The 259,228-nt window shown below is 46.3% G+C and overlaps 8 protein-coding genes, 2 long non-coding RNA genes, 1 other non-coding gene and 1 pseudogene across 15 annotated transcripts; 9 read left to right on the top strand and 3 right to left on the bottom strand.

Moving 5' to 3' along the window:
* The first annotated feature begins 5,200 nt into the window (after window positions 1-5,200).
* Window positions 5,201-20,793, top strand: SDE2 (SDE2 telomere maintenance homolog). The gene is made up of 7 exons (XM_040263661.1): window positions 5,201-5,395; window positions 10,825-10,942; window positions 12,366-12,477; window positions 12,808-12,977; window positions 13,775-13,889; window positions 16,892-17,396; window positions 20,333-20,793. Exons 1-7 carry the CDS (start codon window positions 5,276-5,278, stop codon window positions 20,552-20,554), a joined length of 1,362 nt encoding a protein of 453 aa, XP_040119595.1. The 5' UTR covers window positions 5,201-5,275; the 3' UTR covers window positions 20,555-20,793.
* Window positions 20,794-44,420: 23,627 nt separating this feature from the next.
* LOC120880340 lies at window positions 44,421-45,744 on the top strand (annotated as a pseudogene).
* An 11,805-nt stretch (window positions 45,745-57,549) lies between these two features.
* LOC120880341 (left-right determination factor 2-like) lies at window positions 57,550-61,852 on the top strand. Of its 2 annotated transcripts, XM_040263663.1 has the most exons (5): window positions 57,550-57,827; window positions 58,688-58,718; window positions 58,818-58,934; window positions 59,132-59,374; window positions 60,643-61,852. In XM_040263663.1, the coding sequence occupies exons 1-5, from the start codon at window positions 57,578-57,580 to the stop codon at window positions 61,004-61,006; spliced, it is 1,005 nt and encodes a 334-aa protein (XP_040119597.1). In that variant the 5' UTR covers window positions 57,550-57,577; the 3' UTR covers window positions 61,007-61,852. The 2 variants fall into 2 exon arrangements, with proteins under 2 accessions (XP_040119597.1, XP_040119596.1); XM_040263662.1 differs by having other exon boundaries at window positions 58,688-58,934.
* Window positions 61,853-74,049: 12,197 nt separating this feature from the next.
* Window positions 74,050-78,276, top strand: PYCR2 (pyrroline-5-carboxylate reductase 2). Its single transcript, XM_040263664.1, has 7 exons — window positions 74,050-74,283; window positions 74,727-74,797; window positions 75,847-76,026; window positions 76,121-76,342; window positions 76,551-76,643; window positions 76,826-76,989; window positions 77,566-78,276. The coding sequence occupies exons 1-7, from the start codon at window positions 74,217-74,219 to the stop codon at window positions 77,729-77,731; spliced, it is 963 nt and encodes a 320-aa protein (XP_040119598.1). The 5' UTR covers window positions 74,050-74,216; the 3' UTR covers window positions 77,732-78,276.
* A 68-nt stretch (window positions 78,277-78,344) lies between these two features.
* On the top strand, window positions 78,345-83,737 carry LOC120880344. The gene is made up of 3 exons (XR_005725009.1): window positions 78,345-78,401; window positions 78,722-78,816; window positions 83,453-83,737. It is a non-coding gene; the product is annotated as an uncharacterized LOC120880344 (long non-coding RNA).
* Window positions 83,738-95,297: 11,560 nt separating this feature from the next.
* TRNAR-UCU lies at window positions 95,298-95,370 on the bottom strand. The gene has a single exon. It is a non-coding gene; the product is annotated as a tRNA-Arg (tRNA).
* Window positions 95,371-109,014: 13,644 nt separating this feature from the next.
* Window positions 109,015-112,280, top strand: LOC120880345 (left-right determination factor 2-like). 2 transcript variants are annotated; one of them, XM_040263666.1, is made up of 5 exons: window positions 109,015-109,264; window positions 110,515-110,545; window positions 110,645-110,761; window positions 110,959-111,201; window positions 111,501-112,280. In XM_040263666.1, the coding sequence occupies exons 1-5, from the start codon at window positions 109,015-109,017 to the stop codon at window positions 111,862-111,864; spliced, it is 1,005 nt and encodes a 334-aa protein (XP_040119600.1). In that variant the 3' UTR covers window positions 111,865-112,280. The 2 variants fall into 2 exon arrangements, with proteins under 2 accessions (XP_040119600.1, XP_040119599.1); XM_040263665.1 differs by having other exon boundaries at window positions 110,515-110,761.
* Window positions 112,281-114,551: 2,271 nt separating this feature from the next.
* On the top strand, window positions 114,552-150,921 carry TMEM63A (transmembrane protein 63A). The gene is made up of 24 exons (XM_040263667.1): window positions 114,552-114,649; window positions 117,936-118,104; window positions 119,912-120,111; window positions 122,512-122,591; window positions 124,643-124,706; window positions 125,676-125,713; window positions 130,047-130,189; window positions 131,162-131,213; window positions 131,617-131,725; window positions 132,699-132,769; window positions 136,534-136,614; window positions 136,859-136,982; window positions 137,076-137,209; window positions 138,598-138,735; window positions 140,133-140,286; window positions 142,969-143,075; window positions 143,218-143,304; window positions 143,773-143,835; window positions 144,797-144,959; window positions 145,858-145,963; window positions 147,122-147,289; window positions 147,979-148,094; window positions 148,468-148,530; window positions 149,971-150,921. The coding sequence occupies exons 3-24, from the start codon at window positions 119,926-119,928 to the stop codon at window positions 150,133-150,135; spliced, it is 2,412 nt and encodes an 803-aa protein (XP_040119601.1). The 5' UTR covers window positions 114,552-114,649; window positions 117,936-118,104; window positions 119,912-119,925; the 3' UTR covers window positions 150,136-150,921.
* Window positions 150,922-151,452: 531 nt separating this feature from the next.
* EPHX1 (epoxide hydrolase 1) lies at window positions 151,453-189,266 on the bottom strand. Of its 3 annotated transcripts, none has more exons than XM_040263668.1 (9): window positions 189,031-189,238; window positions 168,881-169,068; window positions 166,382-166,562; window positions 160,579-160,806; window positions 159,876-160,005; window positions 159,141-159,346; window positions 156,597-156,705; window positions 152,572-152,688; window positions 151,453-151,959 (listed from the first exon to the last, which is right to left on the bottom strand). In XM_040263668.1, exons 2-9 carry the CDS (start codon window positions 169,061-169,063, stop codon window positions 151,758-151,760), a joined length of 1,356 nt encoding a protein of 451 aa, XP_040119602.1. In that variant the 5' UTR covers window positions 169,064-169,068; window positions 189,031-189,238; the 3' UTR covers window positions 151,453-151,757. The 3 variants fall into 3 exon arrangements, with proteins under 3 accessions (XP_040119602.1, XP_040119603.1, XP_040119604.1); XM_040263669.1 differs by lacking the exon at window positions 189,031-189,238 and adding an exon at window positions 171,832-172,221 and having other exon boundaries at window positions 151,459-151,959; XM_040263670.1 differs by having other exon boundaries at window positions 151,467-151,959; window positions 189,205-189,266.
* On the top strand, window positions 184,951-193,189 carry LOC120879856 (disks large-associated protein 4-like). Its single transcript, XM_040262847.1, has 3 exons — window positions 184,951-185,004; window positions 188,656-188,888; window positions 192,692-193,189. The coding sequence occupies exons 1-3, from the start codon at window positions 184,951-184,953 to the stop codon at window positions 193,158-193,160; spliced, it is 756 nt and encodes a 251-aa protein (XP_040118781.1). The 3' UTR covers window positions 193,161-193,189.
* Window positions 193,190-212,755: 19,566 nt separating this feature from the next.
* SRP9 (signal recognition particle 9) lies at window positions 212,756-223,423 on the bottom strand. The gene is made up of 3 exons (XM_040263671.1): window positions 223,203-223,423; window positions 218,520-218,588; window positions 212,756-214,333 (listed from the first exon to the last, which is right to left on the bottom strand). The coding sequence occupies exons 1-3, from the start codon at window positions 223,272-223,274 to the stop codon at window positions 214,214-214,216; spliced, it is 261 nt and encodes an 86-aa protein (XP_040119605.1). The 5' UTR covers window positions 223,275-223,423; the 3' UTR covers window positions 212,756-214,213.
* Window positions 223,398-228,702, top strand: LOC120880349. The gene is made up of 2 exons (XR_005725012.1): window positions 223,398-223,820; window positions 228,501-228,702. It is a non-coding gene; the product is annotated as an uncharacterized LOC120880349 (long non-coding RNA).
* The last annotated feature ends 30,526 nt before the right edge of the window (window positions 228,703-259,228 follow it).

The following is a 259,228-nucleotide window of genomic DNA, read 5'->3' on the forward strand; positions in this document are numbered from 1 at the left end:
TGATGCTAAAGCTGAAACTCCAGTACTTTGGCCACCTCATGCGAAGAGTTGACTCATTGGAAAAGACTGATGCTGGGAGGGATTGGGGGCAGGAGAAGAAGGGGACGACAGAGGATGAGATGGCTGAATGGCATCACTGACTCGATGGACACGAGTCTGAGTGAACTCTGGGAGTTGGTGATGGACAGGGAGGCCTGGTGTGCTGCGATTCATGGGGTTGCAAGGAGTCAGACACGACTGAGCGACTGAACTGAACTGAGGTAGGTGTTAGCCAGACAGCTGAGTTATTAAGGAAAATCTAGTTAATTTATTTAACTTAGAAGTTTAATTCAGTTGACCGATGACCCCTGCATTTTAATTAATAAGGTACAACACCTTTCATTCAAAAACTCTCAAAGGATTTCACTATATGAACTTTGACCACACCCTGTGGTACAAAGACGTGCTTACCTGGACACCTGGGTTCAATCCCTGGGTTGGGAAGATGCCCTGGAGAAGGAAATGGCAACCCACTCCAGTACTCTTGCCTGGAAAATTCCATGGACTGAGGAGCCTGGTAGGCTATACTCCATGGGGCCGCAAAAGAGACTGAACGACTTCACTTTCACTTTGTGGTACAAAGATACATTCTAACAACAGTTGTTGGGTAGCTCTTCAGCCACTTAGAAGCAGATACACAAAGCAGTCAAATGTGTTTCCTGAGTTCACACAGCAAAACCTCTGGGGAGTAAGAAATATCTGACTTTTTCTCAGTCCATTTGCCAAATAACATTTCCTCTTAAGGTGCAAAATAAAATTCAATTAGTGAAGTTTATTTCTTTACTAAAGGTAACTCTAGTTAATGGATATGATGGTTAATGTTATGTGCCATCTTGACTTGGTCATGAGATGCCCAGACATTTGGTCAGAAGTTATTCTGGGTGTTTCTGGTTGAGATTAACATTTGAACCAGTTGACTGAGCAAAGCAGACTGCCCTCCCTTAATGTGGGTGGGCCCCATCCAATCAGTTGAAGGCCTGAATAGAGTAAAAAGTCTGACTGACCCTCCTCCTGGAAAGGAGGGTTCCTTTTACCTGGACTGCCTTCAAATCAGAACATCAGCTTTTTCCTGCCTTTAGATTAGAACCAAAACCTTGGCTTGCCTGCTGACCTTCAGTTGAGAACTACACCAGGCTCTCCTCGGTCTCCAGCTTGCCCACCCATCCTGCAGATCTTGTGACTTGTTGGCCTCCTTAATTGTATGAGGTGTGAGCCAATTCTTAACAATAAGTCTTTCTCTATCTTATATAGTTGCTCTCTGTCTTTCTCTCTCTCTATATATATATATATTCTATTCATTTTGTTTCTCTGGAGAATCCTAACACAGTGGACATACACTAATGTCAATTAATTAAAGGAAAAAATACTTCTAAAGGCTTATCACTTCTCCAGCAGAAAAATCTCCCTTTGAAAGGCTTGGCTATGCAAAATTCATAAGGATTGCAGATTTCTGTTGACTAGAGAGAAATTACGGAGAAGGCAATGGCACCCCACTCCAGTACTCTTGCCTGGAAAATCCATGGACAGAGAAGCCTGGTAGGCTGCAGTCCATGGGGTCGCTAAGAGTCGGCCACGACTGAGCGACTTCACTTTCACCTTTCACTTTCATGCACTGGAGAAGGAAATGGCAACCCACTCCATTGTTCTTGCCTGGAGAATCTCAGGGATGGGGAAGCCTGGTGGGCTGCTGTCTAAGAGGTCGCACAGAGTCAGACACAACTGAAGCGACTTAGCAGCAGCAGCAGAGAGAAATTAAATTTCAACGTTGGAAAAAATCCCAGTGTTGAGATACTAAATTTCTAGAAGATAGGTGCTGTGTCAGTTTTGGTTTATAGTTCTAGTACTGTGAACAGCATGAAAGAAATTCAGCCTTTTTAATATAACAACATTATTTGATGGTGATGTAAGAATGATGATACCAAATAAGCCTTGGGAAGCTACTGTTGGCATTATAATGCAAACAAGGTAATATCTAGGGCAATCGGGGGTGATAGAATTTACTGATCTAAGTCCACCCTGAGTGAAGATGCTTCCTTCTTGCTGATATTACAAAGAGCTAGGCTTCTACATTCAGCACTGACTGTGAGTCCAGTTTTTTATCTCTTCGCTGCGTCTCTACCATACTCTCCTCCTCTGCCCTCTCCAGATCCTTCCCAGCATCAGAGCTAAACACAAACCTCTTCTACCTCTCAACTCCACCTCATCCTTGACGCGTCCTGTTTTTTTCTGTCCAATAAAGGAAGGAGGGTGGAGCTGTGCCTTCACTGGCAGCCAAACATCTTGGGTCCTTGCTTCAGGCTCCACCTCCCACATCAACCACCACCCAGTATGGACTACACAGCTCTTACCCAGAAGCTGTTTTTCCATCCCAGGAGCTGACCTCATTGTTTCTGGGGTTGGAGCCATCTACAAGGCGACACTTGCCAACTGGGGAGTTTATAGCAGTTTTGCGTTTGTGGCACGGGAAGTCGGCCTGTACCATTGTCTTTTGTCTTAAGAACAGCATTAACAACCTCCATTCATCTCCTCTGAGCATAAACATGGCTGAAAACACAGAAGGGCAACTTGCATGTCACATGTGGATATAGTCTGTGAATTCACTAGTTCAGGAGCTTTGCTGTCATTTATGAAAATTGCCAGAGTGTACAGCTTTGCTTCCTGTTCTTACAGACCAGCATGACATTCTGGCTCGGTTGAGCCTCTGTCATGGGTTGCCACACAAGCATTGTCTGGTGCTGTCATTTCCTGGCAGTGAACAATTATTCCACATTGCCTCCGGATGCTCTCACAGTGTCCTTCTCATGGTGGCTGAACCAGTCTTCAAAAAGCAAATGTATAGCTAGAGTCAATCGTTTGGAGAAGATGGGCAGAAACAAAGCCCGTGTGGTTTGTTGGAAAGAACACCAAATAGAGTTCTAAGAGCACAGCTACACACTCTTAATAGTAGAGGAACTGGCCCCCACCCACTCACCATTTAGTGTCATAACCCCCCATGTGTCTTCCTGTCCCTTTTCTCCCTACAATGAGATTGGAAAGGTGGCAGCATTTGTCTCTATTTTTCCACAACCAGCCTGGCACATAACATCGTCTACTGGACACCACCACACACTCTCAACCATCCAGCCAACCAGCTGTCTTTCTAGATTTTTTTTCCCACTGATGTGCAGTTTTCTTGGCCATAGCCCTAACTTTGGGTACCTTAATTTTCTCATTACTTAAATGTATTCAGTAATTTAATCCAAGTTGAAGCTGCATCTTCAGGAGAGAAAGTGTTCTGTGAGTGGTAACTATGGTGGCACAGTGGTAAAAAATCCACCTGCAAGTGCAAGAGATACAGGAAACACAGGTTTGATTCCTGGGCCGGGAAGATCCCCTGGAGGAGGACTTAGCAACCCACTCCAGAATTCTTACCTGGAAAATTCCATTGACAGAGGAGCCTGGTGGGCTAGTCCATGGGGTCACAAAGAGTCGGACATGACTGAGCACACACGCAGGCAGGCATGTTTCTTCAGATAGGTATTGGGAATAATTAGACGGTCTACCTTAGCAATTCATCAAATATCCAGCTAATATTTATTTAATGCCTACTTTGTGTGTGCCATGGTGCCCCATGCTAAGTGCTTATTGGGAAGATTTAACAAGATTATATATTACTCAGGAGATTTGTCTTTGAAAAGTTCATAAGAGTTATTGCATATTTTAAATGACAAATGCCTTTTCAATATTTTTTTTTAAAATACTTGGGCCATACTCACAGAAAACTAGCCAATCTAATCACACGAGGAAAAAAAAAAAATACTTGGGATTTTTAACAATAGGAATTTAAATGCAAGAAAGGAATAAAGAAGGAACAATTTCATTTAAACTTGAGGTTTGGGAAGGACTAGATATAATGTTAGTAACAAACAACGTGGACTTCCCTTGTTAGAAGATAAATACTTGGTGAGACACTTACTGAATCTGGGGTCACCATGTCACCCACTTTGCAAAACACTGGTCTCTAGGCACAGTATTATTATTATTTTGTGTAATTTTTCTTTATCTCCTGGCATTCCCATGGAGGCCCTTCCTCATTTTTTTTCCTGTGAAAGTGAAATAAAGACAACGGGGTCTATAACTTCAGAGGTCTTGAAATTCTGTTGTTCGTACCGCCAGTTAAAATGATTTCTGAATTTTTCGTTGCTTTCCCTTCACCAGAATTTCATTTGCTAAAGATCTGAGACGCAGAGAATTCGATTCTGTGGGCTGATACAATCGTGCTTAATAGGTACAGATATCTCCTAAGAACCCTCCTATCTCGTGGCTTTTAAATTGTTCAGGATTTTATAAATACCATAACGTCAGCATATTAAAACATTAAGGGATTTCTTCAGATTCCCAGAGCCTTAAAGTTAGACTATGCAAATATGTACGTGTTTCCATAGTGCGGAATAAAAGTTATGGCAGGGGTTTTCAGAGCAGCATCACTATAAGCGTCGCTCCTGCCACTGCCTTTCACAAGGGCCCACTTGCTGTGAAATATTTTGAAAACCGAGCTGAAGTGAAGATAACGCAGAGCGCAAACAGGCGGAAATACGAATAAACTGAGCGTGGCTGGCAGAAACCGTGAGGTTGGCAGTTTCCGCAAAGGAAGAGAAGGCTTGGTAAACCTGGAGGAAAAACCCGCCCAGAGCTGTTGTTTAGAAACCTCCCCACCTCCGTTTCCCTTGCCCCTAGAGTGGGGGAGCTCCCCAGAGCCGAGGAAGCAGCCCCCCAAAACCGCTTCCGCTACTGCAGCTTCCCTTCTCAAGCCCCCAGGGATTAGCGCCTTCTGAGGCCACGATTCCCTGTGACCCAAAAATAACTATACAGATAGGAGAGAAAGGTCCAAAGCTTGAGGCACAAGGAAGTACTCAGTTACCTCCTTATCGCTTATAGCCAGAACGCCGGAAACCTAACCCCGCGCCAGCCTTTTATAGAGAGTCCCTAGAGCCCCGCCCTAGCAACTTCTCTTAGCAACGCCTCGCCCGGGTGCGCTGCCTTCTTATCGGCCTCTGCCAGGCCCTTCCTGTTCCCCTCCCCCAGTCAGCTTTGCTCGGCTGCTTCAGGTCACGTGACTGTCCCCAGGGGAGGGGAGGGGCGGGCAAAAACGTGAGGGGCGGGGCGCTGGGTGAACGAGCTTACGTCATCAAGATACGCCGGTTGGGTGGTGGCTCTTAGCGCTCCTGGGAGTGTCGAGGTTCCGCTACTGGGTGAGATGGCGGAGACGGCGGCCCTGGTGTGGCTTCGGGGCCCCGGCTTCGGGTGCAAGGCGGTGTGGTGTAGTTCGGCCCCGTGCTCCGTACGAGATTTTATCTGTCGACACTGCGAAGATCAGGTGAGGTTTGTGGTTCCTGGAAAGAAGAGGACAGAGGAGGTCAGGGGCAGGAATAGGTGCGGTGAGCGTGTGTCGGGGGGGTCTATTTTGGGGGGTTTTCAATTTTTGAGGCTGAGGGTTCCTCAGTTTCAAACTGATAATGAGGGCTTCTGTCGCTCTTGTTTTGTGATGGTTTTGTCCCAGAGAAGGGAGAAAAACCCTTCTGCTCACAGGCGCTTTAGTCCGGCCCTCAGTCTGGACTAACAGACCCTTTGGTATTATTCTCTTCATCCGTAAAGGAGGCATTTGGCCCAGATGATTTTTAAGGCTCACTTCCTTACGTTCACTCTACGGTTATGTGACGTGCATTTTTGTCCATTGATAACACAGCCCTGTTAGCTCCAACCTAGAGAAGTATGTCATATCCAAAGGATGATTGGGAACGAAATGGATCCTTCTGGTCACTGGTCGTGGCCAAGCACTCACATAGGCCCTGTCGAGAGCATGAACTTGGGGCCTTGTCATTTAGACGATTTCATTAATCATACGATGTTCTTATTTGTCCAGGCGTATTTTTCAAAAACTTATAAAGTTACACATGTGTAGTTTACTTAATTATGACGTAAGCAAGCTTTTACCAACTATAAGACATTAAACCTGTTATGTTATTTAAAGAATTAGATGCTCTCCTTGAATCTAATTTTAATTTTGACATTTGACCTCTTACTCTATTTTTCTTTATAAGCACACCTCTTCCGTGTTTCCCTAGACTTTCTCTGGTTGTAATTTATGAGCTTAACACATGTTAACACTGCAGTCTAAACCACATCTTTACTTGGACTGGTTCCATGAAGAAGCAATGTCTATTTGCCAATCGTGTAGTTTTTCAGTTTCCTGTTTTCTTCCTATACTTCAGTACAGTTTAACTGCTGTCAGAACTGACAGTTTCCATCAGTTTGCCATCTGAATGGGGAAATATTTCCCAAAATATTTGGATTTTAATATCTTTGAAAATAACTCTTATTGCCATGAGTACAGTTTTCAAACTCATTGACAGTTCATCCAAAGTGGGACCAGAAAAATTTAGACCTTAATTATGAGGAGTCTTGGAAAAAATTTAAAATAAGTAATAAATATGAATGAATGAATTCAGTCATATACTTAAGAAGCATGGCCATAATAAATATGAACAAAACCACAAAACTTATAAAAGGGCATTTGATGAGATACTAGAATAAATATATAGTGCAGTTTCACACCTGTGCCTTTTAAAATAAAACTAATCTGACACATGATAAAGTTGGTGTTAGTTCTCCCTGAAGAAGTGAAAAATCAGCCCAGCTGTTCATTAGGCTGGGATAACAGACATAGATAGAGCCAGCTGCAAAGTCAATATAAAGTGTTTCTCTTAAGGACATGTTGTAGTGGTGAAATATCAAAAATGATTTCCTTGAAAGTCTACTTCTTTTTCATTCTTTTCGAAACCTTACCTTGAAAATCATAGATTATAAGAATAAACTGCTGTTTGAAGTTGTATCAGTAAGAAGCATCCCACTCTTGCCTTGAGAATCTAATAAGTTTCTTTGATGTAGAGAAGCAGTCTTGATTTCCAGGGGCAGAGCCTCAAATTAAGGGGTTTCTAGATACAACATTGCACATTTATCTTAGCTTTGTAGTTTCCGAGGAAACAGGAGCCTGGATCTCCTTCACAGTCTAGACCTGGTATTGTCCCTGTTACACACAGCCCTGCTTTATTGTGAGCCTTTTAAAACATTGTTTCATTTAAATTTTATCTGAATTCCATCCTAGCCCCCAATCCTATAACTGTATGTTTTTATTTGTTGGTGAGACACCTCATGATTCCTCTGGTGTGCAGTCCCTCTCTTGTAGTGAGTCAAGAAATTTGATTTTGTTTTTCTCTGGTGGCCTTGGCTGATTGGCCCAAGACACATATAATACTTTGTGTTCGATATGCCTTATAAAGGTTAAAAACAGTTAAACTGATTATAAATTTTCTTTGTTTTTGTTTTTTTTTTCCTACTAGAAAATTGACAAGAATCTTAAGTAGAAAAATGCAATTTTGGTAATCAGTTGTCTGACTAAACAAGCGGTTCTGTTCAGAAATGAAGTATGATGTATAATCTTTCTGCCTTCATATTAAAGTTTTCTGAAGTTATTTAGGATTTTAGAAATACCATACTCATTGGATATACAAAATATTAAACTAAAGTGGCTCTTAATTTATAAACATTAAATATATAGAAGGTATATTACTTGTCTCATTTAATTTTGCAGCTTTTTAAAGTAAACAGGATTTTATAGACAAGTATCATCCTTCATGTTAATCACATCATTGTATATGGCCTGAGTTCCCTTCCTCTCTCCTGGTACTATATTTGCCTGGGAAAAATGCCAGTCAGTCTAAATCCAGCTCTCCACCTGTTTTGAGTGGCATCTAGGCAGTGACTCTGGTAGGGGAACTAATCAGTCTCACGACAAATTCACATACACCAGCCTTAGTGCTGCTTGGCAATTCTATTGTAATTGCATTTGGATTAGAGAAATCCACTGTATTGCAGGACTGCTGAGAATATTGATCCCGCTAGCCCTTGGGCAGCTGGACAGAACATGGGTGTGCCCAGAATCTCAACCCATCCTTAGTAACTTTGCTCACACTCCCCAGGGTGTCATCCAGATATTATTTGTGTTTACCGTGGTATGAAAATGATTGAGAGGCACTGCTCAGTTCATCACTTTTTCACTCTCCTGGATTACTCTCTCACATCCTCTCTCTTTAAATCTCTAAGACTTATTCCATCTCAAGGACAAACTGTATTCAAGCAGTAAGGACAGAATTTTCCTCTCCCCACAGCAGTGCTCTGGTAGGTACCTGCTGTATATTCAGCCTTCTTGTGTGTTACTGTGGATGAACTGTCATTATTTTACAAGTAATTTGCAGTTATCTTCTACTTTGTAGAGTAACCCCTCGTTCTCACCTACTGAAAGACTTATTCGGCATTAGTGCTTTCTCCCCTGTATTTTCCAGTGTTTTCCCTTTTTCCTGGATCATTCCTACCAGTGTGCAAACAGGAGCCCACATCCCTTCCAGCAATCGCTTTATTTTCTCCGATTTTCTTGATTTAAAAAAATATGCTTGAACATAATTTCTGCTCCTTTAGAACCCACTCTAGTTCAGCTTTTCTGTTCCCATCACTTCACCAGCTCTGTGTCATGCTGGTCAGTATCTTCTGTGTGGCAGTATCCAGCGATCAGTTTTCATCTTGCTTGGCCTCTCAGCCTCAGTTTGCACAGTTGACCATTCCCCCCTTACACTTCTCTCACTTGTGCATATGACACCCTCAGTTCTCTTCCATCTCACTGGCCTCTCCTTTCCAGTCTCTCTCGCTGCTTCGTCCTCATACCCTGAGCTCTCATGTTGGAGGAACGCCTTCCTCATCCCAGTGGTTTCGTCCATACTCACGGCTTTCAGTACCATCAGTGTGCTGATAGCTTTCAAGTGTAAATCTTCAGCACAGACTTCTTCCCCAAACTCCAGACTTGTATAACACCTGGTCTGCTCGGCATCTCCATCTGCTTGTGTAATAAACATCTCACAGTAAAATATCCGAAACGAGACTGATTTTCTCTTTCAAATTTCCTTTTCCCTCTTAATAGGTGCCAACTCTATTTTTCCATTTGTCAAACCAAACTTTTGGAATCTTAATTTCTCTACTGAGCACACTCCCGTCACTAGAGCACTGGCATTTTCGTTCAGAGTGTCCTCAGAATCTCACATTTCTCTTCTATTCTGCCGCTACTGCCCTGGTACACATAGAAATGTCTCACCTGGATTATCCCAATGATCTCTCTGCTTCTGTAGTCTTATTTTTACAGTTTAACAGAGTGATCCTTGAAAAGCATGACTCTGATCTCAGTTTGTTCAAAACTCTACAATAGTTTTATTCAGAGTGCCATCCAGAACCCTTACAGTGGTTTTGAAGGCCTTATCACTCCCCTTTGCGTACTTCATTCCAGCCATGTCGGCTGTGTTGCTCTTCCTTGAATACTCTAAGCTCATCTGTGTTGCAGTCTTTGGGTTTGCTGTTGCCTCTGGAATGCCGTTCCCCCAGACAACCATATGGCTTATTCTCTCACTTTCTTAAATTCTCTGCTTTCTCTGACTGACCATATATATTAACTAGATTAGGACCACACCTATCCACATATCTTAATCCCCTTTACCCTGCATTTCACCCCTTGACATAATATATAATTTGTCAGTTGCATAATTTTATCAAATGTAATATATGTTTGTTCATAATTTGTCTTCCCCCACTAGAATATAAGCATCATGAGGCAGGATTTGCGTTCACTATGGTATTCATGGTAGTATTCCAACACTTGAAAAGTGCCATGCTCATAGTAGGCAGCTGAGTGAAGGAATGGGTCCCGTTGAAATAGCTGTGTGGTGTGCCTCAGAATGAATGAATGTTCATAGTTTCCACTTCAGGAAGATGCCGGAAATGCTTTTTTCCTTTCTATTTGTATTTAGATCTCTTTATTCTTCACGTTGCAGATTTAATTGTCAACCTCCTATAAGTTCCATATAACTTTGGAGAATACTCCTCTGTTGTGTTATTATATGGCATCAGAAACTTGTTTAGGGACTTTCCTGGCAGTCCAGTGGTTAAGACTCTGAGCTTCCACTGCAGAGGGTGTGGGTTTGATCTCTGGTTGAGAGCCAAGATTCTGCATGCCAAGTGTTGAGGCTAAAAAAAAAGAAACTTGTTTAGAAAACCTTACGGTATTTATATTTTCTTTTCATCACTTCATCTGAGAATTTTTTTGAAATACATAGAGTGGGTTTGGGGGGGTATGTGGGTTTCTTCAGAGATTGGCTGGAACTCAGGGAGACGCTGGCAGAAGAGATTAATTACCAACTGCCAGCTGATTCTAAAACTGTTAAAGCTTATGTAAGTGTATTAAAAACCATATTTTTGTCTCCTCCTCTCCCCTCTTCTTATCCCTGTCTACACTTTTCAAGATGTCACTTTTAAATTTGGGACCACTCAGTGTTCAACTTGGTATTATTTTTAAGTCAGAGGAAATGGGACTGTCAGAGTTAGTAGATCTGAGCCCCTGTAATCTTCCACCTTGACTCCTATTTCCTATTAGAGAACGAAAAAGAGCAGTTTTAATTTTCACCCAAGAGGCAAAAAGTTCTTTATATCATGATTAGGTAGGTATTAGGAAAAAGTTGTACCTAGAATACATCATATAAAATGACTTTTTTCTTTTAGTGGTTTTCATTTTTTTTCAATTCAGCAGATATTAATTTATCATATCTACTGACTCCTTGTAACTGAAATAATAAAAAATAAGCTAGGTCCCTTCCTGCAAAAAAACTTGTCTCATAAACAGCATTGAAAGAACCCCTCATTTGTCTCTAGGTTGTTCCAGTGGAATGCTTCTTTGTGAAGTGCAATGGATCACTTGTTAACACCAGTGACACAGTGCAGCATGGAGCTGTTTATAGTTTGGAACCCAGACTTCGTGGTGGAAAAGGAGGTAGGATGTGAATGTTGATGGCTTAGTAGTAATATATTTGCATTCTGTGGCCAGATGTATTAAATTAACAAACTCCTTGGAATCTGTAGTATACCAGCCTTGATTTGTCTTATGAAGTCCTTTGTTAATTTACCTAGTTTTGAATATTTTCTCTTTTATTCTTTTTGGGGAAGATACAGTATGATAAAATTCCCACCTTCTCTAGCCCAGCCAGATCACTCTTAGGCACCCTAGGCTCTCAGTCTTTGGGGAGAATTAGATGGAGAGGTGATGGCTGTTCTGTCCAGTTTGCTGATGAGTGTTAGAACAATCAAATCTCCTTTTGCTGTTCTCAGCATTTTGTTTGGTTATTCTAGTTCCACGGGAAGTCTGACGTCACTTTATGAAATACAGCTGTTTACAGATTGAGGTAGATTAAGGTCCTGGTTGTAGTAACTCATTTTAGAGAGAAAACAAACTAAAAGAGCAAAAACTGAATATGAACAATTCTTGGTATTTCTCCTGATGGACTAACATATAACTTTTAGGCTTTCTCAAAATCTGTGGTGACTCAGTTTGGTTTTCAAAGAACTAACATCTCAGATTACAGTCATCCTGCTGTTTGAAATTCTATCAATATGAAGCTTTTTGTGTCAGCTAGTGACAGATTAAAATTGCTTTATTGCAAAATCTCATCATATAATTTGTAAAATTCTTAATTGTGGAATTTGGGGATTTCTGTACTAGGTATAGGCTTCTAAAATAAGAGAAAGAGTGAAAAGCACAAGATTGAATCATGTTTATCAGTATTCTTACCTTTGCTACCTGGGTTAGAATCTTGATGTGCATTTCCTTTAAAAGAGAAAAGAAAGTAGAGATCACCTTTACTCTTATGATAATCTTATAATATAATAGTACTCTTTTCACAAGTTCAGCTTCTATCTATTCTTGAATACTTAAAAAAAATTATTTATTTATTTTAATTGGAGGCTAATTACTCTACAGTATTGTGGTGGTTTTTGCCATACATTGACATGAATCAGCCACGGGTATACATGTGTCCCCCTCTCCTGATCCCATCCCTCTGGGTGGTCCCAGTGCACTGGCTTTGAGTGCTCTCTTTCACGCATCGAACTTGGACTGGTCATCTATTTCACATATGCTAATATACATGTTTCAGTACTATTCTCTCAAATCACCCCACCCTCGCCTTCTCCCACAGAGTCCAAAAGTCTGTTCTATCTGTGTCTTTTTTGCTATCTTGTATATAGGGTCATCATTACCATCTTTCTAAATTCCATATATATGTGTTAATATACTGTATTAGTGTTTTTCTTTCTGACTTACTTCACTCTATATAATAGGGTCCAGTTTCATCCACCTCATTAGAACTGACCATCTTTGAATACTTTTTAACCTGCTTTCTCCAAATACATTTGTTTAGGTTTTGGCTCAATGCTCCGAGCACTCGGTGCTCAGATTGAAAAGACAACCAATCGAGAGGCTTGCCGGGATCTCAGTGGAAGGAGATTACGAGATGTCAATCATGAAAAAGCGTAAGATGCCCACCTGTTTTGTTTTTTAAAGAGACATAGTTTTCTGTCATTAGTGATGGCACACACACACCACGCATATCAGAAATGTAAACTTAAAATACTTATGCTCTAATTTGTTGTTACCAGGCTTAACCTTTTTCATGACTGAATAATTATCTTTGGGTTTAGTCAAGTCCATAATAGTATACTGGTAAGCATGGCACACCTTTCTGAGGGACTATCACAGTGTGAATAAGAGTGCAATAATTTGTATAGGTGGGGTGTTACCTATATAAAAGTATGTGTGTATAGTTTAGCCATTTAGTTACGTCTCCTCTTTCCCATCCCCAGAATGGCTGAATGGGTAAAACAACAAGCCGAGCGAGAAGCTGAAAAGGAGCAAAAGCGCCTGGAACGACTGCAGCGGAAGCTTGCAGAACCCAGGCACTGCTTCTCCAGCCCCGACTACCAGCAGCAGTGCCATGAGATGGCCGAGCGCCTGGAGGATTCCGTCCTCAAAGGTGAGGAGGAGGGTTCCTTTGTGCCATCCGCAGGCATCCTGGAAGCCAGCTGTTCCACACCAAGGGCAATTCTTGACCCTTCTTAGGTTATAGACTTACGAGAATCTGATGAAGCTATGAAATTTCTCCACTCAGTAATGAACACAGTATGCCTTACTACATGGAGGGGAAAAGCCCACATATCCACACAACATTTGACATAGTTGATCCCTCAGCTCTGGGGGCTCATGGGCCCCAGGTAAGAATGCTTTTTGTGCTTCCTGGGAATAAGCTAAGTCTTCAGGAGGTACCAAGACTCCCACATATTTGCTTTCAGTTTTAGGTCCCCTTTTTATTAAATGGTTTTTAATGGGAATGATTATTCTTAGCTTTTATGTTTTAGCATCAAAAGCATTATGCTAGGACTCAGTGCATTCAGTTGGATAAGGAGGAGTCTTTTCCATCAAAAGGGTTATAACATAATAGGGGAAAGATAGCTGTATACAAATAAGGGGATGCATAAGGGGCATAAGGGGGTCGACTGTTAGGTTTGAGAAGTGTTAGGAATGGATCTGTAAGCTTCAAAGTTACAAATTGGACATAGTGCTTTAAAAATCTGGTTTAAGAGCCAAAATGGTTATTTTAAATCTGTAAATTTAAGATTAGTCTCATTTTAACTGGATTAAATTTTGGTATGCTGAGAAATTTAAATCTAGAGCTTTAGATTGCAGCTCTTTTTTCAATCCAGTTTATTTATAAATTCTTTAATTAAACTTAGTCCTGATAGTAGAAACTGAGTTGTTAAAATTTGTGGCTAGGCATGCAGGCTGCCTCTAGCAAGATGGTATCGGCAGAAATTGGTGAGAGTCGGAAACGGCCAAACAAATCAAAAACAGACGGAGGAGCCAGTACAGGGAAAAGGAAATGCTTTTGGTAAGTACGTTCATTTTCATTCCAAATAGATCTTTGAGGACTGAAGAAAAATATTTTTTTCTTTCTGTTTATCCCTCTAGAATATCTTGTTCTGAAACTTACCTACTATATTTCTTCCTTGTCTTATCTGGTATAAACACACTTTTAAGTAAAGTCTAATGGAAGCTCAGAAATTTTCCAGAGTATTTCAGATCAGGTTTCAGTGATTCTCACATTATACACATTAGTAATGGTTTCTGCCATAAGTGCCATTAATAGAATCTAAGGGACAGTTTGTTTGCCTTCAGTGAAAAATCACACAAAAAAATAGCTTTATACCTGACTTACTATTAGATGTTGAAAGAGGTAACTTTCAGAATTCCAGGGGGAAGCCATGACTTTAGTTTCCAAGTTGTCCTGTTTTCTCTGGTTTTTCATAGTCATCACTGAGGTCTTCGGTCACCTTTCCAGACCTCTCTTCATCACTTTTGCGCTTGTGGGTGAAAAGCATAGCAGTACTTTTTCTTAACCCTTTTACTCTTAGTTCCTCCTCCCTTCCCAGTTGGTCCTCTGGTTACCAGCTTAGTTCTCTTGGGCCAGGTTCTAGATGATGATAAGTTGAGTTGGATCTTGTCTTGTTTGTTGGCTTCCTGTTTGTGGATAGAAAGGTAATTGTTAACTAAACACTATTTAACACAGTCCAGCATAGAATTTTTTGTGTTCTTTCTGGAATGGAAATTAAATGTTCCTGAGAGAAAATGTAATGGTATTTCCTGTGGGTCTCTTTTTTTAAGCCAGGTTTATTGATATATAATTTATATACAGTAAAATTCACCCTTTTTGAACAGTTCTTCAAGTTTTGAAAAGTTTATAATACATAATTATGTAAGCATCACCAAAATCAGGCTGTAGAATATTTTTGTCGCCTCAGAAATTCTCTTGTGTCCTTTTGTAGTTAATTTTCCTTCCCCCACCTCCACCCTTGTCAACCATTGATCACTAGCCTGATGTTTGTTCCTATGGTTTCTTTTTTTCTAGAATGTCATATAGCTTTTTGTGTCTCTTTCTGTTTTTTTTTTTTTTTTAATGCTTCTAAGAGCATTCGTTATCAGATCTAAACTATTAAAGTATTAGCAACGAGGTATGTTTCCACAGAATTACTTAACAATGCGTTCCTGTAATACAGCCAAGAGATGCACACACATCAATCAGTTCAGTGCAGTCGCTCAGTCATGTCTGACTCTTTGTGACCCCATGGGCTGCAGCACACCAGGTTTCCTTGTCGATCACCAACTCCTGGAGCCTACTCAAACTCATATCCATTGAATCGGTGATGCCATCCAACCATCTCATCCTCTGTTGTCCCCTTCTCCTCCTGTCTTCAACCTTTCCCAGCGTCAGGGTCTTTTCAGATGAGTCAGTTCTTCCTATCAGGTGGCCAAAGTATTAAGAGTTTCACCTTCTGCATCAGTCCTTCCAATGAATATTCAGGACTGCTTTCCTTTAGGATGGACTGGTTGGATCTCCTTGTAGTCCAAGGGACTCTCAAGAGTCTTCTCCAACACCAGAGTTCAAAAGCATCAATTCTTCGGTGCTCAGCTTTCTTTATAGTCCAACTCTCACATCCATACCTGACTACTGGAAAAACCATAGCTTTGACCAGATGGACCTTTGTTGACAAAGTAATGTCTCTGCTTTTAAATACGCTGTCTAGGTTGGTCATAACTTTTCTTCCAAGGAGTAAGCGTCTTTTAATTTCATGGCTGCAGTCACCATCTGCAGTGATTTTGGAGCCCCAGAAAATAAAGTCTGTCACAGTTTCCATTATTTCCCCATCTATTTGCCATGAAGTGATGGGACCAGATGCCATGATCTTAGTTTTCTGAATGTTGAGTTTTAAGCCAACTTTTTCACTCTCCTCTTGCACTTTCATCAAGAGGCTCTGTAGTTCTTCTTTGCTTTCTGCCATAAGGGTGATATCATCTGCATATCTGAGGTTATGATATTTCTACTGGCAATCTTGATTCCAGCTTGTGCTCCACACATCAATGGTTATCATCAAAATATAAATATGAACACATCCACGTACATCCCTCCCTTCCTTCTGTTCCTGTGCTGCCATCCTAAATGAACAAGTCCTGGAGTATATTCCTCAGAGACGGTTTAATCCATGTTCAAGGTGTTTTTTGTTTTGTTTGTTTAATCAGTTATAACAAAAATATTTACAGATTGGTTAATTCAGCAGCTCTACTTTTTATCGTACATTGTCACCTCTGGACATCTAGAAAGCCTCGGTGTTGTAAAATAGTGTACCTTGTCTACAATAAACATAGGTACCTTACAAAAATGCACATACAGACCCATGGTTATAACTTAAAACTGTCTTTTAGATAATGGAGATATTAGCCAAGAGCCCTTCCCGTCAGCCTGCCTCTTAATCCTGTCTTCAGCATTTCAGTGACTAAGTAGCAGATTACATTTAGTTCCAAGAGGTGGATTAACATACACAGTCCCAGAAGACACAGCCCTTCATTGTTATAGGAAGGGCTGTGTTCATTCCTTTCTACTGCCAAGTGTTGTTTCCTGGTATGGCTGTACCACAACCTGTTTATCCATTCTTTAGTTGTTAGGCATTTGGGTAGTTTGCAGTTTGGGGTGATTATGAATAACTGGATTTTCTTTTAACTGTTCGTTATTTTATCTAATTTCCAACAGTTAAAATTCATACAATATTAGGAAAAAGGCTTTAAGCAAAATCAATTAAAGAGAGTCACATGTTTTAAAGAGAGATCCTTAGGATCTTTGGAATGTTGCTCTCAGTCTCACAGAAATTTTTTTTCCCTTCTGTTTATACCTTTGGGATATCTTGTTCTGAAACTTACCTACTCTCCATCTCCATCTCAAGCTAGCAGATATCCTTATTCAGAGTCTGTTTCCTGGACTAACTGCAACTCTCTCTCTCTCTATTTTTTTTTAAATTGAAGCTGTAAATGGCATTAAATCTTTCTGTTTCTTTCTGATAGGATGGGCATGGAAGGACTAGGGACTGCAGAGGGGTCCAGCTCTGAGAACTCTGATGACGACAGTGAAGAAGCACCGAGTACTTCTGGAATGAGCTTTCATGTTTCTCAAAATGGCTGTGGTGGTATTGACAGGGCAGCTGAAATTCCCAGTAGTTCTCAGCAGGCAAGAGTATTGAGTACAGACTGTAGATCACCAGAAGAACTACAGAGCCCTTTGACTGACTCTGGGAACAGTATTTCAGAAGACTTGTGTGCTGAGCTGGGGGAGACACCTACCCAGGAGTACATGGAAAGGAAGAGGGCTGTAGAAACAGAGAACACCCAGGAGAAAAAGGAGGCAGAGGGTAAAGAACCCTTAGAAAAGGAAGCAGCTGGAGTTGGACAGCATACGGAGCAAGAAACAAAAGAAGTGACTGATGGGGAAAGAGCTGCCAAGGGAGCGCCTAGAGAAGATAGGCAAAACATTGCTGTTGCCGAGCTGGAGGCCAGCCAGTCAGGAAACGTGGTAAGTTTTAAGAGTCGATGTCTAAAGCCAAGTCAGTTTTTTTTCCTTAAACCTTTTATTTTGTATTGGGGTATCCTCGATTAACAGTTTTGGTAAATTCAGGAGAGCAACAAAGGGACTCAAGCATCCCTATACGTGTATGCATTCCCCCACTAACCCTCCTCTCCTCCAGGCTGCCACATAACACTGAGCATGTTGACTTCCATGTTAAAGCCAAGTCAATTTAATCTCTGTAGTAGGTCATTAAAATGAAAACACGTGCTCTTCCCCATCAGCTGCTTAGTGAAAGGCTTGTTTAATAATCAGAAGGCGATGATAGTGAAGCTTGTCGTATCTACCCCCTAGGCTACCCCCCAAAAGAAAAATCCTTGGATTTTTTGTTTTTAAGCTGTGGAATTGGTATTATTTTGCCAGTAGGTGGTGTCCTTGGTTCTATATTTCATCAATTCTAAGATGCACATTTTTCACATTTTAATATCTCTGAGTTTGGATATATATCACATTACAGTTTGCTTGATATGATTTGTTCTTAATAATACAGGCAGTAGTAAGGCATATTATGATAGATGTCACTTTTAGATATGATGAAATGTGCTCATTTTCCTATCACTACATTTCTTGTTAGTTTTTCTTTCTCAGGTGAGTTACTGTTTGAACACAGTTGTCAGTTGGATGTGAAGACCTTTCCTGCAGAAGAGGAGCAGTTCCTTTTAAATTTATCATTAAACCTTAAGCCTTACACTCAGCTTTCTAAAAACTTATTTTCATTATGCATGCTTTCCCTTAAATAGTTATTTACTATCTTCAATGGACTGACTTCCAGCAAAAATCTTTAACTTTTATTTTTCAGTCTAATGATTTCCTTTTTAGGACAGATGAAACCTAACTTGGCTTCCTTTGATAAACAAAAGCTTACCATTATTTATTTAAAGCACCTTCCCTACTCCCAGGAAATAAGCAGAAATGCATATATTGCTCTTTCTAGGGGAGATAGTGAAATTTTTTGAGCTAAGGGCTTTAAATTGACCTTCACACCATCTCTGGAGTTAAAAGAATGTTCAGCTTTTACGTAACTCATATATGCTAGGAGTTTATCCTGAGCAAAGTCTTAGAAAAATGAAAAAGGAAATTAGAGTAAAATCTGATTTGACTTTTAATCTTTGAGCTTTTAACTGTGGAAATTTTGTTCTTGATGTAGTTGTAGCTGTTGTATTCATAATAACTCTGTGCAGCCATGTGTGATTCTCCAAAAACACATGGGGGGTTAGGATTTGGCCATGTATAAAGAAGTCAAAATTCACTCTAGAAATCTAACAAAATAACCTTAAAAAAAAAAGAGAGAGATCAACTAGAAAGATAAAGAATTTATCTATAGAGCTGTTCAATATTTTTTTAAAAACAACTTAACTGAGAGAATTATTATCCTTTGAATATGCCGACAACGGTCTGTCTAGGCAAAGCTGTGCTTTTTCCAGTAGTCATGTATGGATGTGAAAGTTGGACCATAAAGAAAGCTGAGCACCAAAGAATTGATGCTTTTGAACTGTGGTGTTGGAGAAGGCTCTTGAGAATTCCTTGGACTGCAAAGAGATCCAACCAGTCCATCCTAAAGGAAATCAGTCCTGAATATTCACTGGAAGGACTGATGCTGAAGCTGAAGTTCCAATACTTTGGCCACCTGATGCAAAGAACTGACTCATTTGAAAAAAACGCTGATGCTGGGAAAGATTGAAGGCGGGAGAAGGGGACAACAGAGGATGAGATGGTTGGATGGCATCACTGATTTGATGGATATGAGTTTGAGCAAGCTCTGGGAGTTGGTGATGGACAGGGAAGCCTGGCATGCTGCAGTCCATGGGGTCGCAAAGAGTCAGACCTGACTGAGCGACTGAACTGAACTGAATATGTTTTTAAAAAAACTCCTAAATAAAAAAACCTCCTAGGTGAGGGACTTCCCTGGTGGTCCAGTGGTTAAGAATCTCCCTTCCAATGCAGGGGACGTGGGTTCAGTCCCTGGTTGGGGAACTAAGAACCCACATGCGTGAGGGCAACTAAGCCTTTGGCACCACAACTAGAGAAAGCAGATGTGCTGCAACAAAGACCCAGTGCAGCAAAAAAAAAAAAAAAAAAAACCAAAAACCCTAGATGAAGACTTTCATTCCTGGCAGAGCATCCATCATTAAGAGTATTTAATTTTGTGTAAGTCTATAAAGTTACTTGGTTGATAGAACATTTGCAGGTCTTTTGAACATTTAAATTTGTCAGGTTATTTAAGTAAGAACTTTAACAATCATGATTATTTGATTACAATAGAAAGCTTAAGATTTTGGGGTTAGGGAACTTCCCCTGGTGGTTCAGTGGCTAAGACTCCACTCTCCCACGGCAGGGGCCTGGATTCCATCCCTGGTCAGGGAACTAGATCCCTCACGCCACAATGATGAAGGTCCCATGTGTGACAACTAAGACTTGATGCAGCCAAATATTTTTTAAAAAGATGATGGGCTTAATATCAGTAGATTCTTAGGCATAGGATTCTCATTAAAGTGAACCTTTATAGGATGCTGCTTTTTTTCTCCAGTCATAGTGGGAAGGGTGGGTGAGGTAAGTGAAGTATGTTTTGCTGTTTGAATTTTTACTGGATGAGTCAGAAAAGAAAAGTTATGTTCATACATATTAAGATTTATCTGTTCTGGAATCTTATAACTTTTGTTGTTCTGAATACCTATTTCTAAACATATAGATAAAAAAATGAATGTTTACTTGAATTGAGAACATGTATAGAATAACATGATTATTAGCATTCAGCAGTAAGATATGGCATATTAAATGAAAATTTTCTTGAAAAATAGGATGTCAGTGACAGTTGAAGAAAGTTTTAATAAGAGACAAAGGAATGGACTTACTTAAAATTTCTCTTTTTTTTTTCTTTTTCTCAGGATATCAGTCAGGAAACTTTAGATTTACTGGCAATCAGTTCTGTTGCAGAAATGGAGTTGCTGGGCTTGGAGAAGCTCAAGTGTGAACTCATGGCCCGGGGACTGAAGTGTGGGGGCACTCTCCAGGAGCGGGCAGCGAGGCTCTTCTCTGTCAAAGGACTGGCAAAGGAGCAGATAGATCCAGCTTTATTTGCCAAGCCTTCAAAAGGGAAGAAGAAGTGAATTTCATCACAGCTGATTTTCTGTTTCTTTATAGTCTAGTGCTTATAACCTGTATAATGTTGACTCTTGAACATTATTCCTTTTGCTATTAAAGGTGACTTTTTAATAATCCGGTTCTAACTATCCTCTTTTTCATTATTAGATTAATGGAATTAATTGTGAAACCATCTGAGCCTAAAGATTTTTTGTGGGAAGCTTTTTTATAGCTCATTTTTAAAATAAATATAGGGCTATTCAGAGTTTGGGTTTCATTTTGTGTCTTTTAGATAAGTTGTACTTTCAAAGATTTGTGGACATAAGATTATTCATAATACAGTCTTTTCTGTCTTTTAATATCTGTAGGCGCTGTAGTGGTAATTTCTTTTTCATTCTCATACTGGTAATTTCTGTTTTTCCTGATCAGTCTAGGTAGAAGTTTATTGTTTGTTGATCTGTTCTCAAAGAATCACCTTTTGGCTTTGTTGCTTTTTCTTAATTGTTTTTAATTTCACTGATTTCTGCTCTTTATCCTTTCTTCTACTTTGCTTGGGTTTACTTTGGTCTTTTTTGTTTTTCTTCTTAAGGTACATACCAAGTCTCTGACTAGACTTCGTCTAGTGTAAATATTTAAAGCTGAGTTTTTCTTGAAGCACTGTTTTGACTCCATCTCAGAATTTTTGATATATTTTCATTTTCATTCAATTTTAAATACTTTCTAACTTTCTTGTGAAGTCTTCTTTGACCCATGGATTACCTAGAAGTATGTTGTCTAATTAGCAAATTTTAAAAGTTCAATTTATTTAAACTAAAAAAAAGTAGTTTACCCATTTCTCCCACCCTGTACTCCCTGCCTCTGACAACCATCAGTCATTTCTCTGTATCTATGAAGTTGGGGAGTTTAAAAAAAAAAAAAAATTCTTTTTTTTTAGATTCCACATGTAAGAGAGGTCATACAGTATTTGTCTGTATCTTGCTTAATTCACTGAGCAAAGTGCCCTCAGGATTCATTCATATTCTGAAAATGGCAAAATTTAATTCTTTGTTAGTGGCTGAATAATACTGCATCGCATATGTTGTTCATTAGTCATCCATTTATGGGTACTTCGGTTGTTTTCATATCTTGGCTATTATAAATAACGCTGCAATTAATATGGGAGTGTACATAGCTTTGCAAGTTTTTGTTTTCCATTTTTATCATTATTTATTTATTTATTTTTGGCTGTGCCTCATGGCTGTAGGATCTTAGTTCCCAGACCAGGGATTGAAACCCAGGCCCTCGGCAGTGAAAGTGCAGAATCCAGATCATGGGACTGCCAGGGAATTGCCTTTTTATGTTTTTCAGTAAAGAGTGGGTGGATGGTGTACTTTCTGAACCCTCACATATCTGGCAGTGTTTTTCTGTTACTTTTGCATATGTGATACCTTGACTGGATATCAAATCCTAGTTTACAGTCTTCTTTAAAAACAATAGATATTTGCTATTGTTTTCTGGGGTATAATATTGCAGTAGAGAAGCTTTTGATTCTGATTTTGCGTTTCTTAATGTGAATTTTTTTCCTTGAATAGATACTGCTTTTTCTTTATGCTTTAAATTTTAAAATGTCACCATGTTATTTTTAGGTATGGTCTCTTCCTTAATATTTCTTAGTATTAGGTAACTTTTTTGCAGTCTAAAGACTGGCCTTTTAATTTTACACCATTATTTTCCTGTTATTTGATTATTGCCTTTATTCTGTGTTTCCATGGAACCTGATTTTTGCCTTATCCAATCTGCTGTTTACCACTCTTGTATTTGTAAACAATTAGGCTTTTCCCTTAGAAAATCTTTCTTACTTTCAGATTAGTCCATGCTTACTTGCTTCTGTTTTTAAATATGTTCTCTTGAAACTTGGTATGTGTATGCTTTGGGGTCTTCTATGTTTTCCGTTTCTCTTTCATAAGGGCACCTTTCCTCTAATTCCTCAAATTGATTTCCTTATACTTTTTCAGTGTTTTAGTGTGTCTGCATGTGCCTACATTTAGATCTTCTAGGATAGGATTAGCTAAACAGGAGATTTATTGGGGGCTGGGAACTGGTGTAGGAGAAAGCAGGGGAGAAGCTTCAGGTGTTGGTTTGATTACCATAGAAGGAGAAGGAACAAAGGAGGGTTAGGTAGGAAGAATCTCGGACTGCAGTCCAAGGAAGGTTGGGCCAAGCATATGGAGAGTTCTCAAGCCACAGTCATCTGTGGAATCCAGCATCTCGCTGAACGGGCCTGCCTTACTCTCCCACTGCACCCGTCGGCCAGAAAGAGTCCCATGGAAGTGAAGGTTGGGGTGGATCTATGGATCCAGAGAGGCAGCCAATGGGACCATCGGTCAATGATGTTCTTTACCAGGGGATCTGAAGGGTATTTATTCGTGGTGGTTTTTTTTGGCTCGGGTAGCTGAAATCATTTTTCTTCAAATTACATGGGTACCTGTGCAAATATATATTTTAAATATTTATCTGACTGTGACCAGTTCTTAGTTGTGACAGTTTGATCTTTGTTGTGGTATGCAGGATCTTTAGTTGTGGCGTGTGGGATCTAGTTACCTGACCAAGGACCCAACTCGGGCCTCCTGCATTGGGAGTGTGGATTCTTAGCCACCGGACCACCAGGGAAGTCCCCTGTGCAAATCTTAAAAAGCACACTCAAAAGGGAAAGGGGAGAGTTTAGATTTAGTGGAAGATTTACTTTGTCAGATTAGAGGTTCTTGCATGTGTGTGAGATTTGGGCAGCCGTGTCCAGAGACTTTCCTTTCTGTTGTGGCAACATGAAGTTGGCTGCTCAGTGCCCCTTTCCTGATTGGCATGGTTCTGCCCTTCAGTTGCCAGTTCAAGCTGTGCTCTGCTTCATTTAGGGTGGAAGTGTGAGCAGCTCTCACCCTGTTCCCCACAGCATGTACATCTTCACTGGCAAAGTAAAAAAAAAAAACATAATTCTGAAATTGTCCCTTGGAGCATTGAAGGAAGTAAGGAGGTTCACAACGCACAGAGACTGACTGTCCTGAGAGATCTGTGGCTGTGGTTTGTCCAGCTTTCACTGGTGCACGTGTGGGATGGTAATGGGCTTCTGTTAGGGTTCATTTCAATGGCTTGATCTTTTTCCCGCCTGCTTGATTGAGAGATAATTGACATACATCACTGTTTAAGTTGAAGACAATACAGCATGATGATTTGATTTACATATTTTGTGAAATGATGACCACGATAGTTTTAACTAACATGTGTCTTCTCAAATATACCCAATAAAAAGAAAAATGGAAAAATACTCTCGTGATGAGAACTCTTAGGATTTACTCTCTTAACTTTCCTACGTACCACTTGATTTAAATGTGTTTCGTGTGTACAGCAGAGATTCAGTTATACATACACATATATTCATTTTTTTAAAGATTCTTTTCTTACATAGGTCATCACAGCCTAGTACTTTTTAATCCTAAAAGTATGTACCTTTTAACTATCTTCCTCCAGTTCTCCCTTCCCCACCCTCCACCTCTGGTAACCTCTTTTTTAATGAGTTTGATTTTCTCTGTAGGGTTCCACATATAAGTGAGATTATGAATTTGCCTTTCTCTGACTCAGTTTTACTTCCTTGCTCACAGTTTGATTTTGAGGTACTAACCTTTCCCCTCATTTCTCATACTACAGAGCTTCCTTGTATTAATCACTTCCGTGGGGATTGGCAAGAAGGGGTTCAGTGTGTGACCTCAGTTGACCACCCTGAACCAGTCTCTGTTAGTGGATTTTCTAAACCAAAAGTGCCTCCCAGAAAGTTCAATGATTTTATAGCAGATGTTAACAACTCTAGGCTGCCTCTGATCAAAATCAGTAAGATGCCAACTGTTCAGCTTCATGACGCTCCTTGTGGGTCTGAACTAGCACCTGGAGGAGGTGGCCCTGTGTCACTTAGGCCCTCACTCTCAGCCATCTGTCGACCTGTTTCTGGGGAGAAGTCAGATTCAGGTCTCCTTTCCTTCACAAGTAGTAAGGAAAAGAAGTGAGGAATTGGGAGTGTAGACAAATAATGAAAACGGGCATTCAGTACTGAGAAGGCCCCCAGGGCTTGGATATCTCAGTTTACAACTAGATCACTTGCTACACTTCCAGGATAGGAATGACAGTCTAGGGAGGCCTGCCAGGTCTCTGCCTGTTGAGGTTCTCATCTTTCCAGACAGCTCACATTACCTCCTGCAACTGTGGGCCTCTGTGAAAGGAAACAGTGGGCTCATCTTAAGGGTTTCTTCTGCAGACCTACAGTTTCTGAACATTGTTAATTGTGTGCATCTATCAGTAAAATATTTGGGGGTGTGCACCCCAAATGATATCACTCATTTATTTAGAGCTCCATCAGCCTCTGACTAAAAAGCCCAAGGGCTTACTTACAATCCCTGGCAACCCTTTCACAGTCTACGCCCTCACCCGGCTCTGACCTTGTCTACTCCTGCCTTGCTCCATCTCAGCCAAGGCAGCCTCCTTGCTATTGCTTGGACAAACTGAATCCACCAAAGACACTCTGCTTCCACAGTTCTGCACTCACTTCTTTCTCTCTGGAACATTCTATCTCTGGTTGTCCACAGGTGTGCCTTTCACTTCTCTAATTTAAAATAGCAGCTATTCCTCCCCCCACAGACATCCCTATCTTTCTTTCCTGCCTGTTCTTTTCCATAGTACCAATTTCATGCTATATATTTTGCTTGTTTATTATATGTTGTTCCTCCCCCCTCCCCACCACTTACCATAGAGATAAGCTCCATCAGGGCAGAAATATTTGTTTTGCTAAAGCCTGGTACATAGAAGCTGCTCAAAAAATATTTACCGAATGAATGAATGTACTACTTTCCTAATATGATGTGTTTTATGAAACAAACAATTCCAGGTATTTTTGCCATCCATCAGGGTATTGCATGGCGTATCCTTTGAAACCTTTGCTTGTAGACTTGTGCCTTTGAAGGTTGTTGTGGAAAATGGAACTGAATATTTTATCAAAATAAAATACCTTTATATTTTATCAAATATTTTTATATTTTATCAAATGTTTTGAATAGCTGAAGTCAGGGCAGGAAGGGCAACCCTACGGAAAAGGATTCTGTTGCTCAGCACCTGCCAAGCAACAAAACGCTGCCAATTTGTGGAGGAAGAAAGACTTTTTCCTGTTGCCAGTAGAGGGCGCTGGTCACCAACGAATGTGAGCAAGAGCAAGGGCAGGAAGGGAACCCGCTCCGAGGTGAGGTGACACAGATAAATGGCAAATAGAAGGCAGCTGGCCTGATTTGACCAGGCTCTGTCCTTTCTGATCCTGGGATTCCCATATTTCACTTCAGCTTTCACTCTACCAGGTGTGAATAAATCATGTGTGAATAAATCATGAATGAGGGCTTCGCCGGTGGCTCAGTGGTAAAAAATCCTCCTGCCAAAGGAGACACGAGTTCAATCCCTGGGTGTGGAAGAACCGCTGGCGAAGGAAATGGCAACCCACTCCAGTATTCTTGCCTGGAGAATTCCGTGGACAGAGGAGCCTGGTAGGTTACAGTCCAAGGTATCGCAACGAGTTGAACACGAGTGAGTGATCAATCACTCGCGCACACAGGCTTGCCGAATATCCCAGAAAACTGCTACTTTTCAACAATCAGCTCTTTCCTAATCACTTGCTGCTATTTTCTGATGGAGGAATTTGAGTATCCAATTTGAGTAACAACTGCTTTTTGTGTTAAAAAAAATTAGGGGGACTTTGCTGACGATCCGGTGGTTGAGACCGCACCCCCGATGCAAGGGCATGGTTTGATCCTGCATGCTAAGTGGCGGAGCCTAAAATAAAAATAAAAAATAGGAGAGGCAGGCACAGCTGTATTTTGTACACCTCTGCCATATTTATTTCTGCCGGCGTCCTCAGGTCACTTTAGTGGGAACTGTGTGCTCTGCCCTTAAGCCAACCAGCAAAAGAGGCCTCTGCCCATAGCCCGTCTCCTACCCAAACACAGAGACACGAGGAAATATACCATCTTCTCTTCCTTCTCTCTGCAGAAAGGTTGCAGGGAAATTCGACCACAGACTAAGAGCAGACAGCACAATGGGGACAACAGGGAGACCTCAGGCTGTGAGTGGGGGGGGGGACAAAAACCCCTCCTCTGCCCTGGAAAATCAGAGATAAGTGGCTACTTCTGTTTAAAGTCAGTCCCCCAAGTCACCCTAAGTAGTGTCGAGGCAGACGAGGGTCCCTTAGAGAGGCAGACGGGGTCCCTTAGAGACGCCACTTCCCTGGGCTCACTTGATGGAATTAGGGAGGCTCCTTGGAGAAGGAAACCGCAACCCACACCAATATTCTTGCCTGGAGAATCCCACGGTCAGAAAATCCTGGCAGGCTATAGTCCATGGGGATGCAAGAGTCGGACACGACTTAGCAACTATACCACCACCACCTGGGACTGCCTGGAGATCCGGAGTGGGCACAGCTGGGCATGGGGAGGGAAACCCAACAGGCAGGCTCCTGGGGAGCTGGCCGGTCTGTCTTCATCTCTGTGGAGCCACGAGAGAATGCCTGGATGTTCAGGGTTCTGTGATTCTGTGGCTCCTCAGGGGCTGTAATACATCCCTAGGCTCCAATTTTGTCTTTATCTAAATAGACTTAGTGTGCATGTCAACTGATGTTATCAAAACAAATACCAGGCCTTTGACTTTGAAAGCGATTTTATTTGAATAAAATACCATCTCTTCAAATATTGAAGTTCTACATAAGATTCAGTTTATAAAAACAAGGTTTTTTGATAAAGCAATTTTGAAAGCTTCGAGACATTAATTCTTTATATTGGTATTTTGGAAATATGATTTTTGGAAAAATGGATAGTCCAGAACAGAGTAAAGTGGGGGAAAAAAACAATGAAAAATGACCTTGCAATGTAAGAATGAAATATTGTAACTGTTATAATGTTGAAAGAGACCAGACATAAAAATGGCATTTACAGATTACAAAATTATTATGTAATTTGTGATTTTATAATAATGTAAAGACAGCTTATCTAGGGAAAAAAACAACTGGAAGAAAATACAGGTTAATGTTTACCAACATGATCACTGGAGGCTGTGAAAACAGATTACTCCCTGCTTCTCCCCAGTCTCATATATTTCCTAAATATTCTGTGATCTATGATCAGGTTACTTTTGGTGGGGGGACTACCCATCTGTTCTCTATATCTATGAGTCATTATTTTGTTTTGTTAAATTCCATGTATAAGAGAGATCATACAGTACTTGTATTTCTCTGATTTATTTCACTTAGCACAATGCCGTCAAGGTCCATCCATGCTGTCAAAAATGGCAGGATTTCCTTCTTTTTATGGTTGAATAATATTCCATTGTGTGTATATGTATATACTTTTTATAATAATGAAACATGTTATGACTCTTTGCTGGAATATGTCACTGTCTTGATTTTGTTCAAAAAGTACTGGTTGAGTGCCTGCCTTGCACTCTGCTCTTGGGGATGCCTTTCTCATAGAACTTAAATCCAGCAGCCACAGTGAATGTTTACAATGTGGTTACAGCAGTTTTCTATGGAGAACGTGCAATAATAAAGCATATTCATGGGCGACATGGCATGAAAAAGGAGGAATCATTCCATCTGGCAGAGTGAGTCAGGGTCACTGAGGAGGCAACTGGGAGCCTGGGCTTTAAAAGATAATCCTCTATCCCAGACCAAAAAATGGATATAAACTGAGGGAATTCTTAATAAGAAGTAGTATTTGCAGGCCACACATGTTTCAAAAAGTCCTTCCCAGTCCCTTGGCAGTGCCAAGGCTGGTGGTGGTGGGGAAGCTTAGCTGTTCCCTTTTGCCCCCCATAACAGAGCCTCCCAGGCCTTCTCAAATAAACAGACAAATCTACGTTGAAAACAATGTTCAAATACTTTATCTAATTTGCTCCTCATCACAACCCTTCCAAGTAGATGTTGTTATCATCCTCTTTGCACACAGGAACCTAGAGCTTACAAATAGGAAATGACCAGCCCCAGAGCACACAGCTTTGGAGGGCTGAGCTGGGGATGAAGCTGAGGACTTTGAGCCTACGTGCTTTCCATCCACCTTTGGGCCTTGTCCACTGACCTTCCCTGAGCCCAGCCTCATAGGGGGGATGCCCTGGAGGGCCCCTGAGGCCAGGGCGGCACAGCTTCTCCAGACACACCCATCAGAGGAGACCCAGGCCCTCAGGACCCCTGATTCCTGTCTTTCCCCATTAAGCCCAGAGCATTTCAGGATGAGACCCCTTTCACACCTCTTTCCTCCTTTGCTGTGAGGTAGCTCAGTGTCCATCCCCTCTGCCTTGCCTTCAGAATCCACTGGGAATTCCCTGGCGGTCCAGGGGCTGGGACTCCGCGCTTCCCATGCAGAGGACCCGACTTCAATCCCTAGTCTGGGAGCTGGGTCCCACAGGCCACAACTAGGAGTTCACAGCTGAAGACCCTGCAAGCCTCAACTAAAAATAAAAAAGGATTTCTCATGCTTCAACTAAAGTGATCCTGCATGTGGCAACTAAGACCCACCCAGCCAAATAAATAAGTAAATAAATGTTAAAATGAAAAAGAATCCACCTTGGGCTACTGGAAGATAGTTGCTTTTGCCTGGTGGGCAGGACCCATTCTGCTAGCTGTAGGTGGCCAGAGATTCACAGCTTAATCAACCTCTGAAAGGCTCACCATTTCTCTTATTTGTAAAATAGGGACCGTAGTCCATGCCTCATACAGTGATCTCCAGAATTCACTGAGATTACTTTCCCAAAGCCCCTGTCAGGGTGCCTAATGTTTTCCAGTGCTCAGAACAGGACTTATTCCCCTCTATTGTCAGGTGAGAGTGGGCAGTCAGCTCCTGAATCAAACCCCCTGAAACACAGCCCTGCGGACAGGGATCTGATGCACCATGCTGCGAGCTCAGACAGGCTGGACTTGGAGCTGTAAGTGGCCTTCTGTGTGGGTTTTAAGACCTTGCTGAAAAAAAAAAAAGATGTATTGTATAAATACAACAATGTTAAAGGCAATTCTGAAAATGAAAACGTGGAATACTACCCTAGCAGAGCTTATTTTGCAATGCTTTCTAGTTACTCCATTTCGTATTCTGTTACTGTCACTTGTTAGGTCTCAAAAATACTGACCTGTCCCTCCCCTTCTCCCCAGTCCAACCCACGGCCAAGTCCCGAATGATCGGCTGCCCTCAGTACTTCAGTCTTCAAAGGTCTCTGAGCTTCCTCTCTGAAGCCCCAACCCTGCCATTCATCCTCTTCACAGCAGGCAGAATTATCTTTAAAATGTTTTTCTTTTATTGTGGTAAAGTATAAACAACATAATATTTACTATTTTTAACATTTTAAGTGTACACTTCGGTGGCATTAATTCCATGCACATTATTGTGTAACTGTCAACACAATCTGTCTCCAGAACTTTTTCATCTTCCCAAATGGGAACTCAGAACACTTTGAAGAATAACTCCCCATCTCCCTCCCTTTACAGCCCCTGGCAACCACCAATCTATTTTCTGTCTCTACTAACTTGAGTACTCTGGGTACCTCCGGTAAGTGGATTCACACAGTAGGTGTCCTCTTGTGATTGGCTTATTTCATTTAGCATAATATCCTCAAGGTTATAGCTTGTGTCAGAATTTCCACTTTTTTTTTTAAGGCTGAATAATATCCCATTGTACGTGCATGCCACACTTGGTTTATCTGTTAGAATTATCTTTTAAAATACAAATCAGATCATGTCCCTTTTTTGGTTAAAACCCCTCAGTGGCTTCCTGTGGCTCTCAGTCAGAGCCTTCTCATGGCCTCTTCCAGCTCTGCCCTCTTTGCTCTGGCCACCTGGCCCCTTCCTGATCCCAGAAGAAGCCCTTGCCCGCCCCACACTCAGGTCGCCCTCTGCCTGGAGCCATCTTCCTGGCTCCCTCTCACACCGGTTTATTCTCACTCCAGATGTTGCCTCCTTGGTGGGGCCTCCCCAGCCACTCTCTCTTCCCTCACCCTGTTTACTTCCTTCACACTATCTGGCTTCTTTGGTGGCTTGTTTATTGTCTGTCTCCTCTCTTTGGAATAGGAGCTTCACAAGCCGTAGGCCCGGCTGTCTGGGGCGCTACCGTGGCCTCCGTAAAGATGCTCTGAGGAGTGTCTCATTGAGTGGGGCCTGGGGGCTGTCTGCAGGGGGTGTGGCCTGCTGTGACGTAGTGTCACTTGTTCTAAATACTCATTTATAAAAATATCGTACTGAAGTTAGGAGGTGGTTATGACCTTGGAAAGGGCTGAGCTGGATTGTTGGGTATCCAGGTTTTCTCCCTCTCTTCCATGAGGGGTATCCAAACCCCTCGATCATGTAGCTGGACTGAAGGCCTCAATTTCTTCTTAAATCAAACCATGGTGGGGGATGCAGACAGCAGGATCTCCTGGGTTACCAGCATGTGATAATGTAAAGAGACAGAGAAGTGAAGAATACTGGGTAAACATAAAGAATTTTTAAAAGAAATATATCAAATCCTTCAACCAGAGGAAAAAAGGAACCAAGAGGAACATAAATAATTTGAAAAATTTCCCCAGAGAAAGAGCAGAATTTCCACTCATTTGCATTAAAAAGTTTGTAATGAGGGAAAATCTGTTCAATAAATACAAAAAGTAATTTATTTTCAAATTATACATATCTATAGAAACACATAAAAATGCATAGTTAGAGGAGGATGAAGAGACTTTAAAAGGCAAAGCCCTTAATTTAGCATGCAGGCAAAAAGCTAAGTGATTTATGTACTGGCATATTTTTTCTCTGTTGCAAATATCTCCTCCTACTCTCAGCTTGCCTTTTCATTAATGGTGTCTTAAATATATTACTGAATATAGCATGCATACATACAGAAGAGTGACTACATCATACAGTACAATGTGAATGTTTTTTACAGATGAACTGTGTGACCAGCATCCAGACTGAGAATTGGCATCACCAGCATCCCAAAGCCCCTTTATGCCTCCTCTGGCCACCATGCTCCAAGGTCACCACTGTCCTGACTCACATACATGGGAGATGAAGTATGTTCTCTTTGGTGTGTGTTTGCATGTGGGATTCAGCACACTGATTTGGGCAGTTGCCATTCACTCATGTTTGTTGCATTATAGCCATCTATTATATGACAGTTTATCCATCGTATGACTGATGGACATTTGGATAGTTTCCAGTTCAGAGGCACTACAGATAGTGCTGCTGTGAACGTCCTTGTATGTGCATTTGATGAGCACATACACATGTTTCTATTGGGTATACGCCTATGCTGGTCATATATATATTGTATATATAATAGAGGTGTCTGCAATCTGCTTTAGGGGACATTGAGGGAAATGTGCCAACACCTGGTTCTTTTTGTCTTTCCATGGTATCGATTCTTGTTCATTACCGTTGGAGGATGCTCTTATTGTATTATGTTTTATTTTGCATTTCCCTGATGCTGAATTGAGCATCTCTTCATATGTTTATTGGCCATCTGGATAGCCTCTTCTGTGACACATTTGTTCTAGTTTATTGCCCATTTTTCTGTTAGATAGTCTGTTCTTGTCTCATTGTCCTTTTTTTATTGACTTTTGGGAAATCTTTATATATCCTGAATACAAGTCCTTTGTTAAAGTATATCTTCTTCCAATCTCTGGCTTAAGTTTACACTCTTTTTTTCAGATTTTTTTTTTTTTAATTTCACTCTTAATGGTGCCTTTTGAGGAACAGAAATCTTAAATTTATCATTTTTCTCCCTTTATGGTTAACATTTCTATTTCTGTTAAATTAAAGTATCTTCGATAAATAGATATCTCCAATTTTAATGTAGTCAAATTGAGCAGTCTTTTATGACAGTTTTTTTAAATTAAAAAATGTATTTATTTGTTTTATTTTGGCTGCACTGGGTCTTTGTTGTGGTGCATAGTCCCTAGAGCGCCTGTGCTCAGTAGCTGTGGCACGCAGGCTCTCTAGCTGTGGCTCATGGGCTTCGATGCCCTGCCCGGCATATGGGATGTTAGTCCCTGACCAGGGGTCAGACCGGAGTCCCTTGCACTGGAAGGCAGCTTCTTAACTACTGAACCTCCAGGGAAGTCCCTATGACAGTTCTTTTAGTGTCTTATGTGTCCAAGGAATCTTGCCCTACCCTTTGTTCATTAAGATATAAACCCTCTGTTCTCTCCTAAAGTTTTTTTAGCTGTGCCTCACACATTTAGGTCCATAATCCACCAAGAATTGATTTGAGGGATGGGTGAGGGGAGGGATGGACTGGGAATTGGGGATTAACAGACCCAAACTATTACATATAGATTTACAACAAGGTCCTACTATATGGCACAGGGAACTACATTCAATATCCTGAGATAAACCATCATGGAAAGAAATATAAAGAAAGAATGTATATATGTGTGTGTATATATACATATACAAATAAAGAATGTATTATATATATACACATATATATACCTATATATATCTGAATCTGCTGTACAGCAGAAATTAACACAACATGATAATTCAATTATATTTCAATTAAAAAAAAGAATTGATTTGTATGATGTGAGATAGGGGTCCGATTTTATTTTTTTCCATATAGACACTTCAAAGAGCACTATTTGTTGAAAAGAGCATTCTTTCTTTATTACAATTTTGTACATTTAAAAAATGCATACATAAAATACATAGATAAATACATAAAAATAAATGTACAAATGCTGTACATTTGAGATAAATCAAGTATTCATACATCCATGGGTCTGTTTCTGATTCTCTTTTGTTCTATTGGTGTACCTGTCTTCCCTACCAACACCACATTGTCTTAATTCCATGAACCCTTGCCCCCTGCACTGGAAGCATGATGACATAACCACTGGACCACCAGGGAAGTTCATGCTGTTTTTGTTACTATAGGTTTATGGTGTGGTCTGAGGTCAGGGAGTCTGATTCTTCCAGCTCTATTTTTCTTTCTCAGGATGGATATTTTCTGCAGTTGATGTCTAAAAGTACCCTTTTTCAACATAAGAGAGTTTAGAAGAAATAAAACCCTAAATATGAAAACTAAAATTATATGGCAGGGCAACTTAAACAATGGTGAGGTGCTAGATTTATCAATAGCTACTCAAGAAATCTAGTTTGAAAATTCCCAACATCTGGGGAAACAGATGCAGTCATTTCATTGCTAGAGACTTAGAAAATGTGAACATTCCTTTTGGAATGCAAATAGAGTAGCAAAAGGGACAGTACCACCTGTAAATCTACCCCTGCCTCCTGTAGGTCAAAAGAAGAAAAGCGCTGCATGCATAGAGAGGTTTATAACAGCAGTGCTTCCAGTAGTGAAAACGAAACAAACTATGGTGTCCCATCAACAAACATGATGACAACACAGAGCAATCAAAATGAGGCGTATAGTAACTGTGTAAAACGGGGAAGAGTGTGGAATTCTTCTAAGTTAAAAACAAAATCCATCAAACAGGTATAGATGATCTACTAAAATTTGTGAGGGAACAAAGTACTAAAAGTTGTAAGGGAATAAAAGGAGGAATGAAAATTGTAGGATTATAGGTACCGCACCCCATTTTTAAAGTTTCAAAATGATCATGAAAAATCTGGCTATTTGGGGGTTTTCAACTTAAAAGTAAGAGCAGGGAGCGGTGAGTCACCAGCCTGGCGCAGTTCACCTCTCTTTCCACCACTCTGCCTGGCTGAATCCAACTCATTCTCCACATATCATATTAAATGTTAGCTCATCACAGAGACCTGACTCATCTCCCTAAAGGAGAACCCAGATATGCACTTTCATTTTCTCTTAGTGTGCTCTATAATTCACACTTTGTGCACTTCTTCCTTCCGTCCAGATGGCTTGAGTTTAAACCTCAAACCCCAAATTACTAACAAGCTACCTCTCTGTGCTGCAGGATCCTCATCTGCGAAATGGGGGCAATGACAACCCTTCCTGGTGAGGAGCTGGGGAACTGCTGCTTGTAAAATTCACTGTGTTCTGGGTTCACAGTAAGTGCAGCTGTGGGGGTCTTTAGGGATTAATTAGGTTTAGATGAGGTAATGAAGATGAGGCCCTCACAGTGGAATTAATGCCCTTATAAAAGAGGAAGCTGCAACAGAACTCTGTCTCTGCCACGTGAGCACACAGCAAGGAGACGGCCACCTCTGCAAGCCAGGAAGTGGGCTCTCACCAGAGACCGAATCAGCTGGTACCTTGACCTTGAGCCTCCCAACCTCCAGAAGTGTGAAATGATAAATGTCTGTTGTTTCCACCATCTAGTCTGTGGTATTTTGTTATGGAAACCTGAGTTAACAAAACCATGTTATAAAAGGGTTGGCTATGATTATTATTTAACTGTGTAGTCATTAAAAATCATGTTTTTGAAGACTTTTATTTCATGCTATAACAACACTAAGTGGAGAACAGGATAAAAATCTGCGAACACCAACACCTTAAATTTTGAAATATCGTGGAGGAAAACATACCAATATGTGGTAATAGAGGTTAATATCTAGGAGGTATGTTTATAGATTACTTAAATTTTCTTTTTTTGTAGTTTTCTGTATTTTCAAATGTTTTCTACGTGAGCAATAGAAAAAGTTAAAAAAAGCAATGAATTCTTGTAAAATGTTTTTTATGCATTTGACAAGCTCATGTGCTACCCTTTCCTCTCTTACCTTGGGCCTTGTGGCCTCTGCCTGAATCCTGCTTGGCCTGAAGTTAGAGCCACAGGCGTTCTCCCCTTGGTGACCCTGGGCAAGTCCTGTGACCTCTCTGGTCTTGGTTTCTTCATTTGGGAGGACCCTGTGCTCTCACGGGGTTTCGGAGAAGAGAAGACAACCACTGAGCCAAAGTGCCTTGGAGATGCTTCGGATGGGCAGGGTAACACTGTGATTCCCATGGCATCAGGTATTCCGCATTCCTGCTCTACCTGCCAGCAGCCAGCCCAGTCTCAGTGGCAGGGTCAGAGTCGGGAAAAGCTCCCACCACTCCCCTACCTCTGTACTGCCCAGGAGGGCACTGCTCAGAGCCGGGTCAGGGGCTGGTGGGGGTGGGGGGTGAGTGGGAAATACAGAAAAATCATAAAGATGACACCAAAAATCACCCAGATTTCTTCAACTCTGTAATAATCAGTGGTGACACATTTGTAAATTTCCTTTTTTCCCCCTTTAGTGTGTTGACTGAAATCATACATTTTATTTTTTCATATTATTTTCCATTATGGTTTATTATATGATATTGAATATAATTCCCTATGCTATACATTAGGGTCTTGGCGTTTATCCATTCTATGTTTAATGGTTTGCATTTGCTAATCCCAAACTCCCAGTCCAACCCTTCTCTGTCCCCACCCCCTGCTGCTAAGTCACATCAGTCATGTCCCACTCTGTGCAACCCTGTAGATGGAAGCCCACCAGGCTCCTCTGTCCCTGGGATTCTCCAGGCAAGAATACTGGAGTGGGTTGCGTCCCCGCCCCCTAGGCAACCATAAGTCTGTTCTCTATGAGTCTGTTTCTATTTCTGCTTTATAGATAAGTTCATTTGTGTTATGTTTTAGATTCCACATGTAAATGATATTATATGATATTTATCTTTCTCTGATTTACTTCACTTAGTATAATAATCACTAAGTCTATCCATGTTGCTGCAAATAGCATTATTTTATTCTTTTTGGTGGCTAAATAATATTCCATTGTGTATATATATATATATATATATATATATATATCAGTTCAGTTCAGTTGCTCAGTCGTGTCCGACTCTTTGTGACCCCATGAATCACAGCACACCAGGCCTCCCTGTCCATCACCAACTCCCGGAGTGCACTCAGACTCACGTCCATCGAGTCAGTGATGCCATCCAGCCGTCTCATCCTCGGTCGTCCCCTTCTCCTCCTGCCCCCAATCCCTCCCAGCATCAGAGTCTTTTCCAATGAGTCAACACTTCGCATGAGGTGGCCAAAGTACTGGAATTTCAGCTTTAGCATGATTCCTTCCAAAGAAATCCCAGGGTTGATCTCCTTCAGAATGGACTGGTTGGATCTCCTTGCAGTCCAAGGGACTCTCAAGAGTCTTCTCCAACACCACAGTTCAAAAGCATCAATTCTTCGGCGCTCAGCCTTCTTCACAGTCCAACTCTCACATCCATACATGACCACTGGAAAAACCATAGCCTTGACCAGACGGACCTTAGTCAGCAAGGTAATGTCTCTGCTTTTGAATATGCTATCTGGGTTGGTCATAACTTTTCTTCCAAGGAGTAAGCGTCTTTTAATTTCATACATATATATATATACCACATCTTTATCCATTCATCTGTCAATGGACGTTTAGTTTGTTTCCATGTCCTGGCTATTGTGAATAGTGCTGCTATGAATATTGGGGTGCATGTGTCTTTTTGAATTATAGTTTCCTCTGGATAAATACCCAGGAGTGGAATTTCAGGATCATATGGTAGCTCTATTTTTAGTTTTTGAGGAACCTCCATACTGTTTTTCACAGTGGTTGCACCAGTTTACATTCCCAACAAGAGTGCTACCTTTCTGTTGATTACCCCTGTTCTCTTTCAACTGCTCCATGGATGGGATCCTGGCTGAAGGCAGAGGAACCAGTTAAATAGCTTCTTGAATCCTTTCTCTACTTTTTTAAAAAAGGTCTTCCATAGTGTTTTCTAAGTCTTGAAAACTGTTTAAGTACTTAATAAATATCAAATGACCCCACAATGAAAGCTCTATTATCATTCTCCTCATTCGGTAAATGTGGATACTAAGTCACTCAGAGCAGCCCAAGGCCAACTCGACTTTGACAAGGTGGAGCTGGACTTGGGCTGAGAGCAGGCGCTGGGCCCACTCAGAAGCAGGGAGAGGTTCCTGCTGCATGAAGAAGCCAGCATCTCCTATTTGGGTCTTAGCCACACATTTCCTGACTCATCACGCTTCTTTCTTTTAGACCTCATCTTATTTCTTCAGGTGCCCTGAGCACTGGTAACAGGCAGACTGGCCAGGGTCCTTGGGGCGCCAAGGATGACACTTTCTTTACAGTCAAAGTTGTGGCACAAGAAAGTTTGGAAGGGGTCACAGGCATGAATCACCGTGCCCGGGGCCTTCCCCAACCCTAAAGCTCAGGGCTGCCTCAGCTAGTCAGCACAGAAGGGTCACACCAGAGAAATTTGACATGGACTGCTCCCTGGGAAGTGGTGAGAATCCACATCAGCCTCTCTTCAGCCCAGCCACACTTATCACCCTGAGCAGCTGTCTATTTACTAAGGGTGGGCTTCCTACTGGCTGGGATTCTGTCTTTGTTTCCCCAGCTCTCAGGTGTCTGGTGATTGATGGTGCTCAGTGAATGTTGATTGAATGAATGAACTGCGGATGGGATTAGCTGGCTGCCCAGAGGCAGCCCATCTACTGACATTGGGAGATTGTTTACTCATGAGATTAAGGTGCTGTGGGTGCAGCCCACACTGGTCAAGGGGCCTGTGTTCAAATCCCAGTGGGGTCCCTGACATTCAGGCTCATGGCCTTGGATGATATTGTGTTTCGTGAATGGTGTTGTGTGTTTCAGCCTCGATTTTCCTTCTCAAAGTCCCCCATTGTTGTGGGGGTACAAATGGAATGTATGTGACTGCAAGGAGCCCCAGGTACGCAGGATGATGGGTGCTGAGCCTTCGGACTTGGATCATGGAGCCATGATCTGCTCTTACTCTTGCTCCTTCTCAGCAAAGGCAACACACTCAGGGTTCCAGGGTTGCCTTCCTGTTGTTGTTCAGCCACTAAGTCATGCCTGACTCTATGCGACCCCATGGACTGCAGCAGTCCAGGCTTCTCTGTCCTCCACTACCTCCCGTAGTTTGCTCAAATTCATGTCCAGTGAGTTGGTGATGTTATCTAACCATCTCATCCTCTGACTTTCCTGCCCTCCTTGAAAATGCTTTTCCTGAAGAGAGGGCTCTGCACTCCTGACAGGGCTTCAGCCTCTGGGAGGCAGGAAGCTGATGTGCAAAGACGTCTGGAGTCTGGCTGGACACATCTCACACTGGCTGAGGCTGGATTCCAGGAAGTTCTAAACCTTCCTCCCATCGTTAACATTTAAGAAGCAACCAGGTGATGTGGCGAAGACAGAGGAAGAAGGTGTCAGAGAAGCAAGGGCCCACCTCCACAGCGTCCTTCCTGACGCTCCTCTCTCCACCCTTCCCCTTTCTCTTTCCGGTCATTCATTCTTCCACAGAGCCCCGAGGTGGGTGGTGGGGGCTCAGCCTCCCTCCTCTGGCCTCCATCAGGGGGAGATGGCTCCTTGTTCTGGGACAGAGCAAACAAGTTCTCGGGACTGTGAGACCCACCTGAGAGCCTTTGCCTCAAGGTCCTGTCCCCAGACCATCTTGCAGATGGAGCTAGAGCTCTCCAGCTAGAGCTGTCCTTGTTTTTCTGTTGTAAATTATTTATTTATTTTTGGCTGTGCTGGGTCTTCATTGCTTTTTGCAGGCTTTCTCTAGTTGCAGAGAGTGGGGGCTACGCTTGGTTGCAGAGCACGGGCTCCAGAGTGCAGGCTCAGTAGTTGTGGCTTCACTGCTCCATTGCATGTGGGATCCCTGTGGATCAGGGATCGAACTCATGCCTCCTGCATTGACAGCAGATTCTTATCCACTGTACCACCAGGGAAGTCCTATGGCCTTCCTTATTGTAAGGACTCTGTTTTGAAAAAAAGTAATATTCTATTAAAAGCGTATGTAGGCAGAAACATAATATTGATAAGCGGTTGCATTACTGGGGCCAGTTGCAATCTGAACATGTTTGAAGTCATCCCTGAGGACACAGTGACCTATGGTGCAGACTGGCTTTGTCAGGCGCAGACCAAATAGCCACAGCCCCAGACACTGCAGCTGGATTTCCTGATGAAAATCTTGCCAAACTACCATCACCTAAAGAAGACTATGAAAGGAAGCTCAGCTAAGAAAACATATGACATCAAGATAACACTTGTCTTCTGAAAGAGCCACAGCGTTTATATTCTTTTGTGACATATTTGTATTGTATATATTTATATTGTTACATATTTATATACAATAGCATTTACCAAACTAAATAAAAACGTTGATGACAGGACTTTTAGTCAATATACTTTAATCATTTTTTCTACTTGCATTGACTTTCCCAAAATAACTCTTTTAACTGTGCACTAGCTATATATTAAAAGTAATGGGTTTACCTTTTCCTTTTGCATATTTGTAGCTGTTTAAAATTTCAAAGCTGTTGAATTAATTGCAACTTCATTTTGTTCCCAAGATTTCTTTTTTTTTTCTTTTAGTAAAATAGAAGTAAACAGGGAAAGAGGGATTCAGTAGCATACAAAGTCAAAAGGAATGGTATCTAATGAAAAGGACAAGTAAATGACTGTTGAGTGGTATTCTTAGGTTTCTGAGGACAATGAAAGTGGAAGAGATTTCAATATATTTATAAATATGTGAAATTATTTTGGCATATTGCTAGGCACTAATTGTTGACTTTGTTATAACTCTATTTACCTAAGTACATAATGGGCAAAATACTGACAATTTTATTATAATTTCAAGTTTAAAAAAAAATTCAGATGCATAAATTTAATGGGACATACTTTTTAACTTTTGAATCAGTAGATGTTGATTAATACTAAGACATTAAAATGCTAAAATATTTTCTCTTAAAACTTAACTTTTTAAAATTGAAGTGTAATTGATTTACAGTGTTGTGTCAGTTTGGGGTATACAACAAAATGATTCAGTTATATGTATACATTTTCATTTTCAAATTCTTTTCCATTATAAGTTATTACAAGATTAATTTTTAACTTTGGATAGTAAAAGACTACTTTTGAATTTGTGAAACTGATGGGTAGGTACAAACTAGCCTTTGTTCCAAAGGTGAATGACTTGATTTTGGTAAGACTATTCACGACTCAAGTTAGAAAACTGTACTATTACATATGGGTTTTCCCAGGTGGTTCAGTGGGTAAAGAATCTGCCTGCAATGCTGGAGATACAGGGGATGTGGGTTTGCTCTTTGAGTCAGCAAGAGCCCCTGGAGGAGGGCATGACAACTCAATCCAGTTGCCTGGAGAATCCCATGGACAGAGGAGCGTGGCTACAGTCCATAGGGTTGCAAAGAGTAGAACACAACTAAAGCTACTGAGCACCCACGCACTACTACACACAGTGGTTTGAAAAAGAACATCACATAAATGTCCTATTTTTGATAGCTGCTTTCTATTCATTTTTCAACACCTGGTGATCAACTTCGGATTTTATTGATCATGAAAATTTCTAGATAAAAAGGCAGAAATTACAAAACTGCCCTTGAAATGCTGTGCTGGTTCTGAATATCATCTCTGAACAACCTCTGATATGCTAATAAATGTCCTATGCTCTAAACCAAAAAAAAAGTATTATTCTGTTTAGAGATACCCTGTAACAGGCAATATTAACATACAGCAATAGCAACATTTTTCTCTGGGAGGCTGCCCACTGCAGGTGCTTGCGTGAGAGTTAAAGAGTAGGGGCTGTGCTGTCTGGTTCTTTATTTTGCAAACAGCATGTCAGTTTCAGCTCAGATATCATTGCCTCTTAGGCTTCTGTGGGGCACGATGGGGGCATGATGGTTGCTTTCCTTCTGCAAGCTTTTGGGCAAATTGCTGGTCTCCTGCATTCTAGTCCCTCAATTTATCTTCCTCAGAGCCTTCTCTGGGCTCTGGGGACAGGGGTGGTGGTGGTGGGGCTCCTTTTCTTGGAGAAGTCTTCCTTAGGAAAGAGAGGAGAGGCTGCACGGTTCTGTGGTTAGTGCCTCTGGGGGAGCCTAGAAGATGCCCTTGGACAAGGGATTTGGGTGACGTCCAGGGATATCTCTTTCGTTCACAGGGCCCAGGTCAGCCTCCCATTGTAGATGAGGCTGAAATGAACGCATCCTCCTACAAGGAGCAAGCTGACCTTTTATTCACAATGGGGAGACATGGTCTCAGGTCTTTGCAAAAGAAGAGGTTTTGACAGTGAAGACTCACAGTCCTATTTTCTCCAAAGAAATAAGTGAGTCTCTTTGAAGGATTGACTCTAGAGCAAATGAGTATTATTTGGGAATATTAAATGCTCAAAAATTACAATTAGAATTCTCAGAATGATTTTTTAATTGAAGTATATAGTTGATTTGCAATATTGTATTAGTTTCAGCTGTAAAGAAAAGTGATTCAGATATATATATATATTTCCCCATTCTTTTTCATTATAGATTATTATAAAGTATTGAATATATTTCCCTATGCTGTACAGTAGATAGGTCCTTGTTTAATTATTTTATATATAGTGGTGCATATCTATTAATTCCATACTCCTAATTTATCCCTCCCCCTGTATGTAGGTTGCTTTTAGTTTTGTTTACAGTTTCCTTTGCTGTTCTAAAATAAACTTTTTATTTAAAATAACAAACAACAACAGAAGGGCTAGGCTATAAAGTCATGAATGTTTCAGAATGTGAAGCCATGGGCACAAACAATAAATATCAGTACACATAAACAAATGAAATGTGCAATGTAGAGGTTCAACCAGGTCTAGATATAGAAAACAGAGACCTTGGAGAGAGGGTAGACAGGGTTGGGAGGATGAAATTTTATTAAAAGAAAAATGAAGAGGAAGAGAGATGAGAATCAGAACAGATAAGAAGGGCCCACAGATCTTACAGTAAAGAAGGCATTCTTTTTTATTATTGTTTTTTATTAAAGTATAGTTGTTGTGTGCACCACTATATATAAAATAGTTAAACAAGGACCTATCTATCAATATATATAAGGGCTTCCCTGGTGGCTCAGATGGTATAGAAGCTGCCTGCAATGCTGGAGACCTGGGTTCGATCCCTGGGTTGGGAAGATTCCCTGGAGGAGGGCATGGCAACCCACTCCAGTATTCTTGCCTGGAGAATCCCCGTGGACTTCATCTCCAGTCCATGGGATGGCAAAGAGCTGGACACAGCTGAGCGACTACAGCTATAGCGACTACAGTATATTGCGACTACTATATAAGCATAACATATATATATATTCTTTCTCATATTCTTTTCCATTATGGTTTATTACAAGATGTTGAATACAGTTCCCTGTGCTATAAAATAGGACCTTGTTTAAATATAATACAGCATAGTTTGCATCTGCCAGTCCCAAACTCCCAATCCAGTCCTCTCCTGCCCCCGGTTCCCCCTGACAACTACAAGTCTGTTCTCCATCTGTGAGTCTGTTTCTGTTTCGTGGATAAACTCATTTGTGTCATATTTTAGATTCTGCATATAGGTGATAGCATATGGTATTTGTCTTTTTCTGACTTACTTTGCTTAGTATGAGTGGTCCAGGGTTTATTTTGGACTCAGTGCTATCTATTGGCCCTACAATAAAGAATATTTACATAACAATGGTAACATAATTGTCACTTATTGGTTTTCAGCATTTAAAATAAACTTTTAAACAAAGGACTAAATAGAATATTATGGTTACCAACCTTGATATTAAAAACGCCAGGGTGTAACTGGTACAGGGTTAGGAGACCACAGTGGGTGAGGAGGTGGAAGACACGGCCGCTTCATAGTCTTATTTTATGTGAAGCAATATTAAAACACTGTCTGCAGCTCAAGGAGTAAGAAATAGAGGTTTTTGTACATTGTTGAAATTTGCAAAAGTGTTGAGAAGAACTAAAATTACCAACACATTTATTAAAAATCTGAGAGGAGGATGGAATCCAGAGTGAGGAGGAAAGGAGCTAAATCCTTGTGTTTTGTTGCAAAGAGTCAACAGATACAGCAAAGTTAAGGAGTCAAGCATACTGTTTATGGTTTGGGAGGTAAACTGTCAGAAGTGCTGTTTGAGGACAGAGGAAGGATGCAGTGGGAGGCTATTACTTTTCATTCTAAATCTTTCTTTGCTATTTGATGTAGCACCGCAGATATATCTTTGAACACACACACACACACACACAAACACACACACACACACAAACACACACAAACACACATACACAAAAGGCTCTTCAGAAAACTCATCAGCTCCCACCAGGAACCCCTCAGAGCTCCAAGAGCAAGCAGCAGGCCAAATGCTCTAAGGACAGCTTAGAGCTGCATAGAAGAGGAAGCAAAAAGTGTTTCCAGGAGGTGTGGGGGCTGCCTGGTGGCTGGAGTGTCACATCCCCTAATGAACATGCAGGAAGTGGGTGAAACACGCCAGAGTGGATGGCAAAAGCTCGTTTCCTTTCCATGATAGATGCAGTGCTGAGCTATTGACAAAATGCTGAAGTATGTGGGAAAAGGATCTGGCCCAACAGGACGGTGCTAATCCTAGGGATTTCCCAAATGACTCTATGCTCGTTGTTATGTATTTTGTTTACTCAGGCCACCTTTCCAATTACCTGTCAGAGGGGCAAATCCTTCCTCCCTGCTTTATCAGGTGTGAGAGGTAAACAACCGGGTAAAGAAGAGGGTAATGAAAGCAATACCATAATAATGATTCTGATACCACATATCAATTAATGATAACAAATATCAATACCACTGCCCTCCATTAACTTTTCCCCTGGATTGGGTAGAACTCTGGCTCCACAAGAATGAATTCAGTACCAATAGCCTAGAAAAATATGCTCTGATAGAGACCTTCCAGAATTTTCCATCTAGAACAAGTTGATCCTAAAGAAAAAGTCAAGGGAGCTCGCCTGCACCCCTTGGCCTTGCCACTCTTCTCTGCTTCCTCTGCCCATTTGAGCCGGGTAGGGAGCACGAACAGGCCTAACAGCAGTGGAGAGTGAGGTGGCTGAAGCCAGCTTCTGCTCCTCCTCCAACCCCTATGCAGGAACACTGGTTGTGGCCAGCATGTCTACTGCAAATCCTGAGAATCCAAACTCAACCATCTCCAGAGGCCAGCACCCAATTCTTCATCAGCTATGACCCGTGAAGTCTATGTTTTACCAGAGGGTAAAGTATATTGCTAAAGCTGAAACTCTAGTACTTTGGCTACCTCATGCGAAGAGTTAACTCATTGGAAAAGACTCTGATGCTGGGAGGGATTGGGGGCAGGAGAAGGGGACGACAGAGGATGAGATGGCTGGATGGCATCACGGACTCGATGGACGTGAGTCTGAGTGAACTCCGGGAGTTGGTAATGGACAGGGAGGCCTAGCGTGCTGTGATTCATGGGGTTGCAAAGAGTCGGACATGACTGAGCGACTGAACTGAACTGAACTGAAAGTCATGCCAAATACCCTTGTTTTTGCTGGTGGAATTGATGTTAGGATGGACGAAACTGAAATTAGAGGTTTCTTTACTAGGTATTCAGGTTCCATCCCTGGGTTGGGAAGATCTCCTGGAGAAGGAAATGGCAACCCACTCCAGTATTCTTGCCTGGAGAATCCCAGGGACAGAAGAGCCTCACAGGCTACAGTCCATGAGGTCACAAAGAGTCGGACGTGGCTGAGCGATGAACACTTTTGCTTTACTAGGTATGTTTCAGTAAAAGAAGTAAAGATAATCACAGACTGAACTGGTGTGTCCAAAGGCTATGGATTGTTGCATTTTACAATGATGTGAATGGGCAGAAGATGGTAGAATCACAGATAAATTTCCCTGATGAAAAGCTGAAATTGAGCTCTTCACTCAGGAAACAAAATTTACGTGCTTATCATGTACAGCCTCATCCTTTGGTTTTTAATCTTCCTCCTCTACCACAGTTTCAGAGTGTCTGGAGTAACTCAAACACTGAAACTTACAGGCAGCCTCTAACCACGATGAATCCTATAACTCAGTATGTTCAGGCTTATCCCCCATATCCAACTTCACTGGTCCAGAATATCACTGGATATCAGCTGCCTGTTTATAATTATCAGATGCTACTGCTGTGGCCTGCTGAGGAACAAAGGAGTTACGTTATTTCTCTGGCTTATACAGCTATTAACTGCCACTCTGATGAAGGTGATCCAAGAGCTGAAGTTTTTTCAAGTGAATGCTCAGTCCATGAAGCTACATCATCCTCTGGAAATGCCCCACAAAAGAAATCTGTGAATGAAGCATACAGACAGTGGTATCTTGACTATTTAATCCAGAGAACAGACTGAGAAATTCCCTGGTTAATCAAGGTGACTACTGCAAGGATAAAAGAGTTCATCGCTTTAGAAGTCAGGCAGTGCTTAAGTCTGTTTGATACTGTTTGCTAACTTTCTAGTCTCATAGGAAGTTGCACGTTTTGAATAATAAGAGAATGAAAGTTTTCCCACTATTATAGAAATTTAATCCTGAATTTTGATAAATTGTACTCAGAGTTTCTATGCAAGTCATATTGGATTGCTTAGTTTTATTTTACATTGAAATTGTTTTTCATTAGACGTTTACTTAGAAAATGATTCTGTGTTGAATATAGTTAAAAGTGAAAAAATAATTGAGACTGAAAGGAATAACTTTTTATTTATCTGTATTTATCTATAACTTTTTATTTATCTATAACTTCTTACTTATCTGTAAGGACTTTTTAATTGACATTTTATGCATTTGAAAGCAAATGCTGATTTTCTCTAAAAAAACTATTGTATTAGAAAACCTATTTCGAAAGGTCAGAATTTTTTTTAACATAATCTCAATAGTAAAAGATGTTTATCAGTTTTCAAAATCAGTTGCCAGACAAAAAATAAAAGATAGTTACAATTGCAAGCCATAATGGGAGCATGATTAACTTAACAATATGAAATCATTACATACAGTTTGGGGGAGGTCACGCAGAGTGATGTGGTAAGTGGAAGTGCATTCATGGATATGTTTTTGAAAGGTCAGAATTTTGATAGTTTAAACACAAGCACTTTACTTCCCCAACAAGTACCTATGAACAGTACAATAACTATAAAATTATGCTTTTATGATTTGTCTAGAAATTTGCCACAAAAGCAGAGCTTTTAAAATGGCATTTTCAATCAGTGAACCTCAGTATAAAGTTGGCTTTATTGAAGTTTTCCTTATCCAAACCCAGTAAAACAGATTCTAAATAAACAGTCCAGTCAGTGGGTTTTACATTTATTATGTGTATGTGTGCTCAGCCCCTCAGGAGACTCTTGGCATATCTGACTCTTTGCGACCCCATGGACTGTTGCTCACCAAGCTCCTCTGTCCATGGAATTTTCCAGGCAAGAATACTGGAGCAGGTTGCCATTTCCTACTCCAGGCGATCTTCCTGACACAGCGATCGAACCCGTCTCTTGCATCTCCTGTATTAGCAGGAAGACTCTTTACCACTAGCGCCACCTGGGAAGCCTGCAAAATATTTCATCTTTTATCTAGAATCCACACATTGAGATATCCAACTGGAATGGTAATTAGGATAACTAAAATTCCAGGCCTAATTTTTTAAAAGAATCCAAAACAAACTGAATCATAAGCTTCCCAGTGAGTTACTATTCTCCTTTTTTTCCATTTACTTTTTTTTCCTTGAAATGTTAACCTCAATGGCTGTATTTTAAATTATGCAAAATATTAAAGTATTAAAGAGGCCAAAACTTTTTTATGTCACTTAAAAGAGTATCTGAAAGAAATTGCATTTTACAAAAAAATTAAAATGTTAGTTATTTGTTATAGAACAGATAGATTTTTATTTTTGTGTGTGGTTTTTTTTTTTTTTTTTTGCATATTGTATCTCCTTTTTAAAAGTAAAATATGTCCAGGAGAGTCAAGGTAGCTTTTGCGGTTCTAAACCACAAAAGCTGTTTAGTAATATCCTCAAAATACACTAAAGTCAGCATTAACAATCCATTTTAAACTTAAATTTAAGTTTAAGATTAATTCTTAAAACAGATTTAAGAATCTGTTTTACTAGTTTCCTTGTTAGACATTGCAAATCGTGACAAACAGCTGGAGATCCAGAGCCCCTTTGCTGTACCCATGGTCTGGCTTTTCCAGTCTGTACCACCATGCGTTCAGGGGGTTTGCTCCTAGAACAGGTGATGGAAAGAAGAGAAGTAGCGGTGTAAGCAGTCCGAGGGCTAAGCCTTGGAAAGGTAACAATGGGGTAATAGTCTTTCTAAGGGAAACACTCGTATCAGCATCATTTTACCTGCCATGGACTTGAGTTTAAGGTGGCTTCCTGGCTTTTGTTTCATTCGCCAGCCCCTTCATTAAAACATGGAAACTCCGTTTATGCCTATCCTAATGAAGCTTCCAGGGCTTCCCAGGTGGCGCACTGGTAAAGAATCCACCTGCCAAGGCAGGAGACCTGGGTTCGATCCCTGGGTTGGGAAGATCCCCTGGAGAGGGAAATGGCAAACTATTCCAGTATTCTTGCCTGAGAAATCCCATGGACAAAGGAGCCTGGCAGGCTATAGTCCACAAGGGTTGCAAAAAGAGTTGGGCACAACTGAGTGACCAAACAACAGCAACATAGCTTCCATGGGCCACATCATCAGTGCCCACTGTCTTACGATTTCTAATAATCTCCACTCTACTCTGGAGGGAGGAGTCTTTAAGCTTAAGGATCCCCAGGAAGGCTTTCTTATGGCTCAGAATTTGAAACTGCCCTGAGATTTGTTCATTTTATTAATAAAATTGTCTCTTCTTTTCTGTGTGTGTGTGCTTCTTACCTGTATTATTCTGTGGTTCAATCTCCAGGTTACTATAAATGATACCTAAATTTTGGTATCAATTTTAATTATCCCAATATGACTTTAAGAAAAGTAAAGGAATAAACTTTTCATTTGTCTGTTATTTTGTTGAACTGACATATTTAAAAGAGTAAGGTAGAAAGAAGAGATAAAATCCTGAACTTTTCAAAATGGAAAATTAATTTTAAACTTAAAAGTGTGTTCCTTTTACCTATGCTGATACTGTCTTAGCATGAATGAATAGAAATGAACTATTTTTTCAAAAATGTTTTGACCCACTTTTCATGTCATATTATCTAAAAAAAGAAGAAGGCAGAGCTTTGGGTGGGTAGTATGTGACAAGATACAGATCCTTGAAATTCAAAAGTATAAATATTGTTCAGTTTCTTAATCTGGCCAAGTAGTTTATAAAAGCAAATTTTGGTACACTGAAAAAAAAAGGAAAGAAAAGGCCTAGGTAATCACATGAGGTCAGAAAAGCCAGGACTGAACACTGATGACTCCTGGCTGTGTTTCTAAGGGCAGGGAGGCAGTCAAGGACACGCTGCCAGGTGAAAACAAGAGATCACATTCCCACATTGATGTTACCACACACCTGGGCTTGTGCAGGTCCAGACAGTCCAGAAGCTCGTGCAGGATTCAGCATTGTTTTGAGGGAAGCTGAGCAGAGGTTAAGTGTTAACAAAGGAGATGCTTCTCATTATCTGTCCATCTGCCAAGTTTGTCAACTTGAAGATTTATGTGTTGAGGACTTCCCCTGTGGTTCAGTGGTTAAGACTCCATGCTCCCAGCGCAGGGAGCCCGGGACTGAACCCTGGTCAGGGAACTAGAACCTGTATGTCACAAAAAAGATCCTGAGTGCTGCAACTAAGACCCAGCATAGCCAAAAAAAAAAAAAATTGAATATGTTGGTTATTAGTTTATTGCAAAATTCAGACTTAAATTGAAGAAAGTAGGGAAAACCACTAGACCATTCAGGTATGACCTAAATCAAATCCCTTATGATTATACAGTGGAAGTGAGAAATAGATTCAAGGGATTAGATCCGATAGAGTGCCTGAAGAACTACGGACAGAGGTTCATGACATTGTACAGGAGGCAGTGATCAAGACCATCCCCAAGAAAAAGAAATGCAAAAAGGCAAAATGGTTGTCTGAGGAGGCCTTACAAATAGCTGAGAAAAGAAGAGAAGGTAAAAGGCAAAGGAGAAAAGGAGAGAGATATCCATCTGAATACAGAGTCCCAAAGAATAGCAAGGAGAGATAAGAAAGTCTTCCTCAGTGATCAACCCAAAGAAATAGAGGAAAACAATAGAATGGGAAAGACCAGAGATCTCTTCTAGAAAATTAGTGATACCAAGGAAACATTTCATGCCAAAATAAGCACAATAAAGGACAGAAATGTAGGGACCTAACAGAAGCAGAAGATATTAAGAAGATGTGGCAAGAATACACAGAAGAACTATACAAAAAAGATCCTATACAAAAAAGATCTTCATGTTCCTGATAACCATGATGGTGTGATCACTCACCTAGAGCCAGAAATCCTGGAGTCCGACATCAAGTGGGCCTTAGGAAGTATGCACAAAGCTAGTGGAGGTGATGGAATTCCAGTAGAGCTATTTCAAATCCTAAAAGATGATGCTGTGAAAGTGATACACTCAATATGCCAGCAAATTTGGAAAACTCAGCAGTGGCCACAGGACTGGAAAAGGTCAGTTTTCATTCCAATCCCAAAGAAAGGCAATGCCAAAGAATGCTCAAACTACCTCACAACTGCACTCATCTCACACACTACCAAATAAATGCTCAAAATTCTCCAAGCCAGGCTTCAACAGTATGTGAACCAAGAACTTTCTAATGTTCAAGCTGGATTTAGAAAAGGCAGAGGAACCAGAGATCAAATTGCCAACATCTGTTGGATCATAGAAAAAGTAAGAGTTCCAGAAAAACGTCTGCTTCACTGACTACACCAAAGCCTTTGACTGTGAGGATCACAACAAACTTTGGGAAATTTTAAAAGAGATGGGAATACCAGACCACCTTACCTGCCACCTGAGAAATCTGTATGCAGGTCAAGAAGCAACAGTTAGAACTAGACATGGAACAACAGACTGGTTCCAAATTGGGAAAGGAGTACCATCAAGGCTGTATACTGTCACCCTGCTTATTTAATGTCTATGCAGAGTACATCATGAGAAATGCAGGGCTGGATGCAGCACAAGCTGTAAACAAGATTGCTGGGAGAAATATCAAAAACCTCAGATATGCAGATGACCCCACCCTTATGGCAGAAAGTGAAGAGGAGCTAAAAAGCCTCTTGATGAAAGTGAAAGAGGAGAGCGAAAAAGCTGGTTTAAAGCTCAACATTCACAAAACGAAGATCATGGCATCTGGTCCCATCACTTCATGACAAATAGATGGGGAAACAATGGAAACAGGGACAGATTTTATTTTGGGGGGCTCCAAAATCACTGCAGATGGTGACTGCAGCCATGAAATTAAAAGACGCTTACTCCTTGGAAGAAAAGCTATGACCAACCTGCTGCTAAGTCATTTCAGTCGTGTCCGACTCTGTGTGACCCCATAGACGGCAGCCCACCAGGCTCCCCCGTCCCTGGGATTCTCCAGGCAAAAACACTGGAGTGGGTTGCCATTTCCTTCTCCAATGCATGAAAGTGAAAGTGAAGTCGCTCAGTCATATCCAACTCTTAGCAACCCCGTGGACTGCAGCCTACCAGGCTCCTCCGTCCATAGGATTTTCCAGGCAAGAGTACTGGAGTGGGGTGCCATTGTCTTCTCTATGACCAACCTAGACAGCATATTAAAAAGCAGAGACATTGCTTTGCCGACAAAAATCTGTCTAGTCAAAGCTATGGTTTTCCAATAGTCATGTATGAATGTGAGAGTTGGAGTAAAAAGAAAGCTGAGTGCCAAAGAATTGATGCTTTTGAACTGTGGTGTTGGAAAAGACTCTTGAGAGTCCCTTGGACTTCAAGGAGATCCAACCAGTCAATCCTGAAGGAAGTCAGTCCTGAATATCCATTGGAAAGACTGATGCTGAAGCTGAAGCTCCAATAATTTGCCCACCTGATGCAAAGAACTGACTCACTACAAAAGACTCTGATGCTGGAAAAGATTGAGGGCAGGAGGAGAAGGGGAAAACAAGGGATGAGATGGTTGGATGGCATCACCAACTCAATGGATCTGAGTTTGAGCAAGCTCTGGCAGTTGGTGATGGACAGGGAAGCCTGGTACGCTGCAGTCCTGCTGCTGCTGCTAAGTCGCTTCAGTCGTGTCCAACCCTGTGCGACCCCATAAATGGCAGCCCAACAGGCTCCCCCGTCCCTGGGATTCTCAAGGCAAGAACACTGGAGTTGGTTGCCATTTCCTTCTCCAATGCATGAAAGTGAAAAGTGAAAGTGAAGTCGCCCAGTTGTGTCCGACTCTTAGCGACCCCATGGACTGCAGCCTACCAGGCTCCTCCGTCCATGGGATTTTCTAGGCAAGAGTACTTCTCTGGTGCTGCAGTCCATGGGGTCGCAAAGAGTCGGACACGACTGAGAGACTGAATGGAACTGAAATCATAGTGGCCTTAATCTGGACTAAGGTTTCACGTATCTAGTTTCCACCCATTCACTCTTCTCTTTCCCCTGTCCTCCACCCCCTGCCCCTGTCTCTCTCTTTTAGCAAGTGCAGCTCAAGTACAAATTATCTTCTGGGCACGTGTCAAGTGTGATTACAAGGTGGACCTGGGGGCTGTCCATCCCTTGCTGAGCTGGTGCTCTGTCCGGAGAGCTGTACCCCTGTCTCTTTCCAGAATGCCACAGGGACTGTCATCCCCCTGTTTTCACAAGGGACCAAGTGCATCCAGAGGATGTAGTGGTGAGCTGGGCAAGGAGAGATGGGGGTGGTCAGAACATTAGGAAGGGTGTTCATAAAGGAAGTGAAATGTATGCTGAGGCTTGCAGATGAAAACATTTCAAAGATAAAAACCAAATGAAGAATGAGTCCCTAGATGACCCTCCAGGTGTTGTTCTCTGAGAGGCCAGAATGCTGAGTGGAGGGTGGCTGTGAGGGGAAGGAGGCAGGGCTGGGAACCCTGAACCTCGGAGGAGAGGGACCTCTGTCTGGGCTCCATGTGGCCACGAGAGTGACAAGTTAGGGGTCACCTGGGCAGAGAGTCAGGTTCAGAATTAGTACCTTGGGCTACTGTGTCCTGTGTCGTGGTTCTTGAATATGAAAATATTCAGAAGCTGTAAAGAAAGACACAAAAAGGGTTTTTTGCCTGAAGGAGAGCAAAATCCTTTCTCTTTGCCTTCTCTTACTCTCAAATTTTCAGGGGAAGCCCAGAAAAGACCTCAGGACTTTCTGGTCACTTTCTTCCCTCTCATCACAGGGAATCAGGAAGCTGAGGAATTATCTGGAACAGCCTGGGTTATAGTTCTCTTTAATGGTAGGATGAGATAACTTCACAAGACTGCCACCCAACCCCGCCAAGCCAGAGAGCGCCACTGCAAGAACCATGGACCCTGGTCTGGGAAAGGCAGAGCCAGGCTGCCAGGCTGGGTTACCCTAGAGCAGCGGTCCCCAACCTTTTTGGCACCAGGGACCAGTTTCGTGGAAGATGATTTTCCACAGACTCGGGGGCAGGGGGGTGGCTGTGAGGGGAATGATTTGGGGATGATTCAACTGCATTACATTTATGGTGCATTTCATTTCCAGTATTACTACACTGTGATATATCATGAAATGATTATACAAATCACCATAACGCAGAATCAGTGGGAGCCATGAGCTTTTTTTCCCTGCAACTAGATGGTCCCATCTGGGGGCGATGGGAGAGCAGTGGGGAACAGCTGTAAATACAGATGAAGCTTCACTCACTCACCCGCTGCTCACCTCCTCCTGTACAGCCTGATTCCCAACAGGCCTCGAACAGGTACCCCATGGACTGGGGGTTGGGGACCCCTGATCTAAAGGCCACTTGAGTGGGAGGAGACTATGGAAGTGTCCCCAGTCCTAATGTCTGTGCATGCCGACAAATCAGACGGGAGCGTGAAGTAATTGCATGCTTGTACAGCACTCACGCAATTGCACTTAGAACATTCACTACAGTATCTCTGGGGGAAAAACAAAAAGTCTTCAAAAACTTTTCAGACCCTTAATAATACTGATTTATAAACGGTATGGACTCCTTCCACCTTGCCTTGGGGGACAGAGGTCTGATTTAGACAGCTTTGAAAGTAGTCTCCCCTCCCACAAGATCAGAAAAGGCTATTTTGCAATTTTTCCACTTTTCAAATCCAACCTGACCCTACAGACATCTGACCAGACTCTCCCCCTAACCCAGATCCACAGTGAGAGGGAAGGCCTGGTTCCCAACTCTGCATGACAAAGGGCAGCTGCTCTTCCTCCAGGCAACTGATGGGTCCCTTGAAAAAAGTCTCCCAATCCACATTCACCACTAGCTAATTGCCCAATTATTTTATTTCCCCAGCAGAACTCTTTAGTCCCCCTGGAATCCACATTCAGCACCAGCAGCCTATGTCCAGGAAGCCTCAGGAGTCTGGAGGACCTGCCCTCTGTCTGTCTGCCCGCCGTTCCTCCCCTGCCACCCCTGCCCCGCCCCTGAGTTGACCGAGTCCCCAGTTGGCCTGGGGCTGATGGATGCACCCTGCAGGCTTCAGGAGGTCTGGTAGGACTGTGCACTGGACATAGTTTGCAGGTTTGGAAATCAGGCTGGAAATCAGAAGACCTGACTTCATGCAGGCATTGATCATTAACTGTGAGCTTGGAGATGCTGCCACCTCTCTGAGCTTCGATTTTCTTAGCTGTAAAAACCACAGGGCAGGAGAATGGACCCGGCAGTCCATTTCAGCATCAGGTCCTCTGATTCTCCACAGTCGCCCTGGGCAGGCTGGGGAGGGGGCACCTTGCTGGACGGATCCTCTGAGGGTGACACATCCTTGCAGGCTCTCTCCCCTTGACGGAGGTCTCCATGATTGGAAAGGATTCTCGATTTTTTGAACTGTGGACCCCTGTCCAGGCACCGGTGGCCCCTAGGAGCTCCCTGAGCAACAGACCCCGGAAGCCCATCCATGCAGGCAGCACTGGTCCTGGTCAGTTCCAATTCCCATCAAAGACTTGGCTCTAGGGTCAGCTTTGAGCTGCGAGGCCAGTTTAGAAGCTCCAGTGAGATACCCGGGAAAGGCTGAGACCCCAGCAGAGGAAGGTCCTTTCACTTTACTTTTCTGGAAAATGAAGTTTCAGTTAAACTGGTCAGTTACTCAGGTAGAGAAGTGGCTTCTGACCTCCCACCCCCACCCCAGGCGACTCCCAAAGGCCTTCAGCTCTGATGCATCTCACTGACAGAAGAGAACCTCGTGGTGGGCACGTGGTCAGGGAGCTGCAGCCCAGGGCTTGGCCAACCTCTGCCCTGAGACAGCAGGTCATGCTGAAATAACATGGGGGCCCGCCAAGGCCTCATTTTGAGCTTCCAGCCCCACGGAGCTCCCGGACGTCCAGATGCTGGAGGCCTGGCAAGGGGGCCTCGGCCTGCGAGGGCAGCCTGGGTGTTATATCCTTGGCACCGCCTTGGCCAGTGATAAGCCCCAGTGTTTCCTCTCACCCAGTGGCGAGGGTGGACTACTGCCTATTTACGGAATGCCTGCCTAAAACAACTTCCGGGGACTGAGGGCCACATGTCCTGAGTCTCCTGTAGATGTGACACTTCTTCACCTTTTGGCCTGACTTAAGGCCCAAATGTTTGCACCAAGTAAGTCCTTTCCCTGCTAATCACTTGTAAAGAAAGGCAACAGTTCTCCTTTTGAAGAAGGCTACACTTGTCACAGGGAGAGCAGGAGGGCCCCCTCAGGCCGGACCCAGAGGTGGCACCTTATATTTCAGGGGGTGTCAGAACAACGTGATGTATGAACTCCGAGATGGGATGTGAATTCTGCCCTGAGGATTACTCAAATTCTGAGGAAACAGAGGTGCAAGAGGAGGAAAGGGGAGCAGAGAATCAGCAGAGGTCATGATTGTGTTGCCCCCTGAGAGGCTCCCCACTCTCCCCCATCTGCCTTCTCTCCCCTCTCCAGTTCAGTCTCTGAATTTCTGTATTTCCTCTTATCCTGTCCTGTGTATTTGACAGAATCTCTCTGTTTCCTCCCTTCAAATAACCCGAGCTCTGGCACTTACTAGCTGTATGACCTTGGACATGTCAGGTGACAGTTTTATGCCTCAGCTTCTTCATCTGTAAAATGGGAACAATAATGGCAAGTTGTGAGGATAGAGTTAATGCATGCAAAGCACTCAAAACAGTATGCAGCTCATAAGCAGTATTAGCCAATATGATTATTATCAGCATTATTATATTCCTCCCTTTCTTCAAATTATAAGTCCCCCCCCAACTTATGCACATGTGCAAATATATACATATGTTTGAATATATGTACACGCATATGGTGGCAATTTGTGCTCTCTTCCGGAAGGAATTCCTCCCTTAAGCACCAGAAGTTTTCCTCTTCCTCTGCCTGAGACGTGTGAGTAGCACAGCAGCAGGGGGGTGGGACAAGAGACCCACCAGTAACACAGTTACCCACAGAGGAGGCCAGAGTGCCTGTGCTGGGAAGGAGCTGAGGGGTGCTCCCTGCCCACTGGGCCCTTTGGCCCCAACCACAGTCTTCATCCTCTTCCACCGTCACGGCTCATCTGCCACGTGACAGAACACGAGGAGGTGAGGCTATCATGTTTCAAGAAGGGCTTCCTCCTGCCCATCCTCAAATGCCTGGTGCCAGGAGGGACCTCGGGGACAGAGGCCTGCATTGACCTCCTCGCCCTCCACCTGCTGAGCGAGCGCAGGCAGGTTCCTTCATGCGAGTGTTCTGGCTTCGTATCTAGAAGACTGGTGGATGCTGGCACCTGCCTCCTAGGGCTGTTGTGAATACATGTTCGGAGCCCAGAACAGTGCCTGGCACAGAGTGACACTCAGGAAATGACTCCTCTCCTTGTCATCTTCATTTTTAGAAAGGCGCACCCTGAGACCTTAACAGCAGACCAGTGAGAACAAGAACAAACCCGCTAGGGTGCTCACCACACCAGGCCTGCCCTGAATGTCTTAGTTGTGTAATTCATTTAATCTTCATACTAGCCTTGGGCTTCCCTGGAGATTCTGCCTGCAATGCAAGAGAGCCAGGTTTGATCCCTGGGTCCGTAAGATCCTGTGGAGAAGGGAATGGCAACCCACTGCACTATTCTTGCTTGGAGAAGTCCATGGACAGAGGAGCCTAGTGGGTTACAGTCCATGAGGTCGTAAAGAGTTGGATGACTGAGTGGCTAACACTTTCACACTAGCCTTAGGAAGTAGACCTGTCATCACCTCCTTCAGAGGAGAAACTGAGGCACTGAGAAGTTAGGGAGCTTGTTAGCAGGTCAAACAGCCAGTGAGCAGCAGGTCCACCATTAAGACCTGCCAGTCTCAACTGTGTGTTTGAGGTGGCACCGGGGCTTCTCTCCCCACGTACTCCTGTGACTTTGGACAGGATGCGACTCTGGGTAGCTCTGACCTCTGCTTTCCAGGTTCCTCTCCTGTGTTCTGAATCCGGGCGTGACCTGGGCTCAAACTGAGCGCTGACACCATGTACCCAAGGTAGGGTCACTGCTCAGAGGGCTCCCCAGAACCATGCTGTGCTTGCAGGATAGGGGGAAACCTCTCTGCAGTCCTGTGGTTGCAGAGACACTTGGAGAAATTTCTTCTCTTGGAACCAGCAGAGCTGAGCTGCCAGCTGTCCTGTCCTCATGGCGTCTAGCTTCCTTCTGCCCTGAGGGACTGCAAAAGGAGCGGGAGGGGGCTTGCAGGCACTGAAGAACGGAGGGTGGTGACTCAAGGGGCTTCTGTGAAAGTGCCTTAACGGGTCCTGGTGTAGAACAGGCAGCAATGCAGAACATTTTCCCTCATTCCTTCCTGTCAGTGAGCAAACCTAGACCCAGACTGGTCTTCAGGACACTCATTGTCACAGGCTAGGCTCACTTTTTCATAGACTAAGGACCAGGGTAGGATCAGGGAAATTCAACAGGCACTAAAATTATTATTGAGCTGCCAGAGAGCAGCGGTCAGAGGCCCCAGGTCTGTGTGGCATCCAGACAGCCCTTTGTGCCCTTCTAGACAGCCCCCTCCTTGGGCTCAGGGACCTGTCTGGATGCTGAGCTCCCAGGAGGTCTGAGGGGTGTGACCTCCCTTCCTCCCAGCCTCTCCCCCCTCCCACCATCCTGGCCCAGCCCAGGGCTGCTATAAAGCTGGCCCAGCCTGGCTCTCAGCACACCCCACTGCTGGGACCCTCCTGGAGCCTCCTCCGGAGACACGTCCACTCCGCCCCTCCTTCTCCCCAGCAGTGCCATGCGGCCCCTGTGGCTCTGCTGGGCCCTCTGGGCGCTGCCCCTGGCTGGCCCCGGGGCGGCCCTGACCGAGGAGTGGATCCTGGACAGCCTGCTGCAGCAGCTGCACCTCAGCGAGGTCCCCATCGTGGACAAGGCCGCCGTGGAGGGGCTGGTCATCCCCGCCCACGTGAGGACCCAGTACGTGGCCCTGCTGCAGCGCGGCCACGGGGCGCGCTCCCGGGGGAAGAGGTTCAGCCAGAACTTCCGAGGTGAGGCCCGCCCTCCTGCTGCAGCCTGGTCCTCGTGGTGGTGAGGACTGGGGGGTGTCTGGGGTGCAGGGTCCACGGGGCAGTGAGGGGGGACCATGGCCTGTGAGGACGGCGGGCCTGGGCCCCTGATCTCTGCACTGAGGACCCCGCCTCTCGGGGCCAGGAGGAGATGGGCTGGCCTGGACCAGCTGACAAAGCCAAGGCATCAGGGAAGATAAGGATGGAGAAGAGCAAGCAGAGCCAATGGGAGAGGGTGGGTGTGGCAAGAACCCTGGCTGGGAAGCCTCAGGGAGCTGCGGTAGAGTCAGGGCTTCTCAGGTTCCCTTTTCACTCTGATACTAGTAGCCTGACCTTGAGCAAACAGCTTTACAATCACAGTTTTCTTTTCTGTTTGCTCCTCTGGAACACTGATGTGACTATCTGCCCCATCTTGCAGCAATGTGAATATTAAAGTGGAGGGAAATATTATTGTGGAGGGAAAGGTGTAGGAACAACACAAGTGTGATGGGGAGATACTCAGTTGTCAGGGAAGCTGGCCTCCTGAGTCCTACTCAGCCTCTTACCTCCCTGGGCCTGGACTCACTTCTTCAGTGCCTAGAGCTACACCCAAGGCCAGGTGCCCCCAGGTGAGGAGTCTGGTCTTCAGCATCTCAGCTGAGGCAGCCTGGTCAGCCCCGCCAGCCTTCCCGCTGGGCCGAGGTTGTTAAAAACAAGACGGATTTTCAGGTAATTAGCCTTTGCCCATGGGGACAGAGCAGGGGGCTGGTCTCTCCCAGCCTGACCACCACCTCAGTGGCCCCGCACCCTCAGAGCTCGCCTGGTGCTCGGAGGGGCCCCGCTGACTCCGCTCCTGTCCCCAGAGGTGGTCGGCAGGTTCCTGGCATCCGAGGCGTCCTCACACTTGCTGGTGTTCGACATGGAGCAGCGGCTGCCGCCCCGCAGCGAGCTGGTGCAGGCCGTGCTGCGCCTCTTCCAGGAGCCGGTCCCCAGGGCCGCGCTCCGCAGACACGAGCGCCTCTTCCCGCGCAGCGACCGCGCCCGGGTCACCGTCCAGTGGCTGCACGTCCGCGACGACGGCTCCAACCGCACCGCCCTCATCGACTCCAGGTGCGGAGGTCGCGGCTGCGGTGTGGGGCTGGCGGGGAGGGAAGGAGGGCTGGGCCCGGGCGGGAGGAGGGGCGGCTCGGTCCCGGCGGGGACACGCGGGAGCGGGTGGGAGAGGTGCCGCCCCCGGGGCCACGCCGGGCAGTCCCAGGCCCCACGCCTGAGCGCGGGCCTGTGTCTCCCTGCGTGCGGTGTCGCAGGCTGGTGTCCATCCACGAGAGCGGCTGGAAGGCCCTGGACGTGACCGAGGCGGTGAACTTCTGGCAGCAGCTGCGCAGCCCCCGGCAGCCGCTGCTCCTGCAGGTGTTGGTGCAGCGGGAGCACCTGGGCCCGCTGGCCTCCAGCGCCCACAGGCTGGTGCGCTTCGCCCCCCAGGGGCCGTCGAGCGGCCGGCAGGGGGAGCCCCAGCTGGAGCTGCGCACCCTGGACCTCAGGGACTACGGGTAGGCCCGGGGGCAGGCTGCGGGTGGACTGGGTGGTCCAGGACCCTCGGTGGGCGGGCCCGGCTGGGGAGCAGAGGCCGATAGCCCCAGGACGCAACTGATTCCGCACCCTATGTCAGAGTTTCTAATGGCAGACATTTTTATTATTTAAACATTTTTTTGAAAATACCTTCAGATATTTTCAATGGGTTTTATGTTGTCATTGTTCCATATTCATTATTGTAATCATCTATTTTCACTCTACCCTTTTCTCCAATTAATTCTTTGAAAGATTAAAGGCCATTAGTGGTTACTAAGGGCTTCCCTGGTGGCTCAGATGGTAAAGAATCTACCTGCAATGCGGGAGACCTGGGTTCGATCCCTGGGTTGGGAGAATCCTCTGGAGGAGGGCATGGCGACCCACTCCAGTATTCTTGCCTGGAGAATCCCCAAGAACAGAGGATCCTGGCAGGCTACAGTCCGTGGGGTCACAAAGAGTCAGACACGACTGAGTGGCTAAGCACAGCACAAGGTTGAAAAGCTTTCCTGAATTCTTTCCTCATGGGACAAATTAGTTATTTGGAGTAGATGAGGCTTTGGAGTGGACCTTGCTGGGCAGTAGAGTGGTTAATAACAGGTCTTTGCAATCATACAGCCTAGGTTCATTTAACTCTGCTTTCTAATGGCTGCAGAGCCTCTGGCATGTCAGTTAACATTTTTGGTCTCTGTGTCCTCAGGTGTAACAGGGATGATGCTGAAAGTACCTAGTTCAGTGCCTGGCATAATAGACCATTATAAAACAGTAACCAATTTATGACTTATGTTTCAGATATGTTTATTCATTCAGCACTTGTCACAAATATTCAGTTTTTAAATTTTAATTAATTAATTTTTGGCTGTGCTGGGTCTTCGTTGCTGTGCGGGCTTTCTCTAATTGCAGTGAGTGGTGGCTACTCTCTGGCTGTAGTGTGCAGGCTCCTTGTTGTGGTGGCTTCTCTCATTACAGAGCACAGGCTCTAGGCACGCAGCATTCTGTAGTTGTGGCCCATGGGTTTAGTTGCTCCCAGGCATGTGGAATCTTCCCAGACCAGGGATCGAATCCACGTCCCCTGCATTGGCAGGGGGATTCTTAACCACTGAACCACCAGGGAAGTCCTCCAGTTCTTTTGTAGTGAGAGATGGATCCTAATTCTCCCTCCAGATGCCTCCCTAGGACCTGCTCTTGGCCCCCTGACGCCTGCTTTCCCAGCTGACCTCTGACTCTGCTTCTCTTTGCCACGCCCCCCCAGAGCTCAAGGAAACTGTGATCCTAAGGCACCGGTGACTGAGGGCACCCGCTGCTGCCGCCAAGAGACGTACATTGACCTGCGGGGGATGAGGTGGGCTGAGAATTGGGTCCTGGAGCCCCCAGGCTTCCTGACCTATGAGTGTGTGGGCACCTGCCAGCAGCCCCCAGAGTCCCTGACCTTCAAGTGGCCTTTTCTGGGGCCTCGACAGTGCATCGCCTTGGAGACAACCTCGCTGCCCATGATTGTCAGCATCCAGGAGGGAGGCCGACTCCAGCCCCAGGTGGTCAGTCTGCCCAACATGAGGGTGCAGACGTGCAGCTGTGCTTCAGATGGGGCGCTTGTGCCAAGGAAGCTGGAGCCGTAGGTGTGGAGTGTAGCATGAAGGCCTCTGACTAGGCACGTGCACAAAGCAGGTCTTAACATAGGTCTTAATTTTCTACTTAGCAAGTGAGCCCTGCATCAATCACTCAAATGCACCTCTTGTAACTTTCTTGTGTGTTCTTCCGTTTCTTGCCCTCCTGTCCATCACCCGCCCTGAGCACTTACATGAGTAACTAATGCAACCCGGGTGGCAGAGCTGTAGAAGGAAATTTCAGCCAACTTGTATAAAGGATACAGCTGAGCATGGACAGACTGTCAGCTCCGAGTTTCTGTTCTCTAGCAAATTCTCAACTGAATATGGGACAACACACCCTATAATGAGAACTGGGAAAATCGACTGACTTACTCTATCAGGTGATGAATTAAAACCAAACCAAACAAAAAATCCCTCTGTTTCCCCAAGGCAGGGAGAAAATCTAAAAAGAATCCGAATTCACCAAAATGTTGACCTATTCTGGGCTTTTGTAAATATACTTAGGTCCCCATTCCCCTGAGAGAGTGCTAGAAGGGAGGATGAAGGGATTTAGCCTAAGGGCAGTGGACGGGGAATTAGGACACCTGATTTCTGGATCTAATAGGGCCGTAAACTGTGACCTTGGGGCACCATTTCCTTTTAAAAAGGAGGATTTGAGATTTGGCTCTAGGAGTTCATCACCCTGGGGATCGGACAACCCTACCCTCACCCACTCCTCTGCCTCTCTGGAGACAGCATTGCCTGTGCTAAAATATTTAGGTTATTTCCTCCACTGTTTTAGAAAACTTTTCACCAGAACTCACATGTATTTACATGGTTTTCTGAAACTTAGCAAAAAGAAAACAATTGCATGTAGCTAATCTGCCGAAATAAAATAGAAGTGATGTTTCACTTTGTGTCTATTTAATTTCTTTAAAAAATTTTTTATTTATTTGACTGCATCAGGTCTTAGTTGCAGCATGCAGGATCTTTCATTGTGGCATGTGGGCTCCAGAGTGCACAGCTCAGTAGTTGCCATGCAAGGGCCTAGTGGGATCTTAGTTCCCCAGCCAGGGATCAAACCTGCATCCCCTGCATTGGAAGGCAGCTTCTTAACCACTGGACCACCAGGGAAGTCCCTGTATTTATTTTCTAGTGTTCTTTACATAGGAGAGAGGGAGCAATAATGGGGAATGAGAGCAACATAATGATCTGAAGAAAGGGGGTGACCAAGGACCCCCAACTCCTACGGGATGGTTCTGGGGACAGGGCAGGCAAGTGAACATTTACTGAGTGTTCAATCTGAACCTGGCAGCCATGCTAGGCAGCATCTTATACTTTATGTCACTTAATTCTTGCAACTATTTCTTGAGGTAGTTATTATCATTCCCATTTTTCTGATGAAGAAATCAAGGCTGAGGCAATGCAAATCTATGGAGTAGAGATTCAACATGCCCCAGTAAGCATGCTCTGCTGATGACACAGGAATTAATTAACATGCACATCTGGCAATTCTACCATGTTTACTTTCTCTGCTCAGTGGGGTTTCCTTATGTCTGACTTACTGAAGTTCATGGCTTTTCTATGTTGATGTACAAAGCTAATTAATAGCATCTGAATAGCAGAGGGAAAAAACAGCCAGGATTTGAGGACATGGCAAGCCTATTGTTGGAGGTAGGGAGAGAAAATTTGTCTCTGACTTGTAAGTGGCTATATTACCTTTCTAAGACAACAAAATGAAGACCTGCCACTTGGCCTGTTGTGAGTACCAGGTCATACAGCCGCTGTCTCTACAAGAAGCATATCAAAACCATCCAAAGACTTCTCCCAGCTACTCAGTGACGTATCTGCGACTCTAAAAGGTCTGTGGACTCTAAGTCCCATGCAATCAGTGGCAAGGATGGCCTGCTCACATCATCCAACATGAGCTGAAAAATGTTGAGTAGACTGGTTCCATTTAACGTGTTAGGATGTGCTCATCAGCACAGAGAGACAGTATGGCAGACAGAATATTCTCTCCAAATATGTCCATGCCTCCCAATCCTTAGAACCTGTGACTATGTCCTGTTACATGGCACAGGGCCATGGCAAATGTAATTAAAGCTACAGATCTTAAAATAGGGAGATTATCTTGGATTATTCAGGTATACCCCATCTAATCACACGAAAGCAGAGAACTCTCCAGCTGAAGGCGGAAGGGGAGGTCAAGAGATTCAAAGCATCAGAAGGACTCCATCTTCCATTGTGGGTTTCAAGATGAAAAGGACCATGAGCCAGGGAATGCGAGTAACTTTCAGAAGTTGAAAAGGACTCCCAGCTGACAGTCAGCAAGGAAAAGGGACCTTAGTCCTACAGCTACATGGAACCAAATTCTTCCAACAACCTAAACGAGACTCAATGCCAATTCTTCCCCCAGAGCCTCCAGATAGGAACCCAGATCAGTTGACACCTTGATTTGGCGTGTGGGACCTGGAACACAGAAACCAGCTTGGTCCACTCAGATCTCTGACCCACAGGATGTGAAATAACAAATTTGTTTTGCTTTAGGCCACTAAATTTGTGATAAATTGTTATGGCAGCAATAAAAAAAAACCTAATACAGACATTAAGCCAAATCTCATTAGAAGTGACCTGTAATTACAACTTTTTTCCCACTGTCTGACTTACTGAAGTTCATGGCTTTTCTATGTTGATGTACAAAGCTAATTAATAGCATCTGAATAGCAGATGCTATTCATCTGAAAAGATGAAGTAACAACATTAAAAGATAATTTTGAATGAATTGAAAACTGCACATAATCCCACAGTCCTAAAACAGAATTATTTTGGTTTTTGCATCTCCTGTTCATACACAACCTGAGCTGTTCACATACAGCATGGGTTCATAACTGTTTTGGAAATTAAGGTTAAGCTGTGCCTTAAGGCATAGGAAAAAAAAGGTGTAGAGTCACATTCCAAAAGAGCCACACTGGTTCTTCTTAGGTGATGGGATTAAAGGCAATGTTCATTTTTCCATTTGATCTAATTTCTAATTTTTCTACAATAACCATGGATTATTGGTATAAGAAGAAGCAAAAATGTATGCAAAAGGTGCCTCCCTGGAAGTTCCTAAATCAGGGAGGATTAGGGATCAAGAGCACCTGCCCTTTGACTTGCTGGGAGCAATTCAAGGATTCATTCTCTGGATCATCTCCATTCTTAGTGTTGCAGGAAGGGGGACCCCCTTCTAGGGCCCAAACCTGGGCTCTTGTCTAACACTCAGAAATGAATTGTCCGAGGAGACATATATGCTGACAAAGCAAGAGATTTTATTGGGAAAGGGCACCTGAGTGGAGAGCAGTAGGGTAAGGGAACCCAGGAGAACTGCTCTGCCACATGGCTCACAGTCTTGGGTTTTATGGTGATGGGATTAGTTCCGGGTTGTCTTTAGCCAATCATTCTGACTCAGAGTCCTTCCTGGTGGTGCACACCTTGTTCAGCCAAGAGGGATGCCAGAGAGGAGGATTCTGGGAGGTGGTCGGACATGTGGTGTCTCCTTTTGACCTTTCCTGAGCTCTTCCAGTTGGTGGTGGCTTATTAGTTCCCTGTTCCTTACCAGGACTTCCTGTCATAAAACAACTCATGCAAATAGTTACTATGGTGCCTGGCCAGGGTGGATGGTTTCAATCAGTGTGCTTCTCCTAACAACTCCCCCTTGAGAGACTTCATACTCAAGATACTTCTTGGGAATTGGGGCGGAGGTCTCTTTCTTCTGTAACTTCTTCCTGCTGTGCATGGGCGTAGGCCTGCCTAGCAGAGCAGAAGTCTCTCTCTACCAGATCTAAGTCAAGGTATTTTTTTTTCCTTGACTGAAACCAGCATTCACCCTTGTAATAACAGCACTTTAGTTTGAAACTGTTGGGTCCTCTCAGAGATCAAATAGGGGCCAAACAGAAGACCGAACAGGATGGTCATCACTGGTCCCCAGAAACAGGAGACAACATTTGGGGTGAGGGCTGCAGGGTTTGTGACTTTTTTTTGATTGGTTGATGGTGAAGCAACAGAGCTGTGGTCCAGGAATCTTGTGTTTAGTCTGAAGTTACCATCCTGCACCTGGGGGAGGGCTCCAGTTCTGTAGAACTCAAAGACATTGTTATGCATATTTCTTTGAGTAGGAACCAGGACCCTGTCTCAAGGCTGTACCAACCTTTGATTGCTTCTCCTGTTTCTGTATCCCCTCCCTTCCCTGATTAGCTTGTTTGAATCCACTCTTTGGAACTCAGGGAAGGTCAAGGAAGCTGAATGAAGCCTATATTCTACAGACAAGAAATGGAGAACACAGAACAGATCTGTACTCCAGAGCACCAAAGAGTCCTGCTCGGTTTTAATTTAGGGAACTGGGCAACTATGACTGTGATAACTTCCTGTCAAAATGGGGCATAGGACTGCTTCAGCTTGGAGAATAGACACTGAATTGGAAGTATTCCTGAGTTCTAGTTCTAGATCTGAGTCTTGTATGATTAAAATCTCAATCCCTTGGTCTGCCATTTTGTTGTAACAGACCCAATTAGAAGTAGCTGGAGGAGGGATAACTGGAATTTTAACAGACAAAATAAATCTTATTTCTTTTAAGAAGAATATGTCTGAAACCCAGTCTGGACCTGGCACTTCAAGGAAACTTGTAGCCAGGTAGCCAGTTGCCTGGTTTTATAAAAAGTAGGGTTGCAGTTACTAGCTTCCAGCAGACAGTGTTTTGAGAATGGTGGCATCTAAGCCTGACACAACTCAGAAAACTCGTGTTTAGCAATACATCTGAAATTACACCCATAGTGTCACCTAGTTATTTCCCAGGATGTCTGAACCATAGCTACTCTATTTTGACTTTTAATTGTAAAAATTTTCCTTAATAGCCAAAGCAGATGTCACCATTAATGATGTCAGTGTTTCTCTAGGTATGAGAAGATGCAAGAATTGTAACTCATAAAAAGCAGAGTGCCTTATTCCTGATTTTCACCCTGAACTCCTTTCAGCGGCGTTGAAAGTCAGCAGTTGCAGTAGCCATGGTTTAATCTTTGTAGACGTAGATGGCAAGTGTCAGTTTTCAGTGGCAGAACCCCTTTTTGCTTTTAAACTTGACCATGATTTTAAGGGGGGCATTTCATCACCATTTTATCCCATGGTGCTGAGAATGTCCATTCTCAGGTTTGGCAAAGATTTTGTTGACAGGGCCACTCAATGTGCTGTTACTGGACTAGGCCATAAAACAGTATCCAAAATTCCCTGGACCACCTGTCTTACTAGCCTCTTGGTCCAGGACAATATTCCCTCTTGTTCCTTCTTCCCATATCTAGAGTTACAATGTTACCATCATCGATCTCATATGCAAATATATATTATTCTATCAGAGGCCTCAGTCACACATTTGGGAGTGTAAGAAACAGCAATTGTGTAAAACAGGTGAAATACAAATAACATAGCCAGCAGTATTAGTAAAGTCAAAGAGCTTCCATTAGATGTAGCCCAATATATCTCAGGTCATCTGACTTAGTCTACTCTGTAGAATCTTTATCTTCCAGGAAAATTATACATTGGCACCTTCTATAAGGCACATAGCCCAGTTTTCTAGTGTTACTAGACTGACTACCCTTAGTATGATTTAATTGTTTCCAACACAGAGGAGACTTTAAACCTAAATTACCATAGCTTGGTGTTATCTATATAAATCCATCCCATAATTGTAGGAGATTTTTTCCTCCTTTGCTGAAACTTTGCTTGTTGCTCTGCTTGAGCTTGAGTAATAGAAGAAAGCTCAAATTTAAGGCAAGAGTCAGAGCAGACATTATTAACTGGCCTGGTGAGGGGATCTCATCTAGTAATATCACAGTGACCTGGATATGACTATAATTTTTTTTAAAGTAAAATTTCTCAGGGCCAACTAGTTAGAGTCTTGAGAAATTTACCAAGGTAACCCAGAACTAGACACAGGTAATTGGCCACAAATTCAACAATTGGATTGATTTCTAAAATTAGCATAGGAACAGGCCAATAATAGAAAAGCATTTGATTTAGATGCAAAAGTCTAAGAAGTCAAGAAAACATTATAAATGATCATATGAATCAGGTCCAGCATCTTGGGCAAGTTGTCTACCTCTGATGTCGTCATCTTCTCATCCTGGTGTAGTGTAGTTTCTCCTGCTTGAGCATCATTTTAAGGTGAGATCAGGTCAGCTATCTTCTCTATAGACCAATCCAGTGTAGGGACCTTTGGAAGTGGGAATTAGTCTAAGAGTTAATTTCCCTTCAGTTTCATTGTGCATGAGCTAGTTAAGAGTACCTGATAAAGAAGTCCTTCCATCCAGGTTGGAGACAGTCCCTTAAATTATGTCTTTTTCCAGTCCTGGTTGCAGATTAGGAGGCATCTGATCTTCATCCAAAAATAGATTACTGAGATAAGCTTCAGAAACAAACTTAGGGTGTTCTTTAAGAATTCAATTAAATTTTACATTAATATCACATAACAGCAAAGAACTATCCAAGAAATGAGTCTTACTACATGCAGACCTCCATTAACAAACTGGGATTTAACATTTATTGAAATTGTTTTTTCTTCCTAAAATTACCCTCATTTTTATCAAATATAACCAAATTAAGGCTAGCTTGTTTTCAAAATAGATCTGTTCTCACTAATTTTGGTCTGATGATTTATATAACCATAATTGATCATAGACTTTTTATTTTGTTGAAACATTTATAGTCTCACTGAATCTTTAAAATAAAACAGGGCTGGGAAACTCACACCAAAGGCTTATCACAGATTTTTCCTAAAAAATCTAGGTGAATTCTGCCCTTTTTAAGGTCTCAAAAATTCCTTGAGATTTTTGTACCTGTTAGTGAGATAACCTTCCTAACTCATTTGATAAACTTACTGGAAACCTAAGAGTTTCAAATCTCTGGAGTCAGATAGGGAGAAAATATAGTTGTTTTGTTTATAACGTATAATTTTACCAAATTACTGTCATAATTAGTTTGAGAGGAAGGTTTTCCCTACTCCTGGAAAACACAAGATTCAAATCTGCAATTTTTCAGATAGAAACCATGAAAGTTATAAACATATTCACTGGTTCATTCAGTCCTTTGTTAACGTTTGTGAAGTCATCAGGTTTTCCATTAGAATACCAGGACATATCAGAATGTTAAGAACTCTGCATAATTTCTAGGATATCTGTATTAGTAATTTTACCATACATTATAACATGAGAGGATTTATTACTCATTTGATAATCTTTTCCATGTAATTTAACCAACCAAATAAACACAGTTTAATATCTCTCTTTGGGATGTTTCAGGGGCCCTCTGAAGCACCCCAAAGTTAGCTAGAGGTCAAAAGAACTTCAAAAGAATTCGATTTAGGAATTTTTTATCAAAAAGATCAATTAAAAGGGCTTAGAACACTTGGTCAGATTTAGTCAATGCTAATGGGTGTATCATTTAGCTTGTTGATATGTCACAATGGGCGTAAATACCAAGGCTCGAGGTCTAGTGAAAGTCAGCTCTGCCATCTTGGACCTAGTTGGCTCTAACCAGTTTTCTTGTGTTGTAGCACTCACTCAGGACAATGCAAATAGTGGAGTGCAGTTTATTACACCAGCAGGCCCAAGGCAGAGTATCCTCTTAGCCAAGGACCCCAACCAGTTTTTGTGAAAACCTTATATACCCTATGGAGAAGGAAATGGCAACCCACTCCAGTATTCTTGCCTGGAAAATCCCATGGATGGAAGAGCCTGGTAGGCTACAGTCCACGGGGTCGCAAAGAGTCCAGACAAGACTGAGCGACTTCACTTCACTTTTTTTTTTTACTTTATATTCCTTAAGTGTACTTGCTCAAACCCACCTCCCCAAATTCCTTGAAACTAATCTGGACAAAGTGAAAGAGAGATATGATCAAAGTTAACCCATGATTCATGTGTCACAAGACTAGATAAACAGTGGACATTTATCAATAGGACTGTGGTCATATCCCGATAAACATAATGAAATTTAGACTTTGTTCTGTTACAGAGATAATTAGCATATTCTTTTAGGCAACGGAGAGTCCAAATCCTGAGGCTCTTTTATCCGGGGGTCTGGTTTCCCATTGGTATGCCGCTTCTATGGACACTGGGCACAAAGTTCAGAGTCCACTGGGAGGGTGACCATGTATGTAGCCTAATGCTCACAGCCTGGCCTAAGATGGAGTCCAGCTCTGTCTGTTTCCTCCTTCACTTAAGGCTGTGTCATTCCTAACAAAATCCATTTATCTTACTAACTGTAATCCAATTCCAGAAAATCCTGATCATGCATAACTCTTTTGAGTATTTTTTCATACTTTTTTTTTTTTTACCTGAAAACACATTTCCTACTTTTCTTTAGCAACCAAGAACTAACTTATATTAGCATTTTATAGATTGGTGAGCATAAATACCAGTGATAATTTCTAAAACCCCTGCTTTCTTAGAACATTTTAGGATGGCACCAAACGTTATTCATTTATAGTCTCAAATCTCTGTTTCTCTGTAAAAGGAAATTAGTATTTAGTAGTAAATGTTTCAAAATCTTATTTTATTTGGAAATGACCTAACTATGCAACAGACTTCCAACATTTTGTTTCGCAGGACCCTTAGAAATTCAAGTTACATTCATCTGGCGAGACTATTTTAGACAGATATTTCTAAAGAATAATTATTCTTAATAGAGTTTATCCAAAAGCTCATATCTTATTTACATTTTTTTTAGAAGTTTCTTCACTTGAGGTAGTTTCCTTGCTGACAAACTTGTAACAGATATGATAATATTTAACTTATATTAAACCTAGGTACAATGAGACTATTTTACTTAATGTTAATTACTCTAAGACATGTTTATAATTAGATAGGTCAACAAACAAACATTAATATCAAGTATTTAATACTGAATATTTTCCAGTTCACATGAACCTGGAATTTATTATTTAATTTAATTATTTGATTTGTAAGCACTTACTTTTCTTTAAGCCAATTAAATAGAGCTCATTTACAAATTAACCTCAAAAATATTATCTGGAGACAAAGACATACCAAGACTTGTTTAGACAGACACAACGCAAGATCTAGCTTCATTTTCTAAGCTTAGTCATGAATTAGATATTACAATATAAAATTTACTAGTTTATAAAAAACAGTTGGAATAAATAAAACTTTTAAAGGCTGTTTCCCATTTTTCCTCAGTCTCAGGGGTTAGAGATGGTCTAGATAAGTGTTCCTGAGAACAAAGCCAGAGCCCTGGTCTCAAGGCCCAGGAAAAGAAAATCAAGTTCTAACAAAATGGCGGCAGGTCTAAACCAAATGGTGGCCAGACAAAGCAAAATGGCCATCAAAAAGCACAACACAGAACACAGGGTTAAAACACACATATAGACCTGGCAGTCCACATCAGACACTCCCTTAAATACAAGAATACAGTCTCAGAAAACCTCCTATACAGACACAGAACTTCAGATCCGAGTACTAACAGAGTAAAGGAACATATCTCAGGTCTTCAACATTTCAAAGGGAGGAAAGGAAGCCAGGTTGAAAGAAGGGGGAGGAGGCGGGAGAGGAGGGTGAAAGGGGTGGCCTTTCAGATGTCTCTTGCCACCTGCAGATACCCAGGCATTATGGGACTTTACCCTGGGCCTCCAGAGATGGGAGGACTGGAACTCGGCCCTACCAGAAATCTGCCCAGAACAGAACCAGAATTCAAGTTGTCTGCCAAGTGGAGGTGATCAGTCTCCAATCCTCAGCTCAGGCTGAGGCCCTTTGACCAGATTCCTGCATCCAGGACCAGTGGACTAGAAAAAAGAGGAAAGATAAGAAGGGTTAAGGAGAGGAAAGAGAGAGGGCAGGGGAGAGAGGTCAATAAAGTGTCTCGTTCCTGACCAGTCAGGGCACCCTGGCCAGTTGTCCGCATCAGGAGGAGACCAGGGACAAAAGGGTCCCATTTGCGGCCACTGGGTCTGGTCCATTGGCAGGCAAGCTGGCTCCTGAGTACCCTGAGTGGTCAGGATATCAGTTGCAGAGAAGAGTCCCACCAGAGTTGCCATTTGTTGCAGGAAGGCGGACCCCTTCCAGGGCCCAAAACTGGGCTCTTGTCTAACACTCAGAAATGAATTGTCCGAGGAGACACATGTGTTGACAAAGCAAGAGATTTTATTGGGAAAGGGCACCCGGATGGAGAGCAGTAGGGTAAGGGAACCCAGAACTGCTCTGCCACATGGCTCACAGTCTTGGGTTTTATGGTGATGGGATTAGTTTCCGGGGTGTCTTTAGCCAATCATTCTGACTCAGAGTCCTTCCTAGTGGTGCACACCTTGTTCAGCCAAGAGGGATGCCAGAGAGGAGGATTCTGGGAGGTGGTCAGACGTGTGGTGTCTCCTTTTGATCTTTCCTGAACTCTTCCTATTGTTGGTGGCTTATTAGTTCCCTGTTCCTTACCAGGACTTCCTGTCGTAAAACAACTCATGCAAATAGTTACTATAGTGCCTGGCCAGGGTGGGCGGTTTCAATCAGTGTGTTTCCCCTAACATTAGGACAAATAAACCTACTATCAGAGACAGACCAGGAAGGCCTTGAGACTGAAGAAGTGAAGAATTGCCCACTTTGTTGGGACAGCTAGAGGGGAACAGGGGGTAAGGGCTGTGGGGGGTGAGAAGGGAGGAAGGGCAGGAACAGCTGAACCCATCTGACTGGTGGATGAGAGGATCAGAGGAGAGAAGTGAGGTGGGCAGTCTTGGAATCTTAGCAAACTCCCCACTTTCTTTCTGGGCTTCTCTGTCCCTTCAGATGGAGTAAAGGGATAGAGTAGGCACCCAAGAAGACAGATACCAGACAAGGTGGTGTATGTCTGTGGGTGAATAGAAGCATCAGCCTCTAACCATTCCTGAAGGTGTGTCCAAGTGGCTGGGTGGTGAGGAGGTCCTGTCCCGTTCTGTCCCATTCCATCCCATCCCATCCCATCCCTTCCCATCCCATCCCATCCTATCTCATCTATTCAACACTTGTGCCCAGGGCTTCCCTGGTGGCTCAGCTGGAAAAAGAATCTGTCCACAATGTGGGAGACCTGGGTTCCATCCCTGGGTTGGGACGATACCCTGGAGAAAGGAATAGCTATCCACTCCAGTATTCTGGCCTGGAGAATTCCATGGACTGTGTGGTCCATGGGGTCACAGAGTTGGACACAACTGAGTGACTTTCACTTGTTACTTGTTGTTATACATATAAACACTTGCTTCCAAAGGAAATTCACAGGCATCAAACATAATGGTCATGAGCGCCACAGCAGGGGCCACTGCACAAACAAAATGGATCTTTAGTCAGCAAGGTCATCATAAGAAAATAAAATCTGAGTGACTGGGCGTCTGTATAATGGAATACTAAGTAGTCACCAAAATCTTATTTTAAATAACTTTCCAGTAACTTTGGAAAATATTTATTGTATATCTAGCATAAAAATTTCAAAACCATATGTGTATCATTTATTTCCAATGATGGAAAAGGTGTGTATGCACAGAAAATAATGTGTAAGGAAATATACCAAAAATGCCTGCAAGAAACGATCCTTAGGAAGTATGACTGTGGGTGATTTTGACTTCTTACATTTATTTTTTGTATTTTCCAAATGCATGTATTATTTGCTAATCAGAGAAAGTTACCAGTGAGGCAGTTCTTTGCATCAGGTGGCCAAAGTATTAGAATTTCAGCTTCAGCATCAGTCCTTCCAATGAATATTCAGGACTGATTTCCTTTAGGATGGACTGGCTGGATCTCCTTGCAGTCCAAGGGACTCTCAAGAGTCTTCTTCAACACCACAGTTCAAAAGCAACAATTCTCTTAAATTTACTAGTGATGAAAAAGTAAATATCACATTTGTGAAGCTTTTGAAAGCAAGTAGCATGGTCGGAGGATACCTTAGTCAGGGCCTAAGGAGCCTTGGAATGAAAGTTATGACCAACCTAGATAGCATATTCAAAAGCAGAGACATTACTTTGCCAACAAAGGTCCATCTAGTCAAGGCTATGGTTTTTCCAGTGGTCACGTATGGATGTGAGAGTTGGACTGTGAAGAAAGCTGAGTGCCGAAGAGTTGATGCTTTTGAACTGTGGTGTTGGAGAAGACTCTTGAGAGTCCCTTGGACTGCAAGGAGATCCAACCAGTCCATTCTGAAGGAGATCAGTCCTGGGTGTTCTTTGGAAGGACTGTGCTAAAGCTGAAACTCCAGTACTTTGGCCACCTCATGCGAAGAGTTGACTCATTGGAAAAGACTCTGATGCTGGGAGGGATTGGGGGCAGGAGGAGAAGGGGACGACAGAGGATGAGATGGCTGGATGTTATCACCGATTCGATGGATGTGAGCTTGAGTGAACTCCGGGAGTTGATGATGGACAGGGAGGCCTGGCGTGCTGCAATTCATGGGGTCGCAAAGAGTCGGACACGACTGAGCGACAGAACTGAAGGAGCCCATCATTTCCTAAACAGAGGAACTGATTCTGTTTGCAATCCTAGTTAAGACCAATCGCGTAAACCATGTAAGTTCAAGTAAATAACCGCGGCTTCCCCACCGCCTTCCCGGCGCGCGCCGAGAGGGTGCGGGCGGTAGCCGGGGAACTCCCAGCTCCAACCTCGATAATCCCCGGGTGCACCGAGAAGCCTGACTTGTAGCCCACGGGCCTCCACGCTCCAGTCTACCGCCCCACCAGGAGCGTCACATTCGTCCCCTCAAATCAGCAACCTGGAGAGTTTCTCTAGCCTTCGAAAGGCGGCTGACGGCCAGCACCAGAAATAATATAAGCCAGACCTCGCCGCCGGCCTCAGCCTAGGGTCGTGCCGGGGTGCCAGCGGCGATCTCCGCTCGCACGTGGGGGCGGGGCTCAGGTGACACCCAGGGCGGGGGCGTCCGCGACGCGGAGATCCGGGCTTCGCGCGCTGGGACAGAGCTTCCGCCCACAAATCCCGTGTCAGAAGGCGGGCACACGGCCCCGTCCCGGCCGCGGATTGGTCCCCCTGGCAGGGCGGGGCCGTTTAACCCTGCGGCGTGGTGGGTGAGCGTGAGAGAGGCGGGGTTGTGGAATAGCGGCCGGAAGCTGCGAGCGTTTCCTCGGATCAGGCTCCTTGTCGCCGGGCCCGCTACGCTCTCGCTTTTCCACGTTTTTCTCAGGGCCCCTCTGAGCGGACTCCTGCGGCGGCCGGGCAGACGGGGAGCCCGGATAACCATGAGCGTGGGTTTTATCGGCGCCGGCCAGCTGGCATGCGCCTTGGCGCGGGGCTTCACGGCCGCAGGTAAGCGCCTGAAGGCGGGAGGCAGGGGCGCGGAAGGTCCCCAGCTTAGTTTTTGACCGCCCTCCGCCGCACTAAAGTGAAGGAATGAGCAAAGGGGAACTTGGAGTTAAGTGAAGTTGCTCAGTCGTGTCCGACTCTTTGCGACCCCATGGACTGTAGCCTACCAGGCTTCTCTGTTCATGGGATTTTCCAGGCAATAGTACTGGAGTGGATTGCCATTTCCTTCTCCAGCGGATCTTCCCGACCCAGGGATCGAACCCGGGTCTTCCTCATTGTAGAATTAAGGATTCATAAATCCCTAATAAGGGATTAAGGGGCAGGGGTGCACCAGCGACCGTCTCCACAACGGTCGGAGTTGCGTGGGTTTTGACTCTGCTCTCCCAGGGAAAACATGGGAACCGGGTGGGCCATGATCCCCAGTCGAAAAGCCCTGTCTTCTGTAGGCATCCTGTCGGCTCACAAAATAATAGCCAGCTCCCCGGAAATGGACCTGCCCACGGTGTCCGCTCTCAGGGTAGGTGGGGTATGAGGGTTTGGGGAACGGGGCGGAGACCCAGGAGAAGGGTGGCCTGATGAGCTGAATCCCTGTGCTGTTCCGTGGCCGGTGCTGACCGCCCCAGCAGGAGCATCACTATCCTCCATCTTTCCTGGGGCAGCTCAGGGTGGTGCGAGTAGCCAGGCAGACCGACTTGGGTTCCAATACAGACACTGGGGTGATTAGAAGGTTAGTTGAGGTTTTGATGTGTGGAAAGCACCTAGCACATAGTATGTACCCAATAAAATATTCACTTTGCTTCATCCACTAGCTCAGTTAAGGTCCTTAGCTGAGGTACTTAGCTTATCAGTTAAGGTATTTAGCTGCTCTTAGCCTCAGTTTCCACATTTATAAAATGAAGCCCACAGTAGTCACTTTGCTGAGCTATTCTGAGGCGTAAATGAGCATGTTGGGAAAGAACCTGGCAAGTTAGTTTTTCCTCTTTCTGAACAAAGATTATCCCAAGTCTTCACCCAAAACCTGAGCAGTGTGGGAGAGGCAGGAGGCAAGTAACAGGCAGTGTCTGGGCCTGGGATGGCAGGTGTTGCCATCACTAGAGGGCCTTGTTTCTTAGTGTGATGTCTTAGAGGTGTGTCCTCAACTACACCCCTGGACCACACAGAGACCAGGCACCCTGATGAACAAGTGTCCAGGGTTTGGATATAGCCCTGCTTCTGACCATTGGGCACCAGCATTTCACCTTTCCCTTTACCTGTGCCACTTTTCATCCATGGAGATGTCTTACCTGGCAGAGGGGTGCCTTGGGTGCCAGAGAACTGGTGGGGATGGGGGACAATGATTTCCTGTTTGCCATGGGGAAGCTTGTCCATGTCCAGCACTCACTTGCCCAGTAGCAACACTGGAAAACTTCGAGGCAATGGGAGTAGGGGCAAACTCTGAGGGGAACAGGGTAGGGAATTCCAGGCTGTCCTTGGCTACGTGAGCTTGGAGGGGTTCAGCTGCTCCTGGAGAGGGCCAGGGCTCGTGAGGCTGCCACACGGTGTGAGCCTGGTGGTCTCCTCCTGCAGAAGATGGGTGTGAACCTGACCCGGAGCAACAAGGAGACGGTCAGGCACAGTGACGTCCTATTCCTGGCCGTGAAGCCACACATCATCCCCTTCATCCTGGACGAAATCGGGGCCGACGTCCAGGCCAGGCACATCGTGGTGTCCTGTGCGGCTGGCGTCACCATCAGCTCTGTGGAAAAGGTGTCCATCTCAGCCTTGTTGCCCCTGTTGATGGGAGGAGGGGGTGGGTGCTGATGGGAGTGGCAGTTCACTCGGCCCTCTGCCTTCACCCTAGAAGCTGATGGCGTTCCAGCCGGCACCCAAGGTAATCCGCTGCATGACCAATACACCTGTGTTGGTGCGGGAGGGCGCGACAGTGTATGCCACGGGCACCCACGCCCTGGTGGAGGACGGGCAGCTCCTGGAGCAGCTCATGAGCAGCGTGGGCTTCTGCACGGAGGTGGAGGAGGACCTGATCGACGCTGTCACAGGGCTCAGCGGCAGCGGACCTGCCTATGTGAGACCCTCATATACTCACTCAGCCCTCTGGGGACCCTGGGATGCAAGATGGGCTGGCAGGCAAGCCTGGGCTGGGGGTGTTGCCCACCACTTGGGCGAGGCTCTCTGGTGGAGGAGGTTGACCCTTGGAGCTAGTCGTCAGGAAAAGACCCTAACGCCTACCCCCGAGTACCTGTAGCCCCGGGGCTCAGTGAGTGTCTTCACAGGCGTTCATGGCCCTGGACGCGTTGGCTGATGGTGGGGTGAAGATGGGCCTGCCGCGGCGCCTGGCTGTCCGACTGGGGGCCCAGGCCTTGCTGGTTAGTATCTTCTCCCTGTGTGTTCTGGACCCCGGTGTGGGGATCGGATGGGATTCTTAGGGCTCTCTGAGCCAGGGCAGGGCTTGGTGGGGAAGCTGGGATAGGGACTTGGGAGGAGTGTGGAGAAGCTCATCCCAAGGGGCACCAGCAGTTTTCTCCTCTAATGGCCCTTCCTGCCCTAGGGAGCTGCCAAGATGCTGCTGGACTCAGAGCAGCATCCCGGCCAGCTCAAGGACAATGTGTGCTCCCCCGGGGGTGCCACCATCCACGCCCTGCACTTCCTCGAGAGCGGGGGCTTCCGCTCCCTGCTCATCAACGCGGTTGAGGCCTCCTGTATCCGAACACGGTGGGTTGCTCTCCTTTTCCGCCCAGGCCCTCCACTTGGAGCCAGCCCCATGTGGGCTGTCAGTGTCTTAAGAATCTGCCTTCTGTAGTCCCATTAGCAGTGCCGGAGTCTGTGCTCTGTTAACCCACTTATTAGACTGTTAGCTTAAGGGTTTGCAGGCCTTACTTCGTGTAATTCTTACACAGTTCTGATAACTGAGGTTTAGCTTTGATTTCCAGATGAGGAAGTTGAGGTTTATAGATAACAGCTTTCCCAAAGTCAAACTTTTCCAAAGTCAAACAGCTAGTAAGTGATGGAGGTAGGATTAGACTTCAAGTCTCTGACCCCCAATTCTGTGATTTTTTTCTTTTCCCCCACTCTCTCTCTCCCTGGCTGATCACAGATAACACTTGAAGCTCTGCATCCGTGTAGTAAGCCATACTTAGTTAAATAGCACTTCTGAGAAGCTTAGGGGAGTGTTTGGTTTGGGGTTCTAAGTTCGGGTGGTATCCAGTCAACAATGGTTGGGCTTAAGTGGATGGGGAGAGCTTGTGTATCTAGCTCTAGCTCCTCAGCCTCTTGGGGTTTTGCCTGCAGAGAGCTGCAGTCCATGGCTGACCAAGAGAAGATCTCCCCAGCTGCCCTCAAGAAGACCCTCCTGGACAGAGTGAAGCTGGAATCCCCCACAGTGACCACACTGACCCCAGCTAGCTCAGGGAAGCTCCTCACGAGAAACCCAGTCCCAGGAGGCAAGAAGGACTAAGGCAGCCTGGGTCTGCCCTCCCCTGTGTCCAGAGCCCTCGGCTGTGGGGGCCATGCAGGGCGAGCTGATAGAGGTTCAGTCAGCTTCAGGTCCTCATGCTAAACCTCCTTCCGTCTGTTAGACCCAGCAGCGCTGGTTTCCCCTCCTGTCTCGTGTTAGAAGAAGCTATGAAGGGGTGGCTGGAAATGAGATGCAGCTCTGCAGACCTCACACAGTTGGAGGAGAGGGAGGCTGGGACTTCGTTCAGAGCCCCAGCTGCATAGGCAGGCCTGGAGACCTTCAGTGGATGACTCCTTCAACTGAGGTCCTCCCACTGGAGCCCACAGCAGGGTCAGCTTGTTGCTGAGTCAAGGTGTACGAAACGTGTCCAGGACTTCTTGAATAGGTAAAAGGAAAAGAAATGAGTGACTTAGACTTATCACAATCAGAAATGCACATCTTAGACTGTGTTATATTTAACTCTTGCTTCATAGGTGTACCATTGAAAATGTGTTGTTCAATGTTGCTAAGTTTGGCTGCTTTAATAAAGTTTTATTTTTTATTACCTTGCTTTTCTTATGCTTAATCTCAAATCATTATTTTAGAGAACTCGAGGCCCTTGCCAGGTGTTCCTGGCTTCAGCCCTGACAGCTGTAATGACACTCTGCTCCAGCCCAGCCCCTAGGGTCAGGTGGGCCAATGCTCATTCCCACTTTGTGGGCTTGGGAAGCGGGGAGTGTCCCAGACAGAGGAGGAAGCTACCTGCCTTGCAGTGGGCCAAGCACTGCATCAGATCCAGACAAGTGCCCTCAGAGGAAGGAACTATTCTCTTCCTCACTTTATGGAAGGTACTGAGGCCTAGAGGGGATAAGCAACTTAGCCCAGTTGAGTTGCTGGTCAGTCCTGCGGTTTCCCTGTGCAGGCTGTGTGCCTGGTGCTCTTCTCCAGCAGCACCGGCCTGTGGCTTTGGCTTCAGCAGCAGCTCTGAGTTCACGTCTTAATTTCTACCAGTTTTAACTAGGTGACCATGGAGAAGTTACTGAGTATCTCTGACCACAGATTTCATCCCTGTAAATACAGAGGTTATCCTTCATCAGAAGGTTCTGGTGAGTATGAAATGAGACCGTGTGGAATGGCTCAGTAGAAACATCTAGAACATGTGGACCCTGGTGCTGGTGGAGCTCACATTTTGCCCTCCAGTGAAGAGGGAGGACAGCTGGGCTCCAACTCCAAACCTGTGAGCCCATGGGGCCAAAGTGACAAGTACGACAATACTGAAAACTCATCTTTAAGCGCCTCATTGTACAGCAGCCCCTTTGCAAACCCTCTACATAAAGTTTCATGGCTTTAGGCTCTAGACTGTTTTTTAAGAGTAAAAGGTTACATAAGGGGTCCCTAAAGATGTTAATAGATATTTCACCAAAGAAGATTTACATATGGCAAATAAGTGCATGAAGAGATGCTCAATACCATTAGTTATGAAAGTCAAGTGTTAATTGCTCAGTCATGCTCAACTCTGTGACCCCACGGACTGTAGCCCGCCATACTCCTCTGTCCATAGAATCTCCAGACAAGCATACAGGAGTGGTTTGCCATTTTCAGTCAAAGCCCGGTGAGATACCACTTCACACCCACTAGTGTGGTGCTTCATTAAAAAGGATAATGACGAATGTTGTCAGGGATATGGAGAAGTTAGAACTCTTGTTTATCTCTGGTAGGGATGTAAAATGGTGCAGCAACTTTGGAAGACAGTTTGGTAGTTTCTCAAAAAGTTAAACAGTGGCCAGGCAATTCCACTTGTAGGTACCAATCTGAGAGAAGAAAATGTATTCCCACAAAAACTTGCACATGGATATTATGGCAGCATTACTCAAAATAGCCAAGAATCGAAAATAACCCAAATATTGGAAAACTGATGAAAGGATAAAATGTGTAATACACACAATGGGTATTATTCAATAATAAATGGGAAATAAACATGCTACAGGCCTTCCCAGGTGGCTCAGTGGTAAAGAATCCGCCTGCCAATGCAGGAGACACAGGTTCGATCCCTGGGTGGGAAAGATCCCCTGGAGGAGAGCATGGCAACCCACTCCAGTATTCTTGCCTGGGAAATCCCATGAGCCTGGAGGGCTACAGTCCATGGGATCGCAAAGGGTCAGACACCGAACTACTAAGAATGCACGCAAAATCAGATTATGGCGATGGTTGCACAAACCTGTACATCGTTGTCAAATTGTACACTTAGGGTGGTGAATTTTACGGTATGTAAGTTATACTTCGTAAAGCTTAAAAAAAAAGGAAATATGTTTCCCTAGTTTAATTAGCTAGGAAGTGGTACCAGGACTCAAATCTATGTCTGGTACCAAATTCTGTCCTTTCTACACCAAGCCTGCTGACAAGCTATCTTAGGTGACAGGATACTGTCCCCTCATCTCCTCCACCCCCTGCAGGGTCACCCCCTTCCCAGGCCTAAATCTACCAACATACATTTACTGAGGACCTCCTAACTGCCAGGCCCCAGTCATTCCTTGGTATGAGTCCACCTGGCTCAGATGAGTCCTCACCTGCTCAGGAACCCCCTGCCCTTTGCTTCTGATCTTTGACCAGGTATGTACGGTCAGGACTAGGTTTCACCCAGGATGGCTGCGGCCCCAGTCCTCCAGGGCATGAGTAAAGAGGGCCTCTCTAGGGAAACAGTTCCGGTCACCTTTCCACAGGGCCTCAGGCCTGCCGCCTCAGCTGCCCGCCTTCTTACAGGGCTGACCAGCCAGGGACGGGAGATGCAGGCAGGCAGAGCCAGGGGCCGGCAGCTCCCAGTGGACACCCTGGCCAGAAGGTCTGGAGCGTGTGGCCTGAGCCACCAGGAGAACACCCAGATGCCCCCTGCAAGCCTTTTAGGAGTAAGAGCTGGTGTTGGAGGTCAGCGCAGCCTTTCAAGAAGCATGCTGAACGACGTCTGTGCTGAGTGCCCTGCGAGGCCAGGGTGTGCCCTAGTCAGTGAGACTCAGTTCTTGTTCTGAATTGCACAAGGGCTGAGGACAGATGTGGACACAGGGAGGAGAAGTGGAAAACACGAGAAGGCAGAGGAAAAGGCAGCACAGACACAGGTAGAGTGAGGAAGGGGCCAACCAACCCTCTGTCCGCACCAAGCCCTCTCTGTTCCCCCAGCTAAACTCTGGAAGCAGCCGGGCCTAGAGCAGGTGCAACCCCCATTTCATAACTGGCTTCTCTCAGGACACCAACCCCCAAGCATTCCCGCATCTCTTGCCTCAGTTTTGCTCTCCTGTGAAATGGGGGCATGAACCTCTGGCCCAGATGTTAGCAATAGTTACTTTGGGGAAGTGGGATTGAGGTTACTTTCTTGCTTAATTTCTTTCTTTATTTTCCTTTAGATTGTTGCTTACAATAAGCAGGCAGGATTTCCATGGTTGAAAGACTGAAAAATGTTTTCACCAATCCCCACAGGCAGGCCGTTTGTGGGACACAAACATACCCTCCTTCATCCTTGTTCCCATGTGGCTGTCAGTTACTAAGCAACTCTGGGGAGGCACACAGGAGAGCCTGACTGGGCCTCTTCCCTCAGTGTTCCCGTGGTGTAGACAGGCCTTCCTGTGTATCTAACTAAGTTCTTAAAGCCTTGACTTGTGCTTACTTTCACCAATAAATCAGAACATAGGCAGAATGGAAATCGTGTCAATGTGAGATCAGGAGTGTTCTGAAAATAAAATGCACCTCTTTTCAAGGTCCAACCCAGAGTGGATGGTGTGCTCCCTTTATGTAAGAGATGGGGAGGGAACTTTGCTGGTGGCCCAGTGGCTAAGCCTCTGAGCTCCCAATGCAGGAGCCTGGATTTGATCCCTGTTCAGGGAATTAGATCCCGTGTGCCATAACTAAGAGTTTGCATGCTGCAAATAAGACTGGTGCAGCCAAATAGATAAATAAATTTAAAAAATGAAAGGGATACAAAATTGGGTGAGGAAACCTCAAAGGCTACACAAGACACCAAGAAGAGGGGTATTGGGGGACAGAGGGAAAGAGGCAGATGGGGGCAGGTGCGGGAGTAAGATATCTCATTATAATCCTTTTTGTACTGTACTGATTTAGGAATCATATGAAGGTGTCACCTAGTCACCAAATACATCCTGCAAACCTTCAGGGGCTGCCAGGCTGCCCCGGCTGTGCAGTACCCTAGCATGACACATCTCCCCGAGGTGGTCAGTCAGGGCTGGCACTACCAGAGTGCCCCACTTTTGTCTTGAACTGTATCCAGGAACACTCTGGGCACGAGCATGCCCTCCTTGGCAAAGGTAGACAGATGGGTCTTCTGGACATCAGTCTCTTTCTTCCACCTTAGCCCACCTGGGTCATGAGCCCTCAGGATGGGCTGGAGCCTGGCTCTAGGCTCCTATGAAACCTCTGACTCCTCTCTAATGATACCACGTCCGTCGCGTGATAAATCATCTGTTTTCCTGTCTGGTTCCCCTACCAGTCTGGGTGCATCCAGCAGTCGGGGGCGGGATGGGCTGTAGACCATCCCTCCTGGTCCTGGTGGTTGACACCCAGTAAACGCAGCTGAATGCATGCCTGCAGTCATGAATGAATGAATGACATCTCTCCTGCTTAAATGTCAGTTTCGGCTGTATAGCACAGGGAACTATAGTCAGTATCTTGTAATAACTTACAATGGAAAATAATTTTTTTAAATAATATACATGTGTATGTATAACTGAATCACCTTTCTGTGCACCTAAAACACTGTAAGTCAACTGTACTTCAATTTTATATATATATATATATTTTAAATGTCAGTTTGGGCTATTTCTTGCTGTGCCTCCTGAGGCATCTGGTTTACTGAGGTGAAAGCCCCATGCAGCTCACAGCCTGTCTTTGGATCCGGTAATCCACTGTTTGTTGAGTTACCACTTCCTCTTATTCAATCAGTGAGTGTTTACTGAGCACTTGTGAGATGCTCTGCTCATGCTTGATTGGCTTGGATGTGAGGGACACAGTGAATTTCTATCCTCGCCACTCTGTCTTGAGGGCACCTCAGTTAGTGCACCCTGTCCCTCCCCCAGGGCTACCTGAGAGCTTTTTCAGCATAAGGACACCTCAAAGGTATCAGCCATTTCATATGGCTTTGGAGTCCTTTAGGTAAGAGGGAAGCACCTCAGGAATATTTAAGTAAAAAGGGACAGAAATGGAAATCAATTTCCTAACAGTTTTCAATAGGACTTCTCTGGTGGCTTAGACGGTAAAGAGTCCTCCTGCAATACGGGAGACTCAAGTGACATTGGTTTGATCCCTGGGTCGGGAAGATTCCCTGGAGAAGGGAATGGCAACCCACTCCAGTATTCTTGCTGGAGAACTCCATGGACAGAGGAGCCTGGCAGGCTACAGTCCACGGGGTCGCAAAGAGTCAGGCATGACTAACACACTTTCTACATGGATAAACGCTCTTCCTTGAAGATAAAACCAGAAATGCACTCGGAGGGCTGCAGCAGCAATACTTTTGATGAGACATCAGAGACTTCCTTTCAATCGAGATACGTCAGTAGCGGTGACCTGGAGGTGCTGAGAAACCTCTGCACCTCTCAGTTACCGGTCACCCTGAATCAAAGGTCTGGGTTCTAATCTTCACTGGCCAGATGACCTCATGTGAATCATTCATCTGCTTTGATTTCAATTGATTATTATCCATTAAAATGGAAAAACAACACTAATGGTCTGCGCTTCTCCCAGGGTGGTCTCTGCTTCGGGTAAAGCCTTCGTGAAGCCTGAGTCACAGCGCAGCCCGGTGGCACCTTGGCAGATGACAGCATTGCCCTGACCCGGAGGTCTGTGTCCCGCCCCCCACCTCTCACCCACAACGTCCTCCTCTCCCCACCACCTGCCCCTTTCTGCAGCCCCACAAAGCAAGGTTTCCCCTTTCCTGAGAAGGGAAGCCTGGCCAACATTTCTTGTCAAGCAGCATTTTATTTATAACCTAAAACAGAAACTTCCTTAATAAACTAACATATTTTCTTCCTAAGTGCCAGGCACTATATTATATGTGCATTACATGTGATCTCATTTAATCTTTAAATGAATAATTATGATGTAGTCACTATTTCCCCATCTTACTTATGGGAACACTGAGGTTTAGAGCTGGTAGGAACGAAGTCAATGAAGGGAAAAGCCTGGATGCTAGAAACCAAGATCCTTTTTCTGAAACACTGAACTGTCCTGCCTCAGGCGGGCACAGCTGCCCTCACTGACTGACCTGAATGAGGGGTCTTCTTGCCGGAACACAAGGAATGACCGGAAAACTAGGCTGGGTAGGGATGCAGGCAGGGGATAAAGTGCAGGGGTCCCTGGCAGGTGCCTGGGAAGGGAACCCAGAACACAGCAGGGTCAGGACTGGCCTCATTACAGCCTTCACTGGGGATGCGGATCTTGTTTTGAGGGTATTAAACCATTGGGAGACCCACTCAGAGAAGAAAACATTTTAATTTTTCATTTTAGTATGGAAACTAATATAATTGTCCTTTTGAATTAAGAGAAAGGAAATGAGAAATTAGTTATTTATGGCTTCCTTTTCCAAGGCCATTGCTCACCTCTCCCCCAGAAGACTCCCCTTGCCCAACACACGTGGGCCTGTCCTCTGAAGCCCCCGCCCCACCCCCTGTTCACACCACCTCCTGTCCTGCAGGTGCCTCCTGTCCCCTGGGCTCTTCTGCCCCATCTCCTTCCCCTGCTCCCAGCCCTTCACGGGTCCTTAGCCTCCTGGACCCCACTCTGTTCGTACTTCTCTTATGAACACACTACTTTGCTTGTTAGTGGTGCTATTGAGCTGGCAAGGTGCTGTCACCCATCACGTCCAATAGGATTCTCACAGGATCTTGGGAGGCAGGTGGGGAGGGTATGGGCACCCCCATCTCAAACAGGAAGAGCTAAGGCCACCAGGGGAGCCGAGGCCAGAATTGCAGCTATTGGATTCCAAGTCCTCTTTCCAGTTTTCCCCCACTCATTTTACAGACGGATTCTCAGCAACAGTAGGTAGGTGGCTCCTAAAGATACCCTTTACAAGGCAGGCCCAGGAGGAAGCGTGTCCTGGCTGCCCAGACCCGTCCCGACCACTCAGCTGCCGAGGAAAGGCACCCCAGCGCGCCACTAGAGGGTGCCAGGCGCCAGCCGCTGAGCACCCAGGCTGTGTGATTCCTGCTGTAAAAGCCGGAGCGCCTGTGCCCTGGGGAAAAACAGGTCAGAGGCACGGATTCAGCTTGGTGTGTTGTGTGCTGGCTGCAGTATATGATTTCATGTATTCATGTAACAAAGCAGCTTAGTATTGGTACAGAGGGAAGCACTTGCATCTTCTGCTGGGCAGGCCTTAGCCCTCTTCCCCTCAGCATCATCTTCTCTGGTGGGAAAAGCGAGAAACCTGGATGCCTACACCTGGGTTCCTCCCCTGGGCGTCCCAGGCACTTTCTCAAGGGCCCCAGGATGCAGGCTTCTCAGAGGTCATCTCAGTCAATACACACCATACACAGCAGTCTTGCTCAAGAAGAAGCCTTGAATAAATACTTGGCTGCCTGATGTAAAAAGCCAACTCATTGGAAATACCATAATGCTGGAGAAAATTGAGGGCAAGAGAAGAAGGAGATGACAGAGGATGAGATGGTTGGATAGCATCATTGACTCAATGGACATGAGTTTGAGCAAACTCTGGGAGATGGTGAAGAACAGGGAAGCCTAGCGTGCTGCAGGTCATGGGGTCACAAAGAGCCGGAAACGACTTAGCGACTGAACAATAGGGGATGTAGTGTACAACATGATGAAGGTAAGTAACACTGCTGTACCATTAGAAATGAACATTAAGAGAGTCCTCAGAGTTATCATCACAAGGGGAAAATGTTTCCCTATTTCTTTAATAGCTTATGAGATGATGGGTGTTCACTAAGCCCATTTCATGGTGTGTGCTGTGCTCAGCCGCTCAGTCATGTCCAACTCATTGGGATCCCACGGGCTGTAGACTGCCAGGCTCCTCTGTCCATGGAATTTTTTCAGGCGATAATACTGGAGCAGGTTGCTGTTTCCTGCTTCAGGGGATCTTCTTGGCCCAGGGATTGAACCAGCATTTCTTGCATCTCCTGCATCAGCAGGTGGATTCTTTACCTCTGTGCCACCTGTGAAGCCCATTTCATGATGTATGTAAGTCAAATCATTATATTGTTCACCTTAAACTTATGCAGTGCTCTATGTCAATTATATCTCAATAAAACTGGGGAGAAAAAAGTGGCTTTGAGAGTCAGATTACTCAGTGGTCCTGCGGCCTTGGGCAAGTTACTTACTTTCCAGGCTCCTATTTGCTGCATAAGGATGATAACTGTCCTCACCTTGGAGGGTTGAGATGAGGATTAGATGAGATAAAGGGCTGGGCTTGGTGTCTGGCAGGAGGTGAGCGCTAATGACTGGAGGTTGCTGTTATTTTTACTACAATCGTGCAGGAATCTGAAACTCAGGGAAGTTAAGCAGGGCAGATCCAGAGCCAGGGCCTGGTGGAGCTCAGGCCCGGGTGTGCACATGGCCCCTGTTCCCTGGGCACCACTGGCTCCAGACCTGGTTCTCAAACCAGCCTGTTACCTGCCTTTTTTTTAACTAAGGGAAATGTAGAGGAAACTAGCATTTCCATTTCCAATCTTATTACCCTTGACTCTCGAAAAATCTGGGTTCCAGACCTATCCTTACCCATATGCCCCTCACAGTTTGTGCTCACCTCATCTCCACCACTGGAAATGGCTTCTCCTTGTCTTTTCCACTTCTGTAAATGTGGCAGATCCTCATCTCCAACTTAAAACCTCAGAATCAGCAATTCCAAGCCTCAGCAGTGTGGGAGCCACTGCCCAGAACTTAAGAAACAGCTGTTGAATTGAGCTGACTGTGGTCACAGCCAACATTCCCAGGTATCCATGGAGATAGACCAGAGAAAAGATGAAGACCAGAGGAGAATACCTGCATGATGACCAGTCAATGTATGTTCATTTAGAGCTTATTATGGACACAGAAAATGCAAATTGTTCAGGTACGGGACTCTGTGGTTTGGTGTCAGAATCCCAAGCCACTCAGGGCAGAGAGGGTAGCTGGCTCTCCTGGTACCTTGTGCTTCCTCAGCTGAGTGAGGATTCAATGGGAGGATGCATAAAAGGCACCTGGCTTAATTCAAACCACCTGCTTTTATTCTCTCATTCATTTATTCAGTCTGCTCATCAGGGGCACCACTGTGTGCCCAGCCCTGGGGCAGCAAATCTTATCAGACCTGGTCTCTTCCTCCCCTGATGGGGTTCCTGATCTAGTAGGGAAATGGACACAAAGAGATCACCACAAACTCCAGATTACAAGGTGATAAATGCTCTGATGGGGGCAGTGAAGCACCCTGGGAGCAGAGAGGTGTTTGGAAATCTGGAGGAAGGAAGGGATGCTGGCGATGGCTTTTGAAGGATAACAGGAGTTCTCCAGACAGAAAGCGGTGGCTACGAGCAAAGGCGGACTAAGGAGCGACACCGGGGTGACAAGCATGCCTGTGTCCAGGTCTGGAGGTGGACAGAGGCCCAGCGACTCTCGCTTAGCAAGTGTGAAGGATGCGGGGCTGGACGGTAGGTGGGAGACCGTCTACGCACTGCTCTGTGTAGACGCGGGTGCACTGAAAGCAGGAGCAGCCCGGGATATTTTAAGCAGGAAGTGATCGGGTCTATTTTTGCTAAAGAAAGGAGATTCCGGAAGCCTCGGGGAACTGTAACTTGAGTCTTGCCTCTCTCTGGGGAAAAGACGAGAGGCCAGCTGAAGAGGGTGATCCACCGGCTTAAGGATCCCTCTCTTACTTCCCTCAACACACCCCCTTCTCCAGTAGCTGATTGTTTAAAAATCAATTTGTTTAATGAACCTGCAGATAAGCTGAAGCTCCTTCCCGCCCACAGGCTTCCTCCAGGCTGCCTGTTCAATGAGCTGTTGTTTAGTAGGTGCTGGATAAGGATTGTTGAGCTAATGAAGCAAACATAGGTCAGCTTCAGGAGTGGGGGAGGCCTGTGGCGGGAGCAGGTGTGGAGGCCCCTCCAAGACTCCCGGCTTGGTGGCTCTAGGAACTGACCTGGGAAAAACTGGGTCAGGTTTAAGAGAAATAATAAAAACGACAGCTGCCATGTGTTGGGTCCCACGTAAGGGTCAAACCCAGGGCCAGGCCTTTACACAATTCTTCCCAGATGATTGCATGCACCTCTGTTGAGTGCTGATCCCCGCTTTTACAAGGAGGAAATCGAGGCTCACCCGTTTGCCCCGGGGCTGCAGTAGAGGCCAGAGCCTGTGTTCACCCCTCTCTGCTGTCAGGAGTTCTACTTGGGGTGAGTCAAGGATGACGTGGAGACCTCTGAAGAGCAACCTCAGAAGAAGCTTCTAGAACCAGATGTGGATTTGCAACCCAGTGCCATACATTAGAGCTAAACAGAATTGGAACTTTGTGGGCATCTGTGTGGGAAAAGCAAAATATTAGCTTGCTAGGCCCACTCTAACTAACCACGGCAGGCTGGATGGCTTAAGCAACAGATGTTCATTGTCATAATTCTGGAGGCTGGAAGCTCTCGTTTGCGGTGTCATCAAGGTCTGTTTCTTTCTAGGCAGGTAGACCTTTGCCTTCATGCTGTGTCTCACAGGGCCTCTCTGCATCTGTGTCCTATGGAGTTGGCTAAAATGTTTGTTCATTCTTTTCTTGTAAGATGTCTGTAATAGCGCTTGTGTGCATGCTAAATCGCTTCAGTCATGTCCGACCCTTTGCGACCCCCATGGTCTGTAGCCCGTCAGGTGCCTCTGTCCATGGGATTCTCCAGGCAAGAACACTGGGTGGGTTGCCATGCCCTTCTCCAGGGGGATCTTCCTGACCCAGGGATTGAACCTGCGTCTCTTATGTCTATTGGCAAACTGTACTGGCAAACTGGTTCTTTACCACTAGCGCCACCTGGGAAGCCCCTAGTAGCACTTGGTTGTCTTTAACTTCATTTGAAACAATTTTGTAACATTGTATTGTGACAGTAGTCCTACCAGCATGCATTAAAAAAAAATTGGTGAGTCAAAAAAATTGACTGCTGCTAAGTTGCTTCAGTTGTGTCTGACTTTGTGCGACCCCATAGTCGGCAGCCCACCAGGCTCCCCCGTCCCTGGGAGTCTCCAGGCAAGAACACTGGAGTTGGGTTGCCATTTCCTTCTCCAATGCATGAAAGTGAAAAGTGAAAGTGAAGTCGCTCAGTCACATCTGACTCTTCCCGACCCCATGGACTGCAGCCCACCAGGCTCCTCCGTCCATGGGATTTTCCAGGCAAGAGTACTGGAGTGGGGTGCCATTGCTTTCTCTGGAGTTTTTGTGTAGCCATTTTAATATTGAAAATGGAAGAAAAAAAAAAACAACATTTTCAGCATATTATGCTTTATTATTTCAAGAAAGGTAAAAATGCAACTGAAATGCAAAAAAAGATTTGTGCAGTGTATGGAGAAGGTCCTTTGACTGACTGAATGTGTCAACAGGGGTTTATGAAATTTTGTACTAGAGATTTCTTGCTGGAGGATGCATCACTGGTAGACCAGTTAAAGTTGATAACGATGCAATTGAGACATTGAGAACAACAATGTTATATGATGCAGGAGATAGCTGATGTACTCAAAATACCCAAATCAAGTGTTGAAAATCAGTTGCACCAGCTTGGTTACGTCAATCACTTTGATGTTTGGGTTCCACGTAAGCGAAAGAAACCTTTTTGACCATATTTCTGTGTGTGAATCTCTACTTAAACGTAGTGAAAATATTCCATTTTTAAACAAATTGTGATGGGTAATCAAAAAGTGGATACTGTATAACAATGTGGAATATAAGAGATCATAGGGCAAGCAAAATGAATCACCACCAACCACACCAAAGACCAGTCTTCATCCAGAGAAGATGATGTTGTATATATGGTGGGATTGCCAAGGGAGCCCTCTATTATGAGCTCCTTCTAGAAAACCAAATGATTACTTCCAACTAGTACTGCTCCCAATTAGGCCAACTGAAAGCAGCAGTCAACAGAAAGAAATCAGTCAACAGAAAAAGCATGATCTCCCATCAGGATAGCACAAGACCTCACGTTCTTTGATGACCAGGCAAAATCTGTTACAGCTTATCTGGAAAGTTCTGATTCATCTGCCATACTCACCATACACTGCACCTTCCAATTTCCATTTATTTTGGTCTTTACAAAATTCTCTTAATAGAAAAAAATTTCAATTCCCTGGAATACTTTAAAAGGCACTTGGAACAGTTGTTTGCTCAGAAAGATAAAATGTTTTTTTAGAAGATGGAATTATGAAGTTGCCTGAAAAATGGCAGAAGGTAGGTGGAACATAATAGTGAATAGTTGTTCAATAAAGTTCTTGGTGAAAAGTGAAAAATGTGTCTTTTATTTTTACTTTAAAATCAAAGGAACTTTTTGGCCAACCCAATACTTTCCCTTCTTATAAGGACACCCGTCAGGTTGGATTGGGGCCATGCTAATGGCTTCATTTCAGCATAATTCCCTGTTCAAAGAACCTATCTCCAAACATAGTCACATTCTGAGGCGCTGGGAGTGAGGGCTCGAGTGTGTGAATTTGCGTGCACAATTCAGCCCACCACAAGCAGAGTGCGGGGGTCGTGGAGATTCAAGGGCTGAGCCTGGGAGGCGGGAGAGGGTGTTCTGGTAGCACAGTGGCAGCTTGTAGGACAAGGATTAAGCAGAAGCCCTGAGGCTGGCAAATGATGGGAGGCTCCATGTAATCCAGAAGAGGGCACCAGGGTGATGGGGGCTATGTGCCTGAACGCAGAACTCTGGGAAATGGGGGAGTGCTCAAGAGGAGGAGAAAGTGGCTGGAGCGGCCACCTCCAGCTGCTAAAGCATCAGTCAGACCTGCTTCAGACAAAAGGTCAGTGCAGTCATGGAGGCACTTCTGCTCATCACCAGTAGGGGCTGTGGTATCTTCATTAGAGGGGGTAAAGGCCACTCCCCAGAGCTGTGGGAAGGGGTGCCTGCTGCTCTGACCACTCCCCTGGTGGCATGACAGCTGCAGAGCCAGGCAACAGGGAAGCAGGCTCTCGCCAGGTGTGTCCACCCCCATCAGCGCATAGTCTGGCTCAGGCCGAGCCCAAGCCTGGGGCAAAGGTGGTCTGAGCATCACTGAGCCACTGAGCCACTGACCACAGGACCTGGAACACCAGCCCAACCCAGAGATGGCGTGTGAGCCACTTCCAAAGGGCCCAGTTTGGTTTCTTTTCTTTCCCCATCCTGTCCATGTCTGGAGTCTATCTCTAACTGCTCCCATGTGGAGCCTGAGGGACCCTGGTCCTCTTATTGAACACATTCTGGGGACCTCAGGGCCACCTGGCAGGAGCAACCAGTTTTCCCACTAAAACATGCTAAAAAAAAAAAAAAGAAGAACATGTTTTCCTGGAACCACGAGCTGCTCTATGGTGGTAGTGAAATTACAGAGTCTGAGGTCCTGCCCTTGGTCAGGCTGTGGTCAGAAAGGGGATTGCACACCCATGCACACACTCACACACACACACATGCTTACCCCGATGGTGCTTTTGTTTTACTCAACTGCTGCTGACACTGAACTAACACATCTCAGGATCTTCTTAGGGGAAACAGTACAATGGAGTGGAAATAAAATAGAGGCACATCTGGGATGATTCCCATCTGAAGGAGACAGCCATGGTTGAGAAGCAGTCTCTGGAGGGACGTGAAGATTATACAGGTCTAATCGCTCATTGTCCAGAGAGGGTCCTGGGCTGCCCAGGATCACACAGCACAGGCTTGTGCTGAGTCCACTCGCCCTCTCAGGTTCCCTTGGTTTGCGTTCAAGCCGCAAAACCCAGCTCCCGGGCCAACCTTTGTCAACGCTGACCCACACACAGGCACTGGGGGTGCTTCCACCTGGTGCCTTGATTTGAGGTGAGCCTCCAACCACCTGCACGGCCTCCATCCTTCGGGAGGCCCTGGGTGGAGTCAAAGCTCCATGTGAGAAATGAGAGGCTGGTCCCATGGCAGCCCTGGGGACCAGCTCCTGCCTCGCTCACAGGTTATTTCATTTTTAATTACAGAGCCGAGGCAGCAGAGCCTCCCAGACTGAGCCAGACATAGTGTCCTGTTTGATTTGATTTTTGTTCTCCTGAAGGAAAGCCTTTGGGGCCCACTGCACCTCCTGAACATGGGGTGAGGGAGGGGCTCACTGGGGCCTGGAGCTTGGGGATAGTGGGGATCCTGTGACCAGGCTGGGGACACCCACCTCCTCAGGCCCTGGCTTCCTGATCTGTGAAGTGAAGTGCGTGCGTGCGTGCGTGCGTGCGTGCGTGCCAAGTTGCTTCAGTCGTGTTGAACTCTGTGTATCCCTATGGACTGTAGCCAGTCAGGTTCCTCTGTCCAAGGGATTCTCTGGGCAAGAATACTGGAGTGGGTTGCCATGGCCTCCTCCAGGGGATCTTCTTGACCCAGGGATCAAACCCACGTCTCTTAGGTCTCCTGCTTTGGCAGGCGGGTTCTTTACCACCAGCGCCACCTGGGAAGCCCATGAAGTGAGGGGATGGACCAAAGGTTCCTCTCAGGTCCCTTCCATCCCTAAAACCCTATAAAACCTGAACAGCCCTTCATGCTGTACCTGCACAGCTTTGCAGGGCTCTGACCTCTCCTCCATTTCTGGGCTTTCATCTTTTACTGTTGCTCCAGCATTCTTGCCTGGGAAATCCCAGGCACAGAGGAGCCTGGCAAGCTATAGTCCATGCGGTCGCAGAGTCAGACACAACTGAGTGACGGAGCACAGCCGCACGAACGTCTTCTCCTCACCTCCCTCTCCACAAGCCTGTGGCTCTCTGGAGTCAGGGGTGGCGGTGGGGGTGTCTCTTGCTTCTCTACCAGCGCTTTTCTGACCCGTCTGCTGGCTTCCTCCTTCTCCCACACCCTTAGCCACTAGTTATTTCCCAGAATTTGCCCTTGGCCCCTGTGTTCGGCATAGCCCTTGTCCTTCCAAGCAACCGCCTGGCCACTCTCCTCTTCTGCTGCTCCTGCCTATGGCCAAGGAGCCCACACCTGACCTCCAGCAGGTGACTGGTTGTTGCCTCTGGGCTTCCCCTTGACGTCTCAAATGGACTCAGTCCACTCTCTTCCCCTACATTCCCCACCTGCGTGGTCTTATTCCTCCCCTGCCTCAGTGAATGGAGCCCCCCAGCCCCATTGCATGATCTGTGCCATTGGGTCCCGGGCAGTGCAGAAGGACGGGGCCTTGCCTCAGGGTGGGAGGGACCCTCCTCTCAAAGCTCCCCATTGGAGCTTGACCCTCCTCCTTTCCCTGTGCCCACTGCGGGTTTCTTGCTTTAAAAGTTGGGAACAGATACTGATTTTTTAAACAAATTTCCTTTAATTTTCTTTCTTTATTTTTGGTTGTGCTAGGTCTTCGTAGCTGTGCAGGCTTTTCGCTACTGTGGAGACCAGGGCTCCTCTCCAGCTGCAGTGCACAGCCTTCTCATTGCAGTGGCTTCTCTTGTGCAGCACAGGCTGCAGGGCACTCAGGCTTCAGTGCTCGTGGCTCTTGGGCTCTAGAGTGTAGGCTCGGTTGTTGTGGCACCTGAGCTGAGTTGCTCCATGGCATGCGGAACCTTCCTGGAGCAGGGAGCAAACCCTTGTTTGATTAGCAGATGGATTCTTTTTCTTTTTTGGAACAATGAATAACTTCTTTATTAACCTTTAAATCATTTAATTAACCTGTTAACATTGTGAGTTACAGCTATTTTCTTTGAAAATTTTATTTATTTTTAATTGGAGGATAATTGCTTTACAATATTGTATTGGTTTCTGTCATACAACAATATGAATCAGCCATAAATATACATATGTCCCCCACCCCACCCCACCCGGTGGTTCAAATGGTAAAGAATCCACGGAAACTTGCAGGAGACACAGATTTGATCCCTGGGCCGGGATGATCCCCTGAGAAGGAAACGGCAACCCACTCCAGGAATCTTGCCAGCTAAGTCCTATGAACAGAGGAGCCTGGCGGGCTACAGTCCATGGGGTCCCAAAGAGTCAGACATGACTGAACAATTAACACACACACATACACACACACACACACACACACACACACACACACACACACCCCATCCCACCCCTCTAGGTTCTGAGGGAGCACCGACTTGAACCCTGTGAGTCATACAGCAAATCCCACTGGCTATCTGTTTTACATATGATAATGTACATTTTGGGCTTCCCAAGTGGTGTTAGTGGTTAAAAGGAAAAAAAACAACAACTCACCTGCCAATCAGGAGATGCCAGAGACAGGAGTTTGATCCCTGGTTGGAAAGATCCCATGGAGAAGGACACGGCAACCCACTCCAGTATTCTTGCCTGGAGAATCTCATGAGGATTCTGATGGGCCATAGTCCATCAGGTCACAAAGAGTCAGACACGACTGAAGCGACTTAGCATGCACAGTGTATATGTCTCATTGCTACTCTCTGAATTCATCTCACTCTCTCCTTCCCCAGTTGGGTGAACACCTGGCTTTGACCCGACTCTGTCACCAACTCAATGAAGAATCCACCTGCCCCCAAGACTGTCCTCAGGTCAGGTGGATTCTGTGCCACTGAGCCACCAGGGAAGCCCAACAGATACTTAGCTTTGAAATTCCAGCAGATCTGTCCGTCAGGCCCAGAGTGCAGAGGCGTCTTGTTATGAGCTGGTGACAGAGTTGGGTCAAAGCCAGGTCTCCAGACTCCTGCCCCTGGGGTGTCCCTGGGCTGCGCTGCACGCCAGGCCCTGCCCCCAGCCCACCACCATCTTGGGCCCTGGGCGCTCCCAGACTGTAGCACCTGCTGGTTTCTGTAGGATCTGCTGCCCTGGGGCTGAGGGAGGCCAAGCCCCTGATGCTGTCTCCCTCACCGAGCGAGGCCCCTACAAGAGGCACAGGGTACCTGCCTATCAGGAGATGCCTTGGAGAGGGGCAGGGAGGTCTGGGGTGGCCAGAGCCCTTTTGGCCCTGGAAGACCAAACACTTAGATTAAGAGCTTATTTTCTCGAGGAGCAGTCAGGTCCACCACCTCACCAGACACATCCTACAAGGGTTGAGTCAGCCCTGCAGCGTAGAACCAGCTGGGTCTGCTGTGTGGAGCTGGTGCCCCGTTCCTCACTGGAGCTGAGCGCAGACAGGTGTGAAAACTTCCCTGTCAGCACCTGGGCTTGCTGCTCGAGGAACAGTCCTGCCCATGGGCATGGGCCTGGTGCTCAGAGGGCCTCTGGGCAGAGGCCCACAGCTGGGAAACAGTCAGCCCTTCCTGGTCCTGGGGAGACCAGCATTGGCAGGATTCTGACAGCATTTTACACTGGTGGCCATTTGTCCAGGGAGAAGCCCAGTCCACCCTTGTTTTCTCTTCTGGTGTTTTGGAGCTGGAAGACAATTCTGGTCTATCTCCCTCATTTTACAGCGAAACTGAGATCCAGAGAAACTTGCATAGCTAACCCCCACAATGTTTTTTGACTTCATGGCATGGCATGTGGGATCTCAGTTCCCTGACCAGGGATCGAACCTGTGCCCTCTGTGTTAGAAGCACAGAGTCTTAACCACTGGACCACCAGGGAAGTCCGTAAAACTCTTTATTTTTTAAAATTAACTCATTCATCCAGTAAGTATTGGAGCACCCAGTAGGAGGGCTGGACATTGTTCTCAGAACAGGCACGCAGCAGTAAATGGTAGACAAGGTCACTGAGCTCCTAGAATCTACATTCTAACTTGGAAACAGTCATAAAGAGTTAATAAAGAGTTAAGCAAATGGATGAAGAAAGTAACTATAGATAGTACTAAGTGCCAAGAAGGAAATAAGCCAGAGCGATAAGAGATAGTGGCTGTAAGAGACAGGAAGGGTTATACAGATATCTATGAATATCTAAGAGAAGGCCCTTCTGAGGAGGTGCTATCTGATCTAAGTCCTGCATGATAGCTAACCCTGCAGAGGTCTGCACGCAGAGCCTTGCAGGCAGAAGGAACAGCTAGTGCAAAGGTCCTGAGGTGAAACCCAGCATGGCAAGTTTGGGACAGAAAGACGGCCCCGTGTGGCTCGACTTAGGGAGCACCTGATCAGTGGTGGGACCTGAGGTGGGAAGGTGAAGCTGGCTCCAGTCAGTCTACGCTTTAATGACATGGCAAGAAATTTTAATTTTATTCAAAGCGGGTTTGCTGGTTTGTTTTTTGAAATAGACTTTAGTATTAGGTTCAGAGCAAAAATTGAGTGGAAAACATAGAATTCCCTTATACCTCCCTGACCCCCAACACGCACAGCCTTCCTTTTTATCAACATCCCACACCAGGGGGGTACATTTGTTATACTGATAAACCTACACTTACACATCATAAACAGCTTAAGTCCATAGTTCACATAAGGGTCCTCTGTTGGTCTATATTCAGTGGGTTTAGACAAATGTGAAATGACATATATCTGACATTAGAGTATCATACCAAGTAATTTCACTGCCCTAGAAATCCTCTGTGCTCTCTCCTCATCCCCCTCCACCAACCCCTGGCAACCTCTGATCTTTATATTATCCCCATAGTTTGTCTTTCCCAGAATGTCATATACTAAAATCATATAGCACGTAGCTTTTTCAAAGTGGCTTCTTTCATTTGGTAATACGCATTTAGGTTTCCTTCGTGTCTTTTCACGACTCGATAGCTCATTTCTTTCAAAAGCTGAATAATGTTCCATTTGTCTGGAGGCACCATATTTTATTCATTTACCTATTGATGGGCATCTTGGTTGCTTCCAAGCTCTGGCAATTATAAATAAAGCTGCTGTAACATCCACGTGCAAGCTCTTGTGTGGACGGAAGTTTTCACCTTCTCTGGGTAAATACCAGGGAGCACAAATGCTGGATCATATGGCACAAGTATGTTTATTATTGAAAGAAAGTATTTTCTAAAGTGGCTGTACCATTTTGCATTCCCACCAACAATGAAGAATTCCTGTTGCTCCACGTGTTCCCTAGTATTTGATGTTCAAGATCTTAGCCCTTCTAATAGGTGAGTAATGGTATTTCATTTTTATTTAATTTGCACTTCTCTGATGACAAATTATGCTGAACACCTTCTCACATACTTATTTGCCATCTGTTTATCTTCTTTGGTGAGGTGTTTGCCTATTTTTAAATTTAAATTGTTCATTTTCTTATTATTGAGTTTCAAGGGATCTTTGTTGGAGAAGGCAATGGCACCCCACTCCAGTACTCTTGCCTGGGAAAATCCCATGGACGGAGGAGCCTGGAAGGCTGCAGTCCATGGGGTCGCTGAGGGTCGGACAAGACTGAGCGACTTCACTTTCACTTTTCACTTTCACGCATTGGAGAAGGAAATGGCAACCCACTCCAGTGTTCTTGCCTGCAGAATCCCAGGGACAGGGGAGCCTGGTTGGCTGCCATCTATGGGGTCGTACAGAGTCGGACACGACTGAAGGGATCTTTGTATAGTTTGAATAATAATCTTTTATTAGATGTTTCTTTTGCACATGTTTTCACCCAAACTGTGCAGCTTGTGGTGGTGTTCTCTTGACAGGATCTGTTGCAGAGCCAAAGTTTTCCATTTTAATAAAGTCCAGCTGATCAATTCTTTCTTTTACGGATCTTGCCTTTGCTGCTGTGTCCAAAACGTCACTGCCAAATTCAAGTTCATTGGGATTTTCTTTTATGTTATCTTCTAGGAGTTTTATAGTTTGGGGTTTTATTTTTAGGCCTATGATCCATTTTGAGTTAATTTTTGGAAGATTTTGGGAATTCTCTGGCAGGCTGGTGGTTAACACTCTGTGCTTCCAACACAGGGGGCATCCCTGTGTTCGATCCCTGGTTGGGGAACTAAGATCCTGTAAGCCATGCAGCATAATCAAAAATAAAATAAAATAGTTAATTTTTGTATTCCATGGACAGAGGAGCCTGATGGGTTGCAATCCATAGGGTCCCAAAGAGTTGGACATGACTGAAGCGACTGAGCACACACACGTGCAGGGTTTTAATGGATAGAGTTCATGTGATTAAACCTTGCCTGTGATTACTATTGACTGACGGACGAGCCTGGAAGGCTGCAGTCCATGAGGTCACTAAGAGTCAGACTCGACTAAGCGACTTCACTTTCACTTTTCACTTTCATGCATTGGAGAAGGAAATGGCAACCCACTCCAGTGTTCTTGCCTGGAGAATCCCATTGGTAGGAAGCCGTCTATGGGGTCGCACAGAGGTGGTCACGACTGAAGTGACTTAGCAGCAGCAGCAGCAGCAGCATGGGGGTGGGGAACAGGAGCAGGGAGAGGGCAGTGGCAGTCACCCAGGTAAGTGATGGAAGGTCACAAACAAGATTTACTTTGCAGGTGAGACCAATGGGGCTTCCTGGGAACTGACTCTGAAGGATGTGAGATAGGAATCAACAAGGACCCTTAGGGGCTTCTCCGGTGGTCCAGTGGCTAAGAATCTGCCTGCCAATGCAGGGGATATGGATTCAGTTCCTGGCACAGGAAGATCCCACATGCCGCCAAGCAACCAGGCCTGTGGGCCACAACTACTGAGCCAGCCCTCTAGAGCCCGCGAGCCGAAACGACTGAAGCCCGCATGCCTAGAGCCTGTGGTCCTCAGCAAGAGAAGTCACCGCAGTGAGAAGACTGAGCACCGCAATAAAGAGGAGCCCCTGCTTGCCACAGCTGGAGAAAGCCCCTGAGCACCGACAAAGGCCTTGTGCAGCAAAAAATAAATCTTTGTTAAAGTAAATAAAGCCACTTGTTAAAAAAGAAAAAAAAAAAAGAATGAACCCTAGGTCTGGAGGTCTAGCTGGGTGTAGGGTGGAGCCATTTACTGAGATGGGAACAGGTAGGGGTGGAAGGGTAGCTGGGTATATGGTTCTGGCACTCAGCGAAGCGGTCAGGCTAGAAGTGTGAGCCTAGAGCCATCAGTGATTGGATAGCCAGGGAAGCCAGGAAGCTGGACCACATCACTTAGGAGGAAAGAGCAGCAGGTTCTTTCCACGACCTCAGGCTGTTTGCAACAGCAGGTCAGCCCCCGGGGCCCTTCTGGCCTGGGGTCAGAGAGATGATGACACACCATTAACACAGGGGTCTGACTGAGTGCGGACCTGGCGAGGGGATCAGTAGGGGCAGACGCTGGGCAAATCCCCCAGACCTGTCATCCCTCTGCAAACACAGGCCCCTTTCCTGAATGTGGATTCCACACAGGTTCAAGAGTTTTGCTGGGGAAATAAAATAATTGGGCAATCAGCCAGAAAAAAGCCAATGTGGATTGGGAGGCTTCTTACAATGGGCTGTTAGCCCTCATGGGTAATCTTTGTCATGCAGAGGAAGGAGCCTGGCTTCCGGCTGAGGATCTGGGGAGAGTCTGGCCTTTTACGATTGGATTTGTCCTGACTTCCCTGGTGGTCCAGTGGTTAAGACTCTCCCTTCCAATGTGTGCGTGTTGAGGGGGGGGTGGGGCGGGGGGGGGAGGAGTTTAATCCCTGGTCAGGGAGCATGCTTCATGGTCCAAAACCCAAAACATAAAACGGAAGCAATATTGTAACAAATCCAATAAAGAGTTTAAAAATAGTCCACACTAAAACACCCTCTTTTTTTAAAAAAAAAAACAAAAGGTAGTAAAGTCAGATCTGCTGTCCTGGAGGACAGGAGGTGAGAGCGAGCAGTGAGGATGGGGAAACACTCAGTACCCCTGACTGAGGGCCTGAGGTTGAGGACACTAGGGGGATGGGTGGTGGGAGCCATGATCACCCTCCTGTCTCTAGAGCCCAGGATCTGACCCCCAACCAGAATCCAAGCTGCTAGCTGCGGCCTAGTAAGAAGACATGAGGGTCAGAGGTCATCTCAGGGGCTTGGTCAATGGGACTGAGCTGGACCTGGACTCAGAACCAAAGAGGACTTAGCTCAGTGAAGGGTGGAGCCCAGGAGCGGATTCCCTCCTAGATTAGAGCCCAGCATCTGAGGGGGCTCCAGGAGGGGTTCCCCGCCTGGTGCAGACACACTGTGTGTGACCCAGAGACATCCCTAGGCCCAGGTGCCCTGGCTACCCCAATCCTGCACCCATCGGCCTACTGATCCCAGACCTGGGAGCCCATGTAGCTCCTTGGGGGTCTCCAGACATGACCCTGGGTAGGCAGTGAGGCATCCTTGTCCTCCAAAGCAACTTGGCCTCAGTGTCAGCTGGGCCAGCACTTCCCAGGGGTTCCCTGGGCTAAGGAGGGGTGCGGCCAGGGAAGGACTAAGAACCCAGGTTTCGGTTCATCCAGACCTTCCAGCTGAGGGTGGGTCCTGGGTTCAGTCCTTGCTGTGCCACTCATCAACTGTGTGGCCTTAGATGGGTTTTCTACCCACTTCAATATAAGTCTCCCTCTACAACATGGGAATAATGTACTTTTCTTAATCCTGCTGCACCGCACAGCTTGTGGTTTCTTAGTTCCCTGACCAGGGATTGAGCCCAGACCCTCGGCAGTGAAAGTGCCAAGTCCTAACTACTGGACCTCCAGGGAATTCCCAATACTGAAATATGCTCTTTTTTTTGGACAAAAAACATGTCAGTATTAATGGAGAGGTCATCAGAGTGCCTTGCACAGCAGTACCCCCCCATGCGTGCGCGCGCGCGCGCGCGCGCACACACACACACACACACACACACACACACACACACACGGTGCTCAGTAAATGGTAGGGGTCTCTCAACTGATACTTACTTACAATGTTTATCTTTTAAAAATTTTAAGTTAACAATGTCTTTGCATTATTTTATAGTTAATACACACAGTACGAAAGTCAAAAGATACAAAGGCGTTTGTGAAAAATGTTAGCCTGTGGGTCCTCCCTGTCCTCCAGAGCAGCTTGGCCTTGGCATCACAGGGCTGGCCCTTCTGTGGGGCTCCCTGAGCTGAAGTGGGGGTTGGGGGGGAACTAAGGACCCACGTTCAGTTTCATCCACACCTTCCAGCTGAGGGTGGGTCCTGGCTTCAGTGTTCACTGAGCCACTCTCTGGCGTGAGACCTCAGGAGAATCACTGCGCCCCCCTCTGACAGCTGTCTCTGGTCAACTGGGTGAGGCAGAGAGGGGCCCGACTTCTGCAAGGAGGGCCAGGAAGGACACCTCTGCAACCAGATAATAATTGCTGGTCTTGACTGTTTACTCTGAGCCATACTTCACTGAACGCTCACCATGAGCTTGCACAATATGTATTATTAGTGTTCCTATCTCACAGATAAAGAAACCAAGGTGCGGGCAAGGTGATGAACTTGTCCAAGGTCACTGGCCAGGACTGGCTCCCCTCAGTGCTCTCATTAGCAATCTATGGCCTTGGACCAGGGTCTTCACTGCTCTGAGCCTTTGGTGTTCAGTGTCAACAATGTCTTCCTCCCAGGGTGTGAAGGAGAAATGGGAGGGGAGTGAAGCAAATTGAGATCCCAGACCTGCTGGGGCGAGGTTGTGGAACAGCATTTAGGGAATCCTTGGGCTGCCCCCATCACCACATTTCTGGCACTGAACCCAAGCTTCCTCTTGAATCCACTGCCCTTTTGTCTCCTTACCTGTCCCCAGGATACAGAGAAGGGGGAGAGTCATCAGTAAACATTTCTCTTTTTTTTAGTTCTATCAGTTTATTGCTACCAACCCATCTCCCTCCACCCTCATACATGCATGCTCAGTCATGTAACCCCATAGACTGCAGCCCACCAGGCTCCTCTGTCCATGGACTTTTCCAGGCAAGAATACTGGAGTGGGTTGCCATTTCCTTCTCCGGGTAAACACTTCTTAATTAACAGAAGAGAGGGAGGCAGGAAGAGGAATGTATGGAGACAAACTACTTCTAGAAGTTCCTTCTTCAGGGCAAGATTTGAGGATAGAGACTAGTTTATGTGGGTGTTTTTCTTTCTGGACATTTTTCATTTGGGTTGGGGGGGCACAAATAAGAGACTAATACTGATAACAACTCTTTCAGGGGAAAAATAAAGAAAGAAAATAGAAAAGAAAGGGAGAGGGTAAGTAAGAGAAAACAACTTGTGTCACAATCACAACTGTGCTTTTCTGAATCCAGAAAACTCTTGTCTTTTTTTTTTCTTCTTAATTTTTCTTTTCCTTTTGGCCATACCGCATGACATGTGGGATCTTAGTTCCCCAACCAGAGATCTAACCCACACCTTCTTCATTGGAGTTTTACCACTGCACCACCAGGGAAGTCCCCAGAAAAGTCTTGTCTTTATAATGGAGAGGCATGTTTGGACTCTACTGCTGGGCAGGGGTGCGAGGTGAGGAGGAGTTAGAGGGGAGTTTGCTGCTGCTGATGGAAAAAGACAGGCAACAGCTCACCATCAATGGACTCACTTTTGTCCCTCGGACAAAGCCTGCCTACTGTGTGGTGTGACCAACCACAGACAAGGATGCGGGGAAGTTGCCCTCACCATATACTCTCCAGGTGTTTGCTCCAACAAAAAATGTTCATTGACAGATGGAGCCTTAAGCCGTTAAGAAGAACAAAACAAACAAATACACAGAACCAAACAAAACCAAGCCTGTTTGGATCTCTGTCTAGAGGCTTCTCTGTGCAGGTAAACATGGCTGTTCTGCACACATAACCGATTCCAGAGCCTCCCAGGTCTTCTGCACTCTTGTCCTGGACAGAGTTAGAGCTCCCCCAGTAAGGCCCACCACAAAGGAAGGAAAAGATGAACTCTTGGGTACATCTTTAATGTTGGAGGGAAATGGCAGGACTGCTCCCTGCAGTGGGAGCAACGGTAGGCAGTGAAGGAGATTCTGTCGCTTTGATCTGGGCCTGGATTTGATCTGAGTGGCACAGCCACCCCATCCCCTCCAGCTGCCCAGCCTGCCCAGCCAAGACCCGGCCCTAGAAAATGGGTGGCCGGCTCACCATGCAACCGCGTCTCCTCTGAGCTCCACTCGCTTGGTCTGGTGTCAATCCCCTTGCCCTCTCAGATGGCATAGAGAAGGGACACTTAGGGAGCTGGAGGTCTTGGCTCACGGCAAGAACCTCAACGGCTCTGGCAGCCGTTGTACCCTGGGAGACCCCAACCCAGGGCTGGGGGGAGACTGTGGAGGCCACATCTCTGCCAGAGGCCCACGGGCTTGGCAGCATGGGTGGTGGAGGAGTCTGGGGCGGGCGCACTCACTCGGGCAGGAGACAGTGCTCCCTGTATTAGGGGAGGGAGCCGCCCTGGCCAGGCACCACAGTAACCATCTGCGTGAGTTATTTTATGACAGGAGGCCCCAGTGAGGAACACGGAACGAACACACCACCACCAACCGGAAGAGTTCGGGGAAGGTCAAAAGGTGACACCACTGTCTGACCGCCTCCCAGAATCCTCTCGCTGGCATCCATCATGGCTGAGCAATGCGTGCGCCACCAGGCAGGACTCTGGGTCAGAACGACTGGCCAAAGACAACCTGGAAACTGATCCCATCACCACAGAACCTGAGACTGCGGACAGACTGTGGCAGAGCCGTTCTCCTGGGCTCCCTTCCCCTAACTGCCCTCCACCCGGGTGCCCCTTCCCAGTAAAATCTGTTGCTTTGTTAGCATGTGTGGCTCCTCAGACGATTCCTTTCTGAGTGTTAGACAAGAACCCACACTCAGGCCCTGGAAGGGGTCCCCTTTCCTGCAACATCTGGAGCTCGCAGGGCAGTGTTGGGATGGCTTGGGGATTGTAGCCTCCCTGGGACTCTCATGGGCTTTGAATATGGGGACATAGGTGGTCTGACAACTCCCCCCACCTGCCCCCACTTCCTCTTCCTGTCAGCTCTCATCCAGGAGACAAAAGGGCCAAACGAGGCTCTGTGGGCTGGGAAGTTGCCCTTCCTCCTGCCACTGCTGTCCAGTCACCCCATGCTGCTCTCCCTTCCCTCTGAATACACCCCTTTCCCCACGGCCAGCCCCCTCCCCGAAAGCCTCCCGGCGGGAGCAAGTGTCCACCCACCGTCCTGTGGGTCAGGGTACAGCACATCACTCAGCGCAGGCCTGGGTCCTAAGCCTGGACACCCTTCCTCCAGGCCTCTATGGTTGGCTTCTGGTGAAAGGGCTGTGGAAAGGCGGTTGCCAGGCCAAAGCTACGAGGCTACAGACAGACTTTGTTCTGGGCCTGTGGCTGGGAAAGAGTTCCCCCAGGGTGGACTCCCACACCACTGACCTTGGCCTGCACCAGAAATTGCAGAAAAGCCTCTTCTTCCTGAAGGACAAACCCTCCCCCCAACTCAATGCCCTCTCTCAGGTAAGCTTAATATCACTCTCCCTTTCAAGGAACTTTTTTTTTTTTTGGCTGCTCCAAATGGCATGTGGGATCTTGGTTCCCTGACCAGAGATCAAACCTGCACCACCTGCATCAGAAGGGTGGAATCTGAACCACTGGACCACCAGGGAAGTCCTCTAAGAACTTCTTACCGAAATTCCTGTGTTCATCACAGAGCATGTATTGAAGGAGGCACCCAGCGCTGAGGTGATAGATCGATGACTCACACAGTCCACTCCTTACAACTCAGCTTCTGTGTCCTCCCTTCTACACATCAGAACTGCCTGACCACGAGAACATGATTGTATGTTTCTCTCTAACAGGAGACACTTGTCCTTCCTACCTGTGCAGCAACTCTATCTCGGCTCCAAAGATTAGAAGACTCATCATCCCAACGGTTATTGTATCGATCACAGGCTGTTAGTTCCTCCTCAAGTTTGGTCATGGTCTCACTGAAAATTCTGTTTCCTAAAGTTAACCTTCAATAACTCATGTACAGAGACCTCTCTGGTAGTCTAGTGGCTAAGACTCCGCAACTAAAAAATTCTGAGTGCAGCAACGAAGACCCAGTGCAGTGAAATAAATACTTTTAAAAAAGAAAAAGAATAACTTATGTATATAATTTTTTAAAGATGGGTAAGGGAGAGAGGGGAATGATTACTTTATACAAAACAATACACTCGGACTTCCTTTTGGGCCAGTGGCTAAAACTCCATGCTGCCACTGCAGCGGCCACATGTTCTATCTCTAATCTCTGGTCAGGGAAGTTCTCTAGGTCATGCAGTACTGCCAAAAAAAAAAAAAAAGCCAAACCAAACAAAAAACAAGCATAGAGAGATTGTGCAAAGCTGTCAGTGACCCACCCTTTTAAAGGGATGATTACACTAAATGAGGCCCCTAGGGTGGGTTCTAACTCAATCTGACTGGTGTCCTTCTAAGGAGAGGACATTTGGACACGTGGAGAGACACCAGGGATGTGTGGACACAGAGGAAGACCATGTGGGCACACAGCGAGAAGGCTGCCATCTGCAAGCCAAGGGGCAAGGCCTCAGAAGAAACCAAATTTGCTGGCACCTTGATCTTGGACTTCCAGCTTCCAGACTGAAGAAACAAATTTCTGCCGATTTAAAGCCTCCCCCTCCCCTCCCCTAACACAACATTTTGTTATAGCAGCCAGAGCAGCAGCCTGAGACAACCTTCCTCAGAAGGTGGTTGCACAAAACTGTTCCAACCTCCCCTGACTGACAGGGATTGAGATACATTCTGATTTCACAGAGGCAAGTGTGTCAGAATTTGAATCGATCGGTGGGTGGGTGGGTGGGAATGTGGATAGGGAGATGATGGGGGCAGCGATATATGCCAGAGTGGAAGAGACTTTCTACTGTACCCTTTAAAAAATAGGCTTACTTTGTGGCTCAGCTGGTAAAGAATCTGCCTGCAACGTGGGAGACCTAGGTTTGATCCCTGGGTTGGGAAGATCCCCTGGAGAAGGGAAAGCCTACCCACTCCAGTATTCTGGCCTAGAGAATTCCATGGACTGTATAGTCCAAGGGGTTGCAAAGAGTCGGACACAACTAAGCAGCTTTCACTTCACTTGCAAAATAGAGGACTTCCCTGGTGGTCTAGTGGTTAAGAATCTGCCTACCAAGGCAGGGGACACGGGTTTGATTCCTGGTCCGGGAGGGTTCCACATGCCGTGGATCAACAAAGCCTGTGTGGCACAACTACTGAGCCTGCACACTGCAACTACTGAAGCCCACTCACCTGGACCACCCGTGGTCCACAATAAGAGAAGCCACCACAACGATAAGCCTGCGTGCTGCGACTGGAGAGCAGTCCCCAGCTCACCGCAACTAGAGGAAGCCCGTGTGCAGCAACGAGGACCCAGGTGGCCAAAAAACAAATAATTAGAAATTATTATTTTTAATTATAGAATTGTATTTAACTATAATAATTCTAATAATAAAATTATAATTTGAAAAGGGGATATGGGTCACAATGATAGATTAGCAAGATTCATGTGGTGGGGAAAATATCTGACTGTCTCTGGGAAGCTGAAGTAGGAGACGAGCAGCAAAGTCACAGAGGCTGACATTTTTCACAAACACCTTTGATCTTTGGACTTTTGTGCTATGTGTATTAACTATATAATAATGCAGAAATGTTGTTAACGTAAAATTTTAAAAAGTTTAACATCATAAGTTAGTATCATTTGAAAAATCCTTACCATTTATTGAGCACCTATTTTGTGTGTGTGTGTGTGTGTGTGTGTGTGTACGGGAGTGCTGTGCAAGGCACTCTGATGACCTCTCCATTAATACCGACAAGTATTTTGTCAAAAAAAAAAGAGCGTATTTCAGTATTGGGAATTCCCTGGAGGTCCAGTAGTTAGGACTTGGCACTTTCACTGCCGAGGGTCTGGGCTCAATCCCTGGTCAGGGAACTAAGAAACCACAAGCTGTGCGGTGCAGCAGGATTAAGAAAAGTACATTATTCCCATGTTGTAGAGGGAGACTTATATTGAAGTGGGTAGAAAACCCATCTAAGGCCACACAGTTGATGAGTGGCACAGCAAGGACTGAACCCAGGACCCACCCTCAGCTGGAAGGTCTGGATGAACCGAAACCTGGGTTCTTAGTCCTTCCCTGGCCGCACCCCTCCTTAGCCCAGGGAACCCCTGGGAAGTGCTGGCCCAGCTGACACCAAGGCCAAGTTTCTTTGGAGGACAAGGAGGACCCGTTGACCACCCAGGGTCATGTCTGGAGACCCCAAGGAGCCACATGGGCTCCCAGGTCTGGGATCAGTAGGCCGATGGTTGCAGGATTGGGGCAGCCCAGGGCATCTGGGGCTGGGGCTCAGGGTGTTTCTGGAGCACCACAGCAGTGCCTCCCTCATCAGGAAGGGGATAGGAGTCCCTTCCCCCTCAGATGCCGGGCTCTAATCCAGAAGTGAACCCACGGTCAGACTCCAATCTTCACTGACCTCACAGCTCCCTTTGGTTCCAGGCCTAGGCTCTGGTCCAGCTTGTCCCCATCCGCAGAGTCTGCAGGATGACCTCTGACCTCACATTTTCTCACAGCCTTCAGTGGGCAGTCTGGACAAAACCAGCCTGTAAGAGATAGGAGGGTGGTCGTGGGCACCTGGCCCTGCTCCTTACCTGCCCTCCTGCCTCAGTCCCTGTCATCCATCTTTCCAGGACTCTCTGGGGGCCGGGTCTGTGGCCCCCACCTCAAGACAGCCGGTCCATTGCCCTCCATCCTACCCTCAGGTCTGGGCAAGGTCCAAATTGGTCCTTCAACGGGGTGAAAGTAAAAGTGTTAGTTGCTCAGTTGTGACCAACTCTTGCAGCTCCATGGACTGTAGCCCGCCAGGTTCCTCTGTGCATGGAATTCTCCACGCAAGAATATTGGAGTATGCCCTTCTCCAGGGACTCTTCCTGACCCTTCCTGACCCAGAGATCAAACCTGGGTCTCCCACATTGCAAGCAGATTCTATACCACCATCTGAGCCACCGAAAGCCCAAACCCTCTATTCCCTTAGCCCCTTTCCTCCTTCCAGACAGATCTACCTCAGGGGCCACTAAGCATCTCCAGCCAACCTGACCTGGCAGGGTGTTGGGCCAGACACAGGTGAGAGTGGAAGTGGGGGAAGCCTGGCTCCTTCTTCTGCATGACAAAGGGTGGGGGCTGCCCTCCCTGCCTGACGGCTAATCAGCCCATTGTCAGAAGTCTCCCAATCCACACTGGCTTTTTCTTTTTCTCTTTGGCCTCTGGCTAGGGTTGCCAGATTTAGCAATTAAAAATATGGGACTCCTGGTGAAAGGTGAAATTTGAATTTCAGATAAACAACAAATGATGTGCTAAAGTATGTCCCAAATTGTGTTCTGTATTTTATCTGGCAGCCCTACCTCCTGGCTGATGGCCCAATTGTTTTACTTCCCCACTAAAACTCCTCTACCATGCAAATCCACATTCATTTGGTGAAGCCTCAGGAAATTGAAGGGCATGCCCCCTACCCACACCGAGCCCCCGGTCACCTGGGTTGAGTCCACTTGGCTGTTCAATCCTCCTGCTCAGAGGATTGAACAAGGACTCTGGCTGGAAACAGCTGGAGGTTGTGGAAAGAGCTGTGGGCTAGGAATCAGACTTGACTTCATGCAGGCATCCATCATTAACTGTTGTGAGCCAGGGGTATTGTTGCATCTCTGAGCCTTGGTTTTCTTAGCTCAAAAATTGGTGGAGGGAACAGGCAGGATGGTTTTTCAACTCCAATCTCTGAATCTGCGAACAGCCAGGGAGAAGGAGAGGATGAAGTTCCTTATTGGACAAAACTCCATTGGTAATAAATTACCTCAGGCTCTCTTGTCTAGGAAGGTCACCCCTTCCCCCCTAAGCACTGGGAAAAACATTGGGTTTTCCAATTGTGGACAGCCCAGGAGCTCAACAGCCCCCAGGAGTCCTTTGAGCACCAGGCTTAGATGCTCTTCCTTGTAGGCAGAATCGGTCCTTAGCCAGAGAGCCAAGGTGTTGGTGTGCACACAGAGTAGCTGTAGCAAGAATCAGGACTCTAAGTCCACACCAGGGACTGGAGTTTGCTCTGTGACTGAGGGATAGGGAAGAAAGCACATAGAGATCCTTGCCTCTTCTTCAGGGAACAAGCTTTTTAATTTAACTGGTCCGGCAACCCCCAGCCAAGGTAGAGGCACCTGACCACAATAATACCATCTGTTCACAGTCTAGACAGCCCCCTCCTCAGGCTCAGGGACCTGTCTGGATGCTGAGCTCCCAGGAGGTCTGAGGGGTGTGACCTCCCTTCCTCCCAGCCTCTCCCCCCTCCCACCATCCTGGCCCAGCCCAGGGCTGCTATAAAGCTGGCCCAGCCTGGCTCTCAGCACACCCCACTGCTGGGACCCTCCTGGAGCCTCCTCCGGAGACATGTCCACTCCGCCCCTCCTTCTCCCCAGCAGTGCCATGCGGCCCCTGTGGCTCTGCTGGGCCCTCTGGGCGCTGCCCCTGGCTGGCCCCGGGGCGGCCCTGACTGAGGAGCGGATCCTGGACAGCCTGCTGCAGCAGCTGCACCTCAGCGAGGTCCCCATCGTGGACAAGGCCGCCGTGGAGGGGCTGGTCATCCCCGCCCACGTGAGGGCCCAGTACGTGGCCCTGCTGCAGCGCAGCCACGGGGCGCGCTCCCGGGGGAAGAGGTTCAGCCAGAACTTCCGAGGTGAGGCCCGCCCTCCTGCTGCAGCCTGGTCCTCGTGGTGGTGGTGGTAGCTGTCTGGGGTGCAGCGTCCACAGGGCGGTGAGGGGAGACCATGGCCTGTGAGGACGGTGGGCCTGGGCTCCTGGTCTCTGTCTGCACTGAGGACCCCGCCTCTCAGGGCCAGGAGGAGCTGGGCCCCCTGGACTGGCTGACAAAGCCAAGGCAAGAACAGGGAATCATGGGGCAGGAAGCGAAGTGGAAAGAAGAAAGTTAGAGAAGAGAAGACAGATGGTCAAGGTGCCTTTGTGCTAGGGGACAAAGAGGCTGGCCTCCGCAGAGTGTTGCCTTAGAGAGAATGGACCTCTGCGTTCAGTTTTCAGCTCTGATATTTGTTTTTGGACAAGTCTCCCAACAACTCTTGTGTTTCTTGAAATGAAATGAAATTAGCTTTGACTACTTCCCAGAGTTGTGGGTATTCTCATGAGATGGAAGGTACCAGGTCTGAGTCCTATGGCAGCCTCTCACTTCCCCAGGGCTGGGGCTCACCTCCTCGAAACCCACAGATAGACCAGGCCAGGCGCCTGGGGAGATGAGGAGGCTGGTGCTGGACACCTCAGCAGGGTGACTGCTGGCAGCCATGGGGCTGGCTGATCAGGTGCCAACCTGGAGCCTCAGGTGCTGGGGACGGATTGCTGGGGCCTCTGAAGCGCGTGTTGTGCCTGACCTCACCATTTCCCTCAGGGCTTGGTAATTCCACAAAAATTGCCCCTGTTCCTTTTCACTGGCAAGAGTTCCCTCACCAGGCAGGGAAATGAAAGTAAATTCAGAGCTCTTTCTCTGCCTCTTAGGAAAAGCAGGTTTCAGCTGGTGACTGTAGATTTTCACTGGCTGGTCCTCAGCCTTCCACCCTCGATTCCCACTCCTGCTCCTTTGCCTAAAGAAGCCTGCAGGTCTGCAGTCTTCACTCAGAGTCCCAGCCCTTGCTCAGTATCCCAAAGCTGCCCCTCCCCTCACTAGTGGTGAGGGGGGTCACCACTAGTACACAAGCCCCAACCCCAGATGATGGTTTTGGAGAGCCTGCTTGACCCTAACAGTTTTTCCAGGAGTGGAGGTGCTCTGTTTCCGGCCTGGCCCATCAGTTTCCCAGCCTCCAAACTCTCCCTGGGGATTCCTGGGGAAACCCTGTTCGCTCGCCCTGAGCCCTGCACCCTGCACCCTCAGAGCTCGCCTGGTGCTCGGAGGGGCCCCGCTGACTCCGCTCCTGTCCCCAGAGGTGGTCGGCAGGTTCCTGGCATCCGAGGCGTCCTCGCATTTGCTGGTGTTCGACATGGAGCAGCGGCTGCCGCCCCGCAGCGAGCTGGTGCAGGCCGTGCTGCGCCTCTTCCAGGAGCCGGTCCCCAGGGCCGCGCTCCGCAGACACGAGCGCCTCTTCCCGCGCAGCGACCGCGCCCGGGTCACCGTCCAGTGGCTGCACGTCCGCGACGACGGCTCCAACCGCACCGCCCTCATCGACTCCAGGTGCGGAGGTCGCGGCTGCGGTGTGGGGCTGGCGGGGAGGGAAGGAGGGCTGGGCCCGGGCGGGAGGAGGGGCGGCTCGGTCCCGGCGGGGACACGCGGGAGCGGGTGGGAGAGGTGCCGCCCCCGGGGCCACGCCGGGCAGTCCCAGGCCCCACGCCTGAGCGCGGGCCTGTGTCTCCCTGCGTGCGGTGTCGCAGGCTGGTGTCCATCCACGAGAGCGGCTGGAAGGCCCTGGACGTGACCGAGGCGGTGAACTTCTGGCAGCAGCTGCGCAGCCCCCGGCAGCCGCTGCTCCTGCAGGTGTTGGTGCAGCGGGAGCACCTGGGCCCGCTGGCCTCCAGCGCCCACAGGCTGGTGCGCTTCGCCCCCCAGGGGCCGTCGAGCGGCCGGCAGGGGGAGCCCCAGCTGGAGCTGCGCACCCTGGACCTCAGGGACTACGGGTAGGTGCTGTGGGTCACTGCGGGTGGACCTGTTTTGAAACGGGCAACTTTACAGGGTGCTGTGGGAATGAATGAATACATAAAATATCTCCTTCCACTCTTGGGAGTAATGTCAGCTCTAATTATTATTTTGGGGGTTATTTCTAGTTATCCATCCTTATGACAAATATCTAACATTTTGAACATAATGAGAGATAGATCATAAATCTTTCCAGGTGTGCCACTAGGTCTCACCCTGGGATCCATGACCCCTGCCCTCTCAGCTGACTTCTGACTCTGCCTCTCTTTGCTCCCCACAGAGCTCAGGGAAACTGTGATCCTAAGGCACCGGTGACTGAGGGCACCCGCTGCTGCCGCCAGGAGACGTACATTGACCTGCAGGGGATGAAGTGGGCTGAGAACTGGGTCCTGGAGCCCCCAGGCTTCCTGACCTATGATTGTGTGGGCACCTGCCAGCAGCCCCCAGAGTCCCTGACCTTCAAGTGGCCTTTTCTGGGGCCTCGACAGTGCATCGCCTTGGAGACGACCTCGCTGCCCATGATTGTCAGCATCCAGGAGGGAGGCCAACTCCAGCCCCAAGTAGTCAGCCTGCCCAACATGAGGGTGCAGACATGCAGCTGTGCCTGGGACGGGGTGCTTGTACCAAGGAAGTTGGAGCCGTAGGTGTGGGGTATAGTCATCAAAGGACTTGGCTTGTGTGTGTTGAAACTGTTCTGGGCACCAGAAGAGATGGGGATGGCTGAACTGATGATGGCACGTGCTCTGCGCTTCGTACTGAGTTCTGATCAGTCAGCTCGCCTTCTGATTTTTGTTTCTCAGGAACAAGACTCCCTGGACACTGGGAGCCCCTGCCCAATCTTCTCTCTTCGACATTTTTTCACTGCACTGTATTCTAAGCACTTACCTGTGTAGATTTTGTAACCTAAGAAGAGAAACCCCGATTTGTCATTGTTTCCTTGTCATCTTATTGGACCTGGGCTGAGCTCCGTGGTATGGCTGGGAGATACAGTTGCTGCTCTGGGCTTAAAAATCTATAGTAAATAGAGGTTGTGCATACCTAACTCAAATAATAAGGGTATTCTGCAAGAAACAAATAAAATACATTTTATTCTGTTTTACCCAGAACCCTGCAAATTGTGAGGGAACAGAAAGTTCTATAGGAATTAGGTCAACCAGATTAGAAAACTAAGGAAAAGACTTTAAAAGACTTGTTCAAGGTCTCAGTTAAGTGATACAGGATGCTAGGATTGGAATGCATTGATTCTAACGTGCCTGTCCTCTTAAGACTGAGGAAGAACTTTTTTTTTTTTTTGTCATTGCTGTTGCTATTTTTACTTCTCTGGGCACAGGGAGTGAGCTTTATTTCAATTCTAATTGATACAAAATTTTTAAAATCTGTGATCAAAATAATCATCTACAAGAATGATAAAATGCTGATGTAAGATTTTAGAATGCCAAGATTACACTGGCTTTAAACTGAGTTTGATACAGGGTTCAGGCCTGGGACATGGTTTTCTTGGATTCCTTGCTTATCTTTACAGCTCAAATTAACTATAAATTCTACATCCTCTAAATTTCCATTTTCTTCTCTATCAGATAGGAACAATCCTTGACTTCTCTGTACTTCTACTGGAAATTTAAGGAAGTAGTGTTTTTATAAGCACTCCACATGCTGCCTGACACATAGTGGGGCTATGGTTATCTCACCTCACCTGTTGATCTGTCTAACCTCTTGATTTTGAAACAACCTACTGAAAGTCAATTTAGAAATACCTTCCCTCTCTGAAATCAAGGATCCTGACTTTTCGTCAGTGTCTCCACCAATGTAATCACTGGGGTTAGAACCTTACACTTCCCTGGACCCCACAGCACAGATCAGGGGTGGCTGCATTCATTGAGGAAGGGGAAGAATAAAGACACAAGGTGGAGGATATGAGGGGAAGAGAGTGGACAGAGTCCGTCTGAGGTGCCAGGGGGAAGCCCAGTGGCCACACGCAGGCACCTGCTGGAAGTCAGTTGTGGGTTCCTTGGCCGCTGGAGGGAACCGCAGGAGGAGAGATGGCCAGGCGCTCACAGGTAGGACAAGGGCTGTGCTGAGCACAGAGGTCAAGGGCAAACTCTGGAAATAACTAGTGACTGGGGGTTGGGGAGAAGGAGCAAGCCAGCAAATGGGTCAGAAAAGCACTGCTAGAGAAGCAGAAGACACCCCCGCCAGGCTCCCTCCAGAGATCCCCAGGCTGGCTGGGGAGGGAGATAAGGTGAATACATTTACCATGACAACAAAAGATGAAAGCCCAGAAATGGAAGAGAGGTCAGAGCCCTGCAAAGCTGTGCAGGTACTGAGTGCGGAGCTGTTCAGCATTCACAGATTTTTAGTGCTGGAACGGACCTGAGAGAAAGCTTTGGTCCAACCCCCTGCGGAAACGGAGGCCTGCGGAGGAGGGCAGATTGCTGCAGCCGGCGGGCTGTGCTCTTCGGTTTCACTGGGGGCGCTGTCCTCATTGAACGCCGACCTGTGTGTTGCCCAGAGCACACCCCGGCGCCCTCGGGGAGCTTACAGTCCAACTGCGGGGGCTGCCGCTCATAGGGAACTCTCTGGGACCCAGAGCTCAGCGAGCTGGGCTAGAACGGTGACCCTGGCGGCCCGGTATTGGCAGTTCCGGCTTTGGCTCCGGGGCACCGCCGAAAACACTGCGACTTCTATTTGGCGCCGAACGTAGGACCCCCCCCACCCCCGCGGCCCCCTCCCCCGCGCCGGCCCCAGGGCTTTCACTGTCAGGCTGTTCAGAAAGACAGCGGAGCCGTAGTTTTCCGCACTGGGAACCAGGTGACGACGGACTACGTGGAGCCGAGGTGCGGGCTGAGCCCACCAGATTTCCCTATCCCCCCCGCCCCCCTACTCCGCCCCGATACCGGCGGTCCTAAAAGCTGGGCTAGGAAATTCAGTGCACTACAGAAAAATCAAGAACTTTGGCCCATGCGCTGCCCGCGCCGCCCACGGATGTGACCACCCTGTACTAGGCCCGGGGCGCCCCAAGGTGTCTGTCGGGGGAAGGGGGACGCGCCGGGGGGCCGGGGAGGGGAATCAGCCCTGGCAGCACTCTCCTCGGTCCCAGGACACGAGCTGGCCGGAACGGGGCCTGCAGACTGCAGGGAGGAGCTGAGCGCACTCAGCAGTGGCCCCGCGCCGGGCCTGGACCCGGGCCTGGACGGAGGATCGCCCAGGGGCGCACGGCGCCGGGGGCGGGAGGCGGCGGCAGAGCTGACACCCACTAGGGCGTAGCTGCAAATTGGGCAAGCCGTGGACGCGGCTCTGCGCATGTGCAGGAGAGCGGGGAGTTTCACTTTATAACTTTTAAGTGGTCAGGACGCAGCCCCGCCCGACCAGGTGGAGCCAGACAACTTCTGGTCTGCCCGGGTCGCTGCGCCGCCGCTGCCGCCGCCGCAGGTAAAGAGGAAGGGGCGTTGAGAGAGGGGGATGACGCCTTCTTCCTTTCCCCGAGACCGGCAGGACCCGGGATCTACGCCCGGGTGCCACGTCTAGTGTCTGGTTCCGGGGTGCGGGCCTCTTGCCTCCGCAGCCCCAACTCCAGAGCAGGGGTGACCGAGTGGCTGGGAGGAGGGTGTCTGTCCCCGGGCTGCGCAGACCTCGCGCCCCGCTTCCAGCGCCGCGCCTGATGGCTTTACGCAACTTCCCAATCCAAGGCTCCAACTTTTCGCTTTTAAGGCTAATCCCTTTCTCTTCCCACCCTCTCTCTGGGGATTTGTCAGCTGGAATCGACCTCCCAGCCTAGCCCGGGGATCTCAGCCCAGGGGCTGTTTTTTCTCTATGCGAGGCCGGCCTGGGTAGGGGCTGAGTATCTGAGTCCCCTGCCCATGGGAAGGTAGAAACCACTCTCTGGAGTCCTGAGGAGGGAAGGTAGGAGTTTTGGAGGATAGGGGGAAGAAGAGAGCTCTGCTAAGAAACCAAAACCGTAGAGGTTCCAGTACCTGATAAGCCTGGCTACCTGAGACTCTGGGGTGGCCTCTCTTTCAGCCCAGTCAGTGTTCTGAGAAACAGGAGACCACAGGGGTATACAAAATGACACCCCTAACCCCCTTTGCTTCTTCTGAGCTGAAGTTGTGTGACTGTATCCAGCCCCTGAAGTGTAGAAGGTTTGAGGTTAAGCCAGTGGATTGTGCTCACCAGTCCAGGCCTAGTGTGTACAAAGGGGCTGTGTGTGGGGGCATCCTGAGGACCTTCTTGGGCCCTGGCTCAAGCAGAGTTGTGGACTGTTGCTGGGGATGAGGAAAGACTCCAGGTCATCTCTTATTGGAGAAATAACCCATATTTCCCTTCTCCTCCTCCATGCTTGCCTTTCTACTTCCCTCCTCTGACCCCTGTCGGAGAGTCCTGAGTCTGCTGCTATCTTGAGGTGGAGTATACAGAAGGAGAGGCTTCTTTCTGCCTTCACACACCTCTTGTCTGGGCTTCCCTGGTAGCTCAGATGGTAAAGAATCCACCTGTAATGCAGGAGACCTGGGTTCGATCCCTGGGTTGGAAGGTCCCCTGGAGAAGGGAATGGCTACCCACTCCGGTATTCTGGTCTAGAGACTCCCATGGACAGAGGAGCCTGGGGTCACAAAGAGTCAGACTCAACTAAGCAACTTTCACTTTCACTTCACTTCACCTCTTATTTGTTTAGTTTATGGGCAAAGATCTCCCTTGGGTGTTCATTGTACTCTAATGGGAAAAATGTCAGATGGGGTTTTGCTATCATGTTTCCCATTGTCTGGAGAGGTGACTTAAAAGCAGATTTGGAGTGCCCATGAGGGTTCAATGCTTTATGGGCATTGCCTCCCACTCTCACCCTGCAGGAAGCACATCATTGTCTCCATTTCACAGAGAAGGAAGTCAAGGCATGGAGTGGTGAAGCCACGTGGTGCTGGGAGCCTCACTTCAGAGTCTGCTCAGGGCTTCAGGCCACTGCAGTGGGACTCTGGGCCATTTCCCTAGTCCTCCACTGCTGGTGTCTGTGGAGGTGAATGGTTGTCCAGGTTCCTGGACCCTGTTTTGTGGGGCTTTAAGGAGAAGTTTGCAACCTGCCATCTAGAACATCAGAGTCTTCTCTTATGGCAGAGGGCCTGGAACTGTCGTCCTGCCATCGTAGTAACAAAGTCAGAAGATTTGGTGATGATAAAAATACCCTGAATTTGCAAGAGCTGATGATGCTCACACATTCTGCTCCTGTTTGTGGCAGGGAGGCACAGAGATCTTCTGGTGTGCTACAGGGGCCAGCAGCTGCCAGCTTGGATGGGCAGGAGGTTAGCATGGGTGGCTGACTTCTTTGGCAGTTTGTAGAATGGCCATCACATTGAGCCCTCTGTCCCCTCGCCACAACCAGACTCTGGGGTGTACGTGGGTTGAACTTTGAGTTGGGTCCTGAGTCACTTGCTGCTCACCTGACCCCAGGGCCTCAGCAGTATATCTTGGCTTTCCTGAATGAGATGATGAGCAGAGAGCTCACTAGAGAAGGGATGGATAAGACCAGGCATTCACAATGTGTATCTGACAAATATGGGATGACTGAACATGACCAGGCAGGGCACCCATGGCCACAGGGCCTAATTGCTGGTTTGGCCCCTGCCCAGTGCTATCAGTCTTTCAGCCACTAAGCCAGCTCTCTCCCAGTCACCACCAGCTGAGTCTCCTTTTCTGCCCCTCCTGCTCCTCCTGAGCCTGGGGGGGCTGCCCTGTGGTCAATATGTTGCCAGCTGCCCTCTCAGCATGCCCGTTGGGGAGGATGCAGGGGTTTGGCCCTGGAGGGACTGATGGTTCCGTAGTCTTGCAGACTTGTAACAGGTGGAGGCAGACCTCAACTAAGCAGAAAGGTCTGAGAGACACTGCGGCCCCCCAAAGCCATGCCCGCACCTGGAAGGCGCAGAGGGGACAGGCCACCTCTGAAGAGTCCTGAGGTTTCATCCCAGGCTGGCTGGCTGACCTCACCGAGTCCTTCTTATCAAACCTTGTTAAACCACCCGGGGAAGCCTGTTTGACTTAGAGGCGTAACTGGGGTGGAAAAGATGGGGAGGAGCCTAGGTCCCAGCTTCCCATTAGGCCTCTGCTCTCTCAAAGCTCCACACAAAGCAGAATTGGTGAGGCGCTCCCCACCACACCCCCTACCGCAGCAGCGCCTCTTGCCTTTGACAATGCTCCCTCTGTGACCATTTTATGGGGATATTTTTTTCCCCCACTTCACTATTCAGGCCTTCCTTGTTGGTTCTGTTGCATTCTTTTTTTTTTTTTTTCCTGATTCTAGTCTTTGGGGGACCTGGAGAAGCCTTCCCAGCTACCCTTGGGGCCTGTGTGAGGTCCTGGACTCTATCTTCCCAGAGCCTACAGCTTCCAGTGCTTCTATGGGAGGAGTCCCAGTGCCCGGGACTCACCAGGGCCTTGAGCCCTCAGACAAGAGGGGAGAGGCTGGAGCTTCAGGTGATGTTGGGGAGGAGAGAGGAGAGGAACAGGGTGCACAGAGGAGGGTGGCCCCTTCATAGCACTAGGTGCTTGGAGAGAGAGCCAGGACAGGAGGGAGCCCATTGGGAAGAACCGTAGGCTCTGGACGAGTGTTTGAGTTCCGAGACCCTGGGCAAGTGTGAGTGCAGGGGAAGTGTGCTGAAGGGTTTCACGCCAGAGCACCCGGCCTGGGAAAAGGACAGCTCCCACGTGACTCTGGTTGTCTCCTGTGTTCCTTCAGGGAAGTCTGCAAAGGCTGGTGCCCCATGACCTCCATCAGGAAAGCCCAGCAGGAAATGAGCAGCAGACCCAAGGCAGCTGGGGAGGCGGCCAGGGCCACCACTGCCTTTGCCAGCGCCAACTGAGGCCCTCTCCAGGGGACACATCCACACTTCCTTCCCCAGCATCTGGTAAGTGTGGGACAGGAAGGAGGGGCAGGCCTTCACCAGCCAGCGGCAGGCTGGGTGTTGCATTGGGGCGGTGCCACTGGGTGGGGTTTAAAGGAGAGAAACTAAGACCATCTGTTTCCCAGAGGCAGCTTTTGTGACTCTGCGCAGGGCCAGCAACGCCATGGCTCTGCCATCACACCCTCCAGCCACTGCCAAGTCTCTAATAGGGATGACAGAATGACTTGGCCTCTCAGGGAGTCCTCCCATGCCCCTGGACCTACTGCCTCCTCCATGCCCCCTGCACCTCCTGTCCTGTGTGCATGAGATTGTCCCAAAAGAGCCGTCCCAGTGGCCAGAATTGGAAATCACTGGCTCCCCAACACACACCCAGACTATTACTGCAGAGTACAAATATCTGTCTGTTCTCTGTACAGTTTCTTGCCTCCCACATTTTTGCCCCTCTAACAGATAGGAAGACCTGACTTAGCCAAAGTCCCCTGGGAATCTAGTCTAACTAGATTTAAGGAGATGGGACCTTGAGAGGAAGGGATGCTGAGCATTTTTCCAGGCTCCTCAGCTGCAGACAGTGTGAAAGCAGGCCAGAACCTGGGCACTAACACTGGGGCCTTAGGAGTTTGGAGATTTCCATTAGTTTCACCTGCGGTTACCAGGCGTCTCCGAAAGGAAAGGTCAACAACTAGCCTGGAGCAATATTTGTTTTGGAAATGCTGGACCTTCCAGAAAGGCCAGGAGTGTAAGAATAAGAGGGCAGAGCCTGGGGGAGTGATCCAGTGATGCACAGTGGGTGACTCAGGGGTCTCTGAAGAGGCTTAGGGCCCTGTCTTCCTCCCCCTTTGCCTTCTCTGTCTCCTCCTCTCTGCTGCTCTTTCCCTGGCTTTTTTTTTTTTTTTTCCAAATCTTTCTCCCTTTTAAAAACATATTTATTTGGCTGCATTCGGTCTTAGTTGTATCATGTGGGATCTTCATCACGGCACCCGGATTCTCTGGGTGTGGTGCACGGGCTCCAGGGCATGTGGGATCTTAGTTTCCTGACCAGGAATGGAGCTCACATCCCCTGCATTGTAAGGTGGATTCTTATCTACTGGGCCACCAGGGAAGTCTCCTTCTCTGCTTTTTAATCTCTCACCAAACAGGTGTGGGTAGTCAGCTGCAGAGGGAATGTGGCAGAGCAGAAAGAGAACTGGCACCTGAGACCCAGGAGGCTAGGTCTGAGACTCGACTCTGCCCTGACCAGCTCTTTAATCTTAATGGAACTCTTAAGGCCCTGAGCCTCAGTTTCCAAGTGTATGGTGAGGGCCTATCTCTGAGTTCCCAGCCTGACATCTCTTGAGCTCTTGTCATGGCTCAGACGGTCAGCTGTTGTTGCATTTGGACACTCTTCCTCCTCTGTTGATTCCTCTGCCCCATCCTGTCCCCTGCCTGCACTCCAGGGCTCCCAGGACCATTCCCACCCTTCACCCCACAGGAATGACTTCCTGACAGTCATCCCTGAGGCTGGAGGAACTTGGCACCCCTTAGGCAGGCTCCTGTCCTTCCCTTTCCTCCTGTTCATCCCTGCCCCTGGGGAGGCAGCCAGCTGTGTCTTGGATGAGCCATCAGCCCCGTCCATCTGACCCTTGGGCTACATCCACAATGGAGCTATTCTCTGTAGACTCTGCCGGGCACTCAGGGCTGGTGTCTGCCTCTACCGGATCCCTGTGCCCCAGCAGCCCCTGGTGGAGACACCCACCCTTGGCTCTGCCCGTGCTGGCTGCAGAAACCACGGGAGAATTGGTGCCCTGACTCTCTGTTGGGTCTCCTTCTCCAGGGAGGACCAGCGTGATGACCGACTCCCCTTTCCTGGAGCTGTGGCAGTCCAGAACAGTGGCCGTCCGCGAGCGGCTGGGCATCGGGGACCAGCCCAATGATTCCTACTGCTACAACTCGGCCAAAAACAGCACCGTGCTCCAAGGGGTCACCTTCGGGGGCATCCCCACTGTCCTGTTCATAGATGTCAGCTGCTTCCTGGTGAGACCCCCGGGGATCACATCAGTTATTTGTTTAGCACTAACCCCCTCCCCCGCCACAGGGTTTTCTGGGAAACTCAGATGAGGAGCCAGACATCCCTGGGTTTAAGTCCCAGTTCTTCTGCTTCCTGGCTGTCACCTTGGGCATATTACATAGCTTACTGGGGTCTCATGTTTTTGCTCTGTGAAAGGGAGGTAATAATTCTTATCTCGGAGATTCTCGGAGAAGGTTAAATAAGGCGAAGCATGTAAAGAATGTACACTACTGCTCTTTTGTTTATTATCATTGTTACCAAGTTGTCAGCCCGTCATGTGTCTAAGGCCCTTAGGAAGGGTTAGTCTGCTGGGATGAGAGATGTGACTGGAGAGTGTGGATGAGAATTAGAGCAGCTGCAATTCCCAATTTATAGATGTCGCCCTTGTTCCCCACTGTGGTCCTTGGGCCTTTAGAGAATCAGATGTGGAGAAAAGGAGAGAATTAGAGGAAGGTGAGTACACCTTATTAGCACCACTCCTCACAGTGGACTTTTGTTAATTCAGACCTCCTTGTTCCCAAAGACCCTCACCACCATCACCCAATTTGAAATATGCCATCTTCCCCCCTAGACTGGCTCAGACTTGCTAGGTGTGATTTACTGGGGTGCTAGGGCACCTTCTTTTCAAAAGTGTCCATGGGATGGTTGGTCTCTCTTGTCACCTTCTCCTCACATGTAATGGAGACCATCTAAGTAACGGAGGTAAGAAGGGGTGGAGGGAATGGACCCCTTGGACTGCTCTGGACCAGAGGCTAGGCTTGGGTGGGAACCTGGGAGAGGGGCGTTAGGGTAGCCTGAAGTGCATGCTGTCACTTGAGGGCCCTGTGCCGTAAAGGAGGTGGCTATCCAGCCCAAGTTTACTTGCAGGAAAAATGTTCACAGGAAGAGAGGAAGGGAGTTTTCACTCCTCTTTCCATTTTCCTCCCTAGGATTAAGGTCTAAATTGTTGCATTAGAGTTTTGCTACATTGTTGATCTTCTATTGACAGATATGGAAACCTATGTGCTACTCATGTTGCTTTTTCCATAAAGGGCTCTTTAAGTGTCAAGGAACCTACCTCTTGGGGCCAAAACCCATTCATAGGTTGAGAACAGTCCTCTCTACCAGGCTTGGTTGGGTAGGGGGAGTAGGGGGGCGTGTGGTGATGGATTTCAGGGTTGATGGGGTTAATGGAGGAGGGTCGTTCTGGAGCTGTTATCCGTCTTCTTCAGGGAGGGGAGAGTCTGGGCCAAGGAGAGAAGTCAGGAAACACAGGCTGGGGTGGGTCTGTCTTGAACAGGGTTTGAGGAGAAGAGAGAGTCACTCTCTGTTGGAGTGTGCTGGTAGGGTACATTTTTATTGCAGGAAGATTTGGGGATTGGAGCCAGAGGAGCCTGAAAGACATCAAGGCATGGGAAACATCTACCCCACTTGAGCCAAGGCAGCAGCCAGGGCAGAGGGCTGGCACTCATTGAGTGGCTTTCATATTTTTCTGATGACAAGACTCACCTGCCCTTGAAACTATATCACCAACTTCCACCTTCACCTTGAGAAAATTCAGCTGGAACTTAGCCACTCTGGAGTCCAAAACCCACATTTAAAAACCACAGTCCCTAACCAGGGCACTCAGGGATATGCTGATTAAAATGTGTCTTTCTACCTCCCTGGATTTTGAAGCGGGGTGGGGAGCCTATCCAGGGTGGGGAGAGAGGCAGGAGTAGGGCAGAGGACCTGCAAAGGAAGGGAGGAGAGTCTAGAATCCATGGGTTTTTAGAGTGTAAACGGGGTTAGACTTGAGACCAACCCCTTCCATTGCCATTGGGCATGCAGGGCTGTGGATGGCCCTGGCTTGTGGAAGCCAAGCCAGCTAGCACTGGGCCTTTGGTGGGTGTTGCCCCCACATGCTCTGTGCCAGGCATCCCCAGGGCTTGCCTCCTGGAGAACTGAACTCAGGGTAAAGATCTGACCACTTCTAGCTCAGCCTGCTATCATGGTTCTGTGATTAAAAATGCAACCTGATGTGAGGGCGGGAGCTGGTCCCAGGGGTGCTGATAGGGCCTTCCTACTCAGGGACCCTTGCAGGCAGACCAGGGCTGAGGAAGGTTGTGGCTGCCAGTGCTGCCTTGAGAGCAAAGGATAGGCCCTGGGAGCTTGGCTGGGAGGCCACCAGGGCAAGCTCAGTGTCAGCATTGACGGGGATGGGGGCTAGTGAAGGGGGTGAGCGCAATGTTGAGCTCTGGAGCTGTGTAGCCTCGGGCAGCTCAGCACCTTCTCTGGTCCTCTAGCCCTCTTGAGTCTAGGCAGGTGGCCTTTGCCCTGAAGACAGCTATCTCTTCTAATTAAAAGCCATCCAATAAGATTTTACTTGGTTTCTTTTCTACTTTTAGTCTTTAATAGTGATATTTTCCATCATAAGAAGAAAATTCTGGGATTATGGCCGCATTGCCCTGGTGTCAGAAGGAAACAGGTAAAAAGACTCATTATTTCAAGTGTGTGTGTGTGTAGGTGAGGGGATGGGGGGAGAGAGCACGAGAGGTTGGGAGGGGCTTGTGGAGCCCACCAGGCATAGCCCACATGTGATGCCCATGTTAGATGGTGCTCATTAGTATGTCTGCCAGGCCTGTACCAGAAACTGTTGTCTCTGCTCTTTACCGCAGACCTGTGAGGTTGGCCTCGGTACCTTCTTTGTGGTGGTGAGAAAACCAGGGCCCACACGCTCAGCTCTCCCTTGGGGCTTGGTCCGCTTCAGACTACAGAAGGAATCTAGTTGCTTCAGATAATTCAGGCTTTCATCATCAAAGGAAGATGCCTGCTTTCTTCCTTTCCTTGAGCATTTCCAAGTGGATCTGCTTTGAGATTAATTAATTTGGTGCTGGGGATGAAGAGAGCTGGGTTGGGAAGGGCAGCAGGGCTGCAGGCGAGCTGCTCCCGTCCCCGGGGCAGGGTCCGCCCGTGGCCTGAATCCACCAACTTCAGAGGGCCTGGGTCAGAGCACAGACTGCCTTGGCTGGGACTCAGGCCCTTCCATCTCCACCCTGGGCTCTGCTGGCTCTCTGTGCATGTCACCTCAACAGGGAGAAAGAGTTCTAGGTCTGCACAACTGGAATTTCCAGCTCCAGCTGCTCCCTCTCACCCCAGGATTTTGTGTCAGATGCCGAAATAGGAAGTGAGTGGGGAAACAAGGACAGGCCCAGGCTCCCTGTCCTCAGCCTCCCCAGGGGTTCCCCAGGCAGGCCCCCACTCTTGCTCCACAGGTGGCTCCTGTGTTGAAATGTGGTCTGTGCAGGAGGCTCGATGGGGGTTGTCTATCGATGCACCTTCTTTCCCCATAGTCTCCACTCTAGGGTTAGGCTCTGGGGCCTCTTGCTTCAGCTGTATGTGAGCCTTGGACCATTTAGGGGAACTTTTGAAACACCTGGTACATTTTTGGTGCATTCACCCTTAGGAGGACTGAGTGCATGCATGCGTGCGTGCTTAGTTGCTCAGTTGTGTCTGACTCTTTGCAATCCCATGGACTATATAGCTCACCAGGCTTCTCTGTCCATGGGATTCTCCAAGCAAGAACTGGAGTGGGTTGCCATTCCCTTCTCCAGGGGATCTTCCCAACCCAGGGATCGAACCTGGGTCTCCTGTGTTGCAGGCAGATTCTTGACCACCTGAGCCATCAGTACTACTGAGTACTACAGCAGAATAGAACACTTGGAAATCAGGAGACACCCCCACTTCCGTGGCTGTGTCATCTTGGTCGGGACCCTGAACTTGAGCTCGTTGGATCATTTCCTCTGGCCCTGTCTTGCCTGGGGGGTTACCATGAAGGTCACATAAGGCAGTTCTTTGGAAAGGCTTTGACAGTTGAGTTTCACCAGGCCTTGTGCCATTAGAAGTGAAGCCAGGTGCAGGAAAACAGAGAGAAACAAAACTTAGCATGATGCAAACACCTCAAATTGACAGTGCACGGGAAGCTTTTATGGGTTACTCAGAAGAAAGGATGTGCCCAAATTAACAATGTAAAATGCCCCAATTTGTCAAGTCCAAAATACATGTTTTGGACATTTCCTCATCTATGAAATTAGGTGCAACCTGTTATCAATGGTGGTCATAATTTAACTGACAACATCCTTTCCTTCTTAGTGATTCAAAAAATAATTGTGCCATTTATAACCAGAGCTGTCTTAGATTTAATAAGATAGTATTTATTCCAAGTTTTACTTGCTATGTTGGGAAATATACTGTAAACGGGCAACGCTTTGAAGTCACTTTATATATATATCAGTCACAGGGCTGAGGTTCAAGGGGGTGAAACACAGGATGGTCCATTGACACCCTGGCCCCCTGTTCTTCATCCCACATAGCAGAGTTTCGTGTTTCACCATTCCTTGCAGTGGTCAGTGTCTTTGCCTATAGTTTTATGAAGGCTAGTAGCTTTGGTCCTGAGCTCCAAGAGGGAGCAAGATACTAGACACAAGTTTTAAAATTTTTTAAATAACAGTCTGTCATTTTTCCCCTTTGTGTTTCTAGTGAGTCCAGATTCCGGAGACTGTCGTCTTCCTCTTCAGGGCAGCAGGACTTTGAAAGCGAGCTGGTTGGTATTTAAGGGGCTGGTGTGGTTGTGGCTGGGAGGCGGGGCTTTGCATGGATGGGCAGGAATGAACTGGCAGGGAGAGGGCAGTTGTACTCCTGGTGAGCTGCTAACTTTACTAACCCTTGACCTTGAATGGCAAGTGCTGGTGACAGCGCTTCTCTGCTTTGACAGAGGCACCTGAACTTGAGGATTACTATGGCACAGATGGCGGCTGAGTGACCCAGGATCAGGAGACTTGGCTGATTCTCGGCCACAAGGCTACAGCACTTGTCTGTGTTATCATATTTATGACTTTGTGTGACAGTTAATTATTAACTTGCCTGCTGGTTTATGAGTCAGCTGCAGGCAGGAACCAAGTCTTATCCAGCTCTGTTCCCCATCTCCTGACACCCAGTAGGTCCTAAGTAACTGTTGAATGAATGACAAGCCAATATTTGTCTTTCCCAGCTGGGTGACAGTCCAACTTTAAGGTGAGCTAAGTTTAAGAAATGTGTTGGACAATAACACCCACGACACCCTGTCCCTCTCTAAACCCCCCCTCCAGGGAATTGTCCAGTTAAGCAGGCTTGTTTCCTTGGCTTTGTCTTGCATCTCATTCAGTCATTTTGAAATGAACAGAAGCCCTCATCAACTTCTCCAGAGTGGTGCTGAACTTTCCTCAGCTCTTGATTTGAATTTCACTATTTGACCCAGGAGCCTGTATAATTCCACAAATTGTCAAAACTTGAGAGGTTTTCCCAAGATGTTCAGGCCCAAGATGCACGTTACAAAGAACTGGGAGCACACAGACTGTCGTATTTGAACAAGAGTGTTGCTTGCTGAATTGGGGATAGAAGCAGTTTGTTGTTTGTTTGTTTGTTTTCATATAAAACAGGAAGTTAGATTGTTGTTTAGTGTCAAAGCTGATGATTATATCTGCCTCCGAAAAACAGAGATTATTGGAAGCTAACCCCTGTTCTCCATTCCCAGGGATGTTGCTCCTGGCTGACCGCAATCTTCCGCCTGCAGTGAGTACAGCGTGGGTGGCTGGGGATGTCTTGTTTGGGTGGGTTTGTTTGGGTGTTTGGCCAGTCAGGAGGAGAGAGCCAAGGTGCTGATCCTGAGCTGGAGTCTCTTAGATACTTTTCAGGCCCAAAGCAGTATGTAGGGGCAGAGAATTAAAGTGGCCCAGGCAGCCTCTATGCAAGCTAATTAAAGCTAATTTTTTGCTTTAGGCAGTAATTCTGTCTGCTTACTATTTATCACTGATATATTTGCATGGAAGCTCTTCTAGGCAGCATCATATGTCTTTGAATTGGTGAACAATGGAGAAATAATGATTGTTTAATATATTTAGCTCATTTGGTTAAAAGTTAGCTGTTTCTCAAAACTTGGACCCCCTTGGAGAGAAAGAGGTGCTTGGGGCTCAGTTAGCTGCGTAGCATGTGATTGGCAGAGTCATGACACGAGGCTCGGCTCTGCTGCCTGTGGTGTGTTCTGTCCCATCTGAGAGATCACTGTTGTAAGGTGCACACTATTTTACACAGCACCGAGAATGAGAAAATGCTTTCTATTACACTGTGATCAGCTATGATCCCACCCCATTTCAGAGATGTTGAAAAATGAAAAGGTTATCTTAGAACTGATGAAATGTGGTACTTCCAGGACTTTGGGTAAATCCTTCTCTCTGGCACCCTTCTCTCTGGCCTTCATTTTTCTCAACTAAGCTGAGAAACACAACATTGTAAACCATTTGTACTCTCCCTGCCCTCACACACACAAAAAGACTGAGCGCAACAGCAGCTCTGCCTAATTCAGGTGCATTCATATGTGTGAGACCATGTTATAAAGAGCCGAGGTTGCTGAGGCTTGTTCCAGGGGAACTGGCAGGAGGCAGTCTGTGCAGAATAAAGCAGAAGTCTGTTCTGAAGCCAGAGGAAGCAGGGGGAGAGGTTTCTGGCAGGCAGGAGAGGACTGAGGTCAGGAAGGGTGGGTTTGCTAGCCTCTCCCATCCCTGCCCATTATGAAATCATGTCAGTGTTTCTTCTTTGCATTGGAAGTTGTCACAGTTTGTGTAGTAAGTCTATCACAGACAGAAAAGAATCAGCGAAAAGACATTTAAGCCACCCCTAGCCCTACCTCTGAAAGGTACCTACCTCTGGTGCGTTTTCTGCTCCGCCACTCTCCATATCACTGCTGGTTGCGGCTCAGGTGATCCCCACCCCAGACTGTGGCCCCAACTCTCCCTCCGCCTGGATCAGGTGGGGCAGAACAGAAATTTTGACTCATTATCTTCATGGTGACTAGAAAAGACTGCTTACAGTTTGCCCTGGAGTCCACCCCTATGGTTTCTATCTTTGCATGTCCCCTTCCAGTGTAGACCTTGCCTCTCACTGAGTGGGGCTGTAACCTATACAGCTGTGTATTCTGCTTTGTCATATTAATGCTATTTGTTGCTTAGTCGCTAGGTTGCGTCTGACTCTGACCCCATGGACTACAGCACACCAGGCTTCCCTGTCCTTTATTACCTTTTGGAGGTTGCTCAAACTCATGTCCATTGAGTCAGTGATACCATCCACTCATCTCATCCTCTGTCACCCCCATCTCCTCCTGCCCTCAGTCTCTCCCAACATCAGGTCTTTTCCAGTGAGTCTGTTCTTCCGATCAGGTGGCCAAGTATTTGCTGGGTAAGCACATGTTATGGCAAAGTATATGCGTTTTGGTAGTTTATTTAGAAGTGAACACAGTGTAATCAGTTGCAGCGTTTTTCCTCCAGCTAGGCAGTAAAAAGGAGGGATCTTAGCAAGCATCCCCACCCAGTGCCAGGCAGGCATCAGGCCTTGATCCTCACTGCCCCTTGTGTGCCTGCTGAGTGGCCAGATAGCCAGCAGGTAGCAGCCTCTCCACTTTAGGTCCTAGCCTCCCGTGGTTCCCATGACCCTCTCTGGAGGCGGCTTAGCTGGATTCAACTGTGGTCTGTCTGTGTGGCTGCAGAGCCCACTCGCCACACCATTCACCACACCTTTCACCACACCTTTCAGACCTGCCTTTTTATCCTGTTCAGTTCAGTTGCTCAGTCATGTCTAACTCTTTGCAACCCCATGGACTGCAGCACGTCAGGCCTCCCTGCCCATCACCGTCTCCCAGAGCTTGCTCAAATTCATGTTCATCGAGTTGATGATGCCATCCAGCCATCTCATCCTCTGTCGTCCCCTTCTCCTCCTGCCTTTCATCTTTCCCAGCATCAGGGTCTTTTCTAATGAGTCAGTTCTTAACATCAGGTGGTCAAAGTGCTGGAGCTTCAGTTTTAGCATCAGTCCTTCCAATGAATATTCAGGACTGATTTCCTTTAAGATTGACTGGTTTGATCTCTTTGCAGTCCAAGGGACTCTCAAGAGTCTTCTCCAACACCACAGTTCAAAAGCATCAATTCTTCAGCACTCAGTTTTCTTCATAGTTCAACTCTCAGATCCATGCATGACTACTGGAAAAACCATAGCTTTGACTAGATGGACCTTTGTTGGCAAAGTAATGTCTCTGCTTTTTAATATGCTGTCTAGGTTATTTATAGCTTTTCTTCCAAGGAGCCAGTGTCTTTTAATTTCATGGCTGCCATCATCATCTGCAGTGATTTTGTAGCCCAAGAAAATAAAGTCTGTCACTGTTTCCATTGTTTCCCCATCTATTTGCTATGAAGTGTTGGGACCAGATGCCATGGTCTTCATTTTAAGCCAGCTTTTTCACTCTCCTCTTTCACTTTCATCAAGAGGCTTTTTAGTTAGTTCCTCTTTGCTTTCTGCGTAAGGGTGGTGTCATCTACATATCTGAGGTTATTGATATTTCTCTCAGCAATCTTGATTCTAGCTTGTGCTTCATCCAGCCTGGCATTTTGCGTGGTATACTTTGCCTATAAGTTAAACAAGCAGCGTGACAACATACAGTCTTGACACACTCCTTTCCCAATTTGGAACCAGTCTGTTCTTCCGTGTCCGGTTCTAACTATGGCTTCTTGACCTGCATACAGGTTTCTTAGGAGGCAGGTCAGGTGGTCTGGTATTCCCAGCTCTTGAAGAATTTCCCACAGTTTGTTGTGATCCACCCAGTCAAAGGCTTTGGTGTAGTCAATAAAGCAGAAGTAGATGTTTTTCTGGAGCTCTTGTGCTTCTTCTAAGATCCAGCGGATGTTGGCAGTCTGCTGAAGCCCTTCCTTACTTGGGCTCTTTCTTTCTTTCCTTTTGGCTGCACTGGATCTTCATGGTGGCGCCCAGGCTTCTCTGGTTGGAGCGTGTGGGCTTAGTTGTTCCACAGCCTGTGGGGTCTTTATTCCCCTACCAGGGATCGCACTCACAGTCGCCTGCATCGGAAGGCAGATTCTTAACCTCTGGACCACCAGGGTAGTCCCTCCTTGCGTTCCTTCTTCCCAGTGCAGTGCTTTCCTGGACTTCTGAGACCAAGACCCTCAGGATACTTTCATGTCGGGAACAAGAGATAGCCCCCATGCCTTCTCCCTCCGTAGCAGGAAAGTCTGGCTGTCAGAAACCAGAATTTTAATTTTCTGAGTGCCCAGATGACCCAGAGCCTCCAGATAAAGCACTGAGGGTGGGAAGGGGTGGAGCAGGTTGCCTCCACCCCCCACCTCTGGGGCCACAGCAGGGACACAGGGAGGAAGCAGGGCTGGTTGGGTGGACAGAGCCTTGGAAAGTTTGAAGCAGTGACCTCACCTCTCTTTCCCAGTTTGTCTGAGGGAGACGGGAGAAAGGGTGGGGACTGTGAGTCTGACACACACAGCTTTCCTCAGAAGATTCCCAGCAGCCCTCTGGTCAGTGGCTCTGCTTATTCATGGATGCAGGAAAGGGCTGAGGGATAATTGTACTTACACACCTCACTCCCATACAAATGTAGGCACAGATGTTTCTAGAGACAGTGAGTGGAGTGGTGGCAGGTTCTTTCATCCAGGAGAATGGGTGGAGGCTGAGAGGCAGGCTCTGTAGTTCACGTCATAGCTCTGCTGTTACAGGCTGGGTGATTGTAAAAGGCTTATTTTTTTTAAAATGTTTATTGTTTATTTGACTGTGCTAGGCCTTTGCTGTGGCATGTAGGATCTAGTTCCCTGACCAGGGATCAAGCCCGGGCCCCCTGCATCAGGAGCATGGAGTCTTAGCCACTGGACCACCAGGGAAGTCCCAGATTGTAGAAGTTAATGTGATTTTTCTGTTCCTGTTTCCCCAAATGTAATATGGTAGTCAAATTGGGACCTACCTCCTAGATGGTCATGAGGATTATATGGGATAATCCGTGAGAGGGCCCAAGGGCCTGGCCTGGTACCACTACTCATTAGGATTCTGTGTGTGTCTTGGCCAGTGATGACCAGATCCTGGAGTGGTGTGGGGAGGACGCCATCCACTACCTGTCCTTCCAGAGACACATCATCTTCCTGCTGGTGGTGGTCAGCTGCTTGTCACTGTGCATCATCCTGCCCGTCAACCTCTCGGGGGACTTGCTGGGTAAGGACTGCTCGTCTTGCCTGCTTTGGGCCCCGGGCAGAGCATCAGCCCTGGGGAAAGGGCTCATGGTGCTGGGTCAGAGCCCCAGGATTCCTGCTGAACTCAGATGTGAGAAGGTCTCAGGGTGACTTTCTGAACTGGCCCATTTGATTAAAGATCTGGTGGAGAATCCACCCCAAACCTGGGCCAAGAGTTGGGGACTCTAATATCTAAGTAGGAGGAAGACCTCAAAATCTGTAAGATCAGAGCTTTCACAGTGTGTTTTATAGCTTCCTGCCACCACCCAAATCAGGTGGCCACAGTTAGTGGATCTGGAAGATGGTTGTGATGCTCAGAGTGAAAATAAGAGCGTGGAATTCTATTTCCAAGCACCCGCAGGAATCCAACATCCAAAACACCATCATTAATCCGCTTCTTTTTTTTTAAAAGAGTTTTGATGTGGACCATTAAAAAAAAAATCGTTATTGAATTTGTTACAGTATTTCTTCTGTTTTATGTTTCGTTTTTTTTGTTTGTTTTTGTTTTTTTTTTTTGGTTGTGAGGCATGTGGGATCTTATTAATAATTCCCTGACAAGGGATCAAATCTGCATCCCATGCATTGGAAGGTGGATTCCTAACCACTGAACCACCAGGGAAATCCCATAAACCCACTTATACCCAGTGATTCCCAGCTTTGCTTTTGGGAACAGTTTAGGATGTATCTATATTTCCAAAGGGATGCCACGAGAATTTCAAAGCAAGATGAAGTCAAATTTTGATTTTAGGTAGGTTGAGAAGAAGTTGTCAGGAGCATCTTGGAGTAAAGCAAAGACCTTGGGTGGTGTAGCTCTGAAGACTGGACAAGCGTCACCATCCTCAGACTGGTCTGGATATCGTATCCTTCCCCTCCTCAGAGCTCCACAAACCAAGGTTGCTCCCCCTACCCGCCACATGTCTCTAGTGTGACCCTGAGTATCTGTGCTTCTCTGCAGACAAAGACCCTTACAGCTTTGGGAGGACAACAATCGCAAACCTGCAGACTGAGTGAGTACAAGGTGGCCGGGCATGAGGGTGCTGATGGGTGAGACCGAGGAGAGGGTGGACTCTGGAGCCCAGAATAGGCCAAAGCAAGAGGGTTAGCATCACAAAGCTTCTTTGCTGCTAGCACCTGTCACTGGGCTATGGGCGTGGACACGCCTCAGGCTGCTGTTGTTTTGCAGTGGGTCTTAGGAGACCCGGGGGTGTCATTTGGGGCTGGCGTGCATTTGCCAGCACAGCACCCTCTGTAAAGGGGCACTGGCCATGCCACCTCTGCCGGAGGAATCTGTTTTGATGAAGCCTTTGGCCTTCAGCTCAGGGCCATGAAGGTAACAAGCCCAGCCCCTGCCCCTCAGCCCCTGCCTGGGGGCCCAGCCCTGATGGTGGGTGCTGTTCCCCTCTCCTACAGCAACAACCTCCTTTGGCTGCATACCATCTTCGCTATCCTTTACCTCATCCTCACTGTGGTCTTCATGCGACACCACACCCAGTCCATCAAGTACAAGGAGGAAAGCCTGGTGAGTAGGGGATGGTCTGGGCATGTGCTGGGGAAGGTCTCAGGTGGGAGCCAGAAAGGACTGGCACAACGCTTATTCCCCAGCACCACAATGGCAGTGAGTGCAAGGGGGCCTCAGGCTTGCATGTGTGTGCTCAAAATTGGCATTTAGTATTTCTTATTTTTTTGATAGATTGTTTTAGGATTTGGCTATTACCTGCCGTTGGGGTTTGGGCTTGTAGTTACTGATTCTAAGTAACTTCCAAGAAATTTGACTTGAGAGCAGCTCCTTCTCTCTTTGCAGCCGACAGCTTGATGGGGGTAGGGGAAGTTTCTGTTGTTACTGAGTCACTCAGTCATGTCTGACTCTTTGTGACCCCATGAACTGCAGTCTACAGCATACCAGGCTTCCCTGTCCTTCACCATCTCCAAGAGTTTGCTTAAACTCATGTCCACTGAGTTGATGTTGCCATCCAACCATCTCATCCTCTGTTGGCCCCCTTCTTCTACCCTCAATCTTTCCAAGCATCAGGGTCTTTTGCAATGAGTTGGCTCTTGGGTCTTACTCTGATCTGATGTGTGATCTCTTTTGAGTCACCTCCCCTCTCTGGGTTCTTTCTCAGTCTCTTGTCTTGCAAAGGAGGCTCATAGAAATTGCTTTGGAAATGTATTTTTTTCTTGGCTGTTCCACTGTGTGACATGCAGGATCTTAGTTCCTCAACCAGGGATTGAACTCATGCCCCTGCAGTGGAAACACAGAGCCCTAACCTCTGTACTGCCAGGGAATCCCCTGGAAGTGTATTTTTGACTGCCTAGAAAATATGCTATGTAAATAACAGACTTCAAGGCTCTGTCAGGCTTGGAAGATGAACCTCTAAGCCCCTGAGGCCTCACTGTTTTCCTTGGGGAGGAAAACAGGGTGAACAGCTCGAACAGGGTGTCCTGCAGACTGGCTTGCCCTGGTGACTTTTCTCGCTGGTGTGTTTCTCTGGCAGGTGAGGAGGACCCTGTTTGTCACAGGACTCCCCAGAGATGCCAAGAAGGAGATGGTGGAGAGCCACTTCCGGTGAGCAGGGCCATTTCTCCTGAGAGGGAAGGGAAGTGCAGCCACCCTCTGGGTGGGATGGGCACCTTAGATGAGCTTGGGCACCCACAGAGACCCCCAGAGTGCCTGGCCCAGCCACAGAGCCTTGGATACTACTGTGGGCAGGGTCTCCTGGGGCTGCAAGGGCCTGGGCTGGGGTGATGCGTCCTCCGCCAGAAGCCATGTGACTGCAGTAGCCAGAGTACAGGCCAGCGTGTGGGAACAGAGAAACATCTTGAGAGCTAGTGGGAAAAGAAAAGGTTCATAGGAAACCCTCCCTCCCTACCAAAAAAAAAAAAAGAAAAAAAAAAAGGATTCACTCTGGGCTTCTCCGTGTCAACTTTGCAGAAGAAGAGATACCTGAGAAAGAGTAGTCTCGGAGGGGAGGGACCTGGGCCTGCATTTCATGGTCCATTCTTCTGATTAGTGTGTTTCCTGAGTGAGCGCTCTGTGCCCAGAGCTCTGTCCTCACAGAGCTCACTCACAGCCCTCCCGCCAGAACCTCCTTTCCGGCAGCCTCCTCTGAGCACCTGCACAGGGATTCCTGCAGGGGGAGGCTGGAGAAAGGGCTTTCCTGTGCCGGGAGCCAGCACGAGGAGTCCCGCCCGCGGCAAAGGTCATGAGGTTAAGGGGCCAGGCAAAGGCGAGTCAGGCCTTAAGGGAGCCTCGCTGGATCTGCTCGTGCATCTGCCCCCAAACCAGAGTCTGCCTGCCTTACTGCATTATGCTTTTTGCTTACGCTTCTGACATTAACAGGGGCTGTGCCCCACCACCTTCCTCTAAAAGGAATTAACTTAGAGCTCCAGTTAATAAGTCTCCTGGGCGTAAAAAAAAAATGTCTCGGCTTAAACCCCTCTGATAGCTTTCTAATTTACCTGACCAGTCTGTCTGGATTTTTACAACTGCACATGTAAATTGTTTACAGCCTCCCAAGCTTAAGAAATTCTAAGAAAAATCATTAGAATAAAACTGATTAAGGGTTTCATTGTTGAGCCAATACTTCCTGCCAAGTTTTCATATCTTTTAATGTAACTTTATTTAGTACTTTGAAGGTGATGCAAATTAAAGAAAAACACTACAGGGAAAATGAGATTAACATTCATTAAGGAAGAGAGCCATAAAATGTTAACAGGCCTTTTGGCCAGAAGATAATGTAAATCAGCTGAGACCCTTTGTATATGGAAAGATTTACAAAAAGAAAGCCTGGTCTTGATAAGGGTCAGGGCTGCTGACCCTACATAACTTTTTATTATCCATTGATCTCTATGTACAACCAAAAGTATAAAAAGCTTTCCTGAAAAATAAAGGACAGACCAGTTTCTCAGACCAGTTTCTCAAACTAGTTTCTTGGAAATCTGGCTCCTCCCGTGTCAACTCTCTCTCTCTTTCTCCCTCTCTCTCCCTCTCCTTTTCAGGCTGATCCCTTGGAATACAGAGGCTCTCCCTGTCTACTTTTTTGCCAGGGCTTCTAAGACCCACGCGAGAGGGAGCCCAAGGCGGGGCACCCTCCACTATTCAAGCAGGCGCCTGTGGCCTAATGTAGACGGTACAAGTTTCTTGTCTTGAGACTTTATTAGCTTTCTGTGTAAACCAAGGAATATCAGCCTCTTTTCTCCACTAATTTTCCTACTACACTATTCTTTCCTAATCTCTCGTTATATCTCTAATTAAATAAGTCTCTCCTCGCCGACTCCGTCCCCACTTCAAATTCCCTGGATCCACCGGGGCTGGACCCCGACATTCCTGTGAGAAGGAAATTATATGCGTACAGTGCTATGACTGCAGAGCATCACATGGTATATCAGGAAAGAGGGTGGTACAGGGGGAGCAGGCCAGAGGCTCCCAGGATCCTGGGCTGGAGGGCTGGAACCCCAGCCTGGGAGCTGAGGCCTCAGTCTGTGTTCCTTCCTCATCAGCAGTCAGTAATTTGTAGTAATGGGTTAAGGGTTGGCTGTGGCTTAGCTTGGGCTTCCCTGGTGGCTCAGCAGTAAAGAATCTGCCTGCAATGCAGGAGACCCAGGTTTGATCCCTGAGTTGGGAAGATCCCTTGGCTAGGAAGATCCCCTGGAGGAGGGCATGGCAACCCACTCCAGTATTCTTGCCTGGAGAATCCCATGGACGGAGGAGCCTGGCGGGCTACAGTCCATAGTGTCACACAGAACACATCTGTGTTCTTTGAACACAGCTGAAGCAACTAAGCAACAGCATGGCTTAGCTTTGCCTTATTTATGAAGAGCACTTTCTAAACAAATGACTCAAGTTCAGTCGCTCAGTCGTGTCCGACTCTTTGCAACCCCATGAACCACAGCATGCCAGGCCTCAAATTACTAATATAAACAGAATTGTAAAATGAAATGTTTAAAATTTATTGACTAACCTTTTTTTCAGAAACTCAAAGCATTTTAGAAATATTTTTCTCTATGTAAACACCGGATACTGGAATCGTTTTTCTCGATTCCTTGAAACAGCTCCCCCACGTGTCCTGTTAGGCAACATCTGGAAACAGTGTGTGTGTACGTGCCCATCTGTGTCCGACTCTTTGTGACCCATGGACGGTAGCCCGCCAGGCTCCTCTGTCCGTGGGATTTCCCAGGCAAGAATACTGGAGTGAGTTGCCATTTCCTCCTCCAGGGCATCTTCGCAACCCAGGGGTCTAACTCGCGTGTCCTACGTCAGCAGTCAGGTTCTCTACCAAGGAGCCACCGGGGAAGCCCTTTGGAAGCAGTAGCTCCACTTAATGTATTACCTAAAAGAGAAAAAAAGTCCTTGCATTCCCATTACAAACACCGAATCACACTTTCTCCTATTTTAGGAAGCCCTTCTGCCGAACACTGCTGCAATCCATGGGGACTGATGTGTGAATCAGCCTTTTAGCAAGGATGCTTTCACTGTTGTTCTTTTCCTCAAACCTCCTATTGGGACCTGAAATTGTGACAATTTCAGGCTGTCTCTTACTAAAATGTAAACTTTGCCAGGCTCCATACCCAGTACCCGGTGCTTGGCGTGAAGTAGACAGGGATTTACACGGTTCAGAAATGCCCAGGAATTGTACATATGATTATGTGTATATGGTGAGAGAGCATCGTATGGTGGGTACAGTTGTGGGCCCTGGACCTGGGCCACCTGGATTCCCTTCCTGGCTCAGAGACACACTAGCTTTGTGATCTTGGTCACAAGTCATTTTACCTTTCCAGCATTTATTTTCTTCATCTGTAAAGTGGGCACAGAAACCTCACAGGTCATGGTAAGGATCAGATAAGTTAATGTTCTTACAGTGCCTAGCCAAGAATAAGTATACATGCAGTATTTTACTATGATTTGTGAATGCATTTACTGGGCTGAGGGTCCTTTGCTTTCATTGGACCTGTGATTTTCAAAAGGGTCACAAACAATAGGATTTCAGTGATGGTCTAAGGTAGATATGACCTGGAGCAAACAACAAATTTATTCCCTTGCGTGTGTAGAAGAGTTAATGGATAGTGTTATTTTTTTCTCCAAGAGAAGTGCTGATTTAAAGCCAAGTAGATGTAAACTTGTCAGTTTCAGGCAATTACTTTCTTGCTATTAAAAAGGACCTCTTTGTATTATATTTCAAAATTCCCCCCTTTGGTAAAAGACAAAGAGGAAAGAGGTCTCCACTGGTGCAGAAATGAAAATGTGATTACTCTGCCACCCTTGGAGTCTTTGGGGTCTCCCCTGCCAGGGGCTCTCTTTCCCAGTGGTCTTCTTTTGCTTCCGGGGCACAGGGACGCATATCCCACGTGTGAAGTGGTGGAGGTCCAGCTGTGCTACAACGTGGCCAAGCTGATTTACCTGTGCAAGGAGAGGTAAGGGAGGGCTGGCAGGGTGGTGGGCATGGGCAAAGCTGGCCTGCAGCTCTCTGACCCTTCCCTCTGAGATGCCCACCTTCCTTCCTTGCTGGCCTCGGCTCCCCCAGCGAGGATGGGAGGAGGGTGACTCTGCCCTTTCCTTGCTTAGAAAGCTGGTGGTGACCAGTGGGTGATGACGGGTGTGGAGGCTGTGAGTCACACCACAGGATTGCGAGTCTGACGTTTGTCCCTCCCACTACAGAAAAAAGACTGAGAAGAGCCTGACCTATTACACAAACCTGCAGGTGAAGACAGGCCAGCGGACCTTCATCAACCCCAAGCCTTGTGGCCAGTTCTGCTGCTGTGAAGTGCGGGGTTGTGAGTGGGTGAGGGCCCACACCCCACCGGGGGCATGGGTGCTGGGCCCCCTGACACCCGCACAAGGCCATGTCGTCACACGGGGTTGTGTCCTCTGATAGGAGGACGCCATCTCCTACTACACGCGCATGAAGGACAGGCTGATGGAGAGGATCACAGAGGAGGAAGGCAGGGTCCAGGACCAGCCCCTGGGAATGGCCTTCGTCACCTTCCAGGAGAAGTCCATGGCCACCTAGTGAGTGTGGGTGTGTTCTTTCCTTCCAGACAACTGGCTGTTCCTCTCGGGTTGAGATGGTCCTGCTGGACCGCCATCTCTGGCGTTTGTTTGTGGCATCTGCATCTTCTTCTCTGGGTGTGGCTGGCGTGGGGGGCAGCCACCCACTCCACTCACTCCCTCAGTGAGCCCAGCCTGTGTTTGTGTGACGACTGGGCTTGGGTGATTGCAGCTGAGCCCCTCTCTGGTTGTCATAGCCTTACCCCACTGCTGGCTCTCATGACCTGCCCAGGGATCTTCTTGCCTCTGTGGCCCAGCATTTTCCCAGGTGGGATGTACCCACCCTCCTCCATATATCCACTATGGAATCAGATTCTCCTTCTGTGTGTGTCCTTCCCATCTCCCTACAGAGGCACCGCTGGGGGCGGAATGCTCACTGCTGACAGGAGCCTGGCCCAGGGGAGTGGGGTTTCACCTCGGCTTGAATGGCAATCCACTCCAATATTCTTGCCTGGAGAATCCCATGAACAGAGGAGCCTAGCAGGCTTCAGTCCGTGGGATCACAAAGAGTCGGACACAACTGTGTGACTACCATCACCACCACTAGCTCCTAAAGCACTCTCATGCCTGGGATCTCCATGTCACCTTGTGCTGGGGGCAGCAGGGGATGAGGCAGGAGAGGGAGGTGGAAGGGAGGTGACCCAGCAAATGCCCCTCCCCCTGCTTTCCCTGCCTCGGGCTTCAGGAACCCTGGGAACAGACCCCCTGGATGTGCCCTGCAGACCCGGAAGTGAGGCGGGGTCTGGGGAAGGCCACTGAGAAGGGGAAGGGTGTTCTGAGACAGGAGTGGGGGACTGGTGGGTTTTTTGTGGGAGACTAAAGGGGGAAAGAGTGGTGAAGGTGGATATGGGAGTCCTAGGGAGGGGTATCTTGGGGTCATAAGTAATGCAGTCTAATGCTGCTACGGGGTCTGGGGGGAGGTGAGGGAGTGAAACAGTGAGGCCGTGGCCCCAGCAGGGGGATGCAACCAGCCCAGCTTAACAGACAGCGTGTAGCAGGGGGGCAGCACCCAAGGAGGAACCCCCTGTGCTGGGCTGACGGGAACAGTACAGGGGCTTTAGTCAGACAGCTGGGATGCAAACCTCACTCTGAGAGCCTGCATTTCCTCATCTGTAAAATAGTAACAGTAATCCCTGACCGGCAGGCTTGCTCTAAGGATTGAACAAAGTTCTGCACATAGTGGGCTAAGAATGGCATCTCTTTCATAGCGTTAATTATAATAAGCTAATGATAAAGTAGAAGTCCTGGGCCACGGGGCTTCCACTCTCACATGGTCCTATTTGCCCCATGTGTGTGTACATGGTACCCTGAGGGGTCTGGACCCTGGTCATTTCTGCATTTCCTGGCAGCATCCTGAAGGACTTCAATGCCTGCAAGTGTCAGGGCCTTCAGTGCAAAGGTGAGCCACAGCCTTCATCCCACGGCAGAGAGCTCCGCATCTCCAGGTGGTCGGTCACCTTCGCCGCTTACCCCGAGGACATCTGCTGGTGAGCCCACAGCCAGGAAGGGGTGAGAAAGAGGCTGGGGTGTCCTGTGGGGCTGCCCAAGTCACCTGGAAGCACAGGTGTGACCTGGCACTCAGGGAGACACACACTCTCCTGCACCCCTCTGGGCCGGGGGTGGGGAGCATCATGGGAGGGGCTGTCCACATCCAGGGCTTCACTCCAGTGTTTCTCCCTGGCATCAGCGGTGTCCAGTAGGATTATAATAGGAGCCATGTGTGTAATTTTAAGTTTCCTTTTAGCCACATTAAAAAATGTAAAAGAAACTGGGGAGTTCTCTGGTGTCCTAGTGGTTAGGATTCCAGGCTTTCACTACTGTGGCCTGGCTTCAGTCCCTTGTTGGGGAACTGAGATCCTGCAAGCCCTGTGGTGTGGCCAATAAAACCCAAAAATTAAAAATAAAGAACAGGTCTAAAAAATATTCTAAAATTAACTCTCATAAGAGTTCTCTCTCTATATATATAATGGTATCATGTCAACATGTAATCAATTTTTAAAAATTGAAAGGTTTTACAATCTCCTTTTCCTATGTTGTGGTCTTTGAAATCCAGCATGTATTGACATTTCTGGCCCATCTCTGTCCAGACCAGCCACATGTCAGCACTCAGCAGCCACCTATGACTCGAGGCTGCTGTATCAGACAGGGCAGACTTGCATTTAGTGCCAGCTGCCTCTGGCCTGGGGCACAAACTGGTGACCTGAGCTGTGGCCGCGGGAGCCTGAAGCATGATGCCCAGGGCAAGGAGGCCTGGCAGAGGCCCCGGCTCGGCTCGCCGTCCAGCCTGGCCTCAGTTCCTTGTCCAGAGCGAGCTTTGGGCCCTCGCCTCTGCCGGCTGTGTGTCAGCTCCTGGAGGCTCTGCGCTTTGGTTTGCTGACCTTTCTAAACTTGGGACTGGTTATCACTCTGCTCTTGGTGAGGGCAAGAAGCCAGGGAGTTCCCAGCTGGGACTTTTGCCTTTGCCCCCTGCCTCCCTCCTCCTCACACCCCAGCTCATGGGCCCCTCGGGGGTCCTGTGTCTCTAGTGTGTCTGAGAAATGCCACGTTGGAGCCTTGTTTGGTCTGCTTGGAGGCTCCTGGTGTCTCTTCAGGTAGGTTCTGGCCCCAGACTCCAGCTGAGGAGCCATGTTAGCAGCAAATAACTTGTTTCCCCCCTGAGCTCACAGGGACCCCAAGTTTGACCTTCTTGGAGCTGAAGGTCAGTGCAGGACACTTGCCTGTGCTCCTGAGGTCAGAATGAGCCCTCAGCCGGAGCCCTCGGTCTAGTCGCTTGCCTTGCCTGAATCTGACCTTCTGACCCACCTTAGCCAAGTGCACTGTTGGTGTCTTAGGTGACCAGAGCCTGAGAGATAAGCCTCCAGGGCCCGTGTCCTCCTCTCTGCAGGAAGAACCTCTCCATTCAGGGCTTCCGCTGGTGGTTCCAATGGCTGGGCATCAACTTCATCCTCTTCGTGGGGCTGTTTTTCCTGACCACACCCTCCATCATCCTGTCCACCATGGACAAGTTCAACGTCACCAAACCTATCCACGCACTGAATGTGAGTGACCATTCTGCAAGCTGGGGGGCTGGCGATAAGAGGGTGGAGTGGGAGGTGGAGGGATGAGGCCAAGGGCTGGGCTGGCAGGGTGGGGGTCAAACTAAACCAGGAGTTTAGTTTCAAACTGAACCACTTGACTCATGTCTGTGTTTTTAAGCCCTGGGCATATATGGCAGCATTTATTACAATGTGTTTATAGTAATGTTATATGTATATATATGTGTGTGTGTGTGCGTGCATATATATGAATATGTATAGTGAAGTTGCTCAGTTGTGTCTGACTCTCTGTAACCCTGTGGACTGTAGCCTACCAGGCTCCTCCGTCCATGGGATTCTCCAGGCAAGAATACTGGAGTGGGTTGCCATTTCCTTCTCCAGGGATCATCCCGACCCAGGGATCGAACCCGGGTCTCCCGCATTGCAGGCAGACGCTTTACCCTCTGAGCCACCAGGGAAGTCCGTGTATGTCTATATGTGTTACTATAAAGATATAGATACAACTCTAATGGAATCAGTCTAAATGCTCAACAGTAGGGGAAATTTGAGTTGAATGAGGTGTATTCAGTCTGATAGACCATTAAGCTTTCATTAAAAAATTACATAGACTTTGTGGCGGACACGGGGGTCTTATGATAAGATCAGGATGTAAAATTGTCTCTCAGCAGTGGTCATAGTGATGTGCCTGTAAGTGTGCTGCTGTGGGGAGTGGCTAGCAAAGAATGAAAAAGCATCTTTTGCTCTCTGGGATAGCAGGATCATGAATCAATTATTATTGTTGGTTTTTCTTTACATTTCAGCTTCTGATAATCTTACTGTAAAGTTATTTACTCTAGATAGCTAATGAATGATTTTTTAAAAAATCTTACATGAATTGATAACAACTAAACACTCCCTAAAATGGCATCTACCTGGTTTCCCATAATTGGCTTTGCTGAAATATCATCCTCAGTCTTGTTTTTTTCAGTTCCACTTGGCATTTGGTTAATCATACCCTGGGAAACACACAGTGGACAGAGGGCCTGAGGGCCTGGTCCTAACTGTGCCATTCCCTAGCTGATGAATTCAGAGCCTTGCTTTTTCCTCTAAAGACTGGTTTTTCTTCTATAACACTCTGCCATGTTATACTCATGGGGCTGTTGTGATAAATGGCTCAATAGATAATTTTTAAAATGCATAAGTTTTGTTGAGATTTTCAACATGTCATTGAAGAATTGATGCTTTTTGAACTGGGGTGTTAGAGAAGACTCTTGAGAGTTCCTTGGATAGCAAGGAGGTCAGACCAGTCAATCCTAAAAGAAATCAGTCCTGAATATTCATTGGAAGGACTGATGCTGAAGCCGAAGCTGAAGAACTGACTCATTAGAAAAAACCCTCATGCTGGGAAAGATTGAAGGCAGGAGGAGGAGATGACAGAGAATGAGATGGTTGGATAGCATCACCGACTCAATGGACATGAGTTTGAGCAAGCTCTGGGAGTTGGTGATGGACAGGGAAGCCAGATGTGCTGCAGTCCATGGGGTCGCAAAGAGTTGGAAATGACTTAGCGACTGAACTGGTTGGGCTTCCCAGGTGGCTCAATGGTAAAGAATATGCCTACTAATGCAGGAGATGCAGGTTCGATCCCTCAGTTGGGAAGATCCCCTGAAGAAGGAAATGGCAACCCACTCCAGTATTCTTGCCTGGGAAATACCATGGACAGAGGAGCCTGATGGGCTATAGTCCATGGGGTCCCAAAAGAGTTGCACAGGACTTAATAACGTAACAACAGTGTATGGTCAAGGCCTGTTCTTTTGAGGAAGGATCTGCTGATTAGAATTCCCCTTTGTCTATTTTACAGAAAAATACCCTTATTTCATTGTTTGTGATTCTAGTTTTAGTTTCTTACAGTAAAGCAAGATCTTAAAGATACTTGCAAAAAGTACAGAATCCTAGATTTCATTTTCCTTGCTCTTTTCCAGTTAAATTTACTGTTAAATTCAACAGCATTTTTCAGAAATTCACCTTTATCAAGTCTTTCCAAGGTGTCCAACCTAGTTTTCAAAGAAATCTTCTATTGTTACGAGACTCATTTTTTCAGAGAAGGTAATAAGTTAATCAAATCGTGAAACTGCAGTAACAAGTACAACAGTCATAGACCGGATTGGGAGCTAACGTGGCACAGTTTTGGGGAGCTTTGAGTGGGCCAGTGGGAGCTGAGTGGGCAGGAGGCTGGGGAGGGGCCCTGGCCATCAGTACTACATCTTCCTTTGGTGTCTGGTGTTGGCTTTTTATAGGTAACAGAAGAGGTTCTCTATCTGGCCAGGAAGATGAGTGGAGTTCAGTTGTATGTGAAGTTGCTTTCGTCCCTCTAAAGCGCTATATAGGGACTTGCCTGGAGATCCAGTGGTTAAGACTTGGTGCTTTCACTGTAGGGGCGTGGGTTCAATCCCTAGTCAGGGAAGTAAGATCCCACATGCTGTGTGGCATGACCAAAATTAAAAAAAAAAAAAAAGAGCTGCACAAATGTTAGGTGCTGTTCTCATCTATTCAGCCAGCATTATGGAATATCTACCCTGTACCAGGTACAGCATTGGTTCTAGGGGACAGATGCAACCAAAACCGAGTTCACTGAGTCACCATGGCAACAGGTCATGACCCAGATTGCCCAGGCTCACAGCTCTCTCTGCTGTGGACTTTTTCTAGGACCCCATCATCAGCCAGTTCTTCCCAACCCTCCTCCTGTGGTCCTTCTCTGCCCTGCTCCCCACCATCGTCTACTACTCTACACTGCTGGAATCTCACTGGACCAAGTGAGTTTTCCGAGACTCACCTCTGAGGGAGGGGGTCTCTGGCCCCACAGCCTACCAGCGAGATGGGCACACAGCAGGGGCCTTCCTGGGAATACCTGGGGCATCTGAGGGACTTCGAGGGCTCACGTCTGACTTCCTGCAGGTCAGGAGAGAACCGGATCATGATGACCAAGGTCTACATATTCTTGATCTTCATGGTGCTGATCCTGCCCTCCCTTGGCCTCACCAGGTACACATTACCACCTCCTGCTCTAAGTTCAGAGCCAAGGTCACATCCAGAGAAAATGCAAATGGTTTGGAAGTGGATCCAAATTGTTATCAACATTTAAACCTGTCATACCCTCTTGGAGTGCAGTTGTGCTGGCACACTGATACTTTCAGAGAAATAGGTTCTTTCTGCCTTGAAAACAAAAAAGCTTAAAAATGAAACTTATCATGGACCTTCCACTTGGGGAGCAAGTCTAATGGCTTTGGTTATTCAGAGGAAGGAAGCTTTTGTGAAAGCAGGCCCTGATGAGTTATGGTGTAATAAGTAACCAGTGTAGATGCAATGTAGAAAACCAATGTAGATCTTGAGATTAGGCCTTTTACAAAACAAACAACAATCAAAAAAAGCAGAAAGAAAAAAAAAGAAAATATAGGTATGATCACATGGAGTATTGGAAATAAATTCTTACAGGATTTATTTTTCTTTCAGTTTGGATTTTTTCTTCCGGTGGCTCTTTGATAAAACGTCCTCAGAGGCCTCTATCAGGTTGGAGTAAGTATCAGCCGCTTTGAGTTCTGGCTCTAGGTCCCAGATGAATGTCCCCCAAAGGCTGGGACTCTGGCGACAGAGGGGGAGGGTAGTCTGTGCTTCAGTGCCTGTAGCCTCTCCATCACCCCTCCAGCTTCCTGGCTGGGCTGCACCCTGGGAACTGACCCACTTTGTGCCACGTGTGCAGAACTGTGGTTAATCTTTTAGGTTAAAACTCAATTAGTGACAGTCTCCTTCATCCTTTGAAACTTACTTACTGAGAACAGAACCGCTTGGGGAGAGGGAACTGCTAGGTCTCAGGGGTGCCAGGGAAGGGAAAGGGGACTAGTAATTAACACTGCAACCAGAGTAACTGTCTGGTCCCGGGTTATTTTTGCTATGAGAGTGGAGTTAACCTTATTTCTAAATGTGTGTCCTTGTTAGTATTTTCAGCTTATACCACTCCTTTTTAATAATAATACCTGTTATTTAAGAAGATGCTCTACTACATGCTTTATTCTGTTTCTCATCGAATCTTCACAACAAGCTATGAGGCAGAAATGATGACTATTCCCATTTTACAGATGAGGAGACTGAGGCCCAGAGGTGTTGAAGAACTTGCCCAGAGCTACCCAGCCAGTTAAGAGACAGAGCTGGGATACAGCCCAGCCCCTCTGATACTACACTGTAGTTCCTGATGTAGACCCTAAGGTTCAAGATAAACTTTTCCAAGGGAGTGTTCACAGGGAGGCCTGCGCGTGCCTATCTGAAAGGAGAGAGCGAATTTTCTTAAGTTCTCGCTGGGTAACCTGAGGACTTGGGAGCTGGCAGCCACAGACAGACTCACACCCAGCCAGCTCAGGTCTAGGTTGACAGTGACAGCCAGATGGCCGAATCCACAGTCAGCTCTCAGTCTCTCCTCTGCCCAGCTGCGGGCTCCTCTCCCTCCCTGGGTGCTCAGCTCGCACACCTGGTGGCTCCCCAGGTGCGTCTTCCTGCCCGACCAGGGTGCCTTCTTTGTGAACTACGTCATCGCCTCGGCTTTCATCGGCAACGGCATGGAGCTACTGCGGCTGCCCGGCCTCATTCTCTACACCTTCCGCATGATCATGGCCAAGACCGTGGCCGACCGCAGGAACGTCAAGCAGGTACGAGGGTGGACCTGGGCGCTGCCTTCATCCTAGAGCCTCCCCACCAACCACATTTACCTAGTGGAGTGCCAGGCACCGTGCTCAGGGCCTCCTAGTTGGGCCCAGGGCCCCACTGTGGGAGTGGAGGTGTGAGGAGCCTGTGTGAAGCTGGCCTGGCTACATCATCCTCCATCCACTCTGTCTCAGGCAGAGGAGAGAGTGGGGAGTTTTGCATTTCAACTGGCCTGATCTCTCTCTCTCTCTCACACACACACACACACACACACACACTCACACAATTAAGATCCATACATTCCTTTCCCATAGCCCTCCATTTGCATAAATTGAACTGGTGGCATTTGTTTTAAGACTCTAAATTGGGTGTGTGGGGTTCTCTTTTACTCTCCTTTGCTGTTGTGGGAACCATGAGAGGAGAAGCCCTGCATCCTATCACTGAATCTTCAGAGCCCCTGTGAGATGGGCCCTACTGGAGCCCACCTTGCAGACGCATGGACTGAGCCACAGGGAGGTCAAATGCTTGGCTGAGACACACGGCTTGAAGGGGCGGAGCTGACCTTGGGTCTGACACCAGAGTCTGTGGAGGATCGTTCTACAGTCAGACATATCCCTTCTGTCCTTTGGAGGCTCACAGGCCTGTTGGGTAGACACGATTAGAACAAGAAAAACACTATGAAAACATGCGTCACCATGCCTTGAGAGGTCTGGGTGTGAGCTAAGTGAAGCTGGAGGAGGCTTGTGGAGGGGCAGAAAGGGCCTTCCTTGAGAGGTGGGGGTCGCTGTGAGTCTCCCATTTCCGAAGTCCTCCCCGATGTGTTCTCCCTGACCACCTAAGAGAGCATGGAGGTGTGCTGGGGTGGACCAAACCCCTAAGTTCCTCACCATCTCCCCCTCCCAGCACCAGGCCTTCGAGTACGAGTTTGGAGCCATGTATGCGTGGATGCTGTGCGTCTTCACCGTCATCATGGCCTACAGCATCACCTGCCCCATCATTGTGCCATTTGGTGAGTGGCCCTGGAGTGGGTCCCAGGGTAGACGGGTGGCTGGTTCCGCAGAGTTCCCCAGGACAACCGGCACCAGGACGTCATGGAGAGCCCCAGACAGAGGGCCTCTTGTAACCCCGAGAACCACAAGCTGTGGCTCATAGCCACCAGCCACACCAAATTTAACTTCATGTCTCATGGATTGCCGCCACTGGCCTTGCAAACTGAGACCTCTCTGAGGCCTCCGCTGGCTGAGTGCTTCATTCTCAGCTGGTTCTCAGCCAGCAGTACTCGGGGAGGCCGTGTTTGTCGCGGTGGCAGCCCCTGTCGCCCTCCATGTGGATTACCACACTTCACTCTCCCAGGATCCTTCAAAGCAGGTCTTATTTCTGTCCCCTTTTCACAGAGAAGCTGTGTTAGTGAGGAGTGGAGGCAGGATTTGAACTTAGGACTTTGAAGGCCAAGGTCTCCTTGACTTAGAAGGCCAAGGTCTTGCAAATAAAATACACCTTCAGGAGCTGGCAACAAATGGAAGACTCTGGAAGGAAACAGAACACCCAGGAGACTGTTGACTGAGGTTTAGGAGGAAGTTTTCATTTTCGCTATATAATCTCTTGTACTATTTTAAAGATCTACAGTAGTGTTACTCTTTCAAAGCAACAACAAATTTTTTTTTTTTTTTTAAGAACCTGACATAATGGAAGAGGCAGCACCTGCGTACCTTCTGTGCCATCCCTGGGTTTAGACCCTTGGGCATCTGTTGACAGCGATGGTGCAGGGGGTCGGCTTGGGTGGGAAAGGAGAGTAGGAGCACTGAGGGGCAAGGGGAGGGTCTTTGTCTGCTGGGGCTGCTCAGTGTGGGAGGAAGTTGAAGCCAGGCATCTGGGTGTAAAATTTCCTCTTTCCCCCAAATGGTCCTAGAACTGCAGTGATCCATGAGGATACACAGAAACCTCTGCTCCCTGGGGTCAGAAAGAGGCTAGGAAAGGGGAAGAACAGAGGAGAGGAGAGAAGGGGAGGGGAGGGGTTGGGGAGAGTGAGAGCCAGGAGATGCAGGTACGCGTGGAGCCCAGCAGCTGCCTGGGCTCCAGCTCTGGCACAAAAAGTGCCTCCAGGAGGCAGGGGGCAGAGCGGCCCCTGGTCCCAGCCGAGGTCCAGCTCACAGCCCTGGCTCTGCAGGCCTCATCTACATCCTGCTCAAGCACATGGTGGACCGGCACAACCTCTACTTCGCCTACCTCCCGGCCAAGCTGGAGAAGAGGATCCACTTCGCGGCCGTGAACCAGGCCCTGGCCGCTCCCATCCTGTGCCTCTTCTGGCTCTACTTCTTCTCCTTCCTGCGCCTGGGTAAGGGGCCCTGCTGACTAGGGCAGGGGTGGAGGGCAGGAGGCCACCCCCAACCTCCCATTCCCACATCAACACCAGCCAGTCAAATCTCTCACTGCTTTAAGAGCATCAACTTGGTGTCCAATCAGAAGGTGGTACCCCAGGGTGAGGGCTGATTTGGTGCAGCACTGACAACCCAGTTCCAAGCTCCTGAGGTCAGCTGTAAGCTGGGGAAGGCCAGGTCCATTGCCCCAGACAGGCTTACAGGGAAGATGAAGGGACTGGACCAGAGGAGAGGGGGAAGTTTGTCTGCGTGATTCTTTTAGGGTCCTCACATGTCACAGTGTGGAGGAAGTAGGGGCAGGCAGGAGGGAAAACTGCTACTCTTGGGAAAAAGGAAAATGCAGAAGAGATGCCTGACTCTGCCCAGGGCACTGGAGACTGGAGGGAACCGACCCAGCAAGGAGGTTGGCCTCTTGCCATTGACTCAGTGCCCAGGTGTCCGAAATTGACCCGGGATGATGGCAGCTATTCAGTGCATCACTGTGTGCCCCTGGGGGTGAAGACAGCGTTCCAGCTGCTGGAGATGGTGGGAAGGGGGTGGGAATGATGTCTTCTCTTTTATTTTTGGCCTGAGGGAGAAGCCACACAACAGTTCGTGCAGCAGGTGTGACCTCCCTCCATCAAGGCTGGCATCCCTTTGTCCCCAGGTCTGAAGGCTCCCCTCACCCTGTTTACCTTCCTGGTGCTGCTGCTCACCATCCTGGTCTGCTTGGCATATACCTGCTTTGGATGCTTCAGGCACCTCAGCCCTCTCAACTACAAGGTAAAGGGCCCCTCCCCGATCGCTGCCCCGCCAGAGTCTGGCAGAAGATGGTTGGGTTCATCCTCCAGCCCTCCTCCACCTCTCCCATAGCAACAGATCAGCAGCCCTCTCCAGATTTTATTTATCCACGGGGAAGGCGTGGGTAGTTGGCTGTGATGTGTAGCTTCCCTGCCCTCCCCCTTCCCTGCTCTCCCCCTTCCCTGCTCCCTACGCTGCCTTCCCCCTGCCACCCCATCCTCTCTTGGGCTGCTGCTGGTAGCTTTGTGCCAGCTGGTACTATTATTCTGGGTGTCAATAGTCTGTTTGTTTAGAGGGTGTTAGTTCAGAAAGATCAGTTATGTTTATCATTGCAAGTTTTTGCTGTTATCTGCAGACAGAAGAATCGGCGAGTGACAAAGGCAACGAGGCGGGGGCCCACGTACCTCCACCGTTCACAGTAAGTGTGTTTCTCACCCGAGCGCTGAGCACCTGCACAGGCCCAGCCAGATGGGCCTCGCAAACACGCTTTGATCTTCTCTCTTAAGACAGAAGTCCCCTGATCATGTGGCAGGAGGGTTTCTGAATTAATGTCATTTGAGAAGGAATCCTTGGTCCCTCCGGATGTTTTCTCTTGCATGTGTGAAGCCACATCCATCACCAAGAAGATAATTAGTTTTACCACGATACATACCGGTCCCCCTTGGTTTCAGTTCCCTGCTCACTTTCCTTCTCTGCACATTTCATGCTTGGTGAGTTTTTGTTGCTGCTGCTGCTGCTGTTGATTTTTCAATTGGAGGATCATTACTTTACAATATTGGATTAGTTTCTGCTGGACAACAGTGTGCATCAGCTATAAGTACACATATACCCCCTCCCTCTTGAGCCTCCCTCCTACCCCTCAACCCCTCATCTCTTTCCTTCTCTGCCTGTTTAATGCTTGGTGAGTTTGGGCCTTTACTGAAGCCATTTTGCAAGGCCCTGTGGTTTGATGAAGGTTTATCAGAGCATTTCATCAGCACCTGCCTATGTGAGGTGCTTCACGAGGCGTTAAGAGGGTGTCACAGTAACTCCTCTCTGAATTCAATAGATGAGCATGGCACCTGCTTTGGAGAAGGGCACTCTTAGAAAGATACCAGGACTTCTTTCCTTCCTCGTTCTCTCCGTTTCTGGCCTCCAGGGTCCTGGCCCTATGCTGGGCTTGGGAAAGGAGAATGGAGCCCCAAGCTCCCAGAGCTGTGGCTGCTGGCCTGGCAGATCGGGCTGGGACTGACCGACAGGGCTAGGACAGTGCCGATCTGGGTCAGTAGCAGTGTTCTTTGCGATGGCTCCCTCCCACGTGTCAGGCACTCTTATCAGTGTCTCTCCTTGGACCAGCCCTGGAGGTTTCAGGAAGATTCATCGCCCAGAGGTACAACTCTTGAATGTACCTGCCAGACACGGCAGGTGGCGGATGTAAACCCCTCATTCTCAGCCTGGTTTGGGGTTGGCAGCCAGAGTCTGGGATTGAGAGGAAGCACAGCCTACATAGATTCGCTCAGCTACTCAGAAGTCCCACTGACAGCATTCTAAACCTGTCCTGTGTTGATAGACCTGATTCCTATAAAAAGTTGCTCTAGAATTGAGGATGTTTCGTCTCCTCTGAGAAAGAGGTGTGCTTTCTTCTCTAGGACCATGAGACCATGTGGCTGTGCTTTCTGATTTGCTCTGGCTGCTAGGAGAATGTGCTAGTTGCTGTCTTTCAGGTCCTCATGTCCTAAGCTGATGTTGTTTCTTTATGCGTCCTTTATGAGAATTCTGTATGTCTTCCTGCTGGAGGGAGTTGGAACGTACGGGGAGAATGGGGTCTGGAATCTCGTGCCCAGCCCTCCCAAGCCCTGACACTCCCATTTGTTGGCAGCCCTACGTGCCCCGGATTCTGAACAGCTCATCCTCAGAGAAAACAGCCCTGTCTCCACAGCAGCAGACCTATGGCGCCATCAACAACATCAGCGGGACTGTTGCAGGGCAGTGTCTGGCACAGAGCGCGGAGGACAGTGTGGCAGCCACCGACCAGGAGGACTGAGAGCTGGGGAACTGCTGGGCTGGTCCAGGCTCGGGGCCCTGGGGAGTCAGGAAGTGAAGAGACACAGGTGGAGAGGTGGCTGGCCCTCGAGCTCAACCAAGTTCAGGACTTCTTTCCACCTGTTTTAAGCACAGCCAGTCTAAAGAGATGAAAGCAGAAAGGGGCTCTGGCCCTTGGCTGAGCAGGGAGGCGGGACTGCCATCAGGTGGGGTTCTTTTGGGCGCAAGTGCAGACCTGGACTCTCACTTGCTCGCCTGAGGTTCTATTTCTTTCCAAGTCCCCCTCCTGCACAAGCGCCCAGCTCTGTGGCTGGGATGATGGCCCTGGTGATTTTTAGCAGGATCATGTGTTGAAACTGTGTCCCCCCAACCCACAAGTGTGTTGTCAGAATCAAGCAAGAGGGGCTGCACCGTGTGGAAGACCTTCTCCCTCTGAGCATCCAGACACTGCCCACCCCTCTCTGGGCACACACACACACCACCGATAACCACAGAGGCTGCAGCAGCCGCAGGCCTGAGATGGGTTCCTGATGGTGATCCAGGTCCATCCCAGCTTCCCCTCACGGCTACTGGACCCTTCCCACCCCTGCCCCGACCCCGGGAGTGAGTTGCAGGAAGCAGGAGGGGCTGTGGGCCAGCGCCAGGCTGCAGCAGGCTTCTCTACATCCCCACCTGGATTTTTTTTTTCTTTCATGTTGCCAGTGACATAGTGCCTGGGTCGGGGTCACCTGGAGTGGCAGGGACCATGAGGACCACTAATAAAGTGCCTACTCAGCCAGACTGCAGAGATCCAGCCTTCCCTGCCTCTTCACATCCAGTGCATGGGGCTCCATCTGAAGCCCTTGATTCCATCTGTCTGTTCCCTCCAGAAGGAACAGTGCTCAGGGCCTCCTTGAAGCCAAGAGAGAACTATACCCACAGAAGGAGGGGCGCAGCCTCTTGCCTTTCTCTCCCGACCAGACCCCATGGCTGCAACGCTTCTTTGGGCACTTGCTGGAGAAGCTGCCTCCAGGGGGCGCCAGAGGCACAAGCCTGCATGATGGGTGCAGGTGGGGAGAGCTGGGAGGCTGCCTCCAATCGCTGAAGCAGGCAGTGAGGGTCCCCAGTAGTCACTTGGCCTCGCTGCCTCTGCTCTGAGCTGCGCCTGGCGGGGACCCGGATGGGCAGAGTGGCCTCTTGGTGCCCCCAACAGTCCATCGTGCCTCCCAGCAAGAGTGGAATGGGACATTGCCCCAACACAGGCTGCAGGCTTGCCAGCTCGGCGGGAAGGGGCATCCTACGTGGGATAGGGGCTCAGCAAGTCACTTGTTCCAGCCACTCTTAGAAGAAAAATCATTTATCATCAAAGCCATGTTGCTTAGCAAGGGCATGGGGAGTTTGCGTGGAAGGATGAGCCTGGGGTCCCAGCATGGGCAGGGGATGGCAGCAAACACATTCCTGGGGACAGGAACATCTTTCCCCACAGAGGACCAGAGATGGGGAGTGGGCTCCTTGCCAGCCCCACTGCTACTGGGAGCTGGGCTGTGAGACCAGGGACTTCTCTGTAAAAGGGCGGGTGTCAGGAGGGAGCCTGCCATGCTCGGGCAGGGCTGCCGGGGAGGTGACAGCCAGGCCCCGCCGGGGTCACTGCCGCTCCTGCAGCCCCACGAACTTGCGGATGTCCTGGGCGAGCAGCTCTGGCTCCTCAAAGGCGGCAAAGTGGCCCCCACGGGGCATGTAGGAATAAGAGATGAGTTTCGGGTACTTGGTCTTCACCCACTTTTCTGGAAAGTGTATCAGCTCACAGGGGAAGGCAGCAAAGCCTGTGGGCACGTACACCTTCAGCCTGGAAGAGACGGAGATCTCACTGAGGGGGAGGCCGGGCCGGCTCTCCCGCACAGCCGGGGTTCAGGGAGCTGGGGGGGGGGGTCAAATTTGCTCAGCCACATGGATCCGTAAAAGGACAGACCTAGGTTTTAAGCACCCACCTCAGCTCCAACCCCATAAGGGTCCTCTTTTCTGGAAGCACTGCCCCAGCTGGGAAGTGTGGCCGAGGTGGGAACAGCCTCCACCTCCCACCTTTGCTCCTTTTTCCCTTTGCTGCTGCCTGAAGGTTTCCCTATGAGATCTGGCAAGGGGTTCCCGAACCATTGTGCTACCTAAGGCTAGCCTTGGCCCTGGGGGAGCCCCTGGGGGTGTTTGGGGACCAGGCCTGCCAGCAAAGGGAGCTGCTGTCTCCCTTCATTAGCTTCTGTCTGTGAGCTAATTCTAAAGAGAGGCCCAGCACCCCTGACCTCCTTTAAATTGTGTTCCTATTCTACACACCTGGTGCGCACCCAAGGCTTGGCAGCACTTTTCCATATCAAATGTCCTCCTTTGAGTCCAAGCAGGCCACCCCCCTGCTCTGTCTCAGGGGCACCCTCCCCAGAAGCCCCTTTCCGGGCTCAGCTGGACTTACGTCTCATGCTTATTGACCTGCGCCAGGTTCTCCTTGTAGAAGCGCTGGGAGGAGGTGATGGTGCCCGTTGTCCAGTAGAGCATGATGCCCGTCAGCAGGTCGTCCAGGGAGAACTTCCTGGGAGAGCAGACCGAAAGGCCACGCTCAGTGCCAGGAGCGCCTGAGAGCTGCCACTTTCAAGCTATGTGTCAGTGCTGTGCCCACCTGGCACCCCTCTTTGGGCCTCACCTCCCACTCAGTGATCTTATTTCTCCCTGTGCTACAGGCAGCCCTGGTCCAAGGTCACCAGTTACCATGAAGACAGGTAATGTAGAATGATGAGCACGTACAAGGCAGGCTGTCATCCTGGGTGGTATCGGCCAACCCCCTCCCTGATCTGCCTGCAAAGGTTCAGGCCAGATGGGAAGAAGGTGTGGTCAACCGAACCAGGAGCTTGGCTGGTCACCGCTGGGTGGTCTGTGGGGAGGGTGCTGCAGCCTCTGCTCAGCCCACCCCTCAGTGCAGGCCCACCCCTGACCGGTCCTGAGCAGAACCTGGTCTCCGGGCAGCCTTTGGGACCCCGGCACCAGGAGAAGCAGGCAGGGTCAGCAGCTGCTGGGGCATTGTATTCACCAGCCCCCAGCTTACCTCCTGCCAAACCTGTGTCACCCCAGGAAGGAGCCGTGGGCCCTGCAGAGACCCTCCCCAACATGCTCAGCACAGGATACCCCTTTTCTTCTCTAGCCTGGGAACTGCTGAGCAGGTGAAGCCCACCCAGACTGCAAGGCCCCCCACTCCGGGAGGAAATAATCATTTGGTACCTGTTGTTAGAGCACGTGGCCTGTGGACTCTGGGAAGCTCCACACCCTCTCTGCCCCCCCCGCCCCTTGGGCCGTCGCCCTTTCCAGTCGGTGCTGGCCACTCTCAGCCCAGCCTGCGTCCAGAGCCCGGAACTCTCCATGACCTCCCCCTCTGCCCACGTCAGCGGCTGCGACCCATGGGCCATGCCTCCTGAGCCTCCATTTCCTCACTGCTCTCCCCAACTCAGCTTCCACTCGCCAGCCTCTGTCCTTGTCTCCTGGAATAACCACCCACCACTCCTCAGCCCCTCTAGCTTCCCTGACATGCACTCACCCCTTCAGGGTCTTTTTCCTGGGGGCCCTCTGCCACCTTGAACCCCCCTACAGCCCACAGACCCAAGGGGACTCCAGCCCTCCTGACAGCCGTGCTTACCAACCTCAGCTGCCACGTCCTCAGAGGGTCCCAACAGCCGTGTGCCCACCCACAGCCTCCCGCACACCCACCTTCCTCTGTGAGGAAGTCTAAGTTCACAGAGCAGCCGTCCCTAACTGCCCACCCCGCTCACCCCCAGGCCGTTCCCTGGTTGATTCCTGATTCGGGGCTCAGGGGGAGCTGTTGCTCCCTTGTCCTGAGTCCTAAATCCCTCCACCTGCCTCTTCAGGCCCAAACGCCACTCACCTCCCACACTGTCCCCAGGCCTTCCCTCCCTCCCTCTCCTGCTCTCTCTCCCATGCCTCCTCACTCTGCGCACCGAACTATCCTTGCTGCCCAGGCCTCGTGGGGAGGGTCTTCTCCTTAGGTCTGTCCTCCCAGACTCTCTCTTCTGGAGCCAGTAAGGCTCCTCCCAGCACCCCTGAACGCTGCTCTGCTGTGGAGATCTGCCCTGTGACTCCAACTACTAACTCACCAAGAACACAGTGGGAAGAACTGCTCCAATTCGACCCCTCACCTAAAGCTCCAGATCTGTGAGCCCAGCTACCAAGTGGACACCCCTGCCCGGGCATCCTGCCAGCATCTCCCACTCGGCCTGTCCATGACAGAAACCAGCTCAGCCTCTTGGTATCCCTTCCAAGCGCACTGCCTTTGCTCCTACATATCCACCCCATACTCGATGCCTGGACTAAAGAACATTTGCTGCTCCGCCTGCAAGGCTCCTCAGCTCCAGGCAATGAGCTGAGTTGATTTGGCAGAAGCCAATTTGCCAAAAACAGTCAAAGGTCAGTTGGCGAAGTGTACTTGTTTGCTTCAGCTGTTTAGATACAGTTGGTCAATCATATTTTTATCCTCAGAACTACAATCTAAGGAATGTTCAAGTCACCTCTGCCCTGCTCCCAACTAGTGCAGCCTGAGACAGTAGCAGAGAAAGGAGAATCTGAGGGGCACAGGAGGGGGACAGAAGAAGGTATTAATGTTAAATATGAAAATAAAGTAAGAAAAGAGGCTTCTCAGAGACAACATCTTCATAAGACACCTTCGTATTCAGGGATTATATTTCTCTCAGCCCTCAGTCCCTCGTCTCTGAAATGCTAAATCTCTAGCCACGGCAGCATGAAGCAGGGATAGAGGTAAAAACGAACATTTTCAAAACGCAGTTTTGATAACAAAATTAAAACCAGTCAATGAAAGCTGAACAGTTACAAGAAGCACTTACACTTGGGAACTGGCTTTTAGCGAGTTGGCCAAGTGCTTCCACCTCCCCTGCAGCTCCAAGCACAGCTTGAAAACTACCACAGCAACCATTTCTACCCTCCTGCAGCTAGCGATCTTTCTAGAACACAGATCTGATCATGTCTGTCTGCTGCTCAAAGCTTTGGTTCTCCAGGCACGCAGGTGGGCAGAAACTGCAGGGGGCAGCCCGCGGGCAGTCTGGTTGGCCTCATACCCAGTTCCAGGTATTCGTGTGCAAGGAGCAGGGCCAGACCCCTTGCCAAGGTGCTCTTAGTGGCATCCCATCAACCCTTGGGTGCTGCCCTGTGTGGGACTGGGGAGACGGATCCATTGAGAGGCTCTTCGAGGACCCATCTGTAGGTCTGGCCCCATTGTATTTGCGCCTGGGGACAAATTACCCCTTCCAAGTACACCATGCATTTTAATCAACCCAACCTCTGCTTCTGCTTTTCTCTTTGCCTATATTCCCTTCTTCCACCCTTTCCACCTGGCAAACTCCTATTCATCCTTTAAGGCCCAGGTCAAACAGATTCTCCCAGTCATTTCCCCTCCCTGTCTCTTAAACAAAGCGAATCCCCCTTTCTCTGCACCCCCACAGTCCTTTGCATGTATCTTTAGAGTTCATTTAATCAGACAACTATTTGTGGCACACCTACTATATGCCCACCTTTACCAGCTGGTGGCTGAAATGGTAAAGAACCTGCCTGCAATGCAGGAGACCTGGGTTCAGTCCCCGGGTCAGCAAGATCCCCTGGAGAAGGAAATGGCAATCCACTCTAGTATTCTTGCCTGGAAAATTCTATGGACAGAGGAGCCTGGGAGGCTACAGTCCATGGGGTCTCAAAGAGTTGGACATGACTGGGTGACTTTCACTTCACTTCACTTCACTTAGTACATGCTCAGTGCTGTTTTAGGTGCTGGGCATGGCTTAGACCAAGTCCCTGCTTCTGGTGCCAGATCCATACACTCCTTCTCACATATTAGACACTGGTGCTCTGAGTGTCTCTAAAGGAGTGAAAAAAGGGCTGGGCCCTGGAGCAGGCGGATCAGGGCCAACCTTGATGAAGCTCGAATCAGGCCAGGGACCTAGGAATCATGTACCGTACAGGCTGCAGCCTTTAAGGTTCCAGAAGACAGGACGGCCTCCCCACATTTTCTGTAGCCACCCTGTAGGACCAGCTTCCAAAAATGATACAAGCATACAGCCATGATGTCAGGCTTGTCCAGGATTTGGGAGGGATGGTCCTTGGGCTGCTCTCATGTCTTAGTGACAAAGAGGCTCTTGCTGCCCTCCGGACTCCTTGATCCCAGAAGGAGGCTGTTTAGGAAACAGAACTGTCTTGAGCCCTGCATCCTATTTTTTGTATCTCCGCTGCATGGCTAGACCTCTCTGGGCCTCAGCTTCCTCATCCAAAAATTGGGGCTGGGTTGGTCACAGGCTGAGGATCTGTGGGACATCAGACAACAGATGGAACTTGATGACGATCCCACTCAGAGCAACCAGAGATGAAATCAGTGAGAAGGGAGGTGGGTGAGGAAGGTAAGCCGACAGCAGGCAGGGGTGGATGGGGTCTTACCTCTCTAGGCCTCCATCCTCCAAGTCTCGGAATTCCGAATTGGTCCAGGTAGAAAACTTCTCTAGAATATAGGCAGCCAGTCCCACAGGAGAGTCATTCAGAGCACAGCCTGGTGTGGGAAGAAGCAAGGGAGCGACTCAGGGCTAGGACCAGGGAGCTTGCCAGCAAAAGGGGTGGTGCTGGCCCCACAGAACAGCAGTGTGGACAGGAAGCCTGTGTCAGAGCACAGCTCTGCCCTGACTCTTGGGGTGCTCCTGCACCTCACTTCCTTAACCCTGGGCCTTGGAATCCTTACCTGACAAAAAGGGATAACACCTCACCCACTACTTCATTGACGTCCATATGCTATATGGGCAGCTTCCTTTAAACCAAAGACTACGACCCCAGGTTTTGTAGGATCCAAATGAGAAATATATATAAATGCTGTTTTTAAAAAGTGTTTTTTTTTTTCATTTCTATTCTGTGATTAGCGAAAAATTAGAAACAACCCAAAAGCCCAAAATAGGGAATCAGTTGTAAATAAATATCGATCCACTCATAGGCCCAACGATAAAGCAAGCATTAAAAATGGGATGGATGGGGGCTTCCCTGAATGGTGAAGAATCCGCCTGCTAATGCAGGAGACATGGGTTCCATCCTTGGTCCAGGAAGATCCCACATGCCAAGGAGCAGCTAAGCCTGCGCACCACAACTACTGAGCCTGTGCTCTAGAGCCTGGAAGCTGCAACTACTGAGCCCACGTGCCACGCTCCTGAAGCCTTCATGTCCTAGAGAGCCTGTGCGCCGTAATGAGAGAAGCCACCGGAACAAGCCTGCACACCGCAACCAGAGAGTAGCTCCCGCTGTCCACAACTAGAGAGAGAAAAGCCCGCAGAGCAACAAGGACCCAGCACAGCCCAAAATAAATAAAATTGTTTTTTTAAAAAAGAAATCCTTTTTAAAAACCGCATGGATGGATCTCACAAGTAAAATATTCAGCTAAAGAAGCCAGACTCAAAAGAGCACCTATTGGAGGATTCCAATGCATACAAAGTATAAAAAGCAGCAAAAGCAATCTATCTGTCAGGTCAGGAGGGTGGCTGCCCTGGGCGTGGGGGGCAGTACCCAGAAGAGGGTGCAGGGGGCTTTTGGGCTGGTGGGTCATGCTCTGTTTCTTAAATGAATGCTGGTTGTATGGACAGATTCCATTTGTGAAAATTCATCAATCAAAATGTTAGCCAGTTCTTCTGAAGGCCTGGGAGAGGAGAGGTAGGGAACAAGAGGTTATCGGTGACTGTCTTTTCTGTTTTGTGCTTTTTTGCATCTTTCGAGTTTTTGACATTGAACATGGGTTACTTTTATAATCAGAGGGAGAAAACTGGTTCTATAAAACACTGTTCTTATTACCGTGAGCTGCCCAAGGTGTGTGAGTATGGACTGTCATGGAAACTCTAAAAGACCACGGGCAAAACAATTCCTGGGTGTCCTCTGAGTGGGGTTCAAGGAGTTTCTAGTGGACCCTTCTGATATCATATGATTGTAAAAAGAGCCTTTCTTCCCTTGTCTTACAGATATTTCACAGGTCTGCAAATTGTTGAAAACCAATAGTAATGCAAGTGAGTCTAGTTCATAGAGAAGCAAGTGAATTTTGTCCGGAGGGTAGATCCTACAGATTCTCGTCACAAGGTTAAAAAATTTTTTAAGTTTTTTAATCTATATGAGATGTTGGATGTAAACTTATTGTGGCAATCATTTTACAGAAGATGTAAGTCAAATCATTATGCTGTACACCTTAAATGTATCAAGTGCTGTATGTCAATTATATCTCAATAAACCTGAATAAAAAAAAATCCAGTGGAGATATACTTGATTATTACCCTGTAGATTTTGACAAGTTTTGTATCTATTAGCCAATTTATTTTAGTGTTCCTAAATGCCTTTGAACTGTTCTATTTTGCATTTTACTAGTTGCTTTAGTTAAATAAAATTTTGACATGTGTTCATTTATTTTTATGATTTTATCTTTAAAAAATGTTTTTTTTTTAGAATTTGGAAATTACTTTATTGACAAAGATACATAGTATGCCCCTCCACATTAGTATAGCTATATGATTGATACCTTAAAAAAAATATTATCCCTTAACAGGGCCCTGACGGCAGAAGCTCCATCTGTGCTGTCTTCCCTCACTGAACTGGGGAGCTCTCCCAGCCCTGGGGCACCCCCCTCTTCCCACAGTCCCAGAACTGATAAACACTAGGCTTTGTCTTACCCTCTCCTCTGTCCATCTCTATGCTTCTCCCTGTAGGACTCATGGGTGGAGGGACCAGGGGTCAAATTCACTAGGAACACTGATTCTGCTCAGTGGAGCTGTTCAGGAATTTGGCCAGGCAGCGTAAGGGTGGAAAGAGCTCTGAGTCCCTCACAAGAGGTTCTCACCCCATGAGCAGTGTTCCCAGGGTAGGTGAGGCTTCCCGCCCTGGTTGGGAGCCTTGCTGAATGGATTGGCTGTGACCTCACCCCCACCCCCCACCGCTGAGCCAGGTGCCTTGCGCCTGCGCACTCACCCACGGTGTCCGGCTTGGTGCTCTGGATGTGCATGTAACCACTCTCCCTCAGTAAGCTGAAGAAGATCTTCTTAAAGGGGTATATCAGCTCCATGTCTCTCTCGGTATAACCGAGAAGCCCCCCGAGACACCGTCCCAGAGGAAGGGTCAGGGTGTAGAAATTTCTTAAAAGCAAAGCCATGTTCAAGTGCAGGCCCTTGATGTGGCTGGGGGCAGAGAAGGGTCAGGTGAGCCTGGGTGCCATCAAGGATGGGGAAGTTGCGGGGGCAGATGGAGGAGGAAGCAACCACAGAGCTGGGGAGCACAGGGCCAGCCCCCCATCAGCATCTGCCCCCTCGGGTGACCACATGAGGTGAAGGAGCAGGCTGGGGAGAAAATACAGCTTCTACAAAGTTCTGGTCAGCTCTCTCCCAGGACTTGGTCCATCAGAAAGGTCTACTCCCTGACTGTCCCCCTCCTCTAGCTAGCTCTCCCTGCCTGGGCAACTGGCCCAGAGGCACCAGTCCTGTGCGACACCAGAGGGAGGGAGGACCCGTGCTGAACTGCCCCAGGCAGAGCTGAGTGACAGGGACCCTCCCTTATCTCCCCTGGGCCCACAAACATCCCGCCCGCGTGGCCGCTGTGCCAAGCCTCAGACACTGTGCCCAACCTTCCTCCCTACACAGACGTTCACCTCACACGGGCTATGCACACACACCTGCACACATACACACAACGCCTGACAGCCACCCTCACCTGGGCACCAGCTGGGCCATGTTGGTGCAGATCAGGGCTCCCCAGTCCCCGCCTTGAATATAGAATTTCTGGAAGCCCAACCGCAGCATCAGCTTATAAAAGATCCTGGCAGTGGCCACTGAGTTGAAGCCTGGTTGTTAAGGGGAGAGAAGAATCATGGGAGGTCACACCTTTGGTCCTGCCAGAGACCTTTGCGATTTCTCACCACCGCCCCCCTCCCCGCCCACCCTGCCCTAGGCTGAGGGGAGAGCAGCTCAGAGTGGGTGAGAAGGAATCCTGGGGCCCAAGGGTGGGGTGCCCAATGCCCAGAGGCAGTGCTCCTGGTGCTAGCCTGGGTGCAGGAGACAGTGAGGCCAGCCCTGCTGAAGGTCCATGGGTCCACACTGTGTGCAGTGCTTAGTCAGCCTTGCTGGCCCGGAATAACACAGAGTCCAGAGGTGGACCTGCCCCAAATGGGCAGCTCCCAAGGACACGAGAATCCAGGCCCTGAGCCCACTCTGGACAGTCATGACTCTGCCCGGTCCCTGACCCACCACGCCCCTCAAATCCTGAGAAGACACACTGGCCCTTTGGCAATCAAATCATCCCCATTGCTTCTCTTTCCTCAGGGCTCAGACCCTCCCCTCCCCCCAGCTCCCTCAGGCTCTGAAGGAAGCTGGCTCCCCACCCTGGGGCAGGTGCCCGGCCCACAGCAGCCCCATACCCTTCTTGGAGGATGCCTCGGAGAAGCCGTAGCCAGGAATGGATGGACAGATGACTTCAAAAACATGCTCATCACTCAGGCCGTGGTTCTTGGGATCAGTCAGGAGCGGGATGATCTTATAAAACTCGTAGAAGGAGCCAGGCCAGCCGTGCACCATCAGCAAGGGCTTTGGGGTTTGGCCGGAGGGGAGGTTGGGGGGCTTCACATGGATGAAGTGGATGTCCAGCCCTGGGGGGTCAGAACACAGCCAGGGCTGGGGCAGAGGGCCCTGTGGTGGGGGAGGCTGCCGTCGCAGCTCTCGGGGCAGCCAGTCAAGCTTTGCGCCCGCCTGAGCGGAACCACAGTCACCACCAGCGGCACTGGTTGAGCGCTTACACTGAGCTCCAGACCCCCCAGGGGGCTTACTCCCAGCCACCTGCAAGTGACGGACTGCTGTGCCCCTGCAGATGAGAACGTGAGCTGTCTGTGAGGCTGGGCCAGGCTGCTCTCAAACTGCTGCTCGTGGCAACACTCAACGTATTCATTGTTTAATAATTTACAAATTGTGGAGGGGGCAGGTAGCCCTATATACCCAGCAGTAGAGAATGAAACCAGAGAAGGCAATAGCACCCCACTCCAGTACTCTTGCCTGGAAAATCCCATGGATGGAGGAGCCTGATAGGCTGCAGGTCGTTAAGAGTCGGACACGACTGAGCAATTTCACTTTCATTTTTCACCTTCATGCATTGGAGAAGGAAATGGCAACCCACTCCAGTATTTTTGCCTGGAGAATCCCAGGGACGGGGGACCCTGGTGAGCTGCCATCTATGGGGTCGCACAGAGTTGGACATGACTGAAGTGACTTAGCAGCAGCAGCAGCAGCAGCAGAGAATGAAACAAATTATAGTTTAACAGTACACTGTAAGGGACTTCTCAGGTGATGCTAGTGGTAAAGAATCTGCCTGCCAACACAGGAGATGCAAGAGACACAGGTTGGGAAGATCCCCTGGAGGAGGAAATGGCACCTCACTCCACTACTCTTGCCTGGAAAAATCCCATGGACAGAGGAGCCTGGTGGGCCACAGTCCATGGGGTTGCAGAGAGTCAGACTTGCCTGAGCTATGATCACACAGTACACTGTAATACAGTAGAGTCACTGTAACACAGTAGAGTCATCTAAAATGAGAGTGTCCATGTGCATTGAATATGGAAATCAGTCCTGTATATGTTGCTAAGTGGTAAAAGCAAACTATGAAGCCAGATCCATGGTATGACCCAATTTCTGTAAATAGTTACATGTATGCATATATTTATATGGTGTGTATAGGAATTTTAAAGTCTGAAAAGATAAACTACAAAAATGTAAAAAGTAGTCCTTTCTGAGCAATAGAATTTCAAGCAAATTACAGTCTTTTTTGTAGTTGTATAAACTTTAAAAATTTTTCTACAATGGACATACGCATAACTTTTTTTTAAAGTGGAGAAAATTATTTTAAGGTAGAGTGCTGGGCATTGAAACAGCACCCTGGCCAAAGATGGGTGAATGGATTCCAGGCGCCCCCGGAGTCCCTTTGAGAACTGTCTCTCTTCCCAAGCAAGTGGGTGTTCATAGCAAACACAGCCAGGGAGGCTGTCACACCTCCACCATGAGGGCTGGCATTGACAGCAAGGTCTGTGGTTTATTCACTATACAAATAATTCGTGCTTTCTGTAGGAAACAGAAAACAAAGATAAATCAAAAGCCGGGGGTGGGGAATCACGTGTAATCTCATGATCTGAAGAGAACACTGTGTTACCCGTCCAACATTTTAAAATAATTTTTTAATTTGGGGACAATTTTAGATGTATAGAAAAATAGTGGAGCTAGTACTGGAAGTTCCCATATACCCATATTTAGTCTCCCCTACTGTTAACATCTCGTGTTAGGATGTACATTTACTATAATGCGTGAGCCAGCACTGATACATTAATAACTAAAAATTCATACTTTATGTATTCAGATTTCCTTAGTTTTTTGTTTTTTTTTAAAGTTTTAAGTGGTGGTAGGAACATTTAACACAAGACCTATTGTCTTCACAAAGGGTTTTTTTTGCCTTTTTTCCCACAGAGTTTTAAGTGTGTTGCACAGTGTACGGTGTTGCTATCTATAGGTACAGTGTTATTCAGTGGCTCCTTAGAATTCGCGTGTGTGTTGCGGGTGTGTATCCAGTCACTGAGTTGTGTCCAACACTTTTGAGACCCCATGGACTGTGGCCCGCCAGGTTCCTCTGTCCATGAGTTGCCATTTTCTTCGCCACACTTAGAATTTACTCGTCTTGGATAACTGAAACTTTATACCCGGTAATTAGTAATTCTATAGTTCCCCACCTCCCAGCCCTTGGCAGCCACCATCCTACTCTCTGCTTCTATGAGCGCAACAATTTTAGATATCTCATATAAGCGGAATTGTGCAACCTTTGCCCCTTCTGTGATTGGCTTATTTCACTTATCGTAATATCCTCAAGGTTCGTCCATGTCACCACATCTTATGAGATTTCTTTCCTTTTAAAGACTGAATAATACTGGTACATACACACATACAATGGAATATTACTCAGATTTCCTTAGTTTTTACCCAGTATCCTTTTTCTATTCCAGGATCCTATCCAGGACACCACGTTACATTTAGCTGTCAAGTCTCCTTAGGCTCCTCCTCGGCTGTGACAGTTTCATACGTTTTTAAAAACAGACAACATAACTTGCCTTCAACAAAAATAGAACCCTACATACATTCTATTTTGGAACCTGATTTTTTTTTTCCCACTTAACAATATATCCTGGGTGTCCTTCTCTGCTGCTAAATTTACTCCTAAAGTTGATTTTAGTAGTTAATGTTAACTCCTTTGGAACACACAGCATCGTGTGAGATTATTTTTGATTCAAATTCTATTGCATTATCATCTGAGTTTAAAATTAGAAAAAACACACATATACATCCATTCTGTATAGCAGTGTATACACAGGCGATCCCTGGAAGCATGTTATTTAACAGAAGCAGATGCTGTCCCTGGCGGGGGGACGAGAGGGAGACTCTGTCTCCTTCTGTACTTTTTGAATTTTAAATATTGAAATTTTAAAAACTAAAAAAAAAAGTTAAAATTTGCCCGGCGGGTCCTCCTTCCCTTTGGGGTGAAAATGCTCTCCTGGTCGCCCTATGGATCTGTAGTGCCTGTAGGATCTCTGTGCCCAGGCTGCCGGGTCAGAATTGAGGAGACAAACTGGGCTCAGAGGGCAGCCACGGGCTTGGTGAGGGGAGAGGGCAGTGGGGAGCAGTTGGTCACAGCCGAGGGCCAGTGCTGAAATAGTGGCCACGGGTGAAGGAGGAGGAGACAGCCTGGGACACCGGAGAGCTGGGTTCCAGCCCTGAACCTCCACTTCCCTGTGACCCCTGCCCCCGCTGGGAGGTGGTGGCTCCCTGGAGGCCTCCGCTTGCACCTGCGTGTGTGTGTGTGTGAGCGTGCGTGTGTGTGTGCGCGCGCACTCGAGTCGCTTTAGTCTACAGGCTGCAGCCGGCCAGGCTTCTGTGGCCATGAGATTCTCCAGGCAAGAATACTGGAGTGGGTTGCCATGCCCTCCTCCAGGGGATCTTCCTGACCCAGGGATCAAACCCACATCTCTTATGCCTCCTGCACTGACAGGTGGATTCTTTACCACTAGTGCCACCTGGGAAGTCCCCGAAACCCCTGCATGTCTCAGACTCTCTGAGAACAGAGACCGATCTGTAGCAGGACGTCCAGGACATGGCCTGGAGCCAGAAGCTCATCACAGAACGGGGAAGTGGCGGGGACAAGAAGGCCGAATAAGGAGGCTAGTGGGGGTGAGGAGAGAACGTCAAGGAGAGGTCACAGATCCAGCCGTGAGCAGCTGGGAGCACAGGGGTCAGTGCGGGAGCAGAAAGGACCCTGAAAAGGCCTAAACGTGAGGGAGGAGGATGGCAGCAGAGAGAGTGAGAAGGGAGGTCCTCTTGGGCGAATTTCAGGCCAGAGAGTCAGGAAAAGAGACACACTGACACACACATGCATACAATATGTGAGCAGTTAGAATTTTCCATTTATACATATTCCTTGAGTGGAAAATTAGGAACCTGGGCAATTTTGACACTTTCAGCCTTGGGAAGGTAAATTCAACTTTTCTGAATATTTTTTTTAAAGATAAACTTAGATGGTACAACTGCTATGGAAAACAGTATTATAGTTCCCTCTAAAATTAAGCATAGAATTACTAGTTGACTCAGCAACTTCACTTCTGGGTATATACCCAAAGAACAGAAAACAGGAACATAAGCAGATATTTGTACATTCATAATCACAGCAATATTTTTCACAATAGCTAAAAAGCAGAAGCAACCGAAGTGTCCATTGACGGATGACAATGTGTGCCCTTATTCAAAATGTACCATTATTCAGCCTTAGGAAATTCTGACACGTGCTACAACATGGATGAACCTTGAGGACATCATGCTAAGTGCAATAAGCCAGTCAAAAGGACACAGGTCACATGATTCTACTCATGCAAGGTCCTTAGATTCAGAATTCATATTTAAGTTTACAGAGACAGAAAGCAGAATGGCAGTTTCCAGAAGCTAAGGAGAGAGAGAGAAACAGGAGTTAGAGTTGAATGACAGAGTTTCAGTTTTTGCAAAATAAAAAAAGTTCTGAAGATAGAGGGAGGTGCTGGCTGGATAACAATATAAAAGTACTTAATCCACTGTGACATTACAGGTAGCAAGGTACACTTAATGCTTTCAACGGTCAACTTTATGTTATGTGTATTTTACTACGTGGGTGTGCTCAGTCGAGTCTGGCTCTTTGTGACCCTATGGGCAGTAGCCCGCCAGGCTCCTCTGTCCATGGGATTTTCCAGGCAAGAATACCAGAGTGGGTTGCCATTTCCCACTCCAGGGGAATATTTTACTATAATTAAAAACAAATAGATAAATTTGTACAAATTAACAGCATGAGTTTGATTTTCTTAAACATTTCTATATCTGATTCTAAATCTGTGTTGGGCTAAAAAAATACTTTTTCACTGTGGAAACTATTATCCCAAATTAACTTAGGTTGGGCTTCCCTGGTGGCTCAGAGGTTAAAGTGTCTGCCTGCAATGCGGGAGACCTGGGTTCAATCCCTGGGTCGGGAAGATCCCCTGGAGAAGGAAATGGCAACCCACTCTAGTATTCTTGCCTGGAGAATTCCATGGACAGAGGAACCTGGTGGGCTACAGTCCACGGGGTCACAAAGAATCAGACACGACTGAGTGACTTCATTTTCACTTTCACCTTTCCAAAAATATTTTGAAGATAGCGTTCCTTCCAGGTGAAGTTGGGTGACAACCTATGATACTGTTGGGACAGGAGGTCTAAAGCTACAGAGACAGGACAGTTTTTATTCGAACCTTGACTGACAGCTTGAGCACCCTTAAACAGTCACAGTATCATGGACTCCAAAGCCTCAAGGAGAGGCTGAGTTGACTGAGGCCATGCCCAGATCTAGGTCTCATCTCCCATCCTCTCAAAGATTGTTCCATCATTTAACTGGATGGTGCAATTCTTTGGTTTTTAATTTATTTATATGTTTTCCCATTTAGCTCAAAAGACCATTGGATTTGTTGGGATTTTGCATTATTTTTGCATCTGAGTGGGTTTATACCTTCCAAATACATCTCACTGACCAATAATCGAATTCTGGGTCTCCCGGCTTTATTTAAGTCCCAGTGTTATTTAAGTGTCTATGAAGGTCGTTTCTGTCATACACATCCCTCTCCAGCTGGTGTTTTGGAAACATACCTTCAATCTTAGTTTTGAAGTGAGGGTATTTGTTGAGAATCTCCACCTGCTTCCTCCAGTCAAATTCATTCCTCCAGTAGGAGATGATTTTCTTCAAATAGTTGGAGTTGAAACCATAGTGGAAACGACTGTCCTCCAAAGATGGAGTTAAACGGACCCTGTCAATCCTCTGATGTAAGTCCTGAAGAGAATGTGAGACCCCAAGGAGAGAAGGTGAGTGGGGCAGAGCACAAGAGAAAGTTTGTTTTCAGAAGACAGAGAAAACCCTGCAGCCACTAGACCCCATGCTACAGCAAAGGCAAAGCAAAATTTCACCAGACGGGATGAGGAGGCTCCTGGCCTGCAGACATGTGCTTTGGGTCGTCAGGTTTATCCCAGAAGAAAGTTCCTGGCTTCCCAATGGTGGCTGTTCCCCAAACATACGTTTTTCACTTTCAACTTCAGGTTACTTCTCATTTTTGTTTTTAAATGTATGAACAAAATGTGTTTTTAATTTATCGAGGCTTATATACAGCAAGGGGGGCTTCCTAGGTAGCTCAGTGGTAAAGAATCTGCCTGCTAATGCAGGAGACACAGGAGATCCCTGGGTTGGGAAGATCTCCTGGAGGAAGAAATAGCAACCCACTCCAGTATTATTGCCTGGAAAATCCTGTGGACAGAGGAGCCTGGTCAGCTACAGTCCATGGAGTCACAAAGAGTTGGACACAACTGAGCGACTAAGCACACAGCACATAGACGGCAGGGGGTGGCCAACTTTTTTGTTTTTGTTTTTGTTTTGGCCAACTTTTTTCAAAAGGGCTAGATCATAAGTAGCTTAGGTTTTCTGAGCTGCAGCTAACCTACTCCGTTCTTGTAGGATGGAAGAAGTCATAGATGGTACATGGACAAATGGGAGTGACTGTTTTCCAATAAAACTTTACTTATGGGCACTGAAATTTGAATGCCAGGTAATTTTCATGTTACAAAGTATTATTCTTCTTTTGATTTTTTCCAACCATTTAAGAGTGTAAGAACTATTCTTAGCATGGGAGCTGTACTAAAAGCAGGTGGCAAACTATTATACATAAAATAGATAACCAACAAGGACCTACACTACAGCACAGGGAACTCTACTCAATACTCTGTAATAACCTGTATGGGAAAGTGAAAATCGCTCAGTTGTGTCTGACTCTTTGAAACCCCATGGGCTATACAGTCAATGGAATTTCCTAGGCCAAAATACTGGAGTGGGTAACCTTTCCATTCTCCAGGGGAATCTTCCCAACCCAGGCATCAAACCCAGGTCTCCCACATTGCAGGTGGGTTCCAATCTGAAAAAGAATGGATATACGTAATATTTATAATTGGTTCACTTTGTTGTACATCTGAAACTAATACAGCATTGTAAATCAACTATACTCCAACGTAAAATCAAAATTAAATTAAAAAAAAAGAAGGCAGCAGAATAGATTTGCCGACTCTGATACCAGTGTTAAGTGATACACTATGTGAGTAAGTGTGTTAGTCACTCAGTCGTGTCTGACTCTTTGCGACCCCACGGACTGTAGCCCGCCAGGCTCCTCTGTCCATGGACTTCTCCAGGCAAGAGTACTGGAGTGGGTTGCCATTTCCTTCTCCAGGGGGTCTTCCCAGGGATCAAACCCGGGTCTCCGGCATTGCAGGGGGAGACGAGAAGCTCTTTGAGAGCAGGCTCTCTCTCTTCTTCCAAGTACTTGGCACTAGGTCTGCACACAGAAGGTGCTCCCATACCCACAGAATGAAAGAAACGATGGGTAGGGATGTCCCAGGTTCCACCCACCCTCCCGGTCCTGCTCAAGCCTGGCTCTCAGCTTAGCCTACTCCAGGGTCACACCTATCCCTCGTGATTCCAGCCGTGTGCGAAGGACGGGGCCCAGGCTTTGGCATTAAAAAGATCTGAGTCTAAATCTGCCAGCTTATTATCTCAGTCACTGTGCATCAACGGCTTTGGCTCTCTGAGCTTCACTTTACATGACCGCAGTCACTGCACGTGATCACCAGGGGCTAAACGCACAGCAGGTGCCTGGCAGCAGCTGGCCCCGGGCCAGGCTCTCTGCGCTGCAGCTTTTTATGTCACCACAGCCTTGGTTTCACTCGTGATCTCCACCCAGGCTCCAAGAAGGGCCTCACTTCTGCCTTCAAGCTCATCCCCAGGGTTTCAGGTGGGGCACAGAGGAGGCAGAAACAGCTGCTCTCTGTGACCCTTAATGTAGGTAGCTGGATTCAGCAGGCAGTTCTTTCCTCGCGCGGGCACTACTGGGCCTTGGGAACCAGGAACATGGAGACAGAGGAGGGGGAAGGAGCAGAAGGGATGTGTGGGCAGAGTAGGTGAGTCCAGTGGGAGAAAAGCAGGCAGAAAGCAGCCCTAGAGGGATCACTTCGGAAGACCCTCCTTGGTGCCAGGCCCAGCCTGAGGCCCAACCCCAGATGGGGCCTCCCCGCCCTCCCCTCTGCTCAGCCGCCTGGAAAGAGGTGCCTTACGTTGATCTCCTCATCTGATGTTTCCACCTTGAATGGGCGGATGCTCTTATCCTCCTCAGCTGTGGGCCTCACCCCAGGCCCCCACCATCCATCTTCAAGGGGCAAAGTCTCCTCCTTGTCCTTGGAAACGAACCAGTAGATGACAAAGCCCAGCACTGAGGCGAGGAGTATTTCCAGCCACATGACTCCTGCAAAAGCAACAGCCCATCAACAATAGAGTCTGCCAGATGGCCCTTGACCTCTGGCTGGAAACGCCAGAATCCTGATTTCTTTCCCACTCAACCCTCGATTTTGTGTACTTTTGACATGAAAAATAACATCAGCATTTGTTGTTTAGTTGCTAAGTCCTGTCCAATTCCTGCCACCCCATGGACTGCAGCCCACCAGGCCCCTCTGTCCATGGGATTTTCCAGACAAGAATACTGGAGAGGGTTGCTTTTTCCTTCTCCAGGGGATCTTCCTAACTCAGGGATCAAACCTATATCTCTTGGACTGGCGGGCGGATTCTTTACTGGTGAGCCACCAGGGAAGTCCAACTTAAGCATAGTACGGAAAAATTGGAAAACAATAGAGAAAGCCACAAAAATCACCATAATCCTACCAAGCTATGGAATTCATTAATCAGATTTAGAAAAGATGAAGCTGGGTTGGCTTCTGCATAGCCTTGGGTGGTGGGTTCTGCATATCTGAGGCCTCACGGTTCTCTGAGGGGGTCTCTTCCTCCAAACACTTCTGAGAAGCTTCTCTCCACTGTTGTGACATCCCTCCCCCACAGGAGTAGCAGGGACGTCTCTGAATGGCAGGCTCAGGAGAGAAGATAGAGTCATGCTTGCCCTTTGCTGTCTCTCCCTGAGAGGGGCCTCTCCTCAGGGTGTACATACAGGGCAACGGGGGAGGTCTGAAGAGCTGGGAGGTTAAGTGCATCCGGGGTTGGGGGGAGTGTTCGGTGGCCCAAATGTGGCCATATATCTCAGCTGGTTGTCAACAGTTTTATTGAGATTTAATTCACATACCATGTAATCCAGTGTTTTCAGAATATTCACAGATACATACAACCATATTCACAATTCTAGAAATTTTTCATCACTACAAAAAGGAACCCTGTACCCTTTAACTATTACCGGCACTTGTCCCCCACACCACCCTGGCCCTAAGCAGCCACTAATCTACCTTCTGTCTACAGACTTGCTTATTACATTTCACATAAACTCATTTAATCATTTGTCTGACTCCCCTACTTTTTTCGCAAAAGGGTAAGAAAGAAGAGCTTAGTTCCTGCAAACCAGTATCAGGCCGACAATGGCTTGGCATTATTATCTAGCTATTTGTTTTGCACATTTCCAAGGAAGTAACCCCCCTTCCCCTGAAGGTTCACAGAGAAATGTGTGTGAATATGTGCGCCATCCTCAGGCCAGAGACCTTTGCAGAGCCACCTCCCAGGCCCAGCCCAACTGCTCCCTGGAAACCTGGGGCACAGGGAGGATGCCGCTAGCAAACCCACCCCAGTGTGCCCTCTATCCACTGCTGCGGGCTTGCCAAGGCCCTGCGGTTTGCTCTTCCAAGAAAACATGCACAGGCTTCTCCCACTTTCCACAAAGAGATGCTCTGTCTCTGCCAGGGAAACCCCTCCCCTTTGAGAACAGCCAGCTGCTAGTCTTTGTGGTATTCGAAGGCAGGGACTGTGAGGTGCTGGGGAGCATGTGGGAAAAGACGGAAGGCAGAGAGCAGAGCTGCCCTTGGCAGCAGGAAGAGACAGATGTGGTTCACCCGCCAGGTGGGTCACAATCTAAAAGTCTGGAGCTAGGAAGACAAGAACTGTGTCTATCCTAGTCCCTGCCCTGACCACAGTGCCCAGCATAATGTCTGGCACAGAAAGGCATTTTGCCAATATGTGTGCAATCAACATATACAGTGGATGCAAATAAGATGTTGCAGGATGGGAGCTGCAATCATGATGAACAAGAAGGGTTAACTTTAATCTCCCAAGTGAATGAAACACATCATCTTCCTTATCTGACTTCAGCACAGAGGTCAAGAGCACGCTTGTCACTTTCCGCTGGGTTATAAATGCCCTACTTTCCCTTTTCTGTGTGGAATTATCCCAAGGCTTTCACTTGTCCATGTGAACTCTGAGTTCTCACCCTTTGAGCAGCTCCTTGGGAAGCAGCTAGGGAAACAGAGTTGTGAAATACTGCACCCAGCTCCATGTTAGGAGACTGCAGGTGCCACCTTCACCCTCCACCGCCTTTTTACAATTGCTGGGTACTACCCACCTAGCAGATCTGATATGTGTGCAGAGAGTTATCTCCCCTGGACTTCGACAACAAACAGAAGCATGAGCTAGAGTGTTGAAATGATCAGTATTCAGGCACTGCATCTAAACTCTGGGGACCTGGACAAGGGGCACCATGATGGGCCATGCTGGCAGAGCCCAGGGCAAAGTGACAGATTCAAGGAGAAAGCTGAAAGCCCTTTCTCTTGCACCTTAATTAAGATAAGAGTATTCGTTCTTGGTTCAAGGACGGTGCTTTAGTGCTATTGATCTCAGATTACAAAGCAAGTTTTACTGCAGCGTGTTAATTTGCCACCTATTAACTACCCTTTATTTATTAGCAGGTATTAAACGCACATGAAGCAAGGCGCTCTAGGTTAGCCCAGTGTAACGGGCATTGACTGTCTGCTGGTGGGTTTTCAAGGGATGTGATAAACCATGGCCCATGCAAATCCACCCACTAAAGAACCAAATTCACTGAACTTTCTTTATCATTTAAGGTAAGAACCAGGGCAGGCAAGGCGCTTGCCGCAAATCACATCGCACTTTCGAGGATCAGAACCTGTCGTCAAAGCATCCATTCCCGGTCTGTCGCTGGGTACCTTGCTCCTGCCAGCCCGACCTACCCACCCCGTCTTATTTCCTCTCAGCATCTGTTTCCAGCCTCAAGCCTTCATACCTGCCCTTTCGGTCCCAGTCAGAGCACAGGCGAGCCACGACTGCACGGGAGGCTTCTCTCAGGTCAGAATATTTTTTTCCCCCCAAATTAAATAATAATAAACAAGACCTTCCCCTTCCTCGCGCACTGGAGCAGCGGGTCCATAAGGAAGGAGGTGGTTGGTCCGCGAACTCCGAGAAGAGGCGGGGCCTATGAGTCCGACCAATCAGAGTTCAGCCCCTCCATCCTTAGGTTTAACTCTGCCCCCACGCTCCCAGGCCAGTGCGTGAAAGCCTAGACAGACGCTCACTGCCAGGGGCGTGGAGGGACTCGGAGTGCTGAGGCTGCCCTCAGACCTCCGGATCTCCCCAGTCAGGGCTGCTGCTTTATTTAGAATGTGAGGAAAGTGGAAGTCTGAGGCTCAGGAGAGACGGCGCCACTCTGCCTGCCCAGCTCCTTGTACAAAGCAGGCGATGGCGTGGAGCCAGCTGATGGCTCTGCTCCCCAGTGCGGACTCTCTTGGGGTGGGGCCGGTGGAAGAAACATCGCTCACGAGGGGGAGAAGCACTGTTCACCGGGAAATCCAAGGCCAGCTGCACTCTGGCTGTCCCAGCCTAGACTGGGGGAGGGGATGGCTCCAGGCAGTGACCCAGCTTCCCACCCCACCCCCCAACCCCCACCTGCAGGGGAGGAGAAGGGCTGCCCCAGTCCAACTTCCCTGGGCCGGCCAGTCGCTAGTGGAGCCACTGAACAGCCAAGCTGAAGAGGAACTCAGCAACCTGAGCCCAGCCCCTTCACGTCATAGCTGGGGAAACTAAGTCCAGGGGTGGCCATAACTCACCCAAAGCCATGTGCCCAGGGAGCAACACATCTGGGAAAAGAAAAAAGGGAGAAAAGGACCACTGTACTCCCGCCATCTATTGTAACTGGCCTAGGGCAAGGTTTCTCAGCCTTGGCACAACAGACATTTTGGACCAGATAATTCTTAGTTAGTAGGCCTGTGCATTGTAACAGCGTCCCTGGCCTCTAGCCAGTAATACCACCTCCTCCCCAGTGTGGGATGACATTACATGTCTCCAGATACTGCTACATGCTCCCTGGGGGAGAAATTGCCTTCAATAAAGTGGAGAACCCACACTGCGGGTCAGTGATTCAACTTCAGTATGTGTTGGATCATCTGAGGAGCTTGTTGAACAATTCAAGGGATCTGCAGTATGGCCAGAGAATCTATATTTCTAACTAATTACCAAGCAGTGCTGCTGCTCACGGTCCATGGACCACACTTTGAGAACCCCTGCTCTAGACTGGATTATAAACTCAAAGAAGGCTGGCCGTCTGTCTTGCTCCCCAAGGTATCCCAGTGAACACTGAGCCCAGTTCTGGCAGATGCAGGAATCTCAACAGTTATTGAATAAACACTTGGGACTGACCAAGGTAAGAGGGACTGTGACCCTTCTACAGAATCAAGAGGCAAAGAGAAAATATCATCTCGAAGGTAATAGGTGAGCATTGCAGAGCTTCTCTCTGTACACAGACTGGTAAACTGGTCCCATGCAGAAAGCTGGATCCAAGTACCCTCCTGGTTATGGAGGAAGTGTGGAACCATGACTCCATATCCACAGAGTCCAAGATCTCAGCAGAAATTTGAACTAAATGTGACAGCTCCAGAGGACCCTGCCACCCCCCAGCCAGGCCAGTGAAAATCTCAGCAGCCCAACTCTCATGTTTTACCAACTTTCTTTTCCTGGTGGGGAGAAATTCCATAACCTCTCCTTCTTACAGTCTGCAACTTCGGGGGCAGTGGGACCCCAGAAGGCTTGGAAGGAAGTTGGGGCAATGCTGCCATACTGACCAAGTCACCTTCCTTGCAGGAGTCTTTCCTATCTTCCCCCAGCCTCCAGCTTTTGTTTCTTTTGTCCTCTCCAAGTCAGTGCAAACACACACTTGAAGCTGGGGGGTTTGGGGTTTCAGGCCCACTTCTGGCTGATGGGCCTCAGTCCGATGACTGGACACAGATAAGACATTGACCTTTAAGATGGAAGGGTAGGTGGAGGGTCCCATCAAAATTGGAATTGAGGTAACAGTCCTAGGAGAGAAACTAGGATGAATTAAAATGTAACAGGAGGGAATTCCCTGGTGGTCCAGTGGTTAAGAATCCACCTTGCAATGCAGGAAACAAAGGTTCAATCCTTGGTTGTGGAACTAAGATCCTACATGCCTTGGAGCAACTAAGCCACAGTTACTGAGCCCATGTGTTCTGGAGCCACACCCCACAACTAGAGAATTGGTGCACAGCAACAAAAGATCCTGAGTGCTGCAACTAAGACCTGATGCAGCCAGATAAATAAATATAAAAAAATAAATAATAAAACTTGTTAATCACTATAAAAACATGTAACAAGAGACTCGTACAGTCACTCTGGAAGACTGTTTAGCAGGATCTCCTAAAACTGGGCAGATACCAACTCTATGACTCAGCAGTTCACTCCTAAGTAGAGATCCAACCAAAATGTGTCCACATGTGTTCACGTGTTTGCCAAAAATCACAACCTAGAACGTTCATAGCCACATGATCCAGGTCTGACATATAGAAGCCAAAACTAGAAATAATCCAAATGTCCTCCCACTGCAGTTAATGGTCTGCTGATACAATGGAACACCCTACAAGGAGAACAAATAATCTATAACTACACACAGTGACATGGATCTGTCCCACAAACAGCGCTGGGCCAAAGATGCCAGACACAAAAGAGAACTCACCACGTGACTCCGTTTGTATAGTGGACAACGACAAGCAAAACTGATCTATAATAAGAGACTTTAGCACGGTGCTTTTCTTTGGACTCAAGCACTATATTGTACTCTCCAGTGAGTGCAGTATATAGACAGGTCTAGGAAAGAAAGGCTTGAAGAGCAAGACTTGGGCAACTTCATTGATGCAGTTCAGCAGTACACTGAGGAGTCACCCCCAGGATGCCTTCTAAGGAGTCTGGGGTGGCCATGGTTGCAGGCCTCCCCATTGCCTATATGCCACCCCTCAACTGTGGCACCCCAACCCGAGCTTTCTTTACTCAGTAAGACTTACTGACTCAGAAATCAGCCACTGGTAGCTTGATTCCTGGAAGAAGGTGGGACATTAGAGGGCAGACCTAGTCACTGGGTCCCTGGGAACAAAGTGTCGCCCAGTCCCACCATAACATCAAGGAAAATGCAAACACCTTGGGAATCTGGGGAGGCCCAGTGGCCTACTTTGGTGTTCCCATTTGAGGAGCCAGCCTGGCTTTCTTGCAGAACCTTCATTCCATGGGAACCCCCTTGCCTCCAACAGCAACTCAGACTACCTTTAAGAAATGGAATATTTTGGAGTTTACAATAAGGGATCTTCTAGCGTGCATTGGAGAAGGAAATGGCAACCCACTCCAGTATTCTTGCCTGGAGAATCCCAGAGACAGAGGAGCCTAGTGGGCTGCCATCTATGGGATCGCACAGAGTCGGACACGACTGAAGTGACTTAGCAGCAGCAGCAGCCCAGCAGTGTGCTTCCTTGTTTGAGTATTTCAAAGTCCAGCTCTGCCATTTACCAGTTGAAGGACTTTGGCCAACTTACCAAACCGCCCTGAGCATCTGTGGTGGGGGTGGTGGTTTAGTCGCAAAGTCGTGTCCAGCTCTTGCGACGTCATGGACTATAGCCCACCAGGCTCCTCTGTCCAAAGGATTTCCCAGGCAAGAATACTGGTGGGGTTGCTATTTCCTTCTCCAAGGAATCTTCCCAATCCAGGGATCAAACCCAGGTCTCCTATATATGGCAGGTGGTCTCCTGCATTACAGGTGGATTCTTTACCAACTGAGGCACCAGGGAGCATCTGTGGTCTCGTCTGTAAAGTGAAGATAGTGCCAACTTCACAGGCTCAAAGCAGGTACTCCACAAATGCGTGCGCCTATCACTATGAAATTTTCGTGCCTCAAGAGACCCCAGAGGACCCTTGTCCCTATCCCTGTTAGATGACAGGCCTAGGACCCTGCCAAAGACTTGCATAAGCAGACTGGGAGCAGGTGAGTGCATGGCGTGTTCATCTACTGGCCTCCTCTCACCGAAGACAAACTTGAAGGTTAAGGAAAAGTACAAGGTTAAGGAAAGTACAAGGTTATATACATCTTGGCTACTAGTGTTTTGCAATAGATGTCTCTGGAGGGTAGGCCCCATTCTTCTTGTCTGTTCTGAGAAGTTACATTAGGGTGCAGAATTCTGTTTACTAAGGCTTCCTGTTTCCAAGGAAAGCTATATTTATATCATCTGTGTGGTCAGCTCCTGCTGGTGTAGAAAATATTCTATCCACATAAAGACATCAATATTTAGGAGACACTATGAAAAATTCAGAAGTAATAAAACATGAAATGAGAGTCTCTGCTTTATTATGCTAGCATCTGAAATTGGAGGTTAATTCATCTACTCCAAAGCTTCCAAAAATATATTTAATCTAATTAGGTTGTTGTTTTGTTTTGTTTGTAATGCACTTTTCCAGAATACCGGCAAAATACTTTGCTGGAAGAATTGGGGAAGTGAGGAGCCTTTCAGAATGAAAACATTTTTTTTCCCCCCTGGAGCCACAGTACCCTTCCTTTAAAAATGGTTAGTTGGCCTCAAAAGGGAAAGGTAGTTTTTGTTGCAAAGCAGCCAGATATTTTTAAAGACACAATAACTGGAAGATGGTGGTCATTTAGTTCTAAGATGTTGAACTTAGAAGGAAATCTGAACAACAGTTGACTACTCTGATAAGAAATGGGATTGTATGCAACTTAAGTCCCCAAATTCTATATCAAAGGTTTGAGCATGTGCTTATGAAACTTGGGGAAAAAAAAATCAGGAATTAGTTCAAGCTGAAACAGTCAACTGCACAATACAGTGATCCTTACCCCTAAAAGATACAAACAGAGCAATTTATTATCTCACTTTTCTTTTGTTTTTCTGGGTTTGACTTGTAAAGGACAATTTTAAATATAGGAGATCAAGTAAAAGCTGTGCTTAATTCTCTTAACATTGTTAAAAGGAAACTCAGGCTAAGAATTTTACTGAATGTAAAGTATTTCTGTTATGCTTGGGGCAGAAACACCAGTTTTAAAACAAACAGTTCGCTATGAGATTGATGCTAAAAGTTCAAAAGAAAACTCTGTTTGCAGTTGGAATGTACAAAGTATCAAGAAGTCATTTTGCTCTTTTAAAGAAAATAAAAGAGCTGGATTGGTGCCTTGGAAAAGCAAGTATAAACATGCTTTTGGATCAAAGGGCGGTTTAGCAAACACTGCCTGTGATGGTGAGCTGGCTTCTTTGCAGGCACAAGGAATAAGACACAGTCTTGTGCCTGCTGAAGTTCATGCTCTAGAAGGACAAACAAATGGACAAATGACATCCCTCGAATGATAGATACAATAATATCTACACAGATGGAAGAGAAGTGTACAAAGGTAAGAGTGGTAAGCCTGCCACAAAGGTTTCATGGAGTAGGGAGGGGTCATTGAGTAGGGTTTTTAGGGATGAATAGGAGTTTACCAGACAGAAAATAATGGCGGAATGGAGACACACCCAGGGAGAAAAGAGAGCATGTGCAAGGACTTCCTTGGTGGTCCAGTGACTAAGACTCTGCATTTTAATGCAGGGGGCCCAGGTTCATTCCCTGGTCAGGGAACTAAATCCCACATACCACAACTCAAGATCCTGCGTACCGCAACGAAGACCCAGTGAGGGTAAATAAATAAATAAATTCATTGGGCATTTAAAAATCCACAAGTAAAAAAAGAGAGAGAGCATGTGCAAAGACATGAAAGTGAGGAAGAGCATGGTATAAGCAAAGATCCACAATAATCTACATCCATGTTCAGTGTAAGAGTTGAGTACAAGCTTTGGAGGGCAGTCATTTAATTTCTTCCTGTATTAACTGAAAGGAGTCCCTATCTTATCTCTTTGATAAATTGTTACTTCATCATGATGAAGCTGACTCAGGAGTTTTAACTTAGAAATCGTGTTTGCAATTCAGAGGACCCTTCTGTGAATTAGACCCCAAGGGGATCAAGGGACGGAAATATACTTGGGAGGTGAGTCTTTCATGATTGTGTGAGAAACAGGTGGCCAGGGCAGGAGATTATTCAAACCCAGCATTCCACCCCAGTTGCCCTTAGTGATTTGGCTCTCCAGCAGACATGCTCCCAGATTGAGATATTGTGGCAGACTGCCAGCTATGTTTTCCTCTTCCTTCTCAGCACTGAAATTTTTATTTTAGTCAGAGAAGCCCGGCTAAACACTACATTTCTTGGCTTTCAGTATGACAGGGTGATTAGGTGCTGACAAAGAGCTGGAAGTGTGTTTGAGGCAGAGCCATCTGTGATCCAGACAGAACCTTCGTGTGAATTAGGAAAAGACATCCATTCCTCAAAATACTGTCAGAAAATGAACCTAATATACTGCTTTTGTTACAGGACACCTCACTGCCATCTGCTAGAAAGCACTTGGAAATAAAAATACAAATCCATGATGATGATGATATGAATGGTTTCCTTGTCCAGTGAACAACCTGCACAAGGGTACACTGGTCTTGTATGTGTGTGAAGACTATGTAGAGAGCTCTGACTCAGCTGGAAAGCTGCACATTTTGCCCTTCCCCTTCTTTTTCATGCTTCCTGGGACGCAGACATGATGGCTGGACTCTGGTAGCCATTTTGGACCATGAAGTGATCTTGAGGATGGAAATCAGAGATGATGGGGAAAGATGGAAGTCATCATGGAACCACCAGCCCAACACTGGACTACTTACTCCCAAACTCCCTTTGTATAACAGAAAAATAAACTTTTATATTGTTTGAGCAGAAAGTGAAGAGGAACTAAAAAGCCTCTTGATGAAAGTGAAAGAGGAGAGTGAAAAAGTTGGCTTAAAGCTCAACATTCAGAAAACGAAGATCATGGCATCCGGTCCCATCACTTCATGGGAAACAGATGGGGAAAGAGTGGAAACAGTGTCAGACTTTATTTTTGGGGGCTCCCAAATCACTGCAGATGGTGACTGCAGCCATGAAATTAAAAGACGCTTACTCCTTGGAAGAAAAGTTATGACCAACCTAGATAGCATATTCAAAAGCAGAGACATTACCTTGCTGACTAAGGTCCGTCTAGTCAAGGCTATGGTTTTTCCTGTGGTCATGTATGGATGTGAGTTGGACTGTGAAGAAGGCTGAGTGCCGAAGAATTGATGCTTTTGAACTGTGGTGTTGGAGAAGACTCTTGAGAGTCCCTTGGACTGCAAGGAGATCCAACCCATTCTGAAGGAGAATTGACTCATTGGAAAAGACTCTGATGCTGGGAGGGATTGGAGGCAGGAGGAGAAGGGGACGACCGAGGATGAGATGGCTGGGTGGCATCACTGACTCGATGGACGTGAGTCTGAGTGAACTCCGGGATTTGGTGATGGACAGGGAGGCCTGGCGTGCTGCGATTCATGGGGTCGCAAAGAGTCGGACATGACTGAGCGATTGAACTGAACTGAACTGAACTGATTGTTTGAGCTGTTGTTATTTTGAGTTTTCTATTATACAAAGCCTAAAGTAATCCTAACTGATTGAGAAAGTCAGGGAGAAAAGAAAATATATCAAGTCCTCCAGGGCACATACTCTTAGGAACAAATGCTCAGTTTTCAAAAATTTCAATACTATATACAATTTCAATGCTATAGAACATGATAAATAAACATTTTTCCTGCTGCCCCAGTCACAGAAAGGTATGTTCTCAAAAGACAGACACAACACAGTAGCTGGCTCCTTGAAGAGGTGTTGTCAAGAATGGTGCCATCATTCTTGAGAACAGAAAAGGATATTATCCCACTTGACTCCCAACTATTCAGACTCTTCTTTAAATAAAAACCTGGGTGAGAAGCAATTTTGTAATACCTGTCAGGATGTAAGATACAAATGACCTTTGACTCAGCAATTCTAGTTCTAGGAATTTCTGCCTCCAAAATACTGAGTTTATGTTTAAGTAAAATGCCATATGTACAAAAATATTCACTACAGCTTTTTTTTTGGTAAAAGCAGAAGACCGAAACAATATAAATATTTATCTTCCAGGACCGAGAAATAGTCTGACATTCATACAGTGAATATGTGCAGAAGGTAAATCTATATGCTAATATGAAAAGATTTCCATGATAGGTACGTGAAAAAAGTAGGGTACAAAAAAAGTGTGTATGATTACTGGGTGACAGTGGGGTAGACCAAAGGACACACACAGTCATGTGGAGACTGTCAGAGTACACGCAGACGCTGGTGACAGTGGCCTCCGGCAAGGAGGAAACACTTTCACTGGATAAACTTCTGTGTGTCGAAAAAAACTTTTTTACCACATGCATGAACTATCTGCCACCAAATAAAATAATCATACATTTTCTAAAGTATAGAAGACCACAAGAGTGACTCTTCCCTGTGCTCCTGAGCCAAGAGTGAGTCAGACACCTCACAGCACAAGAGCTGCACAAACTCGCTGGTGTGACTTCCCAGTGGCCAAGAAGCCCTTGAGACAAAGGTGAATCTGGAAACCTGGAAACCCACGGGCATCTGAGAGCTGGGGGCCTGGCAAACATATGAAATGGGGTAAAGAAATCTGACTGGGCTGTGGGAGAACTGGTGTCCAAAACGGGGCTGTCCTTTCTGGGCACGTAGTTCCCACTGCCACCTCTGGACAGAGGACACACACGTGAATCTCTAACCCAGACCTACTCTGAGCAACAGACTCAGGCACCCACCTGCCAACTTGACAGTTCCTCAATGTCTCAAAACCTCCTCCAATGCATCTGAGGTTGCACTTGTCTCCTGAAACTTTGTCTTCTTCTGTGGTTCCCTCTCCCTGTTGCTGGAAGTACCCACTTCTAACTGCCAAAAACCCAGGCAATGGCCTTGAAACCCCCCCATCCTCCATTTCATCCACATCCAATCTATAGGCGAGTTCCAGAAGCTCCACCTCCCAATTATACCACAAACCCACCTCCTCCACCGCCAGCCAGCCCGCCCACGTGCCCAAGTGGTGCCCCTCTCTCCCTGGATTACAGCTGGGTCCACTCACCCCTGCTCTGCCTCCTCCAGTGTCGATCTTCCAGAAACCCAAATCTGACCCTATCACGCCCCTGTTAAAACTCCTAAATAGCTTTCTGCTACTTTGGGGACAAAACTGGAAAAGGTCACTTATCATTCCAATCCCAAAGAAGGGCAATGCCAAAGAATGTTCAAACCACTGCACAATTGCACTCATTTCACACGCTAGCAAGGTCATGCTCAAAATCTTCCAAGCTAGGCTTCAACTGGGCTTCCCTGGTGGCTCACCTGGTAAAGAATTTGCCTGTAATGCAGGAGACCTGGGTTTGATCCCTGGGTTGGGAAGGTCACCTGGAGAAGAGAAAGACTACCTAATCCAGTATTCTGGCCTGGAGAATCCCATGGACTGTATAGTCTATGGGGTCTCAAAAGAGTTGACAAGCCTGAGCGACTTTTCACTTTCTGGCTTCAACAGTACATTAATCAAGAGCTTCCAGACGTACAAGCTGTGTTTAGAACAGGCAGAGGAACCAGAGATCAAACTGCCAACATCCAGTGGATCATGGAAAAAGCAAGAGAATTCCAGAAAAACATCTACTTCTGCTTCATTGACTACGCTAAAGCTTTGGACTGTATGGATCACATCAAACTGTGGAAAATTCTGAAAGAGATGGGCCTACCAGACCACCTTATCTGCCTCCTCAGAAACCTGTATGCAGGTCAAGAAGCAACAGTTAGAACTGGACATGGAACAACGGACTGGTTCCAAATTGGGAAAGGAGTATGTCAAGGCTGTGTTTTGTCACCCTGCAGCATACATGGTGAGCAATGCCAGGCTGGATGCAGCCCAAGCTGGAATCAAGATTGAGACCTAGAGGGTGAGGATCAGCCTCTGGATCCTGGCAAACACAGTGGGGCGGGGCACAGCCTGAACTGGGAGACTCTCCTTCCTCAAACCCAGGCAGGTGGTTAGAACCTCGCAATTGGAAAATGCTCCCTAAACTATAGAAAGCTACCAGCTAACTCCAAGTCAGCGCTCACCATGTACCTGGCCTTCAGCCAGAAGAGGCCAAGAAGGTGGCCACAGTCCTGAGCCTGCGGAGAAGGCCCAGCTCTGGCCTCCATCTGGGAATTCCTCTCTCCACCCTGTCGTCCGAAGTCTTCCTGACAGGGATTCAGACATGAGAACCTCACGCTCCTTCTGGGAGAAGCCAGCCACTGGCCAACAATGGCATGGCAGAGGGGTACGCTGTGGGCCCCTAGACTCCGGGCCAGAGAAAGGTGGGGCTGGGGGTCTGTGTGCTTCGGCAGGCTACCCTTCCCCGCCCTACCCAGCCTTGCTGCTTCTCTGTAGGGGAAGGCACGGCCTGCAGAATGGGGAAAACAGACAGCCTCCCCTCCACTTCAGGCTGGCCTGCCAACACAAACCTTGAACGTTCTTCCTCAAACGCAGCCGACAGACGGCCACATCTGGGGCTCCCGGGGCTCCCCAACCACGACACTCGATGTGGCAGAAAGCACTCAGGCCCAGGGTAGGTGGGGGAAAACCCTGGGTGTAGGCGCCTCCCCTACTCTGCACAGCCCAGCACATGACCAGCCTCCCCACTCACAGCCCTCTCCCTGAACCCCAGTGGCTGGCAGGGCCCCAGGTGGATGGGGTCCATGGGTAAGGTCAACTGGGTTGGGCTGATTAGAATCTTCTGCAGTAGGGTAAGGGCTGTGTTTATCTCCCCGAAAGACCTGGAGCCAAAACTGGGAGAGCAGCCTGGAGCCGGAATCCGGGAGAAAGGAAAAAGCAGTTTACAGGCAAAAACAAAGGGACATAAAAAAGTATAAACAGTGTGGGGGGCAGCCTTCTGATGGGGCAGCCCCTGTTCTGGGTCCTGAGGGAAGGAAGACACATCCCTGTCTGCCCTGGAGAGTCACCCCGCCCTCTGCCCCCAGCTATATATGCATACACACACCTGAATAGATAGGGAGAATACAATTAGTGACTACTGATCTGATGAAAATCATGGAGTAGGGTGCCAGCTCGGCTGGCGGTCAGGTACTAACGGCCTGCTTTGAATCCTGGCTCTACCACTTGCCAGCCATAGGCCAGGTAACCTTAGGCCAGTGACTTCATTCCTGCATGTCTGTCTCCCTGTCTGCAAGATGGGCAGAATAAAGTACATCTACTGAATGAACAAAGGTAAAGTGGCCACACAGGGAATTTTTGACTGTGAAAACAAAAAGGGCATTCACTTTTTGTTTTTAGATCCTGGGAACACGAAGATGGGGGAGACAGACCTAGCCTGAAGCTGAGGGAACCTTCTCTGAGGAAGTGCTACCTGAACAAAGGTGGGAAGTTAAGGAGGTTTCTTTGTAAGAGGGAAGAGCAGCGGGCTCCAAGGTGGATATGTTGCTGTTGTTGTTGTTTCATTGCTCAGTTGTGTTCGATTCTTTGCGACCCCGTGGACTGTAGACCGCCAGGCTCTTCGGTCCTTGGAATTGTCCCAGCAAGAATACCAGAGTGGGCTGCCATTTCCTTCTCCAGGGGATATTCCTGGACCGGGGATTGAAGCCGCGTCTCCTGCATTGGCAGGAGGATTCAGTCTGGGATAAGGAGGGGGCAGCCTCAGCATCTGACAGAAGAGTCTGGAACGGTGAAGGGGGGCCATGCAGTGAGCTGGCTGGCCCGGAGCACCTCCAGGGAGGGGACGGCGACCTCCACAGATTCTAAACACCCCTGGGGCGGGGGTGGCCATGAACTCATTCACTCAACCTTCAGCCCACACTTTTAGTTAAACAACACAAGTGGGGAGCAGACTCTCTCTCTACCCGACAGGGTGTACATGCTCACACTCAGGGAGTTTTATCTGAACCCTTTCCATCTCACGTTTGCCAATTAAAATAAGACCTGTCAAGTTGTCCGTTGGTTCTAAATCACCAAAGGAAAAATCCAAGTGGAACACAGTTCACTGCCTATGAGGCAAAAGTATTACCTTCCTGGAATTTCAATACATGGCATTTTCTGTTTGAGGAGAGAAAGACTCCTTTCAGGAGATAACAGGCGTGGGCCACATAATACACCTGTTGGGTTTCCTTCCCACCATGAACCACGCTCTCTCCCCTCCCTCCCATCCAGAGCGGCTTTTCTCAGCAGTGTGCTCCGGGTCTGGGAGCTGCCCCAGTAGTGTGTAACAGGATAGCACTGCAGGCCGGGCCACAGCGCGGCCACCTGAGCTGGCTCCCTTGTCTAAAATTCACGGAAAGGCGTCCCTGTGCTCATGTACTGCAGCCCTAAGGACTCGGGTCGGGGTTTAGAGGAATATTCTGCGTTGCTGCTGTCTTGGTGGGGTCAGTCTGCTCGTGGAAATGTCTAGGTTGCAAAAAGAAATACAAAAGCCAAAAATACTTCTGGTGTTCAACCAATGGTCGAGTGGGCAACTTGGAAATTAAGATGTTCCATCTTGACAGTATCACCGTTACCCTGAGACCTGCCTGTGGGAAGGGGGCACATAACCACATAACTGGGTGAGGGCAGGGGCTACCTCCCCGCAGCTGGCCACCAGGCTGCCTACTCCTGCCTTCTCACGGGGACAACTTGGTTCACAGGGAGAAAGCTGGAAAGCGGGAAAGGCCGTCCATTTTCCCCCAGAGAGCTGGTAAGAGAGTCAGATTTCCCTGAGCCCTTGGCACTCATGGGGTTAATCATGGAGCATGGCGTGGAACCTGTGTTTCTCTTACTTTCCAAAAGGTTCAAGTCTCTCCAGTTCTGACAAGAGTGATGCAACCAGAAAGCCGTACCAGTATTGCAACGGTCACTCATTCCGCAGGAAAAGCCAAGCCCCAGGTTGAGCTGCTGGTGGACATCCCGAGGTGGTGGTTCTCTGGGGAGGGTGGAGTCCCAGGCCCAGCCAGCGAGGAGCACAGTAGGGATCTCTGAGCTGGAGGCACCTGGCCTCCCACTCACTCCTAATTGGCTTCCCACCACCCTCACGGCTCACACTGCAGACCACAGCCCAGCTAGAGCCAGCCTGATGGGGCCACAGTGGGTAGGGGTGCTCAGAACCCTTCCAGAATATCGCTATGCGTCTGGGTGCCACCACCTCCCTGGACAAAGCCCTGGGCCGAGCCATGGAGGTGGGAAGACTCTAAGCACAACATCTCATGGTCTACAATAACCCCGAGAAGTAAGGCATGTTAATAGTTTTGTTTTTCTGTTTTAAGGAGATTTGAAAATGAACCTTCAACAAGTTAAACAGTTTGCCCAAGTTAACCCAGCTTGTAAGTGCCAAAACTTCATTTTAATGCAGTCTGTTTATGAATCTTCCCAAATGTTAAAGGCAGCCAAAACTCCTGCTCCTGCCTGACTTGGGACAAGCCCCACAGTCTCCGTTTGTGGGTTAGCTATGGAATCCTCCGGAAAGTCCTTAAACTCCCCAAACAGAGGAGTATTTCTTTTTCCCCCATAATGCAATCAGTTTCAGTTGGGCGATGGAGAGTTTAGCAGACATGGCTTTGTAGTAACTGGACCGTGCCCTCAACTGGCTCCTTGTGACAACAGTGTCCGCTGTCTGACAGCAAAGCCAAGACACAGACAATGGGGTCCAGTGGACAGGAAGACTCCCCTGCAGGTCCTGGAGCCTGCCTGGAGATATGCTCTCAGCCTACACTTTAGAGAGTGAAAATAGCTGCTCTCCGGTGACAAAGGATAAACCTCCGTCAGGAATGTAAACAGAATTATTCTTCAGTATCCATGGGGGACTGGTTCCAGGATCTCCAAATACCAAAATCCATGGATGCTCAGGTCCCTTATATAAAATGGTGGCGTAGTCAGCCCACTGTCTTGGCAGATTCCACATCCATTGCCTCAAAACCCAGGGTTACGGAGGGCTGGCTATATACCCTTGATGGCAGAAGAGACAGTTTCAGTTTGAACCTGGTTTGTATACTCACCTGTTCAGTAATACATTGTGCAAGGGCAGGACTGCACAGCTGTCCCCTTGACAAGGGAGCATCCAGCACTTCCCCGTCAGGGAGGGAGGTGGAGGCGGCTGGCTCCTTGACAAAGCTTCAGTTCCCTCTAGGGCGAACTTCTGGGGTGGCTTCTCCCTGCTGCAACCTCCCTACCTGACCACACAGCTCCTGGATCCTCTGCTCCTAGAGTCTGGGCCAAGAGTCACCCATAAGCAACCCACAGGTAATCCACAGGGCCAGCTGGGCTGGGAAGTGATCCTTCTGCCTTAACCCTTGGCCCCCAACCTCTGCCTGAGGTTTTGTCCCAGGCCCACACCCCAGGCATGGCCCTTCACTCCATTTGACATTGCCCTCAGTGGGCCTGGCATAGGCTGAAGGTCCACCCCAGCCCCTCAAAGCTGACCATTCCCCACTAACCTATTTCCTTTTCTGAAGATCCCTTTGGATTCTTATGCACAGAATCACCACATAATAGAGCTGTAAGAAGCTTTGCACATTATAAAGTCCAACCTCATTTCATGGATGAGGTCCACAGAGGGGACCTGACTGGCAGGGTTGGGACACCAGCTGGATTTTCTCTCTAGCCAGTTCTCTTCCACATCATTGTATTACCTCTCAAAGGAATGAATCACTCATGATGGGATGTAGGGTTTGATCAGAGGTGGGGTTTGAGCATGGGATCCTAGAGGCCCCTCAAGTCACCACAGGCTTGCTCTTTGCCCACTCCATCCCAAGTGGGTCTGCACTGAGCTCTTTCTTTGGCAGCAGTGAGCAGCACACACTGAGCCCTGCCTTGTTTTTTAAGCCCAGTTGTGTCTCATATCTTTGAATATCTCAGCTCAAGGATGGAGAACTAGAACCTGGGCAGACCCTCCCTTCTCATGTCTGGGGTAGGATAGGATGCTGGGAACAAAGTCAAGGTGCAAGTCAGCAAAGACCAAGTCTGGGCATGTTGGGTTATGTCCATGGGTGGGTCACTGTGCAGTGATAACACAGGGGCTCCTTGTGACCTCCAGCAAGTGCTGGATTTAGACCTCAGACACGAACAATGACACCACAGGAGGGGCTAGGGGAGGCATTCTACTTCCTCCAATGATCCGAAGCCCTTTCGCTAAGGGTCCCTCTGCCCCAAGAGCCCTCAGTACGTCACTTCCCACAGACCTCCCACTCCCATAAGTCTGAACCAGCCAGGGTGCTTAAGGCATAGCTGGGAGGCAGGTGGGATCACACAGGGAGCATGTGGGTTGGAGCAGATGGTGTTGAAGTTCATTCTGGCTGCCTTGCTGAACAGTTATTTTCCATGGAAGACTTTATTTTTCTTGGAACTGGAGGTGGGGGAGCCTCTTGTTCTCAGGCTGGGCCAGTTCAGTTTATCCAGATCACTCACACCAAAGGACATGGGTGGCAGCTTGGCCCACACTCAGCAAACAGACATAAAGTTCACCCATGCCAGGCACATGCCTGGTGTGGGGCCTTTGCACTTGCTTGACCTGGTGTGCCATCACTCCAGAGAGCGGCCTGCCACTCCCTCATTCCACCTTCCTGCTCCCCAACCCAGACTTCTCTCTTCAGTGCTGTTTTTCTCCCTGGCACACATGGCTTTCTAACATATTTTATATTTTACAAATTTATTTTGCGTATTGTCCATCTTTCCCCCAACAAAACTATAGACTCTATGAAGACATGTTCCCTGCTGAGCCCCGGTGCCCAGGGCAGAGCCTGCACACATGGTCAGTCCTCTGGATTTGCTCGGGAAACATGAAGAAGTCAACACAAAGCCCTTCTAGGTGTGGACATTTGAGAAAGAGAAACTGCTGAACCCTCTCAGTGCTGTGCTAAGTCACTTCTGTTGTTTCCGACTCTTTGAGATCCTATGGACTATAGCCCACCAGGCTCCTCTATCCATGGAATTCTCCAGGCAAGAATAGTGGAGTGAGTTGTCATGCCCTTTCCCAGGGGATCTTTCCGACCCAGGGATACAACATACATCGCCCGCTTCCCCTGCACTGCAGGCAGATTCTTTACCCCTGACCCACCGGGGAAGCCCAGAGTTTCTTGCTAAATCAGACCTACTAGGGCTAGTGAAAGACCCCCACAAGATCCTCAAGCCCCTACTCCCAGAAGGATGCAACCACCACACCAGAAGACAGTGTTACTTTCCAGCCTGGGGCCCCTTCTTTCAAGTGTTAACTTTTAATGGTATATTCAGAGGAGTCTGCAGAGTGCCACCCAAACGGGCATAAATCCCAATGTTCTCAACAATTTCCCGCAACAGCTCATACATCCGATGTACTGGGTGCTGAGGTGCCGAATGCAGAGGTCCCCCCCTTACCTTTCACCCCTATTCTCTGTACAGAGCCCGCGGGGCGGGGACAGGGCTAAGAGAGGGCTGTCTGCCCATCCCTGCGTCAGGGGCCCACGCAGGCTTTGTGGAGCCGGGAGTTTATATAGTAGAGGAGAGTGAACGGGGTGGGAGGCGCAGCTTTAAAATAATCAAAATCAGAGTCACAACATCGTCAGAGCCCGCGCCCGCACCCCGAAGGCTTCAGAAGGGCCGGGCAGGCGAGGAGCCAGAGGCTAAGTTCCCCAGCATCCCTCCGGGGAGGGAGGCTTGCAGGAGTCTCTGGTCTCTGCTGCCCTTAGACTGGTCACATCTCTAGGCTCCTACTGCAAGGTGAACTCTTTTTCCCCGGACCCAAGTTTCCTTTCCTGGGCGCTGAGCTGGGCGGGGTTGGAGCGGGAGAGAAAAACTGGAACCGCGGTTAGAGATGGTGGAAGAGGACGTCTCAGCCAAAAGACTTGAGGTCTGTTTAGGACTCCGGTGACAAACAAGTGCAGTATGAGCCAGACGCCCCCTGGAAGCTCTACTCCCCGGGAGAGCCAGGCAAGGGGGCCGCCGCTGCGCTTCCCCGCGCCCCCTCCCCCCGCATTCGCTTGGCAGAGCGCGTGCGGGCCTCTCCCCGGAATCCCAAGCGCCTGCGGACCGCACGCGGCGAGGCCTCGGTCGAGACCCAGCTGCGGGCGGCGGGGCAGGGGCGGCGGCGGAGGCCTGTGTGAAAGTCTCCCCGGAGCCCTGGCTGTACGGCGTCCGCCGCCAGCGTCCCCCAGCCCTCGGGATCGCGTTGTGCCCCTGCACCCTGGGAGAGCCCGGGCCCCCGGAAACTGCGCACGACGCCCCGGAGCGCTTACGGTTGTCGGCTCCCTGGCTCCTGGGCTTGGCGGTCCCTCTGGCTCCGGCTCTCCGGGTTCCCCTGCTCCGGATTCGCGCGTCCCCTGACTACCCTGCGCTGACCCCGCCCGGGCTCGGCCCCCCAGCGGGCGGGCCGGGTCACCAGGGTTCAGTCCCGCTCCGCCCTTGTTTACCTGGGCCACCCGGATGACTCTGCACCTTCCTAAGCCCGCCTCTGCTTTGGAAGAGGGCTCTCAGAGTGCAGCCCGCGATCAGAAACGGTCCTAAATTCTTAGTCACTGAATCAATAAACAAACAAACCTCAAGCTTCAGCCTTGTGTAACTTGTTTCATATTTTAACCAGTTCATTGTTATTGTATTTTACTCGTGCGTTGTGTGTCCAGGACAGATTGGGGAATCTTAAAGCAAACAAACCTGTCTTTCAACACACAGTCTGAGAAACACTAGTCTGAGTGAAATTTGAACCCGCACAAAGAGGTCTTCATGGTGAGGACTGATATCTACAAAGTGGAGCTGGATGCCTGGAGAGTAGCTCGTTCCTGGCTAATAAAAACACTCAACTTAGTTCCCTCTCCAAACCTTTGCTTATGTAGTATTCCTGGAAAGGATGCTCTCCTGCATCCAAATATGAAATCCTACTGTTCTTTAATCCCACACCTTCCTAGTGAAGCCTGACCTCATTCCTGCAGTCTCTGACATCTCTGTACTCCTTCAAAACTTGCAGTCTGTGAGATTCCTCCATCCCTCACCAAATCTTTCAAACAGAAGCTCTGCCTCTGGCCATTTTACCAAGGGACTCAAATTTGTTATCTTTCAAACTCAGTGATGATGAAAGCATCCTAAAATTAGATATTGGTGAATACCTTCTTTAAGATCATTTACCCAGCGTTAGAATATGAAATCTAAGCTAGTGCTAGATATTTCAAAGTACAATCTACCTAGACACAGTAAATAAATAAGGCACTGTGTCCAACTCAGCAGGGCAAAATTTAGACAGTCAGATTTCAGATTTCAGCTTTCAGTCAAAAGCTATTGAAAGGTTTATGGACTGAAAGAATGGGTATAATGTGATCTCTAGAATAAACTATGTGCTTTTTAAAAGTCAAAGACTGTTCTTCTGTACAAACGTCTGGAGAGTTTCCAGGTACATCGGGGAGAATTAAAAATAATATGTGGGGGGGGGGACAGTTTTGGATGAAAACTGTAGATCAATTCCTGAGTCACTGGAAGGAAACAACATCTTTTATGCCAAAAATGCATAATATGAATCTAATCATGAGGAAACCTCAGAAAAGAAACCCAATTAAGTAATATTCTGCAAAATAACTGGCCTATACTTTTCAAAAATGTCAGGCTCATGAAAGACAAGGAAAGGCAGGTGAAAACGTTCTTGGTGCAAGGAGCCTGAAGAGTCATGGAAACACATATGATGCTTTTAGACTAGACCCTGGACTAGAAACCGTTTCTATGAAGAATATTATTGAAATGATTGGGGATGTTTGAAGAAAGTCTATAAATGATAGCATTATATTAATGCTAAATATTTTGATTTTGAGAACGAATTTTTCTAAGTGACTATGATCTTAGAAAATATACACTGAAGGATTTGAGGAGTCATGTCTGAAATGTTCATTCCATTTTATACACTATATATACATCTCATATTTGTATATGTATATATATACATGTATATATAATGTATATAAATGGAGAGAGAGAATTACAAAGCAAATGCAGTGAAATGTTAGCAATTAGTAACTCTGGGTAGAGAGTTTATGGGAGTTCCTTGTACTATTCTTGCAACAACTTTACTATAAATTTTAAATTATTTTGAAATTAAAAGTTTTAAAAATTGTGGATCAAATAAATATATATCTTTATCTCAGCTCCCTACTGAAAACACCATGAAAATCACTACCGAGGTGCAGAAAAGCTATAAACTCCAAAGGACAAGGTGACTGGGAGAAAAGATAACAGCAGAGGAGGGATATCATGAATTTTTTAAGGTGAAAATCAGTCGACTAATTTAGCAGAACAGATAAAGCTAAAAACCTTTCTACAACCAGAAGCAGGCAGATTCTTGCCCTAGACTTGTAGAGATCATTAAACTATAGCCCTCAGGCCAAATTGGACCCACAACTTATTTTTGTAAATAAAGTTTTCCTGGAGCACAGTCACACTCATTTGTTTACATACCATCTGTGGCTGCTTTCATACTAATTTATTATCAGGCCCTTATACAGAAAAGGTTTGCTAGTCCCTGCCTTACAGCCCTGCAAAATCTTAGGAGCTAGAGGTATGGGGAGTCTCTGAAGGTAGGAGTTTGGGTGGATGTGGGAAATGGTAGATCTTGAGTGTCCCTGCATGTTCAAGCCAAGTCTGCCAAGAATGTAAGGAAAAGACTCAATAATGGGGAGTTATTGTTTAAAGGGTATAAAAGTTCAGTCTTGCAAGATGGAAAGAGATCTGGAAATGGGTAGCGGTAATGATTGCATGACAATATAAATGAATGTACTTAAATACTACTCAACTGTACACTTAAAATGGTTCAGATGGCAAATTTTGTGTTATGTGTACTTTACCCTCCGCCGCACCACCACCCCCCACCCCCCACCCGCCGCCACACACACACATACAAATTGGAAGGAAAACAAAACAAAACCTTAGGAGAACTAATTTAAACTTTGTATAAGGAGAATTTGTACCTTCTGTTGCTTGTTCTTACTCCAAGCCAGTGACCAGCCGTCCCTCACTGGCCAACCAGGGATTTATTTTCTGGAAACTGAACTGAGACTCTTTCCACCTCAGGGGCACTACTGGGCCCAAGTACAACAGGGATGAGGCACCTGACTGAAAATAGTGGAACCAAGTGAAAGTCTTCACTTTAACCTGTGAGTCCCTTCTCAGCGCCTTCCCACTTGAGTCCACAGAACACCGTTCCCAGGTACTAATCCCTAAGCAGGAAGAAGAGGATCTGCCTCTTAACTAAATGAGCCATCCTGCAGAAGAGCTGCAGATAGAGACACCTGGGGGCCTCGTAACAAAACAGCTGGCTCACCATCTAGCCACCCTCCCCTGAGGTCAATTAGGGTACTGGCCACCGTGTGCACAGCTCTTCCAGTTGGTGTTTTAACACCTCACTTCTAAATAGTAAAAGACCACCAGATACTGGGGAAAGCCTCCCACTTAAAAGGCAGAGCCACAGTTGAGAGAGAAAGTACTCACAGGCAACAGAGGAGACTACAGTATTCTCAAAGACATAAGAAAGGGTTTGTATCTATGAAGAAGGGACAAGATACGATTAAAAAAGAAGCAATTCGGAGAATTAGAAAACACTTTTTAAAATTAAAAATTTAAGAGAAATGTCCAAAGATAGAATTGAGGAGTTCTCCCAGAAAAATGGAACACAAATCAAAGAGATGGACAGTGGAAGGAAAAAGAAAGAAAGAAAATCAAGTCAATCCAGGAAGGCACCAGACATATAAGCTCCATAGAACAGAAAAGAGACTATAGAGAGAAGGACATTATTAAAGAGGTAATCTAAGTATTTTTCCCAAACACAGCATAGAAATCTTCAGATTGAAAAGACACCATGGGGCAGAAGCTGGAAGGAAGGAAGAGAGAAGCGGACTTAGTTCTCTGAAGATCAGAGAACTCCAGTGTCTTAGGGAGAGTCCTCAGTGCTGTGGGCAGTGCCCAGCTACTGATGCCACAGAAATTCCAGCAGTTCCGGGGCCTCTGTGAGCAAAACTGGAACCCTGATGCCAACCCACGTCCAACGGCCCAGGACTTGGCAGGGTTCGGCGACCTGCTCCAGCTGTCCATCAAGGACATCAGCATGAAGTCTGATGAACTCTACCACCTCAAGGCCAACAGCTGGCAGCTGGTGGAGACCCCCGAGAAGAGGAAGGAAGAGAACAAAGCACCCCCTCCAGTCCCAAAGAAGCCAGCCAAATCCAAGCTGGCAATGAGCCGCGACAAGGCCTCTGATGCTGGGGACAAGCAGCGTCAGGAGGCCCGCAAGAGACTCCTGGCAGCCAAGTGGGCGGCTTCCGTGCGGCAGAACTCAGCCACAGAGAGCGCGGACAGCATCGAGATTTACGTCCCTGAGGCCCAAACCCGGCTCTGAGACCAGGAAGCAAACAATTTTAAATCATTAAAAAAAACCCCACAAACTAAAAAAAATAAAATAAAAATAAAAAGACACCATGGGAAAAACAAACAGAAGAACACCAATGCAGGTCATGTCATTGTGATATTTTAAAAGATCTAAAAGCTTCTGGAGCCAGCAGGGGAAAGCCCCCAAACCAAAAACAGTCAACACAAAGACTTAATAATCAGAGTATACTCAGAATGCTTAGCAGTAACAGTGGAGACCATAAAACAGCGAAGCAAGGCCTTCAAAGGTTGTTAGGAAACTATTTCCAACAAAGAAATACTTTGTTGGAAAGTATACACTTTATTATATAATAAAGTGTAAGGGCAAATTAATAAAGGACATTCTCACACATGTAAGGACTAAAAACCTTTGCACTTCTCATGTACCCATTTCTAGACATATTACTAGAGGATGTACTCCAGCAAAACAAGGGCGTAAAATATGAAAGGAGAAGATATGGTATTTGGGAAACAGGGAATCTAACAGAGGAGCAGCAATAGGAGGCCTAGGCTGACAGCTGTGCAGGCTTAGAAAGCAGAGTGTCCAGATGGAAAGAGGAAGACAAATGGCTGGGAGGCAGGTCTCCAGAAAGTGAAATTACACATTAACTGCATTAACTTTTTGGAAAATAACATGAACAGATATTTGTCAAATCTGATGGCATATTTAGGGGGAAAAAAACTAAGGAAAGGAAGATGGAAAAATAAAGTGAAGGAAGAAAATGATTAACAACAGAAAAAAACAAAAAGTTGTTCAAGAAAGGAAATGTAATCATGGTATATTGCTTGGCTGTGTAGTGAGCAATATTTACCTAATCATTATGTAAGTACTATTGATTTAACACAAAATTATTATTGTTCCTATCTTGAGAGGATCAATGGGAGCAGCAGTGATGGGTGTATAATACGTTGTCTTTATCTATTATAAGAAAAAATCAATAGATAATGTCCAAAAGTGACAAACCAAGAAGTATGCATTATGAGCATATTATTTAGATATCTAGAGGTAAACGCCAAAAGACTTGAAAGTAGACTGAGAAAAAGGAGGGAAGGGGGTTGTTATATTTTACTGTAAGCCTTGATTATTTGATTTATCAAAAAAATATACAAATAAAAATATAAATTCATTAAAAAATCTTATTTTCTAGATTTCTACGTCATTGGACACTCCAGAGTCATTGCTTTTCTCCCTAGATTTCTAAAGCATGTATTGCACTGCTCTTATTTCTAGGCTTTTATCAGTTCCGGTAAACTGCTATTTCCTGCTGCTTCCACTCAAGCTTTTTCTTCATGTTTATTCGCCACTGGGCTCTTGTCCTACACTTGCTACTCTCTGGATGCTTATCAATAAATTCCTTTTCAGATGCTAATTGAAAGATTATTGATTGCACTAGACGCTGTATGTGGTTTACTAGAGTTAGAGTCTCATATCACCTGCTGCTCATCACAGAAGTGTTACCTACTTCAAAATAAATGGATTACAGATCCCCTGGGACATTAAAGAAATGCGGATGGTGATAGCAAGGGCTGTTTTACAAAACACCCTATAAAGACAGCATTTTATAAGAACATCAGTTATACAGAATTGTTTCATAGCTATATTTTCTCATCATTTTTATAATCAACTATATTTAGCAGTCATCTATTAGCATATGGTGCTACCAATTGATGGAAGAGATTTTCACATAGTAAGGTATGAGACATTATTTTGGCTTATACATGGTTTAGTATAAGTATTATGTAAGATTTAGTACACATGATTTAGACGCTGAAGAGATCAAGAGATGGAAAGAATACATGAAAGAACTGTACAAAAAAGATCTTAATGAACTGGATTACTACAATGGTGTGGTCAGTCACCCCGAGCCAGACATTCTGGAAAGCGAAGTCAAGTGGACCTTAGGAAGCACTACTGTTAATAAAGATAGTGGATGACATGGAATTCCAGTAGAACTATTCAAAATCCTAAAGGACGATGCCATCAAGGTGTTGCATTCAGTATGTCAGCAAATCTGGAAGACCCAGCAGTGGTCACAGGACTGGAAAAGGTCAATCCTCATCCCAGTTCCCAAGAAGGGTAGTACTAAGGAATGTGCTAACCATCAGACAGTTGTACTCATCTCCCATGCTAGAAAGGTCATGCTTAAATCTTGCATGCTAGGCTTCAGCTTTATGTGAATCAAGAACTTCCAGATGTCCAAGCTGGGTTTAGAAAAGGCAGAGAAACCAGAGATCAAATTGCCAATCTTTGCTGGATCATAGAGAAAGCTAGGGAATTCCAGAAAAACATCTACCTCTGTTTCATTGACTACGCCAAAGCCTTTGACTGTGTGGATCATGACAAACTGACAAGCTCTTAAAGAGATGGGAACATTAGACCATCTTACCTGTCTCCTGAGAGACCTGTATGCAGGTCAAGAAGCAACAGTTAGAACCCTGTATGGAACAACTGATTAGTTCAAGTTCGAGAAAAGAGTACGACAGGGCTCTCTGCTGTCACCCTGTTGGTTTCACCTATGCGCTGAGTACATCATGAGAAATGCCAGGCTAAATCAGTTACAAGCTGGAATCAAGACAAACAGGAGAAATATCAACAGCCTCAGATATGCAGATGATATCATTCTAATGGCAGAAAGTGAAAAAGAACAAAGAGCCTCTTGATGAGGGTGAAGGAGGAGAGTGAAAGAGCTGGCTTAAAACTAAATATTAAAAAAATAAGATCATGACATCTAGGCCCATTACTGCATGGCAAAAATAAGGGGAAAAGGTGGAAGTAGTCAGATTTCCTCTTCCTGGGCTCTAAAATCACTGCGGATGGTGACTGCAGCCATGAAATCAGAAGACATATGCTTCTTGGAGGCAAATGTAAGAAGGCTATGACAAACCTAGACAGTGTGTTGAAAAGCAGAGACATTACTCTGACGACAAAGGTCTGTATAGTCAAGGCTATGGCCTTCCCAGATGTCACATCTGCTTTAATCATTAACAAAAAAATAAAAATGAAGTAACTGTGGTTCAAGGCTTCCAAATGGAGCTGAGTGGTCATTTTGGATATGGTTTCAGAATGTTCCTGGATTACTAAGAATTTATATTTTTTGTATCAGACTCAAGGACACAATCGCAAGGACACAATCATCTATTCCCAAAACAATATAACTGACACTTGCAACTTCCTGGCCTTTTAGCTATGCAACCATCCCACACTGCAATCAGTCCTTGCTTGGCAAGCAACATTACTTTTCGCCAGCTCCAATTACCATTCTTGACAAAGAGCTAATGTAATTTTGTGGTTTTTGCTTTTATAAACATCTTCCATTTTATAGAATGGAAGTTCAATTCAAGTGCTTCTTGAATCTGTGTCTCCTGAGCTGTAATCTTCAGTTTCTGGCATAAAATTCTTTTCTATTGTTATTACAGATTGGTTTATTGGTTATTTCCACCAGTACAACAAAGCAATCAATAAAAAAAACACAAACAGAAGCCCTAGTTTCTAGAAACTTGGCCTTGTACAAAGGATAAGATAATTTACAAAGATTATCTTTTGGGAGATTATCAAGAATGACAAAATAATATGTCCTATCATGGAGCAAACACAAATAGAAAATAATTTTAGATTTTAAATAGATATCATAGTTTTATAAAAAGATGCAAATGAAGAGAAATGATGCAAAATGTTGAGTTTTTTAAGCACTTTTCTTATGTCCACAGAAAGGCAGAAGAATACATTATAACACAACAATCCTGCAGAGAAGGCAATGGCAACCCACTCCAACCCACTACTGGAGTGGAAAATCCCATGGATTTGCCTGGAAAGTCCCATGGACGGAGGAGCCTGGTAGGCTGCAGTCCATGGGGTCTCGAAGAGTCAGACACGACTGAGTGACTTCACTTTCACTTTTCACTTTCATGCATTGGAGAAGGCAATGGCAACCCACTCCAGTGTTCTTGCCTGGAGAATCCCAGGGACGGGGGAGCCTGGTGGGCTGCCACATATGGGGTCACACAGAGTCGGACATGACTGAAGCGACTTAGCAGCAGCAGCAGCAAAAACCCTGAAATTTCTTTTGTATGATTTCACACTGACCGCTTTCTCCCAGGTTTCTTGAGATCACCAACTATACTACATTCCCAGGACTTCAAGGTCAATGATCAACAGTAGTATTGCAGGAAGATCAAAGTCAACAGAAAAATTACTTAGTAAAGAAGCCAGTTGTAAACACAGCTTATGCACAAAGTTCAAATGCAGTCAAGGCCCTCTTGAGCCCTCTATGGGCCTACATTGGACACTGCATTGTGACCATGCCTTATTTGAGGTTGAGTCATTTCACTTTTTAAAAATTAGTATGAATTTTATTGGAGTATAATTGATTTACAATGTGTTAGTTTCATGTGTGCAGCAAAGTGAATCAGTTGTGCACATACATATATCCATTCTTTTCAGATTCTATTCCCATATAGGTTGCTACAGAGTATTGAGTTTGGAATTCCCTGTGCTATACAGTAGGTCCTTATTAGCTGTCTATTTTATATATAGTAGGGTCTATCTACTAAGTATTTTGATAGAAGCAAGAAGTCAGTGAAAACAAGTTTTTGCAAAAACAGTTTTTCACAAAAATAGTCCTTTATAGCAGGGATCTAATGCCTGATGATCTGAGATGATTGTTGCTGTTTAGTCACTAAGTCATGTCTGACTTAGCGACCAGATGGGGTCTTTGTGACCCTCTGGACTGTAGCATGCCAGGCTCCTCTGTCCAGGCAAAAATACTGGAGTGGATTGCCATTTCCTCCTCCATCATTCTTGTTTTGCCCAGGATGGGGGGACTGTTGTTTAAACTTGGTATTTTAATCAGTCTTTTGGAACCTCAGTTGTCACTCCACGGTTTTAAGACAACAGCAATTTCAGCACGTTTTCCCACCCCATCCCCATTCTCCTTGAAGAGCAAAAACCAGGTTTCACCCTTTTAACTGATTTTTTAAATATTATTAAGTGTTTTTCTTTTTAACCTCATCTTAGGCACTACCTGTTGAAGACTTCAACAGATAAGGAAATTAGCTCAGCTGACTTCACTAGGAGAACGTCTTCCTGCCCCATATTTCCCATCCTGCAAATTTGAGTTACAAATATTCAAGTGTTTTCATTATTATGAAGGCGATTCAGGGCCAAGTTATCATCACTATGATTTTCTTTTCCTGTATAACATGTTTTCCCTAGACTTAATAATTTTAAATTTGCTTGGTTTTTCTATGTGCCAACCACTACTATACCACAGACCTCCTTAAGCTATATACATCCTTTCCTAGTAAATTTATTCACATCAGATTTTCTTCATTTTCTTAATGAAGTGCCTCAGGAACCCTCTGGTCCGCCTCGGATCTGATCCGGTTGCTCTATGCCTACGGAATCTGAGGTCCGCCTCCACCATGTCTCAGGGATTCCTTTCTGTTCTCTCCTGTGTTAGGTATCCACTTCCTGTATCCCAGGCCCTCCTCTTTCTTGGTTCATTCCATTTTAGAGGAGCATTTCCTTGAGTGACTTCCTGAAAAGGTGTTATGTGGGAGGTAAATTTCTGAGGAAACAAATTACTGTTTCCAGGAATTTGCTGGATATATATTCCTATATTCCTGCCCTTTGCTAGGTGACCTCCAGTGCTTCCCTACAGATGGATATTCCCCATGTCACTGATACCAGGCTTGGGCATGTCATTTGCTCTGACCAATAGAGTATGAGGTGACATCTGAGCAGAAGCTTTATAAGCTCTCTCTCTCTAGGTTCTGCTCTTTCATCCTGGATCCTAGAATGAGGGCCTTGGAGCAGGGGAGGGACTGTGGAGGCACAGCTATCTGTAATTTGAGCAAAAAATAAACTTTCCAGGTACTGAGATTGGAGGGTTCCCTCAATAAAAACTTAATCTAAATGTGTCTGGGAAATGTCTTTATTCAATGCTTCCCTCTAATTGTTTGGATGCATACATATTCCAGGATTGGAATAGTTTTCTTTCAGAAATTTGAGGGCATTGCTCCATGATCTTCTAGTATTGCCCTTGAGAAGTCCAAAGCCACTCTGATGCCTGATTGTTTTAAAGAACCCCTCCTTCGCCTCTGGAAGCATATAGGAGCTTCTCTTTATCACCATTATACTGAAATTCTGCGATCATAGGCCTTGATATTTCATCTACTTTCACCCTTGTGGAAGGCACTAAGCAGGCCCTTTCAGTCTGGAAATACATGTTCTTTAATTTTGCAAAAATTTCTTAAATTATCTTATGGATGATTTCTTCCACTCCATGTTCTTTTTTCTGAAATTCTTTTATCCAAATCTTTAACTGTTCTTCTGCCTCTTTTTTCTTTTTGACTCTATTTTCTGGATATTTCTGCAATTTCTTTTTTTTTTTCTTTTCAAGCTTCTTTTTCACTTCAGTTGTTCTTAATTTCCAGGAGTCTTTTTTGTTGTTGTTCTTTTAATCTCGTTTCCCCGGAAAGCTGAGCCTGAGACAAAGGCTTGCTTATGGTAGCTTATTTGGGAAGTCATCCCCAGGATAAGAGGTAAGGGCTGGGAGGTGAAACTGTAAAGGAGGAAAAGACAATACAAGGATGTGTTTCCAACTTGGCCACTGCTCGGGGTAACTGATGTTTGATTCTGCGGGGCCTTTTGAAAAGGTTTATAGAATGAGTCTCAGAACTGTTCACCCAGGGAGCAAAAACTAGGAGCATTAGCTCCATCCCTCTTTGGTCGAGGGCAAACCTCACAGACTTAGAATTTCCTGTGTTTCCAGCTTGCTTATACATGATTGCCAAGAAGACTGGTGTCCGATAGAAACCACAAGGAATGGACTAAGAGAGTAAGTGACAATATCAAAATCTGAAACTTCTGTTTGGCCAAAGGTATCAGTGGTGGGCTGAACAATGATTCCCCCAAAGACATCCCCGAGACATCCCAAAGACAACTTGTGCCTATTACCTTATATGGCAAAAGAGACTTTGCAGATGTGATTAAAATGTGAAGATTATCCTGAGTTATCTGGGTTGAAACGAAATGTAATCACCAAGGTCCTTATAAGAGGAAGTCAAGGGTCTTCCCTGGTGGTCCAGGGACTAAGACCCTGTGTTCTCAGTGCAGGGGGCCCAGGTTCAATCCCTGGTCAGGGAATTAGATCCCACATGCCACAACTAAAGATCTCATGTGGCACAACTAAGACCCAGGGCAGTCAAATAAATGCCTTTTTTTTTTTTTTAAAGAAGGAGTCAAGAAGGTCAAAGGAGGTGATGTGGTGACAGAGGAGAGGTAGGAAAGGCGATGCAGTGTGGAGCCACGAGCCAAGTAATGAGAACAGCCTCCGGAGGCTGGGAAAGACAAAGAAACAGAGTCTCTGCTGGAACCCTTAGGTACAATGACCCTGCTTGATTTTAGCCCTTTAAGGGTCATTTCGGACTTCTAATCCTATTAGAGAATAAATTGTGGGTTTTTTTAAACCACTAAATTTGTGAAAATTTGTTATGGCAGCAATTACAAACAAATTAGTTTCCATGGGATCAAAACAGTATCCATACACAGAGATAAAATATGAGTGACAGGATGGGAAAAAATGCTTGAGGCTTATTTAACAAAGGACATTCTGAAAACATAGAGGATTCTTTTTTTTAAAAAATTCAATGAACACATAGAAATTACTATGTGCCAGGCACTAAGTGCTTTACCAATGCTAATTCATTTCATCCTCATAACAAGTTTGAAAGTGGAATTGCTCAGGTGTGTCAGACTCTTTGCAACCTCATGGACTGCAGCCCACCAGGCTCCTCTGTCCATGGGATTCTCCAGGCAATACTGGAGTAGTTGCCATTTCCTTCTCCAGGGGATCTTCTTGACCCAGGGATCGAAGCCAGGTTTCCCACGTTGCAGGCAGACGCTTTACCCTCTGAGCCACCAGGGAAGCTCATAACAACTTTATAAGATCCTTATTATTTACCATTTACATCAGAGGAAACTGAGGCACAGAGGTTAGGTAACTTGTCCAAGGTCCCAAGAACCCTTAAGGAAATGACAGCAACCCAGCAGAAAATTAGCAAAAAATTGTAAACTCAGACAGCACACATTTGAAGATACCGTGTCAACTCAAGCCTCCGGAAAGCACATACCAAGATGGAATAAGAAGTGTAGTGGTCTCCTGACAGAGACGCCTGTGAACAGGAAAGGGAGCAGTAGTAAGAGCCTTGGACTTCCCAGGCAGTCCAGTGGTGAAGAATCCGCCTGCCAATGAGGGGGACAGGGGTTCTACCCCTGGTCCGGGAAGCTTCCACATGCCATCCAGCAACTAAACCCATGTGCCACAACAGTTGAGCCCGAGTGCCTGGAGCCCATGCTCAGCAACAGAAGAAACCACCGCAGTGAGAAGCCCACTCACCACAACTGGAGAGTAGCCCCCACTTGCCAGAACTAGGGAAAGTCTGTGTGCAGCAACAAAGACTCAGTACAGACGAATATAAATAAGTAAAATTACAAAAAGAAAAAAAAAGCCTCAGAGCACGGTGCAGGTCTGACACAGGCATCAGGAGAGCAGGGGGGAAGGAGGAGCCCTGGCTGCAGGGCGGCTCTGTCGTGGCCAGGCCGCACAGCGCAGGACTGGCCCAGCGCTGCTGTCCCGGCCATGCTCAGCCACAGGCTGGGGACAGCTCAGCAAGAGCGACACGTCAGCGTGAACCTGCAGCAAACCTCACAGATGTGGCGATTGCGACCGGAGGCTGTCAGCTAACTGCAGTTTTTTGCAGGACGTTCCTTTTTTTTTTTTTTTCCCCTCAAAATACTGTGTTGAGGTATAACTGGCATATAATAAACAGCAAATATTCAGAATATACAGCTTTTCAAAGTTTGGTATATGTACACCCATGAATTAACACAGTAAATAGATCCCTCCTTCCATCCACATCTCCCCTCTTCACCAAGGAAACCACTGATCTGTGATCACCATACACTAGCTTGCACCTCCTAGAATCTTATGTGAGTTAAGTCATGCAGTATGTGCTCTATTGCACCTGGCTTCTTTAACTTAGCCTAATTATTTTGAGGCTCATCCACCTTGTTGCGTGTACAAATAGTTCATTTCTTTTCATCACTGAATAGTATTGCTATGTACAAATGTGCCACAATTTATTTATCCAAAAACCTATTGATGGACTTTACAGTTGTTTCTAGTTTTTTGGCTATTAATAATTAAGGCTCCTATGAACATTCAGGTACACGTCCTTGAATGGAATGCTGGATATATGCATAACTTTTAAAGAAACTGCCTGTTTTCCAATTGGTTATACCAGTTTATGTTCCCACCAGCAGTATGAGAGTTTTGGTTGCCCCGCATCCTTGTCAGCATTTGGTATGGTCAGTCTTTTAGCCATTCTAATAGGTATGTGGGCTTTCCCTGGTGACTCAGTAGTAAAGAATCTGCCTGCCAATGCAGCAGATGCGGGTTTGATCCTTGAGTCAGGAAGTTCCCCTGGTGAAGGAAATGGCAACCCACTCCAGTATTCTTGCCCAGGAAATCCCATAGACAGAAGCCTGGAGGGCTACAGTCCATGGGGTTGCAAAAGTGTTGGATGTGACTTAGCGACAAAACAATAGATATGTAGTGGTGTTTTGTGATTTTACTTTTCATTTCCTTAACAACTGATTATGTCAAACATCTTTTCTTGTGCTTATTTGGCATCTTTACATCTTTTCCAGTTGAGTGTCTGTTCAAATCTTTTCTGTATTATTTATGCAGGGTGGGGGATTTTACTGAGATTTCACTATTCTTTGTGCTATGGATATAAGTAATTTCTCAGACATATGCTTGTAAATAATTTTTTTTTCTGATATGTGCCTTGTCTCATTCTCCTAACAGTGTCTTTAGAGGAACAGAAGATTTCAATGTTGGTGTCCAATTTTTTTCTTTTATAAATTTTGTCTCTTGTGTGGTACCTGCCTAGCCAAGGTCCTAAAGATTTTCTCCTGTTTTCTTCTGGAAGTTTTATGGTTTTATACTTGTACTTATGACTGGTTTTGTTGTACATAGTGCAAGGTAGAGGTCCAATCTCATGTTTTTTAAACATATGGATATCTAATCACACCAGCATCATTTGTTGAATAGAATATCCTTTCTCCATTGACTTGCCTTTGCCCTTTAACTGAGGCTTTATAATAGGACATGAAAGAAAGAGGTTTTACCAGAATTGAAAGAGACACGTGTATCCCATTGTTCACTACAGCACTGTTTACAATAGCTAGGACATGGAAGTAATCTATATATCCATCAGCAGATGAATGGATAAGAAAGTTGTGCTACATATACACAGTGGAATAATACTCAGCTACTGAAAAGAACACATTTGAGTCAGTTCTAATGAGGTGGGTGAAACTGGAGCCCATTATACAGAGTGAAGTAAGTCAGAAAGAAAAACACCAATATGGTATATTAATGCATATATATGGAATTTACAAATATGGTAATGACGACCCTATATGTGAGATGGCAAAAGAGACACAGATGTAAAGAACAGCCTTTGGACTCTGTGGGAGAAGGTGAGGGGGGATGATTTGAGAGAATAGCATTGAAACATGCATATTACCATACGTGAAACAGATGACCAGTCCAAGTTCGATGCATGAAACAGGGCACTCAAAGCGGGTGCACTGGGACAACCCAGAGGGATAAGATGGGGAGGGAGGTGGGAGGGAGGTTCAGGATGGGGGACACATGTACACCCATGGCTGATTCATGTCAATTATGGCAAAAACCACCGCAATATTGTAAAGTAATTAGCCTCCAATTAAAATAATTTTTTAAAAAAGAAGAGGTTTTAGCTCTTCACTTTAATTCCTCTTTTGTGGAATTGTTTTAGCTATTCTAGGTCTTTGCTTTTCCATATAAATTTTAGAATCAGCTTGCCAATTTCTAAAAAAAAAAAGCCTGCTAGGATTTTAATTGATTGAACTGAATTTATAAATCAACTTGGGGAAAATCAGTATCATCAAAATACTAATTCTTCTGACACATGAATAAGATATATTAAATTTTTAAATATGACTCACTTTTTAATTGTCTTCTTAATTTCTCTCAGTAACATTCTATAGTTTCCTGTGCATATCTTGTGATTTTTAAAAAGTTTTTTTTACAGTAGGTCATTATTCATTTTATATACAGTATGAGTGAACTCTGGGAGTTGATGATGGACAGGGAGGCCTGGCGTGCTGTGATTCATGGGGTCACAAAGAGTCAGACACGACTGAGCGACTGAACTGAACTGAACTGAATGTGTATGTTACTCTCAAATTCCTAATTTACCCCTCACCTCATGTCATCTTCATCCATTCGTCTGTCGATGAACATCTAGTTTGCTTCCATGTCATGGGTATTATAAACTGTGCTGTTATGAACACAGAGGTGCATGTGTCTTTTCAAATTATGGTTAGGGTATACGCCCGGAAGTGGGATTGCAGAATCACATGGTAGTTCTATTTTTGCTTTTTTAAGGGACCTCCGTATTTTCTCCATGGTGGCTGCACCAATTTACATTCCCACCAACAGTATCGGAGGGCTCCCTTTCTCTACACCCTCTCCAGCACGTGTTATGTGTAGACTTCTTGATGATGGCCATTCTGACTGATGTGAGGCGATACATCACTGTGGTTTCTTCTTTCCGTTTTCTCAAAGCTGTTTATGTGTAACTTAGAATTACTATGTCTTCTTGGTGAATTGACTCTTTTATCAGTACATTTGGTCCCTCTTTATCCTTGGATATCCTTATCCTTGGAGATACCCTTGGATATCCTTATCCTTGGAGATACCCTTGGCTCTGAAGTCTACTAATTAACAGTCATGCTCGCTTTCTTTTGATTAGTATTGGCATGGCCTGTTTTTTCCATCCTTTTACTTGTGACCTACTTGTATCATTATAGTTGAAGGAAGTTTCTTGCAGAGAGGATACAGCTGGTTCTAGTTTTTTGATTCTGACAATCTCTGTGTGCATAGACTACTTACATTTCATGTAAGTAATGATACGGGCTTCCCAGGTGGTGCAGTTGGTAAAGAATACATCTACCAATTCAGGAGACACTGAGATGTGGGTCCGATTCCTGGGTCAGGAAGATCCCTAATCCCCTGGAGGAGGAAATGGCAATCCATTCCACTTTCTTGCCTAGAAAATCCCATGGACAGAGGAGCCTGGAGGGCTACAGTCCATGGGGTCACAAAGAGTTAGACACGACCAATCACGTGTGTGCATGTACACGCGTGTCCACACACACCATTGATGTGTTTGCATTTAGGCCTACCATTTTATTATTTGGTTCATGTTTCCCATATTTTGTTCCTGATGCCCTTTTCTTGCCCTCCTTTTTTATTTAAATCCTTAGTATTTCATTTTATCTATTGTTTATTAAATTTCTTTGCAGCATCCTTTAGTGATTGCTTGAGGGATGAGGATATCATACTTACCTTTTCAATCTACTGACAATAACTATTTTTCACTTCGAGTGGAGTGTATTAATAGAAACTTTACTATCACATAGGTATCTTTTTCTCCTCTAGGCTATTGATGCCTTATGTACTACATCTACACACAATGAGAATATTTATGTCATATTTTATTTCTATTATCAAATGTATCTTAAGAACTCAAGATAATAGCTTCTTCATTTAACTCAGATAATTGCCATTTCTATTTCTCTTCATTCCTGAATGTTCCAATTTTCTTTATGGTGTCATTTCCCTTTTAACTGAAGGACTTCCTTTAGTAATTCTTTTTAAACCAAGACTGATGGCAATGGATTGTCTTCCTTTTTCTTTACCCAAGAATGACTTTATTTCACTATTGTTCCTGAAGGTTGTTATCTGTGGATATTGAATTCTGGGTTAACAGTTCTTTCCTCTCTGCAATTTAGAAATATTGTGCCACTTCCCTCTGGCCTCCACGATTTCTGACGAGAATTCCAGTAATTCAAATCAGTTTCCCTTGAAGTTATCCTTTTTGCTGGCTGCTTTTAAGATCATTGTCGTTTCCTTGTGACTGTGACTAGATTTCCATTATGATGGATTACTTTGGCGTTCTTGAATCTATAGGTTCAAGTTTTTCACCAAATTTGAAATTTCCAACCAATATTTCTCCAACCATTTTTTTCGGCACCACACTTTCTCCTGTCCTTCTGGTATTCTTGATGGCACAAGCATTACACATTTTATTATTGCCCTACAAGTCTCTAAATTTCTGCTCATGGTTTTGCTTTATTTTCCCAATCATTTTCTCTGTTTTTCAGATCAAATTCTCTTAGTTCATCTTCAAGTTTACTTGGAGAAGGCAATGGCACGCCACTCCAGTACTCTTGCCTGGAAAATCCCATGGATGGAGGAGCCTGGTAGGCTGCAGCCCATGGGGTCGCACAGTTGGACACAACCGAAGCGACGTAGCAGCAGCAGCAGCAAGTTTACTGTGCTCAACTGTTGTGTGGTTTTTCAGTTTTGGTTGCTTTTCAATTGTAAATTTTCCATTTATTCTTTGATTAGGTTTCTTTCATTAATTTAAAGAGTGTTCATGATTGTTCGCTAGAGCACTTTTGTAGTAGCTGCTTTAACATCTTTGTCAGATAACTCCAACATCTCTGACTGGGATCTGTTGATTGTCTTTCTCTAAGAATGATACTTTTTCCATTTCCTGGTATACTATTTTGGATAGTATCCTTGACAGTTTGAATATTGTTACCAACTTGGGGCCTTGGTTAAATACTATGCAGAATACAGAACTTTTGTCTGTTTCAGCAGGCAGTCAACCTGGTTAGGTTGCAGGCAAAAGTTTTTTTGGTTTCTTTTAGTTTCAGGTGTTCTACACAAGGTAAAAGGTTTTGAAAGCTGAATTGACATTGGAATCATAGCCTGCAGAAGACAGGTTGGGATGTCAGTTCAGCTTTCAAAATATTTGCGGTGCATTTTGGACCTACTGCATGTGAATGCCTCCTGATTGCCAGTCTGGGATTTGGGTGTAGTCTATTTGTTGTAGCCACACGTTCCGGGAAACCAACTCACTCTGAAGGACAATCCAGATAGTGGAGTGCAGTTTATTACACCGGCGGGCCCAAGGCAGAGTCTCCTCTTAGCCAAGGACTCCAACCAGTTTTTGTGAAAACCTTATATACTCTAAGTGTACTTGCTCAAACCCACCTCCCCAAATTCCCTGAAACTAGTCTGAACAAGAAGGCAATGGCACCCCACTCCAGTACTCTTGCCTGGAAAATCTCAAGTAGAAGTAGAAGTGTGCTTATATTTGAAGAGTGCAGAAATCCTTTTTGTTTTTTCCACCTTTTCTTTGTCCTCTTACAGCACACCCCCAAGCAATCCTATGGTGGTGACATCGTGAACTACCTGCAGTGAAGCCAGGAGGAGCCAAAACTCAGGGAGATAGCCCTTCCTTTCCATACAGCTTTGTTTCCAAGAGGTTAGAACCAACCTTCATTTTTTTCTCTTTGTTCTCTATTTGCTTGGCTCTGGATACAGATGATGATGGCGAAAGTATACATGGTAGCTAAAGCCTCAGTCTTTTGGCCAGAGAATGAATAGAAGGAACCAGAAAGTACCAGGGAGATCATAAAGAAGAAGGAACTAAAAATAAATGACCCCATAAAACTGTTTATATAGTTCTCAGTCTACCCCCAGTGTGCATATGTGTATGGATCTGATTCTTGTTAGTGTTATGCCCAAGTCGCGAAATCTCCCAATGACCACCAGATACCGGTATCCGATGCAAAAGCAAGAGAGTTTTTATTACCAAGCTCGAGCTGGGGCTCCCACTGTTACCGACACAGCGGCTAAGGAGAGGAGCCCCGAGTTTTGGGTTACACTGCTTATATAGGGAATATTCAGGTGAAAGGGTAACAAAAAGGGGTGTTCAGGCTGAAGGACTACTGATTGGTTACCCTCTTCTATAGGGTCGTGTGTGAATCTCTGATTGTTTTTTTTTCACTTACACGGTGAATCATTATTTCACAAAGGTAAATCATCACTTCCAAGGTAAATCACAAATGTAAATCATTACTTCCAAGGTAAATCACAAATGTCACAAATGTAAATCATTACTTCCAAGGTAAATCACAAATCCTTGAACTTAAAGTTAGGAGGTTTATCCTAAGGGCTGATTGGCTTGTGCATAGCGGGGCAAGTTTAGGCAACATCCAAAGTCTAAGTCTGTTTGCCGGGTACCTTTGCAAAAATGGAATTCTTTTACAAGATGGAGTAGCTCAGGCTCTACATTAGCATGTTAAAAACTTAGAAACTGAGTATGAAGAAGGAAACAGAACACGCTCTTATCTTGAAAGCAGGACTCCATCTTGGGCTGGACTGTGGACTTTGAGCTATATGCCCAGTATCTATGGAAATGACATACCAACTGGAAAACCAGACTCCCAGAAGGAAGAGCCCCAGGGCTTGTACCTAGACTCTCCCTTGCCTAAAAGAGTACCCTAATTATCTGTGTAACAGAATAGAATCATCCATTCTATTATGTGTATTGGGATATGACCACAGGCCTATTGATAATTGTCCACTGTTAACTACGTAGGCTTAAGGCATATGAATCATGGGTTAACTTTGATTGTATCTTTTTTTTCCCTTTGTTCAGACTCCTGCTGCTGCTGCTAAGTCTCTTCAGTCATGTCCGACTCTGTGCGACCCCACAGACGGCAGCCCACCAGGCTCTGCTGTCCCTAGGATTCTCCAGGCAAGAACACTGGAGTGGGTTGCCATTTCCTTTTCCGATGCATGAAAGTGAAAAGTGAAAGTGAAGTCGCTCAGTCGTGTCCGACTCCTTGCGACCTCATGGACTGAGCCCACCAGGCTCCTCTTTCCCTGGAATTCTCCAGGCAAGAATACTCGAGTGGGTTGCTATTTCCTTCTCCAGGGGATCTTCCTGACCCAGGGATCGAACCTGTATTTCTTGCACCACCTGCACTGGCAGGTAGATTCTTTACCACTTGTGCCCCCTGTGAAGCCCAACTAGGGGAGTATTTTTTTTTTTTTTAATTGAAGGATAATTGCGTTACAGAATTTTGTTTTCTGTCAAACATCAACATGAATTAGCCATAGGTATACATGTCCCCTCCCTCTTGAATCTCCCTTCCATTTTCTTCCCCCATCCCACTCCTGAATATTTTAAAAAGAAATAATACTAAATACTATGATATTGCCATTACCACAAGGTATTTTTTACTAAAAGAGGAAAAATAGGGAAGCAATAAATGTTACTTAGGGATTTGGTTTTCTTTCATTCTTAGTAGGCAGAAACTTCATTGTTCTTGGGCAGTTCATTTCACTGATTTTGATGTGGACCATTTTTAAAGTTTTTATTGAATTTGTTACAATATTATTTCTGTTTTACATTTTGGTTTTTTGGCCAGGGGCAAAGATCTTAGATCATAGATCTCATAGATCTTAGCTCCCAGAACAGGACTGAACATGCACTCCCTGCGTTGAGAGGTGAAATCTTAACCACTGGACCACCAGGGAAATCCCATATTTAACTCATTTTAAATTAGTTTTAGAATACAGTTACCCTTGAACAATGAACAACAAATAGGAAAAGGAGTACGTCAAGGCTGTTATGTCACCCTGCTTATTTAACTTATATGAAGAGTACATCACGAGAAACGCTGAGCTGGAGGAAGCACAAGCTGGAATCAAGATTGCCGGGAGAAATATCAATAACCTCAGATATGCAGATGACACAACTCTTACGGCAGAAAGTGAAGAAGAACCAAAGATCCTCTTGATGAAAGTGAAAGAGGAGAGTGAAAAACCTCGCTTAAAACTCAACATTCAGAAAATGAAGATCATGGCATCCGGTCCCATCACTTCATGGCAAATAGATAGGGAAACAGTGGAAACAGTGTCAGACTTTATTTTTCTGGGCTCCAAAATCACTGCAGATGGTGTCTTCAGCCATGAAATTAAAAGACGCTTACTCCTTGGAAGGAAGGTTATGATCAACCTAGACAGCATATTCAAAAGCAGAGACATTACTTTGCCAACAAAGGTCTAGTCAAGGCTATGGTTTTTCCAGTGGTCATGTATGGATGTGAGTTGAACTATAAAGAAAGCTGAGTGCCGAAGAATTGATGCTTTTGAACTGTGGTGTTGGAGAAGACTCTTGAGAGTTCCTTCAACTGCAAGATCCAACCAGTCCATCCTAAAGGAGATTAGTCCTGGGTGTTCACTGGAAGGACTGATGTCGAAGCTGAAACTCCAATACTTTGGCCACCTGATGCGAAGAGCTGACTCATTTGAAAAGATCCTGATGCTGGGAAAGATTGAGGGTAGGAGGAGAAGCGGACGACAAAGGATGAGATGACTGGATGGCATCACCAACTCAATGGACATGGGTTTGGGTGAACTCTGGGAGTTGGTGATGGACAGGGAGGCCTGGTGTGCTGTGGTTCATGGGTTCGCAAAGTTGGACACGACTGAGCGACTGAACTGAACTGAATAATGAATGCAAGGGTTAGGAGTGCTGACACTCCCTGAAGCAGAAAATCCAATTTTAACTTTGTAGCCAGCCCTCCAGAACTTAATTCCAACTGACGGCAGATTGTATATTACTGTATTACGTATTTATGAAAGGAACTGGCATATAAGTGGACCCATGCAGTTCAAACTCATGTTGTTGAAGGGTCAGCTGTACTTTCAAGACTATTACCATCACACTGTTATACTAGTGTTAGATTTTTCTAAGGGTAACAGAAGATATCAACTATAAAATGCTGCCAATACAGCCTCTAATCACTTAGAGCTCTAACAGATTTTATATTTTTAAGACAAAACGTTGACAGGCGAGGGAGAAGGGAAAAGCCAGCCGTTTATAACAGAGAACACATGTAGCCAACAATGCTTAATACTCTAGCAATGCTGTGTGCTCCAAGGAGAGTGGGTCTTCCTAAGAAGAGAACAAAATGAAATCATTTGAACTGCTAATTGTACCTAGAATGTTAATTACTATGATAACTGCATTTGGATTACTTTAGGATCAGTAACATTTGATTAAATACATCACAAAACAGTTTGCTAAAAATTAATCCATGGGAAATCCCTTGGCAGTCCAGTGGTTGGGATGTGGGGCTCTCACTGCCAGGGTCCTGGGTTTGATCCCTGGGTGGGGAACTAAGATCCCATAAGCCACACAGGATGATTAAAAAATAAAAAAATTAGTCCATGAGAAGTGTGATTATAGTATCCAGAAATACCTCCTGATAAAAGAAAAAAGTCAGAGTATACAGCACTGTGACTTTTAGAATATACAATTTGGAGTTCTATTATTATACGGTCTTTGAGAGACTTAATATTTTCACCATCAGTTAGTTCTCTTAATAATTTTGTGTAGGTACAAATGAACATATCTTAGATTTAAGATTTCAGTTTCCCCCACTACATAAAAACACTCTCCATGGAGACAATCTTGTTTTACTTCCCATCTGCCAAAAAATAGCATGATAGTAGACACAGCTTGGTAGAAAAGGCAGATGTTAACTTATAAATAACTATTCAATTAAAATAAGAGGTGGCTACTTATACTGATTCCACTGAAAAATAACAACCATAACAGTAATAATAGCTACCATTTATTGAGCTTTTACTATGTTCCAGGCAATGTGCCAAGGACTTAAAGTAGATTATGCCATTTAATCCTCAAAGCCATATGAATACTACTTTCAGCCCAATTTCCAGAGAAAATGGAGGCTTGGAGAAATATCCTCTCAAAACCCACAGAACTAGGAAGTAGAAGTAGGGGAGCCAAGATTGCAACACTGTCTGCCTTGGAACTTCTGCTCTTAATCACTGCTACAAGTTACAAGGATTCAAAGAACTCAAACCTATGTCTCTCCCCTTCGAGGTTATCTTCATAGACTAGTATTAAAAAGAAGATTTAAATAAGAGAGAGGCCAAAAAACCCTCCAGTTATCCTATTATGGGCGGGAAACAGCCAAAACCCAAAAAACCCCTACATTACCTGATGTTACTTTTCTTTTTTTAAATATTTGGCTGTGCTGGGCCTTAGTTGTGGCACACAGGATTTTCTTTGAGCCATGCAGGATCTTTCATCACAGTGCCCAGACTCTCTAGTTGTGGCTCACAGGCTTAGCTGCCCTGCAGCATGTGGGATCCTAGTCCCTGACCAGGGATCGTATCCACATCCCTTGCAGTACAAGATGGACTCTTGACCACTGCACCACAGGGAAGTACCTGATGTTACTTTTCTTACTCAAAATTTGCTCTGGAGATGGAAATGGCAACTCATTCTAGCATTCTTGCCTGGGAAATACCATGGACAGAGGAGCTTGGTGGGCTACAGTCCACGGGGTGGCAAAAGAGCTGGACACAACTTAGCGACTGAGCAACAACAGTGTTTTAAGCGTCAGAATGCCAAAAACCTGGAATTTGTGCTTTTGTGCAGCAATGTTGTGAAAAAACAGCATTCTCTTGCATTTCTGCTGGGCATGCAAAATGGGATAATCTCCGTGTAAAGCAATTTGACAATATCTATTAAAATTAGAAATACATATGCCCTTTGATTCACCAATTTTATTTCTAGAAATTTAATGTACACATATACAACTCATGTGTATATTCAGTGCAGCATTCTAACAGCAAAAGACTGGAAACAACCAAATGTCTATCAATAGGAGACTTGAAAAAGCTAGCATGGTTCTTTTGTAATACAACTGTGAGAAACAGTTGGAGTGGGGGGGCAAGAAAACAAATGCCATAACAGAGACAGCTGAGTAATAAAAGTACGAAGAAACAAATAAAACATACATACAGCATAATTAGGCTCACTTTAGTCTAAGCTAATACAGAATATCCCAGTCAAGAAATCAATTATTCTTAAGTTGAAAACTTAGAGACATAATACACATTTATGTAATATTTTATTTACTGACCTCTCTGAAACATGCCAAAATTCATACAGTTAATGGAACCTTGCATGTTGAAACGCTGGTCAACACAACAAATTCCAAACAAAAAATATTTTATTGTAGGAATCAACATATAACATTATATTTAGGTTAGTAAAATTAATTGCAAATATAAGATAAATGGCAAATAATATCATGTTTCTGGTTTAAAGGAAACAGTTGTGACAGCCATGCTTAATACCTTAGTTAAGTAAAGACAGAAATGGGCTGGGGTATCATAGAGGTATGCAAAAATTTAACAGTTCAAATAATCTTTAGCCCTTCTGAGAAAAGATAGATGGCAAATATGTGGCAAATATTTCTGTAATACGGTGATTTCAATCCATTAGTGATCATTCTGTTCATGCATTTAAAGTAACTGCAGATGTTTCAGAGCACTGAAAATTAGATTCAAAGTAAGTCTTTGCTCAACAAGTTAACAATAATATGAATCCCTTATATTTAAAAATATAGCTTAAATTTGTAAAGTTTAAGGTAAAGCATACTTGTTTGCATAATTACTTTTAGATATAATTGAGACTACACTACAATATATATTCAGCTATATTGCTGTGCACAGTTAATTCCAGTTACCTTATTTTATATTTGCTGGTCATCAACAGCACAAAATTTATGCTCCGAAAAAAATACATCAATCTAGCAAAACAATTATATTCAATTTTCTTTTAAACACAGATTAACTAAATTTAAGGAAGAACTGGCTTTTCTTAATCTCATTTTCAAGTTACTGATACAAATTTAACAGCAAGTAATTATTTATTTTGCTTAACACCAAATAATCTACAAAAGCAAAATAAATCTACAAAGTTTCCAAGATAGACGCATTTCTTGTTCAATCTCCAAAAAATAAATAGAGGCTTTCTAACTGAAAGCATTTACATTCCTGGCTCTCTAAAGTAAACATTAAAAAACAAAGTACAAAAAAAATGATCTCTTGGCTCCTGAACAGCCCACTTAGTTACATAAAGTATTTTCTCTCCCAATACTTTTTCAAATTCAAAAGATATTTACTTCCTAAGAACATAACAGTCTTCATTTCAAACCATTCAGTCCGTTTCCATGGCAACACTGCGGGATTCCTTGGCCACCATAAGTCGCATTAGTTGACTGTGGAATTTCTCAATCTTCTTTACATCTTGAGCTTGGTCTGTTCTATACACCAAACACTGTCAGGAATTTTAAAAGCACACATTAACTATGTAAAACTAGATTACTAACGACGTAGCAAACATATTCTTGGGTAAAAATCGGAGTCTTTCCCTACCACTGTTTTGCTTTACTTCCTCCAGAGATCATTCAAGTTTCCAGGTTCCCACAATTACATTCCTTAAGTTTAGTATAATATTTAAAATGCCACTGCTATGGATAAAAAACAAAATGAACTCTATTCGAAGCATCTCAAAAATGATCAGTAGACTAATGTAATCAAATTCTGCCATGGTCTGATGAGAAAAATTAAAGGCTGGAATCAGGTGTTTTCTCCCGGGGATCTGGTTATAAATGATTCTATAGTTATAGTGGGAAAAGCATATACATTTTAGGATCTCTTTCTCTGTTTATGAAATGGGAAGTGTATGGTTAATGATAATCTTTTAAAAATCAGGAATTCCTTGCTTATTGCTGGTTGCTACCTACATCAAGCTAGATAAATCTGTTCAACCTGATTTCTGGTATTATTTATAACTTTTAAACCAATCCAAACTCTTCCTTGCTTTACATTCAATTCTTCATCTACAATCTTCCAAATTATCAAACTTAAGCTGGCAGTCTCATTTTGTAACATAAATCCATTTTTCTTCAGCTCATCTTATGGATTCATATGAGTTTTAAGCAATGGGAACTTTCTGATCCTGCAGTAATATTCATCAACTTAAACTGATTTGGAGTTCAACCTGATCAGTCTGTCAACTTAAGAAAACCGCACATCAGAGTTGTGAGTTAAAAGTTTTATTTGGGGCAGTACGAGGACTACAGCCCAGGAGACAGCACCTCAAACAGCTCTGCGAGACTGTTCCAAAGACATAAAGGAGAAGGACAGTATACATGTAATTCTGGTGAAGGGGGGAGTACACGAAATCAAGCATGTTTATTTCTTAGAAAGTTTCTGCTGGTCTCGTGACGCTTCTGCTTGTCATGAGAAACAGTCATCACCATGAAAGATTTTAGTGCTTTTCTAGATACGAGGAGATGTAAGAACTGGGCTCAGAAAATCAGCTCCTGAGAATATCTATCTGAAGACCTGTCCTGCCAGGTTTTGGGGGGCAGAGTGTGCCTCATTTCTGCTCTCCATCCTGGGCTCCTTCAAGGGGTGCTGGAGGTCAGCAGCTGCAGCAGCACATGATTTAATCCTTGTAGAGGTAGATGGCAAGTGCCAATTTGTGGCTGACAATGCACAACTGATCTGAATTCATACAGCCCTCAAACCACATACTTAGAAAAGTTCACATATTGTACGAATCTAACAATCTTATAAAGCGGCCATAATCATCTCCAGAGTTTCAATTTTAGTGTATGTACTATAGGAGAACACATACCTTCTCACTAGAGTTTGACATAGAAAGAGGTCCAAAGAAAATAATATTATAAATCAGACATGGAATTAGAAACAAAAGATGCATAAATGGGACTACAAAAAAGTCAAAGCTCTAAGACAATAAAGTCTAAGAAGAGTTTTCTAAGCCATTAAAATGAATCACTGAGGGAAGTATACAAACTTTTCTTTAAAAATCATTAGAAAATAGATTTTTTCACTAGAGTTGGTTCACACATTTATTGTTTAGTATAATGGATTTGATTCTCTCTTTGGTCCCTTCTAGATAAGGACTAATTCTCAGTAGTTTTAAGAAAGGGAACAAAAAGTATCCTTCATACTTAGATCTTATCACAGAAATCATTAATGTTAAAGTTCTTTCCAGTATTGCTTACCAGGATCTTTATCTATACTTAATCATTACCAGAGGCCAAAATTCATCATTTGGAGGTAAATTCTTTTGTATTGAATTCAATTCTGCATTTTCCTCTACTTTTAAAGCAGAACATACCAATTTCTCTGTAGTAGATGTATCTATCCACTCCGTGACAAGCACAAGTAATATTTTTCTCAATGTGAATGCTCAGGATTCAAGTATATATTTATTGAACCTACTAAGTGGCAGGCACTAGTGCTAAGCACTTCCACATATTTCATTTACTTTGTACAACAACCCAATTAGGTGAGCAGATACTACGGCACTTCACAGATTAAGGCCCCCAAAGCCAAACTTTTGGCCTGATCTTCCCCAAGACTAAAATGCTATTAGATTGCTAAGCTAGGATTCAAATCTCCTCAACCTAGGTTTAGCACACAACAGCTCAATTTACTTCTTTTTCGCATTTCACATTCACCAAACTCAATAGGTTCTTAGAAGATATGACACTAGTTTAAAAAGATCTGACTTCATGCAACCTCAAAATGGAACCCTGAATACAAATACAGTAAAAGATATGACCAAAAGTCATTTTTAAAGTCACTATGAGATTTTTAGAAGAGTTAATCCATTAAAAGAAATTTTGCTAAGTACCCTTTGGATCAGGACTAGTCACTACAAATACAGTAAGACTATCACTCATCTATTCTTGTTATTTTGAAGCCCACAACCTATTAAAAGTCAAATGTGATTTTAAAAAAAATTGTGAAACAGCACAAAAAGAGGCAGAAATAAAAACAAGAAATGAAGCAGTCCTTCTGAGGTGGGTTTTGAAATATAAGCAGTTGGCTTGTCACACTGGGGCAGGGGTGGGACTCAACACTGCGAAGATGGAGACAGACTTGTTCAGAAGCTCAGAGGCCTAAGACTGCATGGCATATTAAAGGAGCCCTTAGGGAACACAAAAAGACAGAGATTAGTGGGGATGTGAGGGTGGGGTTTACATTATGAGTGATGAGAAGCCACTAAAGATTGTTAAGCAGGGCAGTAAGAATCCAATTTGCATTTTTAAAATCACTCTGGCGAGACAGTCGTATAGGACAACTGAAGGACGAACTGGAAGCAGGGACACAGAGCTACTAGTCCAGGCAAGCAACAAGGCCTTAAGAGGTTACCAATGAAGATGGAGGGTTCATGACAGGAAATGAGTGAGACCTTGAATCAATAATTCACAAATGCCCAGCAAAGCATATGGAACTTATCAGAGGATCAAAATACAAGTTTTTCAAATGAAGGAATAGTAAATGTGAGAATAAGGGAAAGGAAGGGACCAAAAATGATTCCCAGGTTCTGAGCAGGTAGATGACAGTGTAATTAAAGACAGGAAGCAGGAGGAACCAGTTTGATAAGGGATGAGGACTTCCATTCTAGACAGGCTAACCTTACAAAGTAGAGGAGGAAAGATGCTCAACTCAGACCTAGTCAGGAAGCCAAAGAAAAATATGAGCTAAAGGTACAAAACTGGAAACAGACATACAGGCAGTACTGGACTTAATGGACTGATCCAGAAGTGATAAGATGACATCTAGGACAGAATCCTGGAGAAACCAATATTAATGGGGCAAGTCAGCAAAATAACTAGCAAAGAATGAAACAAACAGAGAAAAAGAAAAACAAGATAAAAGAGAGCCACAGATGCCAAAACAATTTCTACAAGAAGTGGTTTTCTGTATCAAAAGTAGCCAGGAGGGGGACTTCCATGGTGGTCCAGTGGCTAAGACTCTGCGCTCCCAATGCAGGGGGCCCAGGTTCCACCCCTGATCAGGGAACTAGATCCCACACGCTGCAACTAAGAATCTGAATTCCACAATTAAGGATCTTGCATGTCTCAATGAAGACCTGGTGCAGCCAAATAAATATTAAAAATATTAAAAGCAGCCAGGAGGTCAAGCAAGATATGAACTGCTGGGTTTGAAAATGAAGGGGCTGCTGCTGAGCCCTCACTGAGAGCAGGTTCAGGGAAAGACTTCATGTAGAAACCACATGGCAGAGGGGTAAGAAATAAATGGGGTGTGAGGAAGCAACAGGAATGAGCAGACAGGGAACGAGAGAAACGCAACTACAGAGCCTATAACGTGTTCAGATACCACTTACTCCTCACACAGCTACAAGGAAACCTTTCCGCTGTATCTATGTTTGGTCTCTATGTTCCGCTTGTTCAGCTGTTATTAAACTATACCTAACAAACTGTATTAATGAAGCAAGTTGAATTATCTTTCCAAGTGCCTACAAAAATAGCTTCAAGAACAAGGCTCTTGACTTGGAAATGAAACACAAAATAAGCATTCTAATGGGTGACCTGCATAAATTCTATGTAAATAATTTCAAACAAATGATTAACTTGAACAAATCTGAAAGTATGCAACAAATAAAAATGTATACTTACAACTAAATCATCTGTTACTTTAATACACAAACTCCCATCAGAATGCCTATATTTGAGAACCACACGGGCCTGAAATAAAAATACATATTTAGAAACAGTGAAGTCAGAAGACATTTCTCATAAATAATTTAGTCTTCAAGTGAGCTAAAATAAAATAGATCCTTTTAGAATTAATAGCCAAAATATCTAAAGGCACCTTTACTGTAAACTTATCATTACTGAAATGAGGGAAAACAGCATTGTGTGCATTCCTATTGCTACAATATTTTTAAGACTTAAAAGAAAGTCAGGTATTTTATTTTCAGCCACTTTAAAAAGATGTACTGAAAATTCCCAAGGCACACCCATATTCAGAGAATGTCTGTAAGACTGGTTTGGCATTTCTTGTCAGTAAGACTATGTATGAAGGGTATTCGCAGCATGCTACCTCAAAAGTATACCACTTCAGCTAAAGGAAAGTTTTGAGCCGAAGGCAATTAGTTCTCTGCCCTTTCTGATCAAAAGCAGGACATAAATTAAGCTTTGTAAAGATTACGTAAGTTTCCAATTGTAAAGGTGTTTCTTCTTCCTGGGAAAAGAGAAGAAGGTTTGTTCCCTACCTTACCAGACAACTCTAATACTGCCCATACATTCCCTGGTCACCTTCTCAGAACGTACTCCCTCCCAGAAGCCCCAAATCTCTTTTCCTCTGTCCAACCTCCCTCCCATACTTTCCCACCCTTAAGATGGTATATAGGTCCCAAATTCCTCCTCTTTGTAAACTTCTATGTTAAGTGTAAAGTCTTTCTATTTATTAACCTGTCTTTTGTCAGTTTAATTTGCAGAGCCCCAGTTATGAAACCTAAGAGAGTAAAGGAGACTTTCTTCTCCCCTATAATACCCACACACCTAGCCACAGAGGACTGATAGGAAAAAGGGCGGGGGGAAGTAGCAGAAATGGCTAGTAAAATTCAAATCCATTTCCCAGGAAAGAGCACTGCAGTTGCAGTTCATACTTCCCATTTTCCCATGGCTCTCAAGAGGTGGACTCAGACTAATTACTCAGCAAAATCGTATCTTTCTCATGATGGCATGACATGAGACACAACTTTCCACATCTAGAATAACTCCTACATTGAGTGTCATGCTACACAGCACTTTTGCTATCGGGTGTTCTACAGTTAGGAAGCCAAGAAAATGATTTAGATATTAGTATATTCCAATAAAAGAAAACAGCTCCCAAAAGAGTTTACAACCTCTATGAACATTATTTTTATTTCTTTAAATGATGGACTCAAAACAATGTACTGCAGCAGAGTCAAGTTCCTTCTTAATAAAAATATAATAAACAACTCTAGTTTAGCTTTAGCTAGCTGTTTTAAAAATTGCTAAGTATCTACCAGACAAAACAGGAACATCCATTTAAAATGGCTCCAATGCAGCACAGGACCCTCAAGATAATTCTGGAAACTAGATAAAAAGGGCTATTAGAGCTTTTTCTGTAGCTTTTCTCATTATGCCTTCTACTCTCCTGGGTTTGCAAATTAAAAAAGGTCATATCATCCTGAGATTTGTCTTGGTGAGGGAGGAAAGGGAACTCACCAAGCACTTAAGTAGGTGTAAGTATCTTTAGACTACCTAATAAGATTCTACTTATTGAGCTAGTAAATTCAGTTTCACATATTAAAAAAATTCAGTCCTCTGGAAACAAAAGGAAACCAACTTAAAAATGTACTAAGCATGACAACTATGTAAAGGTTTAACTCCTGCTTAAAAGAATACTCAATGGCTTCATTAGGAGAAATGAGTTAAAAAACTCTTTGCGGTCCCATGGACTGTAGCCTGCCAGGCTCCTATGTCCACAGGATTCTCCAGGCAAGGATACTGGAGTGGGCTGCCATGCCCTCCTCCAGGGGATCTGGAACCCGCTAAGTCTCCTGTATTGGCAGGCGAGTTCTTCACCATCAGCACTACCTGGGAAGCCCCAATTCCCTTTCTATTGGTAAATTAGAAAGCACCTAAGTTACCATGTCAGACGCCACTAAGAAGAAAAAGAAGTCAAGGTTCTTGCTTTTTTAGTAATTCAACCAACTTAAATAATCAAAACATAAGACAACATGAATTAAGTCCTAGAAAGACATATACAGGTAAAACGCTAAAAGAGGAAACAAGTAATTTAGACTGGGGGAAGGGGAAGGGAAAGTGTAAAAAGAATTTATGGAAATGGCTGCAGAAATGCATTTTTTGTTTTCTTTCTTTTAGGGAAGAAGTTAGGAGAAAGGCTGAAGCAGCAGTCTGAATGAAGATATGATGCATTCTGTAGCTTTCTGAGGCTAGCTAGGGCTGAGGATGGTGGAAATGGTGGGAGACAAAGCCAAAAAGACTGGAGAGAGGGTCAGACTAGGGCCTGGAAGGTGGGACTTTTACCAGCAATCAGTGAAGAACTAGTTTTAAAACAGGAAACTGGGAATTCAATTTTTGTGTCTGTGATAGCTGCAGTATGTATGAGAGTGAAGAAGGAATTTTAAAGGCAGGCAGGCAAAGAGGTTATTACATGGTTTAGCAATAATATCATCTTTACTTAGAGCGGATGCAATGGAGAATGGTAAAAGGTGATAAATATGATCGAGAGGGAGACAAAGAATTCTGTAAAACAGATCCCAAAGAGTTCTGAAAAAATTTCTTTTCTTCTTTAGTTTCAGCAGTATAGACTGGTAGAAACAGCATGAACATGGTGTTTAGAGATGTGGGTTCAAATTTTAGCCTAATCTCTTAATGATCACCAGGCAAATCATTTAATGTATCTAAGACTGTTCATTCAACTACCTCAAGGGATGGTCAACTGTATACATGGAAGGTATTCAATACAACTGTCAGTCAAGCTCTCTTCCCACTCATCCCCTCACCAACCTATCAAAAAAAATCAGTTAAAAACCAGTGAAGGTTATCATGAAAAGGCCCAAGTTTTTAGGCCACTGGAATTTTCTGAAAAGAACTCATAGGTTCTCCCTCTCCTGCCTATTCTACACATGCTTTGTTCATACCAATGCTCAATAATAATCCTTTTATTTTCATTTTCCCTATAACTATGACCACATTCTTAATAGTATTATTACTCTTACTGTGGATTTGTATATTCTTTACTATCTTTCCAAATATTTTTAGTTTACACTGTGGGTACTTCTACAAAAGTCCTGTATAGTCCTCACGGTACACTGCTTAAAGAAAACAAATGGTCCTATGAACAAAATCAACCAAATGAAAGAGCCAGAAATTGTGTCATAAACAAAGTACTCAATTTCACAAGTATCTAATTCATTTTATCATTTATTACTATTACATCATTTTATTGCAAAGAATGGAACTTAGAATGTTTCCGGCTTCTTGTTAAAAGGTCTAAAAAGCTAGCAGGGCTTTTCAATATTTCAAATAATATTTAGATGACAATAAAAACCAAGAGGAAGAAAATCAAGACCCAAATGCTAAATTCTTGTCCTTGCAACTTCTTTGGTTACTAACACACACACACACACACACACACACACACAGATCCCTGTAATTCATTCACAGCCCTCGTAAAATTATGATAAGTCGACCTCAGAGGTTAGCTTATTATAATTTTATGGGGGCCATGAATGAATTACAGGGATCCATGTGTGTGTGTTACTCGCTCACTTTGTGTCTAACTCTTTGTGAGCCCATGGACTCTAGACTAGTCCCGCCAGGCTCCTCTGTCCATGGAATTCTCCAGGCAAGAATACTGGAGTGGGTTGCCATTCCGTTTTCCAGGGGATCTACTTGACCCAGGGATCAAACATGAGTCTCCTGCATTGCAGGCAGATTCTTTACTGTCTGAGCCTCCAATGAAGGTCACAGGGATCCACGGACCCCCTAAAACTGTTCACAAACATTTATGTGTTAACTGCATTCTCCTACTCTCAAAGGGCACCAACCTCCAAAATATTAAGAACCACTAATCTGCGGGAGGCAGACGCTTCCAAATTAGGGTCTTTGATGCTTTTGAACTGTGGTGTTGGAGAAGACTCTTGAGAGTCCCTTGGACTGCAAGGAGATCCAACCAGTCCATTCTGAAGGAGATCAGTCCTGAATATTCATTGGAAGGACTGATGCTGAAACTCCAATACTTTGGCCACCGGATGCAAAGAACTGACTCATTCGAAAAGACCCTGATGCTGGAAAAGATTGAAGGCGGGAGGAGAAGGGGACGACAGAGGATGAGATGGTTTGATGGCATCACCGACTCGATGGACATTGAGTGTGAGTAAGCTCTCGGAGTTGGTGATGGACAGGGAAGCTTAGCGTGGTGCAGTCCATGGGGTCGCAAAGAGTCGGACACGACTAAGCGACTGAACTGAACTGAAGCGCCACAGGAGGCCGAAGCTGCAGAGGGGAGGAGCCCTGCCCTTAGAGACACGTAAACCAACGGTAGGGAAGCTCAGGGATTGTAGGCGGGGGAAGGCTTCTTAGAGCCTTGGCTTGACCCTGATTTTGCTGGTTTTAGGCTTCACTGGGCCCTTCTTAAGAGAAGAAACGAAAAGAACAATCGGACTTCGCGCGGAGTCCGTCTCTCTTCACACACAGCACCTCCCAGGATGCTGCAGAAGCTCCGGAGGCCGAGCGGACGACAGAGAAGACATCCTGACCCGAGCTAGGACAGAGACACTGGCTCCGCCTGCGATTTACCTTCATTGGGTCGGCGAGGTAGAGTTTCTCCGCTGCACGACTGAACTCCTCCCAAGTCTGGTACTGCGGCATCGTGGGACCGCGGCAGAAGGACAGAAAGAGGCACGGCTGTGGACCGGAGGCGGCGCGGCACGGCCCACCTACCGCCCTAACTCCCACAGCCGCCTACCGAGACAGGGGCCCAGAAGCTCAAAGATGGCGGCGCCGCCTCGCACCAACGCCTCGCTCCATTGGCCAGCCAGGATCGTCCTTGCCCAATGGGAAGGAGGGATGTTGCATAGGAGGCGGAGCCCCAAGCGTGTGAGTCTGGGAGAGGGTCCGAAGAGGTGGAGAGAGGGGAGACGATGGAGGTTGCCACAGCGCCCCTTGTAGGACTGGAGGAGGATCTGTCCCGCTGTCCTTCCGGCTGGACGACAATGGTAAAGCCCAGGTTTCTTCAGCAAAGATAGAGCGGCTTAGTGATAAGCGCTGGAGCTGTCTCGCCTACAGCTTAGTAAAAGGCGAGACAAAAACGGAAGCGTGCAATGGAGAACTTTATATAATAGACATCTGTGTCTAGAGGACGCTAACGGGGATGGCACAAGTTGAATCTTGAGAAACATGACGGGTGTTGAACAGGTGGGCAGGGCAGGACTTCGAGGCCCATTTTAGATCCGTAGTGTATTTAATGTGGTGGGCTTCCCCTGGAGGAGGGCATGGCAACCCACTCTAATGTTCTTGCCTGCAGAATCCCATGGACAGAATAGCCAAAGAGTTGCAAAGAGTCAGATAGGACCGAAGCGACTTAGCACGCAAGCACGTATTTGGGGCAGGGGAAGAATCAAGGGAAGTAATCATATCACTTAAGCCGGAAGAAATTTGAACTTTGTTCTCCAGGCTATGGAGTGATGTAGAAGGGTATTTTTCTTTAATCAAGTTGAAGTATATTTTATGTATAGTAAAACATCAGTTTTAAGGCTTTCCTGGCGGCTCAGTGGTAAAGAATCCGCCTGCCAATGCAGAATATACAGCTTCTATCCCTGGTCCCGGGAAGATCTCACATGCCGATGAGCCACTAAGCCCGTGCGCCACAACTACTGAGACTGCGCCCTAGAGCCTGTGCGCTAAAACAGAAGGCACCACAGTTAGAAGCCCCAAGCACCACAACAAGACAAGAGCAATCCCCCGCCCGCCGGAATTTGAGAAAGCTGTCGCAGAGCAAGGAAGACCCAGTACAGCCAAAAATAAATAAATACAATTATAGAAAGTAAATGATACTAAACACATCGGCCCTGGACTTTGCTCTCCATTGTTCAGCAAGTGGAGAGCCGGCAGATGTTAATCACAGCAGGACGCGGTATGATTAATTTTTATTTTTAGAACACCGTCACTAGTGGCTGTAGGGAAGCTGAATCGGTGAAGTCCAGCCTGTGCAAGGTCAAACGTGAAAGCCTTTATTCTTTCGCCTAAGTTGGTTACCTCCTATGATTGTTTCCATGCTCTTGCTTCCCGTTCAATCCCATTCCCACCACAGTACCTTCTACTCTGTCCCCATCTCAACCCTCAAATGAAGTTGCTTTCACAAGGTCACTAGCTGCTCTCAGAGTCACTATGACCTTCATATTGCCCAGTCCAGCTGACAATCCTTTCTTTTTTTAATTTCTAAAATATATATATATATATTTATTTATTTCCTTGCACTGGGTCTTAGTTGCGGCATGTGGCAGTCTTTCTCTGATCAGGGATGGAGGCTGGGCCCCCTGCATTGGGAGTACGGAGTCTTAGCCACTGGACCACCAGGGAAGCCCCTCAATCCTTTCTTGACCAGATCATTCAGCTGCATCTGAGGACACATGCCACTCCTTCATCCTTGAGATTTCCCAGCTGCTTGGTTTTTTTTTACTCCATCCTTCCTTGCTCCTTCTTCTACCTCTTTGGTTTTCCCCCCTCTGGCTCAGTCCTAGCCTCCTCCACTCCCTTGGCCCTTCAACACTGGGTCCTGAGGTATCATACTTTAATTTCACCCTCTGAGTTTTTCCTGGGCAATATTTGGGTTTTCACTTTCGCCTCTATGCTGCTTAGTCCAGGTTCTTCCGTGAGCTTCAGATTCATATCTCCAAATGCCTTCCAGGCCTTGGGCTAACTCCAGAGTTCAATTTCGGGAGACGAAAACAATTTTTCAGCAAATTGAAGCAATTTGTAAGCCATAAATGGGATGCGTCATTTTTGACTTATTTTACTATTGCCATGTGGCAAATTATTAGCCACTCATACACCATATTTGACTGCCAGGAATTCAATAACTTTTAAGGGTCAGTGTGTTGGGCAAAATCCTTATAAGCTAAAGAGGTCAGGGGTAGCGATAATAAGGCAAATTCACCCATACCGATAATTAAGGACAGGAACGTGGCACAGTGCGGGAGAGAGAAGTCATTTCACAAGATTTAGTGCAGGAGAGAGTCTTTCCACAAGATTTAGTGGTACCCGGTTTACTCTCCCCTTCCTCCCTCTTTCCCCTAAGGAGGAAGGTCTGTTGTTGTTAAGATACAAACGGCTGACTGTTTTTCAGTTCTTTCCCAGAGGCTTTTTGCCCTTCTTTGTTCTCCTCGGTTGTCTTCTGAAAGCTGGCAGCATAGGGTGTGTAGACCGCTGTAGGAGTAGGTTCTTAAGTGGGCTCTTACATTTGCAATCATAACAGTCCCCAGTGCTGCTGGCGTGCCGGGAACTAAAGGTCATCATGTTGATTTTCATGCATTAAGCATTTGTGAAACCCTCGATACGCGGGGACTCAAAGAAGTCCCAGTTCTCTTGTGCCTTCCTAGGTCTCATGAATTCAGTGCAGCACAGTTAGAGTGAAAGAGAAGCCAACAGAAAAACCGGTTTGCCTAGGAGCTGGATCCAGCATGGGGAGGGAAGGAAACCTGAGAGCGCCCCGACGGGGCCGGGCTGCTTTGGCCCGGTGTCCAGTGGAGGGCAGTGGTGAGCAGATGGTCCCGCGGAGACGGATTTCAGCCTTTACATGATCCCTATGGAGTGCGGGAAGAAATATCAATAACCTCAGATATGCAGATGACGCCACCCTTATGGCAGAAAGTGAAGAGGAGCTAAAAAGCCTCTTGATGAAAGTGAAAGAGGAGAGTGAAAAAGTTGGCTTAAAGCTCCACATTCAGAAAACTAAGATCATGGCATCCGGTCCCATCACTTCATGGCAAATAGATAAGGAAACAGTGGAAACAGTGTCAGACTTTATTTTTGGGGGCTCCAAAATCACTGCAGATGGTGACTGCAGCCATGAAATTAAAAGACGCTGACTCCTTAGAAGGAAAGTTATGACCAACCCAGATAGCATATTCAAAAGCAGAGACATTACTTTGCCAACAAAGGTCCATCTAGTCAAGGCTATGGTTTTTCCAGTGGTCATGTATGGATGTGAGAATTGGACTGTGAAGAAAGCTGAGCACCAAAGAATTGATGCTTTTGAACTGTGGTGTTGGAGAAGACTCTTGAGAGTCCCTTGGACTGCAAGGAGATCCAACCAGTCCATTCTGAAGGAGATCAGCCCTGGGATTTCTTTGGAAGGAATGATGCTAAAGCTGAAACTCCAGTACTTTGGCCACCTCATGCAAAGAGTTGACTCATTGGAAAAGACTGATGCTGGGAGGGATTGGGGGCAGGAGGAGAAGGGGACGGCGGAGGATGAGATGGCTGGTTGGCATTACTGACTCGATGGACGTGAGTCGGAGTGAACTCTGGGAGTTGGTGATGGACAGGGAGGCCTGGCGTGCTGCGATTCATGGGGTCGCAAAGAGTGGGACACGACTGAGCGACTGGACTGGACTGAACTGAACTGATGGAGTGTGTAAGCCTGCCTTAGCTGAGGCGGGTATTGGTGCGTTTTGTTTATCGTTTGCTCAGTCTCAACTTTTCCTTTCCAGAGAGAGCCTTAGCTCTTACTTAACTGTCAGGAACTTCCAACCCAGTTTAATTAATTACTGATTGAGCACCTCTTCTGTGTCAGTCACCCTGCCAGGCTTTCTACAGTGAAAACAAAGATGTGCCTGAGCAGCTTGAATGCTAATGTGAGCAGAGCAGCATGTAGATGTAAGGCGAGTTTATAAATGATCAAGGCTGGAGGCAGAAAAAAGCGTTTATGGGGATTCAAGCAGGTCTCAGCATCCCCTCCTCCTAGGTGTTTGGGGATGGGGTTGGTAGTCTGGAGGTAAAGACAAGAATGTGACTGTGTGAAGCCCGGAACTGACTCCCAGGACCCACATCCCACACTGCCCAGTTCTGTGGATCAGAAGCCCAGAGCTGCCTAGGAACAGTGAGGGTCACCTTGAGCCTAGGGGGACAGGGTGGGAAAGGGAGGGAGGGAGGGACACAAGCCAAGATAGAAGGCAGGTGGAGATAGAAGTCACCCCAAGAAACAAAGCCCATTTCCAGAGCCCAGCTCAAGGGGGTTCAGAGACCAAAGGTGCTAGCACCCTCGAGCTACACCGACCGACAAACCCGCCCCCCAGGCAGGTGACAGAGTTCCCGAGGCTGTCCCTCAGTGTCCTCCTTACACCCTGTTCTTAAAATGCTAACATGCCACAGTCTGGGCAGGTAATGATCCTTCTGTTGCTGTTGTGTTGTGCTTCGCCACTCAGCCATGCTGACTCCTTGTGACCCCATGGACTGTAACCCACCAGACTCCTCCGTTCATGGGGTTTTTCAGGCAGGAGTACTGGAGTGGGTTATCATTCCCTCCTCCAACAGATGCTCCCAATTCAGGGATGGGAACCACATCTTCTATACTGGCAGGCGGATTCTTTACCGCTGAGCCAATGATCCCTTTAAGGTGAAACGGATTTCAAGTAGAATGAACATACTGCAAAAAACAACAGGGGGATAAAGCCTTGTCTTCTCCAGCCGTGCTGACAAGAGAGACTAGGCTCCGATTGAGTTGTGGGGATTGGAAAGGCCACCATCCATGCTGCCTCCTCTGGGGGAAGCTGGGTCAGGCCAGGACAGATGCTGCCCAACCGATGCCCCAGAGACCAGAGGGCAATGACAGGGGCACCAGGATTCCCGAGGCTGCTGGCTTGTCAGTTTCATCTGAAACTGATTAATGCAAACCCAAGTAGCTGGGAAGAAAAGGTCAGTATTTTACCCCTGTCTGCTCTCCTCCCTCAGCACGCTGCGCTCTGGCCTGGGTCCCATCAATGCTCAGATTTCCCCTTCACCCGGGCAGCCCCACACTGCCCAGAAACCCCAGAGAATGGTCCTATTGTAGATGAGACAAACCGAAATAGCAGCATCTTCTGTTCTCTGCCTTAGGGAGATTCACTTAAAACCCCAGAGTCCCAGATGTGGACGACAATGGAAGTTGTTGTTGCAAATTAGTGATCCTGGAACAGATGAGAGGCAGGTAGTCGGAGAGCAGCCAGGGTGGTGGGTTGGGCTGTGAAGAGAGAACAATTACACAGTCACTCCATTAACCCAGTTAGTAGTCACTGGCAGGAATTCTGTTCATTACCCAAAGAAGCACGGTGGGAAAGGTGGGAAAAGGGGACAACCAACCTGTGGAGGGTGATTGGGGCTGGGGTTGGGGAGGGCGGGATTGCTGCTGGAACAAAAGGTCTAGAAATAAAGCTTCATTTATTCCTAAGCTGGTAAATGTTGTTTTTATCATTTTTTAAATGTTCTCTCTCTCTCTCTTTTTTTTCAATTAAAAAAAGAAAAAAACCTGTGCCCTGGAGCATTCAGATGAACAGTGTTTGCATTAATTAAGAAATCGGATGACATCTCCACTCCGCAGCAGGCTCTGCTGCGGAAACTCTCCGGGTGGCCTGGGAAATGGGGGCTGGGGGTGGAATCAGGAAAAGCTGCACAAAGGAGCTGGATATAAAAAAATAAAGGTCAGAGGACTTCCCTGGTAGCTCAGTGGTAAAGAATCCACCTGCCAATGCAGGAGACATGGCTTTGATCCCTGATCTGGGAAGATCCCACATGCCGTGGGGCAACCGAGCCCATGTGCCACAACTACGGGGCCTGTGCTCTCGAGTCCAGGAGCCACAACTCCTGAGACCATGTACTGCAGCTACTGAACCCTGTATGCCCGAGAGCCCTCGCTCTGCCACAAGAAAAGTCACCGCAATGAGAAGCCCAAGCACCGCAACCAAGAGTGGCCCCTGCTCGCTGAAACTAGAGAAAAGCCCACGTAGCAGTGAAGACCCCGCACAGCCAAAAATAAATAAACAAAATTATTTTAAGAGATAAAGGTCAGATTATGACATGGAACAGTCAGGCTTTAGAATACAGAGACGGAGAAGGCAATGGCAACCCACTCCAGTGTTCTTGCCTGGAGAATCCCAGGGACGGGGGAGCCTGGGCTGCTGTCTATGGGGTCACACAGAGTCAGACACGACTGAAGCGACTTAGCAGCAGCAGCAGCAGAATACAGAGAAGGTGTAAGTGAAGGCACAGTTAGGGAGCAGATAGAGCCCTTCTCCAGGGGGATGCTGGGGTGCTCACAATAGGGTGATTTTAATGACAGAGATGACCCACTGGGAAAGAGAGCACTGGAATGGCCCTCAACGACAGGAAACATGGTGAGAAAGGTCCTCCCACACCCTGTCTCTGGATTTTATCTTTTTAGAGGCCAGGGTGAGGGACTGGCCTGGGAGCTTTACGTGGCTGCCTGAGGCTGCCGGAACCAGGGCGTTGATAACTCCAGTCTTCATCAGTAAGTCAAGTGAGAAAGGGAACCCTCCCAAGTCCAGCATACTGGGTGACTGTGGGAGGACAGATGGAGAAGATAAGCCCAGCCCCAGGGGAAATCTTGTCTGAAAAGGTGTCTGCCTGGCTTCTTCCCCTCTTAGACCTGGGAGCTGCTGCCCCACGGCTCCCAACCCCCACCTCTCACTCTATTATCACTCTCTCCATGCACCATTGTGCTCTCACTCAGTTTCTCTCCTGCTCTTATTCCCTTCTCACCTTTCACAGCCTTCCAGCCACTGAAAGAGGAAAATGGTAAAACATGCAAAGCTTTGGCTTCAGCACAAAGGTGAGGTGTTCCATGTCTCTTGTTTCTGACCCGTTGCAAGCCATCTTTGTCTGGTTGCTCAAGCTCCTGCTAAGCTTTGTTGCCCTTCGTGGTCTGTCTTTAGGAGGCAGGGACTGGGAGGGCAGGCACTGATCTCTGACCATGCAGACAGTAAATATTTGCTGATGGCCAGCATGATGACATGTGGAGAAACTAACCCCTGCCCAAGGCTGTTAGGAAAAGATTCTTTGATCACTGACCGATGGAACTTCCGTATCCCCGGAGATGTCTCAGGCATATATGCTGGGATCTTTAAAATTGTTGTAGGCATTGGGGTGAGGGCTGGGAAACATGTCCATACTGGCTTCTGGGCCTCCTTTCTTCTGGGTGTGGGTCACCAACCTCCTCATGGACACAGCCTTCCTTTTTCCATTCTGGTTTGAAACCACTCAGCCTCCTGGAAGGCCCTTCCTCCCTCTGCACACGACTGGGATGGTGTTTGTATGTGAACTGATGGGTATTCTACACCCCCTCTGCACCTGACCACACAATACCTGCCTGTTCTCAAAGCCCCAGCCCAACGCCATTCCAACTTCTTCTCAGGTTTCGTAACTGCCCTGTGAACTGCACCTGGTCCTTCTTCCCCTGGGGCTGTGGGGTTGGAGGCTGAGTAGACTGCCACCTGGTTTACCCTCTCCCTGCTGACTGGGGGTTTGGAGGCTGATTCGCTATTGCATGAGTCAGAGAGAGCCCCACAGCTCCAGGCATCTTCTAGGAGTGAGTGACCGCTCCCTCCAGGCAGGAGGAGACTAGAAGGTCTCGGGCTCACCCCTGGGCACAGGCAGAATAGCTACTTGGGGAGTGCAAGGATGTGCACACAAGCTCTGGCATGGTGCCTGGAGAGCTTCCCAGCATCCCCTCGAGAACCCCTGGCCCACCTCCCAGTTGAGCTCAGCTGGGAGGCCCAGGCTCAGCTCTAAGCAAGCCTGGACAGAAGTGGCCATGAAGCTCACCATGACCTGGCAGCTCGCACTGCAAGTACAAACAGGCCTTTAGAAAGCCTCCTTGCTTTCTGGGGTGGGGGTGCGGGCAGACAGGGCAAGTGGCTGTTGGTGGCCCTGCGTCACGTTCTAGTGTGGTTCCAGGTGGCTGGCGCCACCACCTCTTTTCTGTCCAGATGCGGAGGCCGAGGGGGCTCCTGGGAGAGAGCTGCTTTGAACTCCTGCGCCCTGTCTTGGTGTTGGGAAGCCTTACAGCTGCTCTGCACTGGCAGAGCCTTCTCTTGCTAACTTGGGGCTTTTTGGATCAGCATGTTGGTGAAGCAGAGTTTTGGCAAGAGCCTTAGTAGCTGTTGCCAAGAGGAGAATGAAGGGAGATAATTAGACCTGGTAATTGGCTTGCTTTTTACTTTTTTATAGGCAACAGTGACTATGGCTGGGAGAAGAAGACACAGCAGAAAACTGTCCTCCAGGATCAAGGCTAAGCTGTCTCAATTTTAGGGGAAAAGGCTGGTCCCTGACCAGTCCAGGACTTCCTGTCACCGCTTGCCTGACACATCTGTCTGGCTGTGAAGTGCTTCTCTGCATCCTATGCTATGGTACCAGGGTCCATATGGACCCCAAGACCAGACATCTTAGAACTTTGAATCCAAAGGTAACCTTTAGATGGAGTTACCCAATTCTGGCTCCTCCAAGAAGAGATGCCGTGGGACCTATTGCAAAGGGCTTTATCAAAGGCTTTTGTTTCTGGGCAGAGCTGACTCATCATTTCCCCCAGATAAGTTTGCTCTCTGGGAGGTTTCCAGGCCCCCATCCCTCCAGTTGGCTGTTTCTCCAAACCAGATGGTTCATTTTAGATCTCAATTTGCAACGTGCTACCCTTTGTGGGCACATGTTCTGGATTCATCCCAAATGGAGCAGCTGATTCACTCGGACGTTCTGGGAAGCCCTCCCCGTTTGATTCCACCTCAGCACATCAGCATAGAAGCTGCGAGTCAGATTTCCAGTTTCTGTGGGGAGCCTATTGATTCTAAGCCCAGAAGTGCAGTCCTGGGAGACTGACGTCAGATCTCAGGCAGGGCGCCTGGGAGCCCCGCATAGGGTCTTTGAGTGCTGGTGTTGCCTTTGGGAGGGCTGCTCCCTCAAAGTTCATCAGAGGTGGACTCTGGTGGGATCATGACCTGTTCTGTGACCATTTAATATTTTGGATAAAAGCAGAAGAAATAATTCATGACCAATTTGATCTCCAAGATTTTAAGTTTAAACAGGATGGCCTTTCTGTAGCTTCTCTCCTTCCCAGTTACTCACTGTTTATTCAATAGACAGTTGTTGATCACGAACCGTGCACCAGACGTTGTGCTTAGGGCTCAGGGATAAGAATAAAAAGACAATGCTTGCCTTCAAGGGACTTAATGACTAATGTCTGAGATAGGCAGGCACTGAGAACAAAGTAAGTGAGAGCTGACGTAACGCAGTGGTCAAGAGCTGAGATTCAGGAGCCAGACCCCCCAGATTCCTGCTCTGCTATTTTGCAAGGATGTGACTTTGGACACATTAGTTCACCCATATGTGCACCAGTTTTCTCATCTGTAGAATGAGAATATAATAATGATACCCACTTTAGTGTTTTATGAGGATAAACTCGTTACTAGATTTAAAGTTCTTATAACTGTGCCAGGGGTAGTGAGGGTGGTACATGTCTGAGATAGTTTAAAGCTGGAACATCAAGAGGGTTAATTGGATGAAGGATTTAAGAAAAAGGAAGGGGTCAGGTTTATATCCCAGGATTCTGGAATATGGACATGTGTAGCCAGGAAAGCTCTTTCGAGTCTAGGGACCACTACCATATAAATATTTTTTTTTCCTTTTGTTTTCAAATTTGTTTATTCTTTAATTGAAGGTTAATTGCTTTACAGAATTTTGCTGTTTTCTGTCAAACCTCAGCATGAATCAGCCATAAGTATACATATATCCCTTCCCTCTTGAACCTCCCTCCCATCCCCCTCCCAACCCTACCCCTCAAACAAGAGATCTTGTTTGAGTTTCCTGAGCCACAAAGCAAATTCCCATTAGCTATCTATTTTATATATGATAATGTAAATTTCCATGTTATTCTCTCAATACATCTCCTCTCCTCCCCTCTCCCCATGTCCATATGTCTGTTTCTCCATTCAGTTCAGTTCAGTTCAGTCGCTCAGTCGTGTCCGACTCTTTGCTACCCCATGAATTGTAGCACGCCAGGCCTCCTTGTCCGTCACCAACTCCCATAGTTCACTCAAACTTATGTCCATCGAGTCAGTGATGCCATCCAGCCATCTCATCCTCTGTCATCCCCTTCTCCTGCCCCCAATCCTTCCCAGCATCAGAGTCTTTTCCAATGAGTCAACTCTTCGCATGAGATGGCCAAAGTATTGGAGTTTCAGCTTTAGCATCAGTCCTTCCAAAGAACACCCAGGACTAATCTTCTTTAGAATGGACTGGTTGGATCTCTTTGCAGTCCAAGGGACTCTCAAGAGTCTTCTCCAACACCACAGTTCAAAAGCATCAATTCTTCGGTGCTCAGCTTTCTTCACAGTCCAACTCTCACATCCATACATGACTACTGGAAAAACCATAGCCTTAACTAGACGGACCTTTGTTGGCAAAGTAATATCTCTGCTTTTGAATATGCTATCTGGGTTGGTCATAACTTTCCTTCCAAGGAGTAAGCGTCTTTTAATTTCATGGCTGCAATCACCATCTGCAGTGATTTTGGAGCCCATAAAAATAAAGTCTGACACTGTTTCCACTGTTTCGCCATCTATTTGCCATGAAGTGATGGGACCAGATGCCACGATCTTAGTTTTCTGAATGTTGAGCTTTAAGCCAACTTTTTCACTCTCCTCTTTCACTTTCATCAAGAGGCTTTTTAGTTCCTCTTCACTTTCTGCCATAAAGGTGGTGTCATCTGCATATCTGAGGTGATTGATATTTCTCTCAGCAATCTTGATTCCAGCTTGTGCTTCTTCCAGCCCAGCGTTTCTCCTGATGTACTCTGCATATAAGTGAAATAAGCAGGGTAACAATATACAGCCTTGATGTACTCCTTTTCCTATTTGGAACCAGCCTGTTGTTCCATGTCCAGTTCTAACTGTTGCTTCCTGACCTGCATATACATTTCTCAAGAGGCAGGTCAGGTCAGGTTTCTCCATTGCTGCCCCACAAATAAATTCTTTGGTACCATCTTTCTAGATTCTGTATATATGCATTAGTATATGATACTTATCGTTCTCTTTCTGACTTACTTCAGTCTGTATAATAGGCTCTCGGTTCATCCACCTCATTAGAACTGACTCAAATGCATTCCTTTTAATGGCAGAGTAATATCCCATTGTGTATATGTACCACAACTTCTTTATCCACTCATCTGTTGATGGACATCTAGGTTACTTCCGTGTTCTAGCTATTGTAAACAGTGCTGCAGTGAACAATGGGATACATGTGTCTTTTTCAGTTTTGGTTTCCTCAGGGTATATGCCTAGGAGTGGGATTGCTGGGTCATATGGTGGTTTTATTCCTAGTTTTTTAAGGACTCTCCATACCGTCTTCCATAGTGGCTGTATCAATTTACATTCCCACCAACAGGGCAAGAGAGCTCCCTTTTCTCCACACCCTCTCCAGCATTTATTGTTTATAGACTTTTTGATGATGGCCATTCTGATCGGTATGAGGTGATATCTCATTGTAGTTTAGATTTGCATTTCTCTAATGATGAGCGATGTTGAGCATCTTTTAAATATTTTAAAAATAGAATTATAATTGATTTATAATATTGTGTTTTAGGTATACAGCAAAGTGATTCAGTTTTACATATATATGTATATATATTTTCTTTGATTCTTTTCCATTATAGTTTCTTATGAGATATTGAATATAGTTCTCTATGCTGTACAGTAAATCCTCATTGTTTATCTATTTTATATATGGTCATATGCATCTGTTAATCCCATACTCCCAGTTTATCCCTCTCTCTTCCCCTTTGATAGCCATAAATTCATTTTCTATGTCAGTGAATTTAGTTTTGTTTTGTAAGTAAGTTCTTTGACTATTTTTTAAATATTCCACATATAAGTAATATCGTATGATTTTTGTCTTCCTGTGTCTGACTTACTCCACTTAGTATTATAATCTCTAGGTCCATCTGTGTTGTTGCAAGTGGCATTGTTCATTCTTTCTGTGGCTGATATTCCATTGTGTATATATATGCCACACCTTCTTTTTCCATTCATCTGTCAATGTACTGTTAAGTTGCTTCCATGTCTTGGCTACTGGATATAGTGCTACTATGAATAGTGGGATGCACATGTCTTTTTTAATTAGAGCTTTCATCTTTTCTGGATATATGACCAGGAGTGGCGTTGAAGGATCATATGGTAACTGTTTATAGTTTTCTAAGGAAACTCCATACTGTTTTCCATAATGACTGCACCAGTTTACATTCCACACAGTGTAAGAAAGTTCCCTTTCTCTACATCCTGTCCAAAATTTATTGTTTCGCTAAGAGTCGGACACGACTGAGCGACTTCACTTTGACTTTTCACTTTCATGCATTGGAGAAGGAAATGGCAACCCACTCCAGTGTTCTTGCCCGGAGAATCCCAGGGATGGGGGAGCCCGGTGGGCTGCCGTCTATGGGGTTGCACAGGGTCGGACACGACTGAAGCGACTTAGCAGCAGCAGCAGCAGCAGACTTTTTGATAATGGCCGTTCTGACCAGTGTGAGGTGATACTTCATTGTAGTTCTGATTTACATTTCTCTAATAATTAGCAATGTTGAGCATATTTTCATGTGCCTATTGGCCATCTGTATGTCTTCTTTGGAGAGATGTCTATTTCTCTGGTCATTTTTTGGTTGGGCTTTTTGTTCTTTTGCCATTGAGTTGTATGATCTATTTTTCTATTCTGGAAATTAAGCCCAGTTGTCAGTTGCATCATTTGCAAATGTTTTCTGCTAGTTTTAGGCTGTCTTTTTGTTTTTGTTTATGGTTTCCGTTGCTGTGCAGAATCTTATAAGTTTGATTAGGTCTAATTTGTTTCTTATTGCTTTTATTTCTATTGTCTTGGGAGACTGACCTAAGAAAACACTGCTACAGTTTATGTCAGAGAATGTTTTGCCTATGTTCTGTTCTAGGAATTTTATGGCATCATGTCTTTAAGCCATTTTGAGTTTATTTTTGTATATGTTGTGAGGCACTGTTCTAACTTCATTAATTTACATGCAGCTGTCCAGCTTTCCCAGCAGCACTTGCTGAAGAGACTGCCTTTTCTCTATTGTATATTCTTGCGTCCTCTGTCAAAGATGAATTGGCCATGGGTGTGAGGATTCATTTCTGGGCTCTTTATTCTATTCCGTTGATCTCTATGTCTGTCTTTGTGCAAGTGCCACTGTTTTGATTACTGTTGCTTTGTAGTATTGTTTGAAGTCTGAAAGCATTATGCCTCCATGTTTGTTCTTTTTCCCCAGGACTCCTTGGACAATTTTGGATCTTCTGTGGTTCCTTATAAATTTTAGGATTATTTATTCTACTTCTGTGAAAAATGTGATGGGTAATTTGATAGAGATCACATTAAATCTGGAGATTGCTTTGACAGTATAGCCATTTTTAACTATATTAATTCATCCAATCCAAAAGCGTGGGAAATCTTTCCATTTTTTAAAAATCATCTTTGATTTCCTTTATAGATGTTTTATAGTTCTCAGCGTATAAGGTCTTTCACTCCATGGTTAGGTTTATTCCCAAGCAAGGAATTTTTTAATGGTTTTTTAAATGAGTTGGTTTTTTTTTTTTACTTTCTCTTCCTCATATTTCATTGTTAGTGTACAATATATATCTATGTGTATATATACACATATATGTATATATATATATATACACATATATGTATATATATATATATATATACACATATATATAATATTGAATAATTATGGCCTTGGTTTGTTCCTTTGCAGAGTGGGGATTATAATATCTTCCCTTCCAACCTCAGAAAAACCAGTATTTGAATCTACTATGTACCAGAAAGTCTTCTCTCTAGCAGCCCTCCCTGCTTCTTACCAACCAATAGCCTGGGTAACTGGAAGATGATGGAGAAGGCAGCACTTCTGTCTGACTTTAATAATAGCAGATATTGCTCTGCTCCTGTTTTACCTCCATGCGATTCATCTCATTTCCATGCTGTTCAGTTCCTGGTTATTAAAGCCTTGTGACCCCATGGGAGGCTGGTGATTTCCCCAGCAGGAGGATCTGGGAGCGGTAAGAAGCGTCGTGAGAAAAGCTGAACTGCTCAGAGGCAGAGTTTCCTGGATGATATGATACAATAGGTTGAGCACACGTATTCCCCTGTGCAGACTGGTCCCTCCGGATCCTGGAGAAACTTCTAGCTTCAAGGAGCTTGTCTGTGCTTCGGGGCTTCTTATGAGGCAGGATGCATAGGACACAAGCTTGTAAATGAAGGTGGGTGGGGAGCATTCACAACCCTTCACTGAGGGGAGAGGCCGGATTGGGGGTTGGTAGTGCAAGGAATATGGGAGCCTTGCTGTTATAATAATATTATAGTCAGCTTCTCTTATTATCATGAGCTGCCTTCATGTGTCCTGGAGAGACTTCTTGGCGAAGTTTCAGAGCTTGCCACCAAGACTGCGGCCCCGCTGGCCTGGCAGCCGTGTGGGGGAGGAGGAAGTCTGCAGCAGATCGAGCATTCTGGCCTGATTGGGAGACTGGCCAACTCTAACGGGATTACTATCCGATGCCCTGATATCTGCCAGGAAGTTGTGAAATGAAATCTCAAGTCCCCTACCACAGAGTGTGTGGGATGACTTGGCTGAAGCAAGAATCCTTGGGGAAATCAGTCTATTTCCCTGGCAATCCATTAGTCTCTTTTCCAGAACAGAAGCTCTGCCTCAGAGACTAGCATTGGGCAACTCTTAGCTCCCTGAGCTGTCTCTTCTCCACATGGCAGCCTGTGGCGTGGGGGAGGAGAGAGATGGTACCCTGGCAGGGTGATGGGGGTGGTGTGGTGACATGAAGAAATGCTTAGGCCGGACCCCAGGAACCAGAAAGCGATGCCTGGCTCTCTTCTCAGCCTCTCCCACACCTCTGACAACCCCCATGCTGTAAGGTCAAGAAGGACTACCTAGGAGCAGTCATCCAGCCCTCTGCGTGGATGCAGAAAAGGAACCCTGAGCTTGGAGTCCACTTCCGGGTTGGAGGTCCTGCCAGGTCACTTAATCTATCAGTTAACCTACAAGGCCACAGTGTAATCTGCTTCTCTTGAAAGGTTCTTGTGAGGATATATTGAAACCCTGAACGAGGAAATTCTTTGTCAACTTTAAAGTGCCTTGGCAGTGGTTTAGTTGCTAAGTCTTGTCTGACTCTTGTGACCTCATAGATTGTAGACCGCCAGGCTCCTCTGTATTCCATTGGATTTCTCAGGCAAATATACTGGAGTGGGTTGCCATTTCCTTCTCCAGGGGATCTTCCTAATCCAGGGATTGAACCCTTGTCTCCTGCACTGCAGACAGTCTCCTGATCAGGTGAATTCTTTAGCGTCTGAGCCCCCAGGGAAGCCCGTAAAATACCTTAATCGGAAGGAATTGTTCCAGGCACAGAATCCTCTAGGAGTTGCTCCCGGGGGCTCAGAGGAGCTGAGTGGAGCCTTTTGGGCCTGAGAAGTTCTCTTCTACTGAAGACAGGGAGAAAGGACCTTTCCACGTAGCCCTTCTTTCTGGCTTTGTCTGATAGGAACATCCCAGCTCTTGCTGGTAGTCTAGGGTCTTAGAGAAAAAGAGTTTCTGTGCAAAGATCACAGAGCTGACTGGTTTTCCTGTGAGTACAGGTTTACCTGAGATGCCACCATCACTGGTCTTGGGGCAGCCTGTAGGCTCCCCAGCCCAGGAACCCACAGGGGTCCTGTTTTCAGCAGGGTTTGTGTTTATACATGACAATGTCTTTACCTTTTATCTAGCAAGAGTGAGTAATCTATTTGGGATATTTAACAAAAACCAGACATTACCTCACTGGTGTCTTATCCAGAGCTGTTCCAGTCTTCCCATTAATTCCAGCGACTCGGGGTCCTTTGCTGTGTTGAGCAGTATAGAGAGAAATCCGTAGACTCTTTTTCTCTGAGTAAAGGGATTCGCAGAACACACTGTTCTGGTAGTTGTATTCATGCCCTTTCTTTCCCCAGTGAACGTCTGTTTTCTTTATTCCGAGAACGTAGCGGAGGAATTAACCCAGCTCATCCCCCAAACCGTACTGACTCTGGGCAGCTTTCTCTGGCTCCGCTCTCCCCTCAGGAATATGAAGAATTTATGTGTGAAATCACAGCAGCCTCACAGAGGAGCATCGGGAAATGCTAGAAGCAGGCAGCCCCCTTCTCTGAGGTCGATGGCTGTTTTCTAAAAGAGGCGTCAGAGACAGTGGCTCGTCACCACAGCCTTGTGAGCAGCTGAGTACAGACTGACAGTGCTCACGTCTCCTCCAGTTGTGCAAAGGCCTGCTTGCTCCTGAAGGACCTGTCATCGGTCAGCACGGAACCCCTCATGGGTCGTTCTCACACAGGAAAGATAGCTATCATAACCCCAGGCCAGGCAATGGTACATCTGTGTCTTGCAGTAGAAAAATTGAGGCCCAATTTAAAACTTCCATGTATCCAAAATCAGCATATATTAGGTGATATGAAAGGATGATTGTTAATTTTGATAGGTATCATATAATGGCATGATAACATAAGAAAATGTCCCTAAGATTGCCCTGGTCTGGTGGTTAAAACCCCAAGTTTCCAATGCAGGTGGTCCAGGTTTAATCTCTGGTTGGGGAACTAAGATCCTACAGGCCACATGGCCCAAGAAATAAAAATAAATACAATTTTTTAAACAAGGAAAATACCATAGTTGTGTAGATGCTTACTGAAGTATGTAGTAGTGAAATGATGTACCATCTTGGATTTGCTATAAAACATGTTAGCAAAAACATATAAAATGGATAACCAACAAGGACCTACTGTATAGCACATGGATCTCTGCTCAAAGTTATGTGGCAGCCTGGATGGGAGAGGAGTTTGGGGTAGAATGGATACATATATATATATGGCTGAATCTCTGCTATGTACCTGAAACTATCACAACGTTGTTTACTAATCCACTGTATCCCAATGCAACATAAAAAGTATAAAAAATGTTAGTAGAAATATAAAAAAGAAAAAAAGATTTATGATGAAGAACACAAAACCCTTTTAATGGTTTAGTATTTTCTTTTAATTTTTATGGGTGATTGGACATTTTCATAATTAAAAAATTAAAGATACTGTGAACAGTGTTAAAAGACAAGACATAGACTGGAGAAGATATTTAGAACACAGGCTAAATAAAAGGATTTATTATCCAAAGGATTCCTATCCAAATAAAAGGATTCCTATCCAAAATATACAAAGGACCACAAAGCAGTTTAAAAAAAATCATCAACCTCTTAGAAAAAAAGGGCGTAAGTTAGAACAAGCAATTCCATTCCCAGAAGGGAACACTTGGATGACCAATGGCTACACTCTTTGGTGATCAGAAAAATGCAAATTAGAAAACAAGACACCAGTTTATGCCCATTAGATGAGCAAAATTTTTTTAAGTCTGGTAATACCGAGTATTACTTTGTCAACAAAGGTCCATCTAGTCAAGGCTATGGTTTTTCCAGAGGTTATGTATGGATGTGAGAGTTGGACTGTAAAGAAAGCTGAGCGCAGAATTGACGCTTTTAAACTGTGGTGTTGGAGAAGACTCTTGAGAGTTCCTTGGACTGCAAGGAGATCCAACCAGTCCATCCTAAAGGAGATCAGTCCTGGGTGTTCATTGGAAGGACTGATGTTGAAGCTGAAACGCCAATACTTTGGCCGTCAGATGCAAAGATCTGACTCATTTGAAAAGACCCTGATGCTGGGAAAGATTGAGGGCAGGAGGAGAAGGGGACGATGGAGGATGAGATGACTGGATGACATCATCGACTCAATGGACATGAGTCTGAGTGAACTCCGGGAGTTGATGATGGACAGGGAGGCCTGGTGTGCTGCGAGTCATGGGGTCGCAAAGAGTTGGACACGACTGAGCAACTGAACTGAACTGAATACCAAGTATTAGTTGCTGTGTAGTTTAATACATATACTTAGAAAGCAGTTTGGCAATATCTGCTAGAAATGTTTATATTAATATTCTACAACCTAGGATTCTACTTCTAAGTATATACCCCTCAGAAAGTCTTAGGCAAGTGCACAAGACTCACTTGGATGTCCATTACAGCATTGTTTATAATAGTTAAAACTAGAAAAAAATGGAGAAATAATTCATGACATATTCATATTAATGGCACACTACACAAAAGTGTAATGAATGTATTCCATTATTATATATATATAATTATACATAATTCATAAATATAAATCACATATATACTCATAATTATATGTAATTATGGATAAATTTCCAAAACATAATATGAGTGTTGAATGAAATGAAAATTGCAAAAGGACATGTATGTTATTATATCATGTATATAAATAAAACATCTAACATAATATTTTTGGCTCTCTCGTCCTATGTCATAAAAGTATAGAAATAATTAGAAGGGCTTCAGAGCAATAGGAGAAGAGTGCTTATCTCCAGGGAAGAAGAGAAGCACTGAGGATGATCTCAGTTGTATCTGTCTGGCTTTTCTTTAGGAGAAATGTTAAAAAAGAATCTGAGCAAATATATGAAAAATTGACTTTTGAAATATTTGGGAGGTGGGTAAGACGTCTTCTGTATTATATTATTATTTGTACTCTGAATATTTCAAATATTTTCTAATTTAAAAAACAATTTCTTTTTTCAAATTGAATTATAGTTAATTTCCAGTGTTGTGTTTCTGATATACAGCAAAGTGATTCAGATATATACGTATATGTATATATATTCTTTCTCAGATTCTTTTCCATTATAGGTTATGTGATACGTGAAGTCGCTCAGTCGTGTCTGACTCTTTGCAACCCCATGGACTGTAGCCTACCAGGCTCCTCCCTCCATGGGATTCTCCAGGCAAGAGTACTGGAGTGGGTTGCCCTTTCCTTCTCCAGGGGATCTTCCAGACCCAGGGATCGAATCCAGATCTCCCGCATTCCAGGCAGACGCTTTAACCTCTGAGCCGCCAGGGAAGCCCTTATTACAAGATAATGAACATAGTTCCTTATGCTATACAGTAGGACCTTGTTGTCTATCTATTTTATATACAGTAGTTTGTATTTGCTAATTCCATACCCCTAATTTATTCCTCTTTTCCCCTTTCCCTTTGGTAACCGTAAGTTTATTTTCTATATCTGAGTCTATTTCTGCAAAAAACAATTTCTTAATTAAGATCCTAAAGTGCCTCCTTTCTAAATATTACCTTTTCTTTTTTCTTTCCCTCCCCCAATATCGTGTATTTTAACCAACTTATGAGTAATTTAGGCATCTGTGGACACATGTGGAACTCCAACCAACGTTTATGTTTGATTCTGGGGGACAAAGCGTCCCAGAATTAAAAAAAACCACTTCCTGTGTTCTTTTGGAGCTCCTCATTTATAAGTTGGGAAGTGTCTAAATTCTATCTTTTTCCCATGACTTCAGAACACCCTGACTCAACCTGCACTTCTATGAAAAGAATTCCCAAATGTGATCAAAATCCTTTCTTTCCCCAGTCATTTCTGTGTCTCCAATTTACTTTGTGGCTATTTCTTCCATTATCTCAAATTCATCCTCCAACTCAATTATCTCTGCCACTGCTGTCTCCAAACAGCTCTTTCCTTTAATTTCCTGTTTCTGTCAATAGTGCACTCAATAAATGTTAATTTTCAGAAACAGACTCACAGACACAGACGGGTGGTTGCCAAGGGGCAGGTGGGATGGGAGAGAAATGGCCTGGGAATTTGGGATTAGTAGATACAAACTATTACATACAGAATAGATAAACAGTACACGGGGATGACCCAGAGAGATGTTGTGGGGAGGGAGGTGGGAGGGGGGTTCATGTTTGGGAACGCATGTACACCCGTGGTGGACTCATGTCAATGTATGGCAAAACCAATACAGAATTGTAAAGTAAAATAAAAAATAAATTAAAAAAAAAAAGAATGGATAAACAACAAGGTCTAACTGTATAGCACAGAGAACTATTCTCAATGTCCTGGGATAAGCCATAGTGAAAAAGAATTTTTTTTTAAATGTATATATGTGTGTAATGGAGTCACTTTGCTATGCAGCAGAAATTAATACAACACTGTGAATCAATTACACTTCAATAAAAAATAAATTTTTAAAAAGGTGACTTTTAAAATTTTCATTGGTTCTTTCAACTTTTACCTTTTCCCAGAGTTTAACCACACACAGAACTACAAATTTGTCATCTAAAATTCTGCTTTTTTTTTCCCTGAAATACTGTTTTTCACCCCTGAAATGTTATTTTGTATCAATTATTCCCAAGCTCAAAAACCTTATGGTAGCCCATGGCCAGCCTAAAAAGGGCCAAAATCCTTAACCCTTCGTGTGCTGCTTTGAGCCTGCTGCCTTCCTCTTTCTCCAGCTTTGTTGCCTACTGTCTGCTATCACTAACGAGGTGGAACCAAGCGCCCAGCCATGCCACATGTCTTCCTGTCTTCCTGTATTTTTAGTCTTGAGATGCTTTTACCTTCAAGCTCTGATCAGATGCCTTCACCACAAAGCTTTCATCCGGCTCGACTGCCGGAACCATTCCCGTGGCACAGCCCACACGCCACCCTGGGTAGAGGCAAATCTTTTTGTAGAAAACAAGTCAAGAAGGCACCTCCTTTCCTTTCGTCAGATCCCTTTCCATTAATGCTGAGTTCAATTATTTGGCAGACCCAGAAAGCAGAGGTGGGATGAATAGACATGCTTATCCATCTAGTATCTCATCCAAAGAAACATTAAATTCATCTTTCCCCCTTCCTTCCTCCTGGTTTTTCTTCGGTGAGATTAACCATAAAGCAGGCTCGCCTTGCACTGAATTTGCACAGAGAGTGAGGTGCGTTTCTCTGACATACAGCAAGAAGCTGATAAAAATGAGGTTTCGTTAAGCCTAATATTGTATCAGGTCTAAGATGCACGTTTTTTTCACATGTTGATATCTCTGAAATCAAGGTGCATTTTTCAATCAGAAGTTTTTTTCTTTCTCTCTGGTACTCTCTGTACACAAAAATGAAAGTGCACCTTCTATTGATGGTATCCACAGTCAGATGAAATAAGATATATGCTGTTGCTGCTCCTAAGTCACTTCAGTCGTGTCCGACTCTGTGCGACCCCATAGACGGCAGCCTACCAGTTATATGGGAGGGTATTTAAAATGCATATAAAAGCAAACAAACAGCTTTTACCATTTGATGTGAATATTAACTAGAAATGTTAAAAAGAGACTTTTGAGCACTGTTCTAGGGGTACATACTTTTGTAACAATGACTCCAGAAAAGCATTCTAGTACATTCCCCCACAACAGCAGCACTGTGTACATGTCTTATCTATTCTGCCATATTTTGCAAGCTGTTGGAGGGCAGAGACCCAGAGGAAGTTATTTCTTGAAATTCTCTGTGTAACGAGCAATAAAAAGCAGACACAAAGGCCTGCAAGCAAAAGTCCTGAACAAAAGGTTCCTATGAAGGAAGTGACTGACCAGTCCCCAGGTAATATCTGGCACTCCAGATAATAAGCTGGTGATAAAGAACAGAATCCGAGGTGTTCATGGCCTTAGTCTTAGGCTAGACCTCTTTATACATCTTGCTCTCCCAGAGCCCAAGTTTGGGTTATCAGGAAGCCACTCCAGGCATGTGTTGTCATAACAGAGGCTGCCTGATAGCTTGGTCAGGAATTCACTGTTTATAGTTCTCTACCTTCCTGGCATCCCTCCCACCTGCTTCCTTATCACTACTACTGGTAAGTTAGGCAGACCAGACTCTTCCATTGTCCTCTGTGACCTCCTCAGACCACTTCTTCCCAAGCCCTGATGAAGCTCAGAGTACCATCTTAGGTCACTGTCTCTTACTGTTCACCTATGACTTACGTGCCCGTTCAGTCCCAGCGACTTAGGCAATAATCTCCCCGGAGCGGTAACAATCCAGGTGATCATGGGAGACTCTGAATGCAGTATGGTACTCCATAAATTAGGTACCCAGGGGGAGCAGTAGTAAAGAATCTGCCTGCCAGTGCAGGAGATGCAAGAGAGACGGGTTTGATTCCTGGGTCAGGAAGATCCCCTGGAGAAGGAAACGGCAATCCATTCCAGTATTCTTGCCTGGGAAATCCCATGGACAGAGGCGCCTGGCAGGCTACAGTCCATGCGGGTCGCAAAGAGTCAGACACGACTGAGCAGGCATGCACCCCATAAATTATTAGCTGTTAGAAGCAAGGAGCTCTGAGTATCCGGAGCTCTGAGTATCCGGAGAGGGAGGGCAGAGAGAGGTTTGAAAACACACACACACATTTACACACATCCAGGATGAATTTCTTCATTGAGCTTTGTTACATGGTTTTCTGACTTTTCTGTTTTGCTTTTTCCTGAGCCTAACTGCTTTTGCAGTCATAAATAGGGCTGTCGCCAACTCGGCCGCAGGATGTTCAGGCTGCTGAGAACGTTTCCTGCTTTTGGAAGCAGCGAAGGCATTGAGGGGTCCTTCCAAGGAGCTAGTGTGACTGCTGTGATGGAAAGAGGCAGCCAAGGTTGAGAAGAAGGTGTTGATGCAGAAAGGTCAGAGGTCAGGGAGCCGCTCTCTGCCTGTCAGCCCTTCCAGTGGCCTTTCCAGCGCTCCCTCTCTTCCTCTCCCTGGCTTATCCTGGTGAATGGAGGTCAGGGAATACTATTTTGAGTGCTTAGAGAAGGACAGGAGGCTGCTGGATATATCAGCCTGCTTGTGGGAGGATGAAGGAACAAAAGCATCATCAAGGCTGGGCTAAACACAGATGCTGTTCTTTGACCTTCACTCCAGTTGCTACATCACTCCTATGTGTTTTATCTTTGCCAAAACCACATTGAGAGGAAGCTAGTGAGACAAAGAGGTGTTCGTGGAGCCAATTTCTATTTCTAGCCTGTGGTTGACCCGGGCAAGTAACCTTGAGCAGGTCATTGACCCCTCCCGAGGTTGATTATATTGGATTCCAACTCATGGCAAGGAACTCCTGTGAAAATTGATAAGTTGAGATTTTAAAGTACTTCAAGATCTTAGCAGAGATAAACAATATCACTGTGTTTGGGGCCAGTGTTATGAGCTGCCGTTGAAATCTAGCCCTCCATGCACTGGCCAGGCTCTCTCCTTTGCTTGGTGACCAAGTGCAGAACACACTTAGGACTAGTAACAAAAATAGCTAACGTTGATTAAATGTTGACTGCGTGCTGGGCACTTTAGTCTAATGTTCACAGCAACCTCAGGAGGTACTGAAGAAAAAAGAAAAAGTCCAGAGAGGTTAAGTAACCTTCCCAAGGTTACACAGTCAATAAGCCAGCTTGAGTTTCTGAACTCTGGCCCCTGAGTCTAGAGTCTGCTTTTATCCACGACATTGAAGTGTATTTAATAAGAAGGCAATTCCTTCAGTTCAGTTCAGTCGCTCAGTCGTGTCCGACTTTGCAACCCCATGAATCGCAGCACGCCAGGCCTCCCTGTCCATCACCAACTCCCAGAGTTCACTCAGACTCACGTCCATCGAGTCAGTGATGCCATCCAGCCATCTCATCCTCTGCCGTCCCCTTCTCCTCCTGCCCCCAATCCCTCCCAGCATCAGAGTCTTTTCCAATGAGTCGACTCTTTGCATGAGGTGGCCAAAGTACTGGAGTTTCCGCTTTAGCATCATTCCTTCCAAAGAAATCCCAGGGCTGATCTCCTTCAGAATGGACTGGTTGGATCTCCTTGCAGTCCAAGGGACTCTCAAGAGTCTTCTCCAACACCACAGTTCAAAAGCATCAATTCTTCTGTGCTCAGCCTTCTTCACAGTCCAACTCTCACATCCATACATGACCACTGGAAAAACCATAGCCTTGACTAGATGGACCTTAGTCGGCAAAGTAATGTCTCTGCTTTTGAATATGCTATCTGGGTTGGTCATAACTTTTCTTCCAAGGAGTAAGCGTCTTTTAATTTCATGGCTGCAGTCATCATCTGCAGTGATTTTGGAGCCCCCCAAAATAAAGTCTGACACTGTTTCCACTGTTTCCCCATCTATTTGCCATGAAGTGATGGGACTGGATGCCATGATCTTAGTTTTCTGAATGTTGAGCTTTAAGCCAACTTTTTCACTCTCCTCTTTCGCTTTTATCAAAAGGCTCTTTAGTTCCTCTTCACTTTCTGCTATTAGTGAACATTTGCTATATATTCTGCACAAGCTGAGTGGTGTGATGTATGGAACTGTACAAAGAGACAGGAAACACGTGAAGGTGGTTGGATGCTGAGCTGGTGACACGGAAGTGCTTTTGGCCGTTTGGGCAAAGAGGGGTCATACCGGCTGAACTTGGAGGGGAAAGTTCATAGAGAGAATGAGGTATGAACTTTTTTTTGGCCTTCTAAACAGGGTTAGAAGTTCTTGGGCTCAGCAGTAAGGGGACCTTATACAACAATATATGTCAGTTGCATCTCAATTGCAAAAAAGGAAATATGTATGTCTCCCAAATGTTTTTGGCCAATGGAACACCTTTTTCACAGAATTAGTGTCATTACTGCATAGACTTTCAAGTTTGGGAACCACTGATGTAAAGGAAAGCTTTTCCTTGGAAACAGAAGTCGCTGACAACCTTCAAGCAACTGAAAAGCAAACTCCCTGAACACTGAGTGTGAAGCTTGCCTTTTCAGAGCCAGCATTCATCACACAGCACTTTGGCCATTTGGTTTTTTTCCCTGTGTGTACAGTGTTACTACCCTAGCCAGACTAGAAATCTCTCAAAAGCAAACACTTGGCTGGTGTATCTTTTTAAGATACAGTCCCATAACTTCATGGCAAATAGATGGGGAAAAAGTGGAAACAGTGACAGATTTTATTTTCTTGGGCTCCAAAATCACTGTGGACGGTGACTGCAGCCATGAAATTAAAAGATTCTTGCTCCTCAGAAAAAAGGCTATGACAAACCTAGACAGTGTATTCAAAAACAGAGACATCACTTTGCCAATAAAAGTCCATATACTTAAAGCTATGATTTTTCCAGTAGTCATGTACAGATATGAGAGTTGGACGATATAGAAGGCTGAGTGCTGAAGAATTGATGCTTTCAAATTGTTGTGCTGGAGAAAATTCTTGAGAGTCTCTTGGACAGCAAGGAGATCAAACCAGCCAATCCTAAAAGAAATCAACCCTGAATATTCATTGGAAGGACTGATGCTGAAGCTGAACCTCCAATACTTTGGCCACTTGATGTGAAGAGCTGACTCACTGGAAAAGACCTCAATGCTGGGAAAAATTGAGGGCAGGAGAAAGGGGTGACAGAAGATAAGGTGCTTGGATGACATCACCGACTCAGTGAACATGAGTTTGAGCAAACTCCAGGAGATAGTGAAGGACAGCAAAGCTTGGCGTGCTGCAGTCCATGGGGTCGCAAAGAGTCAGGCACGACATAGCAACTGAACAATAACAAATGCAAACACTTGGCTGGTGTATCTGTTTATGCTCTGTGGCTCCTAGCCCACTTTGACTAAAGAAGGTCAATAAATATATGTTGGTTTAAAAACAGAGACAGAGAGCACAGAGAAAATGAAGAAGGAAAAAAATGCACACTTGAAATGGTAGCATTTATTGGCGATTTACAACTGATTACTGAGCTGTTAATTGCTGCTCATCAATCAGTCCTCTTTGAAAGACTAGTAGATTGTTTAAAATGCAAAATAATATTAATTTTTATCTGAGCCTTGGTCAGAGCTGGATCTGCAGTTGAATGGAGCCAACTTTGGGGCATGACCTCTAAAATACATCTTCCTTTATTAGCTTTGGCTGCTTTCTGCTGAACTGAGTGTGCCTAGGGTGAGACTCCAGCCCTAAGGGGTTTGATGCCTGGTCCGAGAATCTCATAAAGCCTGAGTACCCACAGGTCAGCATGACTACAGATACCAACTGAAAGACTGCTGGTAATACCACTGCTTGAGGAACGACTAACCTGTGGAAGGGTCATGGGGGTGGTACTGCAATGAAAAGTGTAAGTGACGCTTTGATCTCAGGCATGGTCCCAGTCTGAACATGCCTCGATGCTCCCCCTACCCTCGCACCCAGTGCCCAGGGTTAAAGAGGGCACTATTTGTGAGGTTTGTGACTTTTAGTCTCTAAAGATCCATGTCTTTTTTTTTTTACAAAAATTTTTTAATTATTGATTTATAACTGACCCACAGTGCTATATCAGTTTCAGGCATACAACATAGTGATGCAATATTTTTACACATTATGAAATGATCACCAAGATAAGTCTAGTTATTACAGTCTTATTGAATACACATTTCTCATCCTAACTCCAGTTTTTTCTTATTTGCTGAATGACTTTCCATCTATTTTATTTTGAAGTATAATTGATTTATAATGGTGTATTAGTTTCAGGTGTACAGCTAAGTGATTCTGTTTTTTATACATAATATAAATATATATAATATTCTTTTTCAGATGCTTTTCCATTATAGGCTATTACAAGATATTGCACATAGTTCCCTGTGCTTTACAGTAGTTCCTTGTTGTTATCCTAACAGGAGTTTTGAAACTAGCTCACAATGGGAGAAGTAATTCATAAGCCATTTATTGCTGATACCTGTGGCTCAGCTGGTAAAGAATCCGCCTGCAATGCGGAAGATCCCCTGGAGAAGGGAAAGGCTCCCCACTCCAGTATTCTGGCCTGGAGAGTTCCACGGACTGTATAGTCCATGGGGTCGCAAAGAGTCAGACAATTCAAATTCAATTTAGGAGGGTTTCAGAGCGAATGGGGAGGGACTTATCTCCTTTTTTTTCCCCCAGGAGGAAGGGGAAAGAAGACTACTAAAGAGGGTGGAGTCCTTGCACAGGATAAAGGTGTCTCTGAACACATAAACTTTGGCTTATGAAAATTCTGTCTTCTGGAGGAGTGGGGGGAATTGATTTTGTTTGCTCTTTTTGTTCTTCTTGGTTGAGTTCCTGGTGTGGATTTTGGAGGTGCTTTGTCCTTGGAGTCAGAACCATCCCGGCTTGCTCCTCAGAACACCTGGAGGCTCCTACAGACTCCTCTGTCTTCCCGACTGGGGAAAGTCAGGGCTGCTCCCAGGCCCTGCCAGCAGTGGGAGCTGGGTGGGGCTCGGAGAGGTTCCTGCCCTTTGTGCTGAGGGCCCGTGGCCACCTCCCTCTGGGGTTCCTGTTCCTGCAGCTATTGAGAAAACACTGGAAGTAGGAGGTGGAAACCCAAAACCTTGAAATCTGATCTGTGGTTGTTTTTCTGCTAACAACAAAGGATCCCTGCCCACCACCTGGCTTGCTGGTGCTCTTTAAGGCAGGGCCGCAGTGACCCCTGAGGAGAGCCTACTAATGGTTGGGTAGGGTGAGCCTGTGGGGCAATGTGAACCCTGTACAGCCAGGGACCAGCCCTGACTTGGTTTCCCATTTAACCTCCCGCTGGTTCCCCAGGGTCCATGCAGTGGGCCTCCAGTGAAGGCTGCTAATGGGGCGGGCAGGCTATTTTGAGGGGTGTGTCAGAATTCTCAACCCTGTCCTTAATTTCTCTGATGCCTGCTAAGAAGCCAGGGTGTGCACAGATCAATCTCTGTTCCTAGCCCCCTGGCCAACTGTCACACCCACTGGAGCAAAGAAAAGCAGCCCTTGGGGTTGTGTGTGGAGGGCTTGGCCTCTGAGGTTTTGGCCTCACCCTTGGAGCCCCAAGCTCTCTTTCTTGTGATGCCCCCTCATCACTGGTTCCATCTGGTTGCCTCCACTTCTGCTGCCTGGAAGGGAAATGCTCTCTGGTAGGGGCAGTCTCTCCCTGGCATTAAAGTTTGAGGCCAATGGGCTGGGGAAGCAGGGGGCCAAATGGGCAGGGTTCAAACAGCACCACTGGTGAACTTAAGGGGGCCTAGCTTCCCACCCAAGAGCCCCAGGGCAATGGGACCAGACAGACAGGCTGGGACCTGAGACCTGGGACCTTTTGCTGCTATGCTTGTACCTGCACACATGTCTCCTTGAGCAACAAAATACAAAGAAATTATGAGGAACTAAAAATAACTGTGTGCATGAGCAGTGAGGGCAAATCTATCTTGGACCACAAGATATAAAAAGACTAAAAACCCAACTGCCATTTCTGAAGAGCTGGGAACAAAAAAGCAGGACGTTGGGAGTGAAGGAAGAGTATTGCGCACGTCCCCTGCACTCAACACCACCGAAGGAGTAAGCAAACCACCTAAGCCACCCCTCTGGACTGACCCCTGGACACACCTCATACGAGGAACCAGCTTGCCCCCACTCAGGGAGCAAGAAAAAGAAACTGTTTTGTTTTTGCTCCCTCCTGCTGCAACAGGGACCCCAATAAAGTGTTTCCTGAATTTCTTGTCTGGCTTCTTATCAATTTCTGTGGATTAAGGAGGCCAGAAGCCCTGGTCAGTAACAATATGAACTACAGTCAGTTTTTGTAGCCCACTTGCCTCCAGAGACTTCCCAGACTGAGCAAAAGTATTTGACCCCTGCCTCCTCTTGGAATTACAATGGTTTCAACCTTGATAGTGTGATTAACCAGACATCTTTCTCACAATTCCTTTACTTAAAATATGTATAGAGGCCCAAGTTTACCATGATCTTCCTGTGTGGCCAGCAGTATGCAAGTGCTTACAATGTGTTATCTTATTTAGTCCTCACAAAACTCTACAAGGAAGGTTCAGTTATCACCCCAATTTACTGATGAGCTAACTGGGGATAGGGAAGCTAAGTAACTTGTCTAAGGTTATACACCCAGTGAAAGTAGCTCAGTTGTGTCTGACTCTTTGTGACCCCATGGACTGTAGCCCACCAGGCTCTTCTGTTCACGGGATTTCCCAGGCAAAAATACTGTAGTGGGCTGCCATTTCCTTCTCTAGGAGATCTTCCTGACCCAGGGATCGAACCCTGGTCTCCTGCCTCCGAGGCAGATTCTTTACCATCTGACCCACATTATATACCCAGGATGTGGCTATAAGTCTGACTAAGGCCCCAATCTTAACAACCACACTATTATCTCAAGTATATGATAATTCTCCTTTGTCCTGCTTTAAAGCCTTTACATTTTACCAAATCTGGGTCTTTTGTGTATTGATCCTGCATGGAGGGTCAGCAAACTATGTCCTATGGGTCAAATTTAGTTACAGCCTGTTTTATACATAAAGCTTGCACACCGGGGACCGCTTTTTACATTCTTAAAGGGTTGTTACACATATGCACATGCACACTAAATTGTACACTTAAATGGGTCAAACTAGTTAAAAATTTTTTTTTGGCAGGTCCTTTAAATTATTATTTTTTAATTGTGGTAAAAAGACATAACATACAATTTACTATCTTAACCATTTTAAGCTTTCATCTCTTGGGTATTGTGAATAGTGCTGCTATCAACATGGGTATGCAAATATCCCTTTGAGATCCTGCTTCAATTTTTTTGGATAAAGGAGCCTGGGGGGCTATAGTCCATGGGGTTGCAAAGAGTTGATCAGAACTGAGTGATTAACACTTTCATATCAAAAAATGAGATTTCTGGGTCTATTTTAAGCTTTTAAACTTCTTTTAAAAAAACAGCAATAGGACAAATCAGCCTTATTAGCATCTGTTTACTCTTGGGCTTGACTCCGAAGAAGCACTGGGTGGTATGTTTCTGGACCAGAAGAATGTAGAAGCTGCCTCCTATGTTTGAAGGCAATTCATGACTTAATTTCACATGAGCTCAATAGTTGTAGCGAATGGGCTTAGTGGCTCCATGACATGTGGGATCTTCCCAGATCGGACATCCAACCCATGTCTTCTCATGCAGGTGGATTCTTTACCACTGAGCCACCAGGGAAGCCCCTGCAGGTTTTTTAGAGTAGTAATTATTCTAATGAGTGGCTTCCCTGGTGGCTCAGCGGCAAAGAATCCACCTGCAGTGCAGGAGACGTGGGTTTTACCCCTAGGTCAGGAAAATTCCCCTCGAGAAGGAAATGGCAGCCTACTCCAGTATTCTTGCCTGGGAAATCCCATGGACAGAAGAACCTGGCAGGCTACAGTCCATGAGGTCACAAAAGAATCGGACATGACTTAGCTACTAAACAGCAACAATATTCTAATGAGTGAGGTGGTATCTCATTGTGGTTTTTATTTCTGTTTCTTTGATAATTGGTGAAGTCAAGTATTTTTTTCATATGTTTGTTGGCCACTTATATATCATCTTTGGAGAAATGTCTATTCAAGTCCTTTGCCTATTTTTAATTGGGTTATTTGATTTTTTGTTGTTGAATTCTAGCATTTCTTTATATATCCTGGATACTAACCCTTTATCAGGTACGTGACTTGCAAATATTTTCTCCCACTTCATAGGTTGCCTTTTTAATCTGTTGATGTGTCCTTTGATGTATAAAAGCTTTTAGGTTTGATGTCATCCCGTTTCTGTACTGTTGCTTCTATTGCCTCTACTTTTGGTATTATAACCAAGAAATCATTGCAAGTCCAATGTCAAGAAGCGTTCCCTTATGTTTTTTTCTAACGATTTTATAGTTTTGGGTCTTATGTTTAGGTTTTTAATCCATTCTGAGTTCATTTTTGTATATGTAAAAGACGCTTACTCGTTGAAAGAAAAGGTATGACCAACCTAGATAGCATATTCAAAAGCTGAGACATTACTTTGCCGACTAAGGTCCATCTAGTCAAGGCTATGGTTTTTCCAGTAGTCGTGTATGGATGTGAAGAAGGCTCAGCGCCGAAGAATTGATGCTTTTGAACTGTGGTGTTGGAGAAGACTCTTGAGAGTCCCTTGGACTGCAAGGAGATCCAACTAGTCCATTCTGAAGGAGATCAGCCTTGGGATTTCTTTGGAAGGAATGATGCTAAAGCGGAAACTCCAGTACTTTGGCCACCTCATGCCAAGAGTTGACTCATTGGAAAAGACTCTGATGCTGGGAGGGATTGGGGGCAGGAGGAGAAGGGGACGACTGAGGATGAGATGGCTGCATGGCATCACCGACTTGATGGACGTGAGTCTGAGTGAACTCCGGGAGTTGGTGATGGACAGGGAGGCCTGGCGTGCTGCGATTCATGGGGTCGCAAAGTCGGACACGACTGAGCGACTGAACTGAACTGAACTGAAGGTAAGGATACAACTTCATTCTTTTGCATAGGGATATCCGATTTTCCGATCACTAGTTTTTGAAGAGAGTATCTTTCCACCTTGGGAAAGACGGTGAATTTTATGTTATGTGTATTTTAACACATTTTTAGCGTTTGAAAAAATAATATGCAATAGAGTTAGTATTTGGCCAACAAAGCCTAAAATATTTGCTATTTGCTTTTTCACTTTTTATAAAAATGTTGGTTGACACCAGAGCTATCTCCCATGACATCATAATACAGTATACCAGTGTTATCTGTGTTGATGGTAAGCCCCAGTGTGACACCTATCGTTCTCTAATTCTCTGATTCTCCTTGGATTATGCCTCTTCTCAAAGTGCACTTAACAATTGAAAACTTAATGAATTTACTGTGTGCATGACGATGGAGGTGCCAGTGTCTGCACCTTTGAGTCTGTGTAGACCTGGGGCTGGTTGCGAGGCAGGTCAACCAGTGGCCTGTGTCTTAACTTTCCTGGTTGTTAAATGAGGATGAGAAATTTTGCCCTTGTTAAGGAGGAAATGAAAGAGGAGAATCTGACCAAGTCTTACTGAGACATTGGCAGGGAGCTCTGAAGTCTTGTTAGAAGGAAGAACCAATATAAATCATGGGCAACATTGTTATCTTAGCAAGTCTTTGGGCTCCTGGTCTACATGTGTAAAGTAATCTGCTTAGGCTCAAGAAGCTGCCTTTTCTCCTTTTACACTGAAGGTATGAATGCATCTGTGTTAGTCACTCAGTCGTGTCCAACCCTTTGTGACCCCGTGGACTGTATGAATGCATGACCAACAGACTATCAAATTCATTCTTTTGTTTCTGTCTCACTTCTCTACCCAGGTGGTGACTTCCCCAAGGCTTGGTCAAGATACAGATTTCACTTGTATCTTCTCTGAGCACTTGGCACCATACTTAGCAACAAAGAGTGGCTCTTCTTATTTGTTTTCTGCCTGACACATGTTATGAAAAGCCCCTAAATGGAAACAGGCCTCCAGGAAGAGTCTCTTAATGAAAGAAGGGCCTTCTGCCTGCCTCTCAGACCAGTCTTGAGGCCCTGAGAGCAGGTTCTAGCTAACTGGGAGGGTTCTGACTGCCCAAGCATTCCCTCTCTCACCTTCATAAGACTTCATCACTCCCTGCATCTTCAAAATTAAGCCCAATTCGGTGCTCCAGAAAACATCCCGAGGGTTAATTATTTCTGAGGGCTGACTCAGAAGGCATTTTTCTGCCAAAGGATTCTGTCAGCCAAGTGTGGTCCTGCTGTTACCCCTGGTGAGGGAGCCTTTGTGAGTCCTGTCAGGGAGGAAGCCCCACTGGCAGGGAGGCCCCAGGCCCTGTTGCTTGTGGAGTCGGGACCTGATCACCGCCCAGGGCGGGCGGGGCTGGTTGCCGGGGAGGGGGCTGTCGCTGGGAGTGAGGGAGGCCGGGTGTGTGAGAAGCTGAATCCAGAACACTCTCACCAACCGGCTGCCTTTCAGTTGGTCCCCGTGGGGCCACCGCTTGCCTTTCATTTTGTTGATTGGAGATTGTGTCCCTGAATAGAGCTTAATGTCCTTTTGAAATTATCTGTTCTTTTTTTTTCTCTGTTAAAAATTTCTCTGGTATTCTCTCTCCATTGGGTTCAGATTGTCACTGTGTCCCTAACGGCTGGAGGTGGATAATGGAACGTCTGGAGGAGAGGGATGATTCTCAAACACAAACTGGTTGCCCTGTGAGGCCAAACTGAGGGATGGAGGGAGGGAGGGTCGGGGGGAGTCTTTGGGGGAGCAGGGCCTGGGACACATGTTTCTCAGGCTAGTGTAGGATGAGGGGGTGGGGTGCGGGTGGTGAGCCCTGGGAGAGTTGGGAGCAGGGCATCAAAACAAAAGCAGAAGAGGCAGTGAGGCTGTGGAAGGAGGGGAGGCAGGAAGGCAGGTCTGAAGGGAATCTGAGGGATGGAGGTGGCTGCATCGGGGTTGCAGAGGGATATTCAGAGAGGCTGAACTAAGCTTGAGAATCCTAGGACCAGAAGCCAGGTGGGGAGGAGACAGAGTGAATGAGGCCAGGAACTTGCTCCATAGGAGCCATTAGCTCCCATCTGCCCTCTGCCCACACTGTGGGTAGGAAGGAATCTGTGGGCAAGACAAATGCCATCATCCCCCTCACATGGCCCGTGGTGCACTTAGGGCTCCTGCTGATGGGCCAAAGCTTTGCCTTCATTCAGAAAGAACAGCATTTCCCCAAAAGGAATCGGGTGAACGCAGGGCTATTCTTGTGTGAGAAATGCTAATTATATCAATTCCATCTCCTCTAAGAACCCAAGGCCTATAGTAAATTACATAGCTACCGTTCTACCCTATTCCCAATTTACCCACCATGAAACAACACAAAACCCAACACCATGTTTTGCAAGAGTCAATAAATATTTATAGAACTGCTTGCAAGTAGTACGTACAAGGCAGTATTTAATATGTTAAATAGTTTTATCTCAATAACCTGGTGGTCTATTTACTAATAAACTATTTTAAGCCTCAGAGAGGCTTAAAGGCAGCCAGTAATCACAGGACCAAAGAAATAGTAAACCTAGGCCTGTCAATGCTGAGAACACAGGTTTGGCGTCTAGCAAATGGTGTTTACCTTCTCAGAGATCAGGACTTGTGTGCTGCTTCATAACCACATTCAGAGCCCAGAAACTGGGTAGGTCAGTGCCTCCAAATATGCATCAGGGCCACTTTCAGAGATTCTATTCTGATCCTCTCTCCTGTGCATGCCACTCCTTGGCTGTCATCCTGTCCCCCTTCCCCTTCCAGGAATGGAGATGTTAATTTCATTATTTGATGTCCCATGTGCTTGAGTGCCTCCCAAGGTGCCAAGCATTATTCTAATTTCTGGGATTAAGTGAACAGGACAGATTAAAACCTCTGTCCTTATAGAGCTCATATTCTAACCAGGGTATAGACATTTGTCTGAGAGATCAGTTCCTGACTGCATGGATCAGAGAGGACTTACAGAAGAAAAGTAGGTTCTGGGACCCCTAGGCTGCCCTGCAGAGACTGGAGTTGATATGTGCTGAGCTGTGTGCTGACCTTCCTCACCAACACTGCCTGTGCTCCAGACAGGGACTCTGCAGCTCAGTCTGTGGCCCCCTTCCCTGGTTCTCATCCTAGGATGGGCTTCTAAGCCATGCTGGGCTAATTAGTGTCGCTGCCAGGGGGGTTAGAATTGAGACTAAAAGAGTCAATCTAGGCTGAGCCCTTGAACCTGTGAAATACCAGGAGCTAAGGCAAGGCCTTTGGGGTATTTCTTATTACTTTATTCTTTTTTTCTTCTCTTTAAACAATGTTTATTTCTCACAATTCTGGATGCCAAAAAGTCCAAGATCAGGTCTTCAGCAGATCCAGTGTGTGGTGAGGGCTCTCTTCCTGGTTTGTGAATGGCTGTCTTCTCCTTATATCTTCACATGGCAGAGAGCAGACAGAGATCCACCTGCCATCTCCTCTGTCTGCTTCTTGTTTGTAGGAGAGAAAAAAAAAATGTAGTCTCCTAGGCTTTCCTCAAGTCCCAAAGAATAGATTTAATCAGAGAAGTGAGAAAATGCAGAACCAAAGGAAAAGTCAAACAAGACAAATAATCGTGTGTGTGTGCACGCACGCACGCGTGTGCTCAAGCGCTCAGTTGCTCAGTTGTGTCCGACTCTTTGCCACCCCAGGCTCCTCTGTCCATGGAATTTTCCAGGCAAGAATACTGGAGTGTATTTTTTTTTTTTTACCATGTGAACTGGAGAGCATAAAAAGTCTATTATAGAGTAAGAGGACAGAAATGGACATAGTCAGAGAGAGGTGGGTGGCTCAGATGGTAAAGATTCTGCCTGCAATGCAGGAGACCTGTGTTCAATCTCTGGGTAGGGGAGATCCCATGGAGAAAGGAATGGCAACCCACTCCAGTATTCTTGACTGGGAAATCCCATAGAGGAGCCAGGCGGGCTATCATCCATGGGGTTGCAAAGAGCAGGACACAACTGAGCAACTAACACTTCCACTTCTTCCATAGAGAGGTGACATGGACAGATAGATATCCCAATATCTTCTAGGACCCAGTGTTAGGGGTTTTTCTAAGACCCAGCTGATCTCCAGCAGGGGCTGTAAAAAGAAAACCTCACTCATTCAATGACTTACCCTTCTGTGCTTAAGCTGGCTTGAGTTATTTCTCCTAAGTGAAAGTGGAGAGTGAAAAAGTTGGCTTAAAGCTCAACATTCAGAAAATGAAGATCATGGCATGTGGTCCCATCACTTCATGGGAAATAGATGGGGAGACAGTGGAAACAGTGTCAGACTTTATTTTTGGGGGGCTCCAAAATCAATGCAGATGGTGACTGCAGCCATGAAATTAAAAGACGCTTACTCCTTGGAAGAAAAGTTATGACCAACCCAGATAGCATATTCAAAAGCAGAGACATTACTTTGCCGACTAAAGTCTGTCTAGTCAAGGCTATGGTTTTTCCTGTGGCCATGTATGGATGTGAGAGTTGGACTGTGAAGAAGGCTGAGTGTCGAAGAATTGATGCTTTTGAACTGTGGTGTTGGAGAAGACTCTTGAGAGTCCCTTGGACTGCAAGGAGATCCAACCAGTCCATTCTGAAGGAGATCAGCCCTGGGATTTCTTTGGAAGGAATGATGCTAAAGCTGAAACTCCAGTACTTTGGCCACCTCCC

This window comes from Oryx dammah, unplaced genomic scaffold (assembly GCF_014754425.2).
Source record: "Oryx dammah isolate SB20612 unplaced genomic scaffold, SCBI_Odam_1.1 HiC_scaffold_21, whole genome shotgun sequence".
Classification (NCBI taxonomy): Eukaryota; Metazoa; Chordata; class Mammalia; order Artiodactyla; family Bovidae; genus Oryx; species Oryx dammah.

Bases quoted from the DNA above. Each gene is read 5' to 3' on its own strand.
- SDE2 (XM_040263661.1), top strand. From the start codon at position 5,276: ATGGCGGAGACGGCGGCCCTGGTGTGGCTTCGGGGCCCCGGCTTCGGG. The intron at 5,396-10,824 runs GTGAGGTTTGTG...ATTTGTCTCTAG, and splicing joins GTCGACACTGCGAAGATCAG to GTTGTTCCAGTGGAATGCTT. The intron at 10,943-12,365 runs GTAGGATGTGAA...ACATTTGTTTAG, and splicing joins ACTTCGTGGTGGAAAAGGAG to GTTTTGGCTCAATGCTCCGA.
- LOC120880341 (XM_040263662.1), top strand. From the start codon at position 57,578: ATGCGGCCCCTGTGGCTCTGCTGGGCCCTCTGGGCGCTGCCCCTGGCT. The intron at 57,828-58,687 runs GTGAGGCCCGCC...TCCTGTCCCCAG, and splicing joins GTTCAGCCAGAACTTCCGAG to AGGTGGTCGGCAGGTTCCTG. The intron at 59,375-60,642 runs GTAGGCCCGGGG...ACGCCCCCCCAG, and splicing joins CTGGACCTCAGGGACTACGG to AGCTCAAGGAAACTGTGATC.
- PYCR2 (XM_040263664.1), top strand. From the start codon at position 74,217: ATGAGCGTGGGTTTTATCGGCGCCGGCCAGCTGGCATGCGCCTTGGCG. The intron at 76,343-76,550 runs GTGAGACCCTCA...GTGTCTTCACAG, and splicing joins GCGGCAGCGGACCTGCCTAT to GCGTTCATGGCCCTGGACGC. The intron at 76,990-77,565 runs GTGGGTTGCTCT...TTTTGCCTGCAG, and splicing joins GCCTCCTGTATCCGAACACG to AGAGCTGCAGTCCATGGCTG.
- LOC120880345 (XM_040263665.1), top strand. From the start codon at position 109,015: ATGCGGCCCCTGTGGCTCTGCTGGGCCCTCTGGGCGCTGCCCCTGGCT. The intron at 109,265-110,514 runs GTGAGGCCCGCC...TCCTGTCCCCAG, and splicing joins GTTCAGCCAGAACTTCCGAG to AGGTGGTCGGCAGGTTCCTG. The intron at 110,762-110,958 runs GTGCGGAGGTCG...GCGGTGTCGCAG, and splicing joins ACCGCCCTCATCGACTCCAG to GCTGGTGTCCATCCACGAGA.
- TMEM63A (XM_040263667.1), top strand. From the start codon at position 119,926: ATGACCGACTCCCCTTTCCTGGAGCTGTGGCAGTCCAGAACAGTGGCC. The intron at 136,615-136,858 runs GTAAGGGAGGGC...CTCCCACTACAG, and splicing joins ATTTACCTGTGCAAGGAGAG to AAAAAAGACTGAGAAGAGCC. The intron at 137,210-138,597 runs GTGAGTGTGGGT...ATTTCCTGGCAG, and splicing joins GAGAAGTCCATGGCCACCTA to CATCCTGAAGGACTTCAATG.
- EPHX1 (XM_040263668.1), bottom strand. From the start codon at position 169,063: ATGTGGCTGGAAATACTCCTCGCCTCAGTGCTGGGCTTTGTCATCTAC. The intron at 159,347-159,875 runs GTGAGGGTGGCT...CTCTGCCCCCAG, and splicing joins ATGGCCCAGCTGGTGCCCAG to CCACATCAAGGGCCTGCACT. The intron at 156,706-159,140 runs GTGAGTGCGCAG...TTCCCACACCAG, and splicing joins CACCAAGCCGGACACCGTGG to GCTGTGCTCTGAATGACTCT.
- LOC120879856 (XM_040262847.1), top strand. From the start codon at position 184,951: ATGCGTCTGGGTGCCACCACCTCCCTGGACAAAGCCCTGGGCCGAGCC. The intron at 185,005-188,655 runs GTGGGAAGACTC...AGGTCTGTTTAG, and splicing joins CCCTGGGCCGAGCCATGGAG to GACTCCGGTGACAAACAAGT. The intron at 188,889-192,691 runs GCCTGTGTGAAA...AGAGAACTCCAG, and splicing joins GGGCAGGGGCGGCGGCGGAG to TGTCTTAGGGAGAGTCCTCA.
- SRP9 (XM_040263671.1), bottom strand. From the start codon at position 223,274: ATGCCGCAGTACCAGACTTGGGAGGAGTTCAGTCGTGCAGCGGAGAAA. The intron at 218,589-223,202 runs GTAAATCGCAGG...TTTTTATTTCAG, and splicing joins ACCTCGCCGACCCAATGAAG to GCCCGTGTGGTTCTCAAATA. The intron at 214,334-218,519 runs GTAAGTATACAT...AATTCCTGACAG, and splicing joins AAGTAACAGATGATTTAGTT to TGTTTGGTGTATAGAACAGA.